At 42.3% G+C, this 282804-nt stretch overlaps 3 protein-coding genes and 2 long non-coding RNA genes across 15 annotated transcripts; 2 read left to right on the top strand and 3 right to left on the bottom strand.

The window, feature by feature from the left end:
* Nucleotides 1-66073: 66073 nt before the first annotated feature.
* LOC309659478 (inhibitor of carbonic anhydrase-like) lies at nucleotides 66074-125983 on the bottom strand. 2 transcript variants are annotated; one of them, XM_082459294.1, is made up of 17 exons: nucleotides 112259-125983; nucleotides 102246-102418; nucleotides 98878-98986; nucleotides 97897-98058; nucleotides 96449-96596; nucleotides 95577-95632; nucleotides 91558-91736; nucleotides 90073-90244; nucleotides 89021-89169; nucleotides 86889-86979; nucleotides 85584-85640; nucleotides 82751-82906; nucleotides 79728-79869; nucleotides 73620-73684; nucleotides 72796-72980; nucleotides 71348-71534; nucleotides 66074-70514 (listed from the first exon to the last, which is right to left on the bottom strand). In XM_082459294.1, exons 1-17 carry the CDS (start codon nucleotides 112416-112418, stop codon nucleotides 70480-70482), a joined length of 2226 nt encoding a protein of 741 aa, XP_082315420.1. In that variant the 5' UTR covers nucleotides 112419-125983; the 3' UTR covers nucleotides 66074-70479. The 2 variants fall into 2 exon arrangements, with proteins under 2 accessions (XP_082315420.1, XP_082315419.1); XM_082459293.1 differs by lacking the exons at nucleotides 66074-70514; nucleotides 71348-71534; nucleotides 72796-72980; nucleotides 73620-73684 and having other exon boundaries at nucleotides 78333-79869; nucleotides 112259-125176; nucleotides 125428-125983.
* LOC309659524 lies at nucleotides 102360-106355 on the top strand. The gene is made up of 2 exons (XR_014262861.1): nucleotides 102360-103428; nucleotides 103754-106355. It is a non-coding gene; the product is annotated as an uncharacterized lncRNA (long non-coding RNA).
* A 62-nt stretch (nucleotides 125984-126045) lies between the features above and the next one.
* Nucleotides 126046-205977, top strand: TOPBP1 (DNA topoisomerase II binding protein 1). 4 transcript variants are annotated; one of them, XM_082459203.1, is made up of 28 exons: nucleotides 126047-126248; nucleotides 126888-126978; nucleotides 129002-129136; nucleotides 130642-130785; nucleotides 131459-131640; nucleotides 132876-133072; nucleotides 134525-134704; nucleotides 135447-135592; nucleotides 137295-137458; nucleotides 137607-137857; nucleotides 155477-155820; nucleotides 156471-156643; nucleotides 162046-162257; nucleotides 163525-163811; nucleotides 170117-170290; nucleotides 170383-170492; nucleotides 173108-173231; nucleotides 173825-173971; nucleotides 174089-174191; nucleotides 175779-175971; nucleotides 177420-177640; nucleotides 178493-178659; nucleotides 178900-179011; nucleotides 180923-181086; nucleotides 181626-181763; nucleotides 184527-184616; nucleotides 184754-184915; nucleotides 195939-205977. In XM_082459203.1, exons 2-28 carry the CDS (start codon nucleotides 126895-126897, stop codon nucleotides 196080-196082), a joined length of 4548 nt encoding a protein of 1515 aa, XP_082315329.1. In that variant the 5' UTR covers nucleotides 126047-126248; nucleotides 126888-126894; the 3' UTR covers nucleotides 196083-205977. The 4 variants fall into 4 exon arrangements, with proteins under 4 accessions (XP_082315331.1, XP_082315329.1, XP_082315328.1 ...); XM_082459202.1 differs by having other exon boundaries at nucleotides 135432-135592; XM_082459204.1 differs by lacking the exons at nucleotides 126047-126248; nucleotides 126888-126978 and adding an exon at nucleotides 129637-129766 and having other exon boundaries at nucleotides 129004-129136; nucleotides 135432-135592.
* Nucleotides 205978-212491: 6514 nt separating this feature from the next.
* LOC309659519 lies at nucleotides 212492-281665 on the bottom strand. The gene is made up of 2 exons (XR_014262856.1): nucleotides 281040-281665; nucleotides 212492-212589 (listed from the first exon to the last, which is right to left on the bottom strand). It is a non-coding gene; the product is annotated as an uncharacterized lncRNA (long non-coding RNA).
* On the bottom strand, nucleotides 228244-244672 carry CDV3 (CDV3 homolog; the record flags this gene model as incomplete). Of its 7 annotated transcripts, none has more annotated exons than XM_082459353.1 (5): nucleotides 244024-244670; nucleotides 243219-243295; nucleotides 233227-233372; nucleotides 231791-231944; nucleotides 228244-230604 (listed from the first exon to the last, which is right to left on the bottom strand). In XM_082459353.1, the coding sequence occupies exons 1-5, from the start codon at nucleotides 244261-244263 to the stop codon at nucleotides 230454-230456; spliced, it is 768 nt and encodes a 255-aa protein (XP_082315479.1). In that variant the 5' UTR covers nucleotides 244264-244670. The 7 variants fall into 7 exon arrangements, with proteins under 7 accessions (XP_082315479.1, XP_082315478.1, XP_082315483.1 ...); XM_082459352.1 differs by having other exon boundaries at nucleotides 231791-231950; nucleotides 244024-244662; XM_082459357.1 differs by having other exon boundaries at nucleotides 228244-230426; nucleotides 231791-231950; nucleotides 244024-244662.
* Nucleotides 281666-282804: the final 1139 nt, after the last annotated feature.

The raw sequence follows: 282804 nt of genomic DNA, 5'->3' as shown, positions 1-282804 counted from the left end.
GGAGACCCTGGGGTGGTGGGTGCAGAGGAACAGAAGGGAATGCGGCCAGTGCTTTCCCTGTCCACCTAGGCACTGTGGAGCCTGTTGGGCTCCCGGGCCTAATCCTCTGCCCTCGGAGACTCCCTCCTGCTGCAGAGCCCAAGCCCTGCCACTAACCCCCACCCAGGGCCCCACCTCTACACTCGGAGACCCCCTCCGAAACCCCCTGCAACTGCACTAGGCCTAAACGCCACCCACGCAACCTCACCCAGGGCCTTATCTCCAAACTCTGGAACTCCACACTCTGGAGGTCCCCCTTTGAACGTGCTGCCTCTCCCCTTCTGCACAGGTCCTAAGCAGAGTCCCCACCCCATGCTTAAATGTCACCCCCTGCCTAGGCCCTGCCCCACCCTAAACTCTGCCCCTGCCTAAACCCTGCCGATGCCTAAGTTCCACCCCCTGCCTAAACTCCGCCCCCCATAGCCAAGGCCTTTTATTTATTTTTTTCTTTTTTCTTCTTTTAGGTTGGGGTTCTGTTTTACCTTGTTGTTGTTGATTCATTTATATTTTTATTTTTTCCAATAAATCTTTTATTTTTCTAATTTTATTTTATTCTTTATACTTTGTTATGGTTCTGCTCGTTTTGGCTAGTTTCCCCTTTTTTTTTTTAATTTTTTAATTTTTTTAATATAGGCCCTGCGGCCAGCAAGAACTAAAATCCTGACACTCTCCTGAGCTAATATCCTGACTCATTTCTAACCAAGGTCCTGACACTGTCCCTAAGAAAGCCCTGTCGCTGTCTTTAAGTGAAGACCTGAGGCTGTCTGTAACTCAGACCCTGAAGCTTTCCCTAACTGAGGCCTTGACGCTGTGACTACCTTGGGCTCCGGTCATGTCTTTAACTAAGAGCCTAAAGCTGATCCAACAAAGGCACTGATGCTGCTCCTAAGTCATTCCCTGACAGTGTCCCCAGCTAAGGGCCTGACATTAGGCCTCACTCAGGCCCTGTCGCTCTCCCTAAGTCAGGCCCTGATGCTGTGCCTACCTGAAGCCCTAACGCTGCTTCTGAATAAGTCCCTGAGAGTCTCAGTAACAAAGGTCTTCACACTATCCTTAGGTCATTTCCTGACACGATTCCAAGCCTTTACCCTAACCCTGTCCCGAGCTAATGTCCTACCTCTTATGCTAACTAAAGACCTTATGCTGTGCCTAATTCAGGCACTGAATTTAGTCCCAAGGCCGCTAGACTGTCTCTAACTCGGCTCGATGCCCTTATCGTCACAATGTTCCATGATCACTGTCATCACAATGCTCCACGCCCTTATCATCACAATGCTCCATAACCCCTGTCATCACAATGCTCCATGACCTTTGTCATCGCAATGCTACATGCCATTGTCATCACAATGCTCCATGCCCTTATCATCACAATGCTCCATGACCCCTTTCATCACAATGCTCCATGACCCTTGTCTAAAATGCTACATGTCTGTGAAATCACAAAGCTCCTTGCCCCCTGTCATCACAAGTCTCCATGACTCTTGTCATCACAATGCTCCATGACCCTTGTCATCACAAGGCTCCATGATCCTTGTAATCAAAATGCTCCTTGACCCTTTCTTCACAATGTTACAGTACCCCTTTCTTCACAATGCTCCATGCCGCTGGTCACCACAATGCTCCATGACTTCTGTCATCACAATGCTCCATGTCCCTTGTCATTAAAATGCTCCATGGCCCCTGTCATCACAATGCTGCAGGATCCTTCTAATCTCAATGCTCCATGGTCCTCGTCATCACAAATCTCCACGCATTTGTCATCCCAATGCTCCATGACCCCTGTCATCCCAATGCTTCATAGCACTTTTCATCACAATGCTACATGGCCACTTTTATCAAAATGTTCCATGACCACTTTAATCACAGTGCTCCATGACCACTTTCATCACAATGCCCCATGACCCCTGTAATCAAAATGCTCCATGGCCCTTGTCGCCACAATGCTCCAGGACCCGTCATCACAATTCTCCATGGCCCTTGTCATCACAATGCTCCATGGCGCTTGTCATCACAATGATCCAGAGCCTTAGTGCTTGAGTTGGGAGTAGTGTCATTGCCTCACTTAGGGACACTGTCATTGCCTGAATTGGGAGTAGTGTCAGAGCCTTAGTTAGGGACAGCGCCAGGGCGAGTTGGGAGTAGTGCCAGTGCCTTAGTTAGGGACAGCACCAGTGCTTGCATTGGGAGTAGTGTCAGGGCCATAGTTAGGGACAGTGTCAGTGGCTGAGATGGAAATAGTGTCAGGGCCTTAGTTACGGACATTGTCAGTGCCTAAGTTGGGATTTTTGTCAGGGTCTTTATTATGGACAGTGTCAGGGCCTGAGATAAGAGTAGTGTCAAGGCCTTAATTTGGAAGAGTGTCAGTGTCTCCGTTTGGAGTAGTGTCAGACCCTTAGTTAGGAACAGCGTCAGTGCCTGAGTTGGGAGTAGTGACATGGCCTACGTTATGGACAGTGTCAGGGTCTGAGTTAGGAATAGTCTCAGGACCTTAGTTAGGGACAGTGTCAGTGACTGTGTTAGGAATAGTGTCAGGGCCTAAGTTAGGAGTAGTCTGAGACCGGTAGTTAGGAACAGTGTCAGGGCCTGAGCTGTGAGTAGTTTCAGGGCCTTAGTTAGAGAAAGTGTCAGTGCCAGAGTTGGGAGTTATGTCAGGGCCTTAGTTAGGGACAGTGTCAGTGGCTGAGTTGGGAGTAGTGTCAGGGCCTAGTTAGGGACATGGTCAGTGCCTGAGTTGGGAGTAGTTTCAGGGCCTTAGTTAGAGAAAGTGTCAGTGCCGGAGTTGGGAGTTATGTCAGGGCCTTAGTTAGGGACAGTGTCAGTGCCTGAGTTGGGAGTAGTGTCAGGGCCTAGTTAGGGACAGTGTCAGTGCCTGAGTTGGAAGTAGTGTCCGGGCATTAGGGACAGTGTCAGTGGCTGAGATGGGAGTAGTGTCAGGGTCTTAGTTAGGGAGAGTGTCAGTGCCTGAGTTGGGAATAGTCTCAGGGTCTTTTTTGGGGACAGCATCAGGGCATGAGTTAAAAGTAGTGTCAAGGCCTTAGTTAGGGAGAGTGTCAGTGCCTGTGTTGGGAGTAGTATCAGGCCCTTCGTTAGGGACAGTGTCAGGGTCTGAGGTAGAAGTAGTCTCAGGGCCTTATTTAGGTAGCGTGTCAGTGCCTAAGTAAGTAGTAGTGTGAGGGCCTTAGTTAGGGACAGTGTCAATGCCTGTGTTGGGAGTAGTGTCAGAGCCTTAGGTAGGGACAGCGTCAGTGCCTGAGTTGGGAGTAGTGTCAGAGCCCTAGTTAGGGACAGCGTCAGTGCCTGAGTTGGGAGTAGTGTCAGGGCCTTACTTAGGGACAGCGTCAGTGCCTGAGTTAGGAGTAGTGTGATGGCCGTAGTTAGGGACACTCTCAGTGCCAGAGTTGGGGGTAGTGGCAGGCCTTTGTTAGGGACTGTGCCAGGGCCTGAGTTAAGAGTCGTGTCAAGTCCTTAGTTAGGGACAGTGTTAGTGCCTGAGTTGAGAGTAATGTCAAGGCCTTAGTTACAGACAATGTCAGTGCCTAGTTTGAGAGTAGTGTCAGGGCCTTAGTTAGGGACACTGTCTGTGCCTGAGTTGGGAGTACTGTCAGGGCGTATTTCGTGACAGTCTCAGTGCCTATGTTGGGATTAGTGTCAGGGCCTTTGTTAGGAACAATGTCAGTGCCTGAGTTGGGAGTTGTGTCAGGACATTATTAAGGGACAGTGTCAGTGCCTGAGTTAGGAGAAGTGTCAGAGCTGTCGTTAGGGATAGTGTCAGTGCCTGAGTTGGAGGTAGTGTCAGGGCCATAGGGACAGTGTCAGTGGCTGAGATGGGAGTAGTGTCATGGTCTTAGTTAGGGAGAGTGACAGCGCCTGAGTTGGGAATAAAGTCAGGGTCTTTGTTAGGGACAGCGTCAGGGTATTAGTTAAGAGTAGTGTCAAGGCCTTTGTTAGGGAGAGTGTCAGTGTCTGAGTTGGTAGTAGTGTCAGACCCTTAGTTAGGGACAGCGTCAGTGTCTGAGTTAGGAATAGTGCCAGAGCCTAAGTTACGGACAGTGCCAGGGCCTGAGTTAGGAGTAGTCTGAGACCGGTAGTTAGTAACAGTGTAAGGGCCTGAGTTGTGAGTAGTTTCAGGGCCTTAGTAAGCGAAAGTGTCAATGCCGGAATTGGGAGTAATATCAGGGCTTACTTAGGGAGAGTGTCAGTGCCTGAGGTGGAAGTCGTATCAGGGCCTTAGTTAAGGACAGTGTCAGTGCCTGAGTTGGGAGTACTGTCAGGGCGTATTTCGGGACAGTCTCAGTGCCTATTTTGGGAGTAGTGTCACGGCCTTAGTTAGTGACATTGTCAGTGCCTGAGTAAGGAGTAGTGTCCGGGCCTTAGTTAGGGACAGTGTCAGTTGCTTAGTTAGGAGTAGTGTCAGGGCCTAAGTTAGGGCCAGTGTCAGTGCCTGAGTCAGGAGTAGAGTCAGGGCCTAAGTTAGGGACAGTGTCATTGCTTGAGATAGGAGTAGTGTCAGGGCCTTAGTTAGGAGTAGCATCAGTGCCTTGGTTAGGTATTGTATCAGCGCCTCAGTTAGGAATAGTTTCAGGGCCTTATTTAGGGACAGTGTTAGTGCCTGAGTTAGGAGTTGTGTCAGCCTTAGTTAGGGACGTTTTCAGGGCCTGAGTTAGGAGTAATGTCAGGGCCTTCCTTAAGTATTGTGTCAGCGCCTGAGTTAGGAATAGTGTCAGGGCCTTAGTTAGGGACATTGTCAGGGCATGATTTAGGAGTTGTGTTAGGGTGTGAGCTATGAATAGTGTCAGGGCCTTAGTTAGTGACAGTGTCAGTGCTGAGTTTGGAGTAATATCAGGGCCTTAGTTAGAGACAGTGTCAGGGCCTGAGTTAAGAGTAGTGTCACAGCTTTAGTTAGGACCAGTGTCAGGGCCTTAGTTAAGTCCAACATCAGCGCCTATGATAGGAATCAGATTAGGACCTGTGTTGCAGGTAATCTCAGGGCCTTATTTAAGAAGAGTGTCAGGGCCTGAGTCCTGACTTACTCCTTACTCTCCTCACTAAGGACTTTGGACACTACTGCTAATTCAGGCCCTGATAATGTCCCTAACTAAGGCCCTGACACTTTCCCTGGCCAAGGCCCTGAACTTCTCCTAAGTCAGGCCCTGAACCTGTCCCTAACAATGGCCCTGACACTACACCTAACTGAGGCCCCGACATGATACCTAACAAAGGCTTTGTTGCTAGTCCAAACTAAAGCCCTAAAATTGGTCCTAAATAAGGCCTTGACACTAATCCTAACTCAGGCCCTAAAACTGTCCCTAACTAACGCCCTGATAGTATGCCTAACTCAGGCCCTCATACGATTCCTAACAATGGCTCTGATGCTAGTCCAAACTAAGGCCCTGAAATTGGTCCTAAATAAGGCCTTGACACTAATCCTAACTCAGGCCCTAGCACTGTCCCTAACTAGGTCTCAGACAGTACACCTAAATCAGTCCCTGACACTGTCCCTAAGCAAGGCCCTGACACTACTCCTAACTCAGTCCCTTACACTGTACCTAACAAAGTCTCTGATGCTAGGCCCAACTCAGGCCCTGAAACCGTCTGTAACAAAGGCCCTGCTGCCATCGCTATCAAAAGTCCTGACATTATCCTGAGCTAATATCCTGACCTATGTCTTTCCAAAGTCCTGAAACCGTCTTAAATAAGGCCCTGCTGCCATCGCTATCAAAAGTCCTGACATTATCCTGAGCTAATATCCTGACCTATGTCTTTCCAAGGTCCTGAAACTGTCCCAAAGTAAGCCCTGACGCTGTCCCTAAGTGAAGACCTGAGGCTGTCCCTAACTCAGACCCTGAAGCTTTCCTTAACTGAAGCCTTGAAGCTGTGACTAATTCAGGCCCTGATCATGTACCTAACGAAGACCTTAATGCTGATCCAGCAAAGACGCTGATGCTGCTCCAAAGTCATGCCCTGACAGTGTGCCCAGCTAAGGGCCTGATGCTAAGCCTCACTCAGGCCCTGTCGCTCTCCCTAAGTCAGGCCCTGACACTGTCACTAACTAAGGCCCTGACTCTACTCCTAATTCAGTCCAGTATATTGTATCTAACAAAGGCTCTGATGCTAGTCGTAACTCAGGGCCTGACACTGTCTCTAACTAAGGGCTGCTGCCATCAACATCTAAAGTCCTGACATTATCCGGAGCTAATAACCTGACCCATGTCTTACCAAGGTCTTGAAACTGTCCCAAAGTAAGCCCTGACGCTGTCCCTAAGTGAAGACCTGAGGCTCTCCCTAACTCAGGCCCTGAAGCTTTCCTTAACTGAAGCCTTGAAGCTGTGCCTAGTTCAGGCCCTGATCATGTACCTAACGAAGACCTTAATGCTGATCCAGCAAAGACGCTGATGCTGCTCCAAAGTCATGCCCTGACAGTGTGCCCAGCTAAGGGCCTGATGCTAAGCCTCACTCAGGCCCTGTTGCTCTCCCTAAGTCAGGCTCTGACGGTGTCCCTCCCTGAAGCCCTGACACTGGTTCTAAATAAGGATCCGATAGTCTCAGTAACTAAGGTTTTGACACTATGCTTAGGTCCTTTCCTGACACTATCCCTAGACCATAACCTGACCATGTCCCTAGCAAATGTCGTGCCTCTTATGCTAACTACAACCCTGCTGCTGTCCTTAACTAAGGGCCTAAAATTACTCTCGAGGCTGTGACCCTGTCCATAACTAAGGCCTCGATGTTCGTCCTAATTTAGGGCCTGACACTGTCCCTAACTAAGGCCCTGCTGTCGACAATATCTAAAGTCGTGACACTATCCTGAGTTAATTTCTTGACCCATCTCTTACCAAGGTCCTGAAACTGTCCCTAAGGAAGCCCTGATGCTGTCTCGAAGTGAGGCCTTGAGGCTGTCCCTAACAGAGGCCCTGATAATATCTTTAACATAGCCCCTGAGGCTGATCCTACCGTGGCTCTTATGTTGCTCCTAAGTCATGCCCTGACACTGTCTCTAGCTAAGTCCCTGACGCTAGGCCTCACTCAGGCCCTGTCCCACTCCCTAAGTCAGGCTCTGACGCTATTCCTATCCGAAGCCCTGACACTCACTGCTCCTAAATTAGGTCCTGATGTGCTAAGTAACTAAGGTCTTGACACTATCCCTAGGTCATTTCCTGACACTCTCCCTAGACCTTAACCTAACCTTCTCTTTAGCTAATGTCGAGATTAGCTAAAGAGATTCTTTAGAACGAGATTCTTTCATCATCTGTATAGAGTTTTCTTCAAAACATAATTTTTATAGTGTTACTAACTTTAAACAAAATGTCCTCAACTGCTGTGGAATATTCCTTCATAGGAGCGTGCATGATTCACTTCTGCATCTGCTTGTGGTGGTGTTCAGGTTGCTTTCAGCTGTAGATCCCCTTATGCGAGCTAAATCCCTGATTGTGTCCCTAAATGAGGCCCTGAATTTAGGTCCGAGGCCGTGAACCTGTCCCTAACTGAGGCCTGGAAGCTCGTCCTAATGCAGGCCCTGACACTGTCCCTAACTAAGGCTCTGACACTACACCTAACTCAGTCACTGACACTGTACCTAACAAAGGCTCTGATGCTAGTCCTAACTTAGGCCCTGACACTGCCTCTAACTAAGGCCCTGCTGCCGTCAATATCTGAACACCTGATATTACCCTGAGCTAATAGCCTGACCCATGTCTTCCCAAGGTCCTGAAACTTTCCCAAAGTAAGCCCTGACGCTGTCCCTAAGTGAGGCCTTGAGGCTATCCCTAACGGAAGCCCTGATAATAGCTTTAACGAAGAGCCTAATGCTGATCCTACAGAGGCCTTTATGCTGCTCCTAAGTCATGCCCTGATACTGTCCCTTACTCAGGCCCTAAAGATAGGCCTCACTTAGGCCCTGTTGCTGTACCTTAGTTAGGCTCTGACGCTGTCCGTACATCAAGCCCTGGCGCTGGTCCTGATTAGAGGCGCTCATGCTGCTGCTAACTAAGGCCCTGATGCTCTCAATAACTAAGGTCTTCTCGTTATCCCTTGGTCATTTCCTTTCACTATCTGTGGCCTGGGACCTGACTCTGTCCCGAGATAATCTCCTGCATCTTATGCTAACTGAAACCCTAATGCTCTCCCTAACTAAGGCCCTGACTACTCCTAACTAAGGCCATGACACTGAATCTAACAAAGGCCCGGAATCTGTCCTTAATATAGGCCCTGCGGCCAGCAAGAACTAAAATCCTGACACTCTCCTGAGCTAATATCCTGACTCATTTCTAACCAAGGTCCTGACACTGTCCCTAAGAAAGCCCTGTCGCTGTCTTTAAGTGAAGACCTGAGGCTGTCTGTAACTCAGACCCTGAAGCTTTCCCTAACTGAGGCCTTGACGCTGTGACTACCTTGGGCTCCGGTCATGTCTTTAACTAAGAGCCTAAAGCTGATCCAACAAAGGCACTGATGCTGCTCCTAAGTCATTCCCTGACAGTGTCCCCAGCTAAGGGCCTGACATTAGGCCTCACTCAGGCCCTGTCGCTCTCCCTAAGTCAGGCCCTGATGCTGTGCCTACCTGAAGCCCTAACGCTGCTTCTGAATAAGTCCCTGAGAGTCTCAGTAACAAAGGTCTTCACACTATCCTTAGGTCATTTCCTGACACGATTCCAAGCCTTTACCCTAACCCTGTCCCGAGCTAATGTCCTACCTCTTATGCTAACTAAAGACCTTATGCTGTGCCTAATTCAGGCACTGAATTTAGTCCCAAGGCCGCTAGACTGTCTCTAACTCGGCTCGATGCCCTTATCGTCACAATGTTCCATGATCACTGTCATCACAATGCTCCACGCCCTTATCATCACAATGCTCCATAACCCCTGTCATCACAATGCTCCATGACCTTTGTCATCGCAATGCTACATGCCATTGTCATCACAATGCTCCATGCCCTTATCATCACAATGCTCCATGACCCCTTTCATCACAATGCTCCATGACCCTTGTCTAAAATGCTACATGTCTGTGAAATCACAAAGCTCCTTGCCCCCTGTCATCACAAGTCTCCATGACTCTTGTCATCACAATGCTCCATGACCCTTGTCATCACAAGGCTCCATGATCCTTGTAATCAAAATGCTCCTTGACCCTTTCTTCACAATGTTACAGTACCCCTTTCTTCACAATGCTCCATGCCGCTGGTCACCACAATGCTCCATGACTTCTGTCATCACAATGCTCCATGTCCCTTGTCATTAAAATGCTCCATGGCCCCTGTCATCACAATGCTGCAGGATCCTTCTAATCTCAATGCTCCATGGTCCTCGTCATCACAAATCTCCACGCATTTGTCATCCCAATGCTCCATGACCCCTGTCATCCCAATGCTTCATAGCACTTTTCATCACAATGCTACATGGCCACTTTTATCAAAATGTTCCATGACCACTTTAATCACAGTGCTCCATGACCACTTTCATCACAATGCCCCATGACCCCTGTAATCAAAATGCTCCATGGCCCTTGTCGCCACAATGCTCCAGGACCCGTCATCACAATTCTCCATGGCCCTTGTCATCACAATGCTCCATGGCGCTTGTCATCACAATGATCCAGAGCCTTAGTGCTTGAGTTGGGAGTAGTGTCATTGCCTCACTTAGGGACACTGTCATTGCCTGAATTGGGAGTAGTGTCAGAGCCTTAGTTAGGGACAGCGCCAGGGCGAGTTGGGAGTAGTGCCAGTGCCTTAGTTAGGGACAGCACCAGTGCTTGCATTGGGAGTAGTGTCAGGGCCATAGTTAGGGACAGTGTCAGTGGCTGAGATGGAAATAGTGTCAGGGCCTTAGTTACGGACATTGTCAGTGCCTAAGTTGGGATTTTTGTCAGGGTCTTTATTATGGACAGTGTCAGGGCCTGAGATAAGAGTAGTGTCAAGGCCTTAATTTGGAAGAGTGTCAGTGTCTCCGTTTGGAGTAGTGTCAGACCCTTAGTTAGGAAGAGCGTCAGTGCCTGAGTTGGGAGTAGTGACATGGCCTACGTTATGGACAGTGTCAGGGTCTGAGTTAGGAATAGTCTCAGGACCTTAGTTAGGGACAGTGTCAGTGACTGTGTTAGGAATAGTGTCAGGGCCTAAGTTAGGAGTAGTCTGAGACCGGTAGTTAGGAACAGTGTCAGGGCCTGAGCTGTGAGTAGTTTCAGGGCCTTAGTTAGAGAAAGTGTCAGTGCCAGAGTTGGGAGTTATGTCAGGGCCTTAGTTAGGGACAGTGTCAGTGGCTGAGTTGGGAGTAGTGTCAGGGCCTAGTTAGGGACAGGGTCAGTGCCTGAGTTGGGAGTAGTTTCAGGGCCTTAGTTAGAGAAAGTGTCAGTGCCGGAGTTGGGAGTTATGTCAGGGCCTTAGTTAGGGACAGTGTCAGTGCCTGAGTTGGGAGTAGTGTCAGGGCCTAGTTAGGGACAGTGTCAGTGCCTGAGTTGGAAGTAGTGTCCGGGCATTAGGGACAGTGTCAGTGGCTGAGATGGGAGTAGTGTCAGGGTCTTAGTTAGGGAGAGTGTCAGTGCCTGAGTTGGGAATAGTCTCAGGGTCTTTTTTGGGGACAGCATCAGGGCATGAGTTAAAAGTAGTGTCAAGGCCTTAGTTAGGGAGAGTGTCAGTGCCTGTGTTGGGAGTAGTATCAGGCCCTTCGTTAGGGACAGTGTCAGGGTCTGAGGTAGAAGTAGTCTCAGGGCCTTATTTAGGTAGCGTGTCAGTGCCTAAGTAAGTAGTAGTGTGAGGGCCTTAGTTAGGGACAGTGTCAATGCCTGTGTTGGGAGTAGTGTCAGAGCCTTAGGTAGGGACAGCGTCAGTGCCTGAGTTGGGAGTAGTGTCAGAGCCCTAGTTAGGGACAGCGTCAGTGCCTGAGTTGGGAGTAGTGTCAGGGCCTTACTTAGGGACAGCGTCAGTGCCTGAGTTAGGAGTAGTGTGATGGCCGTAGTTAGGGACACTCTCAGTGCCAGAGTTGGGGGTAGTGGCAGGCCTTTGTTAGGGACTGTGCCAGGGCCTGAGTTAAGAGTCGTGTCAAGTCCTTAGTTAGGGACAGTGTTAGTGCCTGAGTTGAGAGTAATGTCAAGGCCTTAGTTACAGACAATGTCAGTGCCTAGTTTGAGAGTAGTGTCAGGGCCTTAGTTAGGGACACTGTCTGTGCCTGAGTTGGGAGTACTGTCAGGGCGTATTTCGTGACAGTCTCAGTGCCTATGTTGGGATTAGTGTCAGGGCCTTTGTTAGGAACAATGTCAGTGCCTGAGTTGGGAGTTGTGTCAGGACATTATTAAGGGACAGTGTCAGTGCCTGAGTTAGGAGAAGTGTCAGAGCTGTCGTTAGGGATAGTGTCAGTGCCTGAGTTGGAGGTAGTGTCAGGGCCATAGGGACAGTGTCAGTGGCTGAGATGGGAGTAGTGTCATGGTCTTAGTTAGGGAGAGTGACAGCGCCTGAGTTGGGAATAAAGTCAGGGTCTTTGTTAGGGACAGCGTCAGGGTATTAGTTAAGAGTAGTGTCAAGGCCTTTGTTAGGGAGAGTGTCAGTGTCTGAGTTGGTAGTAGTGTCAGACCCTTAGTTAGGGACAGCGTCAGTGTCTGAGTTAGGAATAGTGCCAGAGCCTAAGTTACGGACAGTGCCAGGGCCTGAGTTAGGAGTAGTCTGAGACCGGTAGTTAGTAACAGTGTAAGGGCCTGAGTTGTGAGTAGTTTCAGGGCCTTAGTAAGCGAAAGTGTCAATGCCGGAATTGGGAGTAATATCAGGGCTTACTTAGGGAGAGTGTCAGTGCCTGAGGTGGAAGTCGTATCAGGGCCTTAGTTAAGGACAGTGTCAGTGCCTGAGTTGGGAGTACTGTCAGGGCGTATTTCGGGACAGTCTCAGTGCCTATTTTGGGAGTAGTGTCACGGCCTTAGTTAGTGACATTGTCAGTGCCTGAGTAAGGAGTAGTGTCCGGGCCTTAGTTAGGGACAGTGTCAGTTGCTTAGTTAGGAGTAGTGTCAGGGCCTAAGTTAGGGCCAGTGTCAGTGCCTGAGTCAGGAGTAGAGTCAGGGCCTAAGTTAGGGACAGTGTCATTGCTTGAGATAGGAGTAGTGTCAGGGCCTTAGTTAGGAGTAGCATCAGTGCCTTGGTTAGGTATTGTATCAGCGCCTCAGTTAGGAATAGTTTCAGGGCCTTATTTAGGGACAGTGTTAGTGCCTGAGTTAGGAGTTGTGTCAGCCTTAGTTAGGGACGTTTTCAGGGCCTGAGTTAGGAGTAATGTCAGGGCCTTCCTTAAGTATTGTGTCAGCGCCTGAGTTAGGAATAGTGTCAGGGCCTTAGTTAGGGACATTGTCAGGGCATGATTTAGGAGTTGTGTTAGGGTGTGAGCTATGAATAGTGTCAGGGCCTTAGTTAGTGACAGTGTCAGTGCTGAGTTTGGAGTAATATCAGGGCCTTAGTTAGAGACAGTGTCAGGGCCTGAGTTAAGAGTAGTGTCACAGCTTTAGTTAGGACCAGTGTCAGGGCCTTAGTTAAGTCCAACATCAGCGCCTATGATAGGAATCAGATTAGGACCTGTGTTGCAGGTAATCTCAGGGCCTTATTTAAGAAGAGTGTCAGGGCCTGAGTCCTGACTTACTCCTTACTCTCCTCACTAAGGACTTTGGACACTACTGCTAATTCAGGCCCTGATAATGTCCCTAACTAAGGCCCTGACACTTTCCCTGGCCAAGGCCCTGAACTTCTCCTAAGTCAGGCCCTGAACCTGTCCCTAACAATGGCCCTGACACTACACCTAACTGAGGCCCCGACATGATACCTAACAAAGGCTTTGTTGCTAGTCCAAACTAAAGCCCTAAAATTGGTCCTAAATAAGGCCTTGACACTAATCCTAACTCAGGCCCTAAAACTGTCCCTAACTAACGCCCTGATAGTATGCCTAACTCAGGCCCTCATACGATTCCTAACAATGGCTCTGATGCTAGTCCAAACTAAGGCCCTGAAATTGGTCCTAAATAAGGCCTTGACACTAATCCTAACTCAGGCCCTAGCACTGTCCCTAACTAGGTCTCAGACAGTGCACCTAAATCAGTCCCTGACACTGTCCCTAAGCAAGGCCCTGACACTACTCCTAACTCAGTCCCTTACACTGTACCTAACAAAGTCTCTGATGCTAGGCCCAACTCAGGCCCTGAAACCGTCTGTAACAAAGGCCCTGCTGCCATCGCTATCAAAAGTCCTGACATTATCCTGAGCTAATATCCTGACCTATGTCTTTCCAAAGTCCTGAAACCGTCTTAAATAAGGCCCTGCTGCCATCGCTATCAAAAGTCCTGACATTATCCTGAGCTAATATCCTGACCTATGTCTTTCCAAGGTCCTGAAACTGTCCCAAAGTAAGCCCTGACGCTGTCCCTAAGTGAAGACCTGAGGCTGTCCCTAACTCAGACCCTGAAGCTTTCCTTAACTGAAGCCTTGAAGCTGTGACTAATTCAGGCCCTGATCATGTACCTAACGAAGACCTTAATGCTGATCCAGCAAAGACGCTGATGCTGCTCCAAAGTCATGCCCTGACAGTGTGCCCAGCTAAGGGCCTGATGCTAAGCCTCACTCAGGCCCTGTCGCTCTCCCTAAGTCAGGCCCTGACACTGTCACTAACTAAGGCCCTGACTCTACTCCTAATTCAGTCCAGTATATTGTATCTAACAAAGGCTCTGATGCTAGTCGTAACTCAGGGCCTGACACTGTCTCTAACTAAGGGCTGCTGCCATCAACATCTAAAGTCCTGACATTATCCGGAGCTAATAACCTGACCCATGTCTTACCAAGGTCTTGAAACTGTCCCAAAGTAAGCCCTGACGCTGTCCCTAAGTGAAGACCTGAGGCTCTCCCTAACTCAGGCCCTGAAGCTTTCCTTAACTGAAGCCTTGAAGCTGTGCCTAGTTCAGGCCCTGATCATGTACCTAACGAAGACCTTAATGCTGATCCAGCAAAGACGCTGATGCTGCTCCAAAGTCATGCCCTGACAGTGTGCCCAGCTAAGGGCCTGATGCTAAGCCTCACTCAGGCCCTGTTGCTCTCCCTAAGTCAGGCTCTGACGGTGTCCCTCCCTGAAGCCCTGACACTGGTTCTAAATAAGGATCCGATAGTCTCAGTAACTAAGGTTTTGACACTATGCTTAGGTCCTTTCCTGACACTATCCCTAGACCATAACCTGACCATGTCCCTAGCAAATGTCGTGCCTCTTATGCTAACTACAACCCTGCTGCTGTCCTTAACTAAGGGCCTAAAATTACTCTCGAGGCTGTGACCCTGTCCATAACTAAGGCCTCGATGTTCGTCCTAATTTAGGGCCTGACACTGTCCCTAACTAAGGCCCTGCTGTCGACAATATCTAAAGTCCTGACACTATCCTGAGTTAATTTCTTGACCCATCTCTTACCAAGGTCCTGAAACTGTCCCTAAGGAAGCCCTGATGCTGTCTCGAAGTGAGGCCTTGAGGCTGTCCCTAACAGAGGCCCTGATAATATCTTTAACATAGCCCCTGAGGCTGATCCTACCGTGGCTCTTATGTTGCTCCTAAGTCATGCCCTGACACTGTCTCTAGCTAAGTCCCTGACGCTAGGCCTCACTCAGGCCCTGTCCCACTCCCTAAGTCAGGCTCTGACGCTATTCCTATCCGAAGCCCTGACACTCACTGCTCCTAAATTAGGTCCTGATGTGCTAAGTAACTAAGGTCTTGACACTATCCCTAGGTCATTTCCTGACACTCTCCCTAGACCTTAACCTAACCTTCTCTTTAGCTAATGTCGAGATTAGCTAAAGAGATTCTTTAGAACGAGATTCTTTCATCATCTGTATAGAGTTTTCTTCAAAACATAATTTTTATAGTGTTACTAAATTTAAACAAAATGTCCTCAACTGCTGTGGAATATTCCTTCATAGGAGCGTGCATGATTCACTTCTGCATCTGCTTGTGGTGGTGTTCAGGTTGCTTTCAGCTGTAGATCCCCTTATGCGAGCTAAATCCCTGATTGTGTCCCTAAATGAGGCCCTGAATTTAGGTCCGAGGCCGTGAACTTGTCCCTAACTGAGGCCTGGAAGCTCGTCCTAATGCAGGCCCTGACACTGTCCCTAACTAAGGCTCTGACACTACACCTAACTCAGTCACTGACACTGTACCTAACAAAGGCTCTGATGCTAGTCCTAACTTAGGCCCTGACACTGCCTCTAACTAAGGCCCTGCTGCCGTCAATATCTGAACACCTGATATTACCCTGAGCTAATAGCCTGACCCATGTCTTCCCAAGGTCCTGAAACTTTCCCAAAGTAAGCCCTGACGCTGTCCCTAAGTGAGGCCTTGAGGCTATCCCTAACGGAAGCCCTGATAATAGCTTTAACGAAGAGCCTAATGCTGATCCTACAGAGGCCTTTATGCTGCTCCTAAGTCATGCCCTGATACTGTCCCTTACTCAGGCCCTAAAGATAGGCCTCACTTAGGCCCTGTTGCTGTACCTTAGTTAGGCTCTGACGCTGTCCGTACATCAAGCCCTGGCGCTGGTCCTGATTAGAGGCGCTCATGCTGCTGCTAACTAAGGCCCTGATGCTCTCAATAACTAAGGTCTTCTCGTTATCCCTTGGTCATTTCCTTTCACTATCTGTGGCCTGGGACCTGACTCTGTCCCGAGATAATCTCCTGCATCTTATGCTAACTGAAACCCTAATGCTCTCCCTAACTAAGGCCCTGACTACTCCTAACTAAGGCCATGACACTGAATCTAACAAAGGCCCGGAATCTGTCCTTAATATAGGCCCTGCGGCCAGCAAGAACTAAAATCCTGACACTCTCCTGAGCTAATATCCTGACTCATTTCTAACCAAGGTCCTGACACTGTCCCTAAGAAAGCCCTGTCGCTGTCTTTAAGTGAAGACCTGAGGCTGTCTGTAACTCAGACCCTGAAGCTTTCCCTAACTGAGGCCTTGACGCTGTGACTACCTTGGGCTCCGGTCATGTCTTTAACTAAGAGCCTAAAGCTGATCCAACAAAGGCACTGATGCTGCTCCTAAGTCATTCCCTGACAGTGTCCCCAGCTAAGGGCCTGACATTAGGCCTCACTCAGGCCCTGTCGCTCTCCCTAAGTCAGGCCCTGATGCTGTGCCTACCTGAAGCCCTAACGCTGCTTCTGAATAAGTCCCTGAGAGTCTCAGTAACAAAGGTCTTCACACTATCCTTAGGTCATTTCCTGACACGATTCCAAGCCTTTACCCTAACCCTGTCCCGAGCTAATGTCCTACCTCTTATGCTAACTAAAGACCTTATGCTGTGCCTAATTCAGGCACTGAATTTAGTCCCAAGGCCGCTAGACTGTCTCTAACTCGGCTCGATGCCCTTATCGTCACAATGTTCCATGATCACTGTCATCACAATGCTCCACGCCCTTATCATCACAATGCTCCATAACCCCTGTCATCACAATGCTCCATGACCTTTGTCATCGCAATGCTACATGCCATTGTCATCACAATGCTCCATGCCCTTATCATCACAATGCTCCATGACCCCTTTCATCACAATGCTCCATGACCCTTGTCTAAAATGCTACATGTCTGTGAAATCACAAAGCTCCTTGCCCCCTGTCATCACAAGTCTCCATGACTCTTGTCATCACAATGCTCCATGACCCTTGTCATCACAAGGCTCCATGATCCTTGTAATCAAAATGCTCCTTGACCCTTTCTTCACAATGTTACAGTACCCCTTTCTTCACAATGCTCCATGCCGCTGGTCACCACAATGCTCCATGACTTCTGTCATCACAATGCTCCATGTCCCTTGTCATTAAAATGCTCCATGGCCCCTGTCATCACAATGCTGCAGGATCCTTCTAATCTCAATGCTCCATGGTCCTCGTCATCACAAATCTCCACGCATTTGTCATCCCAATGCTCCATGACCCCTGTCATCCCAATGCTTCATAGCACTTTTCATCACAATGCTACATGGCCACTTTTATCAAAATGTTCCATGACCACTTTAATCACAGTGCTCCATGACCACTTTCATCACAATGCCCCATGACCCCTGTAATCAAAATGCTCCATGGCCCTTGTCGCCACAATGCTCCAGGACCCGTCATCACAATTCTCCATGGCCCTTGTCATCACAATGCTCCATGGCGCTTGTCATCACAATGATCCAGAGCCTTAGTGCTTGAGTTGGGAGTAGTGTCATTGCCTCACTTAGGGACACTGTCATTGCCTGAATTGGGAGTAGTGTCAGAGCCTTAGTTAGGGACAGCGCCAGGGCGAGTTGGGAGTAGTGCCAGTGCCTTAGTTAGGGACAGCACCAGTGCTTGCATTGGGAGTAGTGTCAGGGCCATAGTTAGGGACAGTGTCAGTGGCTGAGATGGAAATAGTGTCAGGGCCTTAGTTACGGACATTGTCAGTGCCTAAGTTGGGATTTTTGTCAGGGTCTTTATTATGGACAGTGTCAGGGCCTGAGATAAGAGTAGTGTCAAGGCCTTAATTTGGAAGAGTGTCAGTGTCTCCGTTTGGAGTAGTGTCAGACCCTTAGTTAGGAACAGCGTCAGTGCCTGAGTTGGGAGTAGTGACATGGCCTACGTTATGGACAGTGTCAGGGTCTGAGTTAGGAATAGTCTCAGGACCTTAGTTAGGGACAGTGTCAGTGACTGTGTTAGGAATAGTGTCAGGGCCTAAGTTAGGAGTAGTCTGAGACCGGTAGTTAGGAACAGTGTCAGGGCCTGAGCTGTGAGTAGTTTCAGGGCCTTAGTTAGAGAAAGTGTCAGTGCCAGAGTTGGGAGTTATGTCAGGGCCTTAGTTAGGGACAGTGTCAGTGGCTGAGTTGGGAGTAGTGTCAGGGCCTAGTTAGGGACATGGTCAGTGCCTGAGTTGGGAGTAGTTTCAGGGCCTTAGTTAGAGAAAGTGTCAGTGCCGGAGTTGGGAGTTATGTCAGGGCCTTAGTTAGGGACAGTGTCAGTGCCTGAGTTGGGAGTAGTGTCAGGGCCTAGTTAGGGACAGTGTCAGTGCCTGAGTTGGAAGTAGTGTCCGGGCATTAGGGACAGTGTCAGTGGCTGCAATGGGAGTAGTGTCAGGGTCTTAGTTAGGGAGAGTGTCAGTGCCTGAGTTGGGAATAGTCTCAGGGTCTTTTTTGGGGACAGCATCAGGGCATGAGTTAAAAGTAGTGTCAAGGCCTTAGTTAGGGAGAGTGTCAGTGCCTGTGTTGGGAGTAGTATCAGGCCCTTCGTTAGGGACAGTGTCAGGGTCTGAGGTAGAAGTAGTCTCAGGGCCTTATTTAGGTAGCGTGTCAGTGCCTAAGTAAGTAGTAGTGTGAGGGCCTTAGTTAGGGACAGTGTCAATGCCTGTGTTGGGAGTAGTGTCAGAGCCTTAGGTAGGGACAGCGTCAGTGCCTGAGTTGGGAGTAGTGTCAGAGCCCTAGTTAGGGACAGCGTCAGTGCCTGAGTTGGGAGTAGCGTCAGGGCCTTACTTAGGGACAGCGTCAGTGCCTGAGTTAGGAGTAGTGTGATGGCCGTAGTTAGGGACACTCTCAGTGCCAGAGTTGGGGGTAGTGGCAGGCCTTTGTTAGGGACTGTGCCAGGGCCTGAGTTAAGAGTCGTGTCAAGTCCTTAGTTAGGGACAGTGTTAGTGCCTGAGTTGAGAGTAATGTCAAGGCCTTAGTTACAGACAATGTCAGTGCCTAGTTTGAGAGTAGTGTCAGGGCCTTAGTTAGGGACACTGTCTGTGCCTGAGTTGGGAGTACTGTCAGGGCGTATTTCGTGACAGTCTCAGTGCCTATGTTGGGATTAGTGTCAGGGCCTTTGTTAGGAACAATGTCAGTGCCTGAGTTGGGAGTTGTGTCAGGACATTAGTAAGGGACAGTGTCAGTGCCTGAGTTAGGAGAAGTGTCAGAGCTGTCGTTAGGGATAGTGTCAGTGCCTGAGTTGGAGGTAGTGTCAGGGCCATAGGGACAGTGTCAGTGGCTGAGATGGGAGTAGTGTCATGGTCTTAGTTAGGGAGAGTGACAGCGCCTGAGTTGGGAATAATGTCAGGGTCTTTGTTAGGGACAGCGTCAGGGTATTAGTTAAGAGTAGTGTCAAGGCCTTTGTTAGGGAGAGTGTCAGTGTCTGAGTTGGTAGTAGTGTCAGACCCTTAGTTAGGGACAGCGTCAGTGTCTGAGTTAGGAATAGTGCCAGAGCCTAAGTTACGGACAGTGCCAGGGCCTGAGTTAGGAGTAGTCTGAGACCGGTAGTTAGTAACAGTGTAAGGGCCTGAGTTGTGAGTAGTTTCAGGGCCTTAGTTAGCGAAAGTGTCAATGCCGGAATTGGGAGTAATATCAGGGCTTACTTAGGGAGAGTGTCAGTGCCTGAGGTGGAAGTCGTATCAGGGCCTTAGTTAAGGACAGTGTCAGTGCCTGAGTTGGGAGTACTGTCAGGGCGTATTTCGGGACAGTCTCAGTGCCTATTTTGGGAGTAGTGTCACGGCCTTAGTTAGTGACATTGTCAGTGCCTGAGTAAGGAGTAGTGTCCGGGCCTTAGTTAGGGACAGTGTCAGTTGCTTAGTTAGGAGTAGTGTCAGGGCCTAAGTTAGGGCCAGTGTCAGTGCCTGAGTCAGGAGTAGAGTCAGGGCCTAAGTTAGGGACAGTGTCATTGCTTGAGATAGGAGTAGTGTCAGGGCCTTAGTTAGGAGTAGCATCAGTGCCTTGGTTAGGTATTGTATCAGCGCCTCAGTTAGGAATAGTTTCAGGGCCTTATTTAGGGACAGTGTTAGTGCCTGAGTTAGGAGTTGTGTCAGCCTTAGTTAGGGACGTTTTCAGGGCCTGAGTTAGGAGTAATGTCAGGGCCTTCCTTAAGTATTGTGTCAGCGCCTGAGTTAGGAATAGTGTCAGGGTCTTAGTTAGGGACATTGTCAGGGCATGATTTAGGAGTTGTGTTAGGGTGTGAGCTATGAATAGTGTCAGGGCCTTAGTTAGTGACAGTGTCAGTGCTGAGTTTGGAGTAATATCAGGGCCTTAGTTAGAGACAGTGTCAGGGCCTGAGTTAAGAGTAGTGTCACAGCTTTAGTTAGGACCAGTGTCAGGGCCTTAGTTAAGTCCAACATCAGCGCCTATGATAGGAATCAGATTAGGACCTGTGTTGCAGGTAATCTCAGGGCCTTATTTAAGAAGAGTGTCAGGGCCTGAGTCCTGACTTACTCCTTACTCTCCTCACTAAGGACTTTGGACACTACTGCTAATTCAGGCCCTGATAATGTCCCTAACTAAGGCCCTGACACTTTCCCTGGCCAAGGCCCTGAACTTCTCCTAAGTCAGGCCCTGAACCTGTCCCTAACAATGGCCCTGACACTACACCTAACTGAGGCCCCGACATGATACCTAACAAAGGCTTTGTTGCTAGTCCAAACTAAAGCCCTAAAATTGGTCCTAAATAAGGCCTTGACACTAATCCTAACTCAGGCCCTAAAACTGTCCCTAACTAACGCCCTGATAGTATGCCTAACTCAGGCCCTCATACGATTCCTAACAATGGCTCTGATGCTAGTCCAAACTAAGGCCCTGAAATTGGTCCTAAATAAGGCCTTGACACTAATCCTAACTCAGGCCCTAGCACTGTCCCTAACTAGGTCTCAGACAGTGCACCTAAATCAGTCCCTGACACTGTCCCTAAGCAAGGCCCTGACACTACTCCTAACTCAGTCCCTTACACTGTACCTAACAAAGTCTCTGATGCTAGGCCCAACTCAGGCCCTGAAACCGTCTGTAACAAAGGCCCTGCTGCCATCGCTATCAAAAGTCCTGACATTATCCTGAGCTAATATCCTGACCTATGTCTTTCCAAAGTCCTGAAACCGTCTTAAATAAGGCCCTGCTGCCATCGCTATCAAAAGTCCTGACATTATCCTGAGCTAATATCCTGACCTATGTCTTTCCAAGGTCCTGAAACTGTCCCAAAGTAAGCCCTGACGCTGTCCCTAAGTGAAGACCTGAGGCTGTCCCTAACTCAGACCCTGAAGCTTTCCTTAACTGAAGCCTTGAAGCTGTGACTAATTCAGGCCCTGATCATGTACCTAACGAAGACCTTAATGCTGATCCAGCAAAGACGCTGATGCTGCTCCAAAGTCATGCCCTGACAGTGTGCCCAGCTAAGGGCCTGATGCTAAGCCTCACTCAGGCCCTGTCGCTCTCCCTAAGTCAGGCCCTGACACTGTCACTAACTAAGGCCCTGACTCTACTCCTAATTCAGTCCAGTATATTGTATCTAACAAAGGCTCTGATGCTAGTCGTAACTCAGGGCCTGACACTGTCTCTAACTAAGGGCTGCTGCCATCAACATCTAAAGTCCTGACATTATCTGGAGCTAATAACCTGACCCATGTCTGACCAAGGTCCTGAAACTGTCCCAAAGTAAGCCCTGACGCTGTCCCTAAGTGAAGACCTGAGGCTGTCCCTAACTCAGGCCCTGAAGCTTTCCTTAACTGAAGCCTTGAAGCTGTGACTAGTTCAGGCCCTGATCATGTACCTAACGAAGACCTTAATGCTGATCCAGCAAAGACGCTGATGCTGCTCCAAAGTCATGCCCTGACAGTGTGCCCAGCTAAGGGCCTGATGCTAAGCCTCACTCAGGCCCTGTCGCTCTCCCTAAGTCAGGCCCTGACACTGTCACTAACTAAGGCCCTGACTCTACTCCTAATTCAGTCCAGTATATTGTATCTAACAAAGGCTCTGATGCTAGTCGTAACTCAGGGCCTGACACTGTCTCTAACTAAGGGCTGCTGCCATCAACATCTAAAGTCCTGACATTATCCGGAGCTAATAACCTGACCCATGTCTTACCAAGGTCTTGAAACTGTCCCAAAGTAAGCCCTGACGCTGTCCCTAAGTGAAGACCTGAGGCTCTCCCTAACTCAGGCCCTGAAGCTTTCCTTAACTGAAGCCTTGAAGCTGTGCCTAGTTCAGGCCCTGATCATGTACCTAACGAAGACCTTAATGCTGATCCAGCAAAGACGCTGATGCTGCTCCAAAGTCATGCCCTGACAGTGTGCCCAGCTAAGGGCCTGATGCTAAGCCTCACTCAGGCCCTGTTGCTCTCCCTAAGTCAGGCTCTGACGGTGTCCCTCCCTGAAGCCCTGACACTGGTTCTAAATAAGGATCCGATAGTCTCAGTAACTAAGGTTTTGACACTATGCTTAGGTCCTTTCCTGACACTATCCCTAGACCATAACCTGACCATGTCCCTAGCAAATGTCGTGCCTCTTATGCTAACTACAACCCTGCTGCTGTCCTTAACTAAGGGCCTAAAATTACTCTCGAGGCTGTGACCCTGTCCATAACTAAGGCCTCGATGTTCGTCCTAATTTAGGGCCTGACACTGTCCCTAACTAAGGCCCTGCTGTCGACAATATCTAAAGTCCTGACACTATCCTGAGCTAATTTCTTGACCCATCTCTTACCAAGGTCCTGAAACTGTCCCTAAGGAAGCCCTGATGCTGTCTCGAAGTGAGGCCTTGAGGCTGTCCCTAACAGAGGCCCTGATAATATCTTTAACATAGCCCCTGAGGCTGATCCTACCGTGGCTCTTATGTTGCTCCTAAGTCATGCCCTGACACTGTCTCTAGCTAAGTCCCTGACGCTAGGCCTCACTCAGGCCCTGTCCCACTCCCTAAGTCAGGCTCTGACGCTATTCCTATCCGAAGCCCTGACACTCACTGCTCCTAAATTAGGTCCTGATGTGCTAAGTAACTAAGGTCTTGACACTATCCCTAGGTCATTTCCTGACACTCTCCCTAGACCTTAACCTAACCTTCTCTTTAGCTAATGTCGAGATTAGCTAAAGAGATTCTTTAGAACGAGATTCTTTCATCATCTGTATAGAGTTTTCTTCAAAACATAATTTTTATAGTGTTACTAACTTTAAACAAAATGTCCTCAACTGCTGTGGAATATTCCTTCATAGGAGCGTGCATGATTCACTTCTGCATCTGCTTGTGGTGGTGTTCAGGTTGCTTTCAGCTGTAGATCCCCTTATGCGAGCTAAATCCCTGATTGTGTCCCTAAATGAGGCCCTGAATTTAGGTCCGAGGCCGTGAACCTGTCCCTAACTGAGGCCTGGAAGCTCGTCCTAATGCAGGCCCTGACACTGTCCCTAACTAAGGCTCTGACACTACACCTAACTCAGTCACTGACACTGTACCTAACAAAGGCTCTGATGCTAGTCCTAACTTAGGCCCTGACACTGCCTCTAACTAAGGCCCTGCTGCCGTCAATATCTGAACACCTGATATTACCCTGAGCTAATAGCCTGACCCATGTCTTCCCAAGGTCCTGAAACTTTCCCAAAGTAAGCCCTGACGCTGTCCCTAAGTGAGGCCTTGAGGCTATCCCTAACGGAAGCCCTGATAATAGCTTTAACGAAGAGCCTAATGCTGATCCTACAGAGGCCTTTATGCTGCTCCTAAGTCATGCCCTGATACTGTCCCTTACTCAGGCCCTAAAGATAGGCCTCACTTAGGCCCTGTTGCTGTACCTTAGTTAGGCTCTGACGCTGTCCGTACATCAAGCCCTGGCGCTGGTCCTGATTAGAGGCGCTCATGCTGCTGCTAACTAAGGCCCTGATGCTCTCAATAACTAAGGTCTTCTCGTTATCCCTTGGTCATTTCCTTTCACTATCTGTGGCCTGGGACCTGACTCTGTCCCGAGATAATCTCCTGCATCTTATGCTAACTGAAACCCTAATGCTCTCCCTAACTAAGGCCCTGACTACTCCTAACTAAGGCCATGACACTGAATCTAACAAAGGCCCGGAATCTGTCCTTAATATAGGCCCTGCGGCCAGCAAGAACTAAAATCCTGACACTCTCCTGAGCTAATATCCTGACTCATTTCTAACCAAGGTCCTGACACTGTCCCTAAGAAAGCCCTGTCGCTGTCTTTAAGTGAAGACCTGAGGCTGTCTGTAACTCAGACCCTGAAGCTTTCCCTAACTGAGGCCTTGACGCTGTGACTACCTTGGGCTCCGGTCATGTCTTTAACTAAGAGCCTAAAGCTGATCCAACAAAGGCACTGATGCTGCTCCTAAGTCATTCCCTGACAGTGTCCCCAGCTAAGGGCCTGACATTAGGCCTCACTCAGGCCCTGTCGCTCTCCCTAAGTCAGGCCCTGATGCTGTGCCTACCTGAAGCCCTAACGCTGCTTCTGAATAAGTCCCTGAGAGTCTCAGTAACAAAGGTCTTCACACTATCCTTAGGTCATTTCCTGACACGATTCCAAGCCTTTACCCTAACCCTGTCCCGAGCTAATGTCCTACCTCTTATGCTAACTAAAGACCTTATGCTGTGCCTAATTCAGGCACTGAATTTAGTCCCAAGGCCGCTAGACTGTCTCTAACTCGGCTCGATGCCCTTATCGTCACAATGTTCCATGATCACTGTAATCACAATGCTCCACGCCCTTATCATCACAATGCTCCATAACCCCTGTCATCACAGTGCTCCATGACCTTTGTCATCGCAATGCTACATGCCATTGTCATCACAATGCTCCATGCCCTTATCATCACAATGCTCCATGACCCCTTTCATCACAATGCTCCATGACCCTTGTCTAAAATGCTACATGTCTGTGAAATCACAAAGCTCCTTGCCCCCTGTCATCACAAGTCTCCATGACTCTTGTCATCACAATGCTCCATGACCCTTGTCATCACAAGGCTCCATGATCCTTGTAATCAAAATGCTCCTTGACCCTTTCTTCACAATGTTACAGTACCCCTTTCTTCACAATGCTCCATGCCGCTGGTCACCACAATGCTCCATGACTTCTGTCATCACAATGCTCCATGTCCCTTGTCATTAAAATGCTCCATGGCCCCTGTCATCACAATGCTGCAGGATCCTTATAATCTCAATGATCCATGGTCCTCGTCATCACAAATCTCCACGCATTTGTCATCCCAATGCTCCATGACCCCTGTCATCCCAATGCTCCATAGCACTTTTCATCACAATGCTACATGGCCACTTTTATCAAAATGTTCCATGACCACTTTAATCACAGTGCTCCATGACCACTTTCATCACAATGCCCCATGACCCCTTTAATCAAAATGCTCCATGGCCCTTGTCGCCACAATGCTCCAGGACCCGTCATCACAATTCTCCATGGCCCTTGTCATCACAATGCTCCATGGCGCTTGTCATCACAATGATCCAGAGCCTTAGTGCTTGAGTTGGGAGTAGTGTCATTGCCTCAGTTAGGGACACTGTCATTGCCTGAATTGGGAGTAGTGTCAGAGCCTTAGTTAGGGACAGTGCCAGGGCGAGTTGGGAGTAGTGCCAGTGCCTTAGTTAGGGACAGCACCAGTGCTTGCATTGGGAGTAGTGTCAGGGCCATAGTTAGGGACAGTGTCAGTGGCGGAGATGGAAATAGTGTCAGGGCCTTAGTTACGGACATTGTCAGTGCCTAAGTTGGGATTTTTGTCAGGGTCTTTATTATGGACAGTGTCAGGGCCTGAGATAAGAGTAGTGTCAAGGCCTTAATTTGGAAGAGTGTCAGTGTCTCCGTTTGGAGTAGTGTCAGACCCTTAGTTAGGAACAGCGTCAGGGCCTGAGTTGGGAGTAGTGACATGGCCTAAGTTATGGACAGTGTCAGAGTCTGAGTTAGGAATAGTCTCAGGACCTTAGTTAGGGACAGTGTCAGTGACTGTGTTAGGAATAGTGTCAGGGCCTACGTTAGGAGTAGTCTGAGACCGGTAGTTAGGAACAGTGTCAGGGCCTGAGCTGTGAGTAGTTTCAGGGCCTTAGTTAGAGAAAGTGTCAGTGCCGGAGTTGGGAGTTATATCAGGGCCTTAATTAGGGACAGTGTCAGTGCCTGAGTTGGGAGTAGTGTCAGGGCCTAGTTAGGGACAGTGTCAGTGCCTGAGTTGGAAGTAGTGTCCGGGCATTAGGGACAGTGTCAGTGGCTGCGATGGGAGTAGTGTCAGGGTCTTAGTTAGGGAGAGTGTCAGTGCCTGAGTTGGGAATAGTCTCAGGGTCTTTTTTGGGGACAGCATCAGGGCATGAGTTAAAAGTAGTGTCAAGGCCTTAGTTAGGGAGAGTGTCAATGCCTGTGTTGGGAGTAGTATCAGGCCCTTCGTTAGGGACAGTGTCAGGGTCTGAGGTAGAAGTAGTCTCAGGGCCTTAGTTAGGTAGCGTGTCAGTGCCTAAGTAAGTAGTAGTGTGAGGGCCTTAGTTAGGGACAGTGTCAATGCCTGTGTTGGGAGTAGTGTCAGAGCCTTAGGTAGGGACAGGGTCAGTGCCTGAGTTGGGAGTAGTGTCAGAGCCCTAGTTAGGGACAGCGTCAGTGCCTGAGTTGGGAGTAGTGTCAGGGCCTTACTTAGGGACAGCGTCAGTGCCTGAGTTAGGAGTAGTGTGATGTCCGTAGTTAGGGACACTCTCAGTGCCAGAGTTGGGGGTAGTGGCAGGCCTTTGTTAGGGACTGTGCCAGGGCCTGAGTTAAGAGTCGTGTCAAGTCCTTAGTTAGGGACAGTGTTAGTGCCTAAGTTGAGAGTAATGTCAAGGCCTTAGTTACAGACAATGTCAGTGCCTAGTTTGAGAGTAGTGTCAGGGCCTTAGTTAGGGACACTGTCAGTGCCTGAGTTGGGAGTACTGTCAGGGCGTATTTCGTGACAGTCTCAGTGCCTATGTTGGGATTAGTGTCAGGGCCTTTGTTAGGAACAATGTCAGTGCCTGAGTTGGGAGTTGTGTCAGGACATTAGTAAGGGACAGTGTCAGTGCCTGAGTTAGGAGAAGTGTCAGAGCTGTCGTTAGGGATAGTGTCAGTGCCTGAGTTGGAGGTAGTGTCAGGGCCATAGGGACAGTGTCAGTGGCTGAGATGGGAGTAGTGTCATGGTCTTAGTTAGGGAGAGTGACAGCGCCTGAGTTGGGAATAGTGTCAGGGTCTTTGTTAGGGACAGAGTCAGGGTATTAGTTAAGAGTAGTGTCAAGGCCTTTGTTAGGGAGAGTGTCAGTGTCTGAGTTGGTAGTAGTGTCAGACCCTTAGATAGGGACAGCGTCAGTGTCTGAGTTAGGAATAGTGCCAGAGCCTAAGTTACGGACAGTGCCAGGGCCTGAGTTAGGAGTAGTCTGAGACCGGTAGTTAGTAACAGTGTAAGGGCCTGAGTTGTGAGTAGTTTCAGGGCCTTAGTTAGCGAAAGTGTCAATGCCGGAATTGGGAGTAATGTCAGGGCTTACTTAGGGAGAGTGTCAGTGCCTGAGGTGGAAGTCGTATCAGGGCCTTAGTTAAGGACAGTGTCAGTGCCTGAGTTAGGAGTACTGTCAGGGCATATTTCGGGACAGTCTCAGTGCCTATTTTGGGAGTAGTGTCACGGCCTTAGTTAGTGACATTGTCAGTGCCTGAGTAAGGAGTAGTGTCCGGGCCTTAGTTAGGGACAGTGTCAGTTGCTTAGTTAGGAGTAGTGTCAGGGCCTAAGTTAGGGCCAGTGTCAGTGCCTGAGTCAGGAGTAGAGTCAGGGCCTAAGTTAGGGACAGTGTCATTGCTTTGGATAAGAGTAGTGTCAGGGCCTTAGTTAGGAGTAGCATCAGTGCCTTGGTTAGGTATTGTATCAGCGCTTCAGCTAGGAATAGTTTCAGGGCCTTATTTAGGGACAGTGTCGGTTGCTTAGTTAGGAGTAGCGTCAGGGCCTAAGTTAGGGCCAGTGTCAGTGCCTGAGTCAGGAGTAGAGTCAGGGCCTAAGGTAGGGACAGTGTCATTGCTTGAGATAGGAGTAGTGTCAGGGCCTTAGTTAGGGACATTGTCAGGGCATGATTTAGGAGTTGTGTTAGGGCGTGAGCTATGAATAGTGTCAGGGCCTTAGTTAGTGACCGTGTCAGTGCTGAGTTTGGAGTAGTATCAGGGCCTTAGTTAGAGACAGTGTCAGGGCCTGAGTTAGGTGTATGTCAGGGCCTTAGTTAGGGACAGTGTCAGTGCCTGATTTAGGAGTAGTGTCAGAGGCTTTGTTAGGGACAGTGTCAGGGCCTGAGTTAAGAGTAGTGTCACAGCTTTAGTTAGGACCAGTGTCAGGGCCTTAGTTAAGTCCAACATCAGCGCCTATGATAGGAATCAGATCAGGACCTGTGTTACAGGTAATGTCAGGGCCTTATTTAAGAAGAGTGTCAGGGCCTGAGTCCTGACTTACTCCTTACTCTCCTCACTAAGGACTTTGGACACTACTGCTAATTCAGGCCCTGATAATGTCCCTAACTAAGGCCCTGACACTTTCCCTGGCTAAGGCCCTGAACTTCTCCTAAGTCAGGCCCTGAACCTGTCCCTAACAATGACCCTGACACTACACTTAACTGAGGCCCCGACATGATACCTAACAAAGGCTTTGTTGCTAGTCCAAACTAAAGCCCTAAAATTGGTCCTAAATAAGGCCTTGACACTAATCCTAACTCAGGCCCTAAAACTGTCCCTAACTAACGCCCTGATAGTATGCCTAACTCAGGCCCTCATACGATTCCTAACAATGGCTCTGATGCTAGTCCAAACTAAGGCCCTGAAATTGGTCCTAAATAAGGCCTTGACACTAATCCTAACTCAGGCCCTAGCACTGTCCCTAACTAGGTCTCAGACAGTACACCTAAATCAGACCCTGACACTGTCCCTAAGCAAGGCCCTGACACTACTCCTAACTCAGTCCCTTACACTGTACCTAACAAAGTCTCTGATGCTAGGCCCAACTCAGGCCCTGAAACCGTCTGTAACAAAGGCCCTGCTGCCATCGCTATCAAAAGTCCTGACATTATCCTGAGCTAATATCCTGACCTATGTCTTTCCAAGGTCCTGAAACTGTCCCAAAGTAAGCCCTGACGGTGTCCCTAAGTGAAGACCTGAGGCTGTCCCTAACTCAGACCCTGAAGCTTTCCTTAACTGAAGCCTTGAAGCTGTAACTAATTCAGGCCCTGATCATGTACCTAACGAAGACCTTAATGCTGATCCAGCAAAGACGCTGATGCTGCTCCAAAGTCATGCCCTGACAGTGTGCCCAGCTAAGGGCCTGATGCTAAGCCTCACTCAGGCCCTGTCGCTCTCCCTAAGTCAGACCCTGACACTGTCACTAACTAAGGCCCTGACTCTACTCCTAATTCAGTCCCGTACATTGTATCTAACAAAGACTCTGATGCTAGTCGTAACTCAGGGCCTGACACTGTCTCTAACTAAGGGCTGCTGCCATCAACATCTAAAGTCCTGACATTATCCGGAGCTAATAACCTGACCCATGTCTGACCAAGGTCCTGAAACTGTCCCAAAGTAAGCCCTGACGCTGTCCCGAAGGGAGGCCCTGAAGCTTTCCCTAACTAACTCAGGCCTTGATGCTGTGACTAACTCAGACCCTGATCATGTCTTTAACTAAGACCCTAAGGCTGATCCAACAGAGGCCCTGATGCTGCTCCTAAGGCATGCCCCGATAGTGTCCCCCACTAAGGGTCTGATGCTAGCCCTCACTCAGACCCTATCGCTCTCCCTAAGTCAGGCTCTGATGCTGTCCCTACCAGAAGCCCTAACGCTGGTTCTGAATAAGGCCCTGAGAGTTTCCGTAACAAAGGTCTTCACACTATCCTTAGGTCATTTCCTGACACTATCCCTAGATGTTAAACTGACACGGTCACTAGCTAATGTCCTGCCTCTTATGCTAACTGAAGCTCTTAGGCTGTGCCTACCTCAGGAAGTGAATTTAGTCCCAAGACCATGAAACTGTCCCGAACTAAGGCCTAGATGCTAGCCCTACATCCGGCCCTGACACTGTCCCTAACTAAGGCCCTAACACTATTGATAACTGGGGATCTGACACTGGACCTATCAGAGGCCCGCTACTCCTAACTAACGCCTTGAAACTTTCCCTAACGTAGGCGCTGCTACCATCAATATCTAAAGTCCTGACATTATCCTGAGCTAATATCCTGACCCATGTCTTACCAAGGTCCTGAAACTCTCCCATCGTTAGCCCTGACACTGTCCCTAAGTGAGGCCCTGAGGCTGTCCCTCACAGAGGTCCTGATAATGTCTTTAACTAAACTCTAATGCTGATCTTACAGAGACCCTTATGTTCATCCTATGTCATGCCCTGACGCTGTCCGTAGCTAAGGCCCAGACTCTAGGCATCACTCAGGCCCTGTCGCTCTCCCTAAGTCAGGCTAAGACTCTGTCCCTACCTGAAGCCCTGACACTGGGCCTAAATTAGGCACTGATGCTCTAATTAGCTATGGTCTTGACACTATCCCTAGGTCATTTCCTGACACTATCCCTAGATCTTAACCTAAACTTGTCTTTAGCTATTGTCGAGCCTCTTATGCTAACTAAATCCCTGAGGCTGTCTCTAACTAAGAGCCTGAAATTAGTCCCGAGGCCGTCAACCTGTCCCTAACTGAGGTTGGAGGCTCATCCTAACTGAGGCGCTGACACTGTCCTAACTAAAGCCCTGACACTACACCTAACTCAGTCCCTGACACTGTACTTTACAAGGGCTCTGATGCTAGTCCTAACTCAGGCCCTGACACTGTCTCTAAGTAAGGCTCAGAATTTGCCCCTAATATAGGCCCTGCTGTCAGCAATAACTCAAAACTGGACACTAGCCTGAGTTAATATCCTGACATATTTCTTACCAAGGTCCTGACACTGTCCCTAAGAATGCCCTGTCGCTGTCCCTATGTTAAGAATTGAGGCTGCCCCTAACTCAGGCCTGAAGCTTTCCCTAACTGAGGCCTAGAAGCTGTGACTAAGTCAGGCCCTGATCATATCTGTAACAAAGACGCTAAGGCTGATCCAACAGAGGCGCTGATTCTGTTCCTAAGTCATGCCCTGACAGTGTCCTCAGCTAAGGGCCTGACGCTAGGCCTCACTCAGGCCCTGTTGCTCTCCCTAAGTCAGGCTCTGATGGTGTCCCTCCCTGAAGCCCTGACACTGGTTCTAAATAAGGATCCGATAGTCTCAGTAACTAAGGTTTTGACACTATGCTTAGGTCCTTTCCTGACACTATCCCTAGACCATAACCTGACCATGTCCCTAGCAAATGTCGTGCCTCTTATGCTAACTACAACCCTGCTGCTGTCCTTAACTAAGGGCCTAAAATTACTCTCGAGGCTGTGACCCTGTCCATAACTAAGGCCTCGATGTTCGTCCTAATTTAGGGCCTGACACTGTCCCTAACTAAGGCCCTGCTGTCGACAATATCTAAAGTCCTGACACTATCCTGAGCTAATTTCTTGACCCATCTCTTACCAAGGTCCTGAAAGTGTCCCTAAGGAAGCCCTGATGCTGTCTCGAAGTGAGGCCTTGAGGCTGTCCCTAACAGAGGCCCTGATAATATCTTTAACATAGCCCCTGAGGCTGATCCTACCGTGGCTCTTATGCTGCTCCTAAGTCATGCCCTGACACTGTCTCTAGCTAAGTCCCTAACGCTAGGCCTCACTCAGGCCCTGTCCCACTCCCTAAGTCAGGCTCTGACGCTATTCCTACCCGAAGCCCTGACACTCACTGCTCCTAAATTAGGTCCTGATGTGCTAAGTAACTAAGGTCTTGACACTATCCCTAGGTCATTTCCTGACACTCTCCCTAGACCTTAACCTAACCTTCTCTTTAGCTAATGTCGAGATTAGCTAAAGAGATTCTTTAGAACGAGATTCTTTCATCATCTGTATAGAGTTTTCTTCAAAACATAATTTTTATAGTGTTACTAACTTTAAACAAAATGTCCTCAACTGCTGTGGAATATTCCTTCATAGGAGCGTGCATGGTTCACTTCTGCATCTGCTTGTGGTGGTGTTCAGGTTGCTTTCAGCTGTAGATCCCCTTATGCGAGCTAAATCCCTGATTGTGTCCCTAAATGAGGCCCTGAATTTAGGTCCGAGGCCGTGAACCTGTGCCTAACTGAGGCCTGGAAGCTCGTCCTAATGCAGGCCCTGACACTGTCCCTAACTAAGGCTCTGACACTACACCTAACTCAGTCACTGACACTGTACCTAACAAAGGCTCTGATGCTAGTCCTAACTTAGGCCCTGACACTGCCTCTAACTAAGGCCCTGCTGCCATCAATATCTGAACACCTGATATTACCCTGAGGTAATAGCCTGACCCATGTCTTACCAAGGTCCTGAAACTTTCCCAAAGTAAGCCCTGACGCTGTCCCTAAGTGAGGCCTTGAGGCTATCCCTAACGGAAGCCCTGATAATAGCTTTAACGAAGAGCCTAATGCTGATCCTACAGAGGCCTTTATGCTGCTCCTAAGTCATGCCCTGATACTGTCCCTTACTCAGGCCCTAAAGATAGGCCTCACTTAGGCCCTGTTGCTGTACCTTAGTTAGGCTCTGACGCTGTCCGTACATCAAGCCCTGGCGCTGGTCCTGATTAGAGGCGCTCATGCTGCTGCTAACTAAGGCCCTGATGCTCTCAATAACTAAGGTCTTCTCGTTATCCCTTGGTCATTTCCTTTCACTATCTGTGGCCTGGGACCTGACTCTGTCCCGAGATAATCTCCTGTATCTTATGCTAACTGAAACCCTAATGCTCTCCCTAACTAAGGCCCTGACTACTCCTAACTAAGGCCATGACACTGAATCTAACAAAGGCCCGGAATCTGTCCTTAATATAGGCCCTGCGGCCAGCAAGAACTAAAATCCTGACACTCTCCTGAGCTAATATCCTGACTCATTTCTAACCAAGGTCCTGACACTGTCCCTAAGAAAGCCCTGTCGCTGTCTTTAAGTGAAGACCTGAGGCTGTCTGTAACTCAGACCCTGAAGCTTTCCCTAACTGAGGCCTTGACGCTGTGACTAACTTGGGCTCCGGTCATGTCTTTAACTAAGAGCCTAAAGCTGATCCAACAAAGGCACTGATGCTGCTCCTAAGTCATTCCCTGACAGTGTCCCCAGCTAAGGGCCTGACATTAGGCCTCACTCAGGCCCTGTCGCTCTCCCTAAGTCAGGCCCTGATGCTGTGCCTACCTGAAGCCCTAACGCTGCTTCTGAATAAGTCCCTGAGAGTCTCAGTAACAAAGGTCTTCACACTATCCTTAGGTCATTTCCTGACACGATTCCAAGCCTTTACCCTAACCCTGTCCCGAGCTAATGTCCTACCTCTTATGCTAACTAAAGACCTTATGCTGTGCCTAATTCAGGCACTGAATTTAGTCCCAAGGCCGCTAGACTGTCTCTAACTCAGCTCGATGCCCTTATCGTCACAATGTTCCATGATCACTGTCATCACAATGCTCCACGCCCTTATCATCACAATGCTCCATAACCCCTGTCATCACAATGCTCCATGACCTTTGTCATCGCAATGCTACATGCCATTGTCATCACAATGCTCCATGCCCTTATCATCACAATGCTCCATGACCCCTTTCATCACAATGCTCCATGACCCTTGTCTAAAATGCTACATGTCTGTGAAATCACAAAGCTCCTTGCCCCCTGTCATCACAAGTCTCCATGACTCTTGTCATCACAATGCTCCATGACCCTTGTCATCACAAGGCTCCATGATCCTTGTAATCAAAATGCTCTTTGACCCTTTCTTCACAATGTTACAGTACCCCTTTCTTCACAATGCTCCATGCCGCTGGTCACCACAATGCTCCATGACTTCTGTCATCACAATGCTCCATGTCCCTTGTCATTAAAATGCTCCATGGCCCTTGTCATCACAATGCTGCAGGATCCTTATAATCTCAATGCTCCATGGTCCTCGTCATCACAAATCTCCACGCATTTGTCATCCCAATGCTCCATGACCACTGTCATCCCAATGCTTCATAGCACTTTTCATCACAATGCTACATGGCCACTTTTATCAAAATGTTCCATGACCACTTTAATCACAGTGCTCCATGACCACTTTCATCACAATGCCCCATGACCCCTGTAATCAAAATGCTCCATGGCCCTTGTCGCCACAATGCTCCAGGACCCGTCATCACAATTCTCCATGGCCCTTGTCATCACAATGCTCCATGGCGCTTGTCATCACAATGATCCAGAGCCTTAGTGCTTGAGTTGGGAGTAGTGTCATTGCCTCACTTAGGGACACTGTCATTGCCTGAATTGGGAGTAGTGTCAGAGCCTTAGTTAGGGACAGCGCCAGGGCGAGTTGGGAGTAGTGCCAGTGCCTTAGTTAGGGACAGCACCAGTGCTAGCTTTGGGAGTAGTGTCAGGGCCATAGTTAGGGACAGTGTCAGTGGCTGAGATGGAAATAGTGTCAGGGCCTTAGTTACGGACATTGTCAGTGCCTAAGTTGGGATTTTTGTCAGGGTCTTTATTATGGACAGTGTCAGGGCCTGAGATAAGAGTAGTGTCAAGGCCTTAATTTGGAAGAGTGTCAGTGTCTCCGTTTGGAGTAGTGTCAGACCCTTAGTTAGGAACAGCGTCAGTGCCTGAGTTGGGAGTAGTGACATGGCCTACGTTATGGACAGTGTCAGGGTCTCAGTTAGGAATAGTCTCAGGACCTTAGTTAGGGACAGTGTCAGTGACTGTGTTAGGAATAGTGTCAGGGCCTAAGTTAGGAGTAGTCTGAGACCGGTAGTTAGGAACAGTGTCAGGGCCTGAGCTGTGAGTAGTTTCAGGGCCTTAGTTAGAGAAAGTGTCAGTGCCGGAGTTGGGAGTTATGTCAGGGCCTTAGTTAGGGACAGTGTCAGTGGCTGAGTTGGGAGTAGTGTCAGGGCCTAGTTAGGGACATGGTCAGTGCCTGAGTTGGGAGTAGTTTCAGGGCCTTAGTTAGAGAAAGTGTCAGTGCCAGAGTTGGGAGTTATGTCAGGGCCTTAGTTAGGGACAGTGTCAGTGCCTGAGTTGGGAGTAGTGTCAGGGCCTAGTTAGGGAGAGTGTCAGTGCCTGAGTTGGAAGTAGTGTCCGGGCATTAGGGACAGTGTCAGTGGCTGAGATGGGAGTATTGTCAGGGTCTTAGTTAGGGAGAGTGTCAGTGCCTGAGTTGGGAATAGTCTCAGGGTCTTTTTTGGGGACAGCATCAGGGCATGAGTTAAAAGTAGTGTCAAGGCCTTAGTTAGGGAGAGTGTCAGTGCCTGTGTTGGGAGTAGTATCAGGCCCTTCGTTAGGGACAGTGTCAGGGTCTGAGGTAGAAGTAGTCTCAGGGCCTTAGTTAGGTAGCGTGTCAGTGCCTAAGTAAGTAGTAGTGTGAGGGCCTTAGTTAGGGACAGTGTCAATGCCTGTGTTGGGAGTAGTGTCAGAGCCTTAGTTAGGGACAGCGTCAGTGCCTGAGTTGGGAGTAGTGTCAGAGCCCTAGTTAGGGACAGCGTCAGTGCCTGAGTTGGGAGTAGTGTCAGGGCCTTACTTAGGGACAGCGTCAGTGCCTGAGTTAGGAGTAGTGTGATGGCCGTAGTTAGGGACACTCTCAGTGCCAGAGTTGGGGGTAGTGGCAGCCTTTTGTTAGGGACTGTGCCAGGGCCTGAGTTAAGAGTCGTGTCAAGTCCTTAGTTAGGGACAGTGTTAGTGCCTGAGTTGAGAGTAATGTCAAGGCCTTAGTTACAGACAATGTCAGTGCCTAGTTTGAGAGTAGTGTCAGGGCCTTAGTTAGGGACACTGTCAGTGCCTGAGTTGGGAGTACTGTCAGGGCGTATTTCGTGACAGTCTCAGTGCCTATGTTGGGATTAGTGTCAGGGCCTTTGTTCGGAACAATGTCAGTGCCTGAGTTGGGAGTTGTGTCAGGACATTAGTAAGGGACAGTGTCAGTGCCTGAGTTAGGAGAAGTGTCAGAGCTGTAGTTAGGGATAGTGTCAGTGCCTGAGTTGGAGGTAGTTTCAGGGCCATAGGGACAGTGTCAGTGGCTGAGATGGGAGTAGTGTCATGGTCTTAGTTAGGGAGAGTGACAGCGCCTGAGTTGGGAATAGTGTCAGGGTCTTTGTTAGGGACAGAGTCAGGGTATTAGTTAAGAGTAGTGTCAAGGCCTTTGTTAGGGAGAGTGTCAGTGTCTGAGTTGGTAGTAGGGTCAGACCCTTAGTTAGGGACAGCGTCAGTGTCTGAGTTAGGAATAGTGCCAGAGCCTAAGTTACGGACAGTGCCAGGGCCTGAGTTAGGAGTAGTCTGAGACCGGTAGTTAGTAACAGTGTAAGGGCCTGAGTTGTGAGTAGTTTCAGGGCCTTAGTTAGCGAAAGTGTCAATGCCGGAATTGGGAGTAATATCAGGGCTTACTTAGGGAGAGTGTCAGTGCCTGAGGTGGAAGTCGTATCAGGGCCTTAGTTAAGGACAGTGTCAGTGCCTGAGTTGGGAGTACTGTCAGGGCGTATTTCGGGACAGTCTCAGTGCCTATTTTGGGAGTAGTGTCACGGCCTTAGTTAGTGACATTGTCAGTGCCTGAGTAAGGAGTAGTGTCCGGGCCTTAGTTAGGGACAGTGTCAGTTGCTTAGTTAGGAGTAGTGTCAGGGCCTAAGTTAGGGCCAGTGTCAGTGCCTGAGTCAGGAGTAGAGTCAGGGCCTAAGTTAGGGACAGTGTCATTGCTTGAGATAGGAGTAGTGTCAGGGCCTTAGTTAGGAGTAGCATCAGTGCCTTGGTTAGGTATTGTATCAGCGCCTCAGTTAGGAATAGTTTCAGGGCCTTATTTAGGGACAGTGTTAGTGCCTGAGTTAGGAGTTGTGTCAGCCTTAGTTAGGGACGTTTTCAGGGCCTGAGTTAGGAATAATGTCAGGGCCTTCCTTAAGTATTGTGTCAGCGCCTGAGTTAGGAATAGTGTCAGGGCCTTAGTTAGGGACATTGTCAGGGCATGATTTAGGAGTTGTGTTAGGGTGTGAGCTATGAATAGTGTCAGGGCCTTAGTTAGTGACAGTGTCAGTGCTGAGTTTGGAGTAGTATCAGGGCCTTAGTTAGAGACAGTGTCAGGGTCTGAGTTAAGAGTAGTGTCACAGCTTTAGTTAGGACCAGTGTCAGGGCCTTAGTTAAGTCCAACATCAGCGCCTATGATAGGAATCAGATTAGGACCTGTGTTGCAGGTAATCTCAGGGCCTTATTTAAGAAGAGTGTCAGGGCCTGAGTCCTGACTTACTCCTTACTCTCCTCACTAAGGACTTTGGACACTACTGCTAATTCAGGCCCTGATAATGTCCCTAACTAAGGCCCTGACACTTTCCCTGGCCAAGGCCCTGAACTTCTCCTAAGTCAGGCCCTGAACCTGTCCCTAACAATGGCCCTGACACTACACCTAACTGAGGCCCCGACATGATACCTAACAAAGGCTTTGTTGCTAGTCCAAACTAAAGCCCTAAAATTGGTCCTAAATAAGGCCTTGACACTAATCCTAACTCAGGCCCTAAAACTGTCCCTAACTAACGCCCTGATAGTATGCCTAACTCAGGCCCTCATACGATTCCTAACAATGGCTCTGATGCTAGTCCAAACTAAGGCCCTGAAATTGGTCCTAAATAAGGCCTTGACACTAATCCTAACTCAGGCCCTAGCACTGTCCCTAACTAGGTCTCAGACAGTACACCTAAATCAGTCCCTGACACTGTCCCTAAGCAAGGCCCTGACACTACTCCTAACTCAGTCCCTTACACTGTACCTAACAAAGTCTCTGATGCTAGGCCCAACTCAGGCCCTGAAACCGTCTGTAACAAAGGCCCTGCTGCCATCGCTATCAAAAGTCCTGACATTATCCTGAGCTAATATCCTGACATATGTCTTTCCAAAGTCCTGAAACCGTCTTTAACTAAGGCCCTGCTGCCATCGCTATCAAAAGTCCGGACATTATTCTGAGTTAATATCCTGACCTATGTCTTTCCAAGGTCCTGAAACTGTCCCAAAGTAAGCCCTGACGCTGTCCCTAAGTGAAGACCTGAGGCTGTCCCTAACTCAGGCCCTGAAGCTTTCCTTAACTGAAGCCTTGAAGCTGTGACTAATTCAGGCCCTGATCATGTACCTAACGAAGACCTTAATGCTGATCCAGCAAAGACGCTGATGCTGCTCCAAAGTCATGCCCTGACAGTGTGCCCAGCTAAGGGCCTGATGCTAAGCCTCACTCAGGCCCTGTCGCTCTCCCTAAGTCCGGCCCTGACACTGTCACTAACTAAGGCCCTGACTCTACTCCTAATTCAGTCCCGTACATTGTATCTAACAAAGACTCTGATGCTAGTCGTAACTCAGGGCCTGACACTGTCTCTAACTAAGGGCTGCTGCCATCAACATCTAAAGTCCTGACATTATCTGGAGCTAAAAACCTGACGCATGTCTGACCAAGGTCCTGAAACTTTCCCAAAGTAAGCCCTGACGCTGTCCCGAAGTGAGGCCCTGAAGCTTTCCCTAACTAACTCAGGCCTTGATGCTGTGACTAACTCAGACCCTGATCATGTCTTTAACTAAGACCCTAAGGCTGATCCAACAGAGGCCCTGATGCTGCTCCTAAGGCATGCCCCGATAGTGTCCCCCACTAAGTGTCTCATGCTAGGCCTCACTCAGACCCTATCGCTCTCCCTAAGTCAGGCTCTGATGCTGTCCCTACCTGAAGCCCTAACACTGGTTCTGAATAAGGCCCTGAGAGTCTCCGTAACAAAGGTCTTCACACTATCCTTAGGTCATTTCCTGACACTATCCCTAGATGTTAAACTGACACGGCCACTAGCTAATGTCCTGCCTCTTATGCTAACTGAAGCCCTTAGGCTGTGCCTACCTCAGGCACTGAATTTAGTCCCAAGACCATGAAACTGTCCCGAACTAAGGCCTAGATGCTCGCCCTACATCCGGCCCTGACGCTGTCCCTAACTAAGGCTCTAACACTATTGCTAACTGAGGATCTGACACTGGACCTATCAGAGGCCCGCTACTCCTAACTAACGCCTTGAAACTTTCCCTAATGTAGGCGCTGCTACCATCAATATCTAAAGTCCTGACATTATCCTGAGCTAATATCCTGACCCATGTCTTACCAAGGTCCTGAAACTCTCCCAACGTTAGCCCTGACACTGTCCCTAAGTGAGGCCCTGAGGCTGTCCCTCACAGAGGTCCTGATAATGTCTTTAACTAAACTCTAATGCTGATCTTACAGAGACCCTTATGTTGATCCTATGTCATGCCCTGACGCTGTCCGTAGCTAAGGCCCTGACTTTAGGCATCACTCAGGCCCTGTCGCTCTCCCTAAGTCAGGCTAAGACTCTGTCCCTACCTGAAGTCCTGACACTGGGCCTACATCAGGCACTGATGCTCTAATTAGCTATGGTCTTGACACTATCCCTAGGTCATTTCCTGACACTATCCCTAGATCTTAACCTAAACTTGTCTTTAGCTATTGTTGAGCCTCTTATGCTAACTAAATCCCTGAGGCTGTCTCTAACTAAGAGCCTGAAATTAGTCCCGAGGCCGTCAACCTGTCCCTAACTGAGGTTGGAGGCTCATCCTAACTGAGGCGCTGACACTGTCCCTAACTAAAGCCCTGACACTACACCTAACTCAGTCCCTGACACTGTACTTTACAAGGGCTCTGATGCTAGTCCTAACTCAGGCCCTGACACTGTCTCTAAGTAAGGCTCAGAATTTGCCCCTAATATAGGCCCTGCTGTCAGCAATAACTCAAAACTGGACACTAGCCTGAGTTAATATCCTGACATATTTGTAACCAAGGTCCTGACACTGTCCCTAAGAAAGCCCTGTCGCTGTCCCAATGTTAAGAACTGAGGCTGTCCCTAACTCAGGCCCTGAAGCTTTCCCTAACTGAGGCCTTGACGCTGTGACTAAGTCAGGCCCTGATCATATCTGTAACAAAGACGCTAAGGCTGATCCAACAGAGGCGCTGATTCTGTTCCTAAGGCATGCCCTGACAGTGTCCTCAGCTAAGGGCCAGACGCTAGGCCTCACTCAGGCCCTGTCGCTCTCCCTAAGTCAGGCTCTGATGCTGTCCCTACCTGAAGCCCTGACACTGGTTCTAAATAAGGATCTGATAGTCTCAGTAACTAAGGTTTTGACACTATGCTTAGGTCCTTTCCTGACACAATCCCTAGACCATAACCTGACCTTGTCCCTAGCAAATGTCGTGCCTCTTATGCGAACTACAGCCCTGCTGCTGTCCTTAACTAAGGGCCTAAAATTACTCTCGAGGCGGTGACCCTGTCCGTACCTAAGGCCTCGATGTTCGTCCTAATTCAGGGCCTGACACTGTCCCTAACTAAGGCCCTGCTGCCGTCAATATCTAAAGTCCTGACACTATCCTGAGCTAATTTCTTGACCCATGTCTTACCAAGGTCCTGAAACTGTCCCTAAGGAAGCCCTGATGCCTCTAAGTGAGGCCTTGAGGCTGTCCCTAACAGAGGCCCTGATAATATCTTTAACATAGTCCCTGAGGCTGATCCTACCGTGGCTCTTATGCTGCTCCTAAGTCATGCCCTGACACTGTCTCTAGCTAAGTCCCTGACGCTAGGCCTCACTCAGGCCCTGTCCCACTCCCTAAGTCAGGCTCTTACGCTGTTCCTACCCGAAGCCCTGACACTCACTGCTCCTAAATTAGGTCCTGATGTGCTAAGTAACTAAGGTCTTGACACTATCCCTAGGTCATTTCCTGACACTCTCCCTAGACCTTAACCTAACCTTCTCTTTAGCTAATGTCGAGATTAGCTAAAGAGATTCTTTAGAACGAGATTCTTTCATCTTCTAAATAGAGTTTTCTTCAAAACATAATTTTTATCGTGTTACTAACTTTAAACAAAATGTCCTCAACTGCTGTGGAATATTCCTTCATAGGAGCGTGCATGGTTCACTTCTGCATCTGCTTGTGGTGATGTTCAGGTTGCTTTCAGCTGTAGATCCCCTTATGCTAGCTAAATCCCTGATTCTGTCCCTAAATGAGGCCCTGAATTTAGGTCCGAGGCCGTGAACCTGTCCCTAACTGAGGCCTGGAGGCTCGTCCTAATGCAGGCCCTGACACTGTCCCTAACTAAGGCTCTGACACTACACCTAACTCAGTCACTGACACTGTACCTAACAAAGGCTCTGATGCTAGTCCTAACTTAGGCCCTGGCACTGCCTCTAACTAAGGCCCTGCTGCCATCAATATCTGAACACCTGATATTATCCTGAGCTAATAGCCTGACCCATGTCTTCCCAAGGTCCTGAAACTTTCCCAAAGTAAGCCCTGACGCTGTCCCTAAGTGAGGCCTTGAGGCTATTCCTAACGGAGGCCCTGATAATAGCTTTAACGAAGACCCTAATGCTGGTCCTACAGAGGCCTTTATGCTGCTGCTAAGTCATGCCCTGATACTGTCCCTTACTCAAGCCCTAAAGATAGGTCTCACTTAGGCCCTGTTGCTGTATCTTAGTTAGGCTCTGACGCTGTCCGTACATCAAGCCCTGGCACTGGTCCTGATTAAGGCGCTCACGCTGCTGCTAACTAAGGCCCTGATGCTCTCAATAACTAAGGTCTTCTCGTTATCCCTTGGTCATTTCCTTTCACTATCTCTGGCCTGGAACCTGACTCTGTCCCGAGATAATCTCCTGCATCTTATGCTAACTGAAACCCTAATGCTCTCCCTAACTAAGGCCCTGACTACTCCTAACTAAGGCCATGACACTGAATCTAACAAAGGCCCGGAATCTGTCCTTAATATAGGCCCTGCTGCCAGCAAGAACTAAAATCCTGACACTCTCCTGAGCTAATATCCTGACTCATTTCTAACCAAGGTCCTGACACTGTCCCTAAGAAAGCCCTGTCGCTGTCTTTAAGTGAAGACCTGAGGCTGTCTGTAACTCAGACCCTGAAGCTTTCCCTAACTTAGGCCTTGACGCTGTGACTAACTAGGGCTCCGGTCATGTCTTTAACTAAGAGCCTAAAGCTGATCCAACAAAGGCACTGATGCTGCTCCTAAGTCATTCCCTGACAGTGTCCCCAGCTAAGGGCCTGACATTAGGCCTCACTCAGGCCCTGTCGCTCTCCCTAAGTCAGGCCCTGATGCTCTGCCTACCTGAAGCCCTAACAAACACTGCTTCTGAATAAGTCCCTGAGAGTCTCAGTAACAAAGGTCTTCACACTATCCTTAGGTCATTTCCTGACACGATTCCAAGCCTTTACCCTAACCCTGTCCCGAGCTAATGTCCTACCTCTTATGCTAACTAAAGACCTTATGCTGTGCCTAATTCAGGCACTGAATTGAGTCCCAAGGCCGCTAGACTGTCCCTAACTCGGCTCGATGCCCTTATCGTCACAATGTTCCATGACCACCGTCATCACAATGCTCCACGCCCTTGTCATCACAGTGCTCCATAACCCCTGTCATCACAATGCTCCATGACCTTTGTCATCGCAATGCTACATGCCATTGTCATCACAATGCTCCATGCCCTTATCATCACAATGCTCCATGACCCTTGTCTAAAATGCTACATGCCTGTGAAATCACAAAGCTCCATGCCCCCTGTCATCACAAGTCTCCATGACTCTTGTCATCACAATGCTTCATGGCCCCTGTCATTCAAAATGCCATATGACCACTGTCATCAAAATGTTCCATGGCCCTTGTCATCACAATGCCCCGTGACCCCTGTCATCTCAATGTTCCAGCCCCCCTGTCATCACAATGAGCCATGACCCCTTTCATCACAATGCTCCAGGTCGGTTTTCATCACAATGCTCCATGACCCCTGTCATCACAATGTTCCCTGGCCTTGGTCATCACAATTCTCCATGGCCCTTGTCATCACAATGCTCCATGGCGCTTGTCATCACAATGATCCAGAGCCTTAGTGCTTGCGTTGGGAGTAGTATCATTGCCTCTGTTAGGAACACTGTCATTGCCTGAATTGGGAGTAGTGTCAGAGCCTTAGTTAGGGAGAGTGCCAGGGCGAGTTGGGAGTAGTGCCAGTGCCTTAGTTAGGGACAGCGCCAGTGCTTGCGTTGGGAGTAGTGTCAGGGCCATATTTAGGGGCAGTCTCAGTGGCTGAGATGGGAATAGTGTCAGGGCCTTAGTTACGGACATTGTCAGTGCCTAAGTTGGGATTTTTGTCAGGGTCTTTATTAGGGACAGTGTCAGGGCCTGAGTTAAGAGTAGTGTCAAGGCCTTAATTTGGAAGAGTGTCAGTGTCTCAGTTTGGAGTAGTGTCAGACCCTTAGTTAGGAACAGCGTCAGTGCCTGAGTTGGGAGTAGTGACATGGCCTAAGTTTTGGACCGTGTCAGGGTCTGTGTTAGGAATAGTCTCAGGACCTTAGTTAGGGACAGTGTCAATGACTATGTTAGGAATAGTGTCAGGGCCTAAGTTAGGAGTAGTCTGAGACCGGTAGTTAGGAACAGTGTCAGGGCCCGAGTTGTGAGTAGTTTCAGGGCCTTAGTTAGAGAAAGTGTCAGTGCCGGAGTTGGGAGTTATGTCAGGGCCTTAGTTAGGGACAGTGTCAGTGCCTGAGTTGGGAGTAGTGTCAGGGCCTAGTTAGGGACAGTGTCAGTGCCTGAGTTGGAAGTAGTGTCCGGGCATTAGGGACAGTGTCAGTGGCTGAGATGGGAGTAGTGTCAGGGTCTTAGTTAGGGAGAGTGTCAGTGCCTGAGTTGGGAATAGTCTCAGGGTCTTTTTTGGGGACAGCATCAGGGCATGAGTTAAAAGTAGTGTCAAGGCCTTAGTTAGGGAGAGTGTCAGTGCCTGTGTTGGGAGTAGTATCAGGCCCTTCGTTAGGGACAGTGTCAGGGTCTGAGGTAGAAGTAGTCTCAGGGCCTTATTTAGGTAGCGTGTCAGTGCCTAAGTAAGTAGTAGTGTGAGGGCCTTAGTTAGGGACAGTGTCAATGCCTGTGTTGGGAGTAGTGTCAGAGCCTTAGGTAGGGACAGCGTCAGTGCCTGAGTTGGGAGTAGTGTCAGAGCCCTAGTTAGGGACAGCGTCAGTGCCTGAGTTGGGAGTAGTGTCAGGGCCTTACTTAGGGACAGCGTCAGTGCCTGAGTTAGGAGTAGTGTGATGGCCGTAGTTAGGGACACTCTCAGTGCCAGAGTTGGGGGTAGTGGCAGGCCTTTGTTAGGGACTGTGCCAGGGCCTGAGTTAAGAGTCGTGTCAAGTCCTTAGTTAGGGACAGTGTTAGTGCCTGAGTTGAGAGTAATGTCAAGGCCTTAGTTACAGACAATGTCAGTGCCTAGTTTGAGAGTAGTGTCAGGGCCTTAGTTAGGGACACTGTCTGTGCCTGAGTTGGGAGTACTGTCAGGGCGTATTTCGTGACAGTCTCAGTGCCTATGTTGGGATTAGTGTCAGGGCCTTTGTTAGGAACAATGTCAGTGCCTGAGTTGGGAGTTGTGTCAGGACATTATTAAGGGACAGTGTCAGTGCCTGAGTTAGGAGAAGTGTCAGAGCTGTCGTTAGGGATAGTGTCAGTGCCTGAGTTGGAGGTAGTGTCAGGGCCATAGGGACAGTGTCAGTGGCTGAGATGGGAGTAGTGTCATGGTCTTAGTTAGGGAGAGTGACAGCGCCTGAGTTGGGAATAATGTCAGGGTCTTTGTTAGGGACAGCGTCAGGGTATTAGTTAAGAGTAGTGTCAAGGCCTTTGTTAGGGAGAGTGTCAGTGTCTGAGTTGGTAGTAGTGTCAGACCCTTAGATAGGGACAGCGTCAGTGTCTGAGTTAGGAATAGTGCCAGAGCCTAAGTTACGGACAGTGCCAGGGCCTGAGTTAGGAGTAGTCTGAGACCGGTAGTTAGTAACAGTGTAAGGGCCTGAGTTGTGAGTAGTTTCAGGGCCTTAGTTAGCGAAAGTGTCAATGCCGGAATTGGGAGTAATGTCAGGGCTTACTTAGGGAGAGTGTCAGTGCCTGAGGTGGAAGTCGTATCAGGGCCTTAGTTAAGGACAGTGTCAGTGCCTGAGTTGGGAGTACTGTCAGGGCATATTTCAGGACAGTCTCAGTGCCTATTTTGGGAGTAGTGTCACGGCCTTAGTTAGTGACATTGTCAGTGCCTGAGTAAGGAGTAGTGTCCGGGCCTTAGTTAGGGACAGTGTCAGTTGCTTAGTTAGGAGTAGTGTCAGGGCCTAAGTTAGGGCCAGTGTCAGTGCCTGAGTCAGGAGTAGAGTCAGGGCCTAAGTTAGGGACAGTGTCATTGCTTTGGATAAGAGTAGTGTCAGGGCCTTAGTTAGGAGTAGCATAAGTGCCTTGGTTAGGTATTGTATCAGCGCCTCAGTTAGGAATAGTTTCAGGGCCTTATTTAGGGACAGTGTCGGTTGCTTAGTTACGAGTAGCGTCAGGGCCTAAGTTAGGGCCAGTGTCAGTGCCTGAGTCAGGAGTAGAGTCAGGGCCTAAGTTAGGGACAGTGTCATTGCTTGAGATAGGAGTAGTGTCAGGGCCTTAGTTAGGGACATTGTCAGGGCATGATTTAGGAGTTGTGTTAGGGCGTGAGCTATGAATAGTGTCAGGGCCTTAGTTAGTGACCGTGTCAGTGCTGAGTTTGGAGTAGTATCAGGGCCTTAATTAAGACAGTGTCAGGGCCTGAGTTAGGTGTATGTCAGGGCCTTAGTTAGGGACAGTGTCAGTGCCTGATTTAGGAGTAGTGGCACAGGCTCTGTTAGGGACAGTGTCAGGGCCTGAGTTAAGAGTAGTGTCACAGCTTTAGTTAGGACCAGTGTCAGGGCCTTAGTTAAGTCCAACATCAGCGCCTATGATAGGAATCAGATCAGGACCTGTGTTACAGGTAATGTCAGGGCCTTATTTAAGAAGAGTGTCAGGGCCTGAGTCCTGACTTACTCCTTACTCTCCTCACTAAGGACTTTGGACACTACTGCTAATTCAGGCCCTGATAATGTCCCTAACTAAGGCCCTGACACTTTCCCTGGCTAAGGCCCTGAACTTCTCCTAAGTCAGGCCCTGATACTGTCCCTAACAATGGCCCTGACCGTACACCTAACTGAGGCCCCGACATGATACCTAACAAAGGCTTTGTTGCTAGTCCAAACTAAAGCCCTAAAATTGGTCCTAAATAAGGCCTTGACACTAATCCTAACTCAGGCCCTAAAACTGTCCCTAACTAACGCCCTGATAGTATGCCTAACTCAGGCCCTCATACGATTCCTAACAATGGCTCTGATGCTAGTCCAAACTAAGGCCCTGAAATTGCTCCTAACTAAGGCCTTGACACTAATCCTAACTCAGGCCCTAGCACTGTCCCTAACTAGGTCTCAGACACTACACCTAAATCGGACCCTGACACTGTCCCTAAGCAAGGCCCTGACACTACTCCTAACTCAGTCCCTTACACGGTACCTAACAAAGTCTCTGATGCTAGGCCTAACTCAGGCCCTGAAACCGTCTGTAACTAAGGCCCTGCTGCCATCACTATCAAAAGTCTGGACATTATTCTGAGTTAATATCCTGACCTATGTCTTTCCAAGGTCCTGAAACGGTCCAAAGTAAGCCCTGACGCTGTCCCTAAGTGAAGACCTGAGGCTGTCCCTAACTCAGGCCCTGAAACTTTCCTTAACTGAAGCCTTGAAGCTGTGACTAATTCAGGCCCTGATCATGTACCTAACGAAGACTTTAATGCTGATCCAGCAAAGACGCTGATGCTGCTCCAAAGTCATGCCCTGACAGTGTGCCCAGCTAAGTGCCTGATGCTAAGCCTCACTCAGGCCCTGTCGCTCTCCCTAAGTCCGGCCCTGACACTGTCACTAACTAAGGCCCTGACTCTACTCCTAATTCAGTCCCGTACATTGTATCTAACAAAGACTCTGATGCTAGTCGTAACTCAGGGCCTGACACTGTCTCTAACTAAGGGCTGCTGCCATCAACATCTAAAGTCCTGACATTATCCGGAGCTAATAACCTGACCCATGTCTGACCAAGGTCCTGAAACTGTCCCAAAGTAAGCCCTGACGCTGTCCCGAAGTGAGGCCCTGAAGCTTTCCCTAACTAACTCAGGCCTTGATGCTGTGACTAACTCAGACCCTGATCATGTCTTTAACTAAGACCCTAAGGCTGATCCAACAGAGGCCCTGATGCTGCTCCTAAGGCATGCCCCGATAGTGTCCCCCACTAAGTGTCTGATGCTAGGCCTCACTCAGACCCTATCGCTCTCCCTAAGTCAGGCTCTGATGCTGTCCCTACCTGAAGCCCTAACACTGGTTCTGAATAAGGCCCTGAGAGTCTCCGTAACAAAGGTCTTCACACTATCCTTAGGTCATTTCCTGACACTATCCCTAGATGTTAAACTGACACGGCCACTAGCTAATATCCTGCCTCTTATGCTAACTGAAGCCCTTAGGCTGTGCCTACCTCAGGCACTGAATTTAGTCCCAAGACCATGAAACTGTCCCGAACTAAGGCCTAGATGCTCGCCCTACATCCGGCCCTGACACTGTCCCTAACTAAGGCCCTAACACTATTGCTAACTGAGGATGTGACACTGGACCTATCAGAGGCCCGCTACTCCTAACTAACACCTTGAAACTTTCCCTAACGTAGGCGCTGCTACCATCAATATCTAAAGTCCTGACATTATCCTGAGCTAATATCCTGACCCATGTCTTACCAAGGTCCTGAAACTCTCCCAACGTTAGCCCTGACACTGTCCCTAAGTGAGGCCCTGAGGCTGTCCCTCACAGAGGTCCTGATAATGTCTTTAACTAAACTCTAATGCTGATCTTACAGAGACCCTTATGTTGATCCTATGTCATGCCCTGACGCTGTCCGTAGCTACGGCCCTCACTCTAGGCATCACTCAGGCCCTATCGCTCTCCCTAAGTCAGGCTAAGACTCTGTCCCTACCTGAAGCCCTGACACTGGGCCTACATCAGGCACTGATGCTCTAATTAGCTATGGTCTTGACACTATCCCTAGGTCATTTCCTGACACTATCCCTAGATATTAACCTAAACTTGTCTTTAGCTATTGTCGAGCCTCTTATGCTAACTAAATCCCTGAGGCTGTCTCTAACTAAGAGCCTGAAATTAGTCCCGAGGCCGTCAACCTGTCCCTAACTGAGGTTGGAGGCTCATCCTAACTGAGGCGCTGACACTGTCCTAACTAAATCCCTGACACTACACCTAACTCAGTCCCTGACACTGTACTTTACAAGGGCTCTGATGCTAGTCCTAACTCAGGCCCTGACACTGTCTCTAAGTAAGGCTCAGAATTTGCCCCTAATATAGGCCCTGCTGTCAGCAATAACTCAAAACTGGACACTAGCCTGAGTTAATATCCTGACATATTTCTAACCAAGGTCCTGACACTGTCCCTAAGAAAGCCCTGTCGCTTTCTTTAAGTGATAACTTGAGGCTGTCTGTAACTCACACCCTGAAGCTTTCCCTAACTGAGGCCTTGACGCTGTGACTAACTAGGGCTCCGGTCATGTCTTTAACTAAGAGCCTAAAGCTGATCCAACAAAGGCACTGATGCTGCTCCTAAATCATTCCCTGAAAGTGTCCCCAGCTAAGGGCCTGACATTAGGCTTCACTCAGGCCCTGTCGCTCTCCCTAAGTCAGGCCCTGATGCTGTGCCTACCTGAAGCCCTAACACTGCTTCTGAATAAGTCCCTGAGAGTCTCAGTAACAAAGGTCTTCACACTATCCTTAGGTCATTTCCTGACACGATTCCAAGCCTTTACCCTAACCCTGTCCCGAGCTAATGTCCTACCTCTTATGCTAACTAAAGACCTTATGCTGTGCCTAATTCAGGCACTGAATTGAGTCCCAAGGCCGCTAGACTGTCCCTAACTCGGCTCGATGCCCTTATCGTCACAATGTTCCATGACCACTGTCATCACAATGCTCCATGCTCTTGTCATCACAATGCTCCATAACCCCTGTCATCACGATGCTCCATGACCTTTGTCATCGCAATGCTACATGCCATTGTCATCACAATGCTCCATGCCTTTATCATCACAATGCTCCATGACCCCTTTCATCACAATGCTCCATGACCCTTGTCTAAAATACTACATGTCTGTGAAATCACAAAGCTCCGTGCCCCCTGTCATCACAAGTCTCCATGACTCTTGTCATCACAATGCTTCATGGCCCCTGTCATTCAAAATGCCATATGAACACTGTCATCAAAATGTTCCATGGTCCTTGTCATCACAATTTTCCAGGCCCCCTGTCATCACAATGAGCCATGACCCCTTTCATCACAATGCTCCAGGTCCGTTTTCATCACAATTCTCCATGACCCCTGTCATCACAATGTTCCCTGCCCTTTGTCATCACAATTCTCCATGGCCCCTGTAATCACAGTGCTCCATGACAACGTTCATCACATTGCTCCATGACCACTGTCATCATAATGCCACATGAGCCCTGTCATCACAATGCTCCATGGCCCTTGTCATCACAATGCTCCATGATCCTTGTAATCAAAATGCTCCTTGACCCTTTCATCACAATGTTACAGTACCCCTTTCTTCACAATGCTCCATGCCGCAGGTCACCACAATGCTCCATGACCTCTGTCATCACAATGCTCCATGTCCCTTGTCATTAAAATGCTCCATGGCCCCTGTCATCACAATGCTGCATGATCCTTATAATCTCAATGCTCCATGGTCCTCGTCATCACAACTCTCCACGCATTTGTCATCACAATGCTCCATGACCCCTGTCATCCCAATGCTCCATAGCACTTTTCATCACAATGCTACATGACCACTTCTATCACAATGTTCCATGACCACTTTAATCACAGTGCTCCATGACCACTTTCATCACAATGCCCCATGACCCCTGTAATCAAAATGCTCCATGGCCCTTGTCGCCACAATGCTCCAGGACCCGTCATCACAATGCTCCATGGCCCTTGTCATCACAATGCTCCATGGCGCTTGTCATCACAATGATCCAGAGCCTTAGTGCTTGAGTTGGGAATAGTATCATTGCCTCAGTTAGGGACACTGTCATTGCCTGAATTCGGAGTAGTGTCAGAGCCTTAGTTAGGGACAGCGCCAGGGCGAGTTGGGAGTAGTGCCAGAGCCTTAGATAGGGACAGCGCCAGTGCTTGCGTTGGGAGTAGTGTCAGGGCCATAGTTAGGGACAGTGTCAGTGGCTGAGATGGGAATAGTGTCAGGGCCTTAGTTACGGACATTGTCAGTGCCTAAGTTGGGATTTTTGTCAGGGTCTTTATTATGGACAGTGTCAGGGCCTGAGTTAAGAGTAGTGTCAAGGCCTTAATTTGGAAGAGTGTCAGTGCCTGAGTTGGGAGTAGTGACATGGCCTAAGTTATGGACAGTGTCAGGGTCTGAGTTAGGAATAGTCTCAGGAGCTTAGTTAGGGACACTGTCAGTGACTGTGTTAGGAATAGTGTCAGAGCCTAAGTTAGGAGTAGTCTACGACCGGTAGTTAGGAAAAGTGTCAGGGCCTGAGTTGTGAGTACTTTGAGGGCCTTAGTTAGAGAAAGTGTCAGTGCCGGAGTTGGGAGTTATGTCAGGGCCTTAGTTAGGGACAGTGTCAGTGCCTGAGTTGGGAGTAGTGTCAGGGCCTAGTTAGGGACAGTGTCAGTGCCTGAGTTGGAAGTAGTTTCAGGGCGTTAGGGACAGTGTCAGTGGCTGAGATGGGAGTAGTGTCAGGGTCTTACTTAGGGAGAGTGTCAGTGCCTGAGTTGGGAATAGTCTCAGGGTCTTTTTTGGGGACAGCATCAGGGCATGAGTTAAAAGTAGTGTCAAGGCCTTAGTTAGGGAGAGTGTCAGTGCCTGTGTTGGGAGTAGTAGCAGGCCCTTCGTTAGGGACAGTGTCAGGGTCTGAGGTAGAAGTAGTCTCAGGGCCTTAGTTAGGTAACGTGTCAGTGCCTAAGTAAGTAGTAGTGTGAGGGCCTTAGTTAGGGACAGTGTCAATGCCTGTGTTGGGAGTAGTGTCAGAGACTTAGTAAGGGACAGCGTCAGTGCCTTATTTGGGAGTAGTGTCAGGGCCTTACTTAGGGACAGCGTCAGTGCCTGAGTTAGGAGTAGTGTGATGGCCGTAGTTAGGGACACTCTCAGTGCCAGAGTTGTGGGTAGTGGCAGGCCTTTGTTAGGGACTGTGCCAGGGCCTGAGTTAAGAGTAGTGTCAAGTCCTTAGTTAGGGACAGTGTTAGTGCCTGAGTTGAGAGTAATGTCAGGGCCTTAGTTAGGGACAATGTCAGTGCCTAGTTTGGGAGTAGTGTCAGGGCCTTAGTTAGGGAGAGTGTCAGTGCCTGAGTTGGGAGTACTGTCAGGGCGTATTTCGGGACAGTCTCAGTGCCTATGTTGGGATTAGTGTCAGGGCCTTTTTTAGGAACAATGTCAGTGCCTGAGTTGGGAGTTGTGTGAGGACATTAGTAAGGGACAGTGTCAGTGCCTGAGTTAGGAGAAGTGTCAGGGCTGTAGTTAGGGATAGTGTCAGTGCCTGAGTTGGAGGTAGTGTCAGGGCCTTAGGGACAGTGTCAGTGGCTGAGATGGGAGTAGTGTCAGGGCCTTAGATAGGGACAGTGTCAGTTCCTGAGTTGGGAGTAGTGTCACGGCCTTAGTTAGGGACAGTGTCAGTGCCTGAGTTGAGAGTAATGTCAGGGCCTTAGTTAGGGACAGTGTCAGTGCCTGAGTTGGGAGTAATATCAGTGCCTTAGTTACGGACAGTGTCAGGGCGTGAATTGGCAGTAGTCTCTGGGCCGTAGTTAGGAACAGTGTCAGTGACTGAGTTGGGAGTAGTCTCAGGGTCTTAGTTAAGGACAGTGTCAGGGCATGAGTTAAGTATTGTGTCAAAGCCTTAGTTACGGAGAGTGTCAGTTGTTGAGTTAAGAGAAGTGTAATGGCCTTATGTAGTGACAGTGACAGTGCCTGAGTTAGGAGTGGAGTCAGGGCCTTATTTTCGGTAGTGTCAGTGCCTGAGTTGGGAGTAGTGTCAGGGCCTAGTTAGGGACAGTGTCAGTGCCTGAGTTGGAAGTAGTGTCCGTGCATTAGGGACAGTGTCAGTGGCTGCAATGGGAGTAGTGTCAGGGTCTTAGTTAGGGAGAGTGTCAGTGCCTGAGTTGGGAATAGTCTCAGGGTCTTTTTTGGGGACAGCATCAGGGCATGAGTTAAAAGTAGTGTCAAGGTGTTAGTTAGGCAGAGTGTCAGTGCCTGTGTTGGGAGTAGTATCAGGCCCTTCGTTAGGGACAGTGTCAGGGTCTGAGGTAGAAGTAGTCTCAGGGCCTTAGTTAGGTAGCGTGTCAGTGCCTAAGTAAGTAGTAGTGTGAGGGCCTTAGTTAGGGACAGTGTCAATGCCTGTGTTGGGAGTAGTGTCAGAGACTTAGTAAGGGACAGCGTCAGTGCCTGATTTGGGAGTAGTGTCAGAGCCTTAGTTAGGGACAGCATCAGTGCCTGCGTTGGGAGTAGTGTCAGGGCCTTACTTAGGGACAGCGTCAGTGCCTGAGTTAGGAGTAGTGTGATGGCCGTAGTTAGGGACACTCTCAGTGCCAGAGTTGGGGGTAGTGGCAGGCCTTTGTTAGGGACTGTGCCAGGGCCTGACTTAAGAGTAGAGTCAAGTCCTTAGTTAGGGACAGTGTTAGTGCCTGAGTTGAGAGTAATGTCAAGGCCTTAGTTAGGGACAATGTCAGTGCCTAGTTTGGGAGTAGTGTCACGGCCTTAGTTAGGGACAGTGTCAGTGCCTGAGTTGGGAGTACTGTCAGGGCGTATTTCGGGACAGTCTCAGTGCCTATTTTGGGAGTAGTGTCACGGCCTTAGTTAGTGACATTGTCAGTGCCTGAGTAAGGTGTAGTGTCCGGGCCTTAGTTAGGGACAGTGTCAGTTGCTTAGTTAGGAGTAGCGTCAGGGCCTAAAATAGGGCCAGTGTCAGTGCCTGAGTCAGGAGTAGAGTCAGGGCCTAAGTTAGGGACAGTGTCATTGCTTGAGATAGGAGTAGTGTCAGGGCCTTTGTTAGGGACATTGTCAGGGCATGATTTAGGAGTTGTGTTAGGGCGTGACCTATGAATAGTGTCAGGGCCTTAGTTAGTGACCCTGTCAGTGCTGAGTTTGGAGTAGTATCAGGGCCTTAGTTAGAGACAGTGTCAGGGCCTGAGTTAGGTGTATGTCAGGGCCTTAGTTAGGGACAGTGTCAGTGCCTGATTTAGGAGTAGTGTCAGAGGCTTTGTTAGGGACAGTGTCAGGGCCTGAGTTAAGAGTAGTGTCACAGCTTTAGTTAGGACCAGTGTCAGGGCCTTAGTTAAGTCCAACATCAGCGCCTATGATAGGAATCAGATCAGGACCTGTGTTACAGATAATGTCAGGGCCTTATTTAAGAAGAGTGTCAGGGCCTGAGTCCTGACTTACTCCTTACTCTCCTCACTAAGGACTTTGGACACTACTGCTAATTCAGGCCCTGATAATGTCCCTAACTAAGGCCCTGACACTTTCCCTGGCTAAGGCCCTGAACTTCTCCTAAGTTAGGCCCTGATACTGTCCCTAACATTTGCCCTGACAGTACACCTAACTGAGGCCCCGACATGATACCTAACAAAGGCTTTGTTGCTAGTCCAAACTAAAGCCCTAAAATTGGTCCTAAATAAGGCCTTGACACTAATCCTAACTCAGGCCCTAAAACTGTCCCTAACTAACGCCCTGATAGTATGCCTAACTCAGGCCCTCATACGATTCCTAACAATGGCTCTGATGCTAGTCCAAACTAAGGCCCTGAAATTGGTCCTAAATAAGGCCTTGACACTAATCCTAACTCAGGCCCTAGCACTGTCCCTAACTAGGTCTCAGACAGTACACCTAAATCAGACCCTGACACTGTCCCTAAGCAAGGCCCTGACAGTACTCCTAACTCAGTCCCTTACACGGTACCTAACAAAGTCTCTGATGCTAGGCCTAACTCAGGCCCTGAAACCGTCTGTAACTAAGGCCCTGCTGCCATCACTATCAAAAGTCCGGACATTATTCTGAGTTAACATCCTGACCTATGTCTTTGCAAGGTCCTGAAACTGTCCCAAAGTAAGCCCTGACGCTGTCCCTAAGTGAAGACCTGAGGCTGTCCCTAACTCAGGCCCTGAAGCTTTCCTTAACTGTAGCCTTGAAGCTGTGACCAACTCAGGCCCTGATCATGTACCTAACGAAGACCTTAATGCTGATCCAGCAAAGACGCTGATGCTGCTCCAAAGTCATGCCCCGATAGTGTCCCCCACTAAGTGTCTCATGCTAGGCCTCACTCAGACCCTAACGCTCTCCCTAAGTCAGGATCTGATGCTGTCCCTACCTGAAGCCCTAACACTGCTTCTGAATATGGCCCTGAGAGTCTCCGTAACAAAGGTCTTCACGCTATCCTTAGGTCATTTCCTGACACTATCCCTAGATGTTAAACTGACACGGTCACTAGCTAATGTCCTGCCTCTTATGCTAACTGAAGCCCTTAGGCTGTGCCTACCTCAGGCACTGTATTTAGTCCCAAGACCATGAAACTGTCCCGAACTAAGGCCTAGATGCTCGCCCTACATCCGGCCCTGACACTGTCCCTAACTAAGGCCCTAACACTATTGCTAACTGAGGATCTGACACTGGACCTATCAGAGGCCCGCTACTCCTAACTAACGCCTTGAAACTTTCCCTAACGTAGGCGCTGCTATCATCAATATCTAAAGTCCTGACATTATCCTGAGCTAATATCCTGACCCATGTCTTACCAAGGTCCTGAAACTCTCCCAAAGTTAGCCCTGACACTGTCCCTAAGTGAGGCCCTGAGGCTGTCCCTCACAGAGGTCCTGATAATGTCTTTAACTAAACTCTAATGCTGATCTTTCAGAGACCCTTATGTTGATCCTATGTCATGCCCTGACGCCGTCCGTAGCTAAGGCCCTGACTCTAGGCATCACTCAGGCCCTGTCGCTCTCCCTATGTCAGGCTAAGACTCTGTCCCTACCTGAAGCCCTGACACTGGGCCTACATTAGGCACTGATGCTCTAATTAGCTATGGTCTTGACACTATCCCTAGGTCATTTCCTGACACTATCCCTAGATCTTAACCTAAACTTGTCTTTAGCTATTGTCGAGCCTCTTATGCTAACTAAATCCCTGATGCTGTCTCTAACTAAGAGCCTGAAATTAGTCCCGAGGCCGTCAACCTGTCCCTAACTGAGGTTGGAGGCTCATCCTAACTGAGGCGCTGACACTGTCCCTAACTAACGCCCTGACACTACACCTAACTCAGTCCCTGACACTGTACTTTACAAGGTCTCTGATGCTAGTCCTAACTCAGGCCCTGACACTGTCTCTAAGTAAGGCTCAGAATTTGCCCCTAATATAGGCCCTGCTGTCAGCAATAACTAAAAACTGGACACTAGCCTGAGTTAATATCCTGACATATTTCTAACCAAGGTCCTGACACTGTCCCTAAGAAAGCCCTGTCGCTGTCCCTATGTTAAGAACTGAGGCTGTCCCTAACTCAGGCCCTGAAGCTTTCCCTAACTGAGGCCTAGAAGCTGTGACTAAGTCAGGCCCTGATCATATCTGTAACAAAGACGCTAAGGCTGATCCAACAGAGGCACTGATTCTGTTCCTAAGTCATGCCCTGACAGTGTCCTCAGCTAAGGGCCTGACGCTAGGCCTCACTCAGGCCCTGTCGCTCTCCCTAAGTCAGGCTCTGATGCTGTCCCTACTTGAAGCCCTGACACTGGTTCTAAATAAGGATCTGATAGTCTCAGTAACTAAGGTTTTGACACTATGCTTAGGTCCTTTCCTGACACTATCCCTAGACCATAACCTGACCCTATCCCTAGCAAGTGTCGTGCGTCTTATGCTAACTACAGCCCTGCTGCTGTCCTTAAATAAGGGCCTAAAATTACTCTCGAGGCTGTGACCCTGTCCGTACCTAAGGCCTCGATGTTCGTCCTAATTCAGGGCCCGACACTGTCCCTAACTAAGGCCCTGCTGCCGTCAATATCTAAAGTCCTGACACTCTCCTGAGCTAATTTCTTGACCCATCTCTTTACAAGGTCTGAAAGTTTCCCAAAGTAAGCCCTGACGCTCTCCCTAAGTGAGGCCTTGAGGCTATCCCTAACGGAGGCCCTGATAATAGCTTTAACGAAGACCCTAATGCTGATCCTACAGAGGCCTTTATGCTGCTCCTAAGTCATGCCCTGATACTGTCCCTTACTTAGGCCCTAAAGATAGGCCTCACTTTGGCCCTGTTGCTGTACCTTAGTTAGTCTCTGATGCTGTCCATACATCAAGCCCTTGCGCTGGTCCTGATTAAGGCGCTCACGCTGCTGCTAACTAAGGCCCTGATGCTCTCAATAACTAAGGTCTTCTCGTTATCCCTTGGTCATTTCCTTTCACTATCTCTGGCGTGGAACCTGACTCTGTCCTGACATAATCTCCTGCATCTTATGCTAACTGAAACCCTAATGCTCTCCCTAACTAAGGCCCTGACTACTCCTAACTAAGGCCATGACACTGAATCTAACAAAGGCCCGGAATCTGTCCTTAACATAGGCCCTGCTGCCAGCAATAACTAAAATCCTGACACTCTCCTGAGCTAATATCCTGACTCATTTCTAACCAAGGTCCTGACACTGTCCCTAAGGAAGCCCTGTCGCTGTCTTTAAGTGAAGACCTGAGGCTGTCTGTAACTCAGACCCTGAAGGTTTCCCTAACTGAGGCCTTGACGCTGTGACTACCTAGGGCTCCGGTCATGTCTTTAACTAAGAACCTAAAGGTGATCCAACAAAGGCACTGATGCTTCTCCTAAGTCATTCCCTGACAGTGTCCCCAGCTAAGGGCCTGACATTAGGCCTCACTCAGGCCCTGTCGCTCTCCCTAAGTTAGGCCCTGATGCTGTCCCTACCTGAAGCCCTAACACTGCTTCTGAATAAGTCCCTGAGAGTCTCAGTAACAAAGGTCTTCACACTATCCTTAGGTCATTTCCTGACACGATTCCAAGCCTTTACCCTACCCCTATACCGAGCTAATGTCCTACCTCTTATGCTAACTAAAGACCTTATGCTGTGCCTAATTCAGGCACTGAATTGAGTCCCAAGGCCGCTAGACTGTCAATAACTCGCCTCGATGCCCTCATCGTCACAATGGTCCATGACCACTCTCAGCACAATGTTCCAGGACACTTTTCATCACAATGCTACATGACCCCTGTCATCACAAAGTTCTCTGCCCATATCATCACAATGCTCCTTGTCACCTTTAATCACAATGCTCCATGACTTTTTCCTCACAATGCTCCAGAATTCTTGTCATCGCAATGTTCCTTGACTGTGTCATCACAATGCTCCATTACCCTTATCATCACAAATCTCCATGACCCCTGTCATCACAATGATCCATGATTCCTTTCCTCACAGTGCTCCAGTACCCTTTTCATCACAATGCTCCATGCCATTGTCAGCACAATGCTCCTTGGACCCTGTCATCATAATACTCCATCCCCTTTTCATCACAATGCTCCATATATCCTATCACTACAATGCTCAATGCCCGTGTCAACACAGTGCTCCATGACACCTGTCATTCAAAATGCTTTATGAACCTTTTTATCAGAATGTTCCATGACCCCTGTCATCAAAATGATCCATGACCGTTGTCATCACAATGCTGCATGATACCTTTTATCCCAATTCTCTGTGACCGCTGTCATCACAATGCTCCAGGACAATTTTCATCACAATGCTCCATGCCCCCTGTCATCACAGTGCCCCATTACCCCTGTAATCACAATGCTCCATGACCCTGTCATCACAATGCTACATGACCCATGTCATCACATTGTTCCATGGCCTATGTATTCACAATTCTCCATGGACCCTGTAATCACACTGCTCCATGTTCCCTTTCAACACAATGCTCCATGACCCCTGTCATCACAACGTTCCATGAAAGTTGTCATTAAAATGCTCCATGACCCCAGTCACCACAAGGTTCCCTGCCCTTGTCATCACAATGCTCCATGACCCTTGTCATCACAATGGTACATGGCCTTGTCATCACAATGTTCCATGGCCTCTGTAATCACCATGCTCCATGGTCTTTCTCATCACAATGCTCTATGACCCCTGTCATCACAATGCTTGATGAGCATTGTCATCATAATGCTCCATGCCCATGTCATCAAAGTGCCCCATGACACTTGTCATCACAATGCTCCATGGCCCTTGTCATCACAATGCTCCATAGCGCTTTTCATCGCAATGCTCCATGACCGCTTTCAGCACAATGCCCCATGACCCCTATCATCACGATGCTCCATGGCCCTTGTCATCACAATGCTCCATGAAACATTTCCTCACAATGCTCCAGTATGCCTTTCATCCAAATTCCCCATGGCCACTGTCATCACAATTCTCCATGACCCCTGTCATCGTAATGGTCCATGACCCGTTTTATCTCAATGCTCCAATACACCTGTCATCACAATGCTCCATGGCCCCTGTTATCATATTGCTCCATGATCTCTTTCATCACAATGCTCCATGACCACTGTCATCACCATACCTCAAGACGCCTGTCATCTCAAGGCTCCATGGCCCCTTTCATCACAATGCTCCATGAACCCAGTCATCACAATGCTCCCTGCCCTTTTCATCACAATGCTCCATGGGCCCTGTCATCACAATGCTCCATGCCCTTGTCATCAAAATGCTCCAGAACTCTTGTCATCATAATGCTCCATGCCAATGTCATCAAAATGCCCCATGACACTTGTCATCACAATGCTCCATGGCCTTTGTCATCACAATGTTCCATGGCCCCTGTCATCACAGTGCTCCATGATACCTTTCATCACAATTCTAGATGACCACTGTCATCACAATGCCCCATGACAGATGTCATCACAATTCGCCATGGTCCTTGTCATCACAATGCTCCATGAAACGTGTCATTCCAAGGTTCCTGGACACTTATCATCACAATGATCCATGATCACTTTCATCACAATGCTCCATGAACCCTGTCATCTCAATGCTCCATAGCCTTTGTATTCACAGTGCTCCATGGCCCCTGTAATCACAGTGCTCCATGACCCCTTTAATCACAATGCCCCAAGACCACTGTCATCACAATGCCCCATGACACCTGCCATCACAAATCTCCAAGGCCTCTCTTACCAAAAAGCTCCATGATCCCTGTCAGCACAATGTTCCATGACACTTTTCATCAAAATGCCCCATGATCCCTGTCATCACAAAATTCTCTGCCCATATCATCACAATGCTCCTTGTCATCTTTCATCACAATGCTCCATGCCCTTTCATCACAATGCTCCAGAATTCTTGTCATCGCAATGTTCCTTGACCGTGTCATCACAATGCTCCTTGACCCTTATCATCACAAAGCTCCATGACCCCTGTCATCACAATGATCCATGACTCCTTTCCTCACAGTGCTCCAGTACCCATTTCATCACAATGCTCCATGCCAGTGTCAGCACAATGCTCCTTGGACCCTGTCATCAAAATGCTCCATCTCCTTTTCATCACAATGCTCCAGATATCCTATCATTACAATGCTTCATGCCGGTGTCATAACAATGCTCCATGCCGTTGTCATCACAATGCTCCATGGCCCTGTAATCACAATGCTCCATGCCCTTGTCATCACAATGTTCCAGAACACTTGTCATCATAGGACTCCATTCCCGTGTCATCCCATTGCTCAATGACACTTGTCATCAGAATGTTCCTTGGCCTTTGTCATCACAGTGCTCCATACCTTTAATCAAAATTCTGCATGACAACTGTCATCACAATGCAAGATGACCAATGTCATCACAATGCCCCATGACAAGTGTCATCACAATTCGCCTTGGCCCTTTTCATCTCAATGCTGTATGAAACGTGTCATCACTAGGTTCCAGGACACTTGTCATCACAGTGATCCATGACCACTTTCATCACAATGCTCCATGAACTCTGTTATCTCAATGCTCCATGGCCTTTGCATTCACAATGCTCCATTGTCCCGATAATCACGTTGCTCCATGAACACTTTCATCACAATGCTCCTTGACCACTGTCACCATAATGCCCCATGATGTCTCTCATCACTGTGCTCCAAGGCCACTCTCATCAAAATGCTCCATGATCTGTGTCAGCCCAATATTGCATGACACTTGTCATCACAATGCTCCATGATCCCTGTCATCACAATGATCCCTGCCAATGTCATCACAATGCTCCATGTCTCCTGTAATCACAATGCTCCACGCCCTTGTCATCACAATGCTCCAGGTCTGTTGTCATCACCATGCTTCATGCCAGTGTCATCACAATGCTCCATGAATCTTGTCTTCACAATGCTCCATGGCCCATGTCATCACAATGATCCATGACCCCTGTCATCACAATGCTCTATGGCCTTTCTCATCACAATGCTCCGTGACCCCTGTCAACACAATGCCTGATGACCCCTGTCATCAAAATGCTAAATGGCACTTGTCATCACAATGCTCTATGATGCCTGTCATCACTATTCTCCATGTCACTTGTTATCACAATGCTCCATGGCCCCTGTAATCACAGTACTCCATGACCCCTTTCATCACAATGCCCAATGCCACCTCTCATCACAATTCTCCATGGCATTTGTCATCACAATGCTCCATGACACCTGCCATCACAATGCTCCATGACACTGTCATCACACTGCTCGATGGCCCTTGTCATCACAATGTTCCTTGGTGCTTTTCATCGCAATGCTCCATGACAACTTTCATCAAAATACTCCAAGATTTGTTTCATCACAATGCTCCATGGCTCTTTTCATTACAAATCCACATGATCCCTTTCATCACAATTCTCCATGGCAACTTACATGAACATGCTCCATGCCCCTGTCATCACAATGCCCAATGATACCTGTTTTTACAATGATCCATGACCCTTGTCATCACAAGGCTCCATGTCCCTTGTATTCACAATGCTCCATGGCCCTTGTCATCACAATGCTCCATAGCGCTTTTCATCGCAATGCTCCAAGACCGCTTTCAGCACAATGCCCCATGACCCCTGTCATCACGATGCTCCATGGCCCTTGTCATCACAATGCTCCATGAAACATTTCCTCACAATGCTCCAGTACGCCTTTCATCCAAATTCCCCATGGCCACTGTCATCACAATTCTCCATGACCCCTGTCATCGTAATGGTCCATGACCCGTTTCATCTCAATGCTCCATGACAACTGTCATCACAATGCTCCATGGCCTTTGTCATCACAATGCTCCATGGCCCCTGTAATCACAGTGCTCCATGACCCGTTTCATCTCAATGCTCCATGACCTCACTCATCACAATGCCCCATGACCCCTGTAATCACAATGCTCCATGACCTTTGTCATCACAGTGCTCCAAGTCTTTGTCATCACACTGCTCCATGGCCCCTGTAATCACAATGCTCCATGCCCTTTTCATCACAAGGCTCCAGAACTCTTGTCATTATAATGCTCCGTGTCCGTTTCATCACCATGCTCCATGACACTTGTCATCACAATGCTCCATGGCCCCTCTCATTACTGTGCTCCATAATAACTTTAATCACATTTCTAGATGACCACTGCCATCACAATGCCCCATAACATTGTCATCACAATTCGCCATGACCATTGTCATCACAATGCTCCATGAACCATGTCATCACAGGGTCCCAGGACACTTGTCATCACAATGATCCATTACCACTTTCATCACAATGCTCCATGACCACTGTCATCTCAATGCTCCATGGCCTTTGTATTCATAATGCTCCATGGCCCCTGTAATTACAGTGCTCCATAACACCTTTCATCATAATGCTCCATGACCACTGCCATCTCAATGCCCCATGAAGCCTGTCATCACAATTCTCCAAGGCCCCCCTCATCACAATGCTCCATGACACGTGTCATCACATTGCTCCATAACACCTGTCATCACTGTGTTCCCTGCCCATGTCATCACAATGCTCCATGTCCCCTATAATCACAATGCTCCATGCCTTTTTCCTCACAATGCTCCAGAATTCTTGTCATCACAATTTTCCATGACCGTGTCATCACAATGCTACATGACCCTGGTCATCACAATGCTCTATGTCGCTTTTCATCACAATTCTCAATGACCACTTTAATCACTATGCTCGCTGACCATTTTCATCACATTTCTCTATTGTCATTATAATTCCCCATGGCCCCTTTCTTCATAATGCTCCATGATGCCTGTCATCACAATGCTCCATGGCTTTTGTTATCACAATGCTCCAGGACCAGTTTCATCACAATACTCCATCCCCCTTGTCTTCACAGTGCACAATGAAACCTTTCATTACAATGCTCCATGACACTTGTCATCACAATGCTCCATGGCCTTTCTCGTCACAATGCTCCCAGGCACTTTTCATCACGATGTTCCATGAAAACTTTCATCACATTGCTCCATGACCATTGTCATCACAATAGTCCATACCCTTGTGAACACAATGCTGCATAATCCCTGTCATCACAATTCTCCATGACTGCTGTCATCACAATAATCCAGGACAATTTTCATAACAATGCTTCATGCCCCCAGTCATCACAGTGCTCCATGATACCTTTCATCACAATTCCTAGATGATCAATGTCATCACAATGCCCCATGACACCTATCATCACAATTCGCTATGACCCTTGTCATCACAATACTCGATGAACCGTGTCATCACAGTGTTCCAGGACACATGTCATCACAATGATCCATGACTACTTTCATCACAATGCTCCATGGCCCCTGTTATCATATTGTTCCATGATCTCTTTCATCACAATCCTCCATGACCACTGTCATCACCATGCCTCATGACGCCTGTCATCTCAATGCTCCATGGCCCATTTCATCACAATGCTCCATGAACCCAGTCATCACAATGTTCCCTGCCCTTTTCATCACAATGCTCTATTGGCCCTGTCATCACAATGCTCCATGCCGTTGTCATCAAAATGCTCCAGAACACTTGTCATCATAATGCTCCATGCCAATGTCATCAAAATGCCCCATGACACTTGTCATCACAATGCTCCATGGCCTTTGTCATCACAATGTTCCATGGCCCCTGTCATCACAGTGCTCCATGATACCTTTCATCACAATTCTAGATGACCTCTCTCATCACAATAGCCCATGACACATGTCATCACAAATCGCCATGGTCCTTGTCATCACAATGTTCCATGAACCGTGTCATCACAAGGTTCCAGGACATTTGTCATCACAATGATCCATGATCACTTTCATCACAATGCTCCATGAACCCTGTCATCTCAATGCTCCATAGCCTTTGTATTCACAATGCTCCATGGCCCCTGTAATCACAGTGCTCCATGACCCCTTTCATCACGATGCTCCAAGACCGCTGTCATCACAATGCCACATGACGCCTGCCATCACAAATCTCCAAGGCCTCTCTTACCAAAAAGCTCCATGATCCCTGTCAGCACAATGTTCCATGACACTTTTCATCACAATGCTCCATGACCCCTGTCATCACGAATTTCTCTGCCCATATCATCACAATGCTCCTTGTCACCTTTAATCACAATGCTCCATACCCTTTCATCACAATGCTCCAGAATTCTTGTCATCGCAATGTTCCTTGACCGTGTCATCACAATGCTCCATGACCCCTGTCATCACAATGATCCATGACTCCTTTCCTCACACTGTTCAGTAGCCTTTTCATCACAATGCTCCATGCCATTGTCAGCACAATGCTCCTTGGACCCTGTCATCAAAATGCTCCATCCCCTTTTCCTCACAATGCTCTAGATATCCTATCACTACAATGCTCCATGCCCGTGTCAACACAATGCTCCATGACCCCTGTCATCAAAATGCTTTATGAACCTTGTTATCAGAATGTTCCATGACCCCTGTCATCAAAATGATCCATGACCGTTGTCATCACAATGCTGCATGATACCTTGCATCCCAATTCTCTGTGACCGCTGTCATCACAATGTTCCAGGACAATTTTCATCACAATGTTCCATGCCCCCTGTCATCACAGTGCCCCATAACCCCTGTAATCACAATGCTCCATGACCCTGTCATCACAATGCTACATGACACCTGTCATCACATTGTTCCATGGCCTATGTATTCACAATGCTCCATGACCCCTGTCATCACAACGTTCCATGAAAGTTGTCATCAAAATGCTCCATGACCCCGGTCACCACAAGGTTCCCTGCCTTTGTCATCACAATGCTCCATGACCTTGTAATCACAATGGTACATGGCCTTGTCATCACAATGTTCCATGGCCTGTGTCATCACCATGCTCCATGGTCTTTCTCATCACAATGCTCTATGACCCCTGTCATCACAATGCTTGATGACCATTGTCATCACAATGCTCCAAGGCCCCTGTCATCACAATGCCTCATGGTCTTTGTAATCGCAATGCTCAGTGACCCCTGTCATCACAATGCTCCATGCCGTTTTCATCACAATGCTCCGTGGCCCCAGTAATCACAATGCTCCTTGCCCTTGTCATCACAATGCTCCAGAACACTTGTCATCATAATACTCCATTCCCGTGTCATCCCATTGCTCAGTGACACTTGTCATCAAAATGTTCCTTGGCCTTTGTCATCACAGTGCTCCATGATACCTTTAATCAAAATTCTACATGACCACTGACATCACAATGCAAGATGACCAATGTCATCACAATGCCCCATGACAAGTGTCATCACATTTCGCCTTGGCCCTTGTCATCTCAATGCTGTATGAACCGTGTCATCACTAGGTTCCAGGACACTTGTCATCACAGTGATCCATGACCACTTTCATCACAATGCTCCATGAACTCTGTTATCTCAATGCTCCATGGCCTTTGCATTCACAATGCTCCATTGTCCCGATAATCACGTTGCTCCATGAACACTTTCATCACAATGCTCCTTGACCACTGTCACCATAATGCCCCATGACGTCTCTCATCACTGCGCTCCAAGGCCACTCTCATCAAAATGCTCCATGATCTGTGTCAGCCCATAATTTCATGACACTTGTCATCACAATGCTCCATGATCCCTGTCATCACAATGATCCCTGCCAATGTCATCACAATGCTCCATGTCTCATGTAATCACAATGCTCCATGCCCTTGTCATCACAATGCTCCAGGTCTGTTGTCATCACCATGCTTCATGCCCGTGTCATCACAATGCTCCATGAATATTGTCTTCACAATGCTCCATGGCCCATGTCATCACAATGCTCTATGGCCTTTGTCATCACAATGCTCCGTGACCCCTGTCAACACAATGCCTGATGACCCCTGTCATCAAAATGCTAAATGGCACTTGTCATCCCAATGCTCTATGATGCCTGTCATCACTATTCTCCATGTCACTTGTTATCACAATGCTCCATGGCCCCTGTAATCACAGTACTCCATGACCCCTTTTATCACAATGCCCAATGCCACCTCTCATCACAATTCTCCATGGCATTTGTCATCACGTTGCTCCATGACACCTGTCATCACAATGCTCCATGACACTGTCATCACAATGCTCGATGGCCCTTGTCATCACAATGTTCCTTGGTGCTTTTCATCGCAATGCTCCATGACAACTTTCATCAAAATACTCCAAGATTTGTTTCATCACAATGCTCCATGGCCCTTGTCATTTCAAATCCACATGATCCCTTTCATCACAATTCTCCATGGCAACTTACATAAACATGCTCCATGCTCCTGTCATCACAATGCCCAATGATACCTGTTTTTACAATGATCCATGACCCTTGTCATCACAAGGCTCCACGTCCCTTGTATTCACAATGCTCCATGGCCGTTGTCATCACAATGCTCCATAGCGCTTTTCATCGCAATGCTCCATGACCGCTTTCAGCACAATGCCCCATGACCCCTGTCATCACGATGCTCCATGGCCCTTGTCATCACAATGCTCCATGAAACATTTCCTCACAATGCTCCAGTACACCTTTCATCCAAATTCCCCATGGCCACTGTCATCACAATTCTCCATGACCCCTGTCATCGTAATGGTCCATGACCCGTTTCATCTCAATGCTCCATGACACCTGTCATCACAATGCTCCATGGCCTTTGTCATCACAATGCTCCATGGCCCCTGTACTCACAGTGCTCCATGACCCGTTTCATCTCAATGCTCCATGACCTCACTCATCACAATGCCCCATGACCCCTGTAATCACAATGCTCCATGCCCTTGTCATCACAAGGCTCCAGAACTCTTGTCATTATAATGCTCCATGTCCGTTTCATCACCATGCTCCATGACACTTGTCATCACAATGCTCCATGGCCCCTCTCATTACTGTGCTCCATAATAACTTTAATCACATTTCTAGATGACCACTGCCATCACAATGCCCCATGACATTGTCATCACAATTCGCCATGACCATTGTCATCACAATGCTCCATGAACCATGTCATCACAGGGTCCCATACTATACAAAGTTATTACAAAAAATTAAATAAGAAGAAAAATAACATCTCTACAGACAATGAAAGCATGCCAGAAAGACATAGCCTCAAAATATCTAAAATCTACATCCTACACAAAAGTATGGAGAGAGCTAGAAACAGTAGAGATGTGGGTAAATATTAAAGATGTTTTTCATTTTAAAATTTCTTTAAAGGGTAATTGACAGCTTGATGTAAAAATAATAAAAATATACTGTGGAGTTTCTAACATATGTAGAAGTAAAATGTATGATAGTATGAGCACAAAATATAAAACAGGGAAATCAGTGGGGTAGTACAGCCAGCTTGTGATGGCTTGCAAAGGGTGATTGTGTGCATCTCTACTCAACTCTGAATTCATTGACATCACTTTGGTAGCTTGAAATCATCCACGGTGAGAGTACATACTCCATGAAACTGGCAAATGATACAAATCAAGGCTTTTTTTACCTTGAAGATCTGGTTGTTAAAAGTTTATCCGCACATCATTGGGGAAAGTGGAGCTGTAGTATTACAGGGTCTTATGTTAGACACAAAGTGATATAATGTTATTTGATGCTGGTATTAAGCTAAAGATGTATATTACAAACCTTGGTGAATATATTAAAAATAAAAGAATAGCTGATAAACCAACAGAGAAGATAAAATGAAATACTAAAAATTTTTCAATTAATCCAACAGAAGGCAGAAAAGAGGAAATAAGAACAAGGAACAGATGAGACAGATAGAAAACAAATATCAACAATTACATTATATATAAATGAACTAAACACATCATTTAAAAGGGACGAGAATGTCACACTGAATTAAAAAAAAACAACTATGTGCTCTTTATAAGAAACCCTACTTAATAGAAAGAAACAGATGAATTAAAAGTAAAAGAATGTAGAACAATAAACCAAGCACAAACTATCATAAGAAAGGTGGAGTGGTCATATTAATATCCGATGAAACAGACTTAAAGAGAAAAAGTATTACAGGGACAACTAGGGAAATTTCATAATGGTAAGGGAGTCAATTCATCAAGAAAGCCTGATCTCGTAAATGTGTATGTAACAAAGCCTCCAAATATATAAAGCAAAATCTATTTAAACTGGAGGGAGAAATGAGCAAATCCATACTTATAGTTGGAGAGTTCAATCCTCTTCTCTCAGTAATTAATGCAAAAAGTGGATAGAAAATGAGTCAAGGCAGAGGATTTGAACAATAACTTTAGCCAACTTGACCTACTGCTACTTATAGCACTACACTACATATTACAGAACTACACCAAACAATTAAGAATACTTTTTTTTTTTAAGTATACATGGAACATCCACTAAGATTGGTCATATGATCGCCAAAAAAAAAGAAAACTTCAATAAATTTAGCAGGATTGAAGTTATATAGAACATATATCTTCTGACCACAAAGGAATTAAATTAGAAATAAATTACAAAAGCGTATCTGGAAAATTGCCAAATATTTGGAAATTAAAAAGAGCTTTTAAATAATCAACAGATCAAAGAAGAAATCTTTGAAAAACTAGAAAAAAAAATTGTACCTCAAGGATAATGAAAATAAACATATCAAAATTTGTGGGATTCAGCTAAAGCAGTGCTTAAAGGGAAATTTATCATTTTAAATGTCTATATTAGAAAAATAAAACGTTCTAAATATTGATATAAGCTTGCATCTTAAGAATCTAAGAAAAAAGAAAAATAAATGAAAAATAAGTAGAAAGGAAGTAAGGCTAAGAACAGAAAATAAGATTAAAAAATAATAGCGGGACTTCCCTGGTGGCACAGTGGTTAAGAATCCATCTGCCAACGCAGGGGACAGAGGTTTGATCCCTGGTCCGGGAAGATCCCGCATGCCGTGGAGCAACTAAGCCCGTGTGCCACGACTACTGAGCCTGCGCTCTAGAGCCGGGGAGCCACAACTACTGAAGACCCAAGCCTAGAGCCCATGCTCTGCAACAAGAGAAGCCACCGCATTGAGAAGCCCACACACCACAATGAAGAGTAGCCCCCGCTCGTCACAACTAGAGAAAGCCCGAGCGCAGCAACAAAGACCCAACCAAAAATAAATGAATTAAATAAATAAAAATTTAAAAAATAATAATAATATGAAAATTTATAAAACTAAAAATTCATTCTTTGAAAAGTTCAAGAAAATTGATAAAGCTACAGCTACACAGGTCAAGAAAAAAAAAGAAAATACAAATTACCAGTATGAAAAATAGAAGAAGAGATATCACTACACAACCTATAAATATTAAAATAATAATAAGGAAATATTTTGAGCAATTTTATGGCAAAAATAGACAACTTAGATCAAACAAATTCCTTGAAACACAAATTCTGCCGCTCTAGATTTTCACTGGTTCTTTTTTAAACCTTACACTTTTTACTTTGTTATGTTCATGTATGTATGTATGTACGTATTTTTGGCCATGTGGCTTGTGGGATCTTAGTTCCCCAACCAGGGATGGAACCCAGGCCCTTGGCAGTGAAAGCTCCGAGTCCTAACTATTGGACCGCCAGGGAATTCTCTTCATGTTTTCTTTTAATCCTTGTGCTTGTTTATAACAACTGTTTAAAGTTAATTGTCTGAATACCATCATCTCTGTGGTTTCTAGGTGAGTTTCTACTGGTTGATTTTTCTGATGACTCTGGGTCACATTTTGTGCTTCTTTGCACATCTGGTAATCTTTGTATCTGATGCTGGATATTATGCATGCCACACTGTTGAATATTTAGATTTTGTTGTATTCCTTTAGTGAGTATTGAGGTTTATTTTAGAGGGCAGTCAGGTGACTTGCAGATCTGCTTGATCTCACCAAGGCTAGTGTCACTCTCAGTAAGGGCAGTTATGGAGCAGCCCTTAGTCTACAGCTATTTCAGCCCCAGCTGCTTTCAGAGAAAAGCTTAGGTGTTCAGTGAGGTCTCTTCACACTGGTTGGTAGGAACGTGATTGACTCCTGGCCCCGTGGGAGCCCTGGGCATTGTTCAGCTTATGGGTCTCTCACAGTCATTCTTTGCCTAGCCTGACGGACTTCAGTTTCATTCTATACACAAGCAGATTAGTATTTTGCCAAACATTTCAAGGAGACTCCTGTACAGATCTCTCTGTATACAAATTCCAGTCACTCTGGCTTCCCCAAACTCCTATCTCTGTTTCCTCAACTCAGTGTGATGGGCTCTCTTGGGTTCCTGCTCCCTTTGCCGTGATCTGGAAATTTCCTCTAAAGAAAAAGTAAGGTCATCACGCTGCTCACCTCTTTTCTTTTCCTTCTTTCAAGGACCATAGTCCTGCACTGTTATAGCCCAATGTTTGAGAACATTTATTTCATGTATTTTTTCCAGTTTTGTAGTTGTTTATGGAAGGACAGCAAATCCTGTACTGGTTACTCGTTCACAGGCAGAAGCAGAAGTCCACACACCAAACTGACACTTCACAATATATAACTTGGGTTCCCATGCAGCATTTATTAAGGCGCTACCATAGGCTGGAATCATGGTAATAATAGATAAGGCAAAATCTCTGATAAGAAACTGACTTAAATGAATGTAAATCACACTTCTAGGAAATTTACTGCAAAAGGGTAGTAGGATGAGATTTTTGTGGTAATTTTCATATTTTTCAATTAATCTGATCAGGAGTTTGATTCCGCTTGACATTATGGATTTTAAATGCTCAAATATATTTTTAAAATGCAGAAACTCATTCCTTATCCTTTATTTTCACTATGTAAGTCCTTGATACTGCACACACTAACGCTTTTTTTGCACACTCAGACTCCCTTCAGACAGATTTATTGCTTAAATTCTATTTAAGTGAGTTGACTCTTGGGTAAAATCATCAAACAATAGGGAGGGAAGTTGAGCTAGTCTGGTAGAGGTCTAAAAAAGATATAATTTAATACATACTAAATTCAGAAGCACAATTCTAGTATAAACAAACCATTTTCTACCCCTGCCCCTGCCAAAATCTGAGAACATTTCATGAAGTTTTCTGAAAGACACAATAATTTTTATTCATTTTAATTTTTGCATCAGTTACAGGACACAATTATAAAGATTAACTGATGTTAACACAGACCCACCATGCAGACAAGTGAGAATGTGGCCCCACTGGATTTGCAGGCTCTGAGCATCTCTGTGGTTGCCCACTTTGATCAATTTTTAATTTCCATGGAATGTGCAGGCATCCAGAAGTTCTGTGAGAGGTAACATAAGAGAAAGACCGTCAGGTACTGCCTGTGCTTACTAAGTACTATGCTGTTCCTATTTTCTAAAAGTAAATGGTAGGTAATGAAGATTTTTTTTTAAAAAATCTTTCTCTCTCTCTCTCTCTCCTCTAACTGATGTCAGTGCTATCCTTCACCATCTACATTTTCCTCTCCTCCTACTCTCCACGTCTCTAACACATGATATAATTTAACAAAAATTCAGGCACACTCCCAATAATTTGATTATTCCAGCTCTAATTTTATTTCTCCAACTTATTTTTTTTTGAGGCAGCTATGCCATGTCTATAGTACATAGAAATAGAGAGAAATGACTTACTTAGTGCCACTTCTACATATGTATATATGTAGAAGTGGCCTGCTTAGGCTAACAACACTTGTTTCTATTAATATTAATTATACATTTTATTTAAAATCTTTGAAAATTGGTCCACTATGAGTGGTATGTATGTGTCATTTCCAACCTCCTCCCTACACTGAAGTGCTCCCACACAGACATTTTCTTTCTATTAGCCAAAAAATGGAAATATACATGTAAACAAGTTCAATTTCCAAATGATCTTCAGTTCTGTTGCACTCTCTGGCTCCTTCAAATGATTTGGCCTTTTCAGTTAGTGTCTTATACTGTGGCCTAATTGACTGCCTCCCTGGTAAGCCTGAATCCTCCTGCGGGGCCAGGAGCAAGCTTTCCTAATCTTTGTGTCCTATTCGTACTGGCCCAGGCTTGGCACACCGTCATCCTTAAGACAAACATGTTTACCTTGACCCCCACGTTATTGCTCCTTGGTGTTTATTCTACTCACCAGAGGGTAAGCACTGTCTCATGTTAGCAATAGCCCGAAGATACTCTGGCCCTAAGTATTTTTGATAAGTTGTTCTGTCCTGAAGGTTAGCCAAACATTCTGTGTCATCGCTGAAGAGCAGATCCTTGGTTGAGGATTTGAACAGCTGGAACATCATGTATTCAAACCCGTTTCTTCCAAAGAGTTCCTGGGTTAGACAGACAGACAGCGAGTGACCAGCAGCACCGGGCAGCACGGAGTTGTGTGTTCTGCCTCAGAAGCCCCGAGTCTGCTGGACTGCTCAGCTCCAGGCCCTGGGAAACCTGGGACACAGAGACAGCTTAGGAGGTACCATAGTAAAATGGCACAAAGCATGGCCTCTAGGTTCAAATCCAGGCCCTAGCTTTTCCTGTCGAGTGACTTTAAGAAAATTCTTGACGGAGCTCAGTGAACCTCAGTTGACTCATTTGTATATGGAGGTAATTACGCTAAATACTGAGATGATGTATGTAAAGCAATTGCTAAATAGAAAGAGCTCCAAGTTCACAGCTATATCACTATCCCAACCAATCACTGCCGGATGTTTTCAACTCTCTGGGTCATCCTTCCATGTCTTCCTGTGGCCGGAGCCCTTGCTACCTTGCCTCTTCTGTTCTCTGGACCTGCCCCAGGCACTGCCCCTGCCCCTCCCCCATTTCCTGCCCCCCCCCTTCCTTTGTCCACTTTCCTTGTAGCCCAGGTGGCAGCTCGCCCTGTGTGGGACCCATCCCTTCAAAAGTCCATGACCAAGAGCCTCTGTATTTCCACCTGTCCCTGGGTCATCACCTTTCAACTGTGATGTGTGGGCAGCATGTGCTAAGATATGTATTACTCATTTGGGGCTCCTCCAGGAATGGGGTGTGCTAGGGCAAAAGGCAGACAAGGCTTTGGGTTTCCTTAAGATCACCTGATTCAGACAGCCACTACTCCATAGGGTCATCCCTTGTTGGCTGCCTGTAGAGGTCATGAGTTTTCTGCATGTTGGCTCTTTGACTTTCACGAAGCCCAAAACAGTCTCAGCCTGCCCAGGTCCAGGAAGCACACTGGGATCCTTCCTCCCTAGGTCACACAGAGTAACCTCCGTTCTGCCTTTTCCACATGTAGCCCAGCCTACTGTGAAGGGCACTGGGCCAACTCCCTCATTTCTGTGACAGAACAAGTCCAAGAGGTACCACGACTCTGCTTAGAGAGTCAAGTGAGTCTCAGGGAGACGCTTGAGATACCCATGCATCTGGGACTCTTCCAGTCCACTGTGATACCCTAGACAGCCCCAGAGCAAGAAGTGAGCACAGACGCCAGCCTTCCACTTTCATCAGAGTCAGGGCCCACTGCCGAGGGATAAAGAGCGTGCGACTGGGCTGGGGTGCGCCTGTGCAGCTTTGCAAGTAACCTAAGCATACGTTTGGGGGATGAGGACTGAATTCCCACACCTGTTGGTTGAAGAGCATTCTGCGGACAAAATCCGCCTTATCTTTCCTTGAGACCACAGCATGACTTGGGACTATGGCCAGGTGGCAGCTCTGAGCCTCGGTCACAGGCTTCCTGGTGCCATCGAGGCACAGCAGCTGGAAGTCCGACTGCTTCAGATCCTTCGCCCAGGCTTCAGGGTTCTTTCCTGGGGAGAGAGAGGAGGTGGACGGGCCACAGCTGACAGCTTTGGTCAAGGCACCCTCAATAGGGGGTGTGACCGACCACCAGTGCCTGGGAGAATCACAGAGCCACAAAAAAAAGAATAAAGCCTTTACAATAAAGCAGAAGAGAAACATTCATAAACTCATAGATTCTATTAAAGGCAAAGATTTCTTCAACAGACCTGAAAAGCACTAGGCAGAAAGGAGAAGACTGACGGATTGAACCATACTAAAATGAAGAATGTTTATCAAAAGACATCATCAAGAAAGTGAAAGGCAAGCCTTTTCAGAGAGGGACAAGATATTTGCAATACACATAGCTGATAAAAACTTGTATCCAGAACGTATAAAGAATGCCTAAAAATCAAGACAGCCAGATGTGCTCATATGGACTGCGGCAGCCGTATGTTTGTCAGTTGAGTTCAAGACCAATGTGATAACCAACCCTGTCAAGTCTGCCCAGACATGAAGAATTGTCTCATTCGCTAAATAAAAATGGTTAGGACCAAAGTCACCAGAGTCTGATGGGGTTAATAAACTTCCCCCCTTGCCCATCTGGGGAGTCATTTCCCAGGAAGGACTCTGAGTTTTCCGAGAGAAGAAAGGACAGTGTAGGCGCGTACCGTCAGTGTTCTGCAGGACCGTGGTGTACTTCACAAAGGCCACGTCTCCCTTCTCAACCAGACACCTGCACAGAGAGGGTCAGGTCAGCAAGGAGGACTCACAGCAGTGGGAGGGAGAGGCTCCAAGAGGGAACCACTGGGGGCTCCCAGCCCTACCCCGGGCCACTGGGCACATCTGACATGGCCCACTTACGTCACACACGCTACTGTGATGCCTGCTGTCCCTGGGGACTCAAGGGGAAATGTCATGGAAAAAAGAAGTCTGCTTATTTAGATTCTATTGTAGATACCTATTGTTTGGTTCCTTGTTTTAAACACTGATCGGTTTCTCCACAAGAGATGCTTGTGTTCTCCTATTAATAGGGATATCCAAGGATAATTCTCTGGTTGGATCAAAACTCACATCAGAGATTAAAATCAGCATGGAAGACGTGATTCTGAAGGAGTCCTATCACATCCATATGTCTACTCAGCCTTAACAAAAGTTAATGTGCATCATGAGATATTTTCATGCTTAATCCCCTGAAAAATGTTTCTCTGTGTTTAAGGTGCATTCTTTGTGAGAAATGTCGAGCGCACTAAAAATCAGTTTTGCGATATTCAATCAGTTGGAATTGATCCAGTTCTCTCTCTCTCCTAATCTTCGGGTCCCTCTATCATTAGCTAGGCTCAGCTACTCCGTTCAATTTTCCATCTTGCTCTATTTCCTTGCTTCAACACCACCCCCTCCACGCTGGCCAGTGCAATCTCAGTCCTGAAGGAGCCTGATCGTCTGCCTCAGGTGTGTCTGCACCTCGGCAGTGAGGTAAACCAGAGCTTCCTATCGTTAACTTCACCTGGGCATTCCTGTTGTCCCTCCTCTACTCTAGATCTGTGATTCTCCAAGTGTGGGCTGGGCCGGCAACATCAGCACCAGTGGGAACTAGTTAGAAATGCACATTCTCGGGCCCCACCCCAGACCTACTGGCTCAGGAATTCTGGGGGTGGGGTCCAGCCATCTGTGTTTTAACAAGTTCTCTGGGAGATTCTGATTTGTGCTCAAGTGTGAACCAGTGCCCCCACCCCCCACTCTATAGAGCTTGAGACAGTACCCCCTCAACTCTATAGAGCATGGACTCCAAAACGTTCTCCCACTTCCTGTAAACCTCTGTCTCTCCACACACCCCTACCCAACACTCACACTCTGACATGTGCTTTGGCTTCCCGGAGGAAACACAGAAATCGTCACGTGGGCTTCCTTTCAGCATCCTTCTGCCAAATCTGGCAGCCCAAGCCTCCAGCACTCTCCTGCCCTCCAGGGACAAAGGAGGAGGGAAGGTCTCTCTCCAGCAAAAGTCTCCTCCCTGGGTGGTCTGCACCTCACCCACACTCAGGCACTTTCCACTGTAGTCATCCTCTTTCTCTTCTATAACCCTCTTCACTCTTCTCATCAGCTTCCACACTTCTTGTAAAAACAAACAATAAGCCCTGCCTTGACCCCGCACTGCCCTTAGCAATGGGCCTCTCTCCAGGACTCATCCAAACACCTGAAAGGATCATCGCACTTGCCATCAGCACACCTGCACATGACTCTCTGACCCTTGCCAGTCATCTTAGGGGACTGACTCAGTATTGAATCTCCTCCCGCCTGGGTCACCAGATCCAGAAGCCAGTTCACTGTACTCATTTTGTTTGATCTCTCAAGTTCATCCTTTCCCCAGTGATCTGAAATGTCAGCTTTGTTTTAGATTAAATATAGTATGTCCATGTACCTGTCTTGGAAATATTTTCTCTTCCACTGATTTATTTGTCATTTTTCACATAAACCAGCCTGCATTGATCACAGCATTACCGTATTAAGTAGTATTATACTATGATTTTTATATCTAAGAAAACAAAATTCCCTTTGTATAATTTTATTTTTAAATTCTTGGCTCTTGTTTGGTCTACCAAGCTTTAATACTTTTTTGAGTACTGACTCCCCCTCCCCATCCCCTTTAATCCATCTGGTCACAGCGGAGGCAGCTGAAACTTCACAATGCAACTTCATGGCATGAGTTATGTGAGCGGGAAACTTTGACCTGAACTGGGCTGACAATCCTACGTCCTGGGACCTGGGACTAATACGTTATGGTCTGTGTTTGCTTCTTTATAACTGAAGACCTGTAACAATGCTGGGGCTTCTGGTCACAGACATTCCCTCTGTGTAGACTGAGAAACAGAGAAAACCACCCTGCGGGGAAAGAGAAATGAGGCAGATGTGCAGAGACAGAGAGAGAGAGGAGAAGCAGAGTGCTAAGAATTCATTCGTCATTTATCTGGAATTCTAATTTAACTGGATGACCTGAATTTTACCTGGCAACCCTCGCCTTAAAGTATCTTGGCCACTCCTGAGGCTCAGGTCTCTCTCAGCCCTTACAAGGAGGACGCTCCCACAGCACCTGTAAAAATATGCCCTTGCCTTAAGATGGTTCACATGGGTGTTTTCACTTGCAACCAAAGTCCTTATTCACTTTATTAAAGAAAAAAGATGTGAACCAAGATCAGCAGATAAAATGTATAGTATTCTAGAGAGTGAAAAGTGGTAAAGAAAACATAAAGCAAGAAAGGCGGATATGAAATATTGGTAAGGGTATGTGTGTAAAATCAGAGAGTGGCCAGGAAAGACTTCCCTGAGAAATCTTAAGGGAAATGAGGGAACTAGCCATGATGCTATGAGAAGGAGGAGCATTCCAGATGGGGGTAAGAGCAAGTGCAAAGGCCCTGAGGCAGGAGTGTGCCTGATATCTTCAAGGAACAGCTGTGATGCCAAGATAACAGACGGAGCAGAGACAGCAAGGGGAAAGATGTAGGAGATGAGGTCACACAGAGCCTTCCCAGATCACAAATGGGCCACATAGGTCAAAGAAGGACCCTGACTTTTACTCTGAGTTATATGGGAAATAACTGGGGGGCTTTAAGCAGAGAAATGTGATGCTCTGACTTATGTTTAAACAGAATCACTCTCGTTGCTGTGTTGAGACAACACAGCAACGAGAGTCGGGGAGGAGGATAGGACAGATGCATGGAGATCTGTTGGGGGTTATAATCCAGGGAGAGATGATGGTGGTTTAGATCAAGGTGGTATCACTGGAGATGGGCGATGAGGACAATTCTCGTTACCCTTTGCAGGCAGAGCTAACATGATTTGATGATGACCCAGACATGGGGTTTGAGAGAGAGAGAGTAGACACGGTTATCACACACCAAGGCTTTGACTTTTTCCTAAAGGAAAAACGGAGTTGCCTTTAACTGAGATGGCAAAGACCTCAGGAGGTACTGGTTTGGGTGGGAGTGTGCGAATTCCAGAAGGTCAGCTTGGGACATTTAAACTTGACCTGGTGATTAGAAATCCAAGTGGACATGCCCAGGAGGCAGTTGGATATATGCGTTTGGAGTTTCATCTGGAGTTTTGAAGAGATGTCTGAACAGGAACATAAATTTGGGAATTGTCAGCATATAGATAGATCGAGACTAGATAAAACTACCAAGGTCTGAGCATGAAGAGAGAAGACCAAGGCTGGAGCCCTGGGGCACGCCAACTTGTACAGGTTGGGGAATGAGGTAGAGCCAGCAAAGAGGACGAGATGCAGTAACAGGAGAGGGAGGAGGGAATCCAAGAAAGTGTGGGGTCCTGAAGCCAGGGAAGAAAATGTATGCAAGGGGGGGAAGAGATCGGTGGTGTCAGTGATCTGGGCTTTGGATTTATTTAGCAACACAGAGGTCCCTGGCAATTTAAAAGTGCAGTTTCAGCTGCGTGGTGGGTGGTGGTGTACGCGGGAGGGGGGTTGGGAGGTGGGGAGGGGGGATGTGTGGTGGGAGTAGTCGTCCCACGTGCCAACAGTAAGGAGGAATGTTTTCTGTAGATAATTTAAATACAATAATAAAACCAACTCCACTGGTTGGGGTGGGGGAGGTGAACAGAATCTTAAACTAGGCTTTGGGGAGATTGAAAGGAGAGAAAGTGAACTGAGCAAGGACATTAAAATATCCTCCTTCAAGGAATTTTGTTGTAAAGAGGAGAGAAATGGAAAGCTGCTGCAGAGGAAAGTGAGATCAAGAGAAGTTTTACTTATTTCTTTATGTTTAAGATGAGAAAACATCAGCATGTTTGTATGCTGATGGAAATGATCCCTTAGAGAATAAGATGCGAGAACACAGGAGAGAGAGGGGAGGAGCGCTGGGGCAACACCCTTGAGGGAGCTGCCTGACGCCGGGAGACAATTGCTGCAGGTGCAGGGCTGGGCTTGGCGAGGAGATGGCCTGCTCCTCCCCAGTAAAAGGAGGGAGGGCAGCGTCCAGGGTCACACACGCCAGCACTCGGCAGATGTGGCAGTGGGACGTTGTGGAGTTTCTCTTTCGATTGCTTCAATTTTCTCAGGTGAAATAGGAAACAAAGGTGTGATAGATGGAGGAAGAAGTGCTGGAGGATTGAGGAGAGGAAAGAGTATGGAATGGTCTTGTAGGAGCGTGGGGTAGCCATGGACTAGAGACTTCTGGCTCATCTGAGCTGGGTTCGCATTACTTTAAAGGGAGGCCAGTCAGCCTGGAGGCGCTGGCACCGAAGTAGAATGTTGCACCCAACCCAGGTCGAGGTTCAGCCAGGAGAGATGACCGGCATTTGCGGATGTGCCCAGGGGAATAATTATCACAGTTGGCTGTGGAATGTATGCTGCATCCGGAGGGGGAAAAGGACATGAGGGTGGGTGTGAACAGGATCAACGGACCTCAGGTCAGTAGGAATGGTGGAGCCGGGAAGCTAGAAGGAGTGAAAAGGCAGGCAGGTGGTGGCAGGCAGAATGAGATGTCTAGAGCTAAGACTGTTCTTTTTGTGCTCATCTTCACTTTGGAACTTGCGTGGTTCTGGATAGAACTCCGAGGACAGAATTCTAGGTCTCTGTGATTCTACTGTAATCATACCAAAATGGGACCATGGACCCTAATACCAACGTACCTCCCAGTGTAAAGAGAAGTTCAACTATTTTAGCTTAGGTTTAATGTTCAGCATATATTTTTGTAGTGGGATCTGTGAAAATATGTAATTTATGCACGGCTTATGAAAGTGACAAAACTTTGGAGAGGGAGGGACAAAGCAGTCTGGCAGTGTGATGAATAGAAGGCTCCTTTCTAGAGGCTCACGCGTTCTCCACACCACCCTAACTCCACAGAGTGCCCTTCATACTGAGAATTAACTCTACCTCCTTAACCAGGCCCACAAGGCACCGAGACAGCCAATGCCTGCAGCTCCAGCCTCCTCCCTCACCTGATCCCCTCCCTCCCAATGCTCTACTCTGGCACCTTCCCCGGCCTCAAATATGGCATCATTTGTCCAGCCCCAGCCTTTGTCCTTGCTGTTCCTTCTTCCTGGATTACTCTTCTCCAGATTTTCTCAGGCCTGATTCCCTCTCAACATTTAACCCTCAGTTCACATGGCCCCTCTGATCCTGAGGCCTTCCCTGACCACCTTTTCTAAGATTGTCCCTGAGTCACTGCCATATCACCCCCCTTGGTCACCCACCCCCCCGCCAGCACTTATCACAGTCAGGAAGTGATTATGCTTTATGTGTTTGTTGTCTTACTCTCCCCACGAGACTCAGAGCCCGTGTGTCTTGCTGTTGCTCTAACCTCTCTACTTAGAACAGTGCCTGTCACATACTAGGTGCTCAATAAATATTTCTTGAATGGATGGAGGAGCCCAGGAATATGTGTTTTTAAACACACTCTTCGACCAGGTGTAAGAAGCATGTATCCAGTGTCCTTCCTTTGATCTTAAACTGGGGCTCTGAAAGATCCTGTGACTTGTCCACAATCACACAGAAGGACAGATCAAAAGTAGAAGCAGGGTTGTGACCTGTGTCCATCAGTCTGGCCTCTCCCCAGGTGCCCCGAGTCCGCTGGCTCTGCCCAAGAGTGCTCCAGGAAGGGGCCGGGCTTGAGTCCTCAGGGCCCCTGGGAATCTGCAGTTCTGTTCTCTAATTCTGGCTCCTCCTAAATGCAGCACCCAGATGGTGGGATGATGAGAAAGGTGAAAGGGCAAGAAGTTCACCAGGCTGGTGCCAAAGTGAAAGGTGGTGGACAGAGGCTACTTGCCTGAGCGCCCCACTCGAGCCGTAGTATGCCTCGTGGCTGTTGGGAGCACACGTGTGGGCTGGCGTGCTGCTGCCATTGCACAGGGCACAGAGACTGGACGCTGGATCAGACCCAGGGGCACAGTTTTGACTGAAGAATTCATCTGCGCAGGAGGACACGAGAGGTCAGCTCTTCCTGCCTGTGTTGGCAAGAAAGCCTCAGACTTTGTTCCTAAAATTGCCTGAGTGACATAAAGACACACTCAGGTATTTAGTACCATATGATTAGAAACAAGAACCTTATGGAATTAAAAAAAAAAAAAAGGTTGCAGCTGGAGCAAAGTGAAGGGGGCCTGGCTGAAGCTGGGACAAGGGTCTTTGAGATCACAGAAGTCCCAGCACAGGTCAGTGGCATGGATGGGTGGACACAGAGTGGACAAAATTGGAAGTCCTGGGTGGTTGAACCTGTCCTGTATGCTTTCCGATCTCTACTGCCCTTGTCCATCTTTACAAGGTCTGCCATCATGACTCGAAGGCCAGGAAGGGGCCCAAGAGGCCCAGTTGCCCACCCCTGTGTTGAGCCCCAGGGCACTCTGGTGAGGAAACCACACAAGCCCCGCCCTCCTGGACCCCAAGTTTCTGTGGTGACAGTCACGACTCAAGTAGCCATGCCAGTGAATTCATGTTTCCCCATCATTGTGTTTCCCCACCGTGCTCTGGGAAAAAGAACATGGTTCCACGGCTACAGATAAAGGAACGTGGTGCAGACCTGGGAGTCAGGGAGAGGCCTCAAGTGGAGAGATGAAGAATGAATAGGAATTACCCAAGTGAAGGGCAAAGGGACGAGTTTTCCAGACAGGGAGCAGGATCTGCAAAGGCCTAGGGCAGGGGTTGGGGGAGGGGGCAAACAGCACAGAGAGCTTACTGGAGGCCATTGGGCCTGGACCACCCAGTGGTCCAGTGAGTGGGAGGGGTCAGGGTCCAGACCACATGTGATATTTTACACCTTTGTGTACTTTTTGTTCTTTATTCGTAGAGAAATGGGGAGCCTCTGACGGGCTTTAGACAATGTTGGGCCAGGGGTCTAGCAGCAGGGTGAGCCAGGACAGATGTGGGGTGCAGGCAGCAGGCTACTGCAGGGGTCCAGGGGACATGAGGGCAGCTTGAAGTAGCACAAAGGGGAGGGAGGAGCTACGTGGAAGGAGGAGAAGCTGATATCACTGGTGATGGACAGGTGTGTGGTGCATGGCAGATTCATTTCCAGCTGGGGCCAGTGGATGGACTGTGTTGGGGGGGCCTCCACCAAGCTAGGCAGCTCTGGAGCAGGACCAGGCTCGGCTGAGATGATGCATTCCATGTTGTACAGGCTGAGTTTAATGTACTTTTTGAAATACTGGACTAGATAATGTCAAACAAGCAGTTCAATATACATAGGTTTGGAGATCAAGGAGAGGTCTGTGCCAGGGACAACAACTTGACAGTTATCAGCATATAGACACAATAATAGTACAGCAGCAAACATTTATCTAGTGCTTTCTATGTGCCTAGCTTTGTACGTATAACGTTTGTTTAGATCGTCATCTAGGCTATAGGCATGGATGTGAGGGCTTGGGGGTTGAGTTTAGAGTGGGGAAAAAAGTTGCTTTCAGCAACTCAAACATTTATTAACCAGGTTGGGAAAGGGACTTTGTAGGGGTAGGAGTAAAAAGAAGCCAGTGTGTTTTCACAAAAGCCAGGAGATGGTGGTTTAAGGTGATCTGAAGCAGGAAAGGTCATGGAAGCACAGACTGGAGCCCATCCTTCCAGTTAAGCAACATGGAGGTCCCGGTAGCCTTGACCAGAGTTCTCCCTGTGGAACAAGGCGGAGGAGCCAGAGGGCAGGGAGTGCAGCCGTGAGTGGGGTGAGTGGCTGAGACCATGATCTTAAGAGGTCTGGCCATAAAGGGGAGAAAAAGGAGGCAGGAGCTGGAGGGGAATGTGGGGAGAGGGAGGGTTTTTAAAGGTGGAAGACACTGGGTGCGTTCACATGCTGAAAGAAATTGTTGGACATACCAGAGGAAGAGGTAGTAACAGGGTGCAGCTCTGGGGAGGGGCGAGGCAGGGCCCACAGCCAAGTGCAGGTAGGAGGACGGGCTGCGTTGTAGAGGGAAGCTGAGCAGGTGCAGCCAGCAGGAGCCCCCAGCTTTGGCGGTGGGGTGTTGATGAGAACCTTCCTGAGGGTTTGAAGTATCTCTTGCAGGTGCAGATGAGATCATGTGCTCAGAAAGGGTGATAGGTAGGTAAGCGTGGGATGGAGGTGTACGGACAACTAGGACATTAGGATAATTACTGGGAAGTGTGGGTGTGGAGCAGAGGATCAGTGGGGGTACTCGTGAGCGCCAGGGCAGAGCAGGGGGCGCTGGGGTCAGCAGCTGGAGCATCTCCATGGAATGAACTGCTCTGCCCTGCGACATTCTCCAGCTGCGTTCAGCTGATCAGGTGCAGAGGGCCAAGAGAGCGGGTGATGGGGTTCCTGCAGGGCTCGGATTTGTCACATGGGTGGGGAAAGCAGGGGAGCAGGAGCCTTTTAGGTATTGGCAAGAGTGTTGCTGAAATGACTAATATGGAAATTTAAGAGAGGTGAGGGTGAAAGTGAATGCTAAAGCACTCAAAGACTTACTGGTGTAAGGTTTTCAATTAAGAAAGCAGCCAATTCAGTTTATGTGGCAAAACAACACATACACACAAACACGCACACATATCACATGTGCACCCCTACGCCGCACTCTTGCTTTGCAACCCAGGCCTCTTCCCTGAGCCAGATTTGAAAGACATAAAGAGTAGCGTATTTCCCTGAGATCTGCCCTTTGGGCCAAACCACTTCCCTCAGAAGCAATGGGCGAGGAGAAAGGGGGGTCCTGCTAAGGAGATGTGAAGCTCGCCCACATGGCTGTCCAGCCCTTGTCCACACCATCCACTTATGCCATTCACTGAACTGAATTTCTCCCCTACACAGGCACAGGCCCAAGGAAGGGGCTGCCGCACCACCACTCAGAGCACACTTACCAAATTTACAGGACCCAGTTTGGTTGTATATGAAACCCATCGGGATGTTCCAGCCTGCAGAAGTGCCAACTGCAGTGTGGCAGGACTTCTTGCCTCGCAGAGAGTTCCAGGTGAGGTCAGCATCTGACTTCTTGACCACTGCCACGACGTAATAACCTTGCAACAGAGATACCAAGATGCAATTTCAGTACCTCCAGGGCGCTCCCAAAATGTACTGCAGAGCTGCTGCCTGCCGCTCTCCCAGGGGAGGGGGAAGAGCTTGAAGCCCTCACCTTGCTCTAGCAGATCCTCCCAGTAACCATCATTGTTAGGTACTCAGCCAAACAGAGCGACTCTACTGCTCTCCAGATATGTCTACAGGCATACACTCACAGGTATTTACACACACACTTCATACTTTTTCAACAGAATCCTGCCAGAGCATTCTTTTCTGCCAGTGCTTTATTCTTCCTCAATGATATCCCTTTTTGATTCAGTAGAAATAGATATGGCTGTCTCATTCTATTTATTAGTTGAATCTAAGTTATGTCCACTGTATAGAAGTACGGTGTTTTATAATCCCCCTACTGGTGGGCATTTAAGTTGTGACCCATTTTTCCCTATTAAAAATCACTTATCTAAATAAATCTTTGTATGGAGTGTGCACCTGTTTAAATATTTCTGTTGAATAGAAGTCCAAAAGAAAGAGCTTTAATGACTTCTTTTTTAAAGTCAAGTCTCTGATTTTCTAGGTTTACCATAATACCATTTTCTAATAATGACAATTTAATCTCTTCCTTTCCCCAATATTTTTTTAAATCTTTTTCTTATCTTTCTGCATTCACTTACAAAATAATGTCAAATATCTTTGGTGGGTGTGGGCATTCTTGTTCCTGATTGTTATGGGAACACCATTGATACTTGATGTATTCCTATTGCAGTAGAGTGTAACAGAATCCTGCTTGTTGAGTAAGGCCTAAACTGCAAGGCCGAGTTTAGAGACTGGAATCATGGGTAATGTGGTTCACTACCACCACTCCCACCACCCCCAACACACACACACTTTCTTGCTGTTGTGGTTGAGGTGTCTATATATTCATGCCTGGAAAAGTTGGGAATCAACATGGCAGTGGAAGACCTGCCTCACCAGTTACTAACTGATCTCAGACAAGTTGCTTAGCATCTAGGATTCTAAATTTCTCCTCAGTGAAATGGTAACAGTAATGCTAATATGAGCACACTGTACGTTAGGAATGGGAAGGGGAGGTTATGTGGATAGGTTTCCAGCCATGTTGCTAATGGCAGAAGCAGTACCAGAGCCCCTTTCTTGGTAAAGCAGATTCTCCTGAGGCCACCGCAAGCTCTTGCCTATCAGACCGGGTTCTATTACGCCATTCCGGCGGCCAAATACTGTTACAGTGCCTTTCTTGAGCTGTAACAATTTCTGCACAGATGGCATGATTTATTGTCATCTGGTGTGTGTGTATGTGGCTTTGGGATTAACCCTCTCCATCTCTACTCCAGTCTAACTTTCTCCATCACCCTGAACCGTCTTCCAAGCATCCTCATTGACCTACATTTGTACATCGCTGCAGTTCCTGGAAATTTCAATCACTTGTGAATCAATTAGAATTCTTTCTGACTTTACGTATTCTATAATCAGAACAACGAAATGCCAGCCCTTAGAGTTGAGGATACAGATCCAATTCAGAGAAGACAGAAAGCCATGAAAGCAGAGAGGGAAGAGGGACAGTTTATCCCAGGGCTGTGGTCCTACTGCAAACAAAGGGCAGCTGCCGCAGGGTGAGCGGCTTTGCACCCCTGAGGCCTTTGTGGAGGTGGGCGGTGCAGGGCCTCATGACCCCAAGCTTGTGTGCCCGCCCACCTCCTGCAGCTCTCCTGTCTCATAAGAAATTCCAAACCCAGGTGAGCACTTGTCTTCATCTCAAGATCCTCCATCACAATGGTTTTCAAAGCTTAATATGCATCAGAATCATCCCGAGGGCTTGTTAAAACACGGAGCAGCGGCCCCATCCTGGACCTCAGCAGACCTGCGGTCAGACTCAAGAACGCTTGCATCTCACAAGTTCTCAGGCGACGCTGATGCTGCTGGTCCAGACACCGCACTACCTAGAGGACCACTGCTCCAGCCAGTGCCCAAGACTAGGTACCTCAGGGACAGACACAGAACCTCTCTGCCCATGGGGAGACACAGATGGGAAAACTTGTCACCTGGTCTCCTATTCTGAAGAGGAGGTCGACTCCCCAGCTATTCAAAGCTGGCCACTAAAAGCTAGAGGGCTGATTTCATTTTCATCCCCCTCCTCTTCAGCAGCAGCATCTATGACTCCCCTCCTCCTCCTCCGAGGCATCCACTGGGCCCCAGAAACGTCAGCAACGGGCTCCTGCCCCGGTGCAGAGGTGGGTGGCGGTATGTGACAGGGAGCACTGCGGTGGGTCAGGAAGGGCAGAGGGGTTCCAGTCACGGCGCCTCTGCTCAAACCCAGGTGCAGCCACTTCCCGGCTGTGGGGCCCCGGGCAAGTCACACCGTCCCTGAGCCTCACTTTCCCATCGATGTGATGCGGCCAGCGATGTCCGTGTTCTAGAGGACTGCTGAGCGGAGTGCGCAGAGGCGGTACAAGCAGGAGCCCTCTGTCCACTGTGACACACCCCACCATAGACCTGCTCCTTCACGAGGGACTGCGGCAGGGTCATCTCTCTGTCTCTCTCTCTCTCTTTTATTTGTTTGTTTAACAACTCTAATAACTTTGATTTATTTGTAAGGCTTTCCTCACTCCCTCCCTGACAACAGGCCTTTACCTTTGAGCCCCAGTGTTACTGATTCTGACTCACCTTCCACAGGTGTGTTCACACACTTAGACCCAAGCTGCTCTTTGCCATCTTGAGACACTAAAAAGAAAAAGAATTAAGGTACAGGTCATTAAATTCTCACATTACTCGAGTCCTGACTTTCTCAGTCTCAATAGTCAAGAATAAAATGAGAAACGCTAGCTAAGCAGTTTATCATTGGCCATCAACAAGCCGAGATCCTGCAGTCCTATTTCACCTCCTCTCTCCTGACCTTTGCCACTGGAACATTAGGTTCCATCCCAGAACATGCCCAACACTCGGGGAATTACAGAGAAAGAAAATGAGATGCTCACTGAAGGGGGTGGGGTGGGGAACAGAAGCCACTGAAGACCTCGACAGAGATCCTTTCGATTTGCTGTGTGATTCTAGGCATACGGACATTCTTCCCTTCAGAGCTCTGGGCTGTGTAGACAATCCTTATAGTCATGCTGTGTTGGAGGGGAAGGATCCAGCCCATGGGTCAGAAAGACCTGGTTGCAGTCTTTATTCTACCTTGGACACATCATTCAACTTCCCCAAGCCTTAGTTTTTATACCTGCAAAATGGAGATACCACTATTTACTTCATAGAGTTGTTTTGTTTTGAAGGATAACATATGGTTTCTCACTCACTGCATAGCAGATGAGGCATTTAACAAATAGTGATGAAATCCTCTTTTCCCCTGGCTTTATTTTTCCAAGTGGATGGATCCCCACAAAGACCATGACCTTGTGGCCCCATCCCTCAATGTCCCAGTGCAGCTTGGGTGAGCTAATTTTGGATTAGTAAATTTGGCAAAAGGATCTAGGCACCTGTGGCTCTTTCTTTGTTGAAGAGAATGGGGAGAGGGTGGTTTCGATCGCCTCATCTATTGCAGAATGTGTTTTCCCTCTGCCCTCAGCATGCGGTCTGCCAGCAGACCTGTCTTCCTGAATTGGTGGGTGACTCTAACTCAAGGACAATTTGACAAGCCCCATGGCCAGCTCTATGCCATGCCCTCCAATATCACTCTTTCGGTAATAAAGGTTTTATTTTGATTTCTTTCTGCCTAAGTTCCGCATCTATATCTTAACTGGTTCTGACTCTGGGGAAGATAGATGTTATCTACTAGCTCCCTACACTCCAGATAACAGCTATTGTTATTGCCACACTGAACTGAATTATTTCCTCACCTTTCTGTTAACAGTTAACTCAACTGTTAACTGAACAGTTAACTGAACTGAATTATTTCCTCATTGAACTGAATTATTTCCTCACCTTTCCATAGCCCAGACGGAAGAAAACACAGAGACCCTCCCCTCCACTTACAGTAGTTCTCTGCCAGGACAGGCACCAGACCACATTTGCCCGCTGTGTAGATGAAGCCTCCATCCAAGCTCGTGGCATCAGCCTCTCCTTTCTGAAGTTAAGAAATAAACCAATAGCACAACAGTGAGTCTGTTATCCTGTCTCACCCTCAGAGGTTTCCATCTCATTGGCTTCATGTCACACGTCCTTGTGATAAACCAAATGGTGTATGACCCAAAGCTTCTGCTGCCACATAAACACAGGGTTTAGAAAACTGGACATACCTTTAGCCTGTTAACCCAGAAGCAAGCACACAACCCAGGTCATGCTCCCTGGTCATCTCTGTGCCCTCGCATGAGACCCCGTTCTGAGTACTGGACATGCCATCACTACACTTTTTTTGTGACCATTGTCACTCACTCGACAATGAGACTCAGGTTATGTGTCTAATCTGTTTCTATGGAACACGTTTCCTTCCGTCTGGCAGAGTTCAATTCTGTTCTTATAACCCCATTAGTACTCTACTCTAATTAATAATTCATTAGTAATTAACTCATGATTTTAATCAATGAACTTTTCCAACAACACAGACAAAAAAATGTGTACTTATATTCATAGATAAGGTCATCAAGAAACAAACACACAGACACGGGCACACTATTTGCTCTTCCGCTGTTAATTGCTCTTCTAGAAATCTATCTTAAAACAGTAGTAACTATAGAAGCAAAAGCTTATCAAGCCCCTACTATGTGCCAGGCCCTTTTCTAAACACTTTACAATGATTTCCTCTTGTACTCCCTCACAGAACCCAGTAGGTACTATAATTCTCCCCCTTTTATACCTTAGTTAACTGAAGCAGAGAGAAGCTAAGTAATTTATCCAATAGATGGTCACTAAGACTTAGGTAGTTTAATTCCTTAGCTTCTGCTCATAACCACTATGGAATGTGTCAGCCTCCAGGATCTGACTACTCCAAAGGACACATCCCTAAATACTATTCTAGGTATGTTTTTTTCATACACAAAATGGGTGCAAAATCTACCTCATAGGCTCATCATGAGGAATAAATGAGTTAATACAAGTTAAGAGCTCATACATATGCATGGCACATAGTAAGTAACTCCAGACATATTCACTGTCATTAATATTAAAGATATACTTAGAAATATTGATGGGTATAGAATAAAAATCTTCAATCCCGTATTATTTATAACAGCAAAGGATTTGGAAACCATTCAGATATAGACATTTAGAAATTGGTTGAATAAATATTTGGTGGACTATTATGTGGCCATTAAAAACATATTTTAAATGAATACTTCATTACCTAAGCAAGTGCACCAATTGTGCTCAAGAATTGAAATCATAATAACAACTGTTAACATTTATAGACTGCTTATTATATGCCAGGCAATGTTACAAGCACTCAAATTCATTTAATTCTTATAATTGACAAATTTAGGAGACTGTATAAATAGCAAGACTTTAATCTTAGAAGTTGGTCCCAGGGACGTTTACCAAAATTAGATCTTCTTTCTTAAGAAAAATTGTAGTCTCCTAAGTTTGTCATTTTTTCAATCTTTTATTTATAAATTTATTATTTTCTAATCTCAAAAATATTGTCTGCTCATAGAGAAAATGGACGGTTAATACCAACACAACATCATAACTCAGAAATTATGTGGTGATGATTTCTAAGTTATGAAGTTGTAAATGATATCATTTATTTTTCATTTCTTTTCCAGCATGTAATAATTTTATCACCAGAAAAAAAACTGAACCTGCCCAGAGAACTGGAAAGGTTGATTTGCTTTCCCAATCCACAGGGGTGCTGACCACACCCTGGGGTGTCACCCAGCTTCCTAGGCAGGACCCCTCAGAGATCCCTGGGCTCCAGAGCTGAGCTCCTAAGGAGTCTGGGTCCTGGGCTGCCCTGTTTCCGCCGGCCCCGAGCAGCAGGGGCCTGTGGGAGCAGCGGGGTGGGGCTTTGGAGAGTTGGGGGTGGGGGGTGGGGGAAGGCAGCGCGTAACAGGTGCGTCTCGGCCTCACAGCTGATGGGAAGACATCCGGGAAGGGGGCTTCACCGCCAGACTCGCAGAAGCGCCGCGTGTCCGGGTGTCAGAGCCCAACTGCAGGAGCGGGGCCCTCCTTACCGCGACAGCGGCGATGCAGCCCTCGGTGGTCTCCTCCGCGGTGCACTTCAAGATGCCACCGCTCAGGGCACTCCACTCGTCACACTTGGCCTTCTCGTGCTGGCCCACTGCACACCATATCACCCTCTGGGGGTCTTCTGCCCCTAGGTCTGATGGAGAAGAGCCAGGGATCCAAAGGAAGCCCCCAGATGGGGGAGGGGAGGGGGCGGTTAGCGCCACTGGCTTCCGAGCCGCTGCCCAACACCAGAGTTGGCAGCAGTGTCTCATGCCCATGTCACCGCTCATTCCCGCCTATCACCTCCCAGGAGAAATGGCGAACTCGGTTCCCAGAAAGAGCAGTGAAGGCAGAGCCAGCCCCCTCCTGACCTCCCCTACTCAGATGTCACCTCCCCAGGGGAGGCCTCTCTGAGCACCAGCCCAGCTCAGGGCCTTCTGGGGTTTTCTCTTCCAGGACGGGGTTCTCCCATCCAGGGAGCATCCCCCAGTTGGAAGCCAGTGTCATTTGTTCTGGGTGGGCCTGCTTGCTCTGACGCCCACATCAATCTCAGTGGCTTTGGTAGATGCTCCATAACTACTGGTTAACTAAGTGAAGGGGGTGGGGAAAGGAAAGAAGGAAGGAAGGAAGAAATAAACCATGGGGATCCAAAGGAAAGCAGGCACTGGATTAAAACCCTCTGAAATTCTAGCTCTGCTCCTGATGGTGGCAGAGGCTGTGTTCCCACTGCAGTTTAGGATGGGCTATTTTCCCTGTCAAACAGACCTACTGCAGGGTGGGGCAACCCTGGTTCACACAAGGGAGCCAGGACCATCATTACTTCAAGTTGCCTGTAATCTGAAGGTCTTTCAAAGCCTTTTGTGACCCCCTAATTCAGGCCTTTTCCCCAGCTCAGCAGAAAATCCTTGCATGAACCCAATGCAGGTGGTAGCTCCCTTGGGCCCTGCAGGCCAGTGAAGGTTGGGTGAGGTGAGGCTTGCGGGCACCAGGAAAACCTCCATGGCCACACCCTGCCCCATGCCCAAGCTCTCCAGGTCCCCCCCAGGACCTTACACACCACTCATTAGATGCTGGATGGCAGAAAAATACTCGTATCCCAGGTATAGCTTGGCATCCATCTTAGGTGGGACTCTTAAAAACCCAAGGGCGGCGTCCGTAAACAGCAGGTCCTTTCCATGAGGAGAGCCGAAGAGCTGGAATTCTGCTGACTTGTCTTTTCCAAAATTCTCCTGTTCAAAGGATAAAAGAAACAGTGAAGGAAGGAGGCTAGCATAAGGAAGTAAAGGAAAAACAAACCCCAAACCAGACAAGCAGAGCAGAAAGCGAGAGAAATGTGAGTGCCTGACAGTAAAGACCATGGCAAGGCCCTCCAGAGTCCCTGTGGCTCACGGGGTTCTCAAATCTCCTCCAGCAAATCCCAGCTTGTCTGCTTTGTGGGCCTCAGGGAAACTGCCAGGGGCTGCCCCCAGGTCTGCATAAAGGGTACTCAGGCAGCTGCCCCTCTCCTATGCTGCATTCCCATGGGGCAGCCAGTGATGGTGGCCTTGTTGCTGGCCATCTGATTGCCCCAAGTGGCTCCGGTGGGCTTCATCCTGGAGCAGGTGTGGATCCAGGACCATCAAGCCTAGAGATCAGAAGTCCTGGGCGCGTCTGCCACCCCAGGCCTGCCACTGAAGGCCTTCAAGCAGTCCCTTCCTCTTTCTGGCCCCCTCAAAAGCGAAGGGCCCTTTGCGTATAACTCCCGCTGACTGGCCCAAAGCCATTCCTGATGGTAGCTGACGGTAACACCTACCCACACGCTCTCTGCAATGTCTGCTTTTTGCTTTTGCAGTGGCTCTGCATGTTGCCTTCTCTGGCAAACCCTACATTTCCTTGGGGTGCCCACAGCTTACCCCCGGGGCCCAGGAACCTTTCCAGAGATGCCCTGCAAATCAGTCCCTTCAAAGTACATAATCCATGCCCCCAAGGTTGTGCCCTCTGGTGATTATCTGTGTGTATAATGTGCTCACCATATCTTCCACAGTCGTCTGTGAGTGACCCAAGGGCAGGTCTGTGTCTAGTTCATCTCTGACCACCCAGTGCTGAGCAGAGGGTGCTGACAGAGATGGGACAGGTGACCGGATGAGGGTGGGCTGGGAGAGAGGGCCGCCAGCACAGGACACAGAATGCTCATGGCCAGGAACCTGCTGCTGAGGGGTCCCCACCAATGGGGTAAGAGGGGAGCACCTCATGGAGGAACGGCACCTGCATTGCAGCCTGAGGACCTCTTTACAACTGAGAAGAATAAAATGGGGCAACAAGGGGCTTCTGTGGAGTCTTTGGCCCATGGCGTTGATGATGCCAAGGGAGGGAGTTTTATGGCCACTGCTGCCCATCACGTATCCAGACCGAGGGCTTGTCAGTGAAGCGGAGGACATGTGGCGTGGTTCCTGCTGTGCTGGACACCCACAACTTCCACAGTGGCTAGAAGGGAGTGAAGGCGAGCGCCCCAAATCCAAGCAGGGCCCCCTACGCAGGAGGGGAGGATGGTGGATGGGGCTACCTGGGCCAGGTTGAGAAGCTCCCAGATCAAGTCCTCCTTGCCGCCCATGCTTCGGGCCACGACGGCGTGGGAAGGGACCCGGGCCAGGTGGCACCTCTCGTACTCGTCCACAGACCCCCGGGTGTTGTCCCTGCAGAGCAGCTCATACTCGTCCCTGTCAGCCTTGTCAGCCAGGTTCTCTGTGGAGGGAAGCCCACATGAGCCGATGGCAGGCAGAGAAGGAGGTGTGGTCCCCGCCTCTCCCTGGATCCCAGATTGTTTGGGGATTTGTTGAAATAACTTTCTAAGCCCAAGATGGAGCCGCTCCTGCCTGGGATGCCACGTCACCACGGAAACTTAGATAACTTCCTGTGCCTGTAAATGTTCTGCTTGACCGGAAATGCAGTCTATCCAGTCAGCCAGGCCCCCAATGCCAAGCCAACTCTGGGCTCTATACTTCCTTCCTTCTTCCTTCTCACCCTTGGCAAAGTGGCCCCAGCCAATCAGATATTATCTATTTTTCTCTTCGTTGTTCTTTATCCTATCAAAGCTTCCTGCCTTCTGCCCTATTTTGCAGTTCTCTGAATGGAGACTGCCCACTTCAAGAAGTGTTGAAGTTTGTATCACCTAAACTGTCTTCTTTAATCATTTTTTAACAGCCTGAGGAGGACTAAAAGAGAATCTTTTCCAAATACATTTTATACAGGTGAGGATGCTGAGCCCTCAGGAGATGAAATGACACATTCTCACTGCAGAGAGACCCAGGGCTGGGAGGCATGCTAGGCCCAAGGCTCTGCTAACAAGGATAGTGACAGCAAATGTTTTCTGAGAGCTCACAGCACACCAAAGACTGACCTGAAGGCTCTCCATGCTCTGTCTCGTTTAATCCTCATAACGACTGGGGGAGGCTGGTAGATTATCCAGATTATCCCCTTCTAGAGATGAGGAGACTGAGGCTAAGAGGGTTAAGGGAACTCATCAAAGTCTGAGTTAGTCTGTGGCTGACACAGCGCCACGCTAGGACAATCCAGGTCCCCCACTAAAGCGGCAGAGCCCCCCCGCTGGGGGCAGAGCCTGCTGGGGAAAGGTGGCAGAGAGGTTGAGGGATAGACGGAGGCCTAGGGGCCCAGTCAGGACACTCTATAGGTGCAAATAAGGACCAGAAAACCGTGTGAGGAAAACAGGCTCTTTGGTTCCCCTTGTCTAGGTATTAGAAGGTGTTCTGAACTGTGTCCCCCTAAAATTCATATGTTAAAGCCCTAATCCCCAGCACCTCAGAATGTGACCTTATTTGGAAACAGAGACAGTGCAAATATGATTAGTTAAGATGAGGTCATAGTGGAGTGGGGAGTGGTGGGCCCCTGATCCAGTATGACTGGTGTCCTTCCTAAAAGGGGAAATTTGGAAACAGGGAGAATGCCATGTGAAGAGAAAGACAGAGATTGGGGTGATGTAACTGCAAGCCAAGGAGCACCAAAGATTGCCAGCAAACACCAGAAGCCATGGGAAGGGCATGGAACAGGTTCTCCCTCACAGCCCTCAGGAGGAACCAACCCTGCCAACAGCTTGATCTTGGAATTCTAGCCTCTAGAACTCAGACGATGAACTTCTGTTGCTTAAGCCACCCAGTGTGCGGTACAGTTGGTCCACTATATCTGCAGTGGATGTGGGTTCCACATCTGCAGATCAAAGATTTTTTTTTTTAATTCCAGGAAATTCCAAAAAGCAAAACTTGAACTTGCCACACAGGCAACTATTTACATAGTATTTACATTGTATTAGGTATTTAAGTAATCTAGAGATGATTTAAAGGATGTGCATAAGTTATATGCAAATACTACACAGTTTTTTTTTTTTAATAAATTTATTTATTTATTTATTTATGGCTGTGTTGGGTCTTCATTTCTGCGCGAGGGCTTTCTCCAGTTGCGGCAAGCGGGGGCCACTCTTCATCGCGGTGCGCGGGCCTCTCACTATCGCGGCCTCTCTTGTTGCGGAGCACAGACTCCAGACGCACAGGCTCAGTACTTGTGGCTCACGGGCCCAGTTGCTCCGCGGCATGTGGGATCTTCCCAGACCAGGGCTCGAACCCGTGTCCCCTGCATTGGCAGGCAGATTCTCACCCACTGCACCACCAGGGAAGCCCTGCACAGTTTTATATAAGGGACTTGAGCAACTGCAGATGTTGGTATCTGCAGGGGTCCTGGAACCAACACCCCATGGATACCGAGAGATGACTGTACTTTGTTATGGCAGCCCTAGCAAACTCACATAGAAGATCTTAGGTTGATAAAATCTCACATTGAAAGGGAAGGAGTAGTACAATTAGAGTTCCCGTGAATAGTTCTATTTTAATCAAGCATGTTGCAGAGAAAATACATTTTAAATCTTTATATTATAAGAAAAAATTTAAACAGTTTGGTAATGTTAGAATTAAAAGAATCAGTATGATCTAACATCTTCAGAAAGAAATAACTTTTCCACCTCAGTCCCTCTAGGGCCCAGTGGTGGCAGCAGCTCACCATCAACACTCATTTACCCTACAGCCCAGTGGATAGTCTCTCAGAAACTTCTGCTTAAAAGGCAATGAGGGGGGCTTCCCTGGTGGCGCAGTGGTTAAGAATCCGCCTGCCAATTCAGGGGACACGGGTTCGAGCCCTGGTCTGGGAAGATCCCACATGCCGCGGAGCAACTGCGCCTGTGAGCCACAATTACTGAGCCTGCGCGTCTGGAGCCTGTGCTCCGCAACAAGAGAGGCCGCAATAGTGAGAGGCCCGCGCACCGCGATGAAGAGTGGTCCCCGCTTGCCACAACTAGAGAAAGCCCTCGCACAGAAGTGAAGACCCAACACAGCCATAAATAAATAAATAAATAAATGTAAACACCCTCCTCTCACCCCTGCTGATCCATCTCCTATCCCTATAATTAAAAAAAAAAAAAAGGCAGTGAGGGATCTTGTATAATAGTGGACATGTGACTTTCAGCAAAGGGAAATTGGGATGGTCCCGGACAATTGGTTGTTTTCAGAAAGTGAGGATGTTTTCAGTTCTCCAGGGTGAGCGTTAGAAGATGCTACCCATTGGCCTAACTGTGCCAACTTGAGCAGCCAGAGGAAATAACAATGACGGCTATCGGGAACAACTTGATTCTGGGAGATGAAACCCATAGGTGACACCACTAATTAAAATTGTTGATGATAAGACACACATGAATTGCCAAAATGCTAGCAAACCAGGTCAATGTGTGATAATGAGGGGACAGTGAATTGTGAACGGCTGAGCAAGGGACCAAAGCCACTACACTTCTGCTCCATGTCAGGGAAAGACACCAGGCTGCGAGGAACCAAGGCCCCTGGAAAAAGTGAGGGCTCAAAGTTCTCCTTGAAGTGGCAGACACATTTTCAAAAATGAACCTAGCATAGAATACACATCTCTTATTTAAACATCCTAAGTGATACAAGTGTGTTTTGTATCTAATAGAAATTTAATTGGTTATAAAACCCAGAATCTGTAAACTGAACTTGTCTGAAATATTATTTTGTTTGTTTGTTTCTGATAAATTGCCCAAAAGTCTGGAAGGTTTGTTTTTTTTAACATAGAAATACATCTTTGTCCATGGTAGTAATGCTTTTGCAACAGATTTAATTATAGATGTGCTAATAAGTTCTGAAATCATTATAATAATCTGTGTTTGCTTAAGGTGATTAAAGCATTTAGGAGCCCTTTATAATGAAGCATTCAAGAGAAAGTGATTAGATCTGGAACTGGTATTCCAGTGACTAAGAGAATCTGATTATTAAACCTTGATTTATTAGTTGGTAAGTAATGCTTAAATGCTCAGATTTGTTTGGTAGATTTATAGACTGAACAAACTGAGCACTAAACAAAGTACAAATAGTGGAAGTGTTTTTTATACAGAAACTCTCCTATTTCATTAAGATCTTAGCACCACCCATCTCTAGATGTAAGGCGGCTCAGGAAGGAATGAGTTCCTCTGGCCAGAGGGTGGCCCACAGGATTCTTCCTCCGGCCAGCACTTACCAAACACCGTCATGTGCCTCACGAAGCTCACGTCCCCCACACCGTCCTGCAGACACCTGAGGACCAGGACAGCTGTGGTCAGGCACTGTCCACAACACAGCCTCGCCCCTCCCCCAGTCCCCCCCTCCCCAGGCTCTGCTCCGGCCACTGGCTCACAGGGCTTCACCCACAGTTTCCCGGGCTTTGGTCTGTCCTCACAGAGGTGATGGCCCTGTCTGAAGACCCTTTGAATCCCCACAGCCAAGCCCAGGTCTGAAGCAGGCAGGAGCCCCCTAAGCTACATCCCAGGCAACTCTGGGGAGGGAGGATGCAAAAGAGGGACCCACCACCTTCCTCTTCGAAGGCAGCCAAAAGCAACAGATTAAAAAAAAAAAAAAAGGTTTAAAGCCTTTTACATAGAGGATAAAAACTCTAGACAGCCTTGGACTCCCGGCCAGTTTTGCTCTGGTTTTGAGCAGTAGCTATGTCTCTTGCAGGGCGTGGAGTATGGAGAAGTGCCTGCAGGCAGGGGGCTGAGAGAGAGGTGGGGAGAAGCAGCATGCATCCCTGACACGGAGATGCTCAGGCAGAGAGAAGCAGCTGGTGTTGGGGAGGGTTCCTAGCCCTTGGCCCAGCTGGGAGCCCAAGCCTGTGTCCATGGATCCCAGAGACCTCCCTGGTCCAGACCCCTGCATCTGGGGAGACAAGCGGGGCTCCCCCACAGAAGATTGCCCCTCAGGACGGGCAGGAACGAGGGTGGGCCGTGGGAGGCACTCGAGACCCTGTGTTTCACACCGACACTCTAGGTGGTCTGGGGCAGGCCCCATCCACTCCCTGTGCCTTAGTTTCCCCATCATCAGAGTGAGGAGGAGGAGCAAGGGGGCCCCACTCACTTGAAGGCCCCCGAGTAGCCGAAGTACGGTTCGTGGGAGTTGCAGGCACACTTGTCGGTCCCCTTCCCCGCACACAGTTGGCACAGTTTGGGGAAAGCTGTCTGATCCACACAGGGGACGCAGCTGCCCGCGAAGAACTTAGCCGTTGCTGCTCAACACGGAGACACACGGACCTCAGGGCATGAGCTGGCGGGGCCCCTTGGTCATGCATGCGTGTGTGTGTGTGTGTGTGTGTGTGTGTGTGTGTGTGTGTGTGTGTGTGTCCGTATGTGAGAACCCAGGGGTCTGCATGCACTGCCCGGGACTGTCATGAGGAAGTGGGTGTGCAGAGGTGGCCGACAGTGCCCGGGTCTGAGGGCGTGGATGGCTCACGCGTGGGCCCGGGACTCCAGCCCAGGAGCAGCTTCCCAGCCTGTTCCCTGCAGGGCGCGAAAGCTGCTGGGTTGCACTGACCCAAGCTGCAGCCCCAGCACCAAGCTGCAGCCCCAGCACCACTCACCTGGTTAGCTCACCAACACGGAGGCTTGGGGTTGGTGGGGGAGGCCGCAGAACTCTAAACACGCAGGAACCCCTGACAGCCCTTCCTTATCTCAGGACATGGTCCCACCCACCCCTCTCCTCTTCTGATCCAGGGTCTGTGGTGGCTCCCGGGGATCCCTCTTCCAGGAATTCATGGGAGGGGTTTGGATTAACTTGCCTCATGGGTGCGGGGGTATGCCAACAGCTGCCTCATAACCGCCCAGACAGACGTCCAACAGCGTCTGACACCGAGGCAAGCAGGAACCCCAAGAAAGGGCAAACATGGCCAGAGCTGTGGCCCAGGCTGCAGCACCCCATCTGACCTCTGCAGCCCCAAACACAGGTGAAACATGAATGCTGCAGAGTCGGCAGGGCTCAAAAAGACACACTTTTGCAGAGCACAGAAAATTTGGCTGTCATCTTTCAGGGGCTGAAAAGACACCCTAGGCTCACCATGGCTCATCAGAACTGAACAAGAGACTGGAGTACACAAAAAATCATAGCTCTGGTCCACTCATCCCCTCTCGCCTTCATCCCAAGCCCTCACCCACAGCACTGAGGCCTGACTGCTGGTGGTATGGCGATCATCCCCAGTGAGCCTTCCTGGGCAGCTGGAAGGGAGTTCCCCTTTCTCATTAGCCTCCACGATGGCCCTTGTCAAGCCAAACTGCTGGGATTACCGTGAATGTGGGGCTGCCAGGAGCTCAGAGACCGGGGTTCCTTTGCTGAGAGAAGGAAAGACTCAGCTGCCACTTCCCAAGGCTCGCTGGTGCAGCAAACCCAGACAGCGCACGTTTAAAGCAGGTTGTCCCCATCTTGGAGTTTATGAAACCTGTACGCCTGATAGTGATCGTAAGGCCCTGATAGAATCCACGTGGGTGCCGGGAGTAGGAGCCCTGCCTCAGGGCACCCCGTCCCAGCCAGCTTACCTTTTTCAACCGAGTCAGAGGGAAGAAGTATCCCGATGGGGATGTTCCACCCAGCAGACCATCCCAGGCCTGTGTGGCAGGACTTCTTGCCTTGGAGCTGGTTCAGCTGGAAATCGCTGCCCTTCTTCACCACGGCTACGACATAATGGTGAGTTTGTGGATCTGAAAAGGAGCAGAGAAAGAAGGGCCAAAGGAAGATGCCACATCATTGCCACTAATCTTCCAGAGTGTGTGCAATGGAACTTGGGGGGATCCTAGGACCTGCAACATCTCCTGGTAAGCAGGTAGAAAAGGAAAGGGAAGGCCCTTGATTGACAGAAGAAAGGAAACTGCCCCTTTTCAAGGCAATACACTTGAGTTCTTTTTCTGCACCAGCTATTACAGGGCCTACAGCTTCCAGTCATTGAGATTTACTGTCTCTCCCCACGGGCTTTTCTCCCTTCTCTGTCTGCAGCCTGGAAACGAAGATGAAGGTGTGGGAGGAAAGTATGGAGGGCATCTCCAGGGTTTCGCCAGGGCCCTGCAAGTTGGACTCAAATTGAGACAGACTGTGCTCACACACACACTGGTGACACTCATGGACAAGTATGGCAGGCACCCCATTCTTCGACTCCCCAAACCCCATTCTTCAAACTCTTTGTGTTCTCTAGCACCTGCAGAGGACTTGGCACATGGAGAGGCTGTCCAGGTCTGTGTGTCTCCAGAGATGGGCAACCCCACCGGGTGGGCAGTGGACTCTGGACAGCGTGTCCCCTCTCACTCAGCAGCACCAGCAGCATTCCCATCAGGATGCTCCAAGTTCACAGCTTCCCAGAAAGAGCCAAGATCCCAGCCCCCGTGAGTTAGCAGAGGTAACAGCCTCTCACAGTCTAAAGAACTCCAGCAGCTTTGTTCCCTGCAAGTGTAATGCCAACAGAGTCCCTGCTTCCCGCTGTGGCTGCTGTGTCAGAACAGAGACCTGGGTCCCCGCGGAAGACGCACCATCTTTTGACCCGTAGAATTCTGCCACGACGGGCTTCAGGTTGTAGGGGGCCAGGCCTGCCTCAAACACCAAACCTCCATCAATGGTCACAGCATCTGCTTTGTTTGCCTGAAAGAGAAAAGGTCAGACATGAACGAAGCCCCTCACCTCTGAGGAAGACTCACCTAACCCTCTGCCAGGGACACTTGACAAGTATCGCCATGGATACTTGGTATGGCTCAGACCTCCTCCATCTCCCTAGTGTTGGCTCAAAAGCCTTCTCAGTGAGCCTTTCTCCGACTGTGCTCTTAAAACTACCACCTCATAAATGCTGGAAGCCCTCGGTTTCTCTCCTGAGCCCTTATCAACCACCTGACAAACCTTCATTTATTGTTTGTCCTTCCCTTTGAAATGCAAGCTCCACCAAGGTGGGGATGTTATTGTGTTGTTTTATCCTTCCAAACCCCAGCACCGACTGCCAGTAGGTGTCCAATAAATGTTGAATTGAGTGAATGAGTTGTAGAATATTTCCACCCATAAGAAGTCATGGTTTGCACTCTTGAGTCTGGATTCCCTCTTCAAGGATCTCTCAGTCAAGAATTCCTTCCTCCCTGAGAGAAGCAGTAACTTCACAACCTCTTCTCAAAAATGAGGTTGGATCATTCCCTACCCCTCATTTCCTCATGGAAATCTTTTTTTTCAACTGGAAGTTTGTACCTCTTAATCTCCCCCACCTATATCTTTCCTCCTCCTACCCATCTCCCCTCTGGCAATCACCTGTTCTCTGTATCTATGACTCTGTTTCTGTTTTGTTATATTTGTTCATTTGTTTTGTCTTTTAGATTCCACATATAAGTGAAATCATACAGCATTTGTCCTTTCTCTGTCTGACTTATTTCACTTAGCATAATACCCTCTGGGTCCACTCATGTTGTCACAAATGGCAAGACTTCATTCTTTTTTATGGCTGAGTAATATTCCATGGTATATATACACCACATCTTCTTTATCCATTCTTCTACTGATGGACACTGAGGTTGCTTTTGTATCTTGGCTATTGTAAATAGTGCTTTTTATTCATTTCTTAATTGACATTTAAAGTAATTTAGCTTTTTATAAATTTAATACTACATTTCTGTATACTTGCTTCCCTTTACCCCATCTCATTTTTTCTTACATATATTTTACAATGTGTATTCATATATAAGTATATGTATACATATGTATATACATATATCAAGTTAGTACTCTGTTGGTTGCATGTATCAGAAACCAATTTAAGAAAAGGAGGGATTTAGTATAAAGGTAAAAGACAAGAAGGCCACTAGGCCTTGTGAACACCATCAAGGTCAGGAGCAACAAGAACTGTCACAGGTTTCAGTCCATCCGCATGGGCTCCAGCTCATGACTGAGGTTCTAGGTGGTTCTCACTCTTTCCTGCTTTACACACATCTTCCCCCTCCTGACCACCTCCTCCTCAAGTTCCAGTATCAGATGCAAAGACAATAGTCTTACAGACACCTCTTAACCAGCTCCCCCAATTGCATAAGGTCATATATAAATATGAATGAATTAGAGAAAATAAATAAATAAAGTTTGTGTACATCTTTATGACCCTTACTGAATATTTCCAAATTTTTCTCCAGAAATGATGTAGAAATTTATAATTTCTAATGCCCATAGCAATGCATACCAATTTCACACAAAACTACTGGCAAGAAATACTATCATTTAAGAAATGTTATCACATTATGAGATATAAACTGTTACTTTAAGGTGGTTTTATTTGCATCCTTTGATTATTATAAAGAATGAACATTTTCCCTTCCTTACTTGTATCGTCTACTAGCTGTAATTTCTGTGAGTAGTTTGTTTATAGCTTGTTATTCTTAAGCATTTCTTATAAATTTAAATGACATCTTTATATAGCTTTTACACTACACTTTCGTTATAGCTGATGTGAATATATTTTTCTGTATTCTTAGGGCTTTAATTTTTTTTCTTTGTCAGAGATTTAAAATTTTTACATTTCCAAATTTGTCTACTTTTGTGATTTATCTTTTTATATCTATTTACATTAGTCAAATTGAGCCAAGCTGGGAGTTTATTTTGGTAAATGGATTAAAAATCTCACTTGATTTTATTTCTAAACGTCTATCCAGTTGTCCAACTAAAGAATCCTTTCTCAGACATTTGTTTGGAAAGTATGCCTTATCATACAATATCTAAATCTATGTGTATGTAACCATTAAGCCTAGGACCATACTGCCCTAGAGTTGGACATTCATCATAGTTTGCATCTACATCATATCATGTTGATAATTAGATAGATGGATGTATGTATAGAAAGCTCGGAATATGTCTGAATTTTGTTCTCTTCCAGATCTTCTACATCTGTCCGAGGACCCTGTTCCTTGTAATACTGTTATTAAATATGTTATAGTTTCAGGCAGGCCTCAGCTACTCCCCAGCTCATTTTATTTTTCATAATACTATTTTATATTCTCACCCATACTTCTTCTTAAGAACTGTAAACTTATTTTACTGACTTTTTAAATTTTATAATATAATTTTGATAACAATTATATTAAATTTATGAATTAACTTTGGGAAACTGTGCAAATATATGAAGTTTAGTCTTCCTGTCTAGGAATATGGCATATGTTTTAATTTATTAATAAGTACTGTTCATTTGTCTCAGACTTTTGTATTACATTTATAATAATCTTGCAGATCTCTCATATGATTTTTTCCCTGCAACATTTTTCTGTATATCATTTTAAATGTAAATGAGATCACAATTTGGGGTTATTTTTCCCCAACTAGTGACTGTTGATATATGAAAATGACATTAATTGTGATATATTTATCTTTTACCAAACTAATTTTTTCATTAATAATTACGGTAACATTTCTCTTGATTCCATTGTACTTTCTAGGCATGCAAGCATCTGAAAATATTGATATTTTGTTTGTTTCTATCTCATATGTATTTTATATCATTGCATTACTAGGAAATTCCAAAAACAATATTAAGTAATAATAGTGATACTAGAGCTTCTTGTTTATTTCTGAGTCTTTATAGATTTCTCTTTCAGTGCAATTCTGGCTTTGCTTTACCATGGCCATTTTCACTGAATCCTTCTCTATCAGTTGTTTAATTATTATTATTGTTGTTTTCACTATTAATGAATGTTGAGCACCTATATTTTCATCTACACATAGTCTCTGTACTTTCAAGTCTTTAGCTTATTTCTTTCTCCTCTAAAGCATGGTCTAGTTCCTTGGGGGAGAAAGTTGTTCTGAAGCAATAAACTAATAACAAGTACAGAAAAAGAAGGAGAAAGTATGGATTTTCTTCCACTCTTCTTAGGCAGCAGTGACTTACCACAATGGCCTTGATGCACTCAAGGTAAGAGGTTCTCTTCACACAGGTGACATGAGGACCATCCACTGAAAGGACATTATTCATGTTGTCATGGAAGCTGTAGCACTTATTGGCCTCATGGTTTGAGACAGTGCACCATCTCACAGTTTTTTCAGGGACAGTCAGACACAGCCCTACGGGAGACAGGCCAAGGGTATAAGGGACCCACAGCACTCACCTTTCTCTGCTGTAAGAAGAGGTTAAAGGCAAGGTCAAGGGTTGGCTGAGAGGGGTAGACACAAATTGGACTGGCTGCCTGGCTCACATAAATTCTCAGGTCCCATTTCTCTGGTTGTGCCTTTTCCCTTGGAGAAAAAAGCCAAAGCATCCCCCAAAAGTTAAATACAGAATTATCATATGACCCAGAAATTCCACTCATAAGTATATACCCAAAAGAATTCAAAACAGGTACTCAAATACATATAGAAATATTCAGAGCAGCACTTTTCACAATGGTCAAAAAAGGTGGAAACAACCCAAAGGTACAGCAGTGAATGAACTGATGAGCAAAATATAGTACACCCACAAAATGGAATATAATCTACCGTAAAAAGAATAAAGTACTGCTACATGCTACAGCATTGATAAAGCTCAAAAATAATACGTTAAATGAAAGAAGCCAGACACAAGAGGCCACACATTATATGATTCCATTTATATGAAATATCTAGAATAAGTAAATCTATAGAGACAGAAAGCAAATTGGTGGTGGCCAGGGCCTGGGGAAGAGGAGGATGGGTACAGTATGTTCTCTTGGGGTGTTTGAACTATGGTGGAACTAGATAGAGGCGGTAGTTGCACCACCCTGTGAACATACTAAATACCACTGAATTGTATACTTTTAAATGATTAATTTCATGTTAGTGAATTTCACCTCAAAAAAGAAAATAGTCTTATGGGAAGGAAGCTTTGGGCCTAATGATTTAGTCTTTGTCTTGGCATTAGATACTCTAACCTTACATGGTAGTAACTGCTGGGGCATTAAAATCAGTGTCTGTTCATTTCACTGGCACTTTAAGCTGTAGTAATTAGTGTTAACAATAATGCAAAGGCAAAATGCTGTTTACAAATCTGTGGTATTTGAGCAAAATGTCATCTTAGATGAAATCTAGCAGATGAAAGTAACAGCAGTCACAGCTATGAGGTTTTTTTTTTTTGTTTTTGTTTTTTTTTTAAATATTTATTTATTTATTTATGGCTGTGTTGGGTCTTCGTTTCTGTGCAAGGGCCCTCTCCAGTTGCGGCAAGTGGGGGCCACTCCTCATCGCGGTGCGCGGGCCTCTCACTATCGCGGCCTCTCCTGTTGCGGAGCACAGGCTCCAGACGCGCAGGCTCAGCAATCGTGGCTCACGGGCCCAGTTGCCCCGCAGCACGTGGGATCCTCCCAGACCAGGGCCCGAACCCGCGTCCCCTGCATTGGCAGGCAGATTCTCAACCACTGCGCCACCAGGGAAGCCCACAGCTATGAGTTTTTGAGGAGGCCCTGTGTGTCAGGCAGTGGGCCAGGCACACGACCCTCCTCGAATGCCCACAATTGTCCTGCCAGTTAAATACTGGTGTTCCCATTTTGTAGATGAGTTTAAACAAGCAAACAAAAAAAACTGTCAGAGATATCAAATAACTTGAGATGAAGCTAATACTTGAAACACCCAGGTCTGTTTGACTACAAAGCCTGTATTGCCTTTTAACTGTCTGCAAGTAGGAAATATCAAAATAAATGGGACAGGAGATGTCAAATTTCCTTAAAGAGAATCCCATACCAAAGACAGGGAATGACAAATGGAGTGCTTCAGCTCTGTTTTGAACAGGCCTTCGATAGTAGCCGCCAGGGTAGAAGAGCCAGTGAGAGAATGGAGCTGTCAGGACATGTGCCCTTGTGCAGAATAGAAGTGTGTGGAGTAATAGCTCATATTGCATTTTGAGCCTTTCAAAACATGTTTACTCTGCTTGCCAATACAGATTCTTAAAACATTTCTGCTCTTGGAAATGACTGGTAGCTGTAGAGACAATACAACTCTATAAATGAAAATAGCTTTGTAAGCAGGTTAAGTTACACAAAGAGCTACTGTATACAATTGCAGTTTTTTTTTTCTTTTTCAAAAGTTTGCACTTACTGAGAAAGCCTTTTTGAAAGTCTATTTTCAGTCACCTGTGCTTATGGTCAAATGATTAAAACTGTAGCTTTTGAACTTCCGATGTTTTTAAATTATTTATTTATTTATTTATTATTGAATTAAAGATTCTTTAAATTCTACCGTGCTTTACAATTTCCAAAAGTTTCACACAGATAATTTCATATAATCCTATAATAACCTTTTTTTTCCTCTCCTACCTCTATATTGCCCCTCATCCCTTCCCTCTCCCCAGTGGTAATCACTAGTTCATTCAGTGTGAGTATAAAATAGGGTGAATGATATTTGCATCGTTAGGGGAAAAGCTAAAGTCTTGACAAAAACATGGTACTAAAACAGGGAACTAAACAAAGGCAAAACAAATAAAACACAAAACAAACAAACAAAAAATCAAACCAGGATGGACTTCTGTTTCCACCTATGAGAAATAACTGATATAGGACTTGCCCTAGCACTTTAAACAGGTGAGGAAAAAAAAAAAAAAAAAACACCTGGGGAAAAACATATGAAAAAAATGTTTTAAAACATTGGACAACAGGAAGTGCAGGACTGTGATCCCCGAGAGAAGGGGAACAAATAAAGTAAGCCCTGTAATCACACTAGCTTTCTTCCTGGACAAAATGTCCAGATAGCAGGGAAGAGAAGAGAAAACAAACAGCCCGATGGTCATCCCAAGTTGAGGAGACAGAGATCATAGTTTGGTAAGGTGGAGGCAATTAGAATGTGCAGCACAGGGTACCAAAGAGCAGGGAATGCAAAAAGAGAGGAGAAAGAGAAGAGAGATTGAAATCCAGAATTGTCACACCTTGGAGATTCTGGCTAAATATCAATTTGAGCATTGTGGAGGCCAGGCAAGGACAACTGCTAGGGAAAGAAAATTTAATGGGGAGCTTAAACCAAACATTTCTCAGAACTCAAATGGGGTTAGGAATCATTTGGGTTCCCACCATTCAGAGTGGAGAAAATCTTATTGAATAAATAGTGCATTTATGAAAGATTCCATAAGTAAGCTAAACTAGATCTAGAAAGAAGGGTATTCTAGACACTGCCTAAACACCTTGAAAAATAGTCTTGAGAAGATTAAGCTGATCTGAAGACATTATGAATGCCTGCCAGAAAAAACGGTTGACACTCCTTACATTAAAAAAAAAAAAACCCAAAAACCAAAATACAGTACTCAGCAAGGTAAAATTCACAGTGTCTAGCAACCAATAAAATTAATACACAAGTGAAGGTGCAGGAAAATGTAACCCATAACCAGGAGGAAAATCTGTCAATAGAATCAGAACCAGAAATGAAAGAGATGAGGAAATTAACAGAAAATAGCTTTAAAACAGAAAATAGCTTTAAAACAGCTATTTTAAATGTTATAAGTATGCTTGGAGAGTTAAAGAATAACATGAACATCAGCGCTGTCGGGGGATGCGGTGCTTCCTTTCTGCTCCCATGCTTGTCATGGTGCCACCAGACATGCCCTCAACATGCAAAATGATGCCAGAGAGTTCGTGGACCTGTATTTGCCGCAGAAATACTCTGCCAGCAACCGCATCATCGGAGCCAAAGACCACGCGTCAGTCCAGGTGAACTTGGCTGAGGTCAACAAAGTAAGGACAACTGCTAGGGAAAGAAAATTTAATAGGAAGCTTAAACCAAACATTTCTCAGAACTCAAATGGGGTTAGGAATCATTTGGGTTCCCACCATTCAGAGTGGAGAAAATCTTATTGAATAAATAGTCCATTTATGAAAGATTCCATAAGTAAGCTTATGGAAGGTTCAACACCCAGTTCAAAACCTAGGCTATCTGCGGGGCCATTCACAGGATGGGAGAGTCAGATGACTCCATTCTCCAACTGGCCAAGGCCCATGGCATCCTCTCAAAGAACTTCTGACTGGAGAGGATCATGGATGTGGAATATTTGTCATAAATAAATAGTGAACCCTCCCCCCAAGAAAAGAAAAACATGAGCATAATGAGGATACAAATATAAGATGTAAGGAGCCAAAAAGAATTGCTAGAGATGAAAAATAGAATATCTGAAATGAAATTCCAGTGGATGAGATTAACAGCTGATTAGATACTGCGGAAGAAAAAAGATGATCTAGAAGACATTATTACAAACTATCCAAAATGAAGCAGAGAGAAAGAAAGATAGAAAAACAAATGATCAGAGCCTCAGTGACTTGTCATACAGTATCAAGTGATCTAACATATGTGTAACTGGAGTCCAGGATAAAAAAGGGGGGAAGGGGCAAGAAAAAATATGTGAAGAAATATTTGGCCAGAATTTTTCCTAATATTATGAAAACTACAAACTCACAGTTCTAAAGCAACCAGAGAAAAGAGACAAAATTAGGTACAGAGGAGCAAAGGCAATAAATATCTCAGACTTTTTGTCAGAAACCACACAAGTCATAGACAATGGAATATCCTTAAAGTGCTAAAAGGAAAATAACTTGCTAACCTAGAAATCTAAAACCAAAGAAAATAACTTTCAGAACTGAAGGCAAAAATAAACTTTTCCAGACAAACAAATGTTGAGAATTTGGGTACAGCAAACTTGCACTACAATGAATGTTAAAGGAAGTTCCAGACCCAAGTGGTTACACTGATGAATTCTATCAAACACTTAACAGAAATAACACCAATGTGGCAAAAACTATCTTATAAAGTAGAGGAGAAAGTAATACTCCTAACTCATTTTCTAAGGCCAGCATTAACCTGATACCAAATCCAAACAAAGACATTATAAGTAAAGAAAACTACAACCAAATATCCCCCATGAACATAGACACAAAAAGCATTTACAAAATATTAACAAATCAAATCCAGCCAAAAAAAATTCTTGAGTACATGAACACACACACACACACACACACACACACACACACACACACACACGCAGGTTTATCCCTTGCCCAGGAATGTTAAGTCTAATTAATGTGCAAAAACTAATCAATATAGTTCATCATATTACAGAATAAAACAGAAAAATTCATACGATTATCTCAATAGAACAGAAAAGGCACTTGCCAATTCAAAATTCCAAACAAAGTAAGAATAGAAAGGAATGTCCTCAACCTGATAAAAACATCTACAAAAAACCCCACAGTTAATATTATACCTAATGGTGAAAGACTGAATGCTTTCCCCTTCAGGTCAGAAACAAGGCAAAGACAGACATTCTCATCACTTCTGTTTAACACTGTATTAGAGGTCTTAACCATTTTAACAAAGCTCAAAAGAGAAACAAAAGGCATACAGATTGGAAAAGAAGATAGAAAATTGTCTATATTCACAGATAACATGTTTCTCTACACAGAAAATTTTAAGGAATAAATGAGTTTAGAAAGGTCTTAGGATCTGAGGTCAAAGCGCTAAAATCAGTTGAATCTCTACAATGCTAAAAAGAAAAAACTGTAAAATGAAACTTTAAAAATACTACTTACAATGGCTTTCAAAAATATGAAATATCGGAACTTCCCTGGTGGTCCAGTGGTAAAGAACCCACCTTCCAACGCAGGGGACACGGGTTCCATTCCTGGTGGGGGAACTAAGATCCCACATGCTGCAGGGCAACTAAGCCCTTGCGCCACAACTACTGAGCTCACATGCCTCAATGAGAGAGCCCACCTGCCGCCAACTACAGAGCCCACGTGCCCTAGAGCCCACGTGCCCTGGAGCCCACGCACCACAACTAGAGAGAGAAAAACCTGCACGCCACAAGTAGAGAGAAGCCTGCGCACCACAACAAAGAGCCCGCGCCGCAACGAAAGATCCCACATGCCTCAATGAAGACCCAGCGTTCCACAACTAAGACCTGATGCAGCCAAGAAAAATGAAAGAAAAATAATCTAAAAAATATATATATATGAAATATCTAGGGATAAATTTAACAAATTATGAACAAGAGCTGTACATGAAAACTACAAAATATTTCCAAGATAAATGAAAGAAGACCTAAATAAATAGATATAGAATGTTCATGGATTAGAAAACTCAATATTGTTAAGATGCCAAGCCTCAAAATAATCTATAAATTAAATGATATCTCAATAATAATCCAAGTCTAAACTTGTTTTTTATAGAATTTGATAACCTGATTCAAAATTGTGTTTGGATATGCAAAAGATCTAAATGGCCAAACCAACACTGAAGTAGTACAATAGAGTTGGAGGATTTATACTACCTGATTTCAAGACTTCTTATAAAGCTACAGTAACCAAGACAGTGTGATATTGGCACAAGGAGAGATATAAAGCTTAATGTAACAGAACAGAGAGTCTAGAAATTGACCCATATATATAGGGTCAGTAGATTTTCAACAAAGCTGCCGACGTAATTCAGTGAAGAAAGGATATTCTTTTCAAAAACAAGTCCTGGAATAACTGGATATCCATATGAGAAAAGTGAATCTCAACTCTTACTTTATACCATACACAAAAATTAACTAAAAATGTATCATAGACCAAAACATAAAAGCTGAAGCTATAAAACTTCTAAAATAAAACAAAGAGGAAACTATTGCAACTTTGGGGGTAGCCAATTATATCAATATTTTTAGAGAGGACACAAAACATAATAACAAAAAATAAAAATTAGGTAAGTGAACCTGATCAAAATGTAAAACATCTGCTCTTCAGAAGGTATCATTTAGAAAATGGAGGGCTTCCCTGGTGGCACAGTGGTTAAGAATCCGCCTGCCAATGCAGGGGACACGGGTTCGAGCCCTGGTCCAGGAAGATCCCACATGCCACGGAGTAACTAAGCCCATGTGCCACAACTACTGAGCCTGTGAGACTAGAGTCTGTGCTCTGAAACACGAGAAGCCACTGCAATGACAAGCCCACGCACGGCAACAAAGAGTAGCCCCCGCTCACCATAACTAGAGAAAGCCCGCGTGCAGCAACAAAGACCCAGCGCAGCCAAAAATAAATAAATAAAATAAATTATTTATTGGTGGTGTGATGAATTGGGAGATTGGGATTGACATATATACACTAATATGTATAAAATGGATAACTAATAAGAACCTGCTGTATAAAAAAATAAAATTCAAAAAAAAATAATTAATTAAAAAAAAAGAAAATGGAAAGCTAAGTCACAACATTATTACTCATCAGAGAAATGCAATTTAAAACCGTTGTGAGGTACTACACACACCTGTCAGAATGGTTAAATGTGAAAATATTGACAACACCAAGTGTTAGCAGGATGTGGAGCAACTGAAATTATCATATTGTGGGTGGGAATGGAAAATGGTACAACTACTCAAAAAAGTTTGACATTTTCTTAACAAGTTAAACATAACTTACCATTATGACCCAGCAATGCTACTCCTAGATATTTACTCAAAACAAATGAAAATATATGTCCACCCAAAGACTTGTACAGTAACATTCATAGCAGCTTTAGTCATAATATCCCAAACTGGAGACAACCTAAACATCCACTAACAAATGAATGGAAAACAAACTGTGATAAAGTCATACCATGGAATACTACTCAGCAATAAAAAGGAATGAACTTTGATACATACAACAATGTGGATGAATCTCTAAACAATTGTGCTGAATGAAACAAGCCAGACACAAAACACTATGTAGTGCATGATTCCATTTATATGAAATCCTAGAAAAGGAAAAATTTATCTAAAGTGGGAAAAAATGGGAATGACTGGGAAGGGGTAGGGGACAATTTGGGAGTGATGGAAATGTTCTATATTTTGATTGTGGTGGTAGTTATGGGGGTAGGCATATTTGTTGAAATTCATTGAACTGTATGTATACTTGTAGGAGAGCATTTTATTAAATGTAAGTTATGTTTCAATAAAAATGATTTTAAAAAGAAAGAGTGTGTGCAAGCAAGCTAAGGGTCAATGGAGTCAAGTAACCTAAACTAGGCCAGCCATCAATAACACTCCATCCAACCATGTGACAATTTCAAGAAGGGGCAATCAGAGCCCACCATGAATATTTCAGTCTGCTCCTAGAAGGGAAAAGCTGCTGGTGGCCACATGCTCGCTGCATGGAGAAATCTCTTCCCCAGAAGAGCAAAAGGTAGAGAAAGGAGGTGGCAGCCAAGGTGGAGGTACAGGCTGTACTGAGCCCCTGGTTTTTGGCTCTTGCAAGGCCTGCTAATCACCACTCCCGCTCCTCTGACACTTTTAGTTTAAGCTAGTTTGGTTACATTCCTGTCACCTGCCACCAGAAGGGTTTTTATAGGAAAAGAACACTGAGCTTTGAGGAAAACACGTCCTCGATTCCAGCCTTGTCCAGTGGCCAAGAGAGAAGGATTGTTGGGGTGGAGTGGGCGGAGGGCCAGGGAGAGGCAGCTCTTGCCTCTGTTTAGTAAACACAGAGCCGACTGGGAAAGTGAACTTTTGGTCAGTGCCTGACACTGCCAAGACAGGGGATGGAGGAAGAACAAACAACAGAAGCCCTGTTCGGGCAGAATACGGGAGAGGCCAGGGGGCTGCACTCTGGATTTTCTGCAGCCATAGTTGGACCATAGCTGTAGCGACATTGCCAGCCTTCCCCAGCCCCAGCAGAGCTCCCCGTGTGGCCCTAGGTGGCAGCACTGGGCCAAGGAGGGCCACCCCCCCATCCCTGAAAGCACTCCTTGCCTTTCCTGCCTTCTTCTGCTCAACCCAGGTTACCCCTCCCCCCATGATAGATACCCTAACCCAGAAGTGATTTAAGACAGCCTGAGACCTGACAGAATCAGGGCTGGACAGAACCCAGTTGTCCCGCCAGGGAGGGGTCTCCACCTGCATGAGCTCAGTGACTTTGCACCATTACCTTCCTTACAGTTACCCAGCCAAGAGCCCTGACAGCACCCCAACACGGGAAGGGGCCCCTATATTTACGTGCAGGATTTTTTTCCAGTGATAACTCACCTGTGCCTAGAGCTCTGCCCTTAGGTACATGACTTCATGTCACTTTCACAGCAACTGTGTGTTTGCTGTGAAAAAGTAATTTCTACTGAACTGAGGAGGAAATTAGCTCAGAGAGGAAGGCAAGGGACCACCCAGTCACATGGCACCGAGTGGCAGGTGGATTCCATTCTAGGGTGATTGTTTCTCCCCTATATTCCTCCACCTCCTTAGTGTGTAGTAGAGATGGGAGGCATTGTACAGTTCAGAGCAGGAAAGATCCTTCTGGTTAGATACCTGACATGACAAGCTTACCTGATGTGCCCCTCCCCCTCTTAATAATAGTCCTTGAGCCCTCGGAAAAAACCCCTTCTTTCTTCTGACCCTGTTTCCTTCACTGTAAACTGGACGAACAGCCTCCAGGCCAGGGGTCATGAACTTTTTCTGTACTGGGCTAGCTAGGCAATTACTAGTTTTGTGGGCCATACAGTCTCCGTGGCAACTACTCAACTCTGCCCTTAAAGCCTGAAAGCAGCCGTGGACAATACTTACCTGAATGAGCATGATCTTGTTGCAATGAAGTTTTATTTATGGACGCTGACATTTGAATTTCATATAATTCTCATGTGTCAAATTATTTTTCTTTTTATTTTCTTTCACACATGTAAAAATGTAAAACCCATTCTTAGCTCTTTCGGCTGTGTATCAGGCAGCTAGCGGGATTTGGCCGGCTGGTCAGAGTTTGCGAACTCCTGCCCTAGCCTACAGGGTTTCTGCAAGGGCGAAAGTTGGTCAGGTGCACTGATGCACCACCGGCGGTGGAAGGCACTTTGGGGCCAGCCAGGCGCTGGGCTGCTTCGAAGCCGCCTAGACGAGGCAGTGCAGTGTCCCGCCGTCGCTGACCCTCGGTTAGCACCCGGTCCCATCCTAAACGGCCGGCCCCCACCCGGCTCCCAGTGCGCACTCACCCAGGGCCCCCGCGCACAGCACTGCGCAGACCGCGAGCCTCATTCTCCTCGGCGGCAAGCGACTCCTACCCGGCTCCCGGCTCCCGGGGCCTCGGTCAACTGTACCTGCCCGCGAGGGGGCGGATCCGCCTCCTCCGAAGGGTTCGCCCTTCCCGCCCATCGCCCTCGCCACACCCCCACCCCTCGCCCAGACAGCTCGCAGGGGCTCGCCGCGGCTGCACCTCTGCCCAGCGCCCGGAGCTTCGAGGCTGGATCTCTGCTCTCGGGCTAGGAGTCCGCACCCCGGAGGTACGAGCCGCAGCAACCCCGGAGCCTGCTGGAGAGAGAAGCTGAGTCCCAAGATGAGAGTGACCGCCTGGGCCCCAGGTTAGTTACTAGAATGCGGGTTCCTTGACCCCTGGACCTTCATCTAGACAAGCAACTCTTCGATGTCTCCAACACAGACTCTTTGGGACTGAGGGGCGGTCCACGAGGTGAACACTGTGGACCCTTCCCCCAGGAGAGCACGTGCCCACGCATACACAACGTTTTGAACGCAATTTTCAGGTATCCTCAGACTCTTCCTCCAAAAGCGTCTCGGTTGCCCACTCCGGGTCCCTCCCGGAAGCTCTCCCACCCCCAATCCCCCTGACACGGTCTCCTGCAACCCTCGGCTGAAGGCTGAGGTCAGGAGAAGCGCTGAACCCTGGCAGGGCTGCTTCTACTCCCCAGTGCAGCCCGCAGCCCCATCCTCCTGAAGTCTATGAGCTCTGCCTGGGGGAAGTCTTCCGAATTTAGATTTTTCAAAATTTTTCTTGAAGTGTAATAAACATACATAAAACTTAACATATCCTAAGTATACAACTTGAACAATTATCACCAAGTGAGCACACCCATGTAACCAGCACCCACATCAAGAAACAAAACGTTAACAGAGCGGGGGATGCCTCTCCTCCAATTACTTCCCGTCTCCCCACAAAGATATCCATTATCTTGACTTCTGGCAACATAGACTAATTCTGCTGATTGTTTAACTTTACAGAGATGGAATCATACAATATGTACAATGTTGCATCTGACTTCTTTCTGGTTACGTTTGTAAGATTCATCTATGTTGCTGTGTATAGTTTGCCCATCAGGCGATCTTGGTGTTGCATATGACCCCATATTGTATATGCAGGACTTGCTATTTATCCTGCCTGTTGATAATAGTGGTTTCTAGTGGGCTCTTACAGTGAGTGCTGCTGTGAACATTCTAGTACATGTCTTTTCCTGCACATAGGTATACATTTCTGCAGGATATTTTCCTGGGAGAGTAGCTGCTTGGTCATAAAGTAGGCATATGTTCAACTCATAGATACTGCCAAACACTTTTCCCAAGTGGTTGAACCAATTTCCACTCCCACATTAAGAGTACAAGAGTTTGGCTGTTCCACATTTTTACTGTTTTACTGGGAGTGTTGGTGGTTTTGCACCATAATTTTGAGTTTTTCTGATGACTAATGAGGTTGACTATCTTTATATGCTTATTAGCTATTTAAATGCCCTCTTGTTCAAGTCTTTTGCCCTGAATACATTTTAAGTAGACTTTCTCTCAAATTAAGTATTAGGACTGGCAATATAGTAATTCAAACTACAAACCAAGACTCATCTAATAAAGCATCCTCTAAATTGAGTCTTAAGACTGTAAGAATGTATTATAATTGAATTTAAACAGTTTATTATTTAGCCCACCATAACTCTTTATTCTGCCCCCCTCTTCTTGTGCGCAAAGGGTGAATCTTTGCTAAGGAAATATTGTTGTTTGTTTCAGCTCCTACCAAAATTATGAAAAGTTCTTCCCTCTGTCAGAGATTAACCCTGCCTTCCACTGAGGCCAGAGATAGTCCTGAGGGAGTAGGAAGAGGTTGTAAATCACAGAGGCATGAGACTATTATACACAAACCTGGGCTCTCCTCCTCTTCTCTTATACACACACACACACACACTCACACACATACCTCAAAGTAAACAATGTATCCTCTTCCTTCCACATCTTACAGACATCACCATCATTGGACAACCAATGGGAGATTGTCCCCATTCTCTGCCCCTTCACACCACCTCTAGCCAGCTAAGTTGAGTTTTCAATTCAAGAAATGTATTGTCTCTATGTGCCAGATAACTAGGGACGGGATAGAGTGAGGAGGGGACCTCTCACATCTGGTCAGCTTTCGAGGTGACCGTCTGGGCTTTGGAGTACGACCAGCTGGAGGGCACGGAGAAAAGCTTAGGAGCCTCGGTCACACAAGGTCCGTGCTGTGTAGAGAGGCTGTCGGGGTCCCTGAGACCACATCCCATATGCTCATGAGCTGGAAATAGCCAGCATATTTCTGGTCAGAGATTAAAGCAACCTCTAGACCAGCAATCTGCTGAACACCATCTCAAAAGAAAGGATGAACATGTCCCCTCCTTGGTGAGACACTCATCAGGGGGTTCTTGGCATGGGGTTTGTCCCAGAGACTGCTATGGGGTAAACCCTTACTCTGGGCCTGCTGGGATGGTGACACAAAGTCCTGAAGGCCACCTGCTGCCCCCCCATGCCAAAGACACTAGAAGCCAGAGATTCCAAGTTGGGACTCTCAGCTACTTCTGTGTCTCCTTCCACTCAAGGAATTCTTTGACCTTCAGAATTTTTGAAAATGAGAATAGCAGTCCCTTCCTCTTTTTAATCTAGAGAAAAAGGGATTTATATCTTTTTAATGTGAACCTTTTATTGAACTTATACATACATATAGAAAGTGTACACATCATGTGTACAGCCTATGGATTAACACAGCATGAACACACCCATGTAACCAGCACTCAGATAAAGAGAATATTACCAGCTCCCTAGAAGCCCCCTCATCCACCTTAGAGTCACCACTGATCAAAAGTAACCATTATTCTGATTTCAGACACCACAGATGTTTCACCTGTTTTTGTATTTCACACAAATGGAATCATAAAGTAAGCATCGTTTTCTGTCTTGCTTCTTTGTCCAAATGTAATATTCACGACAGTCAACCATGCTGTTTCATATACTGTAATTTGTTCATTCTCATTGCTGTGTGGTATTCCAATAGTGAATATATCAATGACTATTGATGGACATTTGGGGTTTTTGTTTTTCAATTTGAGGCTATTATGAAGTAATACTGCTGTGAAAATTTTTGTAGATGTCTGTGGCTGAGCATGTGTCTGCATTTCTGTTGATTATACACACAAGGGCACAATTGCTGAATCACAGCCTATGCCTATGTTCAGCTTTAATAAGTGCTGCCACACTGTTTTTAAAGTAGTTGTACACTTCCCACTCTCCTCCCACTCCCACCAGTGTATGAAAGTTCCAGTTGCCTCACATCCTTGTCAACCCTTGGTTTGGGCTGACTTTTTAATTTTAGCTCTCCTGGAGCATATGATGAAGTTCACTGTAGTTTTAATATTAATTTCCCTGATGACTAATAAAGTTGAACACTTTTTCACATGTTTATTGGTGATTCAGATATCTTCTTTTGTGATATACCTATTTTTTATTGGATTATTTGCAAATTTTTTTGTGTTGTAGGAGTTCTTTATTTATTCTAGATATGAGAACTGTGTTGGACATATGTATTTCAAATATATTCTTCCATTTTATGGGTTTTCTTTCATTCTCTTGATGGCATCTTTTAATACACAGAAGTTTTATATATTTCTGAGTCCTATTTCAACATTTTCCTTTATGTTTAGCACTTTTTGTAAACTGTTTAAGAAATCTTTGCCTGTCCCAAGTTCATGAAAATATTCTCTTATGTTTCCTTCTAGAAGCTTTATAGTTTTACCCCTCACATTTAGATCTAGAATCCACCTGGAATTGATTTATTTAAAAAAACACAGACATTTATTTTCCATTCATGTGAAAGAGAAATTAGGTTAAAAGAAGTGGATGACTTTTCTTAACATGACATTTTATTGCCCCAAATATTCACTCAGTAGGTCTCCTGGAATTTAACAAATGATGTATAGACCCTCTAATTTGTGCTATATAACTACAGTTATAAACTGAATAACTTAGTGAGCTAGCATGATGTCATAGAAGACAAAGCTAAGGCACATGGCCTAGATCTTTTTGGAACTGATATTTGTGAATGGTATGGGATAGAAGCCTGTATTCATTTCTCCTTCCATATGTGTGCCCAGTTGACCCAGCACCATTTGCTTGAAAGATAATTCTTTTTTTACTGCACTTTAGTATAAACTTTGTCAAAAATCAGGTAACTGTCTATGTGTTTCTAGACTCTCCACTCTGTTCCACTAAGCTATATATCAATCCTTCCACTTATATCTGTCTCAGTCTCTGTAGCTTTATAATAAGTCTTGATATCTCAGTGAAGACACCCATGTCTAGAGTTTTATTAGTGGAAAGGTTTTCAATTCCAGATTAAATTTCTTTAATAGCTAAAGAAATGTTCAGATTTTCTGATTCTTCAAGTCTCGGTATTGCTAAGTTTTTCAAGAAATTTACCCATTTCATCTAAATTTCAAATTTATTGATGTAAAGTTGTGCACAATATTATCTTTATTCATTTTTTATGTTTACCAGTTTATTATAAAGGATTTAGATGAACAACCAGATGTAGAGGTTCATTGGTGAGGTCTGGAAGGGTCCTGTTACAGGAGCTTCTGTCCCTGAGAAACTGGGATGCACCATCCTCCCAGCACGTGAAAGTGTTCACCAACCTGGAAGCTCTTGTACATTTTTAATGTGTGGAGGATCCTTGCTATAATTTTCTTTTTCATTTCTGATATTGGTAATTTATGTTTTCTCCTTTTTCTTGATTAGTATTGCCAAGGTTTTATCTGTTTTATTAATTTTCATAAGGAGCCAACTTTCAGCTTTGTTGATTTTCTCTATTGTAAATTCACTTATTGATTTCTGCTTTCTTGACTTTCTTTGGGCTTTGTTCTTTTTCTGGTTTTTATAAAAGGAAGTTAAGATCATTGATTTTCATCCTCTCTTCTACTCTAATATATGCATTGAAGGCTATAAATTTCCTTTTTCTTGATATATTATTATATCTGTATGATTATCTAAAATATATTCAAATATATATTCTAATTCAAAATATATTCCAATTTTCATTGTGATTTCTTGTTTGACTCATAGTTTATTTAGAAATGTATTGCTTGATTTCCAGTGTTTTCAATTTCCTGGTTATCTTTTGTTATTTATGTCTAACTGAGTTCCACTATGGTACGATAACATACTCAGAATGATTTCAGTCTTTTGAAATGTGCTGAAGATTGTTTGGTGGCCCAGCATACAGTCACTTTTTGTTGTTTAATATGCATTTTAAAATAATGAGTATTCTATGGTTGTTGGGTAAAGTGTTTTATTTATAATGCTATATATAAATCAAATACATACATATGTGTGTGTGTGTGTGTATATATATATATATATATATATATATACACACACACATTGAAAATTGTGTTGTTCAGCTCTACAATTTTTTTAATCCGATTTTTCTATTAGCACTGGAGAAAAGTGTATTCCCCACTATGATTGTGGATTTGTCTATTTCTTCTTTTAATGCTGCTGACCTTTGCTTTATATATTTTAAAACTATGTTTTTGAGTACATACATATTTGAGATTGTGATACCTTACTGTTAGGTTATTCCCTTTATACTTCTAATTGTTATGAAGTGCCTCTTTTTATCTCTAGTAATGTTTCTTGCTTTAGAGTCTTGTCTAATATTGGGGTAGTTACACCAGCTTTCTTTTGGCTATTGTATGCATTGTATATTTTTTAATCCTTTTGTGTTCAGTGTTTCTGTGTCCTTATATTTAAAGTGTGTCTTTTACAAGCAGCATATATTTTAAAAACTCCATCTGACAATCTTAGACTTTAATTGGCATATATAGTTTGTTGACATTTAATGTAATTACTGATACGTTAGAGTGTTATCTGCCACCTTATATTTGTTTTCTATTTGGCTAACCTGTTTTTAATGTGCAAATCTTCTGGCAGAGCATTTTCTCAGGATTTTTAATGTTTTTAACTAACAGTTTGTAGAGTTCTTTTCTTCCATAACTTTAATAATGTCACTGTACTGTGTTCTTTTGTCCATAATTTCTGTTGAGAAGTCAACTGAGGTCAACTGTTGTTCCTTTGAAGGTAATTTGTCTTTTTCCTCTGGCTGCTTTTAAAATATTCCCTTTATCTTCCTCATGTTCTTTGGTTTGACAATCATATGCCTAAGTGTGATTTTACCCTAGCTGTGAAGGTTTGGGCTATTTTTTTATCACTTTTGGAAAATTCTCAGCCATTGTTTGTTTAAATATTCCTCCTGCCTATTCTGTTGATTCTACTTCTACAACTATAATTGTATGTGTAGTAATCGGTTTTTTTTAATATTTATTTATTTATTTTGGCTGGTCTTAGTAGCGGAACATGGGATCTTTGTTGCCGCGTGCAGGATCTTTGTTGTGGCATGCAGACTCTTAGTTGCGGCGTGTGGGATCTAGTATCCCGACCAGGGGTTGAACTGGGGCCCCCTGCATTGGGAGCGTGGAGTCTTATCCACTGGACCACCAGGGAAGTCCCTGTAGTAATCTTTTTCAAATGCACACATGTATCATGCCTTTTTCTGTATTTCCATTTTTTTTTCTTGTGTTTCAGTTTGGATATTTTATATTAATCTAACTTTCAGTTTACTAATCCTCTCTTCTTTGCATCTATTGTATTGTTAAATCTACTTAATGAGAAATAAACATAAATTATTGCCTTTTTCATGTAAACTCACATTTCAGACTTTTTGGGGGGAGTAAAACAGGCTCTTTGCTGTTTAGAAGGTTATTTCTGAGTTGCAAAAATTCTCTTTCCATGGTTTTGTAATTCCTGTATTCCTCCATTCAGTCTTGGCTGCCACAAGTGCAAAGACACTTTTTCTTGCATCTTTAGTGGAACGATTGCCTTTTTCACTGCTAGAATTCCCATTTTTATTTCTTCGTCATAGATTCCAATTCTCAAATGAAATTCTCCACCTTTTTCACCCTTTTATTCTACTAAGAAGATAAATTGGGGACTGATCACTTTCATCCAATCGAGGTTTGGCTGAATCAAGACTAGCCGGCAGTTTTGATAGGCTCCTATGTCTTCCCACTGAAAGCCTGGTGTGGTGGGCAGAAAAATGGCCCCCCAAAGACATCCATTTCCTAATCCCACAAACTGTGAATATGTTATGCTACATGGCAAGGGAGGATTAACGTTGCAGATGGAACTAAAGTTGCTAGCCAGGCACTTTGGGAATAAAGAGATTATACTAAATTATCTGTGAGAGTCAATGTAATCACAAGGGCCCTTTAAATATGGAAGAGGGAAGCAGAAGAGTTAGTGTCTGAATAAGGCAAAGAAAGCCTGCAGTTGCTGGTTTTGAAGATGGAATGGGCTGTGGCCATGAGCCAAGAAACGTGAGCAGCTCTAAAGCAGGAAAAGCCAGAAAATAGATTCTCCTATGGAGCCTTCAGAAAGGAGAGCAGCCCTGCTGACAACTTGAGTTTAGCCCAGTGAGACCCATTTCAGACTTTAGTCCTACAAAACTGTAATATAATAAATCTGTGTTGTTTTAAGCCACTTAATTTGTGGTGATTGTTATAGCAGCAATAGGAAACTAATACACCTGGTATATTGTTTGGGACCTCTCTAAGGTGTGGAATTATATTTTTTGCCTCCCTTTCCATGGAACTTCAAATTGTGCCAAATATCTTAAGGGGAGAACTGGTCATTTATCAGGCTTAGTTCTCTGCACTTCCCTTCTCATTTGGATCTTGTCTCCACTTGCGTTTTTCTTCCAGCCGTGAGACTGCCGAAGCTCTGCTAGCAGGAGCCCTCTGCTCAGGCAAAGCCAGATACCTCTTACCTTGTACCAGGAAGTGGCAAATTCCCCCAAGGAAACGTGGTTGCAGAATGTCATCTCACCTCCCTGGGTTACCCCTTCCCTTTTCCAGAAATTTGTCACCTCTAATGTCTAATGCTCTTAAATAGATGTTTTCTGGTGCTTTATCCACATCTAGATGTGTTCAACAAGAGCACAGTTCTTGAACAAGCTACTTCCATTACAGAAGCACAAATGAGGACATTAACTACTAATTTTTAATCTTTATTTTTGCAGATTCTAGTATATTGTTACTGAATGAATGAATTTTACAAGTTATTGTGCTCACAACTGCTCTAAATCCTCATTTATTCATACCTTTGAAAGGAAATAGGGTCTATGAGGGCAGAGACCACATTCTTCTTGTTCAGCATGCTAACCCTAGGTTGGAAAACAGTGCCTGGTATAAGACTCAAAAAAAATGATCAAATATATGATAATTATTATGAATAAATGCATGTAAAGGATTGACTCAAAAGTAGGTTGAACAATCTTCTCTGTAGGCCTGTGGACAAAAACCAAATAGGGTCAAGAGGTGAGCATTGCTCCTAAGGTTAATGATCTACCTAAAGCTAACACAGCCTAAATCCAATAGACCAAGATGCCCTCTGACCTCTGAGTGGAGCAAACTCTGGAAAGTTCCTATGTACCGGAACAAAGTCATATTGCAAAGGAAGGACATCCATAGTCCTAAAGCCATCTCTGTTGTTTTGGCACAATCTCTCATAACAGCAGAGCAGGAGGTTAGGAGACTGTATTGTAGGAAACAATTTAAAGACTTCATGATGGCCTTTGGAAAATTAGGAATTTGTGAATTTATCATTAACTGTGTGCGAGGCACTGAGCTAAGTGCTTTTCAGATATTAATTTATAGCAACTCCATAAGGTAGGTGCTATTGTCATCCCCATTTCATACAGGAAGAAAGCGAAGCACAGAGAGGTTAAGTTACTTGCCGAAGGTCAGACAGCCAGTACATGTCAGAGCCGGCATTCAAACTAGCCAGCCTGCTTCCAGGTCCAGGCTCTCCCCATGTGGCCTCTGGCATTTGTCTCTGAAGCAGTTTCACTTTTCTCTTTCCAAGGGCCTTTGTGGTAATAAAAACAGTTTTTGAAGTGGCAGCACATTTGTTTAAACCCTGGCAACTTCAGAATTGATTAGGTTGGCACTAGTTGACATAACAGATGAAACTCCCAATCTCAATGGTTTAAAATAATGGAAGTTGGCTTCTTGCTAATATAAAGCCCAGATGGCAGCAGTGGTCTTGTTTTGTTGGAGAGGCAGGGATGGGGAGTTCACCTTCATAGCTCTGGTCAGAGCTCCAGGCTAAGATTCAGAGATCCAGGCTAAGAGATGCTCTGCCATTTTCAACATGTGGTTTCCAAGACTGCCTTATGTATTGACATCTAGAATAAGGAATTGTGTAAGGCGGTACAAGAAGTTTCCATGAGCCAGGCCTGGAAGTGCTAAACATCACTTCTACCTATATTCTATTGGCTATAACTAAGTCACACGATCCCACCGAGATGCAAATAGGATGGGAACTGGAATCCCTGGCTGGGCAACTTTGTCCCAGCAACAACACACACTATCAAAGAGGACCGCATGCCTTGGGTCTTTTGTCTCAGTTTGAGTTTCCCCAGAAAGCACACTTTTAGACAAGCCTTTCTAATTGTTTTATTTGGTAAGTGAAGAAACAAAGGTTAGAGAATGGGGAAGGGAGACAGGGATAAGAAGGCATCCAAAGGATGTACTGACAGGTTAGTTACCACTGTGGAGACTGGGGCTTAATTCCACTGGGGAAACTCTGGGAGCCAGGGTAGAATATCCCATTAAGAGGCTTGCAAACATGAGTCTTTATACACGAACTCCTGTCAGTCATTGTTTGAGGGTTTTTTCCCATGGGTCATAAATCCCCTTGCCTTCTGGGATACTGTACAGGTGGCTAAGCAGACTCCTGGTGTCAGAGAATGCCTTCATGCAAAGGAATGCAGGTGCTGGCAGTTGGAAGTTTCCCAATATGTCTGTGAGTGGTAAGGCTGAGGGGTATGTATGGGATACTAAGGATCTGCTACATAGTCTCAGCCAGAGTCCACAGGATGGTCCAGTGACACGTGGACTAACAAGACCAGTTGTTGCCCACCCCTCACGCCGACCCAATCGCATACCTGATATACAATGGTGGAGCAGGGACAGAATAATTACAATAAAATTCCTTTTCAGAAAGGGAAGGAGGGGAGACTCCTAGCTGTTGCTGATCAGCATTAACTTTGAAGTCCCGCTGGGCAGGCATTGGGTGGTTCCTCTGCCTGATTAGATCCAGGTTCTGCTCTCTGAAAGCAGTTCCTTTGCTCATTGCTCTCCAAGGTCCCTGGCCCCTCCCTCTGGATGGTCTTCCTTTTCTATCAATATTATCCTCTCTAGCCAGGTCTGGATGGGGTACTGAGGAGCTTGTGCTCCCTGGGGGCTGTATGACTTTTCACCCACTTCCGACTATGCAAGCTTGAAGGTTGTACAAAGTTTGAATACTCCAGATTTCTGGTTTTCTTCACAAAACAATGAACCTTCAGAACCTTAGTAACCTTCAGATCTATTTGCTCCCAGTCAGTTTCACACGTACAAGACAAGGTCAAGGGCAAGGCCTGACTGATCAGGCTGGAGAAGATACATGAGACACATTTATTATTCCATAGATAGCAAAAAGGAAGAAGCCAAAGGTGCCAGCTCCCTGGGTCCTTACCCACACCCCAAAAAGGATGACACTGAAGGGGCTGGTGACTGCAACTTGAGTTGTGGGAAACCCCATCGCTGGGGAGCCAAATCTAGATGGTAGCTAAGTCGTTTTATATTCTGTAGCTCTATTCTGAGGGGAGTGGTGCAGAAAGCCCCACACTTCATCAGAATCTGGGAGGTGATGAGAAACTATCTGATGACAGCCTTCCGGGGGAGGCAGGAAGACAAGTGGGAGGTGGCCTCCATCCTCTCATGTTCCTGCAGGATCACAGAGTGTTTTGGCTTACATATGCTGCAATCCCAACCTTAGCCTGCATGGATGTGTGCATGTCTGCCAGGAAGCCATGGCAGAGCTGCTCCCCTACAGTAGCTGCCACACCCACAGTTCTCTCCTGGACTAATTTTCACGCCTGATTGCTATCCTTGGCCCCAAACCTTTCTCTCTCAATTAATGGTGGCTACCTAGCTTGGGTGGGAGGCCCACACTCTTAACTAGGTCTTTTCCACGTGGATGGGTTGTAATGTACGTTTGTTCTGGAAAACCTCTCTTGGGTTTCTCTCTCACTTTTAGAGTCTAGATGCAGTCAGCTTTTCCAACTTGCAAATCGCCAGTTTTGAACTTTTTAATTCCTTTTATTTTTTGCTTGCAAACAAGCCAGGTCTTCCCTGAGTTTATCACTTTCTTATAATGCCTAATTAAATGCAGCCAATAGCAACCAACACGTGCCGCTAACATTCTATTTTACCTCCTCTTCCCAACACTTCAGCAGACTCAGTAGGCCTATGTTCTACCTTCCAGGTACTGAAGACAACAGTTTAAATAAATATTTTGTCACTGCAAAGACTATTTCTGCAGCAAGAAAGATCATTTACTAATCTCATTTTTTAATTATACATCCCCTTATTTGTACATATTTATTCATTTACAGCACTGGAAACAAATCTAAAACCCTATCACTGAAAAAAAATCTACTTTTAGTTTATGTTTTAGTTTTCAGAAATCTTACGTAGCAAAATATAACAAGAAATACTCATATTCCCACCACCCATATTTTAAAAGTAACTATTTTGTCATATTTGTTTCCTGTATTTTTTCATTTTACAAACAGATAAAGTTCCCTTTAATTCTACTCCAAGCAGGGTCTGCAGTGACAGGCTCTAGGTGACAGAAGTGCCAAGGAAACAGGGAAGTAAGGGGGAAGTTAATGCCCAGACCCCAACTTCAGAGGCAGCTGCCTGAGGACACATCACAACTATTCCCCGCTGTCACCAACATCTTCATGGACCACAACCCATATAACCATTTTCACCTTTTCCTAAGGGATCGCTATTCAAGCAAACGTTAATATGCATCAGAATCATCCCGAGGGCTTGTTAAAACACAGAGCAGCGGCCCCATCCTGGACCCCAGCAGACCTGTGGTCAGACTCAAGAACGCTCGCATCTCACAAGTTCTCAGGCGACGCTGATGCTGCTGGTCCAGACACCGCACTACCTAGAGGACCACTGCTCCAGCCAGTGCCCAAGACTAGGTACCTCAGGGACAGACACAGAACCTCTCTGCCCATGGGAAGACACAGATGGGAAAACTTGTCACCTGGTCTCCTATTCTGAAGAGGAGGGCGACTCCCCAGCTATTCAAAGCCGGCCACTAAAAGCTAAAGGGCTGATTTCATTTTCATCCCCCTCCTCTTCAGCAGCAGCATCTATGACTCCCCTCCTCCTCCTCCGAGGCATCCACTGGGCCCCAGAAATGTCAGCAACGGGCTCCTGCCCCGGTGCAGAGGTGGGTGGCGGTATGTGACAGGGAGCACTGCGGTGGGTCAGGAAGGGCAGAGGGGTTCCAGTCAGGGCGCCTCTGCTCAAACCCAGGTGCAGCCACTTCCCGGCTGTGGGGCCCCGGGCAAGTCACACCGTCCCTGAGCCTCACTTTCCCATCGACGTGATGCGGCCAGCGATGTCCGTGTTCTAGAGGACTGCTGAGCGGAGTGCGCAGAGGCGGTACAAGCAGGAGCCCTCTGTCCACTGTGACACGCCCCACCATAGACCTGCTCCTTCACGAGGGACTACGGCAGGGTCATCTCTCTCTCTCTCTCTCTCTCTCTTTTTTTTGTTTAACAAGTCTAATAACTTTGGTTTATTCGTAAGGCTTTCCTCACTCCCTCCCTGACAACAGGCCTTTACCTTTGAGCCCCAGTGTTACTGATTCTGACTCACCTTCCACAGGTGTGTTCACACACTGCCGCTCTTTGCCATCTTGAGACACTAAAAACAATTGAAGGACAGGTCATGAAACTGTCACATTACTCAAGTCCTGATTTTCTCAATCTCAGTAGTCAAGAATAAAATGAGGAAAAACGCTAACTAAGTAGTTTGACATTGGCCATCAACAAGCGGAGATCCTACAGTCCTATTTCACCTCCTCTCCCCTGACCTGTGCTATTTGAACATTAGGTTCCATCCCAGAACATGCCCAACACTCGGGGAATTACAGAGAAAGAAAATGAGATGCTCACTGAAGGAGGTGGGGTGGCACTCCTGAAGAAGTTGGCAAAGACCCCTTTGCACCAGGTGTGTAATTCACGTCATCCTGACATCTTTCTTCCCTTTAGACCTCTTGGCTGTGGTAGCGGGTGAGTACATTCGGGCTATACCGGAGGAAAAAGAATCCAGTCCGCCAATCCATGGAGTCAAAAAGACTTGGATGCAGTCTTAATTCTACCACTTACTGTGACCTTGAATACTTCATTTACCTTCCCTAAGCCTCAGTTTTTACATCTGTAAAATGGAGATACCACTATTTGCCTCACAGAGTTGTTCTGGATGATAATATATGGTTTCTCAGTATAAAATATTTATTAAGGAAACCTTTTCCCTGCCTATATTTTTTGATATGTTAGGGCCTCCTCTAAGGCACTTCTGGCCTGCGGCCCCACCCGTTAGCCGTGGGCGCTTGGCCAGCCCCCAGCGGAGCACAGGCCCGCGCTTGCAAGCCCTGATCGCGAGGCTCCAACCTCGAGGCTCCGACCTCAACGCTCCTGGTTCCCCTCGCCCCCAGCCCATCGCGACATACGCTCCACCCATCTCCGCAGCTTACGCCTCCGCCCTCCTCCCGCAACTGCGGTGGCGTCACTTCCGCCGGAAGGGACGGGCGCGTCCGCGCGGCTGGCGCGAAAGTCGGGTCGCGGTTCGGCAATTTCCGGGTCTGCGCTTGCTAGGGCTGGGGGCGCCGCTGGGGGCGGCGGTTGTGTGCCGGGCTGGCGCCCGACCCCAGCCGCCGTCCCGCGGACCGTGCGGCCCCCCACTCGCCGCCCGGAGACCCCCAGGCTCCACGGAGGTGAGTGAGGCTCGGAGTAAGGACCCAGCTCCCTCCCCCCACCCCGCTGGGGGGATCGCGGTGCTGCCTCTGGCCTTCCGGGCCCTGGTTTCCGGACCTTGTAACCGGCCCCTGGACCGGCGGATAGGACTTAGACGCCGGAGAGGGAGTAACTGCGGCTGGACCGAGAGCCGGGCCTTTCCCTGGGACCTGGGGAGCTAGAGCGTCCGGCCTTTTAGGCGCCTGACTTTGCTGGCTGGCTTTCATGTTTATATTTGAAGTCCGTTTACTGAGGGCTGAACCTACCTCGAGGGCCGCGGATACCCGCAGGGACCGATTCGTTCTGAGCATCCTTAAGCTTAATGCAATTGAATGACTATTGGCTTCGGGGACTTAGCCCCAGAGCAAAGGTCCTCGATGTATTCAGTTTAGCGACATTAATTTCGTTCTCTGATTTGCAAGGATTGGTGTTGTCATCTTTTTCCTTGATTGTGCCCACATTCCAGTGTTTCTTACAAACCGTAATGGGTGAATTCATGGGCAAGGCCGGAATGTTTGTCCTTTGGCATTCTTGTCTTCGCAGAAAGATAGGTGCTTTAAACATTTAACTTAATATGTAATGTGTTTTTGTTCTTGTTAATGGTTCCTTTATTTTGACAGTTCAAAAATGTCCCAAAATGACAAAGAACCGTTATTTGTGAAGTTTTTAAAGTCTTCAGACAATTCTGAATGTTTTTTTAAAGCTCTTGAGGTAAGACTACTTGAAAATGTCTTGTTGGATGCTGTGAATTCATTTTCTTGTTTTTAGTGTTTTTGATTTATTAGGCTTTTTTGTCTTAGTCATAGTTATTTTATTTTCGTAATAGTTTTACTGTAGTCTACATTCGTAGGTATCTCATTGTTACACATTTTTGAATTGATATTAGTATATCATTATGTATTTTGGGGGGCTTGAAATCTTTAATGACATTTCTATTGAAAGTGATGGACCTACTATTCTTGGAAATTAAATTGTTTTTTTTTGTCTACTAACCATAGACCTTTGTGTGTTGAAAAAATTTGAGTCAGTCCTATATTGTTTACACTTCACTTTTGTTGTTGTTAATTGTTAACTATGTCTCATTATGTACAGTATTATATCATCTAGGTAGTGTAGAGCCTTGCTACTCACAGACCACAGTAGCATCACCATGGCCTGAGAGTTGGACCCCAACTCAGACCTACCAGTTGGAATCTGCTTTTTAACAAGATCCTGTGTACGTTAAAGTTTAAGGAACGCTGTTGTAGCAGGTTTTTCTTTAAAGTTCATTCATTGAGCAAACAGTTATTGAGTGTCCATCATCTAAGAAGCACTGTTCTAGTACTTGGGATACATCAGTGATGAGAGCAGGCAAAGATCCATACTTTCTCAGAGCTTACATTCTATTCTAGCTGGAGGAAATAGACATTAATCAGACGTATAAATGAGTAAACTATATAATATGTTAAAGGTGCCAAGTGCAATGGGAAGAGAAAAACAAAACAGGTTAAGATGTTCTGGAGGTTGTTTGTTGGGGGAGAAGGGAAGGTTACAATTTATTTTAAATGGAGTGTGATCAGGGTAGACTTTATGGAGAAGATGATATTTGAGTATACTTGAAGGAGGTGAGAAAATGAGCCGTGTGGATATCTGCAGAGGAAGGTTTCAGGCAGAGGAAATAATCATACACAAGCCCTGGGAAAGTGCTTGCGGTGTCTGTCCTGCTTTAGTGTGGCTGTAGTGTAGTGAACAAGGGATGTGGAAAGAATGCTAAGGTATGCTTTACAGAGTAAGAGTAAGGAGGTCATGAAGGGCCTTGTGGGCCATGGTAAAGACTTTGGATTTTTCTTCCAGTGAGATGGAGAGCCACTGGGGGGTTTTAATCGGAAGAGTAACATGATCTGACTTAATCGTTTTAAAAGGATCACCCTAAGTATTTAATGTAAGGACTTCAAAATTTGTTCAGAAAATATTCGAGTGTTTACTGGGAGCCAGGATATTTTGGCAAACAAGATAGATCATGAAATTTTCATTCTTAGAAGGGAGAGAGACAAAAACAGTATGTGTATACATGTGTGTGTATATATATATATACACACACACACACGTGTGTGTGTGTGTATATATATATATAATATGTATGCTATTTTTCTTCATAAAATACACTAGAGGGATAGGGAAAGAATATTTTAGAAAAGGGTGATAAGGAAAGGCATCTCTGAGGAAGTGACATGTGAGCAGATGTGGTTGAAGTGAGGTAAGTCAGGTGAAGTCCTGGGGGGAAGAGTATTCCAGGCAGCGGGAAAAAGAGTAAAACCTCTAAATGAGGTCATGTTTAGTTTGTTCTAGGTTGCAAAAGAAAGCAGGAGTGGCTAGGGAAGAGTGAGCAAAAGGGATTAGAGGAAGAAGGTAAGTGTGGGGAGACAGGCAGGGGCCAGACTCTACGGTCTTATAGGCAATTGTAAGAAACGTGGATTTTATTCTGAGTGTGGTGGGAAGCTGCTGGAGGTTTTGAGCAGGGTGACATGACCTTTTTTGTATTGTTGAAAAGATTACCAGCTGCTGGGTAGAGAATAGGTTTAGGGCAAGGGAGGGAGAAGGAACCACTTTGGAGACTTCTGCCCAGGTCTAGTGAGAGATGACGGTTCCTTTCTATAGGAGAAGGGCTGGGTTTGGGATGGATTTTAAAGATAGAGTTCATAGGACATAAATACAGGTGAATTATTGCATATGCATTCTTAACTTTTTCTTTCAGTCAATAAAAGAGTTCCAATCAGAAGAATATCTTCAGATTATTACAGAAGAAGAGGCATTGAAAATGAAGGAGAATGACAGATCACTTTATATCTGTGACCCTTTTAGTGGCAAAGTCTTTGATCATCTCAAAAAGGTTTGCTAACTTTTAGTGTGTTCTTTCAGGTAGTCTGTTTTTTGGTTTGTTTTTGCTTCAGTAGACGTAAGTTCTTTACTGATCATGAAGTATTTTGCAAATTATGAATTGAGAAGAATCCTTTGGTTTTGGAAGACCAGAATAGTATATTTCAAGGTTAATCATATTACAGTAGGCTTTGGTTAGTATGTAATTTTTATATTTCAGGAAATTTAACTTCACTTAGAATAATTTAACCCTGTAGTAATGAAGCATTTTGTTGATGAAGTTCTACTGTACTTAAACTCAGTTTGATTGCAAGATATATTAGGGAAAAATAGTAGAGTAGGAAAAGACTTCAACATAATCCTTGGTTACTTACTGTCTTTCCTATGTGCTCTTGAATTTTAGTACCTGTACTTTGTATAGGGTCTGAAAAATTATATGCTAAAGGAAGCATTTGGGGGCCGAGCATTGCTAATATACCATTGAGCCATCTTATTTCTTTTTGTTGATTCTAGAGTCTACTGACTCATTACTTTTTTGGTGTCTGGACAAGAGAGAAGCATTGAAATAAAAGTAAACTGGCTGTAATTCCATCCAGATTACAAAGAAGTGATTCTTGTTTGAAGGAGAAGAAAACATAGAAGAGTAGGTAGATGCAGTACTGTCTGTACAGTATATGGAAGGTCTGTGCCCACCTTTGCCAAAAGCATTGTTGGTCTTACCCTCCTTTTGAAAATAACACCGCTTGTAAGATAGAATCAATAGCATCGAAAACTCAGTTTTCTTATGACTGCCTAAAAAGATAGCAATAATCATTTACCTTGTAGATGTTTATGTCGGTCATGCTTTGGTGACTTTGGCAGCTGTAGGCTTTTTAGTCTGGGTTGGATGTGCTGATGTTGAGCAAGATTGTCACGTTTCTCAGTTATCAATCAAAGTGATACCTTAGGAGAAGTCTTTGTGGGTCTTCCTTGGAAAGACATTGAGTTGCAAACAGAGTATTTAAAAAACAAATGTAGGAACTGCCTAGGATTATACTTTTTTTGTAGCAGAATAGGTTTTTTAGAGGGGGGTTAGTTGGGCTCTCAACACTTTTTAACTGCTTCATTGGCTGGGTGCTTCATTTGAAAAGTAAATGTAGATATTTCCTAATTATTATGGCATAAGAATGTTACTCATATCCCCTATTGCTAAGATTGTGTTTGTTTCAGAGATTAAAATTTTAATGGCAATTTTGAGTGAGTGTGGCTTTTGGAGCTTATTTCTTTTTTCTTTTTTTTTTTTTTGGAGCTTATTTCTTTTGATAGCGTGCATTGTTTGATTTGCTTGTGTGTGTATGTTAACGTGTGGTGTGTCTGAGAAATTATATAATGGTTATTTTTTTTTCTTGTAACAATTTGGTGGTTTTTCTGCAGTGGTCATCAACTTCTGTAAAGAATTGGTAAATACAGTATTACAAAATGTAATTTTATAAGACTGGAGGTCTTTTTCTACTTAGTAAACTTTCTCTGTTTTTGTAGCTTGGCTGCAGAATTGTTGGTCCTCAAGTAGTCATATTTTGTATGCACCACCAACAATGTGTCCCAAGAGCTGAACATCCAGTTTATAACATGGTTATGTCTGATGTAGCCATATCTTGTACAAGCCTGGAAAATGATAAAAGGGTAGGTGTTGCGGTATTGAGTGGAATATGGTCAATATGTATGTATTATATTTCCACACTTAACTTTTCACTGTGTAGGGGATATTTTGAAAGACCTTGCACTTGGTGTTTATGACCAATAACCAAGTCAAGATGACAGTGTATATCTTATTTTATTTTTTAATAAATTGAATACAGTGGAATCTTTTATTGCAGACTGGCTAGTTGAAGTTTTTTGTTTTGATTTAAAAAGGAAACTCACTTTTTTCCCTGTGTAATTTTCCGTTTGTTTTTGAGTCACATTTTTCCACCATAGTTACTTAATCTTTTAAAAAAGGATTGAGATTTACATGTTTGTTTTTATATATTCTATATATAATTTGTATATTTTTAAGTATCAATAGGTATGTAGTATATTAAAATATATAGTGTTTACTGTAGAACCAACATAGTTAAATTCATGGAGTTGCAAAAGATAAATGTAGGAAAATAATGTATATAAAGGTAATTATTCTAAAATTTATACTTTATCTTCCAAAAAGTAATTTCATTAATTATTTAACTTTATAGTGGTGAGAAACATTTATGCATTTAAGCTAACAACAACAAAAGGTGTTTATGGGATATTGTATAAAAAAATGGAAGAGATATTGTTTGTTTCAGCATTAATAATATATTTTCTTTTGGGGCTACAGGAAGAAGTTCATAAATATGTACAAATGATGGGTGGACGCATATACAGAGACCTTAACACATCAGTAACTCACCTTATTGCAGGAGAAGTTGGTAGCAAAAAGTATTTAGTTGCTGCAAACCTGAAGAAACCTATTTTACTTCCTTCTTGGATAAAAACACTTTGGGAGAAGTCACAAGAGAAGTAAGAAAGATATTCAGTTATTTTCTAGATTTGAATAAATGATACATTCAATCATTTTGGCACATTGTGGGTTTTCATAGGGGAAGTTTTATGGTATCCTCTTTGGATTTGTTATTTGGGGACAAAAATAGGATCATTACTCTTCTCTCCAATGAAAACAAAAGATCATCTACAAGCTCTTATTATCAAGGTATAAGTTGATAGATGGAATGGGCTATCGGCTTTAGTATTAGCTACAAGGTAAGAAATACTTTGATAATAAAATGGTTTTCAGAAGTAAACATTTATAAAATAGTTGAGAAAATCAGTGTGGCAACTGTAGCTTTTATGCTGCGTTTATCCTTCAGTACTGTGTCAACTTGTTAAGATGGAGAGTAAATTTTAGCCACTTTGGCATCTGTATTCCCTCCCAAAAGGGACATATTTAAGGTTGAATATAAACACATATAAGCCATTAACTGAGATGTGATCATTCAGTAAACATTAACTGAGCCCATTTTATGTACCTGGCCTGAGTTAGGCATCAGATATAAGTGGAGAGCAAAACAGGACAGCATCCCTGCCCTCATGGAGCTTAGAGCCTATTTCAAAGGATAGAATTGAGTTTCCATTAGAATTAGATTAACAACCAATAAGTCAAGGTACCACTGTTTGAATTAAACAGGCATTTTCCAGTCTTCCTTTCAACACCATCTAGCACATCCTAAACACGTCTCCACGTTGGCACCCTCATTCCTAGCCTGTTTCGTCAGCACATCTGCCTAGCACGGCAACAGAATGATAATGATATTTTTGTTGGCATTCTGCCAAAAATCATTCCTTATTATTTGTATAGTATAATGGAAGAATTAAAAGTCTGTTTTTCTAGTAAGCAACCAAAGAACCTTTGGGTTTTTAGGTAGAAATTTAGACTTATAATTTTGGAAAATGAACCACTTTGACCAGCATGGATTTACAGTTAATGAGATACACATTTTCCTGTAAAACAGTTTTATTTGAGAGACTCTGAAACATTAGTTTTTATTAGAGACATGGTTTGAGTTAGATGAGCAGTTAGTATCATTTGAAGTGTGTTTGTCAGTTTCCCTTTTGTGAATAATGATTAAAATCCTAAAAAATGAGGAAAGCATTAGTGATATTTCTGTTGTTTGTCATTATTCGTCTGGTAAAATTTAAACTATCTGGTATATTTAATATGTTAATGTTTTTTCTTTTTTATTGTTTGTTTTCCCCAGAAAAATAGCTAGATATACCGATATAAACATGGAAGACTTCAAGTGTCCTATTTTTCTTGGTTGTATAATCTGTGTCACTGGCTTACGTAGCTTAGACAGGAAAGCAGTTCAGCAACTCACAGTTAAGCATGGAGGTCAATACATGGGACAGTTGAAAATGAATGAGTGTACACACCTCATTGTGCAAGAACCAAAAGGTAAAACTGTTTCCCAAATGAACAAATGCAACATTTTCTACTATTTAACATTTTAAGATCATTATAGAATACCTTTTACTTCTGACATGTCATAAATCTGCTATGATTTTTTTTCTTGCAAACATAGTTTGGTTTATCATCTTCAGAAAAATTACATGACTTCCCAAGTCTTTATCAGGTCATTGAATAAATATTAAAAACAAAAATTTCCAGTGGTGTTTTATCTAAATTTATTTTCAGATCTTTTGTTTTTGTTTTTTTTTTTAAAGTCCCCACACGGTTACCCAGTACTTAAGAGATGAGAGATTTGGATGAATAACAAGAAAGCTAATAGATGTCGCTAAATTACATTTCTTTTTAATTATAAATTTTAAAGGCTTGGCTTAGTTTTTAATTGAATTAATCAACCTTACTCAATGAACTACAAGTTTTAACTTGAAGAAGCACCTTGCAGAACATGAGACAACTAAAAGAAGAAAAATATATTACCAAGAAGAAGAATTCTTTAAAATTGCAGTTAATTTTGGTGTTCTATAACCTTTATTCTGGAGAATATTTTTTTACCAGTACTCTTAAAATATATAAAAACTGATAAGAGCAGAGTTTTATTAATATTTTTATTATATCTTTTTATATCCATACTGTGTTTTATTAAGCTCCCTAAATAAGTAAAATTAGGGGAAAAAATTAAAATCAATTAATAATTGTCTTTAAGTGAGAACTTTGGGTATGGCCAATTATGATATTGAGTAAAGTTGATAACTGCTATTGGTTTTCTGAATCTGAAGACAGTACATCTCTCAGCTCTCAAGAATGTCAAAGAAACCTTTCTTGTTGTTTACTATATATTGTCCTCAGTTTCTCTATACCATTTCAAAATACATTGTGTTAAAAAGTTTTTTTAAGGTAATAAAAGATACGTATTTTTAATATGCCTTATTTAACTATTTGCCTCTCTATCCTGGACTTCAAGTAGAATCCTGTTGACATAGGAGTAGTTTCTTGAAAGTTAGTGTTTTTTATATTGCAGACATTTATAATTTTCACGGTTATTTTATACAGTTTATTAAACCACATAGTTCTGTGAGTTATCCCCATGTTACAGATTAAGAAAATGGTTTAAAGAATTTAAATGATGGAGGCTGTACTCAAAAATATTGAGTTACCCCACAGTTGCCTCTGTCTCTGTGCAGTTTTGTAAAAGATAAACCCCCTCACATAGCATGTGTATTTAACAACACATAGAAAATATAATTGAGCAATAACCTAATATATTACCTTTTAATACACTGTATAGCATACTGTTAAAAGTAAGAGTAATTGCTGGTAACTTTAATTTTGTCCCAGGTAGATTTTTTTTATAACCTGTCATTTAAATATTTCTGCAAAGATTTTAATGATTTGCATTTCTCTCTCTCTCTCTCTGTTTCTCTTTCTTAATGAACATAATAGGTCAAAAATATGAATGTGCCAGGAGATGGAATGTACACTGTGTGACTGTGCAGTGGTTTTTTGACAGTGTTGAGAAAGGTTTTTGTCAGGATGAATCCATATATAAGACAGAGCCTAGACCAGAAACAAAGACTATGCCTGATACTTCAACTCCTACTGGCCAGATCAACACAACTGATAGTAAGTCTCTTTCGGATTAAAGTAAACAATCAGTTTTAAGACAGTCAGTTTTCTGTGTAAGAATTGATTTGTTAATAGGATCAGGGAGATACAGTAGGGAATTCCATCTTTTCTTGCTATGCTTCCAGGTATAATTGTATAATAAAATAACCAAATTGTATTTAAAAATTAGTCCAGAACTCCTGATATTTCTTTTTATAATGAATGCGAACTTTCATACTCTCATGTAATGCGCAAGATTATTAAAGAAATTAAGAATATTAATAAAGACTTAAGAGAATTAATTTTTTAAAACTTGACTGGCATGGAGGTATTAGTACATTTTCTTTATTAGTTTGCTGCAATTGTTGTAGATCATCTGTATTCATAAAAATTTAAAACCATTTCTGTTTTGGAGGTATTATGTTGGCAATTTAACAAATGTTATAAATTTTTTTTCAAATGTAACTTTCCTGGACCTTAAAGCCAGCAACTTCAGATTTTTATTGGAAGCAAGTCACTATTAAGAGAATGTATTAAATATATTTTCATTTAAATAAGATATGAGCCTTAATTAGTTTCATTTTCCCTTTCCATACTTTGCCACCAAGATTTCAGTAAAAGCATTTGAATCTTACTTTAGAAATTGTTCATGGCTCTTTTTGTATAAGAAAAGTTCATGTGTAGGAAAATATGTAATCACAATTATTTTATCTCCATAAATTACATCTTTGTTTTTAATATGTAGGTCGTACTCTTTCAGATGTCAGCGATATTTCCAACATCAGTGCAAGTTGCATAAATGAATCGATATGTAGTTCAGTTCTTAATAGTAAAGTGGAGCCTACACTTGAAAATCTGGATGTCAGTGCATTTGAGGCACCTGAAGATTTATTAGATGGTTGTCGGGTATGTCTTTATCATGTAATAAATGCAGTAAGTGATAATATACTTTAGTACTTGTAGCTTCACTTTGAAGACCCTTCAGAGTTGGGCTTGTTCCTAATTTACATAAGCCCTCCACTCTAGCTAAGCAGATGCACTCATTAGACCATGTCTATCTTTTAGCTATTAGGGGCTCTCTGCCTGGGATGTACCTTCATCTCTCATCCATTAAAAGTTCATATCATTTTTTTCAACTCTTCTCTGAACCTTCCTAATAACTACCTTAATCTTTCCATCTACTGTGTTTTGAGAGCATTTAGTTTCTGAACCACTTAATGGATTTTTATTTATAGCTATCATTTATTAAGTGTTTATAATATGATAGACACTGTGCTAATTATTTCATATACATTGTTGATACATTTTATATATAATCCCATTTAATTCCCACAAATAATTCTAAAACAGATAATATTGATACTGATACTTAGAGGATTAAAGTTCCTGTTCAGAATCTCACAGACATTAAGTAGCCAGACATCTACTCCAAAGCCTATATTCCTAACCATTAGGTGCACTGCTTTGTTTAATATCTCTTGGGCTATTTTATTTTTTAGTGTCTGAGTAACTATCTTATAAGTGCCTTTGATGGGATCATCATATATATCGTCTAGAACTGAATACTTAATATATTCTTGCTTGTAGAATCAATAGGCTAAGCATTAATTCTAGAGTAGCAAAGATTTAACTTTATTGTTAAGGAAATTGGGCAAATTACCTTCCTTTCTATACTTTTAAAACTTACCAGTTTACTAGCAGAACAGGAAGTGTGTTGTATAATCTTTTATCTAGACTATACTAATTCTGGATATGACTTAATTATTCTTACAGAAAAACATATGATTCCTCATTTTTGTTAAAGTGTATTCTAGTGATGGAGGTTATTTAGTTTGGGATATAAATGCAGTTAGGAATAGATTGGTCATTAAGAAGTTTTTTAAAGACACGTTATGTAAAATAGAGTTGAAGAAGATTGTTATATTGATTAAATTGGTTTAAATATATACATAACCCCATCCGTGCCTCCAAAAGTATATATATACATATTGATAGTTAAAAATAAGTTACTGCTTACGTATCATCCTAAGCATTCTGCTTAGCTCTTTGACTTAAATTTTCTTGTTTAATCAACTCTGTGAAAATGATATCTCAGTATATAAGTAAGAAAATTGGTTTAAAGAGTCTGAGTATATTCAGGTGGTCATGTGGTTAATCATTGGCAGCTGAACCAAAATTTAAACCTAGCTTTTCTGAATTCGTGTTCAACGCCAGTTTATTTCTGTAATTACTTTAAAATTTAAAAGTGGTAAGACCAATTTAAGAAGCTACCGGATTTTAGAAATTGCTATGCACTAATGTTCAGAAGATAATTGAATTATTCTGGCTTCTATTTTATTTAAAGCCTCAGAATACTTATCAAGTAGTGTCTACTGTAAAGGGTAATAATGCTATGGGATTGTGAAGAAATGATAAAATTTAAGAATACTTTAAAATTCAAACCTTCAGAATATACTTCACTTCTTAATGTATCTTAAAATGTAAACAAGAGTTGTCTTATTTACACACAATGGATTTAGATATATGCTTTTAATAAATAGGTTTCTATTGAGAGAAATAAGCCATTTTAAATATATTAATCTAAAGTAAATGTTTTCTTTCTTTGCAGATCTATCTTTGCGGTTTTAGTGGCAGAAAGCTAGATAAACTGAGAAGACTTATTAACAGTGGAGGTGGAGTTCGTTTTAATCAGCTCAATGAAGATGTAACTCATGTTATTGTGGGAGATTATGATGATGAATTGAAGCAGTTTTGGGATAAATCAGCCCACAGGTTTTGTCAGTTTTTAATTCAAAGCAATTTCTACGCTGTAATAATTTTTTTAAAATTGCATGTCCCGGCAATTATGTAAACTGCATGGCAAGTGGGATTGTGGTCTTTATAGTTTAAACTAATATATAACTATGTACTATTTTTGTAGGCCTCATGTAGTGGGAGCAAAATGGTTGCTAGAGTGTTTTAGTAAAGGTAATATGCTTCCTGAAGAGCCATATATCCATGCTAACTACCAGCCAGTGGAAATTCCAGTTTCAGATCAACCTGAAAGTAAAACAACCCTTTTAAAAAGGAAGAACAGCAGCTTCTCTAAGAAAGACTTTGCTCCTAATGAAAAGCATGAGGAAGCTGATGAAGATCTGCTCTCTCAATATGCGACTAATAACCCAACCATAGGTAAGAAAGAGTGATTAGTGTTTACAGTCATTAAAATATTTTGGTAGCAGAATACATACATATGTGATTTCTGCCAGGTTCTCTAGAATTTACTTAAACTTACGTTTTTCTTCCCTTGAAGTTTTATGTGTGTTACTTCTTTTTTTTAAACAGGCAAGGCTAAGGGATTCTGGACCTTCTGACTCCCTCTTCTCTCTTCAACTCACTTGTTCCTCTTAGATCTGTTTTATACACAGGCATCACTTGGTTTGTGTGAGTTTGTAACACCCTGAGCTTTTATTTTAATCTTGTAACAAATGCCTCTTACTTGGTAATTGTGCTCTTTGATGGGTATAATGCTGCACTGTAGACTACCATCTCAGGATGTAGTCTTCTCAGTGTGGTAAGCAAAATTGCCAGTAAAGAGTTGTGGGCAGCATTTCTTATTTTTTTATTCTTTATACTTTGTTATTCTTCTCTCCTTTTGGCTTGTTCCCGCCCCCAACCCTTTTTTTTTTTTTTTCCTATTGTGGTTTTATTTTACCTTGTTGCAGTTGTTTCAATTATAGTTTTATTTTTCCTAATATATTTTTTATCTTTCTAATTGTATTTTGTTTTTTATTCTCTGATATTGTACTGCTCCGTCCCTCCCCTTCCCTCCCCTTCCCTCCCCTTCCCCATGAGGCTTACGGAATCTTGGTTCCCAGGCCGGAGGTCAAGCCCAAGCTCCTGTGGTGGGAGCTCTGAGTTCAAACCACTGGACTAACAGAGAACATAAGACCCCAGGGAATATTAATTGGAGTGACACCTCCCGGAGGTCCTCATCTCAGCATGAAGACCCGGCTCTATCCAACTGCCTGCAGACTCCAGTGCTGGACATCTCAGGCCAAACAACCAGTAAGACAGGAATACAGCACCACCCATCAAAAAAAAAAAAAAAATGACACAACAAAAAAACATGTTGCAGATGATGGAGCAAGGTAAAAACCTACAAGACAAATAAATGAAGATGAAATAGGCAACCTACATGAAAAAGAATGCAGAGTAATGATAGTAAAGGTGATTCAAAATCTCAAAAACAGAATGGAGAAAATACAAAAAACATTTATCAAGGATCTAGAAGAACTAAGGAGCAAACAAACAGTGATGAACAACACAATTACTGAAATTAAAAATACTCAAGGAATCAATAGCAGAATAATTGAGGCAGAAGAACGGATAAGTGAGCTGGAAGATAAAATGGTGGAAATAACTGCCAGGGAGCAGAATAAACAAAAAAGAATGAAAAGAATTGAGGACAGTCTCAGAGACCTCTGGGACAACATTAAACGCACCAACATTCGAATTATAGGGGTCCCAGAAGAAGAAGAGAAAAAGAAAGGGACTGAGAAAATATTTGAAGAGATTGTAGTTGAAAACGTCCGTAACATGGGAAAGGACGTAGTCAGTCAAGTCCAGGAAGCGCAGAGAGTGCCATACAGGATAAATCCAAGGAGAAACACGCCAAGACACATGTTAGTCAAAGTATCAAAAATTAAATGCAAAGAGCAAATATTAAAAGCAGCAAGGGGAAAGCAACAGATAACATACAAGGGAATCCCCATAACGTTAACAGCTGATCTTTCAGTAGAAACTCAGCAAGACAGAAGGGAGTGGCAGGACATGCTTAAAGTGATGAAAGGGAAAGAACTACAACCAAGATTACTGTACCCAGCAAGGATGTCATTCAGATTCAACAGAGAAATTAAAACCTTTACAGGCAAGCAAAAACTAAGAATTCATCACCACAAAACCAGCTTGACAACAAATGCTAAAGGAACTTCTCTAGGCAGGAAACACAAGAGAAGGAAAAGACCTACAATAACAAACCCAAAACAATTAAGAAAATGGGAATAGGAACATACATATCGATAATTACCTTAAATGTAAATGGGCTAAATGCTCCAACCAAAAGATATAGCCTGGCTGAATGGATACAAAAACAAGACCCGTATATATGCTGTCTTCAAGAGACCCACTTCAGACCTAGGGACACATACAGACTGAAAGTGAGGGGATGGAAAAAGGTATTCCATGCAAATGGAAATCAAAAGAAAGCTGGAGTAGCAATACTCATATCAGAAAAAATAGACTTTAAAATAAAGACTATTACAAGAGACCAAGAAGACACTACATAATGATGAAGGGATCAATCCAAGAAGAAGATATAACAATTGTAAGTATTTATGCACCCAACATAGGAGCACCTCAATACAAAGGGCAAATGTTAACAGCCATAAAAGGGGAAATCGATGGTAACAATCATAGTAGGGGACTTTAACACCCCACTTTCACCAATGAACAGATCATCCAAAATGAAAATAAATAAGGAAACACAAGCTTTAAATGACATTAAACAACATGGACTTAATTGATATTTATAGGACATTCCATCCAAAAGCAGCAGAATACACTTTCTTCTCAAGTGCTCATGGAACATTCTCCAGGATAGACCATATCATAGGTCACAAATCAAGCCTTGGTAAATTTAAGAAAATTGAAATCGTATCAGGTATCTTTTCCAATCACAACGCTATGAAACTAGGTATCAATTACAGGAAAAAATCTGTAAAACATATAAACACATGCAGGTTAAACAACACACTACTAAATCACCAAGAGATCACTGAAGAAATCAAAGAGGAAATCAAAAAATACCTAGAAACAAATGACAATGGAAACACGATGACACAACACCTCTGGGATGCAGCAAAATCAGTTTTAAGGAGGAAGTTTATAGCAATACAATCCTACCTGAAGAAACAAGAAAAATTTCAAACAAACAGCCTAACCTTACACCTAAAGCAATTAGAGAAAGAAGAACAAAAAAACCCCAAAGTTAGTAGAAGGAAAGAAATCATAAAGATCAGATCAGAAATCAGTGAAATAGAAATGAAGGAAACGATAGCAAAGATCAGTAAAACTAAAAGCTAGTTCTTTGAGAAGATAAAATTGATAAACCATTAGCCAGACTCATCAAGAGAAAAAGGGAGAAGACTCAAATCAATAGAATTAGAAATGAAAAAGGAGAAGTAACCACTGACACTGCAGAAATACAAAAGATCATGAGAGATTACTACAAGCAACTCTATGCCAATAAAATGGACAACCTGGAAGAAATGGAAAGATTCTTAGAAATGCACAACCTGCCAAGACTGAACCAGGAAGAAACAGAAAATATGAACAGACCAATCACAAGCACTGAAATTGATACTGTGATTAAAAACCTTCCAACAAACGAAAGCGCAGGACCAGATGGCTTCACAGGCGAATTCTATCAAACATTTAGAGAAGAGTTAACACCTATCCTTCTCAAATGCTTCCAAAATATAGCAGAGGGAAGAACACTCCCAAACTCATTCTACAAGGCCACCATCACCTTGATACCAAAGCCAAACAATGATGTCACAAAAAAAACTACAGGCCAATATCTCTGATGAACATAGATGCAAAAATCCTCAACAAAATAATAGCAAACAGAATCCAACAGCACACTAAAAGTATCATACACCATGATCAAGTGGGGTTTATCCCAGGAATGCAAGGATTCTTCAGTATACACAAATCAATCAATGTGATACACAGTATTAACAAATTGAAGGATAAAAACCATATGGTAATCTCAGTAGATGCAGAAAACTTTTGACAAAATTCAACATCCATTTATGATAAAAACTCTCCAGAAAGTGGGCACAGAGGGAACCTACCTCAACTTAATAAAGGACATATATGACAAACCGACAGTCAATATCCTTCTCAAAGGTGAAAAACTGAAACCATTTTCTCTAAGATCAGGAACAAGACAAGGGTGCTCAGTCTCACCAGTATTCAACATAGTTTTGGAAGCTTTACCCACAGCAGTCAGAGAAGAAAAAGAAATAAGAGGAATCCAAATCAGAAAAGAAGAAGTAAAACTGGCACTGTTTGCAGATGACATGATACTATACATAGAAAATCCTAAAGATGCTACCAGAAAACTACTGGAGCTAATCAATGAATTTGGTAGAGTAGCAGGATACAAAGTTAATGCACGGAAATCTCTTGCATTCTTATATACTAACGATGAAAAATCTGAAAGAAATTAAGGAAACACTCCCATTTACCATTGCAACAAAAAGAATAAAATACCTAGGAATAAACCTACCTAAGCAGATAAAAGACCTGTATGCAGAAAACTATGAGACACTGATGAAAGAAATTAAAGATGATACAAACAGATACACCATGTTCTTGCTTTGGAAGAATCAACATTGTGAAAATGACTATACTACCCAAAGCAATCTATGGATTCAGTGCAATCCCTATCAAACTACCAATGGCATTTTTCACAGAACTAGAACAAAAAATTTCACAATTTGTATGGAAACACAAAAGAACCCAAATACCCAATGCAATCTTTGAAAGAAAACCAGAGCTGGAGGAATCAGGCTCCTGGACTTCAGGCTATACTACAAAGCTACAAGTATGCTTGGTATGTACTCTTTTGCTATCCTAACCTCAGCATGAGAGAGATTCATCTCATCCAAGTAACTGGTTATGAATGTACCACACTGGTATATGAACATACCACAGTTTATCTATTTTCCCACCTAAGGATATTTTTATTGTGTTTTTTTTTGGTTTTGCTTTGTTGTTTTGCCGATACAATACAAACCGTACTGCTGAGATTGTTCTTATGCACGTCTCTGTGCACATGAGTAAGAATTTTTCTAAGGTGGGCATGGCTGATTCCTGGGTTATGTACGTCTTCCACTTTCTTACATAATGCATGTTGCTTTCTGAAGTGTTTGTTCTAGTTTACCACTTTATACTAGAACAATAGTAAGGATTCCTATTGCACATCCTTTCAACATTTAGAATTTCCCATAAGACTTGAAATTCTTATTAATTTGATGGATGTAAAGTGGGATCTCATTGTGGTTTTAATTGTATAACTGATTGCTAATAAGGTAGAGCATCTTTTTGAGTGTTATTTGACGAATATTTTAAAGTAGTTGGATTTTTCAATCTGTTATTTTGTGGTTTGTGGTTTTCTATTTTATACAAGTTTTCCTATCTGAAGGTGATAAAGTTATTTTTATGTATATTTTTTAGAAGTCTTAAAGTTTTGCCTTTCTTTCCACGTTATGTCTTCAATCCACATGGAGTTGATTTTTGTATTTGATAAGAAGCGTTCAGATTATCCATGTGGATAATCACTTGTTTTCAAACTTTTTATTGAATAGGCCATCCTTTCTCTACTGATTTGCACTGCCTTCCCTGTCATTTATTAAGGGTCTGTTAAGTGGGGATCTGTGTTTAAGCTTTTTATTCTGTTCCGTTGAGATACCGCACTGATAAACCATCTTATTATAATAGCTTTGTGTAATATGTTTTGATATCTGAAATAAAAGGACTCTCCAATTTTCTTTACAAAAGTGTCATACCCTTTCTTGGACCTTTGCTTCTAATATTTAAAATTAGTTTGTCAGTTTGCATAAATCAGTATGGGAATTTGGTTGGGATTGTATTGAATTTATAATTTGGAGCAGAATTGACATCTTTACAATGAAAAGATCTTCCTTTCCATGAATATAGAATATCAGCATACAGTTTTATCTTTTTTAATGTTTTTCAATAAAGTATAACTACATTCATAAGATCTTACACATGCTATGTTAACAACTATTCCTAATTTTTTGTTTTCTATTTATGTTCATTTATTCTTTTTGATATTTTAATTCTTATATCTTAAAATTTCATTTTTGAACTGTTTGCTGGTATATAAGAATGAAATATTTTTAATATTAGATCTCATATTTAAACTTTTCTATAGAACATTTTGGGTATTGAGTTTTTAAAAATTGTGGTAAAATATGCCTAACATAAAATTTACCATTTTAACTGTTCTTAGGTGTACAATTTAGTGGTACTACATTCACACTTATTGTGCCACCATCATTACCATTCATGCCAGAACTTTTTTATCTTCCCAAACTGAAATTTTATAGCCATTAAACAGTAACTCTGTATTCCTCCCTCCGCCCAGTCCCTGGCAACCACCACTCTATTTTCTGTCTTTATGAATTTGACCATTCTAGGTAGCTCATATAAATGGACTCATACAATATCTGTCCTTTTGTGTCTGGCTTATTTCACTTAGCATAATGTCCTCAAGTTTCATCCATGTTTTAGCATGTGTCAGAATTTCATTCCTTATTAAAGTTGAATAATACTTCATTGTATGTTGGAATTGTCTGTTCCTTTCTGTTGATGGACACTTGAGTTTTCTCTGTGGTTGGCTATTGTAAATAATGGTGCTGTGAACGTTGCTGTACAGATATCTGTTCAAGTCCCTGCTTTCATTTCTTTTAGATATAGTCCCAGAAGTGGAATTGATAAGTCATATGGTAATTCTATGTTTAATTTTTTGGGAAACCACCTTGCTGTTTTCCACAGTGGTGTACCACTTTACATTCTCACCAGCAATGCACAAGGGTTCCAGTTTCTCTGCATCCTCACCAACATATTGTATTTTCTGGGGTTTTTTAATAAATATCATCCTAATGGGTATGAAGTGGTATCTCACTGGTGGTTTTGATTTGCATTTCCCTGATGATTAGTGACGTTGAGCATCATTTCATGTTTTTATTGGCCATCTATAAATCTTCTTTGGAGAAATGTTTATTCAATTGGGTTGATTTTTTTTGTTCCTGAGTAGTAGGAGTTCTTTATGTATTTTGAATATTGATCCCTTATCAGATATATGATTTGCATATATTTTCACCCATTCTTTGCCTAGCCTTTTCACCCTGTATTCTTTGATGGACAAAAGTTTTAATTGTGATGAAGTCCAATTTATCTATTGTTTTCTCATTGCCTGTGTTTTTGGTGTCATAATTAAGAAATCATTGCCAAATCTAACATAATGATGCTTTTCTTGTATGTTTTCTTCTAAAAGTTTTGTAGTTTTTATTCTTTAGGGCTTTGATCTGGGTACTATGTACTTTTCCTGTGCTCATTAGAATTATCATACGGTTTTTTCTCCTTGGTGTGGTAAATTGCATTAGTAGATTTTACATTGTTAAATCAAGTTTAAATTCTTCTGGATATGATACATTCATCTTTTTTTTACTGTGTTCAGTTTACTAATATTTTATTTAGGATTTTATCTATTCAGTGTGATATTGGCCTGTAATTTTCCTTTTCCTGTTGTCTTTGTTGGGTTTTGTTATTATTGATAAAATGGATTGGTGAGTTACTTTTTTTTTTTTTTCTTTAATCTCAGTTTGTGTAAGATTGGAGTTCCCTTATACTTGAATGTGTGATGAAACTCATCTGTCTAACGGCCTGGTGTTTTTTTGTAGAAGATTTTATAGTACAGATTTATTTAATGGATATGAAACTATTTCATTGTTCTGTTTCTTCCTGAATAAATTTTGGTAAGCTATATTTTCTAGGAGACTTAAACACCAGTTTTATTAGTGTTTTTAACAAACCAACTTTGATTTTTGTTTTTGTTTCATTAATTTATTGTCTTATTCTTTTTTTTCTTCTCTTTTTTCTTCTGATTTCTTAAGTTGCACAATTTGTTTTTTTGTAGTCTTTTTATCTAAGTGTTTATGTCAATAGATTTCTCTGAAAGTACTAACTCAGTTATATTTCAAAAGATCTTTTATGTAGCATTTTTGTACTTGTTCAAGTCTAAATATATTCTAATTTTACCATATCTTTGGTCTATGAGGTGTTTAGGAAGCGGTTTTCATAAATGTTCTTCTGTGCCTCAGAAAAATAAAGTGTACTCGTCATCTCCTTTTGCAGGGTGGACTTGGTGGTAGTGGTGGTTGATTGGGTTTTGCTCAACATTTTCACTGAAGGCATTTCCCTTTAGGGTTTCTGAGTGGTAAGCTATACTCTGCTCCACCTCTAATTTGTGTGAGACCAAAGGCTTGACTCTTATCCCTCTATGTGATATCCTTAAATTCTAAGGGTATAGGGTCACTGCCAAAATAGATGGTAATCATTAGCTTTAGTAATCACTTAGTGATCTGAATTCATGCTACTACTTCATTTTTAGCCCTTGAGAATTTCCCTTGCTTTCTTGCAAACTCAGCTATGTAGTTATAAGGATACCTTTAATATTTCATCCTGTATTTCAGGTGTTTTTAGTGAGTGGGTTTTGAATGTCTAGCCTACCATATTTCTAGAAGGGAACTTTCAGTATTCTTATTTTTTTATCCACACTATTTCTCTTCACGGTGTACTGCAGAATTGACTTTTGTCAGACCACTTGCTCATGCTTTAGTAGTGTATCATATCAGATCATCCTAATTTTTTAGGATGTTCTAGTATAAAGAAGCCACAGATTGACTGGAAGTAGTTTTATGCATTATCCTTCAACAAGGGTACTTGCTGGAGGCAGGCAGTTCGTTTCTCAAACCTTCCTTTCTAAAGCAGCTAGTAGTCTACTGTCTTTTAAAGGATTTAGTGACAGTAAATCTCAGTGAATCCCCAAGCACCTAATTTAGAAGAATGTAATCAAGTATTTTACAATTACTTCTTAAAGCAAAATTATTTTTGATTTGAGAGAGTTTTTTCAATAATAGGCTTGTCAAAAAGCCTATTATTATTCAGTAGTCTGTTGGACTACCGAATGACATCTACTTGAGAAAGGGTTTTATTTCTAAAATAAATGGGAAGAACTACTGTAGAACATGTTAATTTATTCTGAGTCTTTAATAACTTCAGAGTTTTACTTATCATTTATAAGAACTTAGTATTTCTAGTTTGTTCTTATAGTAGTCTAAAATTCCCCTGGGCTTCTTCCTTCGTCCCATCTCACCACCTATATATAGACATCAAACAAAGTTGTTTTTTTCCTCCTAGATGTGATTGTGAACAATTTTAATGGCAAAATATTTTGTTTTTACATTTTATATTAGAAATATCTATTTTAAAAACTACTTTCCAAAATGTTTTATAGTATCATGTCACCTTTATTTCCATCTAAGCTTATTCATCCTCATACATCTCTATAAATTATAAATATACTGTTATCCCTTATTCCTTATAATATGAAACTGAGGGTCATAGAGTCTCCTGACCTACTGATCAGTAATGCTCTAGACAAAACTGCTTCTTCAGAGTTGTCAGTAAGAGCAATTTAAATACTTGTATTAAGTAGGAATTAAAGTATATATAAACAGTAATTAGTTTAAAAGTGAAAATGGTCATGTCTATTGGAGATGAAATAGAAATAAGAAGATGGCATTATAACATAATTTTTTGGACCCTGGAGTCAGACAGACTTCGGTTTATATCTCATTTCTGCCACCTAATAACTGTATGACTTTAGGTAAGTTACATAACCTCTTTAAGCCTGGTATTCTTCTTGAAGAAAGGGTAAAGATACAGCAATAGAACGAGCCTAATAGTATCATGACCATTAATTACATGCATGTAAAGCACTTAGGCACAGTGCCTATGTAAATAAATGTTAAGAATCCTTGAATAGCTTCCAGGCTTGTTGGAATCCCATGAAGCAGGGCTTGGCAAACTGTTTTTGTAAAAGGCCAGACAGTAAATATTTTGGGCTTTGCCAGCCACATTCTCTCTCTGTCACACATTCTATTTTGTTTTGTTCTGTTTTTGCGACCATTTAAAAATGTAAAAACCATTAATACACAGGCCATGGGCCCACTTTGGCCCCTAGGCTGTAGTTTGCCTATCTCTGCTGTAAGGCATTACTCTTCAACACAGCACCACTAGAGTTTTCAAAAACATACTAAGTTTTTACCCCTTAAACTTTTAGCATTGATTTCATAATATTTATTACATATTAGGAACTGCATTTTCTTTTTTTTTAAACAGCAAGTCAGTAGAGCAACTGCTCCTAATCTCTTTATTTGTTTTTAAATTTAATTTTATTTATTTTATTATACAGCAGGTTCTTATTAGTTATCCATTTTATGCATATTAGTGTATACATGTCAATCCCAATCTCCCAATTCATCACACCACCACCCCCCGCCACTTTCCCCCCTTGGTGTCCATACGTTTGTTCACTGCATCTGTGTCTCATTTTCTGCCCTGCAAACCGGTTCATCTGTACCATTTTTCTAGATTCCACATATATGCGTTAATATACGATATTTGTGTTTCTCTTTTTGACTTACTTCACTCCGTATGACAGTCTCTAGATCCATCCACATCTCTACAAATGACCCAATTTCGTTCCTTCTTATGGCTGAGTAATATTTCATTGTATATATGTACCACATCTTCTTTATCCATTCATCTGTCGATGGGCATTTAGGTTGCTTCCATGTCCTGGCTATTGTAAATAGTGCTGCAGTGAACATTGGGGTGCATGTGTCTTTTTTTTTTTTTTTTTTTTTTTTAATTATTATTTATTTATTTATTTTTGGCTGTGTTGGGTCTTCGTTTCTGTGCGAGGGCTTTCTCTAGTTGCGGCGAGCGGGGGCCACTCTTCATCACGGTGCGCGGGCCTCTCACTATCGTGGCATCTCTTATTGCAGAGCACAGGCTCCAGACGCGCAGGCTCAGTAGTTGCGGCTCACGGGCCTAGTTGCTCCGTGGCATGTGGGATCTTCCCAGACCAGGGCTCGAACCCGTGTCCCCTGCATTGGCAGGCAGATTCCCAACCACTGCACCACCAGGGAAGCCCACGTGTGTCTTTTTGAATTATGGTTTTCTCTGGGTGTATGCCCAGTAGTGGGATTGCTGGGTCATATGGTAATTCTATTTTTAGTTTTTTAAGGAACCTCCATACTGTTCTCCATAGTGGCTGTACCAATTTACATTCCCACCAACAGTGCAAGAGGGTTCCCTTTTCTCCACACCCTCTCCAGCATTTGTTGTTTGAAGATTTTTTGATGATGCCCATTCTAACTGGTGTGAGGTGTGATACCTCATTGTTTTGATTTGCATTTCTCTAATAATTAGTGATGTTGAGCAGCTTTTCATGTGCTTCTTGGCCGTCTGTATGTCTTCTTTGGAGAAGTGTCTATTTAGGTCTTCTGCCCATTTTTGGATTGGGTTTTTTTTTTTTTAATATTGAGCTATATTGAGCTGTTTATATATTTTGGAGATTAATCCTTTGTCCGTTGATTCGTTTGCAAATATTTTCTCCCATTCTGAGGATTGTCTTTTCGTCTTGTTTGTAGTTTCTTAAGCTGTGCAAAAACTTAAGTTTCATTAGGTCCCATTTGTTTATTTTTGTTTTTATTTCCATTACTCTAGGAGATGGATCAAAAAAGATCTTGCTGTGATTTATGTCAAAGAATGTTCTTCCTATGTTTTCCTCTAAGAGTTTTATAGTGTCTGGTCTTACATTTAGGTCTCTAATCCATTTTGAGTTTATTTTTGTGTATGGTGTTAGAGAGTGTTCTAATTTCATTCTTTTACAGGTAGCTGTCCAGTTTTCCCAGCACCACTTTTTTTTTTTTTAATCAGTCATCAATTTTATACACATCACTGTATACATGTCAATCCCAATCGCCCAATTCAGCACACCACCATCCCCACCCCACGGCAGTTTTCCCCCCTTGGTGTCCATACGTTTGTTCTCTATATCTGTGTCAAATTCTGCCCTGCAACCCGGTTCATCTGTACCATTTTTCTAGGTTCCACATACATGCGTTAATATACGATATTTGTTTTTCTCTTTCTGACTTACTTCACTCTGTATGACAGTCTCTAGACCCATCCACATCTCAACAAATGACTCAGTTTCGTTCCTTTTTATGGCTGAGTAATATTCCATTATATATATGTACCACAACTTCTTTATCCATTCGTCTGTCGATGGGCATTTAGGTTGCTTCCATGACCTGGCTGTTGTAAATAGTGCTGCAGTGAACATTGAGGTGCATGTGTCTTTTTGAATTATGGTTTTCTGTGGGTGTATGCCCAGTAGTGGGATTGCTGGGTCATATGGTAATTCTATTTTTAGTTTTTTAAGGAACCTCCATACTGTTCTCCGCAGTGGCTGTACCAATTTACATTCCCACCAACAGTGCAAGAGGGTTCCCTTTTCTCCACACCTTCTCCAGCATTTGTTGTTTGTAGATTTTCTGATGATGCCCATTCGAACTGGTGTGAGGTGATACCTCATTGTAGTTTTGATTTGCATTTCTCTAATAATTAGTGATGTTGAGCATCTTTTCATGTGCTTCTTGGCCATCTGTATGTCTTCTTTGGAGAAATGTCTATTTAGATCTTCTGCCCATTTTTGGATTGCATTGTTTGTTTCTTTAATATTGAGCTGAATGAGCTGTTTATATATTTTGGAGATTAATCCTTTGTCCGTTGATTCATTTGCAAATATTTTCTCCCATTCTGAGGTTTGTCTTTTTGTCTTGTTTGTGGTTTCCTTTGCTGTGCAAAAGCTTTGAAGTTTCATTAGGTCCCATTTGTTTATTTTTGTTTTTATTTCCATTACTCTAGGAGGTGGATCAAAAAAGATCTTGCTGTGATTTATGTCAAAGAATGTTCTTCCTATGTTTTCCTCTAAGAGTTTTATAGTGTCCGGACGTACATTTAGGTCTCAAATCCATTTTGAGTTTATTTCTGTGTAGTGTTAGGGAGTATTCTAATTTCATTCTTTTACATGTAGCTGTCCAGTTTTCCCAGCACCACTTACTGAAGAGACTGTCTTTTCTCCATTGTATATCTTTGCCTCCTTTGTCATAGATTAGTTGACCATAGGTGCGTGGGTTTATCTCTAGGCTTTCTATCTTGTTCCATTGATCTATGTTTCTGTTTTTGTGCCAGTACCATATTGTCTTAATTACCATAGCTTTGTAGTGTAGTCTGAAGTCAGGGAGCCTGATTCATCCAGCTCCGTTTTTTCCCTCAAGAGCACTTTGGCTATTCAGGGTGTTTTGTGTCTCCATACAAATTTTAAGATTCTTTGTTCTAGTTCTGTAAAAAATGCCATTGGTAATTTGATAAGGATTGCATTGAATCTGTAGATTGCTTTGAGTAGTATAGTCATTTTCACAATGTTGATTCTTCCAATCCAAAAATGTGGTATATCTCTCCATCTGTTTGTTTCATCTTTAATTTCTTTCATCAGTGTCTTATAGTTTTCCGCATACAGGTCTTTTGTCTCCCTAGGTAGGTTTATTCCTAGGTATTTTATTCTTTTTGTTGCAGTGGTAAATAGGAGTGTTTCCTTATTTTCTCTTTCAGATTTTTCATCATTAGTGTATAGGAATGCAAGAGATTTCTGTACATTAATTTTGTATCCTGCAACTTTACCAAATTCATTGATTAGCTCTAGTAGTTTTCTGGTGGCATCTTTAGGATTCTCTATGTATAGTATCATGTCATCTGCAAACAGTGACAGTTTTACTTCTTTTCCAATTTGTATTTTATTTCTTTTTCTTCTCTGATTGCCGTGGCTAGGACTTCCAAAACTATGTTGAATAATAGTGGTGAGAGTGGACATCCTTGTCTTCTTCCTGTTCTTAGAGGAAATGCTTTCAGTTTTTCACCATTGAGAATGATGTTTGCTGTGGGTTTGTTGTATATGGCCTTTGTTATGTTGAGGTAGGTTCCCTCTATGCCCACTTTCTGGAGAGTTTTTATCAGAAATGGGTGTTGAATTTTGTCAAAAGCTTTTTCTGCATCTATTGAGATGATCACATGGTTTTTCTTCTTCAATTTGTTAATGTGGTGTATCACATTGATTGATTTGCATATATTGAAGAATCCTTGCATCCCTGGGATAAATCCCACTTGATCATGGTGTATGATCCTTTTAATGTGTTGTTGGATTGTTTGCTAGTATTTTGTTGAGGATTTTTGCATCTATATTCATCAGTGATATTGGTCTGTAATTTTCTTTTTTTGTAGTATCTTTGTCTGGTTTTGGTATCAGGGTGATGGTGGCTTCATAGAATGAGTTTGGAAGTGTTCCTTCCTCTGCAATTTTTTGGAAGAGTTTGAGAAGGATGGCTGTTAGCTCTTCTCTAAATGCTTGATAGAATTCACCTGTGAAGCCATCTGGTCCTGGACTTTTGTTTGTTGGAATATTTTAAGCCAAAGTTTCAATTTCATTACTTGTGATTGGTCTGTTTATATTTTCTATTTCTTCCTGGTTCAGTCTTGGAAGGTTATACCTTTCTAAGAATTTGTGCATTTCTTCCAGGTTGTGCATTTTATTGGCATAGAGTTGCTTGTAGTAGTCTCTTAGGATGTTTTGTATTTCTGCGGTGTCTGTTGTAGCTTCTCCTTTTTCATTTCTAATTTTATTGATTTGAGTCCTCTCCCTCTTTTTCTTGATGAGTCTGGCTAGTGGTTTATCAATTTTGTTTATCTTCTCAAAGAACCAGCTTTTCGCTTTTTTGATCTTTGCTATTGTTTTCTTTGTTTCTATTTCATTTATTTCTGCTCTGATCTTTATGATTTCTTTCCTTCTGCTAACTTTGGGTTTTGTTTGTTCTTCTTTCTCTAGTTCTTTTAGGTGTAAGGTTAGATTGTTTATTTGAGATGTTTGTTTTTTCTTGACGTACGATTGTATTGCTATAGACTTCCCTCTTAGAACTGCTTTTGCTGCATCCCATAGGTTTTGGATCGTCATGTTTTCATTGTCATTTGTCTCTAGGTATTTTTTGATGTCCTCTTTGATTTCTTCAGTGATCTCTTGGTCATTTAGTAGCGTATTGTTTAGCCTCCATGTGTTTGTGGTTTTTACGATTTTTTTCCCTATAATTGATTTCTAATCTCATAGTGTTGTGGTTGGAAAAGATGCTTGATACGATTTCAGTTTTCTTAAATTTACTGAGGCTTGATTTGTGACCCAAGGTGTGATCCAATATGGCGAATCTTCCTTGCGCACTTGAGAAGAAAGTGTAATCTGCTGTTTTTGAATGGAATGTCCTATAAATATCAGTTAAATCTATCTGGTATATTGTATCATTTAAAGCTTGTATTTCCTTATTAATTTTCTGTTTGGATGATCTGTCCATTGGTGTAAGTGAGGTGTTAAAGTCCCCCACTGTTACTATTTTTATTAATTTATTTATTTATTGTTGGCTGCATTGGGTCGTCATTGCTGTGCGCAGGCTTTCTCTAGTTGCGGGGAGCGGGCTACTCTTCGTTGCGGTGCGTGGGCTTCTCATTGCGGTGGCTTCTCTTGTTTTAGAGCATGGGCTCTAGGCGCGCGGGCTTCAGTACTTGTGGCACGTGGGCTCAGTAGTTGTGGCTCACAGGCTCTAAAGAGCCGGCTCAGTAGTTGTGGCGCACGGGCTTAGTTGCTCCGCTGCATGTGAGATCTTCCTGGACCAGGGCTGAAACCCGTGTTCCTTGCATTGGCAGGCGGATTCTTAACCACTGCACCACCAGGGAAGTCCCCCCACTATTATTGTGTTACTGTCGGTTTCCTCTTTTATAGCTGTTAGCAGTTGCCTTACGTATTGAGGTGCTCCTATGTTGGGTGCATATATATTTATAATTGTTATATCTTCTTCTTGGATTGATTCCTTGATCATTATGTAGTGTCCTTCCTTGTCTCTTGTAACAGTTTTTGTTTTAAAGTCTATTTTATCGGATATGAGTATTGCTACTCCAGCTTTCTTTTGATTTCCATTTGCATGGAATATCATTTTCCATCCCTTCACTTCCAGTCTGTATGTGTCCCTAGGTCTGAAGTGGGTCTCTTGTAGACAGCATATATATGGGTCTTGTTTTTGTATCCATTCAGCAAGCCTGTGTCTTTTGGTTGGAGCATTTAATCCATTCACGTTTAAGGTAATTATCGATATGTATGTTCCTATGACCATTTTCTTAATTGTTTTGGGTTTGTTTTTGTAGGTCCTTTTCTTCTCTTGTGTTTCCCACTTAGAGAAGTTCCTTTAGCATTTGTTGTAGAGCTGGTTTGGTGGCGCTGAATTCTCTTTGCTTTTGCTTGTCTGTAAAGCTTTTGATTTCTCCATCAAATCTGAATGAGATCCTTGCCGGGTAGAGTAATCTTGGTTTTAAGTTCTTCCCTTTCATCACTTTAAATATGTCATGCCACTCCCTTCTGGCTTTTAGAGTTTCTGCTGATAAATCAGCTTTTAACCTTATGGGAGTTCCCTTGTATGTTATTTGTCGTTTTTCCCTTGTTGCTTTCAATAATTTTTCTTTGTCTTTAATTTTTGCCAATTTGATTACTATGTGTCTCAGTGTGTTTCTCCTTGGGTTTATCCTGTATGGGACTCTCTGTGCTTCCTGGACTTGGGTGGCTATTTCCTTTCCCATGTTAAGGAAGTTTTTGACTATAATCTCTTCAAATATTTTCTCAGGTCCTTTCTCTCTCTCTTCTCCTTCTGGGACGCCTATAATGTGAATGTTGTTGCCTTTAATGTTGTCCCAGAGGTCTCTTAGTCTGTCTTCATTTCTTTTCATTCTTTTTTCTTTATTCTGTTCCACAGCAGTGAATTTCACCATTCTGTCTTCCAGGTCACTTATCTGTTCTTCTGCCTCAGTTATTCTGCTATTGCTTCCTTCTAGTGTATTTTTCATTTCAGTTATTGTATTGTTCATCTCTGTTTGTTTGTCCTTTAATTCTCCTAGGTCTTTTTTAAACCTTTCTTGCATCTTCTTGATCTTTGCCTCCATTCTTTTTCCGAGGTCCTGGGTCATCTTCACTATCATTATTCTGAATTCTTTTTCTGGAAGGTTGCCTATCTCCACTTCATATAGTTGTTTTTCTGGGGTTTTATCTTGTTCCTTCATCTGGTACATAGCCCTCTGCCTTTTCATCTTGTCTGTCTTTCTGTGAAAGTGGTTTTAGTTCCACAGGCTGCAGGATTGTAGTTCTTCTTGCTTCTGCTGTCTGCCCTCTCCTAATCCCTTTATTTTTAAACCAGGACTTTTCCAGTGTATTACACCCTGCTAGTGTTGGAAGGTCTCCTGCAGAGGCAGGGAGTAGCTATGTCTCACCATGAGGACTAGGACACTGGCAGCAGCTGCATTTTCATTATTGACATTTATATTTTAAAATAGCTATGCTTTGTTCTTCTACTACCCATTTATTAGCCAACTTTATCCTGAAATGAAATAGTTGAGACTGTTGGGTCCTTGATCAGTTGTTGTCTTAAGAATCTATATAGAAACTAAATAGCTCCAATTTCATTATGAAACTTTTTAGAAATTTTTGAAAGAGAAGTAACCATAATTCTCTTATTATTGCATTTATTCAGTTATTTCCATGTGATGGCCTTGACCACTTAGGCCTGTTGCTTCCATTTTTTCCTTAATGATATTTTCTTAATTCTGTTATGAATTATCTGAACTAGTTTCGGAACTCAAACAGGCCCATGGAGTTATTGGAGCTTCATAATTTTCAACTAATTAGAGTTTTCTAGTACACTAGCAATACTTAGAATAGTAACATGATTGCTGTTGTCCTAGGATAGTAATACTGATAACACTCCTGGGAACCCAAAGAATGGGATGGTTCATATTCTTTCTTCATTGTATACTTATAAGGCCTTAGTTTTATATGTGTAGTCACAGTTCTCAGGTTCCATGTTACCTTAATATCCTTACTAGGAAATAAACTTTATAAAATAAACTACCTGTTAGAAAACATTTCTTTTTCTGTTCCAGTTGAAGTTGCGAAGTCTGAAGTTGGGCCCTTTAATGATTCTGCTCATGTGGAGCCCCCTGTTGATTCTACTCATATTTCTCTGCAAGAAGAAAACCAGTCTTCCGTCAGTCATTGCCTCCCTGATGCTTCTACAATTACTGAAGAAGGTTTATTTAGCCAAAAGAGTTTTCTTGTTTTAGGTTTTAGTAATGAAAATGAATTTAATATTGCAACTATCATAAGAGAAAATGCTGGAAAAATTGTGTCACTTCAGAGCAGAGTTGTTGCTGATTATGCTGTGGTTCCTCTGCTGGGGTGTGAAGTACAGGCAACTGTGGGAGAAGTTGTTACAAATACGTGGCTGGTAAGAAAACACTGTAGCAGTTGAAATGTAGTATTGAAGGATGTCTGAAACTAAGAGTACACGTTTATTTCTTAGGCAGTTCAGTTTCAGTAAATTGGTATTTGGGTTTGAGCACTGTCTGGATTTTGCTTTTAGCAAAGGAAATTGTAAATAATAAACTATGCAAGCTTCTTGGTCCTAATCCTGGTAGAATAGAGGGGCCACCCTAGCAGTGTTCCTTCTTAGGAAGTTACTCCAGGTCATCTCATACTATTTCAATTTTCCTAGTTTTCTTACTACCAAAACATGACATACACTTTTGTATTATTCCATCTTGTTGGCTTATCACTAATAATTTCATCATTGATTTTTTTTTCAACTTTCAAAGAGAAAAAATGATAATACTTCGGAAGAAATTAAATTTTAAGCAAAATTCAATAAATTCGATGATAAATCTGACTGATTTTAACATCCTATATAATGGATTGATGTGTATGTATTTCTTTAATGTTATAATTTTAAATGTGTTGAGAATGAGCATATATACACATTTATATGAAAGTAAAATTGCTTTTCATCTAAACTAAAATTACTTTTACTGTAACTGAACCAGTGTTAACCACTAGTCACTTATTTCAGGTTGATGTTATTGTTTCTCTTGTTTTTAAAAGGTAACTTGTATAGACTATCAGACTTTAATTGATCCAAAGTCAAATCCTCTCTTCACACCAGTCCCAGTAATGGCAAGAATGACTCCTTTAGAGGATTGTGTTCTTTCATTCAGCCAGTGTGCAGGAGCTGAAAAAGATTCATTGACATTCTTAGCAAATCGCCTTGGAGCAAGGTATGTAGTATTTTTAGTGTACCTGCTGTCTTGGTGTACTTTTTATTTGTTTTGACTTATAGAAGAGCATTCAAATTAGGATTTCACTGGGTGTCTTTATAATATTTATGAGGAATGTGTTGCATATCTATGTGATGGCTCAAAGTGGGAGAGGGAGAATGCTGTTAGGCGGATGCCTGGCAAATGTTAAGACTCCAGGTATTAATGCTTACCTACCAGGAAAGGGAATATTTAAAGCTGATACATGGGTCGTTATTGAGTGTTGCTTGTCTTAAGCATTATTTATTCCCTTCCATTTGCCATATGGATGATTTATTCTTTTTCAGTGTACATTCATTGTTTTTCTGCAGTGCAAATGTTAAGCAGGAATAATGAATACTTTGGGAGAAAGAAAATGAATTTTAAAGTTCCAAAATCCAAATTAGCCCAACCTGTAAGTGAACTTTAATGGTGGCTGTTTAAGAAGGAAGTAGAAAACTCATTATATAAATAAATATAAATGAACTAAACTTTACATTAAAGGAAAAGTTCTTTTAGATTATATCATGAAGCAGCACTTAAAATGCTTTTAAACAAGAGACACATCTAAACCGAAATGATTCGGAACATTCGGGAAGAAAAAAAAGATGGGCAAAGATACATCAAAAGAAAGGAGAGTGTTGCAGTTTTAACGTCAGACAAGTTTGGATTCAAATCAAAAGGCATTAAACAGGAAAAAGAAGAGCACTGTAAATAAAGAGTGCTATTCACACTGAAGGTAAAAAATATGTATATACCAAATAGAGCATGACTACCATTCATAGAACAAAAACAGCAGGAAATTCAATGAGGAATCAGCAGAAACGTTAATTGTAGGAGACTTTAATTCCCACCTTTTACCTCATGACAGGTCAAATGGAAAACTATAAGGATACAGATTTAAACAGCATAGTTAGCTATCCACCCTAAAACAGTGACCATACCATTTCAGGCACCTGTGGAACACTCATAAACATTGCCTGTATAGAAATTGGCCACAAAGAAAACCTCAGTAAGTTCCCTGAAGTAGAAAGAGTGGAGACCATATTCTGTAATCACAGTGCAAAAAAAAAAAACCAAAAAACTAGAAATGAGTAGTAGAAATAGAAAATGAAAAGACTTTATCAACTGGACATTTTAGAACTTTTTAGTAACTCTTGGTTCAAAGAGGAATTCAAAACCACTTTTAAGCCTAGAAATCATTATCAACCTGATAGTAACAAGCAACACCAGTGCCCACATTGCGACCTTAAAATACCACTTCCCACTAAAAGAAACTAAAGCTTAAAGAAATGATTGGTTCTAGGTCTGGGGCAGAAAAGATACCAGTGAGTCTGGAACATTTTGTCAGAACAGAGAGCAAGTATTGATATATTATTGAAGACTAGTAGGAAGGGTTGTGTCAAAAGGACCTCCACTGGCCAAAGACAGGAAAAGTTAAGTGTCACTAGAGATAATAATGGCAGTGGATCCAGACACATTTAAATAATGTTTAAATCATAACTTCATAATGGCACCAAACAAACTAAGCTAATTGGTCATGTTTGAAGGATGCTAGGAAACCAACTCATTATTTTTTTTTTTTTTTTTTAACATCTTTATTGAAGTATAATTGCCTTACAATGGTGTGTTAGCTTCTGCTTTATAACAAAGTGAATCAGTTATACATATACAATATGTTCCCATTTCTCTTCCCTCTTGCATCTCCCTCCCTCCCACCCTCCCCATCCCATCCCTCTAGGTGGTCACAAAGCACCGAGCTGATCTCCCTGTGCTATGCGGCTGCTTCCCACTAGTTATCTATTTTACATTTGGTAGTGTATATATGTCCATGACACTCTCTCACCCTGTCACATCTCACCCCACCCCCTCCCCATATCCTCAAGTCCATTCTCTAGTAGGTCTGTGTCTTTATTCCCGTCTTGCCACTAGGTTCTTCATGGCCTTTTTTTTTTCCCCTTAGATTCCATATATATGTGTTAGCATACTGTATTTGTTTTTCTCTTTCTGACTTACTTCACTCTGTATGACAGACTCTAACTCCATCCACCTCATTACAAATACCTCCATTTCATTTCTTTCTATGGCTGAGTAATATTCCATTGTATATATGTGCCACATCTTCTTTATCCATTCATCTGTCGATGGACATTTAGATTGCTTCCATGTCCTGGCTATTGTAAATAGAGCTGCAATGAACATTTTGGTACATGACTCTTTTTGACCTATGGTTTTCTCAGGGTATATGCCCAGTAGTGGGATTGCTGGGTCGTATGGTAGTTCTATTTGTAGTTTTTTAAGGAACCTCCATACTGTTCTCCATAGTGGCTGTATCAATTTACATTCCCACCAACAGTGCAAGAGTGTTCCCTTTCCTCCACACCCTCTCCAGCATTTATTGTTTCTAGATTTTTTGATGATGGCCATTCTGACCGGTGTGAGATGATATCTCATTGTAGTTTTGATTTGCATTTCTCTAATGATTAATGATGTTGAGCATTCTTTCATGTGTCTGTAGGCCATCTGTATATCTTCTTTGGAGAAATGTCTATTTAGGTCTTCGGCCCATTTTTGGATTGGGTTGTTCGTTTTTTTGTTATTGAGCTGCATGAGCTGCTTGTAAATCTTGGAGATTAATCCTTTGTCAGTTGCTTCATTTGCAAATATTTTCTCCCATTCTGATGGTTGTCTTTTGGTCTTGTTTATGGTTTCCTTTGCTGTGCAAAAGCTTTGAAGTTTCATTAGGTCCCATTTGTTTATTTGTGTTCTTATTTCCATTTCTCTGGGAGCTGGGTCAAAAAGAATCTTGCTGTGATGTATGTCATAGAGTGTTCTGCCTATGTTTTCCTCTAAGAGTTTGATAGTGTCTGGCCTTACACTTAGGTCTTTAATCCATTTTGAGTTTATTTTTGTGCATGGTGTCAGGGAGCCAACTCATTATTTTGAAAGCTGGTAAATAAAGAGAAAGGATCAAGTATTTATCCTGCTTTTCCTATACAGTCTGTATCAGAGTACCATAATAATGGATAAGACAGTTTCCCTTTATAGAAGTATTCCAACAAATAAGTGAAAAAGGAATGATAAGATTGTGATTCTTAAATGTGACTAATAAATGAAAGAATCTAGGCATTGAAAATCAACATACTAAAGAGAAAACCAGACATTATATGCTTTCTTGTGAAGAATACATCACCACCTTGAAGTAGTCTTAGCAAAATAATGAAACCTCAATCTAATAAAACCTAGATTCAACTACTGAATTATAGGAAATACAGGAGAATAACATGTTCTACTACAGCACAGCAATACAGTCAGCAAAATCCAGACTCTGAGATAACTCTACATTATAGTGTCTTCAGCAAGGGGGCAAGGAAAGAAGAGGGAACCTGCAAGCTAAAAGACATAAAAAATTAAATGTAGTGTTTAAGGATGCACTATGTGATAAAACTAAAGAAAAGTAAGGAAGTGATAATCATAAATATCCAAATAGTGGCTACTGTTAGCAAGGGAGGGAAGGGGGTTAGTAACTGAGAAGAGGCACGTTGGAGAGGTTCTGGAGTGACTGGTAAGATTCTGTCTTCTGATGTGGGTGGTGGATATAAGGGTTTTCATCTTATGATAATTCATTAAATTGTATATTTCCTTTTTTGCTGTGTTCTGTACTTGGATTATACTAAACAGTAAGCTTTTGGAAAAAACTGAAATTGTAGCAAATAACAATAACAAAATATGGCAACAGACTAAAGCAGTGCTCACAGAAAAATTCAGCAAAGTGGTTATGTAGAATATTAATATACAGAAGTCACTGACCTTCATATGTACAACCAGTTAGAAGAGCTAATGAAAACAAAGGTCTCTTACTAAATCTGTAGTAAGAGATAAAACACCTAGCAACATGATGTGGGATCTAAAAAAACAAAACAAATGAACAAACAAAATAAAACCAAAATAGACTCATAGATATAAAGAACAAATTAGTAGTCACCAGAGGGGAAGGGAATGGAAGGTTGGGCAAAATAGGTGAAGGGGATTAAGAGGTACAAAATTCCAGTTATAAAATTAAAAAGTCATGGGGATGTAATATTCAGCATAAGGAAAAAAGTAATACTGTACTAGCTTTGTATGTTGACAGATGGCTACTAGACTTTTGGTGTTGATCATTTGTAATGCATTTAAATGTTGAGTCACTACGTAGTACACCTGAAACTAATATAATATTGTATGTCAACTATACTTCAATTTTTTAAAAAAATTTAAAATGAAACTTGGAAGAGCTACAGAAACTTGTAAAATGCTATTGAGGGAAATAAATATGACTTGAACAGTATGAAAGATGTATCTGTTCTTGGACAGGAAGACTAAACATTGTAAAGAAATTTTTTAGAGAGGGCAATAGCAAACTAATTCTTAAATTCAAAAAAAATATTAGCAAGCAGGAAAGTCATAAAAATTCTGAAATAGAATAGTTATTTAAATATATTTTGTAAACCTCACTAGATAAAATAGTGTGTCTGTAAGTAGCAGAAAGTTCAGTGAACAGGCAGAAAGTCTAGAAATAGACCTAAACACAAACAGGAATTTGGTATATGATAAAAGTGATATTTCAACTTACTGAAGAAGAGATGGTTTATTTAATAAATATGATTCAGTAAAGTTGGAGCAACATATCATCCCAAAATAAGTACCAAATTAATTGATCAGTGGGTTAAATGTGAAAAATGAATCCATGAAAGTACTAGGAAAAATGTGGAATATTAAAAAAATCTTAAAAGTGGGAATCTAGACCTAAAACCCAGAAGTCCTAAAAGAAAAGACAATTCTGTTTATATCTCATATTCTGTTTTTGCCCCCATATTCTCTTTAATATTCTGTGATCATGAGGAAGGCGTTTAATTTCTCTGCATCTTTTCCCAGGTCGTATTTTTACAATAATTTGTAAAATATTGGTATTTCACAAATATTGAGAGGATCGAATGAGATATGTGAAAATACTTGGAGAAGTTGTAGTGGGCTAAAAGATATAATGAGTTATTCATACTCTTCCTTTGCTCCCCTAGTTGTTCCATGCTGCCTCCTTTTGGGAGGAAAGACAAGGTGGATGGGTGATGACTAATTAAATAGATGGTTTTTCTGGTTATTTCTTGTAAGTCTAGTTTAATTTGCTTATGTTTTTATATAAAGTTTAATTGTGGCAATATATTTTCATTCTAGAGTAAGCACTTGTAAGGGGATTAGCTTAATTTAAGAAATAGAACCAACTTTTAATCTGTGAGTATTTTCTTATATTCAGAACTCTAACAAAACCATTGTATTAGAAACTTCATTCTTACTTTGCTGGCTGATAGTGCATATGACATTTGCTTTTCTTTAAATGTAACTTTCAGTGTTCAAGAATTCTTTGTTCGGAAATCCAATGCAAAGAAAGGCTTGTTTGCCAGTACACATCTTGTATTGAAAGAACCAGGTGGTTCTAAATATGAAGCTGCCAAGAAGTGGAATTTACCAGCGGTCACTATAGCTTGGCTGTTGGAGACTGCTAGATTGGGAAAGAGAGCAAATGAAAGCCATTTTCTGATCAAAAATTCACCTAAAGAAGGTTAATACTTTTATTTTGTCCTTTTATATATATTTTTTTACAATTTGATGGTTTCTGGGATATGAATGTGCTAAAACTTATTTTTAGGACAGGTCATTAAAATTTCTCCCTTTCACGTGAGCCACTCTTGGGCACTCATTATTGGGGGTGTGGGCAAAATAAATATGCGTTCATAGCACAAATGTTTAATTTGTATCTGTACTATCAAGTGTAGGCACTATCTGAAAGCTAGAGTGTACAGAACAATATAGGAACATTCTAGGGCCTCAGTGTTTGAAGTCTAATGAGCTTAGATCCCATTTACTGTTCCTTCAGTGGCTCACACTGACACATCTTGTGAGTAAAGTGCTCTCTATTCCTCATCTTTGGGCTTTTGCATGTTATCTCTTGCATGTTATCTCTTGCCTGCTTCATGCATGCCTGTTCCTCCTTATCTTCCATTTCTCAACTTGGATGTCACTTTCCCTGGAAAGCCTTCCTTGACTCACCAAGTATGGCCTTTGTCTTGCCATAACACCCTGGCCTTTTGTAGCTCTCATCCCAGTGTTACCGTTCTAGTTTACTTTCATGTTACCCCGCTAAACCATAAGCTCTGAAAAGGCAAGGAGTACGTGTGTCTTGTGCATTATATATTTTCATTGTCTAGATTAGGCCTGGCAGGGAGCAGCCATCTAATAAGTGTATTTGTTAAATGTTGAAAAAAGGTAGGAGGCAGGGTGGGAGGACACAGTAGCCTCTCTTGTAAGATGATGATGGCATCCCTGGGCAAACTTCAGGGAAGCTTCTCAAAGCTATTACTTACTACTTTTATCTAGACAACCTGGAAATTTTACAATGCAGGCAAAGTAATATCAAAACTTCATTAAGCACTTTCCGAAAACTTGACCGTAGTTGTTAACTCTGAGTACATGTAATTGGGATTTTCTTTTTTACTCTGCCATTGACTAAGATGACATTATTTATATAATTTTGGGCAAATTATGAGGTTTATTGAGAATATTTCAAGTTACAACAAGATGAAACAGGAAATCTAATTTCATTAATTATTTGTTTCAGTTGATGTACTTGTCTAACTCAACACATATTTTAATATGTTGTCTGCTTTGTTTCTTTGAAAGTAGGTATATAACTTTGTGGTTTGAAGTATACTTGAGAATTCACATGAAAACTCACAATAAGATGTAAAAACATCACTTCTTGTGTGCCTCTTTAGACACAAAAAGACATTAGTGGCTCACATTTGTTTCTTTTCATTTTAAATCTCTAGAACAAAGTTTGGAAACTGAAACAACAAACGGGGTGAATCTAAATCCAGATACTCCAGAGCATCCTGTCACAGACCTGGAAACTCACAGAAAAACAGCCGTTACACCTTTAGATATGAACCGCTTTCAGAGTAAAGCTTTCCGTGCGGTGATCTCACAGCACTCCGGACAGGCTTCAGTCTCCCCTGCAGCAGGACAACCACTTCAGAAGGAGCCCTCATTACGCCTGGATACACCATCAAAGTTTCTGTCCAAGGACAAACTCTTCAAGCCTTCCTTTGATGTGAAGGTAAGGCTTATAGAAAATGGTCCTGGAGATAACAGTTTTATAGCTTATAAAGTAAAGCACCAAGTTCTCCATCACCTCTGAAGTTTGTAGTAGTAACTTCCAGAAATGTTGGCAAATAGATGCGTAGTATTGAGTCCCTACATATATCCAGGGTTGAGGTAACAGCTAGAGATATATAGTGTGAAATCAGGACATCTGGATTCAAGTCCTGTATCTGTCATGAACGGTATGACTCACAGATCATTTAACATATCTGAGCATTAGTTCCTTTTGTACAAAGAGCATAGTATCACTTACTCTGAAAACTTACAGGTTTATCATAAGGATTAAGTGAAATTATGTGATGAAATAATTTCATAAACTGTAAAATAACATAAACACCTTGCTACTTATGTTTTGATTCTAGGAGTACACCTGGTACTCTTTCTGAAAATGTTTGTTATCACTTTACTTTTCAATCATTTCCCTTAAAAAGATGAGTTAAGTGTGCATCTTTCTTTGATCTTCTGAGCACTGGAGTATGGCTCCCTTTCTGAAAAATTCATTCACAAATCAAGGGCTAATTCAAGCTTCTCAAATGGTTTCCTTTCATTCCCCAAAGATAATTTCTTCACTATTCCTTTAGTAGTTTTTGGCCTTTCAAATGGCTGTTCAAACCATGTTTTTTTTATCCATGACTTTACAAAATTATTGTATGGTTTATCTATTGAGGTTTTACTCATAGAGTTTAATAATTTTTACTAGTATGTTTTGGAGCAGACTTAAAGTTTACAGATTGTTCATCTTCAGAAAATAAATGTAAATTGATACCCGGGACAGTTTTCTCCAAGCTAAATCTTTGATCAAATTTCTTCTGAAGTAACATTTTGTGCTGTGATTAACACTGTTCCTTGTGCCTTAAGAAGTAGAGGAAAACCACTGGTTTGGGAACTGCAAGATCTAGAGTCCGGCCTCTGCTTTTCCTCTTGCAGCCTTTTAAGGCGAGTCAACCTCTTTGGGTTTCATTATCCCCGTCTGTAAAATCATGGAGCATATCTAGATGATTTCCAAGGTCTCAAAGCTCATAGACTCTTTGAATAGTAAGTGAAATAATATTAGGAGACAAGAAGATAGTAGAAGTATTTCTAGTCATTGAGACCATTCTTCTACCTTGCAATGAAAAGCTGATGGTTCTGAAATAGTCTCAGTGAAGGTACAAAACACATTTAAAGGTTTCATTGTTTAGTCATAGTGTATTTAGCAGTGTCTCTCTCTCTTCTGTCTTTTGTGATATATAAAATAGTTCTTCATCTTATAATGAGTTGTTCTTCAAATTGATGTAATATAGTAGTTTGAATTTTTTCTCTGAAAACAGAAGGGCGCATGATTCCATATGGATCACAAAATTGAACATACATTAGGCCTCACAATAAAAAGCACCCCTTATTTAACTTAATTTTTAATTGACACACATCCAGAAAAGTACAACAGATGTGCTGGTAAATGAAACATTAGAGTTAACAGTTGGGAAGACACAATACATATTTAGAAAGAGATCATTGCCAATGCTATAGAATCTTCCTCAAGTCCCCCCTTCCCATCACTTCTTCCTCCTTCCTCCCCAAAGGTAATACTCCTGACTTCTAACACTAGCTTTGTTATGATTGTTTTTCACTTTTAAGTAGGTGGAATCATAACATGTATTATGAGTCTGTCTATTTTTGTTCAACCTTTGTTTAGAAGATTTGTCCATGTTGCTACCTCTAACTATAATTCATTGATTTTATTACTGTGTAATAATCCAGTGTATGGATATATCACAACTTACATATTCAGTCTACTGTTGATGGGCATTTAGGTGGTTACTAGTTTTTTGCTCTTACAAATAGCACTACTGTGAACATTCTTGTGCATGTCTCTTGGAATGTGTATACATGCTTTGCTTTTTGGTATATACCTAGAAGTGAAATTGCTGGGTCATCTTTCACCTTCAGTAGAGACTGACAGGCTGTCCAAATGGTTGTACCAGTTTATACTCCCACCGATAGTGTATTGAGCACCCAGTTTCCCCATCCTTGCCAAAGAAGTATTATAAGTTTTTTTTTTTAATATTATACTTGGAAATAATTCCTAACTTACAAGAAGTTGCAAAATAAAAATAGTATAAGGAATACTCACATAACCTTTTACTCAGATATGTAGAGTTTCCATTAATTTCCAGATGGAAGGATTTTGTTTGTTTCATTTTTAATTTCTAGTTTTATTGCATTGTGATCAGACTTTTGTTTGTAATATTTCTACTTCACAGAACTTACTGATCTTTTCTTTGTACCCTGATATATGAGCAGTTTTTGAGAACATTCTTTGATTTTTGAGAAGATTCTTTGATAAGAAGATATATTCTTTATCAGGGTTTTCTCTCTATAGATAAAAGTCTGACATATTGATTATATTGTTTAGATCTTTTATATCCTTTCCTATTTTTTGTTCATTTAACTCCTCTTATACTAAGCGGTATTTTCAGGTTTCCTAATATTGGTGTGTTTTTTATTTCTCCCTGCATCTGATGTAGTTTTTGTTTTGAATAGATCATTGCTGTATTACTTAGTGCATAGATATTCATAACTGTTATGTAAGTAGGAATGTGTCCTTTGTCTCATTTAATGCTTTTGGCTTGAAGTGTACTTTGGTATCAGGATTTCAATCGCTTCTCTCTTACTCTTTTCATTTCCCTTATAAATCTGTGCATTCCTTCATTTTTAGCCTTTTTGGATTGCTGTGTTTTAAGTGGGTCTCCTGTATACAGCATAGAGTTGGGTTTGCTTTTTGAGCCATTTTGAAAATCTTTCAGTTACGCAGGTTAAGCCCATTCACATTTAATATGACTTATATTGTATTTGGTCTCATTTCTGTCATATATTGTAATTGCTTTGTGATTATGTTTTATATATGTTTATTATATGTTTCTTCAGTTATTGTGTCCTCTTTGCGTTTTTTTTTTCCTTTTGGTATTTAGGAAAGAGTTCGTTTGTTTTATTCTCATGGTTTCTTATAGTGTTCTTAATCCCCCTTCTTCTTAACCTTTTATATGTCAGTTTTAAATTATGTCTAGATCCCCTGCTTACTGCTTCTATTGCAGTCAATGATCTTATTCTGTTTCCACCTTTTCTCTCTTCCACTATTTTTAGTTACATTTGTCTACTTTGTCAGAAAATAAAATGTTTATATATTCTTCAACCCATGGACCTCACCCTTGTTTTCATCTTAACTCTGCATTTAAATATATGAAATGCTCACTGTCTGTCCTTTGTGAAGCTTCCCTGTCCTCTTTTGGTAGGAATGAAGTTCTGCACCTTTAAAACTTTTACTAAGGCCTTGATTCTTCAACAAATTGTTCAGATGTACTATTCTTGGTATGCTTTTTTTTTTTTTTCCCTTGAGTTTCCTGAAAATGCTGGTCCACTGCTACCTTGCTTTTATGTATGTTGTTTTTGAAAACTGTAATGCCAATCTAATTATGTTGTCTTTGTAAATTATTTCTTTTTTGCCTGAAAGCCATGTGGATTTTTCTTTTATTTTTAAAGTCTAATAGTTTTACAAGGATATGTCTAGATATTGATCATTCTCAATCAATTTTCCCTAATACATGGTGAGTTTTTAAATGTTTAGAATTTGGCTTCTCTGAATTTTGGTCTGAGATTAGAAAAATGGAGCTGCCAGTCAACTGAGTTGAATAGAACGCTTTGGGATTGGAGCCTAAAGATCAAGAGCTCGTGTTTTGGACACATAAAGTTTGAGATGCCTGTTAGACATCCAAGTACTTTTGTCAAATAGGCAGTTACACATAAAGCCTGAAGTTTGAGGAATGGTGAGTGGTCTGGGCTAGAGAAAGAAATTTGGAGATCCGAGTTTGTAGGTAATATTTAAAGCCATATGAGAAGAGATGCCAAGAGAGCAGAAGAAGAAAAGAGAAAAGGTCTAAGGAACACCCATAGGGGCTCACATTTAGAGAAGGAAACAGCAAAGGAGACTGAGAGGAGCCACCAGTTAGGGAAGAGAAAGCCTAGAGATTGTCTTAGAGGCCAAGTAAGAAAGTATTGAGGAAGGAGTGGTCCACTATATCAGATGCTGCTGAAAGATCAACAAAGGTGAGAATAGAAAGTTGACCACGGGATTTGGCATTGTGGACACTGGTGATCTTAACAATAAGGGTTATTATGACATTGTGGAGGTGGAAGCAAGTGGGTTCCTGCAGGAATGTGGGAAGAGTTTGGGACATTGACTATAAACTATGCGTTTGAGGAGTCTTACTGTAAAGGGGAATCAAGAAATGGGGTGCTAGCTGTAGGGCAAAGTATGATCAAAAGAAGGTTGTTTTGTTTTTAAAATGGAAGAAAGAACTGTATGCCAACGTGATGGATCAGTAGAGATCCAGTTGATGGTGCAGATGAGAGGGGAGAATTAGTGAGAGGGGTTGGGATCTAATGTTTAAGTGGGGGAAAGTACCAGAAGGAAAGCAGTGCTCATGGCATAGGTGCAGAAGGCAGGTAGACATGGTGTGGGAGCTCTGATTTCTTTTGTATATGAAGAATTCTTTTAAATGCTGCAGAGAAATTTAAAAAAAACAAAAACTTGCAAATAGAAAACCTTACCATGTTCTCAAAAACAAGATTAAACATCCTAAAGATCTAAAAAGATAATATAGATCCTATTTAAAATGTAAGCAGAAATAGTATAAAAATTCTGAAAAGAATAATTAAGGGAAGGCACTAGCCCTACTAAATTATTAAAACATAAAGCTTCAGTAATTGAAGCAGTGTGTTATTGTTACATGAATAATCAAATCAATGCAGAAGATTAACCCCATAGATAGAAGAATGCATTATATGATCAAGGGGACATTCAAATCAGACAACTGGGTAGCCATCTGAGAGAACAGTTAGGATAAAACCTCAAACCTTACATCAGAATGAATTTCAGAGGATCCGATACTTAAGTACAAGAAAGGAAGGCATAAAAATACTAGAACAGGCCATGAGAGAGTGAGTTTGTTTTTAAATAATTCCGTTGTGAGGAAGGTCTTTCTAACTATAACATAATATCAAAAGAAATAAAAGATTCATATGAATTTGACAGCATTAAAAAATTCTCTACATTCAACTATGCAGATCTTATAAATATGCAATAAAAGTATTTGTTTTAAAAAAAATTCTCCATGGCAAAAATTTGACAAATGACAAATTGGGAACAAATATGTGCATATCATAGTGGGTATATATGTGCATAAAAATATATACAGATATATTTAGGCAAGTGGATATTTTAAAAAGACTAATAACCTAATGGGAAAATAAGCAAAGGATAGGAAGAGATATCTGTCACAAAAAATTGAATAGAAATATTATACATGCATGAAGATGTTTAATCTCATTCAGTATAAGAGGATGGAAAATTAAAGCATGCAGATATATTTTTTAACCTATCAGATTGGCAAAAAAGAAAAATCTGATTACCCACTGTGCTGTCAAGCATGTTGGGAAACACTAATGCTTTGCTGATGAGAATGTCAGTGTTGGTGCGCACATTTTGCTTAAATGGTTCCCTTTACTCTTGTGTGTGCAAAATGTGTGTGTACAAGGTTATTCACTACATCGTTATACTGGCAAAAGATTGTTAATCTAAATATTCATCAGTTGAGCACTGGTTAAATACCTTTTGCTGTATGCATGGAATACTATGCAGATGGGAAAGAGAATGAGCACAAGCCCTGGACAGCAGTGGCCTCTGCTCACGAGGGAATTGTGGGTGGCTTGGGAACAGGAATACATTTTGTACCTTTGAAGATTTTTCACAATTCTCAGCTCAATCTAACTTTTTAACCTTCTTTATAGTTCATGTCTTGTTTATATCCATCCTTGCTTACTTGTTTCCGTCTGTGTGTTTTGTTTGTTTACTTGTTCGTTTATTTTGTTTTTTGGTATCATTAATTTTAACCAACTTCAACTCTAAAGTCAGACAAATGTGGTAAGTGCTGCTGAAAATGTAAGCTTGTCAGTCTCTTTGAACTAATTTGCTGGACAGTATGAAATTTTTTTTCTTCATAATAGATACTAGTTCAGTCTTTATTGTTGTTTAGAGGAAAACTGGAGGAGGTTAAAGCTATAATCCAATTAATATTGAGGATTATTCCCTTTCTCTCTTTACCTCTTTTTCTCTCCCTCTTTCCTTATTCTGTTTACTTCTCTCTCTTCCCTTCTCTCCCCTCTTCTTCCTTTCTCTCTCCTTTTCCTCTCTTCCTTTCTCCCTCTCCCCCTCCATACATACAGGATGCACTTGCAGCCTTGGAAACTCCAGGAGGTCCCAGCCAGCAGAAAAGGAAACTGAGTACACCACTCTCAGAAGTCATTGTCAGAAACTTGAAAGTTGCTTTGGCAAATAGCTCTCGAAATACTGTCGCTCTTTCTGCCAGCCCTCAACTGAAAGGTGCCCAGTCAGAAAAGGTAGAATTAAATCTCTCATTATAAGGAAGTTTTAGATAAAAAACACTTAAAACAATAATGATTGATCTGTTTCTTTTATTTTCCATGGGCAGGAAGAAGCTCCAAAGCCACTTCACAAGGTAGTGGTATGTGTTAGTAAAAAACTCAGTAAGAAGCAGAGTGAACTAAATGGGATTGCAGCCTCTCTAGGGGCAGACTACAGGTAGTTGGCTCATCTTTCTCTTTGGTGGTGATACAGCCTAAATTTATAGGGAAACCTAAAACTGTTGTGAGCATCTACAAAAAACATTATTTTGCCTTTTAGTTTGTCATATTATCTATAAACTCTCTCCAATTGATTTTTAATTTAGCACATCCTTTTAAAATATTCTCTCCCATATCAATTCACTCTTACAAGTTTGTTTTTAGGGCATGTTTAACAAATATATGAGAACTTATTTTGTGCCACTCACTATTCTAAAAACTTGGGATCCATGAATGAGTATGGGATCCATGAATGAGTATAATCTAGAAAAAAATCCTTGTCTTCAAGGAGTTTATAGTCTAGTAATACATTTAGGTCTGACATTAAGCATGTTTCTTAGTGATTTTCAAATTAGAGCCTTTCTGTAAGTAGTACTAAGTACTGCAGCACTCCTGAATTAAAAGTGTCTTTTTGAGGATGTTTGAATTTCTATCATTTTTACTACTTTGGAGGCATAGTTTATCAGATCCACTCTCAACCTTACAGCCAAACTAGAGACAGGTCTCTAGCATAAATGGCATCAGTATCAGGGAATGAGAGACCCTTGCCTATTCTGGCCAATCCTGAATTGATTGTATTCCTCCACTGTCTGTGGTGCTTGCTTTCTTGATCACTTGTTTTCAGCCATTCATAGATAGCATAATGATTGGTTTTACAAGTAACAAACAGTTTGAGGAATATGATTAGCTTTATCTTTCCCTTTGGTAAGTCATTTCAGTTATCTTTCTTTTTAATAAAGAAATTAGATTAGGAGAATGTAAAAATAAAATGAGTCTGTGATAGTTATAAGCACCTTAGTGTTTAATTCATCTATTGTCGAAGAGTAAAGCTTTCTTACTTATTATAACTATTATTTATATTGTCTATTTTATAGATATATTATTCTATAATAATTATTATGTAATTATCTAATATTATACAATTACTATTATATTTATATTACCTATTACTAGTTGCTGAGCGCTTAGTATGAGGCAAGTATTATCTCATTTCATTCTCACAGTAGCCCTATGAGAGTTTTCATGTTTGTCAAAATTGAATGCTTCCTTCGGTATTCTGTTTGGATGTGGACTTGATGTAAGATTTAAAAGGAACATATAGGACTTGTGTTTCTATAAGATTTAAAATGCCAGTCCTGGGAATTCCCTGGTGGTCTAATGGTTAAGACTCTGTGCTTCCACTACTGGGGGCACAGGTTCCATCCCTGGTCAGGGAACTAGGATCCTGCATGCTGTGCAGTGCAGCCAAGAAAAAAGGAAAGAAAGAAAGAAAGAAAAAATTCGCCAACTCCTGATCTATCTACATCTACTGTCTACAACCATTGATGGTCTGTTCTTGAAGGACTAAAAGGCACAGTTTTTGTATTATCACAGTGGAGTCGGGTAGTAGTAAACCAAGATGATTCAGGCAAAAAATATTCCTTTTTTTTTAAATTATCTTGATAATTTATTTACATTTTACTGTTTTACCTCACAGCAGAAATAGAAACAATTATTAGAAAGACTGGCAATTCAATTAGCAAGGTGTTTTTCACTATTATTTTTAAGGACACATGGGCAGTGAGAAATAGAATGTTTATAATATAATTTAGGAGGGAATATTCCTTCTTAATTTGTTTAACTTGGCTATTTAAAAAGTTCAGAAATAGGAGTTCCCTGGTGGTCTAGTGGTTAGGATTCTGGACTTTCACTGCCGTGGCCAGGATTCAGTCCCTGGTCAGGGAACTGAGATCCCGCAAGCCGAGCGACGTGGCCAAAAAAAAAAAAGTTCAGAGATATTTCTTATTCAGGAAATGGGAAGTATGTTAGGTATCCATAAAGAGAAACCTCCCTTTATTTTGGTGATTACATTTAGAATTACAATTTTTATTTCCTCCTTGGTTTTTACCTGATCTTTTGAAGGATGACATATTTTACTTTTTTTAGATTATTTTCCTAAAATAATCAAGAAAATATTAAATGGAAAGAAATCAGGAGCATAATGTAATAGCTAAGAGTGTGAGTTTTGAAGTCGAAACTGGCTCTACCTCTTATTCACTGAATATCCTTGAACAGGTTACTTTAACCATGCCTTTCAGTTTTCTTATCTGTTAAATGAGTAAAATAATACATTGTTTTAGGATTGTTGTGAGGAATGGATGAAATAATGCTCTGTAAAGTACACAGTGTGTTATGGGGCACAGAGCAAATGTACAGTTGAATAGTGACTGCCAGCAACTGGAGGACAGATTGGATGCTTTGCCATTTCATTAACTTGAAAATACTTTTATTGTTATATCACCTTTATAAAATGATATTATAAAAGAAAATTGAAAATTTAGAAAACTATACAAAGGAAAGTAATATTTTCAAGAATATCCTTCTAAACATATCTCTGCATTTATATACCTAGAGATATATGTATAAAATTTGACAATGAAAGTGGAGCCTGTCATTTAATGTTTTTTGCTTACTCTGGTTCTTGAAAGTTTTGTGAAGGTCAGAGTATTCTGTTTATAGACAGTAATGATCATCTTAAACGAATGTAGTTATTTCTCTCAGGTATTCATTTTTGTGTGTGTTTGCTTGTTTCAGGTGGAGTTTTGATGAGACAGTGACTCATTTCATTTATCAAGGGAGACCAAATGACACTAATCGGGAGTATAAATCTGTAAAAGAAAGAGGAATACACATTGTTTCAGAGCACTGGCTTTTAGAAGTAAGCCATACTTTTTTCCCTCCCCTCCCTGTTAAATGAAAATGCATGTAAACAGTATTTCAAGGCACAAACCCATTTCTTTGTATGTAAACAAGTTCGATAACCTTAGTTAATTACACATTTCACATCTTTGGCATCAGAAAATTAAGATCTTTAATCCTTAAATGCTTAACGAGTCTTTAATGGGTACTCTTTCAGATTCTCTGATTCTTTTTGCTAATTAAAAATGGTATGAAAGAAAATTTTATAATAATTTGAGGAGAATTAATTTAGCATGCCAATACAGCTTCTTTTCTTTCCTCTTCTTCCCTTTCCTTTTCTTTCTGGGTATTGCCTGAAATGTGATAGATACCTTGGCAAAAGCATAGAAATAGAATTAGATTTTATACTTTAGTGGACATGACATTTAAAAAGTGAGGACAATTTGTCATTTGATGGAATTTTTAAGTGTCAACTACTTTTCAAAACTTTAATTTTGTGGACTCTTGCCATCTTAGAACATAATGTATTGGCTGTCTTTATTCTACTTAACATCATTTATTTGCTAAGATTTTTTTTTCAGTCCTGTTTTAAAGCACACCATTGTATTGCAGTGTGCCCAAGAGTATAAACATCTTCCTGAATCTCTTTATCCACATACTTATAATCCCAAAATGAGCTTGGATATCAGTGCAGTGCAAGATGGCAGACTTTGTAATAACCGACTACTCTCAGCTGATTTGACAACGAGGGATGATGAGGTAGATGATATGGATGATACATTTACCCCCTCTTTAAGCTGAATGTACAATCATATATTGCTATGAAACCTTATACTGGGTTTGGTTTGAGAAATGGTAATTTTTCTCCTTCAATAGCCAGATCATTTGCCTGTAGAAGAAAATGATATAGACAGTATGACCATCAGTAATAAAGAATCAGCAACATCAAATGGAAATGGAAGGAATGACTCTAAAGGAGGTAAAATATTTTAAATTACGAACAAAAAAAATTTATAAATATGTATCTTTAATATGGAATGCTTCCTTTGCATCAGATGGACAAATAAAAGTTTTTTTCTATGTTGCTGAATACAAGTAAAGCATATATTTGAGGATTGAATTGAGGTTCCATGACAGTCATTAAGTAATAGTTAACAAAGCTTTAAGTGATTTAAGTGTGAAACCTGTGAAATGTGTGGAACTAGGTATTTTACAGAGTTAGTGTGACACAGCCCTATTCTATTAAAGGTAGGTGGAGTTGGTAATTTTTTAAACATTTGTCCTTTGGTTCAGTTCCTTTCAGTGACTTTCAAAAAGTTTTATTATGTGCACAATATATTTTAACATAAATTCACATGGTTTTAAAGGTACAGAAGGAGGTGTGAAAAGTTTCTCCCACCCTTCTGATGTTATTTTCTTATGGAACCTTCTAGAGCTGTTTTATGCGTACAATCAAACGTGTTTTCTGGGACTTCCCTGGTGGTGCAGTGGTTAAGAATCCACCTGCTAATGCAGGAGACATGGGTTCGAGCCCTGGTCCAGGAAGATCCCACATGCCACAGAGCAGCTAAGCCTGTGTGCCACAACTACTGAAGCCCGCGCGCCTAGAGCCCGTGCTCCGCAACAAGAGAAGCCACTGCGATGAGAAGCCCGTGCACCGCAATGAAGAGTAGCCCCCGCTCGCCACAACTAGAGAAAGCCCGTGCGCGGCAACGAAGGCCCAACACAGCCAAAAATAAATAAATAAGCTTTCTCCTTCCCCACTTTTAAAAAAATATGTAAATACTGAACTATTTTATATTCTGTTTTATACTTTGATCCTGATCTTTTTATTTAACAGTTCTACCTGTGCAGTGTCTATTAGTACATAAGATCTTTTTCAGTCATTTTCCCTTTTTTTGGCAACTGTATAGTATTCACAGTTTGAATGGCCCACTTTATTTAGCCAGTTCCTTTTGATGGGAATGTAGTTTATTTCTAATTTCTTGCTGTTATAAAGAGTGCAGCATTGAATAACCTTATATCTATAGGTGTCCTCTTTTTAATGGATTAATATTTTCTATTTTTCTCACCCTACCATAGCTTTCCCTGTCTATGATTTACCTGTTTAGTTAGTCCTACTCTGTTCATTCCAAAAATGTTTATTTAGTACCTACTTCAATGTTTAGTCTACAAGGAAACCAAAGATAAGTATGTTGTGGTCTGTGTTTTTGAGGACCATAGGGGAAAATCATAAATGACTGTAATGTACCTCGGTGTAGTACAGAACAAGAGAGGGTCAGAAGCAGGCAGGGAGCTCTACAAAAGGGTGACGACTGTGGGTCTTAGCACAGTGTCTGCAAAGGGCTTCCTGATTATTTCCTCTACAGTCCTTGTAGTAAGGGTTGCCTTTATGTTCTGCAGGATTCATAGTCTTAGAACATTACTATAGCCTATAGTAAGTATCTGATAAATGTCAAGTTAATAAATTTATGTTCAACCAAATCTAGACAAAATAATTAATGTGAATAGGGTGTGATAGAAAGGAGAAACTTACCTTGATTGGTGTATTTGTGTTTGTTTCAAGCTCTGACACAGACCTTGGAGATGAGAGAGAACTTTCAAAAGCAGCTGCAGGAGATAATGTCTGCAACTTCACTAGTGAAACCCCAAGGGCAGAGGGCTTCCCTTTCAAGAAGTGGTTGTAACAGTGCTTCTTCAACCCCTGACAGCGCTCGCTCTGCCCGCAGCGGACGAAGTAGAGTCCTAGAGGCACTGAGGTCCGTACCTGTCGCTGATGGCAGAATAGCTTTTCCTTCCTCCCTTCCTTCCTAACTTTTCCCTCTTCCTTCTCTTGTTCCAGGCAGTTCTAGAATTCTTACTTGGTGACAGGAAGCAGAGGTTTATTCCATATGAAGCAACTGCTTCCAGCGAGGCATGATTAATACATTTTATTATCTCCCCTGAGAAAGAAATGATTTTAAGATCCAGTTTGCCTTGTTTGAAATGGATTCAATGGATAGTCCCCTCAGTTCTTAGTATTAGAATTAAATAATATTGTTATTAAACAGTAAGTGCATATATATATGTGTATATATATATTTAAGCAGTTATTTCTTATTGGAACTACATGCGTTTTATATTCTTTTTATAAATCTATCTTCTAGGGAAGGTGATTACAGATCTTAGTGTGATGTGACGTAAGTTCAGTAGAATAACTTCATCTTTTCCTTGATAGAAAAATCTCTAATTGTTTAATGAATTATGGTACTTATATCTTGAATTAACTGAACTGTGCATTTATCTACATTAACTGTATATTTCATGAGGCTATTTCTTTTATCTGAGTACTGAGCAAAAATTTTTTTTGTTTAATAGACCAGATCATGTTTTATCATTTTAGAGAGCCTAAATCTTGTGTCAAAGTCAGAGTAAATAAATACGCTCTGAGAATAAAAGGCCATCTTCCTTGTATTTGAGGCAAATGAACACTTTGGGAGTACCATCAGCTTTGGCAAATTATTTTTACTAAGATTCCATATATATATGGAATTGAAATATTCAGTATACACTGAATATATATGGAATTGAAATATTCAGTATACACAGTATTGAAGGAAGATATTGGAATTCTATTTACTTTCCAGTGGAATTGTTACTGTTATACCATAAAACATGTTTCACCCTAGTTCACTGTAAGGCTGTTCTACCTTAGACTCTGGGAGGTTTGGTTACCAGTAGCCAAAAGGACCTGCTTTTAAGGCAGCCTGTAGATAGTACACTTCCTGTGTAATTATAGTTCTTCCTATTTCCAGTGATAAAAATACAACTATTGACTGGTCAGCAAAGTAACCAGGTTTCTAAACATTACCACGTTACCCTAAGCCTATATAATTAAGAGAAATCCCTTTTTAAAAGCAGTAATCATTTAGAATTTTTTTTTAATTTCTTGACAGTAAACTCCCCCTTTGAAGTTTTAAATATATGGACATTCAGTCAAAATATGTGTTTCATTTTCTAGGTAAAACAAATAAGTTTCTGGAAGAAACATTTTAAAAGTAAAAAATTTCCCGAAGTTCACTTATTCAATAAGTATTTTCAAGTGCTTACTATGTGCTAGATGGTGGACATATAAAGGTGAACCACCAATTTACAAGACTTACAGAATTTATGAGTGTGGATTTTGTTATGGCTATCTGTTACTAAAATTGTGACTTTTATTCCTTAGGCAGTCTCGTCAAACAGTACCTGATGTCAACACAGAGCCCTCCCAAAATGAACAGATCATTTGGGATGACCCTACAGCCAGGGAAGAGAGAGCAAGACTTGCCAGCAATTTGCAGTGGCCTAGTTGTCCCACACAGTACTCTGAGCTTCAGGCTGACGTTAAAAAATTGGAGGATTCTCCTTTCCAGGAGCCTGTACATGATTCAGAAATTGCTGAACAGGGTAACGAGAAAGAAATCTATTTAGTTGTTTGTATTAGGTACATGTTGACCTCTTGACAATAAACAGATAAGCACCTGTGGTTACTGTGGTTCTCTGAATTGTACATGCAAATGAAAAACTCACTAGATGTTTTAAGCGTAAACCCAAACCTTAGATTTGGGTTTAAACTTTAAGAAGTCAGAAAAATAATTATAAATTGAGGTAATTTATCAGTAAATTGAAAAATATATTTTGATTCTTAAATTTGGAAATTTAGGGTTAGGCATTTTTTTCCCCGTACATTTTTCCAGTCCTTTTTGCATTGTGTAGTTAATGGTTGGTTTTTCTTCCAGTCATCTTATTTTCATTTAAGTCTTCTTCTGAATTCCACCCAGCACATACCTACATTTGGAGTTGTATGTGTTTCTTTCTGAATTCCCTATTTTTTTCTTCCTTGGACTTTACCTTGAAAACAAAATACTTCCCATCTCTCATCGTTGGTCATTTTCCCCCCCTTTCTCTTTCACATGATTATTTCTCTATATTAGATATATAGATTTATCTCTGCTTCTGATTTTCTTCAGGTCTAGAATTGCTCTCATTTTAAAAATTTTGTTTACATTTTACTGGTGAGAGCGTGGTACTTAAAGAAAGGGGTAGGGAAACCCACAGATAAGCCATTTGCCCTTTTAAAGCTAACTAATTGCATTTAATCATAAGCTCTAGAAATAGATTACTTCTTTTGGATGTACTTTTTACATTCCAGAATTTGTGTTTAATTTCATCTTGGCTAAGACAGATGAGAATATTTCCCAGACTTTGTTCTTAGTCGTATTTGGATAATATCACACTGCAGCATTTTATTGCCCTCAGCTGTCTGTGATCCTGAGAACATATGTGTGACTGAAGCCCCAAAACACCCGATCTCTGAAGAACTGGAGACTCCAATAAAAGACAGCCACCTGATCCCTACGCCTCAAGCCCCCAGTATTGCCTTCCCCCTAGCCAACCCACCTGTGGCTCCACACCCTAGAGAAAAGGTTCGTTTATCCTTAGTTTGGTGGTAAGGCTTTTGGATATTGCTCTTATGCTACATTCAGTATTTATTGATATCAATATCAAGGGTTCGTCGAATGTTGAAAACTGCATTTCTTTGCACTCTATTATTATTTCTATATTTGATAACTCAGAAGACTAAGTAAAATGTCACTATAAAAGAACCATAGGCCTGATAACTTTTTTAATGTTAATTTTTTCTAAAATAAACTCTTCCATTCCAGATTATAACGATAGAGGAGACTCACGAAGACTTAAAAAAACAGTACATATTTCAGTTGTCATCTCTGAATCCTCAAGAACGTATTGATTATTGTCATCTGATTGAAAAACTAGGTACAAGTATTTTACTTAGGTCAAAAATGTCCCATATGGTAACCTTATTTGGAAGTCAAATGTAGCTAATTATTGATATCATTTGTAAGCTGTAGAAATTGAGATTAAAAAGATGGGTAACTTGCCTCAGGCCATACACTGAGTCACCAGTAAAACTTTGATTTTATAAAGCTCTAATCTAAATCTAAAGTCACTGGGTCATAGCATTTAAATATTTAAAGATTTAAATTGAAACCAACCATTAAGGTTTAAGAATCTTGTGCTGCTTTGAGCATTTGTTCATTGTTGAAACCTTGGACAAAATCAATGGAATTATAGACTTAAAATATGATTAAAACTACATTTTTATGAAGTTGAAGGTACAGTGACATCCAGACAGGAGCTCCTCCTCATGTGACATTCTTATTCCACTAGTTGTCAGGCTCTCCATCTGACACCATTCTGAAAGCAACATACTAGAAAGGTAAACTTTCTAGGAGCTACATTTTAAAGAGAAGAAAGAAAGAGGTGAAATTAATTTTAAATATATATTTTATTTAACCTAGTATATGCAAAATATTATATTCAGTGTGTAATTAGTATAAAATATCAGTGAGATAATTTACCTTTTTTTCTTACTAAGTCTTTGAAATCTGGGATATATTTTACACGCACAGCACATCTCAACTTGGGCTGGCTGTGCTTCAGGTGTTCAGTAGCCACAGGTGGCTAGTGGCTACTGTATTGAACAAAGCAGCCCTATAGAGTTAAGAACATTACTGGAAAGAACTTAATATGACAACTTGACCTAGAGAAAACATTAAGAAATAATGGTTGTTTTTAATAGTGGCCCTGAATCATCAAGAAAAGATTAAGTGTCATTAGTGCTATCCTTTTAAGGATGTGGAGAACTATTTATTCTGTCGGTCACAGACTAAATTTGTTATGTAGAGTTAGATATTGATATTAATAACGGAATCTTTACCTATTGTTCTTTTGTCACTGTGATTCTGGGTGAGTTACTCTGTACCTGTGTCCTCATGTGTAAATTGCACATAATAATAGTACGTTCATAGAGTTGTGAGGATTAAATGAGTTAATACTTTCAACTTTCAACAGTCCCTGACATGTATATAGTAAGTGCTCAAAAAGTCTTGTTGCTATTATTATTAGAGTCATCTGTAAAGCATGAGTGGAGCTCCATTGTTTTGTTGAAATCTTAGAAAGTTCTTGATACCACTCTGCCTAACCTCTAAAGTGTAATCAAAAGCCATGCTTTACATAAGCTTACATTTACTTATGCCTTCTTCTGTCCTCAAAGTCAGACTTCATAATACATATCTGAAAAAAGGGTTCAGCTCCCACCTTCTTCGTCTCTATTTACCTAGTGTTTTCCTCCCAAACTTCTGTGTTGGTCTACTGACCTTATTTCCACTAAAAGCAGAAGAAAAATTTTTTCTTCTGCTTTTAGTCTGTAGATTCCCCCTTTGAACAAGGATTTAGTATTGAGATAGCAAAGAATTTTTGTTAATTGTATTAGATCTGATAATGGCATTATAGCTGTATGAGAAAATTTCCATGTATTTTAGAGATGCATACTGAATACATAGGGATAGATTAAAATGATATCTGGTATTTGCTTTAAAATTGTTAAGCAAAAAAAGGGGGTAGTTTGAAGTAAGGATAGTGAAATTTTGATAATTTTAGACCCTAGGTAGCCAGTGTATAGCAGTTCATTTTACTGTTTCATCTACTGTTGGATTTTAAATTTTCATAATAAACATTATTTTATAAAAAAATATATGTAAAGTACGTTAGGGGTTTTGTTTATTGGTGTATTTTGTTTATAAATAATTCCTCTGCATAGTTGAGGTACATTTTCCCTCAGGAAAAGTTAAGAATCAATAAAGGACCTATTTTTTTCTAATCAAGGTGGATTAGTGATTGAGAAGCAGTGCTTTGATCCCAACTGTACACACATTGTTGTGGGACATCCACTTCGAAACGAGAAGTATTTAGCTTCAGTGGCAGCTGGGAAGTGGGTGCTCCATCGCTCCTACCTTGAAGCTTGCAGGACTGCTGGGCGCTTCATGCTGGTGTGTATGCAAATTCATGTGAAGGGTTGTTTTTCTTTTAGAGTAAAGGTCGTAATAACTGATTCCAGCACATAAAATATTAAGCTAATTATTTGAAATATTTTGATTCCTAACTGACCATCGCAGTAATATCTATCATGTACTTTTTGAAGTTTTCCATCAAGATCATTCAGGGATCTCGCCTGTGTAGACAGGTAATCAAGCTGTTAATACATACCTCCTCCGAGACCATGTCCTTCTGTGACGTTCATCTTACAGTAGGTGAAGCCCAATAATCTATTACCAATTGCTAAGGTATAGTTATCTGTTTCTTAGAAATGTATGCAATATTCTTCTGATTTCTAATTAAAAGCCAGATGTACTTGACTTTCATATGAAGCCAAATTAATCTACATTTCCTCCATGCTCATAAACTGATGCTTACTTAGTATCCTCTGTATTTAGAGGAATGGAATGTATAGCTTGTAACTCTTATTAGATTGTGGATTCTTTGAGGACATATTCTAGGAACTCAAAAGTTTGTTGAACTAATTCTCTAGGAAGAAGACTATGAATGGGGAAGTAGTTCCATACTTGATGTTTTGACTGGAATCAGTGTACAGCAACGAAAACTAGCACTTGCAGCAATGAGATGGAGGAAGAAAATCCAGCAAAGACAAGAATCAGGCATTATTGAGGTATTAACGTATATAATTATGTAGGTAGTATAAATGGCATTCGATGTCATGACTAGTCCAGATTTTTTTTTTCAGAGAATGTGCTTGACAAAATAAGAATAATTCTGTTTGTCTTTTATCCCTTGATTGATATACTTAATTTGGACAGTCTAAATTGAGCTTAGTGTTGATTCCTAATTCTTCTAATTGTGATCAACAGTAAGATATATATAATGTTGATAGCTCTCTTAAAAATCATTTATATGTGACCCATACTGTATTTCTTTCAAAGAGTCTTTCTAGCATCCAGCTTCAGGGCTTCTCAACTTGGGGTCCACACACTCTCCCAAAGGAGTTTTATAGATCAAATTCAGGAAGGCTATATACACTTTGTTTTTGTTTTGTTTTGTCTTTTATTGGAGTATAGTTACTTTACAATGTTGTGTTAGTTTCTGCTGTACAGCAAAGTGAATCAGCCATGTGTATACATATATCCCCTCTTCCTTGGATTTCCTTCCCATTTAGGTCACCACAGAGCCCTAAGAGTTCCCTGTGCTATACATTCTGTTCTCATTAGTTATCTATTTTATACATAGTAGTGTATATATGTCAATCCCAATCTCCCAATCCATCCCACCCCCTCCCTTCCCCCCTTGGTATCCATACGTTTATTCTCCACATCTGTGTCTCTCTTTCTGCTTTGCAAATAAGTTCATCTATACCATTTTTCTACGTTCCACATATATGCGTTAATATACGGTATTTGTTTTTCTCTTTCTGACTTACTTCACTCTGTGACAGCCTCTTGGTACATCCACGTCTCTACAAATGACCCAATTTTGTTCCTTTATATGGCTGAGTAATATTCCATTGTATATATGTACCACATCTTCTTTATCCATTCCTCTGTTGGTGGACATTTAGGTTGCTTCCATGTCCTGGCTATTGTAAATAGTGCTTCAATGAACATTGGGATCCAGGAAGGCTATACACTTTGGATGGGGGAAGAAATACATCCTTATTTTTACTAACCTCTAATTGAAAGTTAACATTTCCTTCATTGTAAGTCTAGGCAACAAATTGCAACATTATTAACAGTACTATGATTTTGCCCCACAGGAATCAGATATTTTTGCTTGCATTATGATTGCAACTTGAAATACTGTTTATGTTTGTCACAACTTTAAAATAGTACATACAGACCTCCCCATCTTGTCATGGTTCGACTTTATGATGGTGCAAAAGTGATACACATTCAGTAAAAACCATAGTTCAAATTTTGAATGTTGGTCTTTTCTCAGGCTAGCATTATGCAGTACAGTATTCTCTGGTGATCCTGGGCAGCGGCAGCAGCCACAGCTCCCAGTGAGCCACGTGATCATGGGGGTAAACAACCGATACACTTAAAACCATTCTGTTTTTCACTTTCAGTATAGTATTCAATAAATTACATGAGCTATTCAACCACTTTATTATAAAATTGGCTTTGTGTTAGATGATTTTGCCCAACCACAGACTAATGTAAGTGTTATGAGCATATTTAAGGTAGGCTGGGCTGGTAAGCTATGATGTTTGGTAGGTTAGGTGTATTTAAATGCTTTTTTTTTTTTTTTTGGCTGTGTTGGATCTTAGTTGTGGCACATGAGATCTTCGTTGAGGTACGCGGGATCTTTCATTGCAGTGCATGGGCTCTTCGTTGGCGTGCGGGCTTCTCTCTAGTTGTGGCACGCAGGCTCCAGGGCGCATGGGCTCTCTAGTTGTGGTGCGTGAGTTCCAGAGCATGTGGGCTCTGTAGTTTGCAGCACGCAGGCTCTCTCGTTGAGGCATGCGAGCTCAGTAGTTGTGGCACACAGGCTTAGTTGCCCCGTGGCATGTGGGATCCCTGGGACCTGACCAGGGATCGAACCTGCATCCCCTTCATTGGAAGACAGATTCTTTACCACTGGACCACCAGGGAAGTCCCTAAATGCATTTTTGACTAAACCGTATTTTCAACCCTATGATGGGTTTAATATAGAAGCACATCTATTATTATGTCACAAATTTTGAAATATTTTGATACTTTTCAATAAAATGGTTTCTTTTGTAATACTTTGTATTTTATTTTGGACATTTAAAAGACATTCATATGGTATGGAAATTACATCTCAATAAAGCTGTTATTTTTTTTAAAGTTATTTAGAGAGCAGATCCATAGGTTTTACTAGACTTCCAAATGGGTCCGTGGCTCACAAAAAGGTTAAGAACCCGAGTTATATCATCTTTTGTGTTATATTCTGAGTTCTCTGCTGTCTCCAAGTCCCTGTTAGCCTTGATTCCCTTTCTTTTAAAGGAATTCCACTGGCTTCTGTTAATTGTTAATTCTGTACTTAAATATTTTATGTTTCAAATTTGTAAACATTTTCAAGAGAAATATTAACTGGAGGCTACATCTAATCTAAGAAGCTGTGCTTTAGGCTCTACCTTTGATTAGTTGTAAGAAAAAAATAGTAGAAAAGACTAAACAAATGTCAAGTTGCTTTGTTTTAATGTTACCTAATCATTAAATCATTTTCCTTCATTCTTCAAGTATTTATTGATGGCCTACTGTGTGCCGGACACCATGGCTATGTGTTTCAGAGTATTCTGACCAAGATAGTTATCAGTGTGTTCATCAGAAATAAAGGTTATAAGATTATTCATTGGCATAAAACTAAGTCTACAGAGAAAATAATGTATTTTTTGTATTATTTTGTCATTTATTTTTCCAAATAATTTCAACACTGATTATTTTTTTATTTGTAGGGGGCATTTAGTGGATGGAAGGTTATTTTACATGTCGATCAGTCCCGAGAAGCAGGATTCAAACGTCTTCTTCAGTCAGGAGGAGCAAAGGTTTGTATTGACAAGGTTGCTGTGATCAATTCTTGATTTTCTGTGCTTTGTGAGATGGTAATCCTTTATGTGTAGATTATACAGTTGAACTACTTTGAAACACTGATAGATTGTGATGCTTTTTGTTTTTTCCTTAGGTGCTACCTGGTCATTCTGTATCTTTATTTAAAGAAGCTACACATCTCTTTTCTGACTTTAATAAACTAAAACCAGATGACTTGGGAGTTAATATAGCAGAAGCTGCTGCCCAGAACGTGTACTGCTTGAAAACGGAATACATTGCTGATTTTCTTATGCAGGTTTGTAAGATCCTGTCCTTGACCTCCTTGCCACCAGAAATGTGCTTATATGCATAGAGACATAACTACACAACAAAACCCTCGGCTTGTTATTCATAGAATGTTAATCTCTTGTTAGTCTCCCCCATTCAACCCCTTTCAGTTTCAGTCTGTTTTTTAAAATAATGAAAACCTATGTAAACATTTAGCCTAGAAGTTAAATATGAAACGGGTATAAAAATCTGGGTACCTCTAAAAGCGCCCTCTAAAATGTTGGAATATAAAGAAAGCAGAAATTGATTCCAGGAGTCCAAGGAGAAACATTTATCCAAGGGTCCTTTTTAAATTTTCTTGACCTTTTGTTTTGATACACTGTAAATACCTGTGTTAGACAGTAAGGGAAATGAAGCACTTACTACATGGAGGGCTCACTATACTCCTGTTCAGAATTGGCCTATGTTGGGTGATTTGAATGGGCAAAGAAAAATCTTCTTGACACCAGAGTGCCTAAAATGCCATCAGGAATCAGCAAGATATGACACATGATTGTAAATGTCTTACAACAAAGGATTTCAAACAGATTAGTGTAGAAATAGGGGGAAACCAAAACTAACCTGCTTTGTGGTTGTTGCTGCTTGTGTTTGGAAGTTGGTCAGCTTTTAATAGGAGTGCCTGAAACATGCATACAAAGCCTCTGTCATAAAGCAGTGGGGTGTATTGATTAGGACTTAGTAAACCAGTACTAGCTCTCCTTGAACATCTAAATAACTTTTTAAAAATCTCTATTTGTTGAGACATGAGGTTTTAAAATATTACCCACTGGGAAAAGGGCAGGGATTGGGGGAATGTAGAGAACCTCCCATACCTCATCCCTCCAGAAATTCCTGGTTGTTTCAGGGATACAGCTGCCATCTAAGATGGGACCCAACATAGATTAATTGCTTAAACTTGTGCTGTGTTAAATGTTTGTACATGTGCTATAATTTGGGGGTATTTTTTCTTTTTACATAAAAAAGAGTGTATAGAAAATATGTCCTGGTTAAAGAATAGCAAAATGTCATCAGGTGCCCAGGATAAGAAATAGAAGATTGCTAGTCCCATAGGAGTTCCCTGTTGCTCCTTCCCGGTTGTTCATGTCCCTGCCTTTCTCAGGGTTGTAATGTGTGTCAAATACTAGATGTCTGGAGAAACACATTGGGGAGTGAGCTGCTCTGTATTTCTGCATCTGAGCTCATTATTGCCTATCTCTAGCTCTCAGGAGTAGGTCAAAACAGAACACTTCTATAGCGTGAAGCAGCAGGCTAAGGAGGGGAGAGCAGCAGCGTCATGTCAAGTTCATGGCCAAGATAAGCCAAGCACAGATAGGACTCTGAGATAGGCTCACCCCAGTGTTCTGACTTCAGCTTAGAAACTAGGTGTGGTGGCTGCAGGGATCTTGGTGATGACAGCCTTCAGCATGTCTTCAGTCACATTGCTGCAGTCTGGTTGTCACCCTCTGTCTACTTCTGTACACTGCCATCATCCCAGGAGCTCCATTCACCACCATCTGTCTCTTTTCTGTTGAATCTCCTGTTTCTGAATCGCATGTCATCCTGATCTGCTGTCTCATTGTGATGGAGGTCTCTTCTCGTAACTTCTTGAGAGGGAACACGTGGAAGGTAAATTGAGACTTTCTATGTGTGGAAATTCTTTTTTCTATGCTCATTCCTATTAGACTGATAGTTTGGCTGGACATCAAATTCTAGGTTGGAAACTGCTTTCTCTTAGACTTTTGATTGTTTGTCTCCTTGCTTCTAGTATTGCCGTTGAGCAGCCTAAAGCCATCTGATTCTTAATCCTTTATATGTAACTGTAATCTAGTTAGGAAGTTCTTTTTGCCCCAGTTCTATGAAATTTCAAAATGATACACCCTCATGAGGATCTGTTTATATTATGCTGGGCACTTGGGCCCTTTCTGGTCTGGTAACTTCTATCTTTGAGTTCTGGGAAATCTTGAATTATTTCAATGATGAGGGTTTTTTTTTCCACTTTCTCTTCTCTCCTTCTGTACTTCTGCTATTTGTATATTAGATTTTATTATTTTTCACTTATTTTTATCTTTTTGAGAGATTCTTGCAGTTCAATATTCTATCAACTTCATTTTGCTATCATGTTTTAGACGTGTTTTCATTTTTTGAATTTACATTTTATTGTTTTAATGTTTTCTTGTTTCATCGATTAATACCTTCTGTGAGCTCTCAGAGGATTTATTGATGTATTTTTTTAAGTTTTCTTATCTCTGCATAGTTTCTACTTCCACCAAGGTGTATTTTTCCCTTTATCTGGGTTTTTATCTTCCATGTTAGAAGAATTTATCAGATATCTAGTAATTCTTGGTTTTCTGTCCATGATTAAGAGTAGGGGGTAGGGACTTCCCTGGTGGTGCAGTGGTCAAGAACCCGCCTGACAGTGCAGGGGACACAGGTTCGAGCCCTGGTCCGGGAAGATCCCACATGCTGCAGAACAACTAAGCCCGTGTGCCACAACTACTGAAGCCTGCGCGCCTAGAGCCCGTGCTCCACAACAAGAGAAGCCACTGCAATGAGAAGCCCGCGCACCGCAACGAAGAGTAGCCCCCACTTGCCGCAACTAGAGGAAGCCTGCACACAGCAATGAAGACCCAACACAGCCAAACATAAAAATAAATAATTTTTTTAAAAATCACTTTAAAAAAAAAATAGGGGGTAAAAAACTGATTAGAAGTACTGAGCACAGTTGGGTCTTGTCCATTTTGAGCTGGGTGAGATGGTGTGGGTGAACTAGTTATTGGACACCTCTCTTAGATTCATAACTTTATGTGCTTCTTGAATTGTTTCATTTTTATCCAAAGAGGAGTCTTCTGATCTGCCTAAATAATGAGTCTGGCCACCTTTTTTTTTTTTTTTGAATTGAGATACAATTGGCATATAACATTAGTTTCAGGTGTACAAAATAATGAATGATTCAGTATATGTATATTTTATGAAATGATCTACACAGTAAGTCTAGTTAACATCCATCACAACACATAATTACAATTTTCTTTAATCTTGTGATGAGAACTTCCAAAATGGAGTCTCAACAACTTTCAAATATACCATACAGTAATATTAACTATAACCATTATGCTGTGTATTATATTCCCACAGCTTATTTATTTTATAACAAATTTGTACCTCTTGACCACCTTTATCCATTTTGCCCACCCCTCACCCCCCTGCCTCTGTCAAGCAACCACCAGTCTGTTCTCTGTATCTATTGAGTTTTGAGGGTTTTGTTTTTTTTAGATTCCACTTATAAGAGATCATACAGTATTTGTATTTCTCTGTCTGACTTTTTTTGCTTAGCATAATGCCCTCAAGGTCTATCCATGTTGGCACAATTGGCAGGATTTCCTCTTTAATGGCTGAAAAATATTCCATTTTGTGTGTGTGTGTGTGTGTGTGTGTATACATACCAGTTTTTCTTATCCATTCATTCATTGCTGGACACTCATGCCTTGGCTATTAGATATCTTCGAGTTAGTGTTTTTGCTTCCTTTGGATAAATACCCAGAAGTGGAATTGTTGGACCACATAGTATTTCTGTATTTAATTTTTTGTGGAACCTCCATACTGTTTTCCAGAGTGGCTGTACCATTTACATTCCCACCAATGGCACACAAAGGTTCCATTTTCTCTGCATCCTTGCCAACATGTGTTATCTCTTGTCTTTTTTATGTTAGTTATCCTAACGGATGTGAGGTGGTATCTCATTGTGGTTTTGATTTGCATTTCTCTGTTGATTAGTGGTGTTGAACACCATTTCATGTACCTGTTGGCCATCTGTATGTCTTCTTGGGAAAAATGTCTATTCAGATCCTCTGCCCATTTTTTAATCAGATTTTTTTTTGCTGTTGAGTTGTATGAGTTCTCTATATATTTTGGATATTAACCCCTTATGAGATATATAATTTGCAAATATTTTCTCCCATTTGATAAGTTTCCTTTTCATTTCGTTGATGGTTTCCTTCACTGTGCAGAAGTTTTTTGGTTTGATATAGTTTCACTTGTTAATTTTTGCTTTTGTTACCTCTGCTTTTGGTGTCAAATCCAAAAAACTATCACCAAAACCAGTGTCAAGGAGCTTGCTGCCTATGTTTTTTTCTAGGAGTTTTATGGTTTCAGGTCTTATGTTCAAGTCTTTAATCCATTTTGGGTTTATTTTTGTGTATGATGTAAGATAGTGGTCGAGTTTCATTCTCTTGCATGTGGGGGTTCCGTTTTCCCAACACTATTTATCAAAAAGACCATCTTTTCCCTATTGTATATTCTTGGCACCTTTGTCGTAAATTAATTGATCATGTATGCATATGTTTACTTCTGGGCTCTCTATTCTGTTCCATTGATCTATTTTTGTGCCAATACCATATTATTTTGATTACTCTAGCTTTGTAATATAGTTTGAAATCAGGGCGCATGTTGCTTCCATCTTTGTTGTTCTTTCTCAACATTGCTTTGGCTATTTGAGATATTTTGTGGTTCCATACAAATTTTAGGTTTGTTTGTTCTGTTTCTCTGAAAAATGCCATTGGAATTTTGATAGGGATTGCATTGAATCTGTAGATTGCTTTGGGTAGTAAGGATATTTTAACAATATTCTTCCAGTCCATGAGCACAGATTATCTTTCATTTATTTGTATCTTTTTCAATTTCTTTCATCAGTGTCTTACAGTTTTCAGTTTACAGATGCTTTACCTCCTTGGTTAAATTTTTTCCCAGGTATTTAATTTCTCTTTTTTTAATTTTTAAATTATTTGTGTCTTTATATTTAAAACGGCTTTTTTGTAAACAGGATATAGTTGGGCCTTGCTTTTTATTCTCTGGAATGTTTAGTCCATGATGTAATTACTGATACTGTATTTTTTTTTTGCCATTTGTTTTTGGTTTGTCTCTTCAGTTCTTTGTTCCTCAGTTCTTCTTTTCTTGCTTTTTTTGATATTTAGTATTTTTTAGAATTCCATTTCATCCATTGTCTTTTTTTTTTTAATATTTATTTATTATTTATTTGGCTGTGTTGTGGCATGGGGGATCTTCGTTGCCGTGTGCGGGATCTTTGTTGTGGCTTGCAAGATCTTTAGTTGCTGCACGTGGGATCTAGTTCCCTGACCAGGGATCAAACCCAGGCCCCCTGCATTGGGAGTGTGGAGTCTTAACCACTGGGCCACCAGGGAAGTCCCCTCCATTGTCTCTTTTTTTTTTTTTTTTTAATTTATTTATTTTATTTATTTTTGGCTGTGTCGGGTCTTCGTTGCTGCTCGTGGGCTTTCTCTAGTTGTGGAGAGCAGGAGCTACTCTTCGTTGCAGTGCGTGGGCTTCTCATTGCTGTGGCTTCTCTTGCTGCAGAGCATGGGCTCTAGGCACACAGCCTTCCGTAGTTGCAGCACGCAGGCTCAGTAGTTGTGGCTCACAGGCTCTAGAGGACAGGCTTAGTAGTTGTGGCGCATGGGCTTAGTTGCTCCACTGCATGTGGGATCTTCCCTGCCCAGGGCTCGAACCCATGTCCCCTGCATTGGCAGGCAGATTCTCAACCACTGTGCCACCAGGGAAGACCCTCCATTGTCTTTTTTAAAGTATTTGTTTATTTATTTATTTATGGCTGTGTTGGGTCTTCGTTTCTGTGCGAAGTCTTTCTCTAGTTGTGGCAAGCAGGGGCCACTCTTCATCGCGGTGCACGGGCCTCTCACTGTCACGGCCTCTCTTGTTGCAGAGCACAGGCTCCAGACGCGCAGGCTCAGTAATTGTGGCTCACGGGCCCAGCTGCTCCGCGGCATGTGGGATCTTCCCAGACCAGGGTTCAAACCCGTGTCCCCTGCATTAGCAGGCAGATTCTCAACCACTGCGCCACCAGGGAAGCCCCCATTTTCTTTTTAAAGCAAAAACTTCTCTGCTTTTTTTTGGAGGGGCGGGGGTGTTTTGTTCTACAGATTACAATATACTTCCTTAATTTTTCATAATCTTCCTAGAGTTAATATTGTGCCACTTTGCATAAAATGCAGACAGCTTGAACCATATAGATTCCTTTGCTTCCCCTGTTCTTCAAACCAAGGTCCAGTAAACTATAGCCCACAGGCCAAATCCAGCTCACTGCCTATTTTATTAATAAAGTTTTATTGAAACCAAGCCACGTTCATACATTTGCATATTCTCTTTGGCTGCTTTTGCACTACAACTGCAGAGTTGAGTAGTCGCAACAGAAATTTGCAACTACTAAAATATTTAATGTCTGGCCCATCTATCTGTTTTAGCCCCACAGTACAGTGTTATACTTTAAGTAAGTTTTGCTTTAAACAATCCAGTGTATTTTAAGGAAATCAAAAGGGAAAAAAGTCTTTTATATTTACCCTAATATATACCATTTTTAGTGTTATTTTTTTCTGAAGATCTAAGTTTCCATCTGGTATCATTTTCCTTCAGCGTGAAGAACTTTCTTTAGTTTGTAGTACAAATATGATGGGGACCAATGCTAGTTTTCTTTTCTTTTCTTTTCTTTTTTTTGAAAATGTCTATTTTACCTTTATTCTTGAAGATTTTTGGCAGGATATAGAATTTCGGGTTGAGTTTTTTTTCTTCTGGTACTTTAATAAAGACTTCATTCTCTCCTGGCCTCCATTGTTTCTTTTTCTTTTTACTTGTTTTAAAAATATTTATTTTTTTAAATAAATAATATTATTTTGGCTGCGTTGGGTCTTAGTTGCGGCACTTGGGATCTTCGTTGAGGCATGCAGGATCTTTGTGGCATGGACTCTTCATTGTGGCGCACAGGCTTCTCTCTTGTTGTGGTGTGTGGGTTTTTCTCTCTCTCTAGTTGTGGCACATGGGCTCCAGAGCGCCTGCGCTCTGTAGTTTTGTGGAATGCGGGCTCTCTCGTTGAGGTGCACGGGCTTAGTTGCCCCAGGGCATGTGGGATCTTAGTTCCCTGACCAGGGATCGAACCTGCGTCCCCTGAATTAGAAGGTGGACTCTTTACTACTGGACACTGAGGAAGTCCTAAGGCCTCCATTGTTTCTGATAAGAAGTTAATGGTAATTTGAATTGTTCCCCTTTATGCAATGTGTCATTTTTCTCCTGGCTGTTCTCAGGATTTTCTCTTCATCTTTGATTTTCAACCATTTATATTTCCAGGTGTGGTTTCTTTGTATGAATCCTGATTGGTATCCACAAAGCTTCTTTAAACTTATGTGTCTCACCAAGTTTGGGAAATTTGGGGCATTATTTCTTCATTCTGCTATTTTTTCTGCTTCATTCTTTTCTGTCTTGGAATTCAGTTACTCATGTTACTCTTTTGATATTGTCCCACAGGCCCTTAAGCCTGTATTCACTTATTTGCAATTATCTTTCTCTGTGTTCTTCTGACTGCCCAATTCCTATGTCTCTATCTCCAACTTCACTGATTTTTTTCTGTTATTTTCATCTGCTCTTAATCCTATCCAGTGAGACTTTAAGTCTTATATTTTTGGACTTCCCTGGTGGCTCTGTGGTTAAGAATCTGCCTGCGAATGCAGGGGACGCGTGTTCAATTCCTGGTCTGGGAAGATCCCACATGCCGCGGAGCAACTGAGCCTGTGCACCACAACTACTGAGCCTGTGCTCTAGAGCCCGCACGCCACAACTGCTGAGCCTGTGCGCCACAACTACTGAAGCCCGCGTGCCCTAGAGCCTGCACGCTGCAACTACTGAGCCCACACACCACAACTACTGAAGCCCGTGTGCTCTAGTGCCCGCATGCCGCAACTACTGAGCCCACATGCTGCAACCACTGAAGCCTGCGTGCCTGGAGCCCATGCTCCACAACAAGCAAGCCACTGCAATGAGAAGCCCGCGCACCGAAATGAAGAGTAGCTCCCACTTGCCACAACTAGAGAAAGCCCACGCACAGCAGTGAAGACCCAACACAGCCAAAAATAAAATTTTTTAAAAAGTATTATTTGTTTATATCTAAAAATCTCTTTGGTTCTTTTCTGTGGTTTCTGTTTTTGTGCTGAGATTTCCTCTGTTCACTTACTTCAAGCATATTTTCCTTTATATCATTAAGAACAGTTATGATAGCTATGTTGGAATTGTCTACTATTTCCAACATCTGGGTCATGAGCAAGATGTTCTGTTACCTTTTTTTTTTTTTTTTAATTTATTTATTTATGGCTGTGTTGGGTCTTCGTTTCCGTGCGAGGGCTCTCTCCAGTTGCGGCAAGTGGGGGCCACTCTTCATCGCGGTGCGTGGGCCTCTCACCATCGCGGCCTCTCTTGTTGCGGAGCACAGGCTCCAGACGCGCAGGCTCAGTAGTTGTGGCTCACGGGCTTAGTTGCTCCGCGGCATGTGGGATCCTCCCAGACCAGGGCTTGAACCCGTGTCCCCTGCATTGGCAGGCAGATTCTCAACCACTGCGCCACCAGGGAAGCCCCTGTTACTTTTTTTTTTTAATTAAACTTTTTATTTGGAAATAATTGTAGATTTAAATGCAGTAGTAAGAAATAATACGGAGAGATTCCATGTACACTTTCTCCAGGTTCCACTAGTGGGTAGCATCTTGCAAAAACTATAGTACAGTATTACAACCAGGATATTGGCTTGATACAATCCAAGCTTATTCAGATTTCCCCAGTTTTACTTCTATTCATGTATATGTGTGTATTTAGATTTCTGCAGTTTTATCATGTGTAAGTTCATGTATCTGTCACCACAGTAAAGATACAGAACAGTTCTATCACTACAAGAATCCCTCATTTTTTAAATCTTAAATAAATGGAATTAATAGTAGTGTGTAAACTTTGGCAGTTGGCTTTTTTCACTCAGTAAAATTCCTTTGAGATTCATCCAGATTGTTGCATTTTTATGCAACAATGAATACTTTTATTACCTTTTATTGCTGAGTAGTACAGATGTACCACAGTTAATCATTAACCTATTGGAGGACATCTGGGTTGTTTCTGTTTATGTACAGCTTCATATGTGAATATAAGATTTCATTGCACTGGGATAAATGCTCGAGTGTGTTTACAAAGTGGGCATATTTTACATTCTCACCATCAATGTATGAGTGATCCAGTTTCTTTGTATCCTCATCTGCATTTAGTTGTCATTTTTTATTTAGCCATTTCATTTGGTGTATGATCTCTCTTGTGGTTTTAACTTGCATTTTCCTAATGGCTAATCAAAGTGAACATCTTTTTGTGTGCTTATTTGCCATGTTCATATCCTCTTCCTTGAAATGTCTCTTCATGTCTTTTGTCCACTTTAATTGAATTGTTTTTTTTACGCTTGAGAGTTGTTTGTAATAGATACTAGTCTTTTGTTGGATATGTATTTGCACATATTTTCTCCCAGTCTGTGGCTTATGTATTCATCCATTTACCTTTATCCTTTTTTTTTTGGCTTAGCCACACAGCTAGCAGGATCTTAGTTCCCCAACCAGGGATTGAACCCATGCCCCCAGTAGTGGAAGCACTGAGTCCTAACCACTGGACCACCAGGGATCCCCTACCTTTATCCTCTTAACAGGAATTTTTGCAAAACAGAAGTTTTAAAAAAGGTTTTATAGTTTTTACGTTTTATGTCTATGATAATACATAGAGGTGTAAGGTTTAGGTCAAAATTGTTAGGAGTTTGGTTGAGGGGTTTTCTGCCTCAGAATGTCCAGTTGCTCCAGCACCATTTGTTAAAAGAACTGTACTCCATTTAGTTGCATTTGCACCTTGGTCAGTATTCAGATGTGCATTTTGTGTGGGTCTATTTCTGCATTCTCTGTTCTGTTCCATCAATCTATGTGTCTTTCCCTCTGCAAGACTCTTAATTACTGTATACATAATAAGTCCTAATATTAGGTAGTGATTCCTTCCTCTTTATTCCTCTTTTTCAAAATTGTTGTTGCTATTCTAGGGCCTGTACTTTTTTTTTTTTTTTTTTTTGCCTGTGTCTTTATATGTAAATTTTTAAATAAGCCTGTTTGTCTATAAAAATACCTTGCTATGATTTTGATAGGAATTACATTAAACCTACAGATCAGTTTGAGTGTTTGACATCTTTACTATGTTAAGTCTTTTAGTCACTGAGGACAGCTTATCTCTAATTATTTAGGTTGTCTGATTTCTTTCATGGGCATTTTGTAATTTTCAGTATATATATTTTTTTTTCTTAAGTTGATACCTAAGTATTTCCATTTTGGGGGGTGATTGTTTTTTCTTGAGAGTAGTTCATGTTCTGCTTCTTCACATGTATAGTAATTTTGGATGTATCCTAGAAATTACAAATCAGTTGTAGAGACTAGATCCTGTCATGTTCTTCTGAAGAGGAACATTTTATTTGTTTAGCAGGCAGTTTACTTGGCTGACCTTCCACAGTGAGTGGCAGCTCAAATCTTAGTTGGGTTCTTTGAGCCTTACCTTGAGTCTCTGCACATACATGATTTAGGGGTCAAGCAAGGATTTGGTCAGCGTTTATAACACAGAGTTTGGAGCTCCTCCCAAACTTTCTGGAATTTCCCACCTCATTTTCTAGTGCTGTGGTTGCCATTCTGTCCTCTGGTTCTTCAAAGTTTTCTGTTAGAGTTTTAGCCAGTGAACATGACACAGACAGGGGCTTCTCCTCAGACTAAAAGCCATAAAAAATGAAAAGGGGAATTCATCCCATTCCACTCAAAGATTTTCAAAAATTTACACTAAACATAACATCTCACAGTTAAATGATAGCTATTAACTGTATTTTACCATATTTTCCATATTCTGTATTTAATCCATATTTTACAGATGAAACCATTAAGGTCTGAGCTAGCCCCACTCTGCCTGAGCTATAAACTCATTTTTCTGATAAAAGGTGAAATTTTGTTACACAGGATCTGTTCACTGAAGGTGACAAGTGCTAAATAGCTACCTTAAAAGACAAATGTTTAAGTTTTCTGGTCATAAAGCAGAGTAAAGGAATCTATTACCTAATTAACAGTTTGAAATCTGAAAAAAATGAATAATGTTGGGTTTTTTACCCCCTTTTATAGGAATCCCCTCCTCAAGTAGAAAATTACTGTCTACCAGAAGCTGTTTCATTTCTTCAGAATAATAAGGAACCTGGGCCTGGATTCTCACAAAAGAGGAAAGCTCCTACAGAGAAAAATAAAATCAAACGACCTAGAGTACAGTAATTGTATTTACTCAGTTACCAAACATTAATTGTGTTTTAAATTAATAGCTTGAATGTAACTGTGATGGATTTGTATCGTAATTTAAAGACAAGAACTTGAAGAATTCATCTTCAGTGTAACAATGACCCTGCTTGAAGTTAGTTTTTAACACCTGAAATTTTAATCATTGAAATATTAACTGTTCCTGAATGGAAAGTTACCTAAAATAACAAAGTTCAACTCCTCAGCTAGCTTGTCATTAAACCATATTGACATGTGTAAAGGGCTTTTCGTTTATTTATTTTCTTGTAAATATCTGAGTCTGTAGCTTAGTGGAATTTTTAGCAAGGTGACAGATTTTGCCTTAAAATGTCTTTTAATTCATAACAACGAGGAAGTTATCAATTGGGATTTATTCATGTTTTCCATGATTTTTAGCTTCTCACCATTTTACCTCTTTTTAACAGGAGCCTGAGCACAAGGTTTAATGAGGAACTGAGGCTTTAAACTTAAATGTGTGTGTATATATGTATATGCATGTTTATACAAATCTCCATGATGTTTGCCAAGTTTGGGCGCCAAAACTTGGAAAATAAGGACAATAAAGAATAAAAGTAGTGACTCAAAGTAGTTGTTCAAATAAGTTTTTAAAAAGAAAAACATTCTGGTATCCATTCTCTTGTTGAAGCAATAAAAGATTTGTAAAACACCCTTAAAAAGTGAATCTAGTCATGTTTCTGATGTTGTTTATATAGAATATTGTTCTAGTGGGTTGAAAAAAAGGGGACTACAAAATTGCAGTAGCCTCTATTAATCTAAATCTAAACACCAGGTACTACATGTATACCACAATTTTCTAATTATAAAGCTACCTCATTTTGTTTGACTGTAATTTTGATGTAAACTGTTCAATTCCTAATAATTCTTTTAAAGCCAAATTCAAATGGTGATGGATTAAAGTCCTCAACCTGGACATCAAACCCCTGAAGTTTTCATCAGGTTTTCCTCTAAATCGAGTAGGGGTTATCCCTGCCCTTCACAATACGAATTCCTACACCGCCAAACAGGTAGCACTGTTATATAAACGGTACTCCTGTCCCTCCCCCAAGCAAAAAAACACATGGGCCTGGTTTTATTAGAGCCATTTTGTGTTAGCTGGGTCCTTTCATTGGCAGTTTGCAGTAAGTTTCTCCCTGAATTTCACTACTTAAAAATTCTTTGAAATAGTTACTCTACAAATCTTCTTGATGAGTGCACTGTTGACAAAACAAATGTTATTCTCCTATTTCTCTATCCCAGAAAAAATTAACTAATGTACCATTTTCTTTTCTGCCAAGATTATGAACTATTTTTTCAGTTCAGGCCTTCAACACACAGTTTACAATTTTAAGGCTCCACATCGGTCTACACCATTCATAAATCATTTCAACTCAGGCTTTGACTCTTAACACTGTAAATGTCCTAATGCCAGCAAGTTCTTCTTAACATGCAAATAATTCCAAGCATAGGTAGGTATCTCATTTAAAATGGAAAAAAACCCAAAAATCTTTCCTTGATTGTTCTTATTTTCTCCTTAGAATTACTACAGTATTTTAATCTGTGCCACTTAAATTAGCATCTTATATTCCTCCATGAATTTTTCTTGTTCATTAGTCTGATCTCATCACCATTAATTCAACAAATAAGACACCTTAGCTGTAAGGTAGTGCGTGGGCTTCAGGAGCAAACCACTTAGAGCATGTGCTCTCTCAGAGAGCTTACAGAGGCAGCGCCCTAAGTGCAGACACAGCAGTCAGTTATACTCAGTATTTATATTACGGGCTGAATCGTGTCTTCCTCGACCCCCCAGAAAATTTTGTGAATTGAAGCTTAACCCCATACATAACTGTACTTGGAACTTGGGCCATTAAGGGGGTAATTAAGGCTAAATGAGGTCCTGTGAGTGGGGCCCTACTTTGGTAAGACTGGTGGCCTTATGAGGAGAGACCAGGAGTTCATGGGCACAGAGGAAAGAAAGACCAGACCATGTGGGGACACAGAGGCAGCTGTCTGCATGTTAGGAGGAGATGCCTTACCAGAAGCCACCCATGGCAGCACCTCAGCCTTAGACTTCTAGCCTCCAGAATTGTGAGAAGTTTGTTGTTCAAGCCACCCACTCTGGTATTCTCTTTTGGCAGCCCCAGCAGACTAATACAATATTACTGTGCAGAGGTTCACAAGCTGCACCATAATGCTCAGGAATGGCATAAGCACACTTTCATAGGGTAGAGCTCAGAGTTTTAGAGTTCATATCCGTGACTTCCCACCCAAAAAAGACACAAACCACTACTCTAGTCCAAACCTGTTAAAAGACAGGAGGGAAAGGGGAGGACAGAACAGCTAGAAAATGAAGGAGGGGCACAGCTGTTGGTATGCAATGAAAACAAGCTGGAACTGGCTGAAACCAAGGAGGCTTCAAGAATAGTCTGGTCATTGACCTTTAGCTCATTATACCTATATTGTAATACAGTGGTCCCCAACCTTTTTGCCACCAGGGACCAGTTTCTAGGAAGACAATTTTTCCACGGATGGGGGGTGGTGGGGTGGGGGGATGGTTCAGGTGGTAATGCGAGCAATGGGGAGCGGCAGATGAAGATTTGCTGGCTCATCCGCTGCTCACCTCCTGCTGTGTGGCCCGGGCGTTGGGGACCCCTGTTGTAATACTAAAAATCACTCCCCCTTACGTGGACCAGAAAAGTGAGCAATGGCTGAATACCTGGGAAATAGCCACGCTTCACTGAAATAGCAAGAATATTCCTCCCACTCATTAGCCTATGAAATTAGCCCATAAAACCCAAAAACCCCATGCCCTGGGGCCACTCTCACTTTCTGAAGACATCTGCATCCTGCCTATGGAGTGTGTATCCCTCCAAATAAACTCACTTTCACTTTTCTTCCACGGCCCGAGAGTGGGCTCTTGTCTCACACTCAGACATGAATTGTCCGAGGAGGCACACATGTTGACAAAGCAAGAGACTTTATTGGGAAGGGGCGCCTGGGCAGAGAGCAGCAGGGTAAGGGAAACCAGGAGAACTGCTCTGCCACGTGGCTTGCAGTGTTGGTTTTTATGGCAATGGGGTTAGTTTCCAGGTTGTCTCTGGCCAATCATTCTAACTCAGGTTCTTTCCTGGTTGTGCGTGCATGGCTCAGCCAAGATGAGTTCCAGTGAGAAGGATTCTGGGAGGTTGGTAGTACTTATGGACTGGCATCTCCTTTTGACCTTTCCTGAATTCTTCCAGTTGGTGTTAGCTTGTTAGTTCCATGTTCCTCACCAGGACCTCCTGCTGTAAGATAACTAACTCATGCAAGTGGTTACTATGGTGCCTGGCCAGGGTGGGTGGTTTCAGTCATTGGTTCACCTAACAGATACACTGCATCCACAGCTGCATACAGAACAATTTCCTCTAAAAGAAACCACAAAACTAGCTAAGTGGCTCCTACCCATCGGGCAAATGAGAAAACCACATCAAAGCAGGTAGGAGGAAGCTGAGACACAATCTCACCATAAACCCCACCCCCAGCAGAGCAACCCACAATCAAGGGAACTGCCAGCCCTCAGCTTCTCCCTGAGGAGCAAAGGCTTTGAACCCCGCATCTGACACCCCAAATTTTAAGACCTGTAACTGAGAGATAAGCCTCCAAAACATATACCTTTGACAGCCAATGGAGCTTGTGTCCACAAGACCCACAAGGCTACAGCAATCTGAGAACACAGTGCAGAGGCAGACTGAAAAGGGCCAGTCTTTCTGTAAAAGAGGCCCAGCTGGTTATTGTAAAGGTTTGGCGTTTATATTATAAATGGAATATAACTTTTAAAAATTGTGGATCAGTGTTTTACCCCTGAAACTTATATAATATCGTACATCAACTATACCTCAATAAAACAAACAAACAAAAGCTTTGGCCTGAGGACCAGACATTTAACACACAAAGAAGGGACCACTGAAACAATCTCCAAAAGACAGAGGCCACCACGCCTGCCTTCTGGGCAGTCTCTTTCTGCCTTGCTCCAGGTCGCCAGTACCTCCAAGAAAGGAGTTGTGCACTTGCCTGGTGCCCTGATTTTTGCAGCTGCCACCCACAGGACACCATTTGATCACCTGGCTGTGGCAGCCACTGGGGCTTAGGCCAGCAGGTCCCACGGGACTGTAACAAATGGATAGAGTTCTTAAACAGCTACCACTTCCAAGGCAGAGCAGGGAGGCAAAAGACCGAAACACCAATTCTTTCTGTGAAAGAGGCCTAGTACTTACCTTCATTGCTACAGCCTGAGGGGCAGGCTTCTATTTAAACTCACATCAAGAGGCCTCCTGAAATACTTTCTAAAGTCTATAGAGGCTGGTGGGAGCCACCTTCAACCTCTCCCTGTGCCTCACTCCAGGTCACCTGTATCTCCTGGAAAGGAGCGCGTGCACACGCCTGGCACCCAGGTTTTTGTGGCTGCTGCTCAGGGGACACCACTTCATCACCTTGTTCTGGTGGCCAGCAGGGCTTATGTTCACAGGTCCCAAACTGTAACAAATAGAAAAACTGTTTTTAACCAGCTACCAACCTCAGGGCACATCACAAGGACAGCAGACTAAAACACACCCAGCCTTTCTGTGAAAGAGGTAGATTAGCATGTCTTCATAGCTTTGGCCTGAGGGGCAGGCTTCTAATTATACACACACACAAGGGCTGGCTACAGTCTTCTCTAGAGACCTCAGAAGGTGGACGCCATCTTCCTGCTCCCCCTCTGCCCTGCCCCAGGTCACTGGTATCTCTGAGAAAGTTGCTTGTGTACATGTCTGGTGTCCCAACTTTTGTGGCTACCACCCAGAGGACACATCCCTTGATAGCCCAGCTCTGGTGGTCAGGGGGACTTGTGTTCACAGGTTCAATGGGATGGTAGCAAACAGTTCGTAACTGGTTATCACCCCAGGGCTCAGTGCAGAGGAGCAAACAGAAATGCTCTTTTCCCAGTCTTCCCCTGAAAAAGGCATATTTTCTACTTTAAAAGCTGCTTCCTAAGGGTCTGGCTTCCAATCAGACTGAACCTTAGATGCTGACTGAGATCCTTTAGGACACTGACAGGTCTTGGCACACCCTCAACTACTGGTAGCCACTAAGAATAAATTAGGTTGCTTGGACAATCACAAAGGTTTGAAGGACAACCAATAGCTAGAGCAGGGTTGAATGATCAGTTTCATCTCCAACACAAACCTACTCCTTCAAGACTAGGAGAGGTGGTTGTTTTATCTAATGTACAGAAACAAATATAGAGAGGCAAGAAAAATGAAGAAACAAGGGAATATGTTCCAAGCAAAAGAATAAGCTAAAACCTCAGAAAAGGACTATAATGAAACAGAGATAAGTGATTTAGCTGATAGAGTTCAAAATAACAATCATAAAGATGCTCCCCAAGCTCATGAGAACAATGAATGAACAAAGTGAGAATTTCAACAAAGAGATAGAAAATGTAAATATCAAACTGCAGTCTTAGAGCTGAAGAATACAATAACTAAACTTTAAAAAAATACAATAGAGGGGTTCAACATCAGACTATATGAAGTGGAAGAAAAGATCAATGCATGTGAAGACAGGACAGTGGAACTCATTGAATCAAGCAGCAAAAAGGGAAAAAAGAAAAAGATGAAAAAGAGTAAAGATAGCTTAAGGAACTTATGGAACGACATCAAGCGGACCAACATTCACATTATAGGAGTCCCAGAAGGAGGAGAAAGAGAGAGAGAGAGGGGCAGAAAATATTTATGAAGAAATAATGGATGAAAACTTTCCTAAAGTGGAGAAGGAAAAAGATATACAGATCGAGGAACCCCATAGAGTTCCAAATAAGATGAACCCAAAGAGACACATTACAATTAGGGTGTCAAAAGTTAAAGACAACAAAAGAATCTTAAAAGCAGGAAGAGATAAAACAACTTGTTATGTACAAAGGAACCCCCATGAAGATTATTAGCAGATTTTTCAACAGAAATTTTGCAGGCCAGAAGGGAGTGGCATGATATATATAAAGTCCTGAAAGAAAAAAATACTGTGCTGGCAAACTTGTCCTTCAGAATTGAAGGAGAGATAGAGGGTTTTCCAGACAAGGAAAAGCTAGAGAAGTTCATCAATACTAGACCAGACTTACAAGAAATGTTAAAGGAACTTCTTTAAGCTGAAAGAGGGGTGGGGGCACTAATTAGTAATGAGAAACATGGAAGTATAAATCTGTTAGAGATAAATATACAGTAAAATTCAGAATAATCTAATGTTGTAAAATTGGTGAGTTAATCACTTATAAAGGTACTAGGAAGGTTAAGACAAGAGTAGTAAAAATAACTACAGTTTGTTAACAGTAATAACAATATTATTAATAATATTAATAATAATAACAATAACAATCATAATTTGTTAATGGATACACAAGATTAAAAGATGTAAATTGTGACATCAATATAAAAGGTGGTGTGGGGAGTAAAAATGCAGAGCTTTAGAATGAGATCAAACTTAAGTTGTTATCAACTTAAAATAAACTGTTATAAATAAAAATATAAGTTGTTTTATGTAAGCTCATGGTAACCACAAAGCACAACCCACAGTAGATACATAAAAGACAAAGAGAAAGGAATCAAAGCATACCACTACAGAAAACCATCAAATCAAAAAGTAAGAGAGCAAGAGATGAACAAGGGAACAGAGGAACTACAAAACAGCCAGAAAACAATTAACAAAATGGCAATAACTATGTACCTATCAATAATTATTATAAATGTAAATGGAGTAAATTCTCCAAACGAAAGACCTAGAGTAGCTGAATGGATAAAAAAACAAAGCAAAACAATACATCAACAACAAAAAACATCTATATGGGTCTCAGAAGAGACTCACTTCAGATGTAAGGACACAAAAAGACTGAAAGTGAAGGGATATAAAAAGATATTCCACGAAATGGAACCCAAAGAAAGCTGGAGTAGCTATACTTATAATGGACAAAATAGATTTTAAGTCAAAGAGACAAAGAAAGTCATTATACAAATGATAAAAGGGTCAACCCTACAAAAGAATAAAATATTTGTAAATATTTATGCACCCAACATAGAAGTACCTAAATATATAAAGCAAAAATTAACACACATAAAGGAAGAAACAGACAGCAATATAGTAGTAAGGGATTTTAATATTCTACTTTAATTCATGAATAGATCATCCACAACGAAAATCAATACAGAATCACTGGCCTTAAATGACACATTAGATCAAATGGACTTAACAGACATATATAGAACATTCCATCCAAGAGCAACAATACACATTCTTCTCAGGTGCACATAAAACATTCTCCAGCATAGATAATATGTTAGGCCACAAAACAAGTCAATAAATTTAAGAAGACTGAAATCATACTGAGCATCTTTTCTGGCCACAATGATATGAAACTAGAAATCAATTACAAGAAGAAAACTGGAAAATCAACAAATATGTGGAGATTAAACAACATGCTACTGAACAACAAATAGGTCAAAGAAGACATCAAAAGAGAAATAAAAAAATACTTTGAGACAAATGAAAATGGAAATACAACATACCAACACTTATGTGATGCAGCAAAAGCAGTTCTAAGAGGGAAGTTAATAGTGATAAAAGTCTTATTAACAAACAAGAAAGATCTCAAACAACCTAACTTTAGACTTCAAGGAACTACAAAAACAAGAAAAAGCTAAGTCTAAACTTATAAATTTAGAAGGAAGGAAATAACAAAGATCAGAGCAGAAATGAAGTAGAGACTAAAAGACAATAGAAAAGATCAATGAAACTAAGAGCTGTTTTTGAAAATGAAATATCAAACATAAACTAAAGAAACAAACCTTAGCCAGACTCAAAAGAGGACTCAAAGTCAGAAATGAAAGCAGAGACATTACGATGTCTACTATGAATAATTATACACCAACAAATTGGACAACCTATAAAAAATGGATAAATTTCTAGAAACATACAGACTACAAAGACTAAGTCATGAGGAAATAAAAAATTTGATTACACTGATTACTAGTAAGGAGATTGAATCAGTAATCCAAAACTTCTCAACAAACAAAAGTCCAGGACCAGATGATTCTACTGGTAAATTCTAGAAACATTTAAAGAATTCCAATCCTTCTCAAACTCTTTCAAAAAAACAAAAGAGGAGGGAACACTTCCAAACCAATTTTATGAGGCCAGCATTACCCTGATACCAAAACCAAAAACACTAGAAGAAAAGAAAATTACAGGCCAACAATGAACATAGATGCAAAAATCCTCAACAGAATATTAGCAAACTGAATTCAACAATACATTAAAAGGATCAGAAACCATGATTAAGCAGGATTTATTCCAGGGATGCAAGGGATAGGGGTGGTTCGATATCCACAAGTCAGTCAATGTGATACACCATATTAACAAAATGAAGAATAAAAATCCTATGATCATCTCAGTAGATGCAGAAAAAGCTTTTCACAAAATTCAACATCCATTTAAAAAACTCTCAGAAAAGTGGTTATAGAGAGAATGTACCCCAACATAATAAAAGCCATGCATGACCAGCCAACAGCCAACATCATACTCAACAGTGAATAGCTGAAAGCTTTTCCTCTAAGATCAGGAACAAGACAAAGATACCCACTCTTGCCACTTTTATTCATCATAGTATTGGAAGTCTTAGCCAGAGCAATGAGGCAAGAAAAAGAAATAAAAGGCATCCAAATTGAAAAGGAAGAAGTGAAACTTACTGTTTGCAGATGACATGGTATTATAGCAAGAAAACCCTAAACACTCCACCAAAAAACTGTTAGAATTAAATAATGAATTCAGTAACGATGCAGGACACAACATCAATATGCAAAAATAAATTGCATTTCTCTACACTAATAATGAACTATCAGAAAGTGAAATTAAGAAAACAATCCTAGACCTATATGCTGAGAACCATAAAACATTGATAAAGGAAATTGAAGATGATTCAAAGAAATGGAAAGAGATCCCATGCTCTTGGACTGGAAAAATTACTATTGTTGTAATGGTCCTACTACCCAAAGAAATCTACAGATTTAATGCAATCCCTATCAAATTACCCATGACATTTTTCACGAAACTAGAACAAATAATCCTAAAATTATTTGGGACACAGGTGCAATCCCTGGTCCAGGAAGATCCCGCATGCCGTGGAGCAATTAAGCCCATGCGCCACAACTACTGAGCCTGTGCTCTAGAGCCCACCAGCCACAATTACTGAGCCCATGTGCTACAGCTACTGAAGCCTGTGCACCTAGAGCCCATGCTCCACAACAAAGAGAAGCCACTGCAATGAGAAGCTCACGCACCACAATGAAGAGTAGCCCCCGCTCGCCGCAACTACAGAAAGCCCACGTGCAGCAACGAAGACCCAATGCAGCCAAAAATAAATAAATAAAATTATTTTTTTTTAAAAAAGAACACTCCTTCATACCATATACAAAAATAAACTCAAGAAGGTTTAAAGACCTAAATGTAAGACATGACACTGGACTTCCCTGGTGGCGCAGTGGTTAAGAATCTGCCTGCCAATGCAGGGGACATGGGTTTGAGCCCTGGTCTGGGAAGATCTCACATGCCTCGGAGCAACTAAGCCCATGCGCCACAACTACTGAGCCTGCGCTCTAGAGCCTGCCAGCCACAACTACTGAGGCTGCGTGCCACAGCTACTGAAGCCCATGTGTCTATAGCCCATGCTCTGCAACAAGAGAAGACACCACAATGAGAAGCCTGTGCACCACAATGAAGAGTAGCCCCCGCTTGCCGAAACTAGAGAAAGGCTGTGTGCAGCAACAAAGACCCAACGCAGCCAAAAATAAATAAATAAATTTATTTTTAAAAAAAAGACATGACACCATAAAACTCCTAGAAGAGAACATAGGCAAAACATCCTCTGACATAAATCGTAGAAATATATTCTTAGATCAATCTCCCAAGGCAAAAGAAATAAAAGCAAAAATAAACAAATGGGACCTAATCAAACTTATAAGCTTTTGCACAGCAAAAGAAACCATAAACAAAATGAAAAGACAACTTACAGAATGGGAGAAAATATTTGCAAATGATATAATGACAAGGGGTTAATTTCCAAAATATATAAACAGCTCATACAACTTAATATGTAATAAAAACACAATCAAAAAGGGCGGAAGACCTAACGAGACATTTCTCCATAGAAGACATACAGATGGCCAACAAGCACATGAAAAGATGCTCAACATCACTAATTATTGGAGAAATGCAAATCAAAATCACCTCACATCCGTCAGAATGCCTATCATCAAAAAATCTACAAATAGAATTCCCTGGCAGTCCAGTGGTTAAGACTCCATGCTTCCAATACAGGGGGTGCAGGTTTGATCCCCAGTCAGGGAACTAAGATCCCACATGCTGTGCAACATGACCAAAAAAAAAAAGAAGTCTACAAATAATAAATGCTGGAGAGGGTGCAGAGAAATAGGAACCCTCCTACACTGTTGGTGGGAATGTAAATTGATGCAACCACTATGAGAAATAGTATGGTGGCTCCTTAAATAACTAAAACTAGAGTTACCATATGATCCAGCAATCCCACTCCTAGACATATATCCAGAAAAGACAAGACCTCTAATTCAAAAAGATACATGCACCCCAATTATCATAGCAGCACTATTTACAATAGCCAAGATACAGAAACCACACAAGTATCCATGAACAGATGAATAGGTAAAGAAGATGTGTGTGTGTGTGTGTGTGTGTGTGTGTGTGTGTGTGTGTGTGTGTGTGTGTGTGTAATGGAATATTAGTCAGCCATAAAAAAGAGTGAAATAATGCCATTTGCAGCACTGTGGATGGACCTAGAGATTGTCATACTAAGTGAAGTAAGCCAGACAAAGACAAACATCATATGATATTGCTTATATGTGGAATCTTTTTAAAAAAAAGATGCAAATGAACTTATTTACAAAACAGAAATAGACCCACAAACATACAAAACAAACTTATGGTTACCAAAGGGAAAAGCGGTGGCAGAGGGATAAATTAGGAAGTTGGGATTAACATATACACACTACTATATATAAAATAGATGACCAACAAGGACCTACTATATAGCACAGAGAAATATACTCAATATGTTGTGATAACTTATATGGGAAAATAATCTGAAAAAGAATATATTGTCATATATCTATATATATAGCTATATGACTGAATCACTGTGCTCTACACTTAAACTAACACAACATTGTAAATCAACTATATTTCAATAAAATATATATATAATTATATATATAATTTGATGATTAAAAATAATATATATTATATATATATAATATATATTTTATACATATATATAGTAGTCCTAAAATTTGTATGGAATCACAAAAGACCTGAATAGCCAAAGCAACTTGAGAAAGAATAACACAGCTGGAAGCATCATGTTTCCTGATTTCAAACTATATTACAAAGATATAATAATCAAAATAGTATGGTGCAGGGCTTCCCTGGTGGCTCAGTGGTTAAGAATCTGCCTGTCAATGCAGGGGACACGGGTTCGAGCCCTGGTCTGGGAAGATCCCACATGCAGTGGAGCAGCTGAGCCCATGGGCCACAACTACTGAGCCTGCGCTCTAGAGCCTGAGAGCCACAACTACTGAGCCGCGCACCACAGCTACTGAAGCCCATGTGCCTAGAGCCTGTGCTCCACAGCAAGAGAAGCCACCTCAATGAGAAGCCCACCCACCGCAATGAAGAGTAGCCCCCGCTTGCCACAACTAGAGAAAGCCCACGCAGCAATGAAGACCCAACACAACCAAAAATAAATAAATAAAATAAATAAATTTATAAAAAATATAGTATGGTGCGGACATTAAAAACAGACACATAGATCAATGGAACAGAATAAGCCCACACATACATAGTCAATTAACTTACAAAAAAGGTGTTAAGGATATACAATGGGGGAAAGATAATCTCTTCAATAAATGGTGATGGGAAAACTGAGCAACCACATGCAAAACAATGAAACTGGACCGCTATCTTAGTCCATACACAAAAATAAACTCAAAATGGATTAAAGTCCTGAACATAAGACCTAAAACCATAAAACTCCTGGAAGAAAACATAGCAGTGATCTCCTTGACATAGGTCTTGGTGATGATATTTTGGATTTGACACCAAAAGCAAAAATAAACAAGTGGGACTAAATACTTCCGCACAGCAAAGAAAACCATCCACAAAATGAAAAGGCAACCTACTGAATGGGAGAAAATATTTGTAAACCATATAACTGATAAAAGGTTAATATCCAAATTATGTAAGAATTCATGCAACTCAATAGCAAAAAACCAATCTGATTAAAAATTGGGCAGAAGGAACTCCCCTGGTGGTACAGTGGTTAAGAATCCGCCTGCCAATGCAGGGGAAACGGGTTTGATCCCTGGTCCGGGAAGATTCCACATGCCACGGAGCAACTAAGCCCATGCACCACAACTACTGAGCCTGCGCTCTAGAGCCCGCCAGACATAACTACTGGCATCAAAGAAGTTCTTGAGAATGAGCATGTCTTTGCAAGGCACTCTGACCCAAGTGAAGAATCTCAGGATTTTCAAGAAAAGGTTCGCCTCCTCAGCTAACACAGGAGGGCAAACTATGTCCACTGACAAGGAAGGCTCAGAGAGACTTGACTTTAACACTCTCAGTTTAGTCTGAGTCCAAGCAGAATTTGCCATTCCAAGTTCCCCCATCTCTCCCAGTCAATATCCTAAATTTCACATGAGCAACTTAATGAGGTTGTGAATTCAACTGATGTCATAATTCTGCAACCTGCACAATTAAGTTTTGTTTGATTTTCAGCAACATCAGCTCCCTGGCTCCATGAAATGATTCTCTTAGGGCTGCCATGGATGCTTTCTGGTCTTTGGACTGTGACTTGAGCTGAGAGTTTAAGGACCTGAGCTTGTCATTTCTTCTTGAAAGCACTCCAGTGCATGGAGAGCCAGCCCCACACCAGCCCTTGCAGGCATCGTTACTGCCATAAAACTCAAGTGCAGCCCAAGTCCCAAGGGCTCCCAAAGCACTTGCTTCAGCAGACACTTCATCACAAGCAGAGGTGGTAGCTGAACTGTCATGCATGTCGTGGATTATGAGTATCCCATTACCCACTGGCAAGGAGCTCATCATTTTGCTTGAGTCCAAAGGTACCACCAAACCAATCCCCAAATCCAATCTTTGAAGATTTGTCTCCTGAGACCATTACTGGTACCATTTCATCAGCCAGCATTCAGTCAGGAAACAAATTAAACCAGCAATTTAGACAGGAAAAATATAAAGAATTATTAACTAGTAAAAGTGGTTAACGATTAAGAAGGGTAAAAGTGTGTGCTTAGGGGTACAGCAGTAGCAACTACAGAAAGCAGCCACTAGCCCTAGAGCTGAGGAAGAGTGAACAAGAAAGGAACTTAGAAACTTAAAGGCAAAGGTCCCTCCCAAGGCTGAGGTTCAAACCTGTGTGGGGAGAGCATGGCTTCCACTGCAACAGCCAACCTGCCAGTGGCAGAGAAACCTGCTGGGGAATATGGACTGAAGTAACTTCTGGAGGGTGGCTGAACCATGAGGGCTGCTGAGGTGAACATCCCAGGATCCACATGCCAATCCTTCCAGAGGACCTGAAGAACGACACGGTCCTCTTTCTAACTCTACAGTGTTCCTCCGGCGCCCCCTGTTGGCAAAGCAGAGATGTGCACAGGGTCCAGAGTTATTGAAGCACAAAATAAGGCTATAAATTAATAATGGGCACACTACTCATTTATAGGAGACATAGGAAAGTAACCTGCTAAGTTCAGAATGTGGACAATTCTACAAGCCAAATGACAAGAATTGTGGTAAGAAGACAGTGGGAAAATTATAGGAGCCTTAAAGACTAAATGCAATGGGTCATCCTTGTCTGGATTGTTTCAAACAAACCAACTGTAAAGCACCAGGAGAAATCAGAGTAATTTTAACACCAATAGGATATCTGATATTAAGAAAATGTTAGTTGTCAAGCCTGTGCGCACAACTACTGAGCCTGCGCTCTAGAGCCCGCGAGCCACAACTACTGAAGCCCACGTGCCTAGAGCCCGTGCTCTGCAACAAGAGAAGCCACTGCAATAAGAAGCCCACGCACCACCATGAAGAGTAGCCCCCGCTTGCCACATCTAGAGAAAACCCACGTGCAGCAAAGAAAACCCAATGCAGCCAAAAATAAATAAAATAAAATAAATTAATTTTAAAAAAAGAAAGAAAATGTTAGTTGTTTAGGTGTGATAATGGTGTTATGGTTAGGGATCTCTATCCCTAGGTGAAACATTTATGGATGAAATAAGTCTGGGATTAGCTTTAAATTAATCCGGGAAATGGAGAGGGTGTTCCCAGGTGAAATAAGAGTGGTCCACAGATTGATAATTGTTGAAGTTGGGCTATGGGTTTGAGGACATCTATTATACTATCTCTGTACTAATGTATCTGAATCATAAAACGTCCTAAAAAATAAAATCCCACACCCAGAAAAAAATTTAAAGGTAGTACACCTCACCTCAGTATCAGGAAATCTATCTTCTACTCCTTTGAGAGGGAGACTGTAAGGAAGCCAGCCTCTAGGACACCCATGCCGACCTTGGGATGGGAATATGGCAAAAGGCATTTTCAAGCCAAATTCGAAGATACGTTAGTTTCCCACTTTCCTTCTCTAACCTTAAATCTAGCAAGTGGAGTGGAAGCAAAGCCTCATGGTTAAGAACACGCCAGGGCCAAAACACCTGGGGTGGAATCCTGGCTTCTTCATCACCTGCTCTGTGATTCAGGCAAGTTTGCCTAACCTTTAAGAACCTATTTTCCCATCTTTAAGGGACTGCCAGGAATTAAATGAGTAACACTTGTTACCTGTTTTGAAGAGTGCCTGGCCCAAGGTTAAATACTATATGAGTAATTTTTAAAAATTCTAACAAATGGGGACTTTCCTGGTGGTCCAGTGGGTAAGGCTCCATGCTCCCAATGCAGGGGGCCCGGGTTCAATCCCTGGTCAGGGAAGTAGATCCCACATGCATGCCACAACTAAGAAGTCCACATGCCGCAACTAAAGATCCCGCATGCCACAGCGAAGATCCCACGTGCTGCAACTAAGACCTGGTGCAGCCTAAATAAATAAATAAATATTAAAAAAAAAAATTCTCTAAAAAAAAATTCTAACAAATGATTTGTTATTTAACACTCTTGCCAGACTAGAGCTAAGGTTAAAAAAATGGAAGGAAGAAGGGAGTCTCAGAGAAGGACACAGGAACATAACAGAAGCTGCAACCTGCTTTCATCCCCATTACACTAACGTGGTGTTACTGAGGTTGGGAGTCCCTGACATGCAAGTTTAATTCAGGTCCTAATTAAAGGCATACGTCTGAACTCTAAAATCAGAGAAACCCAGGAAGACAACTGCATTAGTTCCAGCAATCTAAAGCCAAAGACAAGCCTAAGAGGATTCCTCTCTGTGCCCACACGCCATTCAAAAGGATGCTTCAGTGCAACCCAACAACCCCTAGAAGGTGACTGAATTCAACCACCGGCCAGGAGTGTGGGCAGTAAAGCGTCTGAGGTTCCAGGGCTGAGTAGGTGAGCCGTAGGATAGTGCAGTTGCTAAAGCCTGTCTCTGGTAAATTTAATCATGTTCATTTCATAGTCACCAGGGAGAACTCAGAATTCCAAAGAAACCCTTAAAACCGAGAGGTGTTGTCACTGGGCAACATAATGGAAGGACAAATTAAAATTAGCCAGTGTAAGGCAGATTAACATGTACAGTGAGTAACTTCTGGAATGGTCAGACTTATTGTCAAGACACAAGTCAAACAAATTACTATATGAGAAGGAAAACAAAGTAGCTACGGTAATTATATTGATGGTGAGGCAGTTTTCTGGGAAATATTTAACATAGTCTTTATGCTGATAATTACCAAACTATAAAAAGGTGTATGGAAAAATCAAAAAAACTTAGTATTTCAGCTTACAGGTCTTCCCCCTCCCCGTTTCAGTATCCATTTCCCTCCATTTCACGGTCTCCAATAATGCATTTAGAAATATGATCATCTTTTCTGGGCTAAGAATACAGTAGAAAGGATTTCCTACATAATCTAATGATCTCTGTGACTGTTTTCCCACTCAGTCACAGAGAGATCATTTGTCTCTCACTTTGACATAACCCAGTGGTTCCCATAATTTGCCACACATTAGAATTAACTGAAGAGAAAAAAAATCCCTGTGTGCAGGTAACACCCTAAACCAATTAAATCAGAATGCCTGGGAGTGGGAGTCAGACATCAGTATTTTTTTGTTTTGTTTTTTTAAATTTTTAATTTAATTTATTTTTTTATACAGCAGGTTCTTATTAGTCATCAATTTTATACACATCAGTGTATACATGTCAATCCCAATCGCCCAATTCATCATACCACTATCCCCACCCCACCACGGCTTTCCCCCTTGGTGTCCATACGTTTGTTCTCTACATCTGTGTCTCAACTTCTGCCCTAAAAACGGTTCATCTGTACCATTTTTCTAGATTCCACATACATGCGTTAGTATACAATGTTTGTTTTGCTCTTTCTGACGTACTTCACTCTGTAGACAGTCTCTAGATCCATCCACGTCTCAACATGTGACCCAATTTCATTCCTTTTTATGGCTGAGTAATATTCCATTGTATATATGTACCACAACTTCTTTATCCATTCGTCTGTCGATGGGCATTTAGGTTGCTTCCATGACCTGGCTATCGTAAATAATGCTGCAATGAACATTGGGGTGCATGCGTCTTTTTGAATTATGGTTTTCTCTGGGTATATGTCCAGTAGTCGGATTGCTGGATCATATGGTAATTCTATTTTTAGTTTTTAAAGGAACCTCCATACTGTTCTCCATAGTGGCTGTACCAATTTACATTCCCACCAACAGTGCAAGAGGGTTCCCTTTTCTCCACACCCTCTCCAGCATTTGTTGTTTGTAGATGTTCTGATGATGCCCATTCTAACTGGTGTGAGGTGATACCTCATTACAGTTTTGATTTGCATTTCTCTAATAATTAGTGATGTTGAGCTGCTTTTCATGTGCTTCGTGGCCATCTGTATATCTTCTTTGGAGAAATGTCTATTTAGGTGTTCTGCCCATTTTTGGATTGGGTTGTTTCTTTAATATTTAGCTGCATGAGCTGTTTATATATTTTGGAGATTAATCCTTTGTCCGTTGATTTGTTTGCAAATATTTTCTCCCATTCTGAGGGTTGTCTTTTCATCTTGTTTATGATTTCCTTTGCTGTGCAAAAGCTTTGAAGTTTCATTAGGTCCCATTTGTTTATTTTTGTTTTTATTTCCATTACTCTAGGAGGTGGATCAAAAAAGATCTTGCTGTGATTTATGTCAAAGAGTGTTCTTCCTATGTTTTCCTCTAAGAGTTTTATAGTGTCCGGTCTTACATTTAGGTCTCTAATCCATTTTGAGTTTATTTTTGTGTATGGTGTTAGGGAGTGTTCTAATTTCATTCTTTTACATGTAGCTGTCCAGTTTTCCCAGCACCACTTATTGAAGAGACTGTCTTCTCCATTGTATATCCTTGCCTCCTTTGTCATAGATTAGTTGACCATAGGTGCGTGGGTTTAACTCTGGGCTTTCTTTCTTTTTCCATTGATCTATGTTTCTGTTTTTGTGCCAGTACCATATTGTCTTGATTACTGTAGCTTTGTAGTATAGTCTGAAGTCAGGGAGTCTGATTCCTCCAGCTCCGTTTTTCTTCCCTCAATACTGTTTTGGCTATTCGGGGTCTTTTGTGTCTCCATACAAATTTTAAGATTTTTTGTTATAGTTCCGTAACAAATGCCGTTGGTAATTTGATAGGCATTGCACTGAATCTGTAGATTGCTTTGGGTAGTATAGTCATTTTCACAATATTGATTCTTCCAATCCAAGAACATGGTATATCTCTCCATCTGTTGATATCATCTTTAATTCCTTTCATCAGTGTCTTATAGTTTTCTGCATACAGGTCTTTTGTCTCCCTAGGTAGGTTTATACCTAGGTATTTTATTCTTTTTGCTGCAATGGTAAATGGAAGTGTTTTCCTTAATTTCTCATTCAGATTTTTCATCATTAGTGTATAGGAATGCAAGAGATTTCTGTACATTAATTTTGTATCCTGCAACTTTACCAAATTCATTGATTAGCTCTACTAGTTTTCTGGTGGCATTTTTAGGATTCTCTATGTATAGTATCATGTCATCTGTAAACAGTGACAGTTTTACTTCTTCTTTTCCAATTTGTATTCCTTTTATTTCTTTTTCTTCTCTGATTGCCATGGCTAGAACTTCCAAAACTATGTTGAATAATAATGGTGAGAGTGGACATCCTTGTCTTGTTTCTGATATTAGAGGAAATGCTTTCAGTTTTTCACCATTGAGAATGATGTTTGCTGTGGGTTTGTCGTATATGACCTTTATTATGTTGAGGTAGGTTCCCTCTATGCCCACTTTCTGGAGAGTTTTTATCATAAATGGGTGTTGAATTTTGTCAAAAGCTTTTTCTGCAACTATTGAGATGATCATATGGTTTTTATTCTTCAATTTGTTAATATAGTGTATCACATTGATTGATTTGCATATATTGAAGAATCCTTGCATCCCTGGGATAAATCCCACTTGATCATGGTGTATGATCCTTTTAATGTGTTGTTGGATTCTGTTTTCTAGTATTGTGTTGAGGATTTTTGCATCTATATTCATCAGTCTGTAATTTTCTTTTTTTGTAGTATCTTTGTCTGGTTTTGGTATCAGGGTGATGGTGGCTTCATAGAATGAGTTTGGAAGTGTTCCTTCCTCTGCAATTTTTTGGAAGAGTTTGAGAAGGATGGTTGTTATCTCTTCTCTAAATGTTTGATAGAATTCACCTGTGAAGCCATCTGGTCCTGGACTTTTGTTTGTTGGAAGATTTTAAATCACAGTTTCAATTTCATTACTTGTGATTGGTCTGTTCATATTTTCGGTTTCTTCCTGGTTCAGTCTTGGAAGGCTATACCTTTCTAAGAATTTGTCCATTTCTTCCAGTTTGTCCATTTTATTGGCATAGAGTTGCTTGTAGTAGTCTCTTAGGATGCTTTGTATTTCTGCGGTGTCTGTTGTAACTTCTCCTTTTTCATTTCTGATTTTATTGATATGAGTCCTCTCCCTCTTTTTCTTGATGAGCCTGGCTAATGGTTTATCAATTTTGTTTATCTTCTCAAAGAACCAGCTTTTAGTTTTATTGATCTTTGCTATTGTTTTCTTTGTTTCTATTTCATTTATTTCTGCTTTGATCTTCATGATTTCTTTCCTTCTGCTAACTTTGGGTTTTGTTTGTTCTTCTTTCTCTAGTTCCTTTAGGTGTAAGGTCAGATTGTTTATTTGAGATTTTTCTTGTTTCTTGAGGTAGGATTGTATAGCTATAAACTTCCCTCTTAGAACTGCTTTTGCTGCATCCCATAGGTTTTGGATCATCGTGTTTTCATTGTCATTTGTCTCTAGGTATTTTTTGATGTCCTCTTTGATTTCTTCAGTGATCTCTTGGTTATTTAGTAACGTATTGTTTAGCCCCCATGTGTTTGTGTTTTTTTACGTTTTTCCCCTGTAATTCATTTCTAATCTCATAGCGTTGTGGTCAGAAAAGATGCTTGATATGATTTCAATTTACTTAAATTTACTGAGGCTTGATTTGTGACCCAAGATGTTATCTATCCTGGAGAATGTTCCATGCGCACTTGAGAAGGGAGTGTAATCTGCTGTTTTTGGATGGAATGTCCTATAAATATCAGTTAAATCTATCTGGTCTATTATGTCATTTAAAGCTTCTGTTTCCTTATTTATTTTCATTTTGGATGACCTGTCCATTGGAGTGAGGTGTTAAAGTCCCCCACTATTATTGTGTTACTGTCAATTTCCTCTTTTATAGCTGTTAGCAGTTGCCTTATGTATTGAGGTGCTCGTATGTTGTGTGCATATATACTTATAATTGTTATATCTTCTTCTTGGATTGATCCCTTGATCATTATGTAGTGTCCTTCCTTGTCTCTTGTAACATTTTTTACTTTAATGTCTATTTTAATCTGATCTGAGTATTGCTACTTCAGCTTTCTTTTGATTTCCATTTGCATGGAATACCTTTTTCCATCCCCTCACTTTCAGTCTGCATGTGTCCCTAGGTCTGAAGTGGGTCTCTTGTAGACAGCATATATATGGGTCTTGTTTTTGTATCCATTCAGCAAGCCTGTGTCTTTTGGTTGGAGCATTTAATACATTCACATTTAAGGTAATTATCGATATGTATGTTCCTGTTACCATTTTCTTAATTGCTTTGGGTTTGTTTTTGTAGGTCCTTTTCTTCTCTCGTGTTTCCCACTTAGAGAAGTTCCTTTAGCATTTGTTGAAGAGCTCGTTTGGTGGTGCTGAATTCTCTTAGATTTTGCTTGTCTGTAAAATTTCTGATTTCTCCATCAAATCTAAATGAGATCCTTGCCAGGTAGAGTAAACTTGGTTGTAGGTTCTTCCCTTTCATCACTTTAAATATATCATGCCACTCCCTTCTGGCTTGTAGAGTTCCTGTTGAGAAATCAGCTGTTAACCTTATGGGAGTTCCCTTGTATGTTATTTGTCGTTTTTCCCTTGCTGCTTTCAATAATTTTTCTTTGTCCTTAATTTTTGTCAATTTGATTACTATGTGTCTTGGCATGTTTCTCTTTGGGTTTATCCTGTATGGGACTCGCTGCACTTCCTGGACTTGGGTGGCTATTTCCTTTCCCATGTTAGGGACGTTTTCGACTATAATCTCTTCAAATATTTTCTCTGGTCCTTTCTCTCTCTCTCTTCTCCTTCTGGGACCCCTATAATGCGAATGTTGTTGCATTTAATGTTGTCCCAGAGGTCTCTTAGGCTGTCTACATTTCTTTTCATTCTTTTTTCTTTATTCTGTTCCACAGCAGTGAATTCCACTATTCTGTCTTTCAGGTTACTTATCTATTCTTCTGCCTCAGTTATTCTGCTATTGATTCCTCCTAGTGTAGTTTTCATTTCAGTTATTGTATTGTTCATCTCTGTTTGTTCTTTAATTCTTCTAGGTCTTTGTTAAACATTTCTTGCATCTTCTCGATCTTTGCCTCCATTCTTTTTCTGAGGTCCTGGATCATCTTTACTATAATTATTCTGAATTCTTTTTTGGAAGGTTGCCTATCTCCACTTCATTGAGTTGTTTTTCTGGGGTTTTATCTTGTTCCTTCATCTGGTACATAGCCCTCTGCCTTTTCATCTTTTCTATCTTTCTGTGAATGTGGTTTTTGTTCCACAGGCTGCAGGATTGTAATTCTTCTTGCTTCTGTTGTCTGCCCTCTGGTATATTGTTATTGAACTCCTCCCACAGACATCAGTATTTTAAGAAAGATCTCCTGGTTATTCCAAAATGAAGCAGTTTGAGAACCATGGATGTAACCCATAGAGCTGCCTCACTTCTTTTTTTTAAAGAGCTATTCTTTTTTTTTTAATTTATTTATTTTTTATTTTTTTGGTTGTGTTGGGTCTTCGTTTCTGTGCGAGGGCTTTCTCTAGTTGTGGCAAGCGGGGGCCACTCTTCATCGCAGTGCGCGGGCCTCTCACTATCGTGGCCTCTCTTGTTGCCGAGCACAGGCTCCAGACGCGCAGGCTCAGTAGTTGTGGCTCACAGGCCTTGTTGCTCCACGGCATGTGGGATCTTCCCAGACCAGGGCTTGAACCCGTGTCCCCTGCATTAGCAGGCAGATTCTCAACCACTGCACCACCAGGGAAGCCCTGCCTCACTTCTTAAGAAGAAAATCGTTACAGGATAAAAACTTCAGCTGCAGTCTTCTTAGGGATGATACACTGGTGAACTTTGGAGGTGAAAATCAAGGACACAGTCTCTGTCCTGAGGTAATGTTATGAGTTTCCATATGCTCACATTCAAAATTACCAATAGTTTATTTTGTACGTTTTGCCTCCTTACACAAAAAAAGATTAAAAAATCAAAGTTTGAGTTTTCTGGGGAAAAAAAGGTAAAGTTATACAACAGAAGTTAAGAGATGGTATAGAAAATTATTGCCACTTTGTCATAACAAAGGAAATGTAAATACCCTGGTTTAAGGTTTAAAACCCGAGAGCTTCAGTCAAAACTGCTCAGGTTTAAAGAAAAACAAAAACAGAAGACCATGTTTCCTTAAATGGCACTGCAAATATGTAGAACATCATACTAAATATTTGCAATAAATTTTTTTAAATAAATTTATTTATTTTTATTTATTTATTATTGGCTCACTGGGTCCTCGTTGCTGCCGGGGGCCCACAGTGCATGAACCTCTCACTGTGGTGGCCTCTGCTGTTATGGAGAATGGGCTCCAGGTGCACAGGCTTCAGTAGTTGTGGCTGGTGGGCTCTAGAGCCCAGGCTCAGTAGTTGTGGTGCACGGACCTAGTTTATCCATGGCATGCAGGATCCTCCCTGACCAGGGATCAAACCCATGTCCCCTGCATTGGCAGATGGATTCTCAACCACTGCACTACCAGGGAAGTCCCTAAATATTTGCAATAAATTTTAAAAATCATCCCCTCAGTTGAATCTGCTACCCTTTTTAAGGAGAAAATGGCCACCTCCTTAGATGTTTTCACCTGATATTAAAGCTGTCTGCTCAGGCCTATTACCAATTAAGACAGACTATGGATGCCGCTTCTTTCATACTTACACACTATCTTCCATCATATTTGGAGACAAAGGATCTTATCCTTACACACAAGTTTCTTGCTGCCTGCTCTGACTGGATCCCCGTGGAGTGCAGTTGCAGGAGGGTGCTCAGTGGGGAGGATATTCACGGGTGAAATAAGAGTTGACAACTTAAGTTCAACCCATATTCTGTTACTATATCCAGTTATTGTCTAAAATGTTAGTTCTCACTTGGGTTATAATTTCAAAAGGCTTAAAATACCTTAATGATTATATATATATATATATTTATATATATATATATATATAAATATATATATATATATTCTAAATCCTTGATGTGGATATAATCCCTTCTCATTGATTTTTAGATTATAAAAACACTTATTTAGAGCAGTTATTTATGTTCTTTGATTAATTTATTCTGCATAATATTCTTTACCTTTATATCAAGCTCTAGAAACAATTCATTGGCATTCCCTGGTGGTCCAGGGGTTAGGACTTGGCACTTTCACTGCCAGGGCTGGGTTCAATCCCTGGTTGGGGAACTAAGACCCTGCAAGTTGCACGGCATGGCCAAAAAAAAAAAAAACAAACAAACAAAAGAAGCAATTCATAACTTGCCTGCATTCTGAAGGCCCCATTATGCCTTGTCAAAATAGCTGGGTGATAAATTAAAACTATTATACACCTGCAGTTTCAGGACACTGGTTATTAGAGCATCTGTGTATATGATTATCTACTTCCTTTATTCTCCTTCCTAGCTCTGATTATCCCATTAAATTCTGTCTCCACTGTGTAATACTGATTCTTTTTTTTTAATTTTTAATTTTTAAAATTTTTTATTAAAAACATTTTTTTTTTGGCTGTGTTGGGTCTTCATTGCTGTTTGCGGGCTTTCTCTAGTTGCTGTGAGTGGGGACTATTCTTCGTTATGGTGTGTGGGCTTCTCATTGCGGTGGCTTCTCTTGTTGCAGAGCACAGGCTCTAGGCGTGCAGGCTTCAGTAGTTGTGGCACGCAGGCTCAGTAGTTGTGGCTCACGGGCTCTAGAGCGCAGGCCCATTAGTTGTGGCGCGTGGGCTTAGTTGCTCTGCAGCATGTGGGATCTTCCTGGACCAGGGCTTGAACCCGTGTCCCCTGCATTTCCAGGCAGATTCTTAACCACTGCGCCACCAGGGAAGTCCCTGTAATACAGATTCTGATCACAATCCTTTCATGTCTACCACCCTCCGCCTGACCTCTCTCCCCAAATCCTATGCCACGCTCCAAACCTGACATCACTTCCCATATGTTTCTACTCCAATTTCACATTCTAGTGGAGGGAGATAAACAAGATGTTTAATGTGCAAAATAATGGAGGAGTCTTAATGATGGAGGAGTCTTTTTAACAAATGGTGCTGGACAACTGAATATCCACGTGTAAAAGAATGAAGTTAGACTCCTACCTCACACCATATTCAAAAAGTAACTCAAAATGGATCAAAGTTCTAAGTGAAAGAGCTAAATTGCAAAACTCTTAGAACAAGTATCTTTGTGATCTTGGTTAGGTAATTTCTTAGATACACCCAAAGCATAAGCAATTTAAAAAAAACGATAAATTGGGCTTCATCGAAATTAAAAACTTTCGTGCTTCAAAAGACACTATTAAGAAAGTGAAGATGGGAGAAATGTTTGCAAATCATGTATCTGATGAGGGACTAATATCCAGAATATATATATAGAACTCTTATAACTCAATAATAAGAAGCCAAAAAATCAATTTAAAAATTAGCAAAGGATTTGCATAGACGAATTTTTCCAAAGACGTACCAATGGCCAATAAGCACATAAGCAGATACTCAACATCATTAATCATTACAGAAATGCAATCAAAACCATGAGATATCACTTCACGCCAACTAGGATGACTAGAATTAAAAGTCAGGTAACAAGTAATTATGAGGCTATGAGGAAATCAAAATCCTCAGACACTGCACAGCCATTTTGGAAAAGAGTTTGGTAGTTACTCAAAAAAAGTTACCATGTGACCCAGCAATTTCATTCCTAGATATATATCCAAGAGAACGAAAAACATGTTGACATAAAAACTTGTAAGTTCATAGCAGCATTATTCATAACAAGGACAAAGTGGAAATGACCCAAATGTTCATTAAATGATGAATGGGTAAATGAAATATGGTATATCCACACAAGTCCGGCAATCAAAAGGAATCAAGTACTGGGACTACCCTGGTGGTCCAGTGATAAAGAATCTGCCTTCCAATGCAGGAGATGCAGGTTTGATCCCTGGATGGGGAACTAAGATCCCACATGGCTGTGGGGCAATTAAGCCCTTGCGCCACAACTACTGAGCTCACACGTCTCAATGAGGGAGCCCACCTGCCGCAAACTACAGAGCCCATGCACTCTGGAGCCTGCACACCACAACTACAGAGCCCATGCGCCCTGGAGCCTGCATGCCACAAATAGAGAAAAAAACCTGCATGCCACAACTGGAGAGAAGCCCGTGTGCCACAACTAGAGAGATGCACACATGCTGCAATGAAGACCCAACACAGCCAAAAATAATAAACAAAAACAACAAACATGCCAAATGAAAGAAGCCAGTCAAAAAAGACCACATATTATATAGCCCAGTTTATATGAAATGTCCAGAATAGAGAAATCTATAGAGAAAAAATAATAGTTGGTACCTAGCGTTGGGGATTTGAAGGGAAGTAGGAAAGGACTGCTCATGAGTATGGGGTTTCTTTTGGGGATGATGAAAACATTCCAGAATTAAAAGTAGTGATAGTTGCATAACTTTGAGAATATATTGAAAACTACTTAATTGTACAATTTAAAATGGTGACTTTTATCTCAGAAAACAAAGTTGGTTAAAAAATCTATGGAGGAACTTAGAGGAGGGAAGAGTGATAGGAAGTGTGTTTTTGTGTCTGTTCTATTTTAAATAGGGCTATTGAGAATAATCTCAATCAAGTACAAAGAATGACCAAATAGTAAATCGTTAACATTAATGGCTGGCAGCAGCCATTCTGGGGAGATTATTCTATCACAAGGACACTGGTGCTGGCAAGTGCCATTTTGGAATCCTCCTTCTAGATTATTAGCACCGGGACCCCACCCCACCCACCAGTTTGTCATCACCAGTCCTGGGGCTCCCCCAAGCCAAGCAGCTATCTGCATGGGGACACAGCTTTACCCACCAGGAGGCCAACAGCAGCTGTGGGGCCCCCTGAGGCCCCCAGGGTCCCTGGACCTGGCCCCTCATAACATAGAACCCAGGACCTGGTCCCACCCACTAGAGGGGACCCCAAAGCCCATAAGCCAGCCATGTCAGGACCTGGCCCTGACCACCAGTGGGCTGATACCAGCTCCAGAACCCTGGGCCCCTACAGCCAGAGACCCCAGGACCCAGCTCCACCCTAGTGGGCCAGCACTAGCCCTGGACCTGGTCTCACTCACCAGTGTTGGACACCAGCTCCGAGACACCTTGCGCCCCTCAGCCAGCAGCCTGGGGTCTGGCCTCACATACCAGTGGGCTAGCACTAGCCCTGGGCCCTGGCCCCATCCACCGGCAGTCTAACACCAGCTCTGGGACAGCTGGGCCTGCAAGCAACCATCCCAGGACTCAGCTTTCTCACCAGCAAGCTGGCACCAGCCCTGGAACCCCCCCGCCACCCCACCTCCTGAAGCCAGCTGCCCATGAATCAGCCCTGCCCACCAGTGGCTGGTGGCCTGTGCACTGAGCAGGTCCTTGTGACCAACTGGACCAGGGACCAGTCATGACTACAAGCATGCCCACGGCCGTCTGCTCCATCACAACAGAAAAGCCCAGAAGTTCACAGAGGGCACCCCTAGAGAATATAGGTCTGGTGACCAGAGGACAGTGTGCTGCTGGGACACATAGGACATCTCCTACATAAGGCCACTTCTCCAAGATCAGGAAACATAACAGACCTACCTAATACGTAGAAATAAAAACAGCAAATTAGGCAAAAAGAGGAAATAGAGGAATATGTTCCAAACAAGGAAAAAGATAAAACCCCAGAGGAAGAGCTAAATGAAGTGGAGATAAACAATCTACCCAGTAAAGAGTTCAAAGTAATAATAATAAAGATGCTCAATGAACTCCGAAGAATGGATGAACACAGTGAGAAGTTTAACAAAGAGTTAGAAAATATAAAGAAGATTCAAAAAGATCTGAAGAATACAGTAACTGAAAAAAAAATACACTAGATGGAATCAACAGGAGATGAGATGATACAGAGGAACAGATCAGCAAACTGGAAGTCAGAGTAGTGGAAATCACCCAAGCTGAACAGAAAAAAGAAAAAAAAAAAGTGAAGACAGTTTAAGAGACCTCTGGGACAACATCAAGTGTATTAACATTCGCATGATAGAGGTCCCAGGAGAATAAAGAAGCAAAGAACATATTTGAAGATAAGAGTTCAGCACCACTAAACTGGTTCTACAAGAAATGTTAAAGGGACTTCTCTAAGTGGAAAAGAAAAGACAACTAGAAATGTGAAAATTAATGAAGAAAAATCTCATTGGTAAAGGCAAATATAGTCAAGGTAGTAGATCAACCACTTATGAAGCTACTAGGAATGTTATATGAAAAAGTAGTAAAATCACCTATATCCACGAGTAGTTAAGGGATACATAAAACAAAAAAAAATGTAAAATATGGTGTCAAAAACATTAAGCATCAAAAATGCAGGGTTGTTAAAATGTGTTCAAACTTGAGATCATCAACTTAATCACATATCTATATAGATTGTTATGTATAAACCTCACGGCAACCACAAACCAAAAATCTATAATAGATACACACACAAGAGAGGAAGCCAAATATAACACGAAAGAGAGTTATCAAATCACAAGGGACGAGAACAAAAAAAGGAACCAAAAAGAGCTACAAAAACAACCAGAAAACAAGACCCAAATTTATGTGCCGCCTATAAGAGATTCACTTCAGATCTAAAGACACACAGAGACTGAAAGTGAGGGGATGGGAAAAGGTATTCCATATAAATGGAAATGAATAGAAAGCCAGGACAGAAATACTTATATCAGACGAAACAGACTTTAAAACAAAGACTGTAACAAGAGTCAAAGAAAGACATTACATAATGATCAAGGGATCAATCCAAGAAGGTATAATAATTGTAAATAACAACTGTAAATCCAAGAAGATATAACAATTGTAAATATATAACAATTGTAAATGTACATTTACCCAACATAGGAGCACCTCAATATATATGGCAAATTTTAACAGACAGAAAGGGAGAAATTGACAGTAACACAATAGTAGGGGACTTTAAATAACACCCCCCTCTCCTTACATCAATGGACAGATCATCCAGACAGAAAATCAACAAACACTGGCCTTAAGTGACACATTAGATCAGATGGACTTAACAGATGCATCTTTTCCAACCATAATGCCATGAGACTAGAAATTAATTACAAGAAAAAAAACAACTGCAAAAAGTATAAACACATGGAGGCTAAACAATATGCTACTGAACAACCAATAGGTCACTGAAAAAATCAAAGAGGAAATAAAAAGAAACCTGGAGACAAATGAAAACACAATGATCCAAAATCCATGGGACACAGCAAAAGCCATTCTAAGAGGAAAGTTTATAGTAATACAAACCTCAGAAAATAAGAAAAATCTCAAACAACCTTACACCTAAAGGAAGTAGAAAAAGAACAAACAAAACCCAAAGTTAAGTAGAAGGAAAGAAATAATAAAGATCAGAGCAGAAATAAATGAAACCGAGACTAAAAATACAATAGAAAAAAATCAATGAAACAGCTGATTCTTTGAAAAGATAAACAAAATTGATAAACTTTTAGCCAGATACATCAAGGAAGAGAGAAGGCCCAAGTAAGTAAAAATCAGCAATGAAAACAGAGAAGTTACAACCAATGCCACAGAAATATAAGATCATGAGAACACTATGAACATTTATATGCCAATAAACTGGAAAACTTAGAAGAAACGGACACACTCCTAGAAATGTACAATCTCCCAAGACTGATTCAGGAAGGAGAAAACATGAACAGACTAACAGTAATGGAAACTGAATCAGTAATAAAAACAAACAAAAAAACCCAAAAATTTCCAACAAAAGTCCAATACCAGACAGCTTTACAGCTGAATTCTACCAAACATTTAGAGTTAACACCTACCCTTCTCAAACTCCAAAAAATTGTAGAGGAAGAAACACTTCCAAATTCATTCTACAAGGCCACCATCATCCTGATACCCAAACCAAAGATATTGAGAAAATAAGAAAATTACAGGCCAATATCATTGATAAACACAGATGCAAAAATCCTCAAGAAAATATTAGCAAATCAAATTCAACAATACATTAAAAGGATCATACACCATGATAAAGTGGGATTTAACCCAGGGATGCAAGGATGATTCAATATCCCCAAATCGATCAATGTGATACATCATATTAACAAACTGAATAAAAATCATGATCATCTCAATAGATGCAGAAAAGCTTTTGACAAAATTCAAAATCCATTTATGATAAAAATTCTCAACAAAGGGACTTCCCTGGTGGTCCAGTGGGTAAGACTCTGTGCTCCCAATGCAGGGGGCCCAGGTTTGATCCTTGGTCAGGGAACTAGATCCCGCATGCATGCCACAACTAAGACCTGGAGCCACCAAAATAAATACATAAATATTAAAAAAAAATTATCAACAAAGTGGGTACAGAAGGGAACAAACCTCAGTATAATAAAAGCCATGTGTGGCAAGCCTACAGGTAACATCATATGGTAAAAAGCTGAAAGCATTTCCTCTAAGATCAGGAACAAAACAAGGATGTCCACTCTCACCACTTTTATTCAACGTAGTATTGTAAGTCCTAGCCACAGCAATCAGACAAGAAAAAAATAAGAGGAATTCAAATTTCAAAGGATGAAGTAATGCTGTCACTGTCTGCAGATGACATGATACTATATACAGAAAATCCTGAAGATGCCACCAAAAAACTATTAGAACTTATCAATGAATTCAGTAAAGTTGCAGGATACAAAATTAATATACAGAAATCTGGTGCATTTCTATACACTAACAACTACCAGAAAGAGAAATTCCATTTACAGTTGCATCAAAAAGAATTCCAGGAATAAATCTAACTAAGAAGGTAAAAGACTTGTATTCACTGATGAAAGAAATTGATGACACTAACAAATGTAAAGATGTACTGTGCTCATGGATTGAAGAATATTGTTAAAATGACCATACTCCCCAAGGCAAGCTACAGATTCAATGCAATCCCTATCAAAATACCAATGCTATTTTTCGCAGAACTAGAATAATTCTAAAATTTGTATGGAAACACCAAAGACCCCAAAAAGCCAAAACAATCTTGAGAAAGAACGAAGCTAGAGGTAACATGATCCCTGATTTCAAAGTATACTACAAAGGTATAGTAATCAAAACAGAATGGTACCGGCATAAAACACACACATAGATCAATGGAACAGAGAGCCCAGAAACAAACCCACACTTATATCATCAATTAATCTATGATAAAGGATATACAACAGAAAAGACAGCATCTTCAATAAATGATTTGGGAAACTGGACAGCTACATGAAAAATAAACTGGACTACTTTCTCACACCATATACAAAAATAAACTCAAAATGGATTAAAGACTTAAATGTAAGATCTGACACCATAAAGTTTCTAGAAGAAAAAACATAGGCAGGATGCTCTTTACCGTTGGTCTTAGTTTTGTGTGTGTGTGTGTATATATATCTGATGTCTTCTCAGGTAAAAGAAACAAAAAAAAAATAAACAAATGGGACTACATAAACCTAAAAAGCTTTTGTGCTTTTGCACAGTGAAGGAAACTACCAACAAAATAAAAAGGCCACCTACTGAATGGGAGAAGATATTTGCAAAGGATGTATCAAATAAGTGGTTAATATCCAAATATAAAAAGAACTCATACAGGGACGTCACTGGTAGTCCAGTGGTTAAGACTCCACGCTTCCACTGCAGGGGGCATGGGTTCGATCCCTGGTCAGGAAACTAAGATCCTGCATGCCACACGGCATAGCCAAAAAAAAAAAAAAAAAAAATTTAAAAATGGACAGAGGACCTGAAAGACCTGAGAAGACATTTTCCCACAGAAGTCATACAGATAGATGCCCAACATCACTATCACCAGGGAAATGCAAACCGAAACCACAGTATCACCTCACACCTGTCAGAATGGCTATTATCAAAAAGACAACAAATAACAAGAGTTCTCAAGCATGTGGAGAAAGGGGAACCCCCATGCACTATTTGTGGGAATGTAAATTGGTGCAGCCACTATGGAAAACAGTATCGAGGCTCCTCAAAAAATTAAAAATAGATCTACCATACAACCCAGCAATACCACTCCTGGGTATTCATCCAAGGAAAGTAAAATCACTATTTTGAAAAGACATGTACATCCTTATGTTCAATGCAGCATTATTTACAACAGCCAAGATATGGAAGCAACCTAATGAAGAAAATGTGTTACATAGATACAATGAAATAACAGCCATAAAAGAGAATGAAAACTTGCCATTAGCAACATGGATGGACCTGGCGGGTATTATGCTTAGTGAAATAGTTCAGACAAATAGCGATTTCACTTATATGTGGAATTTATAAAACAAGAACAAACGTAACAGAAACAGTCATAGATACTGAGTGCAACACATGCCAGAGGGGAGGGGTGTGTGTGGGGATGGGTGAAATAGATGAGGAACATTAACAGGTATATACTTCCAGTTACAAAATGAGTTGTAGGTATGAAAAAAATACATATACTTACATTACAAAATGAACAGTTCAGTTAAAAAAACTTGTATTTGATTTTTGGTATTTCAAAAAAATTTACACTCCAACCAAAAATGACTGAAAATATACTTCCTCTAGTTTAGAAATTTAGGGACTATAATCCAGACTAAATCCTGAAATTTAAAATGGCTCTCATTTGAGAAATTTGTAAGCTTCTCAGAGGACAAGCCCTGAAATCTTTACATAGTAGAGACTGTAGATTTCCCTACCATGGTCTAAGATAACACAATTTAATATAGCAATGAAGACAAGAGTACATTTCAATGTTTATCTCTGGAAAAGAATATTCATCACAAGTTCACAGCCAATTTCATTCCAGGTCTAGTTTTAACATTAAGAGTACTCTACAAGCACTTCTCAAATGGAAAGGTCACTCGAGATGACATTATCAGCCTCCTAGAGCAAAGGAGGAATGTCATCAATTCTCCATTTTCAAAGATAATCAGTTACCAGTTAAGAGTAAAAACCACCAGACTCCAAAATCTACATATTTACTTTTTATTGAATTTGTTAATGTTACAGAGTTTTTGCACTGCCAAACCATGCCTGAGAATTCAAAGAAAGAAATGGTACAATGGACAGCCTCATCCACCCATCATACAGCATATTAAAACTTGATTCATGTGCATTTTGATAATTTCACAATCTTTTAAAAAGTTATAACAAGGGTTGGAATTTTTAAATCTCCTGCAGGTCTTCAGATTTCTATGCCATTAAGTAACATTTCCACATATTCATCTCATTCCTCAATAACATAACCCCCAACAAAGTTTTGCTGGAAAAAAATGCATACTTTTTAGGGGAAATATGTGGCTCAAGGTCCAAGAGGTTACTTGTTAAAAGATTTCTGGTTCTCAAATGAAGTCTTCAGATTAACCAAGAATCCTTTCTCACTCATCCAACCTCTCCTTGGCTGGCTCAGCTACTCACCCAAGTACACCAGAACGTAGGCATCCTGCCTGCCACTTCAAATAATGCCAACATTATTGCCCAGATATGGTTTGCATCTGACAGCAGATGACTCTGTAACACTCCTAGGAGTGCGATTCCTGCACTGACACTTATCAAGACTGAACTCCTAGACGAAAATGCTCCCACATCAGGAGTTTTACTCACCCATTTGCTTCACTCTTGCCAGTAGCAAGTCTGCAACTCCTACATTTGGCAAAGGGATTTTATTATAGAGAAACCCAGACTCTGCATCAAGTGGTCACAAGCCACTTTGAAATATTTCTATTGAACCGAAGATACAAAACTAGGAAATTACCAGACTATCTCATTAGATGGAAAGACTTTTCAGTAATCCTGGGTAGCGTCCTGATGTCCTTTTCCAGGACTAAAAATTACTGGATAGTTTAAGCTGTAATCATTAAAAACAGAAGTGCTACATCACCTGTCTTTCGCCCCCGACTCTCCAAATGAACAACGTAAAAAGACACACCAGGAGGTTGATGACAGAGCTAGGCTGGGACAATCACTGCGTCTAATACCTTAAACGTTTGGGCACAAGTGCATCTGGAATTCTTGTCAGAGATCATGCAAGATCCATGAAACTTCAGTGGGTTTTAGGTTGAGGTTCTGCTCTCACTGCTTTGAATTTATAAGGACACATCTGTGACTCCCTTGGCCTGAGCAGAAAATATACTCTTTCCACCAGTTTACTATACAACTTAGACCTGATTAGAGGAAGCTTTAGCAGCACCTGAAGTAGAGCCCCCTGCATCTATTGCCCTTTACATCAAAGGCCATCTGGTTCTGCTCTAGGGATTGGCAAATTCACGAGACGTTTCACAATTTCAATGCATATTTCAGGTTACTTAGCCAAGCAATATGCTCTGTCAAAGAACTATTCCAAGTCAAAGCAAAAAAAAGAAAGAAAAAAAAAGAAAGAAAAAAAAAGCCTTAATATGGAACACAGAAAAAGCACTACCCAAATAAAAAATTACTAAAAAAATAAGATTATTCCCCCCCCACCCCTTTTCCCACTTGGTGACCCGAGTTTGGTTGAATTTAATTTGTGGTTACCTCAGAATACAACTCAAAGTTTAAATTATAAATCACAGCCCTACACAGATTATCTGAACACATCAGTTCTTTTGAGAGCGGCATGTTCCGGGAAGTCTAATACCCACTACAGAGTGTTCCTTATGAATGGGGCACAGGACAGGTTAATTAAGGTCACTTAAATCTTCATCTTTTACAGCAGATCAGAACCCAGATGGCTGACTTTCTGCAGAATTTCTGATAGGAATCCAGTAGAGCTGGTTTCAAGTTTCACATCGACACTTAAAAGCTGTAACCTTCTTATCCAGAAGTTGTGATCCACATGAAGTCCACAATGAGTGCAGCAAATCTGAGGTAGTCAACCCTTACGAAGGCTCAGTATCTGAACATAAAAAGATTTTGAAATGACCACTGGCTGCAGTTTTTGATTTTTTTTGTATTTGCAGAGTAACTCTGAAAGAACACTGCTGAATCTAGTTCACCCATTTATATAACAATGAAAATCCCCCTAAATCCAATACACATAAAGAGCAGTTGTGATACTTTAAACTTCCATAGTGCGATAGGGCCGGTCCCGTACACCGAGTGGTCTGCATCAGTTGTAGATCCAGCAGAGATCAGATGATGATGGCTGTCCGTGGTGGTTAGCTGTGGTCTAGTTACCTTAGAAGGGTTAGCAAACACCACTCCTTAATTGTACTGTGTGTGGCTGCTTTTCTGATTCTCAAGCACAGCGTACTGGTTGTCTAGCTGAAGTTTAAGGGCCTGGTTTTTTGAACCCTCATCCCTACCTCTAGTTTTGTGTCTTACTACTTCAAAGCTCTTCTCCATTTCTTTATCCCTAAGGGAAAAGAAATGTAATCAGTAAATATTTCTTCTTCACTAGGTTGTTTTGAAAATATCCTTCCTTGAATTTAAAAAAAAAGCCACCCCTTGGAAAAATCTTGAGGAAGGGACAGGAGGGGGAAACTGGTATATAAATCCTTACCAAAACCATTTTTAAAGCTTCAATTAAACAGAAAATATAGAATACTGTACTGAAGCTCTAGGGTCCTATTTTCTGTGGTAGCAAATCTACTGAATACTATTAACTGAAAACCTATTTTGGGACCAACTTCAAGACAACTGGAAAGTTAAAAAGCTGTCTAATGACATGGTGATTCCTTCTAAGACTCACTGTTACTCTTAGCAAATAATAGACAATACACATCTCTTTCTTTATGCATAAAGTAAGGACAACAATTTCCTCATTCAAGTAAAGTTCTACTCATTATTCAAAGAAGTCTCCAAACATCTACTTTATGGGAGTGGGTCAGATAAAGATAAGTGTGGTGAATCACTGCCTCTTGTGGAGGACAGAGCAGAGGAACAAGTCAAGTGGAGGTTTAAATTCAAGCCAGCTGTGCTCTCAAAGAGGCAAAAACGCTGGGATTTAATTTAAAAGCCACCCCGAAAAATTTCCGTCTGATGTCATTTACATTTCTTCCCATTTTATTTACTTTGTAAGAAATTCATGTCCCTAAATAAGATGTGGATGTGCCATATGTGGTCATTTAACTCCAGGTAGCATTCATTTTAAGTACCTGCTGAAATAAGATTATTTTTAATATTAGATTTGTAAATGCCAACATCTTTCACCTACTCACATTAACTGGGAATATAATGAAATATTGCTGACTTTTCTAGTTTCTATATTACAAGGAACATAGAAGCAGCAACAATGTACTTAATATTTTTAAGAATTCTCACTAGATGAGACTTGTCATGGTTACAGAATGACATAAACCAGGGATAAGGGAAACTTGCAGACGAAGTTTGTCTTTCGTGCTCTTCCCCCCCCACCCCAACCAGGGTCCTTCCCCCCTTCTCCCCCCAGTCCTGGGCATATAAGTCCCACCTTAATTCTCAGTTGCCTCTCAGCTGCAGCTTGGGCTTTACTGCAACACCCAGGTGGGTTTTCAAATCCCAAATACCCCACTCCCTGGCCAAAAGATAGGGCTCCAAAACACAATATTGAGAATACTTACTTCCGGCTTTCTACATGCTTGGCAGTGGACTGCAGGGATGGGAACTGTGTATCACTGTAGATTTCTGGTGGTCCTTGGGGGGCTTTCCTTGTTGTGGTCAACCTGGCCCCAGGAGGCCTATACACGCCACTAGTCATTGTCGGTTCTGGGGTTTCTGTAACTAACATTTCAAAACAGTTTAGAGAAACTATTCAAGTGCTTGGCGTTTTAATAAGCTACTCCTGAATTCCTGATCATTTTAACAGTTATGGAAAAAACCAATACTTACATTAAGGGTCTCTGAACAACAGAAGGAAAGCAATCTGAGGAAATGTCCAAAAGCAAAGGCCTATTTTTCTAGGGTAAAAGTAGTCTTCCAACTCTTCCATGTACAATTTTAATTATCTATGTAAATGAGTTCTATTAAGTCAACTTATTGGAAGTGGGAAAGGAATCTGCTGGTCCTGGGAGACAGGCCTCATCAGGGCCTTTCAAAGTATGACCACTTTTACATCATCAATGAATTTTTTATTTTCTAGTAAAACAGGACAAAAAATTAAGCAGTCCAAAGTCTTGTACCATGACCAAGATTTTGGGGACACAGCCTTCCAGCTTTTCTTACATACCATTCGCCCCCCCATCCTAAACATGAATTCAGTGTTTTACACGTTTTCTAGTTATCAAAAGCTTCCTTTCAAATGAACATCTCTACATCATTTATCAGCTCAAGTGTAATGCAGCTAGAAAGAAACATGCAAGAACTATACATGGTAGTAATCTGTGATCTTTGGATAGTAACATTTGGGGTGATTTGTTATTCTTTATATTATTCTGTATAAAATGGGTATACATTAGAGCATTATTTCTCAACAGTTTTTCATTATTGCCTTCCTAAAAGAGCCTTTTTAGACAACTTTCTCCTAAACAGTACCATCCCCACGCACACCCCAAGCAAAAAATGTTAATACCACAGATACACTGTACATATTTTTACATACTCTGGCCCTCTTATGGGCCACAAACCACTGTAAGATCTAAGATTTCTTTACCATTCCCACTCTCCCCCCAGCCAAGAAGCACTTTTCACCCTCTTGGGAGTGATAAAATCCACCCTTCTGAGAATTCATTCTTTAGACAGAGTAAAATGGGGAATGGGAAAAAAAAGACACAGGTACCCAATATTCCTTAGTCAGCCGTCAAACATTGAAAAAAAAATGCTTAAACATGTAAATCTGGCAAGCTATAGGACTGCAGTAAGATTTAAGCAGCCTACAGCCTTAACTTCCAAATTTCTTTATTGAGGATATGAAAGTCTTTAGATCAGACACAAATCTCTCTCCTAGGAATGGAAAGAAGACCCTACTCACCCAGTGCAAGCATGCATTTAGTTGAAAGCTGACTGCATATAAAATTATGCACAAATGGACATCTTTATGAAAATGAAATATAAAGATTACCAACTACTGGAGCAGGAGGTGCTTGTACCGGAGCTGTTTTATTCCAGGGACCTGAAGATTTTTCTACACCACCACCACCTCCTCCGCCTTCTTCCCAGTTATCACCTGGATCTTCTCTTTTTTCATTTTCATCTTCTTCCTTTTCACTATTGGAAAATAAACAAGTTAATTCAATTACAGAAACACCAGGAAAACTGTCAGTCCAAATCCTTAATTCTATCAATAATGATCTGTGATTCTGGAGAATGTACTTAACCTCTTCAAGCCCAAATGCCTCACTTGTTTTAAAAAAAAAAAAAAAAAAAAAGAGGAAGAATTAGGGGATTTTATCTATTTTATGCATTAGGACTTCATGTAAAAGGATTCATCGCTGGAAAAACGTTCAGAAAACCTCTGTCTGACAGTCTCCATTTCACTTTTTGCAAACTCCATACACTCAAGAACATCTAGAAATATTTAACATACTGACATGCCAGGTTTTTAATAATCTGTGTTGATTATTTATAGCAGCCTCTACTGAGAGAGGGAAGACAGGTCAATCTAACCTGAAATGTAGAGAAAAGGGCAACTTGAAAGATTAAAAGTACAATTACTTGATTTTTTTCTAGGACCAAAGTGTGCAAACAGGCACTTGGTAAGCATATTTTTAGTGATCAAATGAATGGGTTTTAGAAGTTGTGTAATTTCATTTGCTAATCCTTTAGTACATGTAAAAAAATACTCTCAAAATTAATTCACATTCCAACAGAGGAAAACAAGTTAGCGTTCAGTATTTACATCAGTGCTTCATACTTTATTAGTGTCAGTCTCTACTGTCTAGACATAGGAAATATATAGAACTGATCCCTAACATCAGAGGTGTGTCACCCATTTAAAGAAGAGAATACAAGAACTCAGTCTTTGGCTTACTAGTGATTATAAATACAAAATATATCCTCAGTGGTGACATACCATTCTAAGACTGACTTAACTGTTCTATTTAATGCCTATTTTTAATTATTTTTTTTTTAAGATTTGATGTGGACCATTTTTAATGTCTTTACTGAATTTGTTATAACATTGCTTCTGTTTTATGTTTTCTTGGTTTTTTGGCCACAAGGCATGTGGAATCTTAGCTCCCCGACCAGGGATTGAACCCACACCCCCTGCATTGGAAGGCAAATTCTTAACCACTGGGCTGCCAGGCAAGTCCCTATTTCTTTATTCTTGAATTGACTTGAGTCAGAAGTCTGTGATCTCTGCAAGGTATCTTTGATTATTTCTCCTTGTGCTGGATTACTTATTACTGTTTTATGTAAGCCTGAATTTGCCAAATTATCAAGTACATGTATCTTGCCTCTCTATACCGCTGGCTTGACAGCACAAAGATAACTGTCAAATCAAACTTCCTTTTTGCAACTTTTTGCCCTTGCAGATGATGCACCTGGCACAGACCACCAACCTCCTCCCTGGATTATTTTCCATGACAGTGGTGGTGTTTCCTAGGTCTTCAGCTTATCAGTGTCTGTCATCAATCTAACTGTCCTTTCCTCTATTAAAAAAACATGCTGCGGGACTTCCCTGGTGGAGCAGTGGTTAAGAATCCGCCTGCCAATGCAGGGGACACGGGTTTGATCCTTGGTCCAGGAAGATCCCACATGCCACAGAGGAACTAAGCCCGTGCGCCACAACTACTGAGCCTGTGCTCTAGAGCCCGTGTGCCATAACTACTGAAGCCCACGCACTACAACTACTGAGCCCATGTGCCTCAACTACTGAAGTCCACATGCTCTAGGGCCCACATGCTGCAACTACTGAGCCTGCATGCTGCAACTACTGAAGCCCATGTGCCTAGAGCCCATGCTCCTCAACGAGAAGCCAATGCAATGAGAAGCCTGTACACCGCAACAAAGAGAAAACCCATGCACAGCTGTGAAGACCCAACGCAACAAAAAGAAAAAAAAAAAAAAAAGCTACATGCTGCTGCCTAAAGCTCTGTCCCTGGCCTTCCACTCTTTCAGACATTTTCTCCTTTTGATATCTGATCCATGACAATGGCCATAACAATGGATATATGACTCCCACCCTGACTGTGACCTTGGGAACATCAGGGTATATCCTGGTTTCTGCAAAATGACATCTAAGGGTGCTTTCTTTCCATGTCTATTAAAGTAAGTTCTGGCTATATGACAAATTTCTTGAATAGCTAATGGTCTTCTTTAAAGACACTCAGATAATAGTACCATCACATATTGCCCAACAACCAGAGATGATTCCAGAATTTAGAGGCCTAGGGTGGCAACAGAGGCGGACAAGGGAACAAACTTACCTTCAATCTGCATTTAGAGCACGATTTTACTTAAGACTATAGTTTGAGAGGAAAAAAGCGTGGGGAGTACGGCTAAGCCAGCCTTCAGTCTTCCTTTTTTGCTAACACATAAGAATCCCATGGAGCCATTTAAAATGATATGTTAGGTCTACACTAACATGGAAGTAATAATCATGTCACATAAACCAACAATGTATCAATACTAAAACTCTCTGCACCTAATATAGGTAGAAAGACAACTAGAATGATTTCTTGGGTAAATGTTAAAAAGTGGGTGCTAGAATGCATGACTTTATTTTCTTCATGGAGCAAGCAGTTATGAGCAGATTTTAAAGCCAAACTGCCTGGTTCAATACACCCAGGCTCTGCCATTTACTAGCCAGGAAGACTAAGAACGGCATCTAACTTCTGTATGCCTCAGTCTCCTCGTGTAAAAAGGGGGTAACAGCCCCAATATGAAGATTGATTAACAGACATAAAGCACTGAGAACAGTGCCTGGCACATGGTAAGTGCCGTAAACATTTGGTATTACATGCTTTTTATTTATTATTTTTTTAACATCTTTATTGGAGTATAATTGCTTTACAATGGTGTATTAGTTTCTGCTTTATAACAAAGTGAATCAACTATACATATACATATATCCCCATATCTCCTCCCTTGGCGTCTCCCTCCCACCCTCCCCATCCCACCCCTCTAGGTGGTCACAAAGCACCGAGCTGATCTCCCTGTGCTATGCGGCTGCTTCCCACTAGCTATCTATTTTACATTTGGTAGTGTATATATGTCCATGACACTCTCTCACTTCGTCCCAGCTTACCCTTCCCCCTCCCCGTGTTCTCAAGTCCATTCTCTACGCCTGTGTCTTTATTCTTGTCCTGCCCCTAGGGTCTTCAGAACCATTTTTTTTTTTTTTTAGATTCCATATATATGTGTTAGCATATGGCATTTATTTTTCTCTTTCTGACTTACTTCACTCTGTATGACAGTCTCTAGGTCCATCCACCTCACTACAAATAACTCAATTTTGTTTCTTTTTATGGCTGAGTAATATTCCATTGTATATATGTGCCACATCTTCTTTATCCATTCATCTGTCGATGGACACTTAGGTTGCTTCCATGTCCTGGCTATTGTAAATAGAGCTGCAATGAACATTGTGGTACATGACTCTTTTTGAATTATGGTTTTCTCAGGGTATATGCCCAGTAGTGGGATTGCTGGGTCATATGGTAGTTCTATTTTTAGTTTTTTAAGGAACCTCCATACTGTTCTCCATAGTGGCTGTATCAATTTACATTCCCACCAACAGTGCAAGAGGGTTCCCTTTTCTCCACACCCTCTCCAGCATTTTAATATTTGAGTTTTCATATAAGCACCACATATACCACCTTTATAATAAGAAAAAACATAGTTTTCATTAAAAAAAAAAAAAAAGCAACATGAAAACATGTTCTTTTAAAATGGACACTAAGCAGTATGACCTTGCTTCCTAAAGCTTTTAAGTAGAATGATCAGGTAAGAGTATGAAAGTCCTAATTTATCCAGGAGTCTAACAGTGGTATCCAAATGTCAAAATTATCCCAAAAGAAGTTTTTTTAAAAAGTTACCCACCTCTGAAGCCACACCTATGTAATTACACTAAAATGTAATTTGCTTGGTCCATGAGTAAAAGCACAGGTGTTACTCACCCAGCTATAATTGACTGTAGTTAGCAATGTCGCAGCAACCCAATCCATGCCAGACAGGGAGATAAGATCCCCACAAAGATTTAAGTGACTTCATGGCACTTTTACACTCTTATATCCCCAAACTGTGATAGCTTTCATTTGGTCAGTTACATTTAGAAATGGTTAATTTCAACAATGCACTGAATTAAAATAGCTTTTGCCTTAAATTATTTTAATATTTAAACTCCAGAATTATCAGCTTGCAATAAACTGAAAACCAAAAAAATTTTAACACTGATTATCCCTAAGCAGAAGGGATTATGAATAATTCTTGCATATTTCTTTATGCTGTTATACTCTTCAAATGTTCTAAAGAACAAAAACATTGTTTTCCTAATCTGCAAAAAAAAAAATTTTGAAGAAAAACTCCAATTTGGTCTGATAGAATGCTGAGAGTCTCAAAGAAAAGATTCCTTTACTGTCTAGTGTTCATCACCTTTTCGCCCTCAGAGACAAGTGAAGAAATGAATTTAAAAAATCACAAATCTAAAATACCTCTAGATTACAAACTACTACTAGAAAATAAGAGAGATGTTTTAATTAGAGGGATTGTATATTGATAATAGGCACAAGACAACTTAGTACTTTGTTTCGTAAGATTCTGAAATATCAGCTAAACTAAACATTGGAAATTGTCTAGTCAAGACACTTCATCCAACAGAGGGAAATAAGGCCCAGAGATGCTAAGAGCCTTGCCAAAGTGCTGTAGTAACAATGGCAGGATAGAAATAATTTAAATAGTCTACTACTCTTTCACATTTACATATTCCAGAAAATGTCAAACCTCCAAACGCCAAAGAACAAAAAACACGTTGCAAAGAATTATTTCCACAGAAGACAACTAGGCTAAAATTTGGCGTTTGACCCAAATATAATATACAACGTCTCATCAGCTAAATTGGATGTTTTAAAAACTACAATGCTTAAAAAATAAATAAGTAAATAAAATAAAAATAAAAACTACAATGCTACTGTAAATTCATTATCACAATCCAAAGTATACTGTCTTAAATATGCATTAGTCTGTAAGGCACTATTTTGGGGTAGGAGGAATGATAATGCTACAGAAAGGAATATTTACTGAGCATCTACTATGCCAGGCAGTGTTGTACCCGTTTTACAAAGTTAAAAATCAAAATAACACTAAGGCAGGGAGAAGACCCATTGTACATATGAGGAGACTGATATTCAGATACTTAAGTACCTTCACCAGGGCTACAAGGTAGCAGAGCCAAGTCAGTGGGACTCCGGAGCCCATATTCTTTCAGGTTGCCTATTACTTCATTTTACTCTCTTTATAGCTCTAAAATATGAAACAAAAATTTTCCCTCTTTTGAGATTTGAGAAATTCACTTTTTTTTTAGTAAGATTGATCAGGATCACACATTCTACAGCAGTGTATTTGTAAAGAACAGAACATTCTTACCTCCTTATCTCAAGGGACATTACAGGAGAATTTATGTATCCTAACTCCCCCTTCCCCAAAAGCAGCTAAAACAAAATCCGGACTTGACTGCACTTTTGCCGGAATGCTGGGCAGCTCCACTGATTTGACCCTATTATCCAACCACTGTTACAACAGTAAACCGGGGGGATAGAAATGGCCTGATGAGCCATGGCTGGCAGCTTAAAATGTCACTGTATTTCATCCAAGGACTCTTTCTTGACCCGTTCAGGGTAGACCTAAGCGTCTCTCCTGGACTCCACGGCTCCTACACATCACTAAAATGATCTACTAGTGTTCAGCAGAGCATGAGTTATTTTTTTACAACTCCAAGACCCAGCAGTCGATGCCCAATATCCAGGACACAGCAGTCCCACAAATATTTGCTACAACGAATCCAGCTTGGATGCTGTAATAATTTCTTCTCTTCAAAGGACAACTTAACCAGCTCTACCTAATGGGTTTAAAAGTCTAGATTTCTTAAGATTCCTAGAAAACCACTGGGCTCCAAGGACTCAATTTTTTATTGAAACATGACAAATGCTCACCATTTAGTAATAAGTAGTAAATGAAATCTTTCTTCCTCAAATCCATTTTAAAGATGGGAAAGGCCTATAGGTCCTACTATCAACCAATAATCTAAGCTCAAGCGCTAGGCCCCTTCTTTTATCACCATCTCAATGGCTTCCCTCTCAGAACTTGTCTGTAAACAATGATGTGATCTTGAATAAGATTTATTAACTTAGACACAAAACTTGACACATGACCTCATAATACCCTTGGTACTTAAATCTTGAGCTAATGGGTAAATGTGAGCTAGGACGTTAATACAGTACGCTTGCTGCTGCTGAAAACTTTCCCCCTTTCAATTGCACACTCACCTTCAACAAACGTCCAGCATGCTAACTTACTACAAGGACTAGTGCCAAGAACTTTTAAGACCATATGCAGCTAACTAAAGAGAAAGTAAGTGTGGCAAAAATGATTTGTAGATCTACGGCAAGAGTATAAGGGTACTTATTCTACTATTCTTGCAACTTTTCTGAGGTTTGTAATTTTTCAACACAAAAAGTTGGGAGAAAAAAAATTAAGACTATAGATGGAGAATTTCAAGATATCTTTAAGTCAACTTCAAAGTTTCATTTTCCCTTGTTTCATATTGAAATAGCAAGGCTGTCTCTCTCATGGATAGAAAAGGTAACAAACTAAAGGCATAACCACCCCCCTCCAATTCTAGAGAAGAAAGAGATCTCATTTCTCTCGCCTTCTAAGGGCTTCTGCCCAAAAGGTAAGACCACGTCATAAAAGACAATCATTCAAGATCTCCAGCAACTCTGAGAAGGATTTTTCTTTGTACGGTTATACTAATGCCAACCTGAACATGTCATGGACTATTAAGTCCATAGTGAACTGACTCACCAGAGTAGGACTTTAGTCATGATAATATTATGTGCCTCCACTACCCCTTCTCCTCAAATATTGGTATTATAAAGCAGGTGCCTCATGGTTAAATAGCAGAGAAATACCCAAGAGTAAGACATTCTAATTTACCCACTAAATAGAGAGGTTGATTAATATTAACCAAGTGGATATATTATGAACATCCTGTTCAAAATCTTCACAAAAATCCTGAGTAGTCATCTCAATTTTGCAGATAACATTCACAAGTAAAGTAACTCACCCAAGGTCACACATAAGCAGCAGGGCTAAAATGCAAGCCGAGGTTTGTCTTTCCCTGAAGTCCATGTTTTTGCCACATTATCAACTATATACTATTTGTGTGAGTAACCTACTTCCCATTCTATTGAACCAATGTGTAGACTCCCACCCCTACTGAGTTTCAATGTCAAGAACATTTAATACAAAGTTTATAAAGATATTCAGTACATGGTTGACCCTTGAACAACAGGGGTGTTAACATGCCTCATCTGCGGTTCCTCCGTATCGGTACATTCAACCAACCGCAGGTCGTGTAATACAGCATTTACTATTGAAAAATATCTGCATGTAAGTGGACCCATGCAGTTCAAACCCATGTTGTTCAAGGGTCAGCTGTATAAAGTGAAAGTTTTTGTCATTATTATTAACCCTCTGATGGCTTCTCACTCTCAAGCCTTTCCTGGAAGCCGTTAGATTCCCCTCTGTTAATTTATGAAGGCAACGGAGATAGACCCCAGACTCCACAGTGACTGAGAATCCACAAAAGCAGCTTCCTGAAGAAGGTATGTTTCTCAATGTTAGCAGGTAAGAGAAAGATCTCTGGATGGCCACTTATGGGCAATGACTAGATGCTAAATAATGAAAAATGCAGTATAAAACCTGGTCTACTTCAGGTCAAGCAGACCTTAATGCTCATACTAGCTGAGATTTACTTATGCCCCTAGCAAAGGTGAAGGATATAAGTGATTTAAGAAATGTTTCACCACCTCGGGAGTAGCCGAAAATGAAGAAAAAATAACCTTGAATGGATATGGGATATATATTCAATGACAAAAATAGGTGCAGTTTAAATATCCTCATGAACTTCTAGCATTCAATGAACTTGAAACCTTTCCCTCAGAAAGGGCTGCTATTGCTCAGTAAGTTTGAGTCTTCGAGAACATGCAGTCTAGGGCCTGCAGTCAGGAAAGGCAGAGCAAGAGCCTTATTCTACAACAGAACACAGGAACCAAACACACAGGCAGTTCCACAATCACAAATGGCTGTTCATAACTCCACATCCCTACCTCCCCATTTTTAAAAGTCAAGCCCCAAGGGAAAGAAAATGGATATTTTCTAAACTATGTCTCTTCAAAAACATCTAACATTGGGACTTCCAATGTTAGATGGTAGTGCAGTGGTTAAGAATCCGCCTGCCAATGGATGGGACACGGGTTTGATCCCTGGTCCGGGAAGATCCCACATGCCGCGGAGCAACCAAGCCCGTGCACCGCAACTACTGAAGCCCGCGCGCCCTAGGGCCTGCGTGCCACAACTACTGAGCCTGTGTGCCTAGAGCCCATGCTCCGCAACAAGAGAAGCCACAGCAATGAGAAGCCCGCGCACCACAACGAAGAGTAGCCCTCGCTGCAGCAACAAAGACCCAACAGAGTCAAAAAAAGAAAAAAGAAAAAACAAAAACAAAAAACATCTAACACATGAAGGAAGCCAAGAAGCAGCTGGGAATAAACCTCCAGGCTAATCACCTCTACTTCACACCACCACGGAAGGTATTTCAAATGTGGGGAAGCTGCATTTCCTAAAAGTTTCCCACTACCAATCAGGTTTCACTTTGCTTAAGCTCACACAGCGACGTGAAAGAACCTAGGACATGAATGCCTAGTTGTGGTAAGTATTCAACAAATGTCATAAAAGTTAGCCCTGGTTTTTTTAATAAGTTATTTAACACCATAAATGTTACCATCTAGAGAGGTCAAAAGACAGTATTTTGTTAAGGAAAAGTATTTCCTCCACTGTGCCAGGCAGTCACGGGCATATATAAATCACAGACTTCAAACTGGGAGGCAGTGCATCGGGTTCACTTCTTTTTTTGGCTGTGCTGTGTGGTGTGCGGGACTTTAGCTCCCCGACCAGGGATGGACCCCAGGCCCCTGGTAGTGAGAGTGCTGAGTCCTAACCACTGGACTGCCAGGGAATTCCCAGGGATCACTCATTTCTTGAAACTGAGAATAAAGGGTTTTTAATCTAAACCAATGGATTTTCTACTTCACGAGACCCTCAAAAACATGACATTTATTTACATGAATTTAAAGTTCATGTGACTACCATAGACTGGACTTCAGAAAATACGTTAATTTCAAATCCTCTAAGCCAACCAATCCAATTTTCAGAAATCACTGTTTTTTGAACTTTAAAAATGTACTTAGACTATGATTCCATTTCTATAAATTTCTAGGAAAATTAATCTAGTGTTAGGTTAGTGGTTATTTGAGGGGTGAAAACAGTGACTACGAGGGGGCTTTCTTCTCTACCAGTAATGTTCAGTTTCTTGACCTCAGTGCTAATTACACAAGTTGGTTTCACTGTGTGAATACGTAAAATCTGTTATTTCCCTCTAACTATGCTTCAATTACGAATACATACATAACTTGTTTGTAAAATCTGTTATTTCCCTCTAACTATGCTTCTATTACAAATACATATATAATTTGTCTGTCAGAGAGGCTCTGAAAACCACCCCAGTTATTTTTTGAAACAAAAAGAAAAACTAAGTTCGACCCACCGATATTAAAAGTAAAAATTCTGAAACCACAAAATCCATTTTAGCTGTCTCAAAAAGGCCTAACCAAGATCTGAAGCAGGCAAGCTCTCACAGGATTTTAGAGCTGGCAGCTAATTTGATCAGCATATAAAAGGGCTGCCATCAGAGGAATAGGCACAATCCATTAGAGTCCTAATAAGCATATCTAAAGCACAAGAGTACTGTGATGCTGTTTTGGGGCTAAAAAAGCCCAAACATACAGTATCTATCCCTTGGGTTATCTAAGCACATCTGTAACCAGACCATACCTTATTTGCATTGCTTGAACTCTTAGGCCGCTGTAATCAACCTCTTTTTGCTCAAATTCTTTCCACTCATCTTCATCCTGTAAAACAGGTACCACTTAGTCAATTAAAGCTATTTGTAAAAACACAACTAAGACAACTATCAGACTATGAAAAAGGGATCAAGCGGCTGGAACCTAAAGTGTGGACTCGTTTTCTGGCCAAAGCCCTTGCTCAATCCCAAGGCCAACTAGGCTGGAGGACAAACGTGAGTAAACTTTACTTCCACCGCGTTCCTTCATGAGACCTGTTACTTTAAAAGCAACCAGGAAACGCCAGATGAAATCAACAGTAAGCCCACAACTAAACGTCTAGCTCAATCTTGCCATGAGACTTTTCTTTTACAGGCTTCGAGACCAAGTCGTGCCAGTTAGAGCTGCCACAAATGTGACTGTTAGAAAATTCAGCTCAAACTACTGGTCTGAAATCAGAACGCTAAATTACTCAGAGTAGACGTCATTCGACAGATGCACTTCCGACCCGGGCCGATTCCCCGGGAGGGAGCCGCCGGCGGCCTACGTCCTCGCCCGAGCCAAACGACGCGGGTCGGGAGCGGGGTGTCGGGGGGTCCAGCGGGGACCGCGAGGCGGCCCGCCGTGGGAAGCCCGCGTCACGTGGCAGCCTCCGCGCCCATCAGCCCGCCAGCCGGGGCCCGGCCGCCCCTCCCGGCCGTTTCCCCGGGCAGGCAAGCAGGCAGGCGGGCGGGGGCGGGCACATGGGCGCAAGCGCGCGGCCCGGGCCCCAACTCCCAGTCTCCCTGGCCCCTCACCTTTGTCACAACCTTGGTGGCGGCCCCAGGGCCCGTGGCCCCCGCGCCCGCGGTCCCGCTGTCGCCCGGCCGGGTCCCCGCGCCCGCCCCACCGCCCGCCGCGCCCGCGGCTCCGCTGCTCCCGCCGGCGCCGCCCGCCGAGCCCGCGGCGCTCGCCGCCCGGTTGCTCCGCTCCTTCTTCTTCTTCTTGTCTCTCTTGGCGAAGAAGTTGTCCAGGCTCCGCTCCTCCATCTCAGCCATGGTCGCGGCCTCCTCGGCCCGGATGGGTGGGGCCGGCGGTGGGCGCTGCCCGCGGGGCTCCGAGCTCGGGGTCGAGGCCGGCTCGGCGCTCAAGCTCCCGGGCGCGGCGACGCCTCAGCCCCGCGGGGTCGCCGAGGCGTTTGCGGCGGGGCGAGCGGCTCCCCCCGCGTGCTGGCGAACGGTGGTACGGCCCTCCTCGGGGCTCGCGTGCCGCTGCCGCCGCCCCGCCCGCCCGGGCTGCAGCGACAGCGGTGCAGGATCCCGCCCGCTCCGCAGCCGGAGGGCAAAGGGAACGTGCGGGCCAGAGGTTCGTTCCAGTGAGAGTGCTAGGCTAGCAGCGGCGCGTGAAGGAGGAAGACGCGCGCACGCAGGCCCAGAGAGGAGGGGAAGGGGGGTGGGGAGGGGAGGGAGTGGGAGGAGGGCGGGCGGGCCACCAGAAGAGAGAGACAGCACCCGCGCCTGCGTACTTAGCTCCGCCCGCCACTGTGGGAGCGTGGAGGGGAGGGCGGCGGGAGGAGACGGAGGCGGGGCTGGCAAAGGAGCCAATCAGATGCCAGAACGAAGCGCTTAGGCGACAATCGCTGTCTCGGACGGGGCGGGGCCATGGCTTGGGGGCGGGGAGAGGCTATATGCTAAATAAGTGACGTTATGATGACTCTTGCCTCCCAATTGGTCGAAGGTTTAGCCTTGGGGGCGGGCATTTAGAGGGCTGGTTGGTGACTTGGCTAAAGAGGTCCGGTCGAAGGGGCCGGTAGGCCCCGTCTGGGCGCATGCGTAGGATCCACGTGTGGCTGCTCGTCCGGGGCTAGCTGGGGCCTTGTAGTCGTTTGAACTTTAGCGAGACGGAAAGGCCCTGTGTTAAGCTAGCTGTGTTAAAAGATGGTACCATCCGCTCTGCTGGCCTCTGTACTTTAACCCTCTCTGGTCTGGCAACTATTCATTTTCATCGTACGGGATGATTATTATGAAAGTGAGGAGCAGTGGCCTTGAAGTTTAGTTCTCATTTACTAAAAGATCTTAGTAAGCCAGTAGGTAGTTAAAAGGAGATTGGTTTTATTTATACTCCACCCTCTACTAGATATTGATATGTCTACCAAGGTCAAGCTAAATAAATCTGACCCTCAAGCTCCTGATCTGTAAAATGGAGATGTTAGCTCTTGCAAGATACTTGGGGAAAGAGTACCTCTTAGTTGCAGTGCTTAATACTTGGATGCGATAAATGATTTTACATTTAAATAGTATCCCCTGCCCTGATGAGATGATGACTGTAATCTATCTTTTTTTTCAATCCCTGATAAGAGGAGGGGAATGGCATACCATAGTAATGGGGACCAAATGTGCCCATGCTATACGTGGTTGTCCCATTTAAGTACCTTCTGGGCCTTGAGAATGAAATGAATCCTTGCATATGAAAAAGGGCCTCTAATGTAAGGTATTAAACTTTCCACTTCCTCCTTCTAAAGACAGAGAACTGTCACAACCACTGAGGAAATGACTCAGACTTATGTTAGTAGCTTTGTGGGGTAGATAGAGCACAGCCAGTAAATGGAGCTACTTCTTTCTCTTTTTCTTTACAGTTTTTCCGTTAAAGTTTGTCTCCCCCATGCCTCCTCCACCTCCACTACTATTAACGAACTAAGTCTAGAATATGTCAAAGAAGCAAATCAAGGGCCTGGCCTTGGCCAACAGCAAGCTTACGTATAACTCCCCAAACATAAACTGACCTCAACCACCTGGGATGGGTCTCTAGGTAACTTCCTTCTGTGACACCAGGTATCTTCTTGTGATGCAGGCCAAGTTCAGTATTGCCCCTCCCCCACCTTCCTTAACATCTCTGATCAAATTTCTTTTTCTTCCTTTCTCTCCCTCCCTTGCTTTCCTCCTTCCTCCTTCCCTTCCTTCCTTTTGTTCTTTCTTTCCTCATCTGTGAAGGACCTATTTAGCTATATTTAAGGCAATGTGCTTTGTTCTAGGCAGAGTAATTTGTCATTCCTGCCTTCAACTCTGTTATAATCTAGAAGAAAATATCTAGATATGAATAACTGAAATTCAGTCCTCCTTTTCTTAGGTCCTCATCAATGTATCCGTGTCTTGAAAGAATTAATGATGGGAAAAAGCAGAGAAGGTACAGTAGTTGAGGGTTAATGCAGTAAAATTCCCTACTACATCTTTCAGTGTGATTGATGGCATGCTCCCCAAACTTGATCATATGTAAAAAACTCAGGTCAGGCCAGTAGAGAGACCAGGGTCTTTGTGGTTGTGTCATTATCTGTAGTTAATACTCTCCTCCATAAAGCTAGTCTCCTCCACTTGAATCCCCTGACCTGAAACTGACAGCATATATTCCTACCAGGTTTTCCTCTTAAATCTCCCTTGCTACCCTCCTCGAGATGGGTTACACAGAGCCCTGAATCCTCATCTTCACCCCGTCCTCATCGTGAAGCATCATCCAGCTCTCTCGATGTTTGGACCTTCCCCATCTTCAAAGCAAAACAGACCTTCATTTCTACTTGGTAGATGGAAAGTTGAATAGTGGTGAGCACTTGGAACATTACCAGGTATTTCAGCACATCTTCTAAGGATCCTAATGCTGTCTGAACGTCGAAATTTCTCTCTGAGTCCTCTGAAGTGGTATAATCCAAAGGACATCATTTATCTCCCTCGACAAGGCCCACTGAGCTCCAATATTCCATGAGCTCAAGAGCTGGCACAGGGCAGCTGGGCCCAGCCCCATTATCCCTGGGTTCTTTTTTGCTGAGCTATTCATTCCAAGTTCCATTCTGCTACCTAGGCTGGAAATTCCACACACACTCAGCTCAAAGGAATGCAGCTCATGCTGGCCAAAGACTTGCCAGGAAATGGGGAGTAACTTTTCATTTGTGGCTTCCTCTCTCAGATCTGTGAGCTGCTGCCTGGCCTGTTCCACCGACGACCTTTTCCAATTGGGGAGCAGCTACTTTCAGGTCACTTCCTCTGGTGAAACCTCTGCTGACTTCTACAGGCAGCCTGGTTCCTGACCTTTAAAGGCCCAGAGACCTTTTGTTTGGTATGGGTGTTTGATGCTTTCCTGGTATTTGCATGATTTGTTGTTTAACTGTTCATTCACTCATTAACTCATTCATTTATGTAAAACATTTATTTAATGAGCACCTACTGTATGCCAGGCCTGATGTTAGGGGTTAAGTATAAGTCAGATACAGGCCCTTCCCTCACAGAGCTTACTGTATGGTAAACTGGTAGCCAGAAGCACACAGGTATACATACAATTATAGCACATTGAAAATGTAATAGGGGCCGGGTGGGTGCGCAGCCCTTAGAGCCTGGGTTAGAGGTCCGCTTCACCAACAGTCAGCCTTGCAGTGGGCCTTGCAGCAGAGAGTGCGGTGAGAGGGGGATCCTGGCTTACTCCCTGGGACCCTCCAGGCCCTCCGGCCTCGTGGCCAGCAGGTGAGCTGGGGGGCCCGGGGACAGGGCTGTGTCCTGCGGGGCTCCAGAGCCCTCGCCACAGGCACCCATTGGCCAGGCCCAGGCCTTGAAGCAACCGAGAGCCTCTCCCTCATCCCCACTTCCATGACCTAATGGCGGCAGCTGTCGTCTGCAGGACCTGGCCCCCCTTTGGGTGGCTTGAGGAACCTGAGGGCCAGTGGGGTCCTGTGCGCCTTGCCCCCTCAGTGATGAAGGCTGGGCAGGGTCTGGGCACCTGGCCCTGAGGGAGCCACCAGCTGAGATCTGCCTCTTCAGCCCGGCCTGGGCATTGGAGGGAGGACCCAGACTGGGTGCCGGCCAAATGCTCCTGGGCAGGGTAACCGGCCTATGCAGGGACCCCTTCCCCTTAGCCAGGGCCTGGACCTTGGAGGGCAAAAGTTGAGCCTTGGAACCTTGCCTTTTCTAGGTAGAACAGAGGATAACATTTGTTTTGGTGGAGGTTTACAGGAACATGGTGACCTGACCTCAAGAACAAAAGATCTGACACCAAGAAGTTTGCAACAACTAACCACGCCTCTCTCTTACCTTTCCTATAAAAGGGCTTTGCTGAAAGCTTTTGGAGAGTTTGGGTTTTTTAAGGCATGAGCCACCCCTCTCCTTGCATGGCCCCGCAACAAACCTTTCTCTGCTCCAAACTCTGATGTTTTGGTATTGTTTCGCCTCACTATGCATTGGACACACGGCCTTGTGTTCGGTAACAAAAACACTTTAAGGTAGGAATGGTGTTGGGCGTACAGCCTACGTCACAGAGGCATTTGACCGAAGTTTGTAAAATGTCTCCACTAGTCCCCAGTTTTCCACATTAACAGGGGATTGTACAAACCATGGACTATCTAAGTGTTCCTTAACATCGTTCCTTGTTGGCTTTAGAATACATAGTCAGTCATGTGTAGCCAAAAATTTGACCTTCTTCCTCAACCTCAAGTCCCTCATTAGCTTGTCCCTGACATTAAGGTTCTAGTTGGAGGATAAATGGATAACAAGAGGAATGAGGTCTCAGACACCAGTGGCTACCCAGAAAAGCCTGTTTCTAGAAAGAGGTAAAGGGCTGCCATGCATGACCCTGCACCCGCTCCCCCATATATAAACCTACCACCAAGGCTTGTAAAAGGGAGTTGGACTCATTAAGCCCACCCCTAGTGGATCAGGTCTGCTGTTTGTTGAACCACACGAAGTTGCAGCTATCTGTTTTTTAACCTACCAAAATAGCAGTTCCATATGGTTCAACCTAACATATCTGAGAATAAACAAAAAAATTCTGTAAATGAATGAAGAGCTTGGGAACAACCAACCCACCCACTAAGGTGATGTCCTTGATGTAATCTTAGGGGGGAAGGGCTGGAATGTGATGACAGTTGAATAATCAGCAATCTAATCAATTGTATTCTGTGGAGAATGCATGAAACAAAGATAAAGAATGAGGCTGGCATATAGAAAGAGGAAGGAAAAAGAAGAAGGGTAAACCCAAGAGGCCAGAAGTTGGCACTTATTACCTACCACTGTCCAGGAAAGAGCAACATGAAATTGGAGCTCACACCGTACCCTGCTGTGAGGTGGAGATGACTCTCCAAACCCCACCCTGACTTGGATTACATCTGCCTCCCTTAACTCACCAACCAGCCTGCTGATGACTGATTTGGCTCCCAGGGATTGCTTATATTGGGAAAAGGGTGCTCTGGTTGAGGGAGGAGACAGCCAGTTACTGAAGGACTAACACCAACTGTTAATGAATACATGGGCATCTGGTTATATACTTCAGCCTCCTATGAGTTGGATTGCTGGGAGTCAGTCTTCTCTAGGCAGGCAAACCTCAGAACACTGACTTGGCTGTGAAACAGTTTCAGCTCTGTGGTAAATTGATCAAGGTAAAACTACCCTAGGTGGCCTCTTTGGGAGCCAGTCACATTGTGACTCTGGCACAATGCAAAACCTTCTGACTCAATCATTTTGATCATAGAGTGCAAGGATATAATTATGTTGGCAAGATACCATTATCCTATCCCTGACCTTAACTCCAGTCCTAATCCTATTTCATGACCCAACAAGTAGATATGAAATTGTCTGACATTTTCTGCTTCTGAATCAGAGCCAGCCCAGTCTTGGTTACCAGGTCAGTAGGTCAATAGTATTGTCATCCTTCTTGGACTAAAAAAGCAGGAAAAGGGTGAGGATGTAGGGAGTCTAGAGAGAGCTTCCCATACTGAAGGCAAGTCCTTTACATTCTCTCAAGCTCCTTGCTCTTTACTTCATGGTCAAGCGCCTGTTTTCTAGAGTCAGACCTGGACTCAAATCACAACTCTGCCTCTTCCTTGCAAGTCACTTAGCTTCTCTGCATCTCAGGTTTTTTCACCTGTAAAGTAAGGATGATAAACACACCTGCCTTGTGGAGCTATGAGGACTCAATGAGAGGATAGAATTGAAGCCCACCCAGCTCAGTGTGTGACAAATAGTCATCCCAGTTAAGGTTAGTTATTATTATTAATAGTATTCATGTTATTACTAAGGCATGTAAAATGATTTATAGTTGCATAGAGGTTTTTGGTGACTGTTCCTTTATCTGTCCTCCCTGACCCTGCGGCTCATTATTGGGTCTTCATTTCCTGCTGAGTGGGTGTCAGCCCCATAGTAAACAATCACTAAACATTTGCTGACAAGTAAAAAAAAAAAAAAGACAATTTCAGAGGATGGCAGAGTAGAGGAACATGCGCTCACTCCCTCTTGCGAGAACAATGGAATCACAACTAACTGCTGAACAATCTTCGACAGGAAGACACTGGAACTCACCAGAAAAGATACCCCACATCCAAAGACAAAGGAGAAGCCATAATGAGATGGTAGGAGGGACGCAATCACAATAAAATCAAATCCCATAATGGCTGGGTGGGTGACACACAAACTGGAGAACACATACCACAGAAGTCCACCCACTGGAGTGAAGGTTCTGAGCCCCACATCAGGCTTCCCAACCTGGGGGTCTGGCACTGGGAAGAGGAATTCCTAGAGGATCAGACTTTGAAGGCTAGCAGGATCTGATTGCAGGACTTCGACAGGACTGGGGGAAACAGAGACTCCACTCTTGGAGGGCACACACAGAGTAGTGTGCACATTGGGACCCAGGGGAAGGAGCAGGACCACATGGGAGACTGAACCAGACCTACCTGCTGGTGTTGGAGGGTCTCCTGCAGAGGTGGGGGGTGGCTGTGGCTCACCATGAGGACAAGGACACTGGCAGCAGAGGTTCTGAGAAGTGCTCCTTGACGTGAGTCCTCCCAGAGTCCACCATTAGCCCCACCAAAGAGCCAGGTAGGCTCCAGTGCTGGGTCACCTCAGGCCAAACAACCAACAGGGAGAGAACCCAGCCCCACCCATCAGCAAACAAGCAGATTAAAGTTTTACTGAGCTCTGCCCACCAGAGCAACACCCAGTCTACCCACCACCAGTCCCTCCCATCAGGAAGCTTGCACAAGCCTTTTAGATAGCCTCATCCACCAGAGGGCAGACAGGAGAAGCAAGAAAAACTACAATTCTGCAGCTTGTGGAAGGAAAACCACAATCACAGAAAGAAAGACAAAATGAAAAGGCAGAGGACTTTGTACCAGATGAAGTAACGAGATAAAACCCCCCCAAAAAACTAAATGAAGTGGAGATAGGCAACCTTGCAGAAAAATAATTCAGAATAATGATAGTGAAGATGATCCAGGACCTCAGAAAAAGAATGGAGGCAAAGATTGAGATTTAACAAAGACCTAAAAGAATTAAAGAACAAACACTTAGAAGAATTAAAGAACAAACAGAGATGAACAATACAATAACTGAAATGAAAAATACACTAGAAGGAACCAATAGCAGAATAATTGAGGCAGAAGAACAGATAAGTGACCTGGAAGACAGAATGGTAGAATTCACTGCCCTGGAACAGAGTAAAGAAAAAAGAATGAAAAGAAATGAAGACAGCCTAAGAGACCTCTGGGACAACATTAAATGCAACAACATTCATATTATAGGGGTCCCAGAAGGAGAAGAGAAAGAGAAAGGACTGAGAAAATATTTGAAGAGATTATACTTGAAAACTTCCCTAACATGGGGAAGGAAATAGCCACCCAAGTCCAGGAAGCGCAGAGAGTCCCAGGCAGGATAAACCCAAGGAGAAACATGCCAAGACACATAGTAATCAAATTGACAAAAATTAAAGACAAAGAAAAATTACAGAAAGCAACATAGGAAAAACGACAAATAACATACAAGGGAACTCCCATAAGGTTAAAAGCTAATTTCTCAGCAGAAACTCTACAAGCCAGAAGGGAGTGGAATGATATATTTAAAGTGATGAAAGGGAAGAACCTACAACCAAGATTACTCTACCCAGCAAGCATCTCATTCAGATTCGATGGAGAAATCAAAAGCTTTACAGACAAGCAAAATCTAAGAGAATTCAGCACCACCAAATCAGCTCTACAACAAATGCTAAAGGAACTTCTCTAAGTGGGAACACAAGAAAAGGACCTACAAAAACAAATCCATAACAAGAAAATGGAATAGGAACATACATATTGATAATTACCTTAAACGTGAATGGATCAAATGCTCCAACCAAAAGACACAGGCTCGCTGAATGGATACAAAAACAAGACCCATATATATGCTGTCTACAAGAGACCCACTTCAGACCTAGGGACACATACAGACTGAAAGTGAGGGGATGGAAAAAGGTATTCCATGCAAATGGAAATCAAAAGAAAGCTGGAGTAGCAATACTCATATCAGACAAAATAGACTTTAAAATAAAGAATGTTACAGAGACAAGGAAGGACACTACATAATTATCAAAGGATCAATCTGAGAAAAGATATAACAATTATAAATATATATGCACCCAACATAGGAGCACCTCAATACATAAGGCAACTGCTAACAGCTATAAAAGAGGAAATCAACAGTAACACAATAATAGTGGGGGACTTTAACACCTCACTTACACCAATGGACAGATCATCCAGACAGCAAATGAATAAGGAAACAGAAGCTTTAATTGACACAGTTGACCGGATAGATTTAATTGATATTTATAGGACATTCCATCCAAAAACAGCATATTACACTTTCTTCTCAAGTGCACATGGAATATTCTCCAGGATTGATCACATCTTGGGTCACAAATCAAGGCTCAGTAAATTTAAGAAAATTGAAATCATATCAAGCATCTTTTTCAACCACAATGTTATGAGATTAGAAATCAATTACAGGGGGGAAAAACCGTAAAAAACACAAACACATGGAGGCTAAACAATACGTTACTAAATAACCAAGAGATCACTGAAGAAATCAAAGAAGAAATCAAAAAATACCTATAGACAAATTACAATGAAAACAGGACAATCCAAAACCTAAGGGATGCAGCAAAAGCAGTTCTAAGAGGGAAGTTTATAGCAATACAAGCCTAGCTCAACAAATAAGAAAAATCTCAAATAAACAATCTAATATTACACCTAAAGGAACTAGAGAAAGAAGAACAAACAAAACCCAAAGTTAGTAAAAGGAAAGAAATCATAAAGATCAGAGCAGAAATAAATGAAATAGGGGCTTCCCTGGTGGCACAGTGGTTAAGAATCTGCCTGCCAATGCAGGGGACACGGGTTCAAACCCTGGTCTGGGAAGATCCCACATGCCACGGAGCAACTAAGCCTGTGAGCCACAACTACTGAGTTCACGTGCCACAACTACCAAAGCCCTTGCGCCTAGAGCCCGTGCTCTGCAACAAGAGAAGCCACCGCAATGCGAAGCCTGTGCACCGCAACAAAAAGTAGCCCCTGCTCGCCGCAACTAGAGAAAAGCCCACATACAGCAACGAAGACCCAACACAGCCAAAGATAAAATAAATAAATTTATAAAAACAAAAAACTTTAAAAAAAGAAAAAGAAATAAATGAAATAGAAACAAAGAAAATAATAGCAAAGATCAGTAAAACTAAAAGCTGGTTCTTTGAGAAGATAAACAAAATTGATAAACCTTTAGCCAGACTCATCAAGAAAAAGAGAGAGGGGACTCAAATCAATAAAATTAGAAATGAAAAAGGAGAAGTTACAACAGACACCACAGAAATACAAAGCACCCTAAGAGACTACTACAAGCAACTCTATGCCAATAAAATGGACAACCTGGAAGAAATGGACAAATTCTTAGAAAGGCATAACCTTCCAAGACTGAACCAGGAAGAAATAGAAAATGTGAACAGACCAATCACAAGTAATGAAATTGAAACTGTGATTTAAAATCTTCCAACAAACAAAAGTCCAGGACCAGATGGCTTCACAGGTGAATTCTATCAAACATTTAGAGAAGAGCTAACACCCGTCCTTCTCAAACTCTTCCAAAAAATTGCAGAGGAAGGAAAACTCCCAAACTCATTCTATGAGGCCACCATCACCCTGATACCAAAACCAGACAAAGATACTACAAAAAAAGAAAATTACAAACCAATATCACTGATGAATATAGATGCAAAAATCCTCAACAAAATACTAGCAAACAATCCAACAACACATTAAAAGGATCATACACCACGATCAAGTGGGATTTATCCCAGGGATGCTAGGATTCTTCAATATACGTAAATCAATTAATGTGATACACCATATTAACAAATTGAAGAATAAAAACCATATGATCATCTCAATAGATGTAGAAAAAGCTTTTGACAAAATTCAACACCCATTTATGATAAAAATTCTCCAGAAAGTAGGCATAGAGGGAACCTACCTCAACATAATAAAGGCCATATACGACAAACCCACAGCAAACATCATTCTCAATGGTGAAAAACTGAAACCATTTCCTCTAAGATCAGGAACAAGACAAGGATGTCCACTCTCGCCACTATTATTCAACATAGTTTTGGAAGTCCAACCAAGAAAAAGAAATAAAATGAATACAAATTGGAAAAGAAGAAGTACACTGTCACTGTTTGCAGATGACATGATACTATACATAGAGAATCCTAAAGATGCCATCAGAAAACTACTAGAGCTAATCCATGAATTTGGTAAAGTTGCAGGTTACAAAATTAATGCACAGAAATCTCTTGCATTCCTATACACTAACAACAAAAGATCAGAAAGAGAAATTAAGGAAACAATCCCATTTACCATTGCAACAAAAAGAATAAAATACTTAGGAATAAATCTACCTAAGGAGGTAAAAGACTTGTACTCAGAAAACTATAAGACATTGATGAAAGAAATCAAAGATGACACAAACAGATGGAGAGATATACCATGTTCTTGGATTGGAAGAATCAATATTGTGAAAATGACTATACTACCCAAAGCAGTCTACAGATTCAATGCAATCCCTATCAAATTACCAGTGGCATTTTTTTTCAGAACTAGAAGAAAAAATCCTAAAATTTGTATGGAGACATAAAAGACCCCGAATAGCCAAAACAGCCTTGAGGGAAAAAAACAGAGCTGGAGGAATCAGACTCCCTGACTTCAGACTATATTACAAAGCTACAGTAATCAAGACAATATGGTACTGGCACAAAAACAGAAATATAGATCAATGGAACAGGATAGAAAGCCCAGAGATAAACCCACGCACCTATGGTCAACTAATCTATGACAAAGAGGCAAGGATATACAATGGAGAAAAGACCGTCTCTTCATTAAGTGGTGCTGGGAAAACTGGACAGCTACATGTAAAAGAATGAAATTAGAATACTCCCTAACACCATACACAAAAAAAAACTCAAAATGGATTTGAGACCTAAATGTAAGACCGGACACTATAAAACTCTTGGAGGAAAACATAGGAAGAACACTCTTTGACATAAATCACAGCAAGATCTTTTTTGATCCACCTCCTAGAGTAATGGAAATAAAAACAAAAATAAACAAATGGGACCTAATGAAACAAAAGCTTTTGCAAAACAAAGGAAACTACAAATAAGACAAAAAGGCAACCCTCAGAATGGTAGAAAATATTTGCAAACGAATCAACGGACAAAGGATTAATCTCCAAAATATATAAACAGCTCATGCAGCTCAATGTTAAAAAAACAAACAACCAATCAATAAATGGGCAGAACACCTAAATAGACATTTCTCCAAAGAAGACATACAGATGGCCAAGAAGCACATGAAAAGTTGCTCAACATCACTAATTATTAGAGAAATGCAAATCAAAACTGCAATGAGGTATCACCTCACACCAGTTAGAATGGGCATCATCAGAACATCTACAAACAACAAATGCTGGAGAGGGTGTGGAGAAAAGGGAACCCTCTTGCACTATTGGTGGGAATGTAAATTGATACAGTCACTGTGGAGAACAGTATGGAGATTCCTTAAAAAACTAAAAATAAAATTACCATATGATCCAGCAATCCAACTACTGGGCATATACCCAGAGAAAACCATGATTCAAAAAGACACATGCACCCGAATGTTCATTGCAGCACTAATTACAATAGCCAGGTCATGGAAGCCACCTAAATGCCCATCGACAGATGAATGGATAAAGAAGATATGGTACATATATACAATGGAATATTACTCAGCCATAAAAAGGAATGAAATTGGGTCATTTGTAGAGACATGGTTGGATCTAGAGACTGTCATACAGGTGAAGTAAGTCAGAAAGAGAAAAACAAATATCTTATATTAAGGCATATATGTGGAATCTAGAAAAATGGTACAGATGAACCAGTTTGCAGGGCAGAAATTGAGACACAGATGTAGAGAACAAACGTATGTACACCAAGCGGGGAAAGTGGCGGGGGGTGGGGGTGGTGGTGGGATGAACTGGGCGATTGGGATTGACATGTACACACTGATGTGTATAAAATGGATGACTAATAAGAACCTGCTGTATAAAAAAATAAACAAAATTTTAAAAAAAGACAATTTAAAAAATTAAAGTTTCATGCTGCGTCATTGTAGTTATTAAATATGAAATCACTTGGTATATTGGCCTCTTCTCTCAAATCTCAAAATTACCTGTGACCTCAAAATGGCTGGACAAAAATAGCCACCACAACGTACCCATCTGCCTAGAGCTCCCGTGGCTTCCCCTGAGGACCTCAGTGCTACCTGCCATCCGCTCAGTCTTCTGAGCTGAGGAGGCACCCTCCCTCTCAGCCCTATAGAACTTGACTTGCTGGCCTACTCCCCAGTCTGGGGTTTGAGGGAGGTGCCTGGCGTTGCCTCAAGGAATCATTGATTAGCCCCCAGTCAAATGGTTACACAGAGGAAGAAAGTATTTTGATGAGTTGGACCAACCTCCTGTGTGGAGTTCATCCAAGATGGCATGATTCTGGGGTCTGCACCTCGCTCCTGTCAACCCCAGGGCCCATCCTCAGGCAGACATCTCCATGCAGTGGGATGCCCAGCCTGAGAAATGCCAGAGGGTAGAAACTGGAAAATTTTTGTGAGGCTGCTGGGAGCTTTCACCCTTGTTGGCAAACCTCCTCCTTATGGGTCTCTGTGGGTCTTGGCCCTGGAGGAGCAAAAAGCATGTCACGTATTTGTAACCAATTGTAAAATAATATAAATCAATAAGATACAATCAAAGGTTATGTATTAAAGCTGCTGCTAAATGCAGCTCAATGAAGAATACCTCTGCTTGTAAGTTCTCCGTAAAATGGCAAAGTTAATTAAAGGTTCTTAGTGATGCTGTGCCCTTCCATCTCCCCTAGCCCCACATTCATGACAAAGAAGCTCCGATACCAGCTTACCCTGTCCTGCTCTGCCAAACTGCAGCAAATCTGCAATGGCTCCAAGAATGCTTATCACCATATTCCAACTCAATTCCCAGGTCCCCGGGTCCTCACATTCCCCAGGATGGCCTACACAAAAGGGAACCTCATTTCCTGGGTGTGGAAAATGTGCAGCCTGAATATCTCCTCCCTTTACCCTTGAGTGTGACATTTGGTTGAAAACGACCTGGCATTTGGTCTTGCCTGACCAGCCTCAGTAGAAGCTGACTGCAGGTGCATGTCGACTTTGACAACCTTCCGAGGTTCCCGAGGACTTCCTGTATTCAGTTCCAGTTCACTCAAAGCACTGTCCCCAGAGTCCCCTTCCCAAGCCTGCTCCTTCCTGCACTTCATTTAGGGTCCTCTCCTGGACCCTTGCTCTGTCTGGCTCCACCCATGAGACTCATGGCCCCTTTGAGATTTGGTGGACATTGGAATGGTTTTGAAAGATAAGATTTAGTGTTTTATAGGTTTATTTTTACATACCTTATTTCCTTGTCTAAAGGCAAATAGAAAGAAGGCAAAAGGAAAACTACAGGTAGGAAAGTAAGGCAGGGAGAGATGAAGCTAGTACAAAAAATGCACATCCAAATGCTCTGGAAAGTTGCTTTTGGAGGTTGGGACAGGGCAAGCTCAGAACGAGCTGCCTAGCATTTTTCCCAGATGATGTCACAGGAAATTTTGATTTTAGCCACTGATGATGAAGATGATTTGGGGGCCATGTTTGGATTGTTGCCCCAGACCCTCACAGTCTTGTGAGTCTGAGCTGTATGAACAGCTGTGCCTCCTTGGCATCTGGAAAGAATCATGCCACCATAAAGCTTCTCTGTCTCCCGCACGTCCTGTATTTCCCCTCTTTGGACTTTTTCATTGGCCATTGCCTCTTAGAATGTTCTGCCTTCTCCTGTCTACCTGTGGAAGTCAACCTGTTTTTTAGGTCTGCCATCACTTCTTCACCTTCCCAGGTGTCCAGATGGAGTTAAACTCTGCCTTTCCCAGGTCTGCACCTCTCTTAAAGCACTGATCCCAGCCTGTGCTAGTCACCTTGGTATTTGTCACTGGCTGGCTGTAGATCTTTGGGAGGGCAGGGACCCAGGGGATTTTCTTCCTGAGGCTACATCTGAGCTGGTGCTTTCCCTTAGGTATAGAATCAGTCAGAATCTTCAAATTGAAAAGCTCCAGGGACTTGATGACCTCTAGCACAAACAGTCCCTGAAGATGGGGTAGTCCTGGTCCCTTGGTAGAAAGGAGGGGATTAACAGTCTCTGGGTTACTAAGGCCTCATGGACTCAGGGCCTTCCCCAGTGTCCTCAGTTCTTCTGCTGGGCCACCTGTGCCTTCCTAGAACCCCCTGATTCCATGAGCTGGCCTGGCCTATGGGTCCCTCCTTCTGGTCTTCAGTCACTGTGACCAAGTAGCCAGCCAGCCAGAGCCCTGGGGCATAAGCATCTGAAGTCAGCCTGCTTGCCTGCGCCCATCACAGCCTACCCCAGGCCCTGCCCTCAGGCACGCCTAGCTCACCTGGTCCAAGAAAGAATTACTTATCATTCCCTTCCTTTTCTGCTTCTCATCCTACCCACCCAGCTGCCTTGGGCAGAGCCCTAGGGTCATGCTAGAGTACTCCTTGTTCCTCACGGTCCATCCCGTTAATCACTAAACCCTGCCCTCCAAACCAGGGTGTTTTTTTCTGGATCAAAAAATCAGATCAGGTTATCACTCCCCTGTTTAAAACCATTCAATGGTTACTCATTGCTCTCAGGATACCAGCTAAAATTCTTAACAGGATTTAAAAACCTTTCACCTGGCCCTTTTGAAATAAGAGGATTTATAATCTTTTCAAAACCAACAAGAATCCTGACACAACCTTAATTTTCCAGCTGTCAAAACTATTTAAGATCTATGAGGTCTGCGTTAAGTTGTTAAAAGGTGATTAACTCATCTGGCTTGAATGGGTGTGAATTCCAAGGGAATTGTTTTTCCTGCCCCCTTCTCTGCTCTGCCTGTGACACTCTCCTTAAGTGACTGCTGGTGATAAGGTTCATTAAGGCAGTCAGGGTGGAGAGGACAGTGGAGGGGGCTGGAGGTGGAGTCTTGTAAATGAGATTCCTAGTAATACCAAAGAATGGCCCACCCCTCCCTCTAAAATTCCTACTCTATATCAACACTATGCAACTGTCAGAATTCCTTTAAATGGCAAAAAGATTTGGAAGGAATTTAAATACTCAACAATAGGGGAATGGTATGTAAACTATGGTTGGAATAATATGCTGCCATTTAAAAGGAAGGTTTGGGCCATTTCCCTGGTGGCACAGTGGTTAAGAATCTGCCTGCCAATGCAGGGGACATGGGTTCAAGCCCTGGTCCGGGAAGATCCCACATGCTGAGGAGCAACTAAGCCCATGCGCCACAACTACTGAGCCTGCGCTCTAGAGCCCGTGAGCCACAGTTACTGAGCCCACGTGCCACAACTACTGAAGCCCTCATGCCTAGAGCCCGTGCTCGGCAACTAGAGAAGCCACCGCAATGAAAAGCCCACGCACCGCAATGAAGAGTAGCCCCCACTCGCCGCAAGTAGCAACGAAGACCCAACGCAGCCAAAAATAAATAAATAAATAAAATTTAAAAAAATAATAAAATTTAAAAAATAAAAGGAAGGTTCTGAAGGCTTTGCAACATGAAGAAGCACATATGATGTCACATTAAGTGGAATGTAGATCACAGTCTGAGACAAGAGAGGTGGTGTAGGGATGGGAGATGGTGACAAAAACATGGATTTTTTAGCTAGATATATAGACTGGCCATTCAATCGCCCCTACTCTCCCCACTCACAAGCTGTGTGATCATCTGCAAGTTAACTTCTCTGGGCTTTGGTTTCTTCTTTTTTAGAAATGTAGATAGTAACACAAGCTAGATTGTCTTGAGTGTTAGATAAGATAATGTATATAAAATTGCCAGGCAGAAATCAAAACAGGAGCTCAGTAAATATTAGTTCCCCTTCTCTAAGTTGTGTGTGTGTATATTTTTAATTTTGTAAAAAGACTTGAAAATAATTAACAAAATTAAAGAATTTTATTTTCTGAACCATTTCAGTTATCTGTTGCTGTGTGACAAAGCAGCCTACAACCTAGTGGCTTAAAACAACAGCCTTATTGAAACCGTGCACCTCAGATTGGGACTTGAACCCAAGCGGCTGGGACTCGAACCCGGCCAAAACCCACAGTCTTACAACTGAGATCACACACCTGGTTTCAGGACTTAATGAAGCTCAGGTTCTTGATGTCTCTTCACAGAAATAATTCAGTGAGAGACAAAGTGATAGGTAAGAAGTGGATTTATTTAGAGAGAAACACTCCACAGACAGAGTGTGGGCCATCTCAGAAGGCGAGAAAGGCACCAGAATATGGGGTTGTCAGTTTTTATAGGGGTGGGTAATTTCCTAGGCTAAAGAGTGGGAGGAGTATTCCAGCTATTTCAGGAAGGGACTGGGATTTCCAGGAATTGGGCCACCACCCACTTTTTGATCCTTATGGTCGGTCTTGGAACTGTCATGGTGCCTGTGGATGTGTCATTTAGCTTGCTGTGTTACAGTGAACATATACTGAAGCTCAAGGTCTGGTGGAAGTCAACTTGTCCACCATCTTGGACCCATTTTGTTCTAATCAGTTTATGTCAGGTCCTCGGGCTATGTCATTCTTTCAAAGGTTGTGCCCTGCCCCCTTCCCTCCTGTTTCACTATTATCATATCACACAATTGTCACAAAAGTCAGGAATTTGTGCAAATCTCACCCAGGCAGTTCTTCTGCTTCACATGGCATTAACTGAGGCCACTCCATGGTATTTATCTGGTGACTGGGCTGGTCAGGAGGGTTAAGACAGCTTCCTCATTCACAGGTTAACGCCTTGGTGAAGATGACTTGGCAGGCTGGGCTCAGCCGGACTATTGGCCAGGACAGAAGTGAATCACAGGAGGAGAACTTATAATACGCAAATGTGTGAAGTTGTGAAAGTCCAGAGCAAGTACAGGCAGACCTGGGAGATATTGTGGGTTCAGTCCAGACCACTGCAGTAAAGCAAATACTGCAGTCAAGTGAGTCACATGAATTTTTTTGGTTTTCCAGTGCATATAAAATTTATGTTTACACTATACTGTAATCTATTAAGTGTGCAATGGCTTTATGTCTTTACTGTTAAAAAGTGCTAACCATCATCTGACAACGCATGGTTGCCATAAACCTTTGATTTGTAAATATCACAATACTTGTAAAGCACAATAGATCAGGTATGCCCATACTTCAAAATAACATGGTACTTTGGAGCCTCAAATGAAAGAAAGCTTATATCTGTGTGAGAGATTCTGAAAAGGCCCTCACATGGACCTTTGAGGGTGTGGGAGAGTTCCCAGGCCCAGTTGGGATGGAAGGCATCTTAGAGGAAATAAAAAAGCACCAGCAAATGTGTGAATGTGGGAAGGTAAGGGACCTGTTTGGGCATGAAGGAGTATATAGATTCGGAATGAGGTATAGTCACAGGGGTAAGTCTCAGTAAGCTGTGCTGTGAAGGATCTTTGAATGCCAGGGTGAGATTAGATCTGTTTCACTTGATAGGCAGAGGGGAAGTCTCACCTGGCCTGAGTGAAAAAGATTCCCACAGGGGTCAAGCAGGGATGATAAGTGAGTCAAATAGTCTGGGTATAAAAATAATCAACTTGGAGGCAGCCACTACTCAACTTTGTCATAGTTACCATTCAGGGATATGAAGCCACTTGGCCAGAACCTTTGATTTTCCGAAAGAAGTTAAAAAAAAAATCCAGATTCTTAGGGAAAACTTTTCACTTAAAAAAAAAAAGTATATATATATTTAGGCTGTGCCGGGTCTTAGTTGCAGCATGTGGGATCTTCATTGCAGCATGCAGAATCTTTATTTGAGGCATGCAGGATCTTTAGTTGCAGCATGCGGGATCTTTTAGTTGTGGCGTATGGGCTTCTTAGTTGCGGCATGTGGACTTAGTTGTGGCATGCAAACTCTTTAGTTGCGGCATGCATGTGGGATCTAGTTCCCCGACCAGGGATCGAACCCAGGTCCCCTGCATTGGGATCACGGAGTCTTACCCACTGGACCACCAGCGAAGTCCCAAAACTTCTCACTTTTAAAATGTTTACCACTACAATACGTAAAAACTATGGGCCAGATGAGGCCTGTGGGTATCTGCTCTCCTTGGATATTTGTAGGGCTGAATTGTGTTTGGAAGGGTGGCTGGGGCAGAGGGGGTGGAGGGAAGACCAGGGGACGGCACGGCCAGAGGACTTAGCTACTTTTGTTTTCTTTCTATCCTGCCGAAGAAATCCGAGGGAATTCATCTCCAGAGTTTTTGCATGTGTTTTTGGTTTTGTCTTTTGGAATCCTCTCTACCCTAGGGCTGGTTTGCCAGGGAATTTTGGATTGGGCCTGGCAGCTGGTTCTCACTTTTCAGGCCTTCTCACTAAAAAGTCTTATATATTCCATCCTCTTTCAGTGGTTTGTTGCTTTGTCCCGGGGTGAGGCCTCATATAAGCATTTGTGTGTGTGTGTGTGTGTGTGTGTAAGAGTTCTTCCTTCTGAAGATGTACCAGGCTCGGTGCATCTTTTAAAATCCTTACAACAACTCTATATGGATGGAGGTATGATTGTTGTTATCCTCATTTTACAAATGAGGAAACTGAGGCACAGAAGGATTAAGTAACTTACCCAAGACCTCCCAGCTAAGTGGTGAAACCAGGGTACCTGATTCCAGAGCCTATACTTTCTTTCCAGCTGTGTGAGTTAGGACAAGCCCTGTAATCTTTCTGCTCCTCAGTTTCTGATGTATAAAATTGGGAAATCTTTGGGAGGATTAGAAATAATGTATATAAAATGACTATCATGGCAAGTGCCTGGCATTTCATGGATATTAACTTTTTACTAACTGCTCAGTGTTATGGGTTGAAGTGTATTCCTCCAGAAGATGTTGAAGTCCTAGTACCTGGTGCCTATGAATATGACCTTATTTGGAAATAGGGTTTTTGCAGATGATGAAGTTAAGATAAGGTAATTAGGATGAGAAATTTGGACACAGAGACAGACACAAAGGGAGAGTGCCATCTGAACTTGAAGGTAGAGATCAGGGTGATGCATCAACAAGCCAAGCAATGCCAACGATTGCCAGCAAACCACCAGAAGCTAGGGTAGAGGACTGGAACAAATTCACCCTCACAGCTCTCAGAAGGAACCAGCCCTGCTGACACCTTAATTTGGACATCTAGCCTCCAGGACTATGAGAGAATACCTTTCTGTTGTTTTCAGCCACCCAGCTTGTGGCACTTTGCTATGGCAGCCCTGGGGATCTAATAGGTCAGTGAATGGCACTTGTACCTTCATTTACTCTGCAATGTGTCTCTGGGTCTCTGGGTGCACACAGTAGCCTGCCGCTGAGCACGCTGGGTGCTCTGCACACGTGCAGCCCTGCAGCCTAACTGTACACAGAGTCAGTCTGACATATTAGGAGGTGGACCAAGGTCAGCTTTTTGAGATCCCACCTGCCTTTTGTGCCTCCCTGGATTAAGTTCCAACTACTGTACTCTTACGCTATCCCAGGCAGGGCAGAACGTATTCAATATACTCATTCAGTAGAAGGTGCTAGTGGATAATTTGTGCCTCCCAAATGAATTAATCACACTTGAAAGGTGAAATCTCAGATACCTTGGTGCCTGGTTGGAAGAGATTTTAGGTTAAGACCCCTCAGGCCCCCACAGAATATCTGCATGTCTGACAGGCCATGCACCCCGTGCACTGCTCTCTGCACACAGATATCCATGGTGCCAGAGATCAAGGGATACTTTCTAGCAGAGAAGGTGATTTAAGCAGCCCAGGTAAGCACCTCAGGCCTTCAGGGAAATCAGGACAGCCTCAGAGAGCATCCAGAGATGGAGAGGCAGGAGGACTTTGTGAGCCCAAGAGATTCATTGTTAAAACTTGGAAAACAATTAAGAGTTGGAGAGAACTGAAGCAGCAGCAACCAGGGGCCCTGCCAGGCACTGTTCTTCAGGAACTCTAGAAGCAGAATTCCCTCAGGTTGATTTTCAGGAAAGGAAAAGAAATCCCCAAACAGAAAGACCATCACAGCTGTTTAAAACAGGGGGAGATCAATATCTGTTAGCCACCCCTGTTCCTGTTATCTATTAGGGGGTAACAGACCACCCGCATAAGTTACCTATTGCTGTTTAAAAAACTACCCCACATTGAGCAGCTTAAAATAATCAATATTTATTATCTCACAGTCTCTGGGGGTCACCTTACCTGGGTGGCTCTGGATCAGGGTCTTTCATGAGGTTGCAGTTGAGCTGTTGGCTGGGGCTGCAGTTGGCCCAAGGCTTGACTGGGGCTGGTAGAGTTGCTCCTGAGATGCCTCCCTCATGTGGCTGTTGGTAGGAGGCCTTGGTTTCTTGCTCCCTGTTGTCCAGAAGTCTCACTTCCTCACCACATAGGCATAGGGTGACCAATCATCCTCGTTTGCCCAGGACTAAGGGCGTTCTCAGGATGTGAGAATTTCAGTCTAAAACTTCAGTCCTGGGCAACCTGGGGACAAGTTGGTCATCCTATGTGGACCTCTCTCCCAGGGCTGCTCAGAACATGAAGGGTGACTTGAGAGAGTGGCCAAGACAGGAGCCACGAGGTCTTTTATCATCTAATCTTGGAAGTAACCTACCGTGTACATCACTTCTGGTCTATTCTATTGGTCACACAGACGAGCCCTGGTACAGTGTGCAAAGTGACTGTACAAGGTGTAAATATCAAGAGGTGGGGATCAGTGGAGCCATCTTGGAGGACCCCAAACTCATTGGTTTAAAGCAACCACCATGTTAGTATCTCTCATGAGTCTGTGGGTTAACAGGGCTCAGCTGGGTGGTTCTTCTGTCCCACATGATGTCTGTTGGACCTGCAGTCTTCGGGGCTCAACTGGGCTGGAATCCCAAATGACTTATTCCCATGGCTGGCAGTTGGTGCTGGCTGTTGGCTAGGAGCTCACCTAGGGCTGCCAATGGGAACGTCTTGGTTCTGCTTCATGCGACCTTTGCACGTGGCTTGGGCTAGGTTCTGAGAGGGAACATCCCAAGAACAAGTGTGTAAGAGCAAGGAAACAGAAGCTGCCAAATCTCCTAAGACTTGAGATCAGAAGTCCTCGAACAGTTATACTGCATTCCACTGGCAAAGCAGTCACAGGGACAGCCCAGATTCAAGGAGAGGGGAAATAAACCATACTTCTTGATGTGAGGAACAGCATATGTTTATAGGAAGGGGAGAAATTATTAGGGGCTACTACACTGCCTAATGGGGCTACCACTCCCCAAATATTGTGCTGCAAGGCCTCTCATTGGCAAATGTGCAAAATCCCCAGGGGTGGAGAAGTATTCCAGGCACTCTTAAATTTCTGCATCTATAGCCCTGGCTTTATTTTTTTTTAAATATTCTTAGTTAAAAAATTACACATGTAACTGTAATGAGCTTCATTATAAATAGAAAATACAGGTAAGCATAAGAAAAAACCCTATAATTCCAATACCTAAAGACAATACTGTATAATTTTGGTACATAGCATCTTAGAATTTATTCTATGCAAAAATAACAATTTTGGGACTTCCCTGGTGGTGCAGTGGTTAAGAATCCACCTGCCAATGCAAGGGGACACGGGTTTGATCCCTGGTCCGGGAAGATCCCACATGCCGTGGAGCAACTAAGCCCATGCACCACAACTACTGAGCCTGCGCTCTAGAGCCTGTGAGCCACAACTACTGCAGCCCGCACGCCTAGAACCCGTGCTCCGCAAGAAGAGAAGCCACCACAGTGAGAAGCACGCGCACCACAACAAAGAGTAACCCCCTCTCACCACAACTAGAGAAAGCCCGCACGCAGCAGCAAAGACCCAATGCAGCCAAAAATAAATAAATAAAATAAATAAATTTATGAAAAAAGAAAACTAATTTTATTTTACAAAACTGTAACCATTCTGTACCTACTATTTTTGAATCTGCCATTTTCTCTTAAAACTACATTGCGAACATCTTTCTGTGACAGTTAATATAGAGCTACCTCAGCTTAAGGGTTGCATAGTGTTTCATTGTATATCTACCAACTGAGACTGTTGATGGCAACAACAGAAACAAACTGTGGTTAACTTAATTAGCAAAAAAGGAAATTCTTTGAAGGGTATTGGATAGCCCATAGAATCTATGATATGTCAGTTTAGAGTTCCATTAGCTATTGTTGTGTAACAACCCATAAGACTTAGTGGAATAAAAGAATCACCATTTTAATATATTTATAAATTCTGTGGGTCAAGAATTCCAATAGGGAACAGCAGGGATGATGCCACAATGTCTGGGACCTCGGCTGGGAAAACTCAAACTAGGAGTGAAATGAAAGGCTGGGGTGGGGTGGGGGTGGAATCATCTGGAGGCTTCTTCATGCACATGTTGGAGATTGGGATGGCATGAGTTGGACTATGGGCTGAGTGGGGACTCTTGATCAGAGTGCCTATATGAGGTCTCTCTACATGGCTTGGGCTTCCTCACAGTGTGGCGGCCTCTGGGTAGTCTGACTTCTTACAAGGTGGCTCAGTGCTCCAGGAGCTGGTGTCCCAGCAAGCAGGGAGGAAGCTGTATGGCCTTTCATGACCTAGCCCTGGAAGTCACTTCCACCAAGGTCCATTGATTGAAGTGGTCACAAGCCTGCACAGATTCAAAAGGAGCGGACATACTCTCTACTTCCCAATGGGAGGAGTATCAGAGAATTTGTGGCCATGTTCTAAAATCACCATAATTAGGATAAGCTAAGACATCATAACAAAGAAAGTTCAACTAAGAGTGACTTAATGAATAGAGAAGTTTATTTCTCTTGCACATAACAGTTCCAAGGTGAGTAGTCTAGCTCACTGAGGCAGCTCTGCCCCACCAGACACTTACCTCTACGCCACTGGAATCTAGGCTCCACTGCCAACGTGGCAATCTTGAAAAGCACTAACTGTCCCTGTGTCTTTGTGGGCAAAACCTTAGGCAGGAGCATCACACTGGCCACTCAGCTCACATGCTTGTACCTTGCCTTCCAGGGAGCAGGGAGTAGGCATATCTGCCTTCTTCCTGCTTCTGTAGTGGAAAGCAGGGGTGCTTCTTTCTTATTTTAGAATTTTCCCTTAAAAGGAAGGATGATCAGATGCTAGATACCCTAAACGCAACAAATATCCAGTAGAATATGGATGTATCATATTCCATCCCTTATTGATAGATATTTAGGTTGATAAGCTTCTATTGATAAGATGTTATGCACACTGTTGCAAAGAACATTCAAATATCTTTGAATACTTGTAAGATATTTTTTTTCCCTTTAAGGTACATTCCAGGACTTCCCTGGTGGCACGGCGGTTAAGAATCCGCCTGCCATTGCAGGGGACACCAGTTCGAGCCCTTTTCGGGGAAGATCCCACATGTTGCAGAGCAACTAAGCCCGTGTGCCGCAACAACTGAGCCTGCGCTCTAGAGCCCATGAGCCACAACTACTGAGCCTTCGTGCCACAACTACTGAAGCCTGCGTGCCTAGAGCCTGTGCTCCACAAGGGAAGCCACTGCAGTGAGAAGCCTGCACACCACAACGAGGAGTAGCCCCCGCTTGCAGCAACTGGAGAAAGCCTGCACGCAGCAACGAAGACCCAACACGGCCAAAAATAAATAAATAAATGAATAAATTTATTTTAAAAAGGTACATTCCAAGGAGTCATGTCATAGTTTCTGATTTCTTCATCTAGTCCTACAGGACCCCACTAAAGAAGGCAACCTCCTTTTCTTCAAGTCAGGGGTGGCAGCTCAGCAATTTGTATGAACCAGAGTGAAAGAATGGAGAGATTCAGCATGTACTATCAAGGATGCTCCAGGATTAAGTGTTGGTGTGGCCATGATCATAACCCACTCTTGTTTACGGAGCACTGTGTGAAGGACTTTACATATATTGTCTCATTTAGTCTTCACAGTAATCTGATGGGGAAGATATTATCTTCATTTGGAAGATGGAGAAGCTTAGGCTCCAAGAGATTAGGTAATTTATCCAAGGCCTTAGAGCCAAATCAGTGCTTGGAACACTTGTTCTTAGGATACTCCCTCTTCTAGCCCAGCTGCCATGTTGTGGGAATCCCAAGCCACATGAAGAGGCTATGTGTCGACATTTCAGCCAACAGCCCCAGCTGAGCTCCCAGCTGCCAGCCAGCATCAGCTCTCAGACATGTGAGTGAGCCAGCTTGGACCCTACAGCCCAACTCTTCAGCCCAGTCGAGCCCCCAGTTGGTTGCAGCCTCAACCAACATCACAAGTAGCAGAACTGCTAAGTTGAGCTCAGCCAATCCAAAGACTGGTGAGAACTAATAATAAAATAGTTTTTGTGTCAAGTCACTGAGTTTTGGCGAGATTTGTTACGTAGCAATGGGTAACCAAAGCAGGTGGGGAGCTCCTCATTCTTGGATGAATCCCAGCAGAGCCTGAAGAGGGGGTTCCTCCTCTGGGGGTATAACTGTGGTAGGGGCCTTTGATGATACTTATGAGCTCAGTGCACTAAACTGGGTCTATATATGACAGTTTTCCTTGTTCCCTGCCCCAGATGGGGAAAACTTCATTGAGTCACAAGTCTGGGAGGAGAAACTGTGTGTAAATGAGTTGACAGAAATCTGGGAAAGATTCCCAAAGTAAATAATGTTGATTCTCAGCACAAAGAAGGCATGGTTTAATGCTGCAAAAACTCACATAAACAGTCATTGCTTTATGACTGATTTGCTATATTTTTAAATTTCAAAAAGTAACCTAATAACCATCATTAAAAAAAATTACCACTTGGAAATGCTTGAACACTCTGCACAGTTCCTGAGGTCATAAGAGCGTCCTTATCTTTTGGAACTTCCCTGTCCTGTGGGCCAGAGGTGGTGCCAATATGACCTTTGGGTAGTCCCAGTCGGCACTTGGATCCCAAAGCAAAATCCAACTTCTCTCTCCCACTCAAAGAGCAGAGGAGGAAGCTCACAACAGTTCAGTAAGATGGTGGCCTTATCGATCTTAGGTGTTTACTCTCCTAACCTTCACCTCTCAGTCCCTTCCAGTTCAGTGGTTCTCAAATTTAGGGGCATCAAAATCATCTAGGAAGTATGTAAAAAAATGCAAAAATCTCGGGTTCTTCCCCAAAGATTCCCATTCTCTAAGCGTGGGATGGGATCCCAGAATTTTTATTTTAACAAGAACCAGCTGGGACTTCCCTGGCCGTCCAGTGGTTACGATTCCGAGCTGCCGATGCAGGGGGCTTGGGTTCAATCCCTGGTCAGGGAATTAGGATCCCAAATGCCGCGGAGCACGGCCAAAAAAAAAAATGGAACCAGCTGATTCCTTCATTGGTGGCCCTATACCACACACTGAAGAGCGCTGTAATCTCAGGCCTTTCCTAAAAGTATAAAATAGAGATGGGGTGAGTCCTCTCTAAGCCAAACCTCCAGAGACCAGGATGGACCTTGGAAGGGGATCAAGATGGGATATTCAGATTCTAAGCCAGGAAGGATATAACAAACCCACCTGGAGCAAATGGTTTTCAAACTGTGTTTCTTCAAACCCTAGGGGGTTCCTCAGATGTACTATTACCTCCACCCCAGCAGTTTCTCTTTGATCTGTTTTACTATAGTAGGTTTCCAAGAAAGATTTCATTAGAAGAAAAGGTTTTACTACTAAATTCCCTTCCTGCTTAAAGATATTATCAGTTTGGTGAGGATGAGGAGCAAATAGAATCCTCAAACCTTGGTAGTGAGAATGAAAAATGATGCAGCCACTGTTGAAAATAGTGTGGTGGTTCTGTAATAAGTTAAGCATAGATTACCATATGTCTTAGTCTGCTCAGGCTGCTGTAACAAAATACCATAGATTAGGTGGCTTAAACAACAGACATTTATTTCTCACAGTTCTGGAGGCTGGGAGTATAAGATCAGGGTTAGGTTCTTGGTGAGGACACCCTTCCTGGCTTACAGATCACTGTGTCCTCACATGGGTGGGCAGGGGTGGGGGGTTGGGAGGGAGACCTCTGGTCTCTTTCTCTTCTTATAAGGACACTAATCCCACCATGGGGGCCCCACCCTCATGACCTCATCTAAACTTAAATTACCTCTCACAGGCCCCACGTCCACATACCATCACATTGGAGGTTAGGACTCCAACACATGAATCTGGGAGGACACAGACATTCAGTCCATAACACCCTATATCCCAGCAATTCTACTCCTGGATATATACCTCCAAAGAATTGGAAACGGATACTCAAATAAATTCTTGTACACATATGTTCATTGAATGTTTGGCTCTTTACAACAGCTCAAAGGTGGAAACAACCCAAATGTCCATAATTGATAACTGATGAATGGATAAAAGTGGTATATCTCTACAATGAAATTATTTAGCCAGAAAAAAGAATGAAGTATTGATACATGGATGAACCTTGAAAACATTACACTAAGTGAAAGAAGCCAGTCACAAAAGACCACGTAATTGTATGATTCCATTTATAAGAAATATTCAGAATAGGCAAATCCATAGAGACAGAGACAGATAGCAGATTAGTGGTTGCCAGGGGATAGGGAGAGGGGGTAATGCGGAGTGACTGCCTAATGGGTGGAGGACTTCTTTCTGAGGTGATGAAAATGTCCTGGAACTAGATAGTGGTGACGGTCGCACAACATTGTGAATGTACTAAATGTCAGTAATGACAAGTTTTATGTTATATGAATTTTACAAAATACAACAATTAAAAAAAATCCCAATCAACAGATCTAGAACAACCATCTCATTTTTTTTACTGATAAGGAAGCTGAGGTCAGGAAGAGGAAATGACTTGGTGAGGTCACCCAGCCTGTCAGGGGTAAAGTCAAGGCTGGTGACCCCCAGCCTGCCATAGCAGGCTGCCTCTCTTCCTCAACATCTTTGTCCCCTACACCCAGGCCCTACCAAAAAAGCTAAGATACAGGGACATGCAAAGTCCTGAGCTACAAGCCACACCATAGTTTTTGCAGCCAGGCCCCCTGCTTCCCAGGCAGCGGTCCACCTTACCCACCCATAGAGCTGGGTCAGCATTTCTTCTGCTGTCTCCAGTGCCTACTGCCTTCAAGTGTGTTGATGAAAGACAAACCCACTTCTAACTTCATACTTAAGTAAGTAGTCCTAAGGGCCTCGCTGCAGCTGCAGTCTTCAGACGGGGTTGATAGGGCTGGGTGCATCAGATTCCTTACACAGACATTGCTGAGTTTCCCAAACTCCAGCTGAGCAGACAGTCTGGAGGAGCTGGTGGTGGTCCCAGGGCTGGGTTGCATTTATCCCAGCCATATGCATTTGTGCGGTTGGCTCTTCTCTCCAGCTGTTGGACTATATGCATCTATCCCATAGTAAGTGCTTAATAAAGATTCATTGGCACCAGTTGTTCCTGTCTTGTGGTCATCCTGGGACTGTTTTCTTCATTCTAGTTAAAAGAGTTCAGGAAAAAGCCTCAGTTTCCTCAGTGCCCTTGAGAATAAAGGACTCAGGGTAAACTTGTACGTGAAGTGAGAGTCGTTTATCTGATCACCATCTGAGATGGAATTATTTGCCATTCTGGGAGGTGGCAGCAACAGAAGGGTATAACTTATTTGCATTTGCTTTACTGTGAACTTTAGAGGTCAGGTCTTCTGGAACAATCCCTTCAGCCCCTTCCCCAGGGTCTCAAAAAATTGCTAAGGCTTTTGTTCTGTCCCAGATCCTGACCTTTTCTTACATCTCTTAGTTACAGCCTCCAAACAGATCATGGATTTTTAAAAAACTGCATAAACATACAAAAGGGCAATTGCAGGACCCAAGAAAACTGGCTCTCTGGAAATTTACTGAACTCAGATGAGAACCCTGGTTGAGAAGGGATACCTAATTCTGCCCACTTGTGTTCAAGACCTGCTTCAGCGTGGGAGTGGGGAGGGCGAACTCCCTCAATCCTGACAAGGTGACTCTCTTCATTCAGCCTCGGAAGATTATCTAACACCTTGAACTTGAACTTGGGTATTGGCTTCATGCAGCAGGGATGAATGGTGCCATTAAGAAAGATGGCAGAGCAGCAGTGGCTGCAGTTTCTAAGTTGCCATTTGGGATAAAGCAGGAAAGGCGAGAATTGCTACAATGCAGAGGTTTGGGAGTGAATATTTAGAACTCGCAGCTGAGGCTGACTTTGGTGGTTGTATGTGGTTTCCCTGCTGTGTGGACGATGCCTTATGTTTGGATGCAGATTTTCCTTTCCCAGGACAGAGAGGTTTAGGAAACGCTGTTGACTCCATGCCTCATTGGGGATTTCAAAGTGCATAACTCTGCTCAATGCTCTGAGGAGTCCTGCAGAAGAGAAACCTGCTTTGATGTCATTTAACCCAGTGTTTCCCAGTTATTTGACCTCAGAATTCCTCCCCGCTACCCCCACCTTATAGCATTCCTTTATGCCCTGTGAAAGCCAGGTTTCCAGGAAATGCTGGGAAATGCCTCCCTATATCCTGTGGAGCTGGTTCCCCTGAAGCCCTATGGTGAGCAACAATGGGGCTATTTGGGTGGGACACAGGACAGGGGGCCCTGCTGTGATAACCCAGGAAGTAGCATTGTGTGTTGTACCTATCAGGCTCCCTCCCACACTGAGATGTTGTGATTCTCTCCACAATGACCAGGAAACCACTGACATTTGCTGAGCACCATGTGCTAGGAGCTTTTTGTATGTCATCTATGTAGTCTTCCCTCAAGTCTGTTGTCCCCATTTTACAATGAGGATATTGAGACTCTAAGAGGTTACGTAAGAAGGTCACCCAGTTGAGTCTGTGGCAGAGCTAAGATTCGGGCTGGGGACTCTGGGACTCCACACTGGTACTCCCTCCTCAGATATCAATTATGGGAATAGAAAACAGTGCAGCCACGTGGAAAATAGTTCCGCCGTTCCTCCATCAGTTAAAGAGAATTGCCAAATGTCTTAGTCTGCTCTTGGGCTGCTCTAACAAAATACCATGGCCTGGGTGGCTTAAACAGCAGGCATTTAGTTCTAACATTTCTGGAGGCTGACGAGTCCCAGAACAGGGTTAGTGTTTGGTGAGGGCTGGTGGGCGGCTGCCTCTCTCTATGGCTGCCCTGTGCTGTGCCACTTCACTAGCAAGGTTCATTTTCGTGTCACTCTTTCCAGAGTGTCTGGTTCCCATGAGGAGCTGTTACTGGTCATGTGACCTTGGGCCTCTGGGCCTCAGTTTCCTCATCTGTAAAATAGGATAATACTCTCATTTTCTTCCTTCTGAACTTTTCCTCTTTTTCTTCTAACTTCCCTCCTTTCCTCTTTCCTTCTCCCTTAATTTCTTTCTCCCTCAATTTGTTTTTCCACATTGTGATAATCCTCAACCTCCTGTATTAATTTTCCCCTGGAAGATCCTTGAAACTGCCCTATGGGCTCCTCCCTAAAGTGGCTTGAGAAGCAGAGACCAGAAGAGAAGGCGGCTGCTGATTAATTCCACGTCAGTCGGGTGTTCTGTGCTCTGCATCTAGAATAGGGCAGTTTCCAAGGTGACTGAGCCTGGTGTGTGAGGATGAGGTGAGGGCCTGTAGTTATGAGCTGCCAAACTCGTAAACCACGTGGGCTTCCTCTGAGCCACTCGCCGAGCAGTTTAACAACTGACTTGCGGCAAAGTGTTCCAACACTATTTAATGATCAGTGCATCTATAAATAGGGTCGTAAGAACAATCTGGATGGATGTTAATGTATGGGTTCAGTCCTGGAGTGACTAAACCTTGAGTTGTTTTGACCTCAGAGAGCCATCAAAAGTCTGCTGCAAGGAACAATTCTGCAGTTGTCTTGTGGCAGATGTTTTGTTCCTGTTCAACATGTCCTTGTGTGCATAATTTACTAACATGATAATAATGTGTTGCTTGGCACTTGCAGTTTACTAAGTAGTTTACTAAACGACTGCAGTTTACTAAGTGCCTTCACACACATGTTTTCATTTGATCCTGGCATGACAGGAGTTATTACTGAGGTTCAGGGAGCCAAGTGACTTGCCCAGAGACGTCCAGATTGTGGGGTGAATGGGGCTGGGGTGGGGGAGTAGGGATGGTGGTGGTGGTAGCAGAGTCCAGATTTCAGATAAGGAAGACGTGGCTTCCAAATTGATCTTCCTTTCTTATTCCATCAAATCCTATTTCCTGGTTTAAAAGACTTGAAACAATCAATGACTCTCCTGTCCTCAAAGGGGCCAGCACATTAGGGTCCAGCACCCTGATCTCTCCTTCGATTGCTTTGCATTAAAAGTAGGCTTGCCAGATTTAGTAAATAAAAATACAAAACACCCCATTAAATTTAAATTTCAGATTAAACAATGAATAACTTTTTGGTATAAGTATGTCCCATGATATTTGGCAACTGTAATTTAAAGTACTTGTCATTAAAATTTTTTCTTTTAAAAAATAGTACGAATTACTTATAGAAATTTTTGAAAAATGATAAGCAAAAGGAAAAAATATAAATTACTCCTAATTTTACCATCAGGTAATATTAATATTTTAATATTAACTGTTAATACTTTGGTATATTTACTGAGACCTCTTTTTCCATGCATATGTTTATATGCATAAATTCCTTTTTTAAAAATAGAAAAAGAGAATTACTGAATACATTACTTTAGACCTGTCTTTTTTCACTCAATAATATATCATGAACATCTTTCTGTGCCTTTATGTATTCTGTAACATTCAAATGACTGCAAGGCCATTGATGGGATAGCACACAGCCTTCAGCGAATCCCCTATAGGCGAACACTTAAGTTGTGTCCAATGTTACTTATTGTTTTTTTTAAAGGCTAGATTTCTTTTTTTCAATATTTATTTATTTATTTGGTTGCACCAGGTCTCAGTTTCGGCTTGCGGGCTCCTTAGTTGCGGCACGTGGGCTCCTTAGTTGTGGAATGTGAACTCTTAGTTGCGGCATGCAAACTCTTAGTTGCAGCATGCATGTGGGATCTAGTTCCCTGACCAGGGATCGAACCCAGGCCCCCTGCATTGGGAGTGCGGAGTTTTTTCCACTGCGCCACCAGGGAAGTCCCTGTGTCCAGTGTTTTATTACTACAGATTTATCATGAACAACTTTCACTGAGTCTTTCTGCACATCCCTGGGATAAATTTCTGGCAGTAGAATTTCTAGGTTAAAGGATATGCAAATTTTAAGGCTTTTTTACATATTGTCAAATTGTCCTCTGGAAAAATTGTACCAATTTACATTCTCACAAATAGCATCTGAAAGTGCCATTTCCTTGCATATTGTCAACATTGGAAATTATCATTAAAAACGAAAAGAAAAATAACCACTTTGATTCTGAGCCTACCCTGACTCCATAATCACATTCAACACTCTGTCCTTAAGCATTAATGATCTTACTTCTTTCTACTGAGACCTCATTTCTTAAACAGGGGAGTAAATTAGATTAGGAGTAGAAATCGCTACCACTGTCCCATCACATGCCCACGTCAGACATCAGTAATCAACCCTGCCATTCTTTCTACTGAATTTCAACAGGGCTTCAGAATCTTATTCATCCCAGCCTTGCTGGTGGCCATTACTAATGTAAAGAACTTGCTGATTAGGGGAAATTTCCCTTTATACAAGAATTCAGTTAATAAATGGAGAAAGAATGGTAGAATTACAATAGCATTGATCATCAGTGGCTGTTTACTTCAGGTGCAGAGAAAATGTTAAACTACACTATGAACATGTAATCAGTGAAATCCAGACTGTGGGAAACTCTATAGTTCAAATGACCTCTTTTCTTTAAAAAAAAAAAAAAAAAAAAAAAGAATGGAGGGGAAACATATAGAGTAAAAGATACCTGAAACACATATCCATCAATCACAATGAATGATGTATGGACATTATTTGAATCCTTATTTTTTAAAAAACCTTCAGAAACAGTCCACTTATACCATTTATGAGACAATTAGAAATTTTAACACTGGATATTTGATTACATTAAGAAATAATTATTAATTTAAAAATATATGATAGTATTATCCTATCCATGTTTTAAAAAAGAGCCCTCATCTTTTACAGCAGTGGTTCTCAGTTTTGAGATTTTGCTCCTCAGGACATTTGGCAATCTCAAGACATTTTTGGTTGTTAAAACTGGGGGGAAGGTGTTACTAGCCTCTAGTGGGTAGAACCCTGGGATACTGCTAAACATCCTACAATGCACTGGGCAGCTCCTCGCAACAAAGAATTATTTGGCTTACAATGTTAATAGTGCTGAGGTTAAGAGGCTCTGTTTTAGAGATACATACTGAAATATTTATGGGTAAAAGGATCCTATGGGTGGGATTTGCTTCAAAATAATACAGTAGCCGGCCCCCCGCCCCCATCGCGGTTTTGCTTTCTGCCCCGTTTCAGTTACCTGTGGTCAGTGCTGGTTCAAGAATATTAAATGGAAAATTCTAGAAATAATTCATAAATTTTAAATTGCACACCATTCTGAGTAGCGTGATGAAATCTCACACCATCCCACTCCATCCTGCCTGGGATGTAAATCATCCCTTTGTCCAGCGTATCTGCCCATTAGCCACTTAGTATCCGTCTAGGTTATCAGGTCGACTGCCATTGTAGTGCAGTTCTCATATTCAAGTAACCCTCATTTTACAGGGACCACATTTACATAACTTTTATTCCAGTATACTGTTATAATTGTTTTATTTTATTGTTGGTTATTGTTGTTAATCTCTTGCAGTGCCTAATTTATAAATTAAACTGTGTCTTAGGTGTATATGTATAGGAAAGAACATCATATATATAGGGTTCAGTACTGTCCACAGTTTCAGGCATCCACGGGGGGTCTTGTATCCCCCGCAGACAAGGGGGGACTACTGTATGTGATGGAGGAAATGGATGGAGGTCTGGATGCACAGACTGGTTGATGGTTGTTGGTTGGGGCTGGGTAAGTGGTATGGTACTTCATTATATTCTAACTCCTTTAGATAAGTTTGAAATTCTCTATAATAAAAAGTTTAGGAAATTCCCTGGCGGCCCAGTGGTTAGGACTCTGCACTCTTCCACAGCAGGGGGCCTGGGTTTGATCCCTGATCCGGGAACTAAGGTCCTGTAAGCTGCGTGGTGCAGCCAGAAAAAAAAAACAAAAAAACTTCCCATGAAGTGAACTGCCATCTCCGGAGTCCTTCTCTAAGGACCATCTTTTCTGTTCTCTAGTGACTTCAAACTTTTTCTGACGTCATCCACAGGGAAATTGTGAAATAGCTTATTTTGGGTGTTCTCCTATTTCTGCTACCACCAGCGGGGAGATGTGTAGGTCAAAGTTTCCCCAACCTATTTCCTTATCTGTGAAGCAGGGACACAAATGAAATTGCTTACTTCCTGGAGCTTTTATGAGACTGAGGATTCCATTTTGCCTGCTATAACCAAAACTGTGATATTTTTTTCTCCCCTTAATATTAAGTGCAGTATTTGGCCTTGAAGTAAAGTCTTTGAATTTCAGTGTAATTTTAACTTCATAGTTAGTTGGGAAATAATCCCTCCTCTTCAATTTTCTAAAATAATTTGTATAGAATTCATATTATTTCTTCCTTACATATCTGGTAGAATTTACCTGTAAAGCCATCTGGACCTGGAGTTTTCTTTATAGAAAAGTTTTAAGCTATAAATTCAATTTCTTTAATAGGTATGATAGGCAGGTTATCTGTTTGTTCTTCAGTGAGCTTTGGTAGTTTGTGTCTTTCAAGGAATTCGTCCGTTTCATCTAAGTTGTCAAATTTATGGACATAGTTAAGTTGGTCAGAAACATCTCTAATCCTTTTTTAAAAAATAAATTTATTTATTTATTTATTTTTGGCTGCATTGGGCCTTCATTGCTGCATGTGGGCTTTCTCTAGTTGTGGTGAGCGGGGGCTACTCTTCGTTGCAGTGCGGGTGCTTCTCACTGCAGTGGCTTCTCTTGTTGCAGAGCATGGGCTCTAGGCGTGTAGGCTTCAGTAGTTGTGGCTCGCAGGCTCTAGAGTGCAGGCTCAGTAGTTGTGACGCATGGGCTTAGTTGCTTTGCGGCATGTGGTGTCTTCCAGGACCAGGGTTCAAACTCGTGTTCCCTGCATTGGCAGGTGGATTCTTAACCACTGCACCACCAGGGAAGTCCCAAATGTCTCTTACCCTTTTAATCTTTGTAGAATCTATAGTGATGTGTTCTCTCTCATTTCTTAAATCGGTAATTTGTGCCTGAATTAAAGTCTTTTTTTTTGGCTGCACCACGCAGCATGCGGGATCTTAGTTCCCCGACCCAGGGTCGAACCCGTGTCCCCTGCATTGGAAGCATGGAGTCTTAACCACTGGACTGCCAGGGATGTCCCTGAATTAAATTCTTTTAGAAGACAAAAATTCAACAGGAAGACAGAATTTCTTTGTTCACATGAGAGAATCTACTTATGTTAGAGGTTTTTGCTTTTACATGTTTTACAGATTTATTCCTTATGCTGAATTAATGCAGCAGGAGGCTTATGGGAAACAGAAGGGAGACAGATGAAAATCTGATTTGTAACCAGGCTCTGTCTTTATGAAAGGAGGAAGCAGGGGTGGTGGGTCACCTTGAAGTTTTTTGCATCCTGAGTTGCTTTAAAGAAGCAGGTAGTTTGTTTTGTTTTGTTTTTCGAAGTAGGTAGTTTTGTTCAGGGTCATTGACTCCTACATTGTGGATCCTTACCAAACCCTGTTATTTTGGTAGCATGTGATCCTAAATGATGTCACTGTGCCTGTTTATTCTCAAACGCTGGAGATTCTGACACCATTGAGCAGCTCAGATAATATTCTAGGTCTGCTTTTCCAGGAAGAGTCTGGGGGAAGTTTGAAATAGTGGGAAAACCGTGGGTTTTAGAGTAAGACAGACCTAAATTCAAAGTTTGCCTTTGCCACTCACTAGCTATGGACCCAGGGCAAATTGTGGAACTTCTCTGAGCTCCACTTTCCTCATGGACAAAATGGGGACAATGAGGCCTACTTCATAGTGCTCTTGGGGTGTTTAAATGAGATAATATATGGGTCTAGCACATATTGTCAACTCTGAGTGGATCTCAAAGTGTGGTCCCTGGACCAGCAGCATCAATAGCACTTGGAAACTTGTTAGAAATGTAAATTCTTGAGCTCAACTCCAGACCTACTGAATCAGAAATTCTGGGGTGGGGCCCAGCAATCTATGTTTTCCCAAGTCTCCTAGGGGATCCTGAGGACCTGCCATGTTCAGAACCACCGGATTAACACATTCTTTGGCAGATGGTAGAAGCTCAAGATAAGCTAGTTTTCTGCCCTCATTTATACTTTCTTGATAACTATTCTTTCAGCTTATTCTTGGCTCTCATATTAAGTAAACTCTTCAAGAGTTAAGAGAGTCTTTCTCTGTCTCCTCTGCATTTTTCTTTCTTTTTCCAAAGTTCCTGGTGCGTGTTAGCATTCAGTAGGAACTCAGAAAGTTAACTGTATTTCCGTGTGCCACATAAGGACAGAACTGCCCTTGGCTTTCCAGCTCTTTACTTATTTATTTGACTTATATAGCACCTTGGCTCAATCATGTGTCTGGAAGATGAAGTGTTCCGTGTGCGTCCAGAGTGAATACCAATCCATCTCTGACACCAGGGATGTAGGGAGTGTAATGTCTTCCTCTCGGTGTCGGCCAATAAACATAAAGGCCTGAGCAATGTCACAGACCATTTGGTCCTGATTAAAGAAGAGATGTCATAAAACCACATCAGTTCATAGCAAGAGGAATGAGAGAGAGAGAGGAGGGCAGGCCAATAAATAAATGAAAAACCTAAGTTATACAGAAAATTCTTTTGTTTAAAAAATACAACTTTATTTGCATGGCACTTTATGGTTTAAGAAGCACCTTAAGCCGAGCCCAGTCACAGCTACCCTACAGGACTGTTGTGAGAAATGAATGTGATAATCCAGTAACATTTGAGGCATGGTGACCTTAATATTTATTAAGCACTCAATAAAGAATATTGCTAAATTATTACTGGTAGTAATAGTAGGTGACAGGTGAATGTTTACTTGATAAATGGCTTACTGAATGAGAGCTTGGTTGAATGATATAATGAAGTATCAACTTGTTTGATCACAGATATTTTTTCTTAGTGCAAAAGCAAGCTTCAGGGAAAATTATTCATTCCGTAGCTAGTGAGTCCCATAGCAGCTATTGAACAAGTACAGTTGAAACTCGAAAAAGGAAAGAAAAGTTTTACTTATAATAGCCCCAAACTAGAAACCACCCAAATGTCCATCAAAAGGTGAATGAATAAAGAAATTGTGGTTCATCCACACAATGGAATACTCTTTTTTTGAATTTTATTTTATTTATTTTTTTATACAGCAGGTTCTTATTAGTCAGCCATTTTATACATATTAGTGTATATATGTCAATCCCCGTCTCCCAATTCATCACACCACCACCCACACCCCCCGCTGCTTTCCCCTCTTGGTGTCCATACGTTTGTTCTCTACATCTGTGTCTCAATTTCTGCCCTGCAAACCAGTTCATCTGTACCATTTTCTAGCTTCCACATATATGTGTTAATATACGATATTTGTTTTTCTCTTTCTGACTTACTTCACTCTGTATGACAGTCTCTAGATCCAACCACGTCTCTACAAATGACTCAATTTCATTCCTTTTTACAATGGAATACTCTTAAGCAACAAAAAGAACTATTGGCATACACAACTTGGATGAATCTCATAAACATTATACTGAGCAAAAGAAGCCAGACACCAAAGGGTGCATGCTGTATGATTTCATTTCTGTCACATTTTAGAAGAGAGGCAAACCTAACGTACAGTCAGGAAGTGCATCAGTGGTTGCCTGAGGCTGGGAATGGGGGTTGGGATTGACTACAAAGGGACCTGCAGGAACCTGAAAGGGTGATGGTGAAGTTCTATATCTTGATTACAAGATATATATATATTACAAGTTCTATCTCTTGGTTACAAGAGTGTGTATATTTGTCAAAACTCATTGAACTGTACATTTTAAATGGATGGATTTTTTTGGCTCTAAATTATATTTCAACAAAGCTGATTAAAAAAAAAGATCAGAAAAGAAAATACCAGCTGTCTCTCCTACCAAGGCCTGGAAGCCACTGTGGTGCCAGTGTGGATTCTGAATCCAGAGTGAGATGGAGCCAAGGCTGCACAGTTTGTTCTGCTCTGGCTGGAGAGGCCGTGCCCCGTACACCCCGGTGCCACCTACCAGGGCTGATCACCCTGGGGAGGCCAAGGCATTGGTGTGGGACAGTGTGCCCTAAAATGAAGTAATTGTTGCAAGCAGAGCAGATATTTCAACTTGTTCCTCAGGCCTTCTCTTGTTTTGTTCTTAAACTAAAAGCTAACCTCTAATTTCACCCTGACCTGGCATGTGTCCAAATGCATTTAAACACGATGTTCCCAGCCCTACAGGATTCTTTCAGAGGGCTTCGAAGAATCTTAACAAATTGTCTTGAAAGGCTATCTTACAAATCATTTTTCAGACTCCTACAATCACAGACATTCTGTGCGGCCCCACTGCAGTGTGTGTTTGGTTACCACATAAGAATCCAGACCAAAGTCTGGGATGAGAGAACAGGCACCAGGGAGGGACTGCTTCCATCTACCCAGCTACCATTCATCTCTCCATCCGCTTAGATATCTTCTCAAGTAATGTTTCACACTCTAAATACAAAATCTAAATGTGGTCATTTAGCTTACTTAAAGCATAGAAAAAAACACATACAAAATAAAAATTACCACCCATCAGTGATGACCACTGACTAACATTTTGGTTTATATTTTTTATATTTTTAACATTTTGGTAAATATTTTTATATTTATAAAATACACAAATTTATTTAAAATACAAAATAAGATCTTACTGTATGAATTATTTTGTAATCTTCTTTTGCCATCATGTAATTTATTGGGAACATTTCCTCATGTCATGTAATAATGTCAGTCAACCTCCTGTTAGTCAGTTACTGCTGGGTAACAAGTGATCTCAAATTCTCAGTACACACACAGTTAACATTAGTTCTCATTTAAGTGTTTTCAGGTCAGTTGGGGTGACTCTGGTCTGTATGTCTCCATCCTGCCCCTGGGATCAGCAGGCTAGTTCCAACATGTTCTCACGATTATGAGAGAAACACAGGGGACTCACCCCACTGGCACACTTCAAATCTCTACTAATTTCA

Source organism: Balaenoptera physalus (genome assembly GCF_965194825.1).
Source record: "Balaenoptera physalus genome assembly, chromosome: 4".
Classification (NCBI taxonomy): domain Eukaryota; kingdom Metazoa; phylum Chordata; class Mammalia; order Artiodactyla; family Balaenopteridae; genus Balaenoptera; species Balaenoptera physalus.
The sequence above is the reverse complement of the archived record's forward strand: the minus strand, read 5'-3'. Positions and strand labels throughout refer to the sequence as shown.

Coding starts and splice junctions, on each gene's coding strand:
- LOC309659478 (XM_082459294.1), bottom strand. CDS start 112,418: ATGGGCGGGAAGGGCGAACCCTTCGGAGGAGGCGGATCCGCCCCCTCG. Junction 89,170..90,072: donor CATCCAGCATCTAATGAGTG/GTGTGTAAGGTC, acceptor CTTCTCCATCAG/ACCTAGGGGCAGAAGACCCC. Junction 79,870..82,750: donor AACTGGGTCCTGTAAATTTG/GTAAGTGTGCTC, acceptor CCTCCTGCGCAG/ATGAATTCTTCAGTCAAAAC.
- TOPBP1 (XM_082459202.1), top strand. CDS start 126,895: ATGTCCCAAAATGACAAAGAACCGTTATTTGTGAAGTTTTTAAAGTCT. Junction 174,192..175,778: donor AAGGAATGACTCTAAAGGAG/GTAAAATATTTT, acceptor GTTTGTTTCAAG/CTCTGACACAGACCTTGGAG. Junction 178,660..178,899: donor CTCCACACCCTAGAGAAAAG/GTTCGTTTATCC, acceptor CTTCCATTCCAG/ATTATAACGATAGAGGAGAC.